Source organism: Perca flavescens, chromosome 13 (genome assembly GCF_004354835.1).
Source record: "Perca flavescens isolate YP-PL-M2 chromosome 13, PFLA_1.0, whole genome shotgun sequence".
Lineage (NCBI taxonomy): Eukaryota > Metazoa > Chordata > Actinopteri > Perciformes > Percidae > Perca > Perca flavescens.
Genome location: NC_041343.1, coordinates 1,331,770 through 1,620,127, shown reverse-complemented (window position 1 = coordinate 1,620,127; position 288,358 = coordinate 1,331,770). Strand labels below are relative to the sequence as shown.

The window sequence follows — 288,358 nt, the reverse complement described above, 5'->3', positions numbered from 1 at the left end:
GCCGCCATTTTGATTTCAAAGTTCGAAATTAGTGCAATTTTGGCCATTTCCACATGTCGTACTTTAACAAACTCCTCCTAGAGACTTCATCTGATCTTCATGAAGATAACACAGGTGAGTATATATACACGGGGGAGGGGAAGACAACTAGACACAGGTGAATAACATTAGGGCGCAGACAGGTAATCAAAAATTGCGGGAAACAAACAAAGGCAGGAAGACAAGTGAAGTGAATGAAGACACACAGTGGATGCAAAATAAAACAGGAAGTTCATGAAAACAAACAGAAAACACAATAAGAGCGGAGGCAGACGTGACAGTACCCCTCCCTCTAGGGCCAAACACTGGACGGCCCAGGCACGTCAGGATGCAGTCTGTAAAAGTCCTGAATGAGACTAGGGTCCAAAATATTGCTGGCCGACACCCATGACCTCTCTTCTGGACCATACCCCTCCCAGTCCACCAGAAACTGACGGCCGCGGCCCCTCTTCCTGACCGCCAACAGCTTGCGGACGGTATAAACAGGGCCCCCGTCAATAAGACGAGGAGGAGGAGGAGGCGGCATGACCGGGACCAGTGCGCTCTCCTGGACTGGTTTGACTCTGCTCACATGGAATGTGGGGTGTACTCTCATAGCCCTGGGCAGCTTCAACCTCAGGATTGATCACCTTAGAAACAGGAAACGATCCTACGAACCGAGGGGCCAACTTCCGGCTCTCGGTACGCAGAGGAAGATCCTTCGTGGCCAGCCACACCCTCTGGCCCACCTGGTAATGGGGCGGCGCAGACCTCCGTCGATCAGCTTATCTCTTGTAGCGGTCCCTGTTGCTCAGTAGAACCTGTCGAGCCCTCGTCCAGGTCCGTTGACACCGTCTGACCAAGGCCATAGCCGAAGGCACCCCTACCTCCCTCTCGAGAGCAGAAAATAGTGGTGGTTGATAGCTGTAGGTGCACTGAAAGGGCAACAAGCCGGTGGATGAGCAGGGCAGGGTGTTGTGGGCGTATTCCACCCACAGAAGCATCTTAGACCAAGATGCAGGACTCCGAGAAACCAGACAAAGAAGACCCTTCTCCATCTCTTGGTTAAGTCGCTCAGTCTGTCCATTGGATTCCGGATGATAACCCGAAGATAAGCTGACCGTGGCCCTAATCAACGTGCAGAAAGCTTTCCAGAACTGGGAGATGAATTGAGGACTACGATCAGAAACCACATCAGTAGGCAAGCCATGGATCCTGAACACATGGGCAAACAGAACCTCTGCCGTTTCTTTTGCTGTAGGCAAACTTGGGCAGGGGAATAAAATGTACCATTTTGGAAAAACTGTCCACAGCTGTGAGTACCGCAGTATTACCATCAGAAGGAGGCAAACCGGTAACAAAGTCAAGAGAAATGTCCAACCACGGCCGCTTGGGAATAGGCAGAGGCTGCAGGAGACCAACAGAAGCTTGACTTGAGGTCTTGTTTTGGGCACAGACTGGACACGCAGCCACATACTCCCCAACACCTTTCTCCATAGACGGCCACCAGAACCGTTGCCGTATCACAAAAATGGTTCTCTTGACCCCCGGATGACAAGAGAGAAGCGAAGTGTGAGCCCAATGGATGACCTGAGCCCGAAGGTCAGCAGGAACAAACAGGCGGTTGGGAGGGCAACCTGCAGGAACAGTTAACCCATCTTGAGCCCTCTTAACCCGTTCCTCCACTTCCCAGGTTATGGCCCCAATAACACAGGACTCAGGCAAAATGTTCACGGGCACCTCGGAAGAGGGGTCAGGATCAAACACATGGGACAGGGCATCAGGCTTCACATTCTTGGACCCAGGACGGTACGACAAAGTGAAGTTAAATCTGTTGACTGCTACTTTGACTGCCAACAACTCCCTGTTGCCAACATCATAGTTTCTCTCAGCTCCAGACCGCTTACGGGACAGGAAAGCACAAGGATGGGGTCTCTCATCTTGCAAGGAACGTTGAAACAGGACAGCTCCAACACCCACATCAGACGCGTCCACCTCCACCACAAACTGGCGTTGTAGAGCAGGCAGCACCAACACAGGAGCGGTGGAGAAGCTATGTTTCAAGCGGGAGAACGACCGCTCAGCTGCAGGAGACCACTGGAATGGCGTCTTGATTGAAGTGAGGTCGTGAAGAGGAGCCGCCACCGTACTGAAATTCCTGATGAATTTCCGGTAGAAATTAGCAAAGCCCAGAAACCTCTGGACTTGCTTGCGAGTAGTGGGTGTAGGCCATTTAGCAACCGCTCTTACTTTTTCTGGGTCCATCTGGATCATTCCTTCCGACACCACAAAGCCTAGAAAGGAGACAGTGGACACATGAAACTCGCACTTCTCAGCTTTAACATAAAGCTGGTTGTCCATAAGTCTCTGAAGCACCAGGCGAACATGTTGCACATGAGAGTCTTGGTCGGACGAAAAGATGAGGATATCGTCCAAGTAAACGAACACAAAGATACTTAACATTTCTCTGAGAATGTCATTAACTAACGCTTGAAACACAGCTGGAGCGTTAGTAAGTCCAAACGGCATTACAAGATACTCGTAATGACCTGTGGGGGTGTTAAAGGCTGTTTTCTACTCGTCTCCACTCCTCATTCTCACCAAGTGGTAGGCATTACGAAGATCCAACTTGGTGAAGATTGTGGCTCCCTGAAGCAGTTCAAAGGCGGTGGAAATCAAAGGTAAAGGATAACAGTTCTTTACCGTAATGTCATTGAGTCCCCTGTAATCAATACAGGGCCGTAAAGTCTTTCTTTCCTACAAAGAAGAAACCGGCCCCCGCCGGGGACGAGGAAGGACGAATAATCCCCGTAGCCAATGATGCCTCCACGTAATCCTTCATAGCTGCCATCTCAGGAGGAGACAGAGAAAACAGTCGCCCCTTAGGTGGTGACCTACCAGGCAACAAGTCTATGGCACAATCATAAGGTCTATGGGGCGGCAACGATGTAGCCTTTTTCTTGTTAAAGACGTCCTTTAAGTCCAAATAATCCTCGGGTACACCCGAAAGATCAGGAAAGTCTGAACTGAATCCCTCTCCTGCTGAACGGTACGGGTAACAATGTCATTTCCCCCTACCTCCAACTTAGCCGGAAAACAGGTCTGCTCACAATCTCCTCCCCAGCTGAGTATCGTGCCTGAAACCCAGTCCATGTGAGGGTTGTGCAATGTAAGCCATGGAAACCCAAGAACAACTGGGTGAACCGGGGGATCGAACAAATGGAAGGTCAGACTCTCTGTGTGGCCATCAGGAAAAGTCATTGACACAGGAGAAGTGCGATGAGTAACTCACCAGAGAAGACTTCCATTCAATCCTGTAGCGTCTAAAGGCTTGGGAAGACAAATAGAGTTCAGCAACAAATCCCTGGCGAGAGCCGCATCCATAAGACTAGTGTCCGCACCAGAATCCACCAACACAGTCTGAATCCGAGAGACCGATCCGTTCACCAGGGTAACTTCCTGCTTGGGTCGAGAGGGACAAACAGGAACATGTGTACGGCTCACCAGCGCCCTCTCTCCTACTGGTGAGCCCCTTCTTTTGCTGGACAGGAAGCAATGAAATGTCCCAGCTGAGCACAATAGATGCAGCGGCCCTCTCTCCTGCGACGGTGATGCTACTCCGGCGACAGATGAGTCCTTCCCAGTTGCATCGGCTCATCAGAAGGCGAACCCACAGGATTGCGAGGATCAGATGCCGTAGATAGAGTGCGATGAAACTCTCTTGATGAGTCAAATCTCCTCTGCTGGCCAATAGAGGAACTGCTACGTAGCTCAGACGTCCCAGGTTGAGTACGCTGGAAGACCCTAGATGACTCTGGCGCCCTCGGCTGGTAGGTAGAGAAACCTCTCCCCTGTAGTCTCTCCCTCTCTCTTTCCAGGAGACGTTTATCAATCTTCACAGTCAGTGCCACCAGCGCATCCAGATTGGCGGGTAAGTCCAAGGAAATCAGTTGAACTTTCATGACAGGTGACAGTCCATGTAAAAAAGCATCACACAGGCCGGATGAGTTCCAGCCGCTCTCCGCTGCTAGAATACGGAACTCAATAGCATAGTCTGAGACTCTTCTCTTCCCTTGCTGCAGACCCACCAGGGCTCGAGCAGCCTCCCTAAGTAACATTTTGAAAAATCTGAGTGAAAGTCTGAGTGAAACTGACGTAGGAATCACATACCACAGATTTGCGGCTCCATTCCGCAGCAGCCCAGGAAACAAACAGAAAACACAATAAGAGCGGAGACAGACGTGACACCCCTTTTGGCAGATATAAATGTTGAACTCACTTGTGGCATTCTTTCTACAATGGAAATCAAATATTCTTCAGAAAGTTCTTCCCAACTCTGTTGCAGAAGTTCCCATAAATGTGTGGCACTTGTAGGTTGCTTTGCTTTCTCTTTTCTGTCCAGTTCATCCCAAACCAGCTCAATGGGGTTTAAGTCTGGTGACCACTCTGGCCACATGTTTTTAAGCTTACCATCTTGTTCTTTTTTCCTAAGGTAGTTCTGGCATAGCTTGGACTTATGTTTTGGGTCATTATCTTGCTATAGGATGAACCCCTGACCAACTAGGCACATACCAGAGGGTACTGCATGGCGCTGCAAAATGCTGTGGTGGCTGGTTCAGGGTTCCTTTCAATCTGTACAAAATCACCGACCCTGGATCCAGTAAAACAGCCCCAGACCATTACGCTTCCCCCTCCATGTTTGACAGTTGATGTCACACACTGAGGAACCATCCTTTCGCCTACTCGACAGCATACAAAATCCTGCATAATGAACCGAAGATTTCAAAGTTTGATTCATCAGTAGTCCATTGGCAATGTTCCTTGGCGCATGTAAGCCTCTTTTTCTTATTCTGACGTCTTGCTGCAACTCAACCTATCAAACCTGCAGCTCAAAGTCTTCTCATTACAGTTGAAACTGAGACTTCCTTATTATGACCACTATTAAGCTGTGCTTGAAGCTGTTGTCCTGTGAGCCGCCTATCACGCAAGCTGTTGACTCTCAGAAACTTGTCTTCTGATTCTGTTGTGGCTTTGGGTCTGCCAGACCTCTTCCTGTCAGAGTTTCCCCCAGTTTCTAAGTGCCTTTTGATGGTGAGGAATACTGTACTCACTGACACCTTGACTTTCATTGCAATTTCTCTGTAGGAAAGACCAACATTCTTAAGTGTTATGATGGTCTGTCTCTCTTCCATTGTTAATTGCCCGCCATTTTTATAGCAACACTACTTTCTGCAGTACAATACTGTTCAAATAATGCTCACGAGGGTACGGTATCACAGTGTGTTCCAACAAAACTTTCATACAAACAGAGGGGGTTATAAGTAATCCAGACAAGTTGGAACACCTGTGGGAATTGGTAGCACAAACTTTCAAAGCTTGATCAACCTCCATTGCTGCAGAACAGCTTTACATTGTTTACTCATTTCTTGTTCCCTGAAAAAGGCCTTTTTGTAAAATACTGAAATGTACATTATTTTTCAGTTTTGGGTAACCTAACTTTTTTTTAACCTCAGGCAGTTCACCACTTACCTTTGTACCATTTCAAGCTATTCATTGGACTTGAACTGCTGAAATTTCAATTAAAAACTAAAAAGATTGGGGTGTTCTAAAACTTTTGACCAGTAGTGTACATTTAAACACATTACTCCGGTACTTAAATCACTTTATTTGCTCCCGGTACAATACATAATCACCTTGAAAATCCTGCTAATAGTCTATAAAGCACGTTTAGCTCCTAGTACATCTCTGACATGCTTACTGATCCTCTCAGGTCATCAGGCAGAGGCCATCTAGCTGTACCCAGAATTAGATCCAGGTCTGATGGGGATGGGGAGCTTCAGTTCCTGTGGTCCTGCTGTTTAGAACAAGCTGCCTGATGACCAGGGGTCTCATTTATAAAAATGTGGATAGGATCCTTACTATAAGTGTACATGCGCCCAAATTGGCGTAAGTCAGATTTATAAAACCGTGTGCACACCTGTAAGCAATGTTCCCTTTATAAATCACAAATTGACTACAAGTGTGCATACGTGGATCAGCCTCTTATCCCGCCCTGTACACACCCATTTCTAATCATAAATAGTCAATGTAAAGCATCTCGTGAATACTGATAAGTATGTTAATGACCCTTGAATCATGGATAACTGGCGGAGAAAAACAAACAAACAAAAAAAAAAACTCTCAGGGAATTGCTGCCAGTTGAATTATAATTTCGGCCTGTTGTCGCACAGTGTAGGGAAACCGGATCTATAGACTACCTTTATTAATAAAATCTTCCAAAACAGCAGGCATTACGGCACTCAGGGAGAGCTTCGATATACCAGACATATATAATAAGATTTAACATAACTATATATTATATCCAAACAAGCCTTAGTGATGAAGTTGAAGATTATATAATATTTATTTAAAAATAAACAGCCGGTTTCACCCAGAGTGGCAAGGACGTGTATTTGGACCGGGATGGCAAAGTTCCGGCACGTTGCCCTCTCTACTGGACCCAATTCAGTACATAAATCCAAGAGCGCAACTATATTACTATTACAGCTATATTAGGGAATTTAAATCGTCATATGAGCCAGTCATTGTCATGGTCCCTGAAGTCTCTTTTTCTCCTGATTTTTCCATTAGCGGAGGCCTCCTGCAGGGCCAGCAGTGCAGCATTATGCACGGGTTCACCGCAGTATTTATATGTTTAGCCTACAACCATTTGTGATTGTTAACACCTTGCTAAAATCACAGCAACAACTAGTGGTATCCCCCACCCCGAGATACAATTTGAAATTGAAATGTAATAGGCAAACACACTTTTCTTCACGCAGGTCTTGTTATGGCTATATAAATAAAATTGCCATTACGCAGTACTGTGGCAGCTTTTAAGAGCTAAATGTCGGTCAGAAATCATACAACATGCCCCTGTCATTCTGGAGCTCCATCCAGAGGTTATCACTGAGTTTGTGCTTCATCCAGAGGTTATCACTGAGTCTGGAGCTCCATCCAAATGTTTTCACTGAGTCTGGAGCTCCATCCAGAGGTTATGACTCAGTATTGTGGCTGCCTTTAAGAGCTTAATGTTGGTCAGTAATCACAAGATTTTATGAATAATTTATTATTACTTAAAGGTGCCCTGCCATACAAAACCGTTTTTACTTACATTTTTTGAAATATGTTAGGTCCATATGTGTTTGTGTTATGTGGTGAATATGAAAATTAACTGCTACCTCCTTTGTCAGCTCTAGCCACTGAAAAGAAATAAGCAGAGAAATCAGGCCAATTACAAAAGCTGGTCATCATGACATCATATTGCCTGAGCTCATTACTATTCATTAGCTCGCCCAGTTGGGCTGGGTAAAGGATTCTGACAGCCAGGCTCTCATTGGCTCTCATTGGAGAACTGGCAGAAATCGAGCTGAGTCTTCCTGTAGGCTTTCTATACCACGCTAGAATGGCTTGAAACAAGGTAACCAAGGCATTTTTTTCCACAAAAAATGTTAGAGTCCATGGTAGAACTTCAGACATTACCACAAAGTAATGAAATATGTGTGGCAGGGCACCTTTAATTCTTTTATTTATTACAGTTATACTCATCCCCCCCTCCATCCCTTTTCCCCGGTGTCCGTGTGTGTGTGTGTGTGTGTGTGTGTGTGTGTGTGTGTGTGTCAACAGTAATTTTAAATGACTATATTTTTGCCAAATGCCAAACTTAGTCAAAGTCCACAAACCAATGGTGGCGTCACAGTGGCTACGCCCACTCCATTTATATGGACTATGCTCAAGTAACCGTTTAAAAGGGACATGTTCACTAATGACAACATTAAAAAGACATTTACAAATGACGTCACAAAAGCTTTCATTCCAGGTTGACAAAAATGACATCTTTTGGATGTGTCTTAATGGCGGCACTGTACACTTACATAAGGATGATTGGATGTTACTAGTCAGCTGGTAGCCATACAGCTGTGAATTAGTCATTGTGAAACAATCAGCTTATACAAGTGTGACTTTATTGTTCTGCCTGAATTATGATTCATATCTGACTTTATACGCTTATATTTTCCACCCTAACTAACTAACTGTATACCTTTATTTATGCAGCACACCTTTCACACTGACAGAACCTGTGGTGCTATTGTCCAAGTTAATCTACAGATCATGGTCATTATTAGTAAATATTTGAATACTAAAACAGGTACAGCAAAACATGCCTTTTGTAGTGCAACACAAGAGCAAGGTGCAGAGACATGCTACACAATATTCTGGCCACTCTCTGTGTCACTCAAACATCATTATTATCAATAATAATCAAAGTAAGTTGAGTGTTTTTCTCAGTGTGCATCTCTATCGTGACTTTCAATCAAGTAAGCAGGCAAGGTAGTTCAGAATATGTCATCATTCCTTCCTCATTAGCTCCCAGTAGCCTGGCCTGCCTTTCCTTGTTATATCAGTTGGAAAACTTAAGTTTGAAAGTTTAGGAGGCTGAGTCGTGGCGCAGGGAGTAAGCTTAAAGCAGGGGCTCAGTCCTTTGTCTTGTTATGGTGGAAGAAGTCAGCATGTGCCATCTTTAAAGTGCTTTCAGGAGAGCTCAGTATAACACTGTCTCTTCCAGGCTTGGAGCACCCCCCCTTCTGCACACACCAGCAGGTATGACTCACTCTTCACCTGTGGCAGGCGAACCTGGAGGACAGACAATCAGGACATAAAAAGGTTATTATTTTGGATTAGATTAAATTATATATTGATATAATCTATAAAATTATAGATTGATTCATTACAACAATAGTTTCACTGTGGCTGATAGTTGCCTGGTTACCAAACTCCATGATAAAGGTGTAAGTAAATGTGCGCTTGCACACACACACACACACACACACACACACACACACACACACACACACACACACACACACTCCTAAGAGGAGGCCTAATCATGCAAAGTGAAACCATCTGTAAGGGTGTAACTTTATTATGCAAGTTTCTTCCTTAGATTTTCAGATATCTACTTAATGTTGTAGGCGTTTTTGAATGTTCAAATAAATAGTAGTGATTCACTGACTTAAGTACAATGCCGAGATACTTTTACTTTCCATTTTATGTACATTTAATTTATTGAATGTCCGAAATAAATATTGCACTTTTTAATCTATTACATTTGATTAAGATTTTATGTACAAAACCATTTATCAGCTTATAGAATATGATGGATTTTTTATTAGTTAGTTAGTTAACTTTATTTATCCACATGGGGAAATTAAGGTGTCTTCGCGGCCATTTACTTAAATACAGTTGCAACAGAAAACACTACTATTAATACAGTACAATACATTAAAATACAATACAGTACAGTCATGATACAATACAAATGCAAACTTAAAATAGAGGGATACAAATACAACTACAATGGGACAGCATAATAAATAAGGTGCAGAGAGGACATAAGGCAAATATATTAATGTGTTTGTACACAATATATGTGTCCAACAGCCAGTATGTTCCCATTGGCAACCACCAGCATGCAGTTGTTGCACCAGGTGAGCCAGTCACAAAGGAGAAGGAATCAAACTTAAAAACTTAAAAAGGAGGGATACAAATACAAGTAATTAATCTGTACTGTTGAGGTTATGGAGACTATGGTGGTCATCTAATAGAGACAGATGAGTTACAGAGTTTAATGGCAGCAGGCAGGAATGATTTCCTGTAGCGTTCCTTTGAGCAACGGGGTTGAATGAAATGATTATATTCAACTGCCAAGATTTTGCGTCAAGATTAGTTACACCCTGCAAAATGAAAATGCTGCATACACAGTAATACCAACTGCACATACTCAACTCAATCTATTCAGCCTTGTTTTTATTATGCTAAACAGTTTTTTTGTATATATTTGTTTCTGTTTCTGTATTTATTGTTTATTAATACTCTATAAGTAAACACAGACAGCAGATGTTTTACTTTTACTATATATATATATATATATATATATATATATATATATATATATATATATATATATATCTTAGTAGGCATCCTTTTACTTAAGTAAAGTTTTGAATGCAACACTGTAGTGTTTCTATATTGTCTTTCTATATTACCTAAATAAGTAAAAAAACAGAATACTTCTACCACTGATGAAATAATCTCCCACATACAACTACTAGTGCTGTCAAATGATTAAAATATTTAATCGCGATTAATCGCATTAATGTCATAGTTAACTCGCAATTAATCGCAATTAATCGCACATTTTTATCTATTCTAAATGTCCCTTGATTTCTTTTTGTCCCATTATTTTTTTCACATTTTAATTTCTCATTTTAATACTCTTATCAACATGGAAAAGTGGATTGGCTTGCTTTGTGCTTTTGTCGCCTGGCTTTGATGAGGGGGCGGAGAATTTGCATAAGCTGTGTGCTTGGCCATCAAGTGGTATTTCAGAGTGGACATGCTGCGATGGTAGCTCAGTTCACAACGACAAAACACACACATCACTTTGGTCTTGTCAATGGAACCATTTGGCAACTTTTTAAAGGAAACTTACCATTCAGAATCTTATTGGCATCCATTTCGGCGTCTAGCGCTTGCCATCCACTCAAAACGTAACGTTAGCCTACTACTCTTTGGCCGGCTCGCAAGCCCAAACAAGTGTGTGCGGCGTCCCCGTTGTTTTGTTTCCGGTCTAGCTAGATCCGGGTGGTGTTGTAGTTTTCTAACGTTACTAGTTGTTGCAACAGCATGTGAAAAAGACTACAAAGTTTGCTAGACCAAAATAAAAAAGTGACGCCGTTAAAATGGGTTTGCATTAACACCGTTAATAATGCATTTAACTGACAGCACTAACAACTACAAAACATAGCAATGGCATACACATGTTAGTATTGCATTCAAAACACCACATCAGTTGAATCCTAAATGACAGATTATGGTTTGAGCATTTTGCCCGTACCCTGTGGAATAGGAGCAAGTGGCGGTGAAGAGGAATCACCAGGGGGTAATGACAGGCTGGGGGCACTCTCTCCCTCTGTAACACATGCAAGTCAGACCAGTGAACAGCTTTGAAGAAACATAAATGATATAGGTAGGCTACTGATTAAGAGCTTTGGCATTTCATGTGATCCAGAATACTCTCTGCCTACCCATTAGCAAGCCTGGCATTAGTTACTTGTGGAACAACTGCAGAGCTTTTAATTAATTTATTAATTAATTGAATTAATTGATAATAACACATGCTGTTTTTGTTTTCCATGTCATCAGAGAAAGAGATTATGAAAGTATATTAAAGATAGGCTTACATCCCCTGGTGTGTCCACACAGTAGGCAGGCAGAGCAAGAGTTGCTGGGCAGATACTCAGTGCTGTGATTGCAGGAGAGAGAGGAACATCAGAGCCCATGATGTGCAGCAGCGCTCCTGCAGGCAAAGAGCCTTGGGTGCACTGCTGGCCAGCAAGATTTATTATAACGTAAAGATAAAGAATTAAACAAAAACAGTACATATTTGTGATGATGAAAGAGATGAAGGTGTGAGTGTGAAAGGAGGAAGAGACGAAGCAATGGAGAAAGCAGTGACTGGAGTGAAATAAGCCATTGACTGTAGGGTTTGTATCATCACACAAAGGTACTTGCTTTTTGTCCACATGGTTGGAATTGTGGTCATTATTCATAACTGTCATGCATTAGTCCAGCAGCAGGAAAACCCTCATTACTGCCACTTTAAAAAAGCTCATGACACTGTACTAATTTATAGAGACAGACTTCCAAGTTCCTGCATACCAAGGCTATTATTCGAGTGGGTATTTATCACCATGTTCTGAATGAGGCTTCCAATATAACCATATGCTGCCAGGACTGTGCAGCACTGTGTTTATTCAGAGTGGCTTATATTGTCTAAAACTCATTCCACTTCCTATTTATGTGTTCTTAAGAGACTGAGGACTGTGTGATAAAATAATGTTACTATAATACCTGGCATTCTTAAAACAGCCTTAGAAGATTGTTTTCAACCAACTGGGTACATTTCGACAAAATGAAAACATAAGCCACATGTCTACCTCTATATGGCCTTGACTTTTAAAGTTCCATTGCATTTCATCAACAGCTGCATGGATATGTGGTAGTTGTTTCAGTAAAACACCCCTATGATTAGCTATACAATGCATATCTCCTTGTTCTTACACAAGGTTAATGTTTAATTGTAAACCCTGTCCCTGTTTAAATAAAATTACATTACATGATTAAATGAAACAGAAGATAAGATGAAGGTGTGATAAGGAAGCAAGGTGTTGATCCCTTGCCTGTCTCCTTGGAGGCTCTCCAGTCCTGCATCTCCCTCTTCAATCTCTCCATCTCTTTCTCCAGCTCACAATATCTCCTCTCGGCTTCTTGTAAACGTCTGGTGGAAAAAGAAAGAAACACTATGACTTTTTCAAATTTCATTGTCTTACTAGGCTGGGTCACTGTATTATTTAAAGTTTAAGTAAGGGTTCAACTGCGTGTCGGACGGTTCGCCGTCGTCCATTAATACCTGACAATGGTCACCTCGATGGGCATTAACCAGTTTATACCATGGTCACTTATCATATACCATGGTCACTGATAATATAATAATTTTAAAAAAAACATATTTTAATACGTTTTACAATCCAAACAATTTCCAAACAATAACTCTGTTTCCCTGGCTAAGCCTGAGGGTTTAACTAATACCTGGAGCAATCATTCCCATCCCATAATATTCTTATGCAATGCAAACGTTATTCCCTGCTCCAGGGAATAGAACAGACATTAGATACGACTTGCCACTCGCAATGGGAGATATTTTTAACTCGTAGAACCCTTCAGCTCAGCTACGAGTCAGAAAGCTAACGCTATGCTAGCCAGATCCAAAGTCAATAACATTGTGTACAGTTGGCAATCAGTAAACATAATTTGACAGTATGTTTAACATCAAGACAAGCTAGCTATCCAGTCACGAACAATTTTATCCGCAAAGTGTAACGTTACTGTCGGCCGCAGCCTGAAGTATAAACCTGAACAGTGAACAAATTTATGGGTGGGAATACTTTGTTTACGGTAAATGAGGGAGGGAAACTAGTGTTTAATTTCTGAAGAAAGGTTTATTTCTTTCTTTCCTATTTTGTTTTATATTCTTCTTGATTTGATTTATTATGAGTTTTGCTTAAAGGTTTTTTGTTTGTTTAATTTGAGATCTGTTTATGAAGTATAAAAGGGATTTTTGTATTAATTTGGTTTTGTTATTATTATGTTTTTTTAACAGTGGTATGGCTTTTCTATGTGTGTTTGTTTGAGTGGGATTGATTTTTTAGTTTTTTTTGTTGTGTTTCTCATGTTTTTTTCTTATAGAATGTTTCAATTTGTACATACATGTGTTTTTTGATAATATAAGATTAAACAAAGTGAACGAGATGTGAGATAACATTATTTGCTATGAAACAAAGAGGAGCAGTGTGAGTTACTTCTTGCAGCTTGTGTGTTAGCGCCATCCTGTGGTGTTCAGGAGACGAGGCACTTAAGCACGACACTGTTGGAAATGACAGATTCACATTTCCTTTTTGTTTTAATGTAGCACATTCATTTAGAACAGTAAACAGTCAGTTTCACTGGAACTCCTTTAGTAGGTATCCTATAACACTTTTTTATGAACACTCTGCAGCCAATCAGAATTGAGTATTCACCCAGACCATGGTATAAAGATATATAATTCACCTATACCTGTACTTTTCCCAGTTGAGGAATATTCAAGTCGGATCTTATGCACACATACCCAGATAATGTTACAAAGATCAGAGTTTTGTCTTTGGTTCACTGCAGTGCATTCTAATCCTTGCCTACACAACTTCTCATATCATGTCAAGGCTTTTAACTGGTTCCAGGAAATACACAACCTAGTCTCACGTAATTTAATCTACTGATTTTTGTACATGGACAAGATTTTCCCATGTTTTTGTGATGCTCGGCATGTTTTATGCGCAATGTCACTTGTGGTGTACCTCAAGGATCGGTTCTCGGACCACTGTTATTTTTAATCTATATTAATGATCTATGAAACGTATCAAAGAAATTGTATAAGGTTTTATTTGCTGATGACACAACAATTTTTTATTCACATAAATACCCAGATGAAATAGTGACAGTATTAAATCAAGAACTTGTTAAGTTAATTGATTGGTTTAACTGTAACAAATGATCTCTTAATATTAAGAAATCGTGTTATGTTTTCTTTGCTGTTCGACCAGGAAATGCTGAACAGTCTTCAAATATACATATAAACAATACTACTATAGATAGAGTTCAGTCTACAAGATTTCTTTGTGTACAACTTGATAACTCTCTTTCTTGAAAAAGCAAATTAGCACAGCCACAACTAAAATTGCAAAAAGAGTTGGAATCTTTGGAAATGTCCGTTCCATGATAAACACATTATATTATTCTTTGGTTTATCCTTACATATACTACTATAAGTCCGTATGGGGAAGTACTCATCCAACTAAACTTGTCCTTGTTTTTCGTCTTCAGAAAAGGGCATTACAAGTGATCTACTGTGTGCATAAAAATCATTCTCAATTTCTGTTTTTAAGATCAGGCATCCTCACACAAACATCTCAACTTCAGTTTGGTTTAAATTACAGAGGATCAGTGATATGGAATAAGCATAAAAAATCTGATGGCAAAGCTGCCATCAGATTTTTCAAAACTAACACTTGTACAATTTAACAAAGCTGTTAAAAGGCTGTTTTTGTCCGTGCAATGTTATCCCAATGGGATGTCTTTGTAAACTACTCAAGTAACTCCTAATATTATTTAGCTTTTGTATTTTTTCTTTTGATTTGAAATTGCGTGTAATTCTAGTTTTTGGCTTTTCTCCATTTCTTCTCTTTTCTTTTAATTACTTTACGTATTTTAGTTTCTTTCTATGCCAACGGATTATGTATTGGAGAGTGCCCTGATTGAGCCCCTCTGAGGGTTTTTTGCATCTCTCCATCACATCTTTTATTGATTATGTGTGTATGCATCTTTAGTATTTTTATATGTGTAAATTATAAACTAAACCTCCATCCATCTTCGTCCGCTTATCCGGTATCGGGTCGCGGGGGGAGCAGCTCCAGCAGGGGACTAAACTAAACCTAAACTAACTAATTGTATTTTAATTGAGATCTTATGGTTTATATTTATTTCTCTCAATGTTGTTATTCCTGTTTTTATTACCAGTGAACCTGGATTGCTTTGTTGTTTATTGATATTTTTAAAACTATAACGCTACATTAATCAACTTTTATTTACCAGATGTTATCATGGTTTCATTTCTTTATTTTAATGATATTATTTTGGTATTATTATCGGTGAAATATTACCGTATGCTGTAAGACAAACACTATGGTATGAGCGTAGCGCATTCAAAGACCATATCGCACAATGCAATGCCGTCCAGGGCGTGGTCAAGACATGGCTCAGTGGGTATTAGTGGTCATTAATGATGAACCAATCAATCAGGTCTGCTCCTATATGTACCTTGGCATTCATTTGGACAACAATGAAAGGCGGAAGGCCCGTGTTGAAAGAGTGTTTTCATTTACAGCAGAGATTATACTTTTTACGCACACTCAGGGTGAATCAAAGGGTTTATGTTATACCCTGCTGAATTACAGAGAAATGAGCATATTCAGGTATTGGATGTCAGAAAGGTAGCAATATCTCAAAACATTTTACTTAAAGCTTGCTTGTCAGGTACAGTCTGCCATGAAGGTTGTGGAGAGGAATGGAATCCAGTCTCTCCGAGCAAGCACAGAGAATATTGTCTGATCTGTCTCATATATATTCTCCATGCCATATCCATATGAGCTCTTACCCTCTGGCAGAAGATATACTGTAGGGTACCCCAATTTGAACCTATTTCTTCTTATTTTTAAATAATGTTGCTTGAGCTGCAGGGAACGTGCAATAGCTTTATGATATGATGAAAGGGTTGTGTATAGTTTGTTCATATCACTGTTTGTGAAATATGTGCAATATATGTAAATTGTGGTTGTGATGTGCTTCATGTCGCTTTGTTTATATGTTGTTTTGTATTGTACGTACTATGTCAGCTGTATGATGAGTCAGTATGTCAAGTGTTATGTGTGAAGCATTTGAGCCCAAGGCAAATATCACTCTGGGGACAATAAAGTAGGCTATCGCCTTCTCAATGAAATGTAAAAATTAAAACTGTCGTATGACTAAACCAAACACATCGTTGGAAGGGTTTTAACCTGGAGATGATATATCACTGCCACTTTGAAATATTTACCTCTGAACCTTCAGTATTGTATTGTATTCCAGCTTATGTAATATTCTTATGAAATAATAGACCCCAGGAAGTAGTTTTCATTCCATTTCAGATTGCTGCTGCCCGTCGGCTGATCGAGCAAACAACATAATACAAATACGTGAAACAGTACTTTATTATTAGTGCTATCTTTATTGTATGAATCCTCAAATACAATGTGTGACAAAAACCTCAATATTACATATATTGTGTATTTTTTCTTTCCGCATTGCATTGTGGGATATGGGCTTTGAATGCGATCCGCTCGTACTGTAGTGTTTTGTCAGCATAGTGCAATATTTCACAGGTAACAAGACCAAAATAATATCATTAACATAAAGAAATGAATACCATGATCACATCTCGTGAATAAATGTTGATTAATGTAGCGTTATAGTTTTACAAATATCAATAAACCACAAAGCAATCCAGCTTTCCTGGTAATAAGACCGAAATAATAACATTATAAAATAATCGATATCTGAATGCGAATGAACGGACTCTATATGAGGCTCCTTTTTCAGCTACAAGGTCAATATTGTTTTTCTATAACGCCAAATTGTTGCATTCGGAAATCGATTGTTTTCGACTGATAAAATGGCTGCGGCCGGAAACAACAAGAGCTACGGTGAGTTGTTCAAAACCTTTCTTTTTAGTAAACTCTGGGTACACAAACAATGTTGTCAATGCTTTCGTTAAGGTGTAGAGCCCCTGGTGATACTTTGAGCATAGATTCATGTTGTGTTGAGCCTTCTTAGTGTTTTAAAAATAGCTATTTTGAGACTAGCATAAAAGTGCCCCTAGCATTCCCATTCAAAAGGCCATTTGACCGAAAAACGAAAATACGGTAAATCTTAAAAGTGGCTCTTCCGTCCTAAATATGCTTTTAAACGAAAGTTTGACTCCGGTACATTCACAAAAAGACCCTAGGTTGCATTTTGGCGAGAGTTACGCTGGACCAATGTCAAAGATTGTCACTTGGGAAAATAGGGTTGAAAAACCAAAACCAAAGTTACCCTTTAAAGTCAAGGTTAGTCACCAGAGGTGTTTGAGCCTCTGCATTCAAGAGTCCAGTTATCCAGCTTTGCAAAGCTTACCTGAGGATTTCAGTTTAGTTAAAGAAGTCCTTGATAGAAAAAGTATAAATATATATTGACATGAAAATTGTATTGTGATGCATGGCCACAGGAACTAGGGGTGCGGAGAATGCTGCAGCAACCCCTAGCAAAAGGTTCTTGCTGATTATGAGTGCAATGACTGCATCATACAGCGAGTGAGGTCCAGAGAGCAAGTGAAATGCCTAAAGGCGGAACCTGAGATTCATTATCCGGCCCTCAAATCCAAACCTCAGAGAACTTGCCAGATTGGTATCTGAAAGTACACATCCCCGAAGTAGATGGTGGCAAACCAATCGCATGCCTAGAAAGTTTGTACCATCAGCATTAGGGGGCTCAGGCAAATGCCTCCCTGAGATATCAGGGAGGCATTTGCCTGAGCCCCCTGAGATTCATAATAGGACTTACTGCGCCGTCCTGCTTGGGGACCAAGAAATAGCCCAGCCTGCATGGATGCATAACATTTACGATCTTGCACACCATCTGGTGGCCCTTCTACTGTTATACACTCACTGAGTGAGTTTGTCTTTCTGGGTTTGGTGGGTCCCGAGTAGAGGTGGGTAGTAACGAGTTACATTTACTCCGTTACATTTACTTGAGTACGTTTTTGAAAAAATTATACGTCTAGGAGTAGTTTTAAATCACTATACTTTTTACTTTTACTTGAGTAGATTTGTGAAGAAGAAACTGTACTCTTACTCCGCTACATTAGGCTACAATGAGCTCGTTACTTTTCTTTTTACCTCTTTGGTATTCTACGCGTCATTGTTTTTATCACTCCCGCGTACGCCTCATTTTAATGTTTTATTTTGAAAGAGAGAGAGAGACTTCCGCTAAAGGCTCTACCACGTGACTGTGTTTCACCAATCAAAGGTAGTTGTGCAGTCTCGTCACCATACTCAAGCGGCGGGACGGTTACGCGGTTAAGTCGTAGCAAAACAAACATGTCAGAATCAAGCGTTGGCAGTGCAGACGCAGAAGAGGAGGAACACCCCTGGCCTCATATTGAAGCATGTTAACCATAGTAAAAGTGTGAAACAGCAGCTACATTATGCAGTGTCTTCTGTGTCTACCAAAACAAACTGACATTTCAGCATTCAAAAACTCAACATCTAACTTGAGGAAACACGTAGTTTCCTACATTTCTTTTTTTTTTTGCTGTGAATAGGAGAATGTTTGTCTTTTAGGTTACATATGTTTTAAACATTTCCTATATATATATATATATATATATATATGAGGAAAATAAGTATTTGAACATCCTGCTATTTTGCAAGTTCTCCCACTTAGAAATCATGGAGGGGTCTGAAATTGTCATTGTAGGTGCATGTCCACTGTGAGAGACATAATCTAAAAAAAAAAATCCAGAAATCACAATATATGATTTTTTTAACTATTTATTTGTATGATACAGCTGCAAATAAGTATTTGAACACCTGTCTATCAGCTAGAATTCTGACCCTCAAAGACCTGTTAGTCTGCCTCTAAAATGTCCACCTCCACTCCATTTATTATCCTAAATGCACCTGTTTGAGGTCGTTAGCTGCATAAAGACACCTGTCCACATCATACAATCAGTAATAATCCAACTACTAACATGGCCAAGACCAAAGAGCTGTCCAAAGACACTAGAGACAAAATTGTACACCTCCACAAGGCTGGAGCAATCATTAGAAAATGGAAGAAGCTAAACATGACTGTCAATCTCCCTCGGACTGGGGCTCCATGCAAGATCTCACCTCGTGGGGTCTCAATGATCCTAAGAAAGGTGAGAAATCAGCCCAGAACTACACGGGAGGAGCTGGTCAATGACCTGAAAAGAGCTGCGACCACCGTTTCCAAGGTTACTGTTGGTAATACACTAAGACGTCATGGTTTGAAATCATGCATGGCACGGAAGGTTCCCCTGCTTAAACCAGCACATGTCCAGGCCCGTCTTAAGTTTGCCAATGACCATTTGGATGATCCAGAGGAGTCATGGGAGAAAGTCATGTGGTCAGATGACACCAAAATAGAACTTTTTGGTCATAATTCCACTAACCGTGTTTGGAGGAAGAAGAATGATGAGTACCATCCCAAGAACACCATCCCTACTGTGAAGCATGAGGGTGGTAGCATCATGCTTTGGGGGTGTTTTTCTGCACATGGGACAGGGCGACTGCACTGTATTAAGGAGAGGATGACCGGGGCCATGTATTGCGAGATTTTGGGGAACAACCTCCTTCCCTCAGTTAGAGCATTGAAGATGGGTCGAGGCTGGGTCTTCCAACATGACAATGACCCGAAGCACACAGCCAGGATAACCAAGGAGTGGCTCTGTAAGAAGCATATCAAGGTTCTGGCGTGGCCTAGCCAGTCTCCAGACCTAAACCCAATAGAGAATCTTCGGAGGGAGCTCAAACTCCCTGTTTGTCAGCGACAGCCCAGAAACCTGACTGATCTAGAGAAGATCTGTGTGGAGGAGTGGGCCAAAATCCCTCCTGCAGTGTGTGCAAACCTGGTGAAAAACTACAGGAAACGTTTGACCTCTGTACTTGCAAACAAAGGCTACTGTACCAAATATTAACATTGATTTTCTCAGGTGTTCAAATACTTATTTGCAGCTGTATCATACAAATAAATAGTTAAAAAATCATATATTGTGATTTCTGGATTTTTTTTTTTTAGATTACGTCTCTCACAGTGGACATGCACCTACGATGACAATTTCAGACCCCTCCATGATTTCTAAGTGGGAGAACTTGCAAAATAGCAGGGTGTTCAAATACTTATTTTCCTAACTGTATATATATATATCCAAATTTGATGTAATAAGTCTCTTTTAATGTCTTAATCTCCCTGTAGCCTCACAGATTTTTTTTAATCCACAGAGGGTTCACCCCAACAAACTGTCTAAGTACACAGACTTACTAGAGAACCACAGAAAGCGCAAGTCCTCCTCTTCCAGCAATACTCAAAATGCAAAAATCACAGCCTTCACTGCCCCAGGGCGGGTAACACAAGCAACACTTGACAAGCTGGTGCTAAATTTTGTATGTGAGGCCAACCAACCATTTTCTGTGGTTGAGACGCCATCCTTCAAAACTTTGATAGAAACCTTGCAACCTCATACAGTTAATGACAAGGAAAACGTTATGCTCAAGAATACTAGAAGCTGCAAAACACAAGAAGAGCATAATCATCAAAAAGCTGAGTGCTGTGAACTATGTTGCTACCACAACAGACTGCTGGTCTGCCAGACAACGTAGCTACTTAGGTGTCACCTGTCACTGGATAGACAACACCTCACTGGAGAGGCACTCCGCTGCATTGGCTTGTAGACCTGTCAAAGGCTCAAACACGTTTGACGTCCTTGCTGCTGCATTAGAGGAAATACATTCTGAGTACCACATCAGGGAAAAAGTGACCAGGACGACAACAGACAGTGGCTCAAACTTCCTGAAGGCCTTTCGATTATATGGTGAGGAGAAAGAGGAGGAAGCCACCAATGTACAAGAGGAGAGTGACTCCACCCTTGATAATGCAACAGAAGATCAGAGTGAGTCAGAGGTGGAGTATCAAGATGTGTCTGCTATTCTGGATGACAACACAGGCCTTGAGTACCAACTTCCCAAGCACCAAAAGTGTGCATGCCATCTCCTCAACCTTATATCAACAGTTGATGCCACTGCGGCAGGAGGAGCTGCAAACGAAACCTACAAGAAGCTGTCTCGGTCTGCTTTTGAAAAATGTCATGCTCTTTGGAATAAAACCAGCAGGTCAACCATGGCTCATGAAACAGTGGAACGTGAATGCAAGCTGCAGTTTCTCCGACCCAATCAGACACGCTGGAGCTCCCTGTTCCTTGCTGTAGAAAGGATTGTGCGAATTCACCGAGAGCAAGGAGAACAAGCAATTCGCAATGTCTGCACAGCATTAAAGATAAAGGTTGACAAAATTTATATTTTGTTTTTAAAGAATAATAAAAATAAATAATACTTCTTGATTAATGGGTGAATCCACTTGTCTCAAGTAACTACGTTTTCATTGCATGGTGGTGTGATAATTGTTGATGACTTGAATGAAATAATTTATTTTATTTATTTATTTATTTGTGTATTTAACATGTACAATGCATAATTAAGACATTGTACAAGAAATAGCTATGACTCATTTTTTTATCGTTTATCTTTTATAGGTTCAATCCTGCTGAAATGGGGTTTTTGGTTGAGTATGCTACTGTGATGAAGCCTGTTGCCATGGCCCTTAATATCCTCCAAAGGGAATCATCTGTGCATATGGGCCTCCTGCTGCCACAGCCAGGTCTCGTGGCAGTTCGTTATATAGTTACGTTATGTAATCTATTAAGTCGTGGACAGGACACGTTAAGTGGCGTTTTTTTCGTGTGGCGATTACGAAATTGAAAGCAATGCATTTTAATGGGAAGCATATTTCGTGATCCCAGAACACAGACGGTAGCGAGTAGTATTGATAAGGTGAAAGGCCACACAAGGGGGTTGGTTAAGGTGGTGGATGAGTTAGAAAACACAGGACTTGTTGTAGTTCCTTTGTCGGCGTGTCCCGCGTGGGACGGTTCCTTTCCCCGTTCTTCTTTATCCTAACCATAACCGTCCCGTTGTTGTGGCGTTTTATTTCCCCGTTGTGGCGTTTCATTTCCCCGTTGTTGTGTGCCCCTGCGCCCGTTGTTGCGTCCCGCGAGTAGGCGGCCCCGTCCCGTTGTTGTGGCCGGCGTGCAGCGCATCATTTCCCCGCGAGTAGGCGGCCCCGTCACGTTGTTGTGGCCGGCGTGCAGCGCATCATTTCCCCGCGAGTAGGCGGCCCCGTCCCATTGTTGTGGCCGGCGTGTGGCACCTCATTTCTCCGTTGTTGCGTCCCGCGAGTAGGCGGCCCCGTCCCGTTGTTGTGGCCGGCGTGTGGTGCCTCATTTCCCCGTTGTTGCGTCCCCCAGAGCAGGTTTGAAAAGCGTGACCTGTACACGTTCAAAAGTCGTTGCATGTACACGAAAAAAACGTCAAAATCGTAACTTGTACACAAATTAATAAATCAAAATAACGACCTGGCGTGAGAACGGGTTGCCAACACTTTACCAGTTGCGGGACAAGCTGAAGAGGTTGGAGTCATCTTGCAAAGTGTGTACACCTCTTGTTCACGCCCTGCAGCAAGGGATCCAGAAACGTTTTGGAGACATCATGAAAGAGCCTGAGCTGATTGCAGCAGCAATACTCCTTCCAAGATTCAGAACATCCTGGACCACAGAGGAGAACATCTTAAATGCTGGTAAATACACTTGTTTATCAATTCAAATGTGAACCAGTAGACATTGACCTATATAAATCTGTATAATGTTACTGTCATTTTGGATTATAGTGTGTCAGTGACAAACCACAGGGTGGCAATATAGTTAGAAGCTCAGGTAGCTTTTAATGTCAAACATCAGCAGCTTGACAGCCTATAAAGTAGAAGGGTAAGAATAATGTGCAGACCTAATTATTTTGAAAAACGATTTATCTTGCCACAGGCCTTGACTACATCAGAAATCACCTCGACACCGACTTGGATGATGTCACCAGCGCAAACAGCAGCCTCTCTGATGAAGACGACTTCTTTGCATCCATGGAGTTGGGAAAATCACAAGTAGGAGAGCTGGAGAGGTACCTTTCATGTCTGTCCCCTGCAGGTATGGATCTACTCCACACCTTTCCTCACATCAAGAAGCTGTCACTCAAAGTCAACACAGGTCTTCCTGCATCTGCAGCCTGTGAGAGACTTTTCAGTCATGCAGGACTCCTGTTCACTGTTAAACGATCACAGCTTCACAGCAAGAACCTTGAGAGCCAACTACTGTTGAAGCTAAATAGTGATATCACTGAGTGATTCTTTGGTGAAATTGTTTGTTTCTGCATGTTTTGACACACACACAGTTATGAGAGTTTATGGGATGCCTTGTTCTAGTTCTGCTTGCAGAGCCTGGTAAAGTATAAAGGTTTGCAAATTTGTGTTACTTGTGCTTATTTATTAGGGGTCCAAGCCCGAGTCTGGAAGAAACGCCCGAGTCTGGAAGAAACGGCGGTAGCAATAGCTACGCCGTTCGCACAGCAGGGCTGTGGAACCCTATTGTTTTTCTAAGGATTTTTATTATTCTTCCGATTCTTCTTCTTCTTCTTCTTCTTCTCCGCCTAAAACTCCGACTGCAGCCTAAACCGTACATAGTGGGGAGTTGCCATTTTCAGCACTGGTCCAAAACCCCGCAAGGACCTCAGTCGCAAAAATTGACCCATTTCCACCACTAGGTGGCGCTATAGCAGAAAAAACGCGTTTGGCCCTATAACTCCCACACCGTACACCCGACATTCAAAAACAATACATCTACGCGTTCCCTGGATCCAACTGAATCACGTGATATAGGCCACGCCCATTTCCGCTTGGACTTTTATGCCTTTAAAATCGCGATTTATCAAAAACCTACTTTTTCAAACTCCTCCTAGACCGTGCGACCGATCTGCACGAAACTTGGACCGTGGCATCTCCTGACTGGCCTGACTAAAAGTTATGGAAAGAAATTTGATACAATAAAAATTGCGCATATAACGCACAAACAAATTTGCGTAGCTAACTATGAAAACACCAACTTTGCCATATCTCAGCCAAAATAAATTCTATCAAGCCCAAACTTTAGAGTGTTCTTTGACATGCCCCTCTGGAGGTACCCCATGCGTTTTACGAAGATTGGTCACTAGGGGGCGCTACAACTACAAAAAGTTTATATCTCATGAACGGCTCATCCGATTTATATGAAATTTGATGCGTACCATCTGTGGCCAATCCTGAGGCCATCCCTAGAATGGAGTACCGAGGGGTCAAAGTGGGCGTGGCCTATGGGACCCAATGTGACCCAACTCTAGATTCACCACTTACACTAATGTGAACAACATCAAATTTACAGGGTAGATGGACAATGGGCCGTGGATCACACCTACCAAAAATTACACATGTGGACCACTAGGTGGCGCTGTAATGGTTTTTTGTCATTAACTCCCACAATACACATCAAACATTAGAAATTCTTACATACACGTGTTCCTTGAATCATGCTGAATTGCCTGATATAGGCCACGCCCATTTCCGCGCAAACGTTTTTTCGCAGTATCGCGCAACGTGCAAAACCAACTTTTGCGAACTAGTCCTAGGCCGTGCGACCGATCTGCACGAAACCTGGTAGTTAGCATCTCCAGATGGACCTGACAAAAAGTTATGGAAATCGTTTTGCTACGTTGAAGTATGCCAATTTGACAACCAAACAAATTGTCCTAGTTAGCTACAACACACGTATCGTATCATATCTCGGTTAAATTTAAAGTTATCACCAAATGACTTGAGATCCTTATTCAACATTCCACTACGATGCTGTGTACCAAATTTGGCGAAGATCGGCCTTTAGGGGGCGCTATAAGCAACGTTTATTTGTTTTCCCGCCAATTTTCTCAATACATTTCAATGGGAAATTTGCTATTGCAATATCTCTGCCACAGTAAAAGCAATCAACACAAAATTTGTGGTGCTCTTTTGGGATGGCGTTCCGAGGCGCTGTACCAAATTTGGCGAAGATCGGCCTTTAGGGGGCGCTATAAGCAACGTTTATTTGTTTCGCCCACTGACTCAATGCATTTAAATGGGAAATTTGCAATTGCAATATCTCTGCCACAGTAAAAGCAATCAACACAAAATTTGTGGTGCTCGCTCGGCATGGCGTTCCGAGGCGCTGTACCAAATTTGGCGAATTTGGTCCATAACTTTTGGACCTCCACCCTCTCAGTCACTCTCTCATTTCTCTCTGCTGTCCCCTGTGGTCAGGGGGGTTAAGAAGTTTGTTTATAGTAGAGAATTGTTAAAAGCAGTCTGTGCATGCATGGAGACGAACTGTTAACCATTACATTTTCAAAAGCAGAGTACCGCAGACCTCGTGCATCAACCCTCTCGATATTCACCGACGTGTGCCCCCCCTACTCAATGCTTCGAGTCCCGCATCGGCGCAGCTTCGCGCTTCTTCGGGCGCAACTGGCGGGGGCATCGCGGACGACGGGCATCGGAGGCGAATGGCGTCGGAGGCGAACGGCGTCGGAGGCTGGCGGCGTCGGAGGCTGGCGGCGATGGAGGCCGGCGGCGTCGGAGGCTGGCGGCTATGGAGGCGGGCGGCGTAGGGGGCGGGCGTTGTCGGAGGCTGGCGGCGATGGAGGCCGGCGGCGTCGGAGGCTGGCGGCTATGGAGGCGGGCGGCGTCGGGGGCGGGCGGCGGGGGCGGGCGGCGTCGGGGGCGGGCGGCGTCGGATGCTTGGACCCCGTTCGTAACTGCTTGCAGTTCTAGTTTTTTATTTATTATTATTTTATTGATTTGTACTTGAATTTGCCTACCTTTTAATTTATTTTAATTTAAGCTTTTTTGTAATTAATTAATTTTAATTTATTTTATTGATTGGATTAACTATAATTTGTCTAAAAATGATTATTTTGTATTTTTGTCTGTCTGATTGTGTTAAAAAAAAAAATCAGACGTTACTAAACAGTTACTCAGTACTTGAGTAGTTTTTTCACCAAGTACTTTTTTACTCTTACTCAAGTAATTATTTGGATGACTACTTTTTACTTTTACTTGAGTCATATTATTCTGAAGTAACATTACTTTTACTTGAGTACAAGTTTTGGCTACTCTACCCACCTCTGGTCCCGAGCTGCGGGGCCCCAGCCTGCAGATCCCCAGAGTCCACTCCTCGAATGGCTGCATTGGCCATGAGGGTGGATATGACAAGGGTCATCCACAACTTTGGGTAAAGGTGGGAAACCTTGCCACAGGAGATCTTCCAGTAAACAGCCTTTTAAGCAGTTTGTGGACCAGCCAAATACCCAGCTTATTCCGCCAATGATTATGCATGGTTTATTGTGCAATTCATTATCAACTTTGTGTGCAGCTTATTGCACAGCTATTGCGCGGCTTATTGTGCCGTTCATTATGCGGGTTAGTACGCAGCTCATTACGCAGCTTTTTGTGCGGTTTATTGTGCGATTTACCATTCATCTTGCTGTTTAGTATGTGGCACATTATGCAGTTTATTACGCATGTTACTGTGCAGTCTATTGTGCATTTTATCATGTGGCCGATTAAGCAACCTATTGTGCGACCAATGCACGGCTTATTGTGCAGTTCACAGTGCAGGTTATCATACACTTTATGTTGCAGCTTATTGCTAAGCCTATAGTGCCCACACACAGCTCCAAGCCGTGACCTGAGGTCTCCTGGTCTTATGCTGCCGCGAACCTCCGGTGTTCGGCTGAGGTACAGAGTTCCTAAACCCATTAGAGCCCCTGGCATGCCTGAAAAGGACACCAGAAATCTCCTGTGCGCAGCGGTGGCTTCCCTGTGCCCCTGAAAGAGGCAGGCAAGAGAAAGCCATCACTGGCATAAGCAGAGGTAGCAGGCAGGGCAGAGTGCCTGCTCACTCATAAAAGCTCTCTTCTTTAGTTATTTGTTATTTATGCCTGAACTAACAGAACCTTCTGGCACTTGTTTTCTCTTTACACAAGCCAGGTGGCATAGAGAGACATAATGGCTCCACAATAACCGAAACAGGTCTGCGTAGCCATAGCTCTATGCAGTTAACGAGCAGGCCCACCCACAAACTCTGATGTGGGCAATCAGCCCTGCCAAGCACTGAGATGGATGGAGAAATAGAGGAGAGAGGGCTCGATCCACCGGAAGGAGCGGCCAAAGGCCACCTGCTCCCAACCCTCTAGGATCTAGACCACATGTCCGTGGCTGGTGAAGAATCCAATTATGTACCCACAAGATATTTAAAATCAGGCAGTGTACAGCCTGCAACAATGTGAAGTGCACCTTTGCAATCTCATAGACTGAGAGAGAGGTGCTGACAGGTTTCAGGAAGGGCAATATCCAGAGCCATGGCTGTGCTGCCGAGAAGCAGTACAAACTATCAAGAATTGGGCTGCCTTTGTTTACAGCCACATTCTGCCCACAGGGCACTTCACCCTCCTCAGAGGAGAGCACAGTTCCTAAATCCACATCTGAATATCCCTCCTCAACACCAAAGTGGAGAGAGGAGGAGGGCCAAGAAACTTTTAAGTCTTTTAAGCCTGTTAGCGGATTTTACGTCTTTACATCAGCCCGAACCCCGCAAAGCAAGCAAGCAGCACATGACTGCATGTAAGACGCTGGAAAGGGGAACACACAGCCGCCGCAACAGCAAGGCTGCTTTCCAAAGGCCTAAGAATAGAAGGAGGAAGGGAAAACCTGCCAGGACCTGACCACTCCCCTCTTTCTGTTTCAGTTTTTTTTTTAGCAGTAATGGGAGGAGGACTTCCGGGTCACCAAAGGGATGGCAGCGTAGTTGGAGCGCTTTCAACTAAAGTGTAAAAAAAGTTGCCCCAAAGTCAAAATGTAAGACATTGAGAATTATCTTATGTGGATAAAAGGGGTGAGGATGACGTCTAAAAATAAAAGTAAAACGCCCGCTCGTAACCTCGATAAAACCAACGAGATGCAGCAGCAGGTGGAAGCTAAGGCTAACGTTAGCCTTCCCACGAATAGCAACCGAGGGGTAAAGCCCTGCACGGGCCAAAAACTCCAGCCCGACAACGCCTGCAATTTTTTCCCGAACTAAGACCAACATCAATCACTTTAAGCTCTCTCTGACGCACACGCTCTTTGATGCGCTCTCTCTCTCTCTGACTCGCGCGCGCACGTCTCTCCTACACACGCAAACACACACACGTCACACCTTCTCCATAAACAACTTTTCCTGCTACAGATTCCCCACCGTGGTCAGAAAACACAGGGGAGACACTTTGTTTCTGTCACTATGACTCTAGAGTCGCTACTCGCTCCGATCGCCGGCACTCTCTCACTTCTCCCTCTACCACACACTCCCCCCACAAACACATGCGGCTCGACGCACACACCAGCGCACAAGTATAAACATCAGGCCACTTACATAGGCTACGGCGAGAGCTCTGCGTGGAGCCTCCGCACAACTGTAAAACGGCCTTAAGATGGGCACAATGAGGAGAGAAGCTAAAATAAGCCTGAGTCCGACCCAAGACCGATCTGTCAAAAAAAAAAAAAGGCCCGAGCCCGGCCCAAATGGGCTTAGCCTGTCGGGCCCCGACGTGCTTGCAGGGCTCTACCGAGGGGACGTTGGAGAAAAACCAGCGGACCTAGCTCTGATTCTCAAAGAGATACGTGAGTCCAGACAAGACAACAAAAAACAAATTGAAAATATCAAAGGAGAAATAGCCAAGACTAATTTGAGGATGGATGAAGCTGAGGCGAGGATTGTGGGGAATGAGGAGAGGCTACAGAGTACGGAGGAGGCACTAGCAGAAATGCTAAAAATACAAGAGCAGCTCCAGTCGAAGTTAGCGGACCAAGAAGGAGGGAAAACGTGAGGATATACAGAGTACCCGAGGGAGCTGAAAGTGGCCCCACTTCAGTGATTTCATTCGTGGAGAAGCTGCTTAGAGAGAACCTTGACATCCCATACACAAAGGAACTACAAATTGAGAGAGCCCGAGCACTAGCGTCTCAGCACCCAGCTGGCACCCAGCCCAGATCGATTCTCGTAAAATTCCTCAGTTTTAGAACGAAAGAAGAAGTGCTCAAACTTGCATGGCAAAAGAAAAGCTTCACATGGAATAACTGCAAAATTAGCCTCGACCACGACTATGCACCAGTCACCAGGATCCAGCTGTGGTCATGGCAGCTGGCAAGAACTCGAGAACCTGTTAGATTTATCAAATTATATTTAGTATGTTTTACTAAAGGGTTTTATGTTCTTAAGTAAAACGTGATAGCATTGTGTAGACTGCACGTTATATGCAGAAAGCATGCACGAACATATTTAGCTCATGTTGGGATAAAGTAAGTCAATCAAGTGAATACCAGTTCTCATTTTATCTCACAATATTCACGCACGGGTGCAATGCATTTCGGGAAGAAGAAATAAAAGTCTGCACTTTTTCAACGTTCCCAGTTCCACTTGCAACTTCTAGCTCAACTCGCCCTGGGTCTATTCCACCATCGCTCAGCTCAACTCTGTGTATGCTTTGCTAATAGCCTGCTGATAACAGCAATTAAATAATGTGAGACACCCATTTTCGAAGACAGCAAAGAAAAAAGCAGTTTTTACAAGATGAAAGTGTGAATTGGTCGATTGTTAAACACCTGCAACAAACGGTTGCGTAGCTCAGATAAGTTACAGACAGTTTTGTTGGAAGCACTTTATAATAACTATCCATAATTCATCATTTATTAAGCATTAGTTAACTATTAGTTAATGGTTTGTTCATTATTACTTATTAATTGTTCATACATAGTTCATCATGAGTAAAGTATTTTTTTCACACAGTTATAAATGGTTTGTTCATAGTAAACAAGCCTATTAGTTAATGGTTTGTTCATCATTATTAATTAATTGTTCTTACATAACTCATCATCAGTAAAGCATTTGTTCACATAGTTATAAATGGTTTGCTCATAGTAAATAAGCCTATCTTGAAAAATATGTTTGTAAGTACATGATTTATACTGAACAAATAATGAAACAACCATTTTTAAATGAAATAATTTTCCCATTATAAACCAGTTACTAACTATTGCTAAATGCTTTGTTCATCATTTGTAAAGCACTGCTCCTATGTTAATTCTCATGAATGAAGCATTTGTATACACACTCATAAATGGTTTGTTCATAGTAAATAAGGCTCTCAAAAATTATGTTTGTAAAGAGATACTTCATTTCAGAAAGTGCACAGTTGTATTTTCCTGTGTTTACTGGGTAACGTTAAGTGTTTTAACGTTATACAGTCTATTGGTAACTGTAGAGAAAAAAAACTACTTTGGGGGTGGGGTACTTAGCCCCAGCCATGTTAACTTTTGTGGCGCAAACACCCAAAATACTGCTTTGCCAGGAACTGCATTAATGTTTTTAGTTGTATGGTACATTTTGAGTAAGTTTAACCTTTTAGAAAAGACAAAGGGTCACTTAATCTACAATATGTGTTGTTTTTTTTGTTGTTTTTTTTTTTTACTTTTTATTTATATTTTTCACAGAACAAAACAATTATCTGAGACAAGTGATAAAGTACAGGAGTAATGCGGAGAAAGATAATAATAATAATAAATAAAAATATTCTATATATTTATATTGCTGCACCTAATATGAATGTTCACATCTCATCAAACATGATACAATAATATACAGCCATATAATGATATATAATATATACCGTATTTTCCGGGCTATAAGTCGCACTTTTTTTCCTACTTTGGCTGGTCCTGCGACTTATAGTCAGGTGCGACTTATATATCAAAATATATATAATTTAACATGTTTTTACATGTTAATTCATACTGAAAACATTACCGTCTACAGCCGCGAGAGGGCGCTCTAGGCTTGTGACAACTAGAACGCTGCTCCTAAAGACAACTGAGAAAGAAAAGAGATAATAAACTGCAGGTAGTAAAATATGCAGCCGAAAACGGTAATCAAGCAGCAGAAAGAGAGTTTGAAATGAGGGAGAAACTCATGAGGGAGACCGGCGAAAAGGTGACTCTTACTGCAATGAAGAAAACAAAGAAAGCTAATCGGCTAATCGCGGGCTGAAAGCAAGACGGCCAGAGCTGGAGGAACGAGTCGGGAGGGGCTCGTCAACGGTGCAGTTACGTCTCCACGCCTTTTAATACCTCCATGCTCCACGCCCCGCTAGCTAGTTGTTCTGTGTGCTATTGTATAGTTCAATAACTGTTAATGTGTTACGTTAACATACCGGACACCTACCGTATTCAGCGTATTGTTCTGTGTGCTATTGTGTAGTTGAATAACTCTTGTATTTATAATCTAAATAAATGCGACTTATAGTCCGGTGCGACTTATATATGTTTTTTTTCTCTTCATGACGCATTTTTTGACTGATGCGACTTATACTCCGGAGCGACTTATAGTCCGAAAAATACGGTAATGTATATAAAAAAAAAATATTCTTTAACCATGTGCCATCTCTGATTAAAAATGTCAGATTTCAATTGTAATGATGCAGTAATTTTTTCCATCATATAAATCTGTTTTAGTCTCTGTTTCCATTCAGTTACAGTTGGTGATTTCACAGACTTCCAGTTAGCAGTAATGTTTTTTTTGGCAATTAGTAGTAATACACGTAAAATATATCTTTGGTCAGCATTGAAAACATCAACTGATATAACACCCAGCAAGAAAAAACGTACATTTGAGGGAACTTCTCTTTTTACAATTTTCTCCATCTCTTCTTTAATATTTTTCCAATATGCCAGAATTACTGGACAGTCCCAAAATATATGTGTATGGTCACCTATTTTACCACATTGTCTCCAGCATAAAGCTGCAGAGGGGTCTTTTACAAAATTTGAGATAACCAGAGGAGTATGAAAATAACGTATTTTAATTTTCCAGTCAAATTCCTTCCACTGTTGACTATTTATTCCCTTATGGCACCTATAACAGAGTTTATCCCCTAACACATCCTCTATTACTATATTAGCTTCTATTTCCCACGTTTCCTTAATATTGTAAGCGTTTCCAACCATGTCTGTTAGCAATCTTTTATAAAGATGAGAAACATGTTTACCGACAGGGAGGCGTTTTTCTGAAATTGTGATAAAATATTGTTCTATGCCATTTGGGATTTTGCCAATTCTTTCTTTTTACTTATGGTTTGTAATGTAATACCTAATTTGCAAATATCTATAAAAATCACTTGAGGGAAGATTGAATTGTTCCTGAAGTTGTGTGAAAGACTTTAAGTGTGTTTCTTCAAAGAGCTGATTAAAAATAAGGAGGCCTTTAACTGCCCATCTCCTAAAACCATGGTCACACATTGAAGGTGGAAAATCTACATTACCCACTATGGGCATAGCTCGAGAAATTATTCCAACATCCTTAAGCATTTTCTTTACTTCAGCCCATACCTTTATTGTATGTTTTATCCATTCATTTTCAATCTTCATTTTATTTACATGTTTTAGATCCATAAAGGGTAGGGCAGACAGTTGTGCACCCTTAACCTCCCCTTGCTCTATTTGAGTCCACTTTGCTTCCTCATCTCCACTGATCCAAGTTGCAATTGCTGCTAGTTGAGCTGCCCAATAATAAAATTTTATATTTGGCAAAGCCAAACCTCCTTTATCTTTAGCCAGATGAAGTGTTTTAAGTTTAATTCTAGGTCTTTTCTTTTGCCATATAAATTGAGAAATTAATTTGTTTAACATATTAAAAGTGGAAATTGGAACTCTTATGGGAAACGACTGGAATAGAAATACAAACGTGGAAGCAGGTTCATCCACGGTCTCAACTCTACCAAACAGAGACAAAGGAAGAACTTCCCAACGAAGTAGATCACTCCTTATTTGATTAATTAGCGTATTATAGTTTGCCTCAAAAAGTCTTGTAGTTTCAGGTGTGATAATAATCCCCAGGTATCTAAATCCTTGTTTAGACCAGTGAAATGACACCACCTCGTTTAGTTGTTTAGGCCATATTCCTGACATCATCATTGCCTTTGATTTATTTTGATTAATTTTGTAGCCAGAAATGTCTCCATAATCATTTAGGCATTGCATTAGTCGAGGTATTGAAGTAAGGGGATGTTTTATGAAGAGCAGGATATCGTCAGCGAAAAGGGAAATTTTATGAACTCTCCCCCCACCATCCTCAATCCCCTCAATCTGGACATCCTGTCGTATTGCCTCCGCTAGAGGCTCGATATTGAGAGCAAAGAGAATGGGTGAGAGAGAATCACCCTGTCTTACGCCTCTCTCTATATCAAAAAAGTCAGAGCAATGACCGTTAACTCTAATTTTTGATTTGGGATTCTTGTACAACAGCCGAAACCAAACGGTACATTTTTCACTCAAGCCCATCTCGATTAATGTTTGTTCTAAAAATTGCCAATCTACCCAATCAAATGCTTTCTCAGCATCTAAGCTGAGAAGCATTGACGTTTGAGTACCCTTTGCCATAAGTGACTGCAGGTTTAATGCTCTCCTTATATTATTTGTCCCTTGGCAACCTGAAATGAACCCCGTCTGATCTGGTTTTATTAATTTCCCAATGTATTTTTGCACTCTAGTTGCTAAAATAGATGTTAATATTTTATAATCCATACACAGGAGGCTAATAGGATGATAACTAGAACACTGCAATGGATCTTTTCCTTCCTTATGCAGGACTGTGATGATAGCCTCAGACCATGACTGTGGAGGGTTCACTGAATTTAACACATAGTTATATAACTTACATAATGGGGTCATCAACAAACACTTTATAATATTCTCCTGCAAACCCATCTGTTCCTGGCGTTCTGTTATTTTTTAATTTAATAATTGTTTCTTTCACCTCCTTTTCTCTAATTGGCTCTACTAACGCAGAGGCTTCATCCGCAGTCAGCTTGTCTAATTTAAGATTTTTAAATAAATCATGTATTTTTTCTTCTTTCAATTCCTGATGCTGACCCTTATATAATTGTTCATAATATTTGGCAAAGGTATTTGCTACTGCTTTTGGACTAGTTTTGACATTGTTGGAATGAGGTTGTTTAATTTTAGGAATTGTTCGACCAGCTTGTGCTTTCTGTAGTTGAAATGATAATAACCTGCTAGCCTTGTTTCCCAATTCATAGTATTTTCTATCGATAAACCTAAGGGCACCCTCTGCCTTATAGGTTAGAATCTTATCTAACTTGGCTCTATTCTCTTTAAGTTTATTAAATACTTCTTGTTTCCCACTTCGTTTATGCTCATTTTCAAATTTCTTGATTTCAGTTTCTAATTCTACTTGTTTTTTAAGTCTGTCTTTCTTTAACTTTGATCCTATAGATATTATTTTCCCCCTTATTGTTGCTTTTCCTGCATCCCATAAAACAGTAGGTGAGACCATTCCATTGTCATTCAAAGCAAAATATTCCATTATTGCTGACCTTATTTCCTCTCTTATATTAACATCTGTCAATAATGAAACATTAACTCTCCAATACTTCATACATGGCTCCAATCCCAAATCAAGTGTCGTCTGTACTGGGCTATGATCTGAAGTGGTTATTGGCTCAATAACACAGTTTTTAACTCGGTATGTGTCCTTTTTGGACACCAAAAAATGATCCAACCGTGAGTAGCTTCCATGAACTTGTGACATAAAGGTGAAGTCTCTCTCTTTTGGATGAAGGTGGCGCCAAGCGTTTATCAACCCTAATTCCTTCATCATATTTATTAGACTTTTCTTTTTACGTTTCCCATAAGAGCTACTGTAAACCTGATCCACCCATTCTCTTTTTAGTTTTTGGTGTTCTGTTTCTGTGAGGTGAGTTTCTTGAAGTAAGGCTATAGAACACTGCATTTTCTTCAACTGTCCCAATATCTTTTTTCTTTTAATTGGGTTGTTCATTCCTTTTATATTGTAAGTAATTAAATTAAGTAATGCCATCATTGTATTTATACTGATTCGTGTAACACAGCCTGAACCTCTCATAAGCATCTGTTAGACAAAAACAAATAAAATAATTTAACTCCAAATGTACCAAATTAAACAAAAAGAAATTTGCAACCTGCCTCAGATAGAACAAAACAATATCATTATGAACATAGAACAGAACTTCCACATTTCCAAATTATAATATAGAAAGCAGGAGAATCCAGTATGTGCCTTGTCTTTCTCTCTCTGTTTTTCGGCCAAATAATTTGTTGACGACCGTTAATAAGTCGGTGTTGATGACTGCCATGCAGCTGGCCACAAGTTTTAACGTTCGTGCTTCTAAAGCCTTTTTATATGGGGTGCGATGGTCCGTTTGTGGACACGTTTGGAGCAGTACATAACCATTAAGTCAATAAGTAGAGGCTGCAATCACTTTTTTGCAAGAATGTTAAACTACTGCTTTTATATTGGTTGTATTGGCCATTTAAAGGTTAATTTTAATATGTAATATACATTGTTGTAAAGAATATTTCAATAAAAATATAATTCCACAGGCTTCATTATAGACACAGTGATTGGTTTCGGACGATACTGTGTGCAGGAAATGGTGATTGTCCCCAAAAATCCTGATAGGAGTACCCCTAGTATGTTTTGTTGTTGTTGTTGTTTGATATTTCATAATTTGACAGCCTGTTTATTTTTAATTAGAAATACTTATATATGTGAAACCTTTCTTTGATTTATCCTTATTTATTTTATTTTTTATTTCTCTTTTTCAGTGACGAGTGATGCAGAAAATGCTGTGAATGTGGCGTTGTAAAGCCTGCCCCTCAGTTTTACCAAGTAGGTCCCATGTATTAAAGCATTTTCGGGTAAAACATAGTTTTTATGGGAATAATAATAGATTTCCATGTGCATATGTAACCTGCCCGTGCACTTTTAGAACATGGAATGCACTTTTAATTCATTTGAATAGATTCCATTCCATTCCAGACTCTCATCAAACAGATAGCTGTATATTTAGCTGCCATTTATGTCTTTGTCAAGATCTTGTCTCTGAAAGGGATTACTGGGTTCACATTTAAGAAAGAAGAAAAATGAGGTTGTAACTTGCATGTTTTTAGGTTGCGACTTTCAAACAAATATCTATGGAACATTTAAATCCCACAAAAGCAGAACACACAATTCCTATTCATTAAAAGATTTTAAACCAGGCATTGTGACATCTACCACTTTTGGTTCCCTAAATTCAGCTGAAAATACTTCAAACGATGATATATGAATATATATATATATATACTTGGATGCACAACCAGATTCCAGTGTAGATGCCCCAAAAGACCTTCCAAATGTAATAGAACACACTTTTGCAGCAGCTTATAAAGTTGGAAGATTTTACTCATATACCAAGTACAGCATTCAGTGATTTTTTTGTCTGACCTTAACCACTTAACTAGCTCTCTCTCAAGTTCCCACACTGATGTCGTTCTAGTTGATATTTTTCAGAAGCACAACCTTCAGGTTGACAGAGATGTCATAGAGGAAATAACCACTGCTTTATGCACAGGAAATCCTATAAATAATGCCATAGCTAAGGGTGGGACTTTGAGTTCTGCATATCAACGTAAGCAGTGTTATAAGGCAAACTTTAATGTAATAGAACCAGTTGAATATATTTTGGATGCTAAAGAGAACAAAACCTTTCAGTATGTCCCCATTCTTGAATCACTACAAGTGCTTTTGAATAGGAAAGATATCTTGGATAAGATAGTTTGTAATCACCAAACAGAAGGGGAGACTTCAGGTGAAATTGTGTACAGGTCTTTCAGGGACGGTCTGCATTTTAAGCTAAACACTTTTTTGTCAGGTGAGGAGTTAAGACTATCTGTAAGTTTGTATGTTGATGACTTTGAGGTCTGCACCCTCTAGGCACCTCCCGTAAAACACACAAACTTTGTGCTGTGTATTGGGTGCTGAGTAACCTTCCTCCTGGGTGTAATTTGTCTTTGACCTCCATCTACTTAGCACTGTTGTGCAAAACAGACAATGTCAAGTGCTATGGCTATGACAAGGTTTTAGAACCACTTGTTAGCGATCTCAGGTCTTTGGAAGTTAATGGAATATTTGTTCCACCACTGGCCAGATCGCTTAAAGGTACCGTTCAGTCAGTTGCTGCAGACAATTTAGGAGCTCACGGAATAGCAGGCTTTGTTGAGAGTTTTACAGGCCCCTATTTTTGTCGTTTTTGTACAGCAACAGCCTCAGAAATTGCATTGAATGAGGTGAGATCAGAAACTTTTATCCTCAGAACAAAAGAAACACATGGGACTCATGTCAAAGCAGCCTTAGATAGTGGCAGTAACTGTTTTGGAGTTAAACGAGCGTGTCCTTTGACTAAAGCCCTTTCTCATTTTCATGTTGTCAGTGGCTACCCTCCTGACATTGCCCATGACCTCTTTGAAGGCATTGTGCCTGTTGAAATTGGAAGTTGTCTCAAAATACTAATATCAAAGAAGTATATCAGCTATAAGTGGACAGACAAAACAAATAAGCCTCATGTTTTGCCGCAAAATCTGTCAAGCAGGAAAACCATAGGCGGTAATGCCCATGAAAACTGGAGCTTGCTAAGATTGCTCCCCTTTCTAATTGGGCCCCAAATTCCTGAGCATGATCCTGTATGGCAAGTCTTGTTGGATCTAAAACAGATCGTTGAGCTTGTGGTTGCCCCAGTCCACAACGCTGAGTCTATTGCATTCCATGAAAGCAAACTTTCTGACCATAGACAAAGGCATCAAGAGGTGTTTCCACAGGACAGACTGCTGCCCAAACACCATTATCTAGAACATTATCCAAAACTAATAAAGTTGTTTGGGTCTCTTGTGGGTCTTTGGAACATGAGGTTTCAGGTAAAGCACAGTTTCTTTAAAAGGGTAATTAAATGCATGAGTTGCTTTAAAAATGTGCCCCTCTCTCTGGCTGTGAAACATCAGTATATGATCGGCTACCACTTGTCGTCTCCAAGTATTGATAAACCAATTCTGAATGTGTCAAATGCATCTCTTGTCCCGTTAGGGTTTTTTAAGGAAGAGTTGGCTCAATCTTTCAAACAAAGATATCCTGATCTATCTGAAATACACCTTTCAAAAAATGTTTGGAGCAAAGAAAAAAAATACAGGGCAGGTATGATAGTTGCCCATGGGTCTGAAGGTGGATTGCCTGAGTTTGGGGAAATCCATCAAATATGCATTTTGCATTCAAGATTGTTTTTTGTTTTAAAACTGCTGTTTGGATGGTATAGAGAGCACTATGGAGCCTATGAGCTGACTCCCTCTCCAGCACAAGAACTTGCTGTGAACTGGTTGATGATTATCCCTTGGCTGCCTATCTGGTTGGGTGTGCGCGGATGGTGACCTTGGTCATCTGCGTTTAAAGGAGAATTCCGGCCAATTTTTACGTTAATCTTGATCGCTATAGCTACGCGAGTACTTTCGATAGAAAAAAACCCGACCCAAATCAGTGCAGGTAACACGGAGAAGCTGCAGCTACGTACTACAAGCGTCCCCTGAGCTAAAACGGCAGTGCGCGGGGCAAGTTTTAGAGTGCCTTTGTGCCTCTTAACAGACACAATATGCAATTAATATGTCTGTGCCACATGAACAGGGCCCTTACGTGTCAACAAGATGCGTTTTCAACTCAGACATTGTTTAAATTCACCTACCCTGGTCCCTGTCTCGATCCTGCCAGTAGATAGCTTGCCCTGCTAGCTGATAGCCGTTAGCTGCCGTTTGGTGAGTGTATTCAGACAGGCTTCTGTGATAATCATCCCAATAACAATCCACGGAGCGGTGGTGGTGTGGCTATGTCCTCCAGAGGACAGGTCATGTCACGTCCATCCATCCATCCATCTTCGTCCGCTTATCCGGTGTCGGGTCGCGGGGGGAGCAGCTCCAGCAGGGGACCCCAAACTTCCCTTTCCCGAGCAACATTAACCAGCTCCGACTGGGGGATCCCGAGGCGTTCCCAGGCCAGGTTGGAGATATAATCCCTCCACCTAGTCCTGGGTCTTCCCCGAGGCCTCCTCCCACGTCTTGAAGTGTATTCCCCCCTAAAAAAAACAATAGTGCTGTAGTAGCTGTTAGCTGCTAGCTGCCCTCCAGTGAGTGTGTACAGCCAGATAGCTGTTAGCCGTTAGCTGCTAGCTGCCGTCCGGTGAGTGTATTCAGCCAGGCATCTGTGATAATCATCCCAATAAAAATCCACGGAGCGCCCGGTGGTGTGGCTATGTCCCCCAGTTACTGAAGGCTACCTTTAGCTTGTGCTTGGAGCAGCAAGTTCATCTGCCTGTTTCCCCTCTGTCTGTCAGTCTCGTTCTTTCCAACTCTTGAGGCTAGTTCTTCGTCTGTATACTCGGGTTCGAATAAATAAGGATGACCATCAAACGCAAAAGGCTCTTCCGTGTGTTGCATATCTGCTATATTCTTCATACTCCAAGCTTCTTCCGTTATAAACAACTCCGCTTTTCACTCTTCACACACACTACGCTCCAATCTGCAAATTACTGTTTACCTTTTTCTGCTACAACTGAATTCCCAGGAGACCGCGCGATGCAACAGCTAGGCTTCAGTAACGCTATTACTGTGCAAGCCACAGACATCGTTTATCCCGTTTCCATGTAGTTACATAGTCACTGATATGGTCATAACCACTACAGTGCTCAATTATAATTAAACCTATTTTGAGGGGGAAATAATCTAAACCTTTCGCTGCAAAGGCATGATCTGTCCTATGCAGGATATCCACCAACCCACCGGGCGCTCCGTGGATTTTTATTGGGATCATTAGCACAGATGCCTGGCTGAATACACTCTCCGGACGGCAGCTAACAGCTAACGGCTAACAGCTATCTGGCTGTACACACTCACCGGAGGGCAGCTAGCAGCTAACAGCTACTACCGCACTATTGTTTTTTTTAGGGGGGAATACACTTCAAGACATGACATGACCTGTCCTCTGGAGGACATAGCCACACCACCACCGCTCCGTGGATTGTTTTTGGGATGATTATCACAGAAGCCTGTCTGAATACACTCACCAAACGGCAGCTAGCAGCTAACGGCTATCAGCTAGCAGGGCAAGCTAGCTAATGGCAGGATGCTAATGGCAGGATTGAGACAGGGACCAGGGTAGGTGAATTTAAACAATGTCTGAGTTGAAAACGCATCTTGTTGACATGTAAGGGCCCTGTTCTTGTGGCACAGACATATTAATTGCATTTTGTGTCTGTTAAGAGGCACAAAGGCACTCTAAAACTTGCCCCGAGCACTGCCGTTTTAGCTCAGGGGACGCTTGTAGTACGTAGCTGCAGCTTCTCAGTGTTACCTGCACTGATTCGGGTCGGGGTTTTTTCTATCGAAAGTACTCGCGTAGCTATAGCGATCAAGATTAACGTAAAAATTGGCCGGAATTCTCCTTTAAGGTAAGGTAATAAGTTGGACACGATGATTGGATACATAACATGAACATGAAGGCACACTCTTAAATTTGTCTGTCAAGGTTATTATCATTAATGAAAACTAAACAAATAATGATAACTACGTGTGTGAAAAAATTATAGTTAACTGAAATCAAAATGAGTCCTTACAAAAAAATTATAATTGTAACTGTTTGCTTGCAAAACTATCAAAAATAAACTCAAATTATAAAGTAATGTCTTTAGTTTTCGTCTTTGCCAATTTATTTTATAGGGCCTACATAAGACTAATATTTCGGGTAGAAATGAAATCTCTTCAAATTTCTTAGCTGTGCCCGTTTTAGTCTGCCTGGCATCTTGTTGGTGAAAGTCGGGAGAAAGCTACAGACTCCCATAATACATAGAAAGATTAAACTTACACTGAAACTAATAAAAGTTAACTAAAACCAACCTTTAAAAAAAAAAACAGCAAACTCATTTTAAAACAAATTAAAACTAGAAAATGCTAAACTATAATAACCTTGGTCTATATGTTTATGTCTTGGATGCCTTTCCTCCTTAGCATGGTGTTTGACAAACTTGCATACTTGCACATGTGATCTCAACAGTTTACTCTTTCAGATGACAGACGTATTATTGTTCTTTTTCTTAACAGACAGTGCAGTAAGACCATGACAGCGATTCTCAGAGTAATCCTGGGGCCAGACAGCTGTCAGAGGGTGGTGTTTCCTTCTGGTCTACCTGCAAATGTAACTGACCTAGAGACTGAGATAAAGACTCAATGTAAAATAAACCAATCCTTTCGACTGCAGTTTATGGATACATTTTTTGGCAACGACTTCATGAACCTCACTTCTATGGAAGAAGTACAAGACAAAGCTACATCCTGCAGACCTCTCGGTGGAGATCACTGTACTGACGTCGACTCACCAACCACTCACAATGATGACTCCTTATGTTCTTCTGATGATAGCACAATAATTCTCATTACCACAGTCCACCTGTTCAAGGTCTTCGTGGCCAGATTTTTTTTATGTTCCTCGTTTTTCATATGATACAGAGTTTAAGCTTGAACAAGCCGACGCAGCTTTCAGAGAAAAGGGGACCCTGCTCATTCCTGATCCAAAGCTGAAGTCCGATATACTAGAGGGGTTGATACAAGCAATAGTCCAGCACAAAGTCTATGTCACAGACAGGAAGTTTGACCAAGTTGCTGAGGCGCTCATCAAGAGGCATCCATGTTTACAAGAGAGAGGCTCAGCTACTGGCTATGGAGGATGGAAGACCAGCCTCAAATTCAAGCTGTCCAACTACCGCACACATCTCCGGAAAGTAGGATGTCCTGAAGTATGTGTAAATGCTTTGAAACATAAACCTGATGGTAAACGTAGTCCTGCCTTTGACGTTAAGAAACCAAAGAGGGGTGAAGTGGCCTACTATGCTTCCTTTCCACTTGGGGAGTGCGAAGAGTCCCTGGAGACGATAAGGGTTGAACTCATTTCAGATATCAAGCAGCGTAATAACAGAGAGACAATTAGGGCTAAATTGGAGAAAACGTTTGCATTAAGAAGACAAGAAGTAATACGTTGTGCTCCGATGATCAGCGACTTTCAAGAGAGATGGCCAGCTCTCTTTGATGTAATGGAGGCAAGTAAAAAAACGTATCAGTAAAATTGTGAAATCTTGTGTGGTAGATTAAGGTTAGACTAACACTTGGCTCCACTTTGCATGCAATGATGTGGTTTGCAGGCTTATTTGAATGCTTATACAGGTTTATGTATTGTAGTATGTCTGATATGAAACTGTGGTGGGCATCCACAGTTTACTACATTCATGTTTGGAAATACTGCATTTGATCAACTCTTAAAGATGAAATTTCTCTAAGGAAAAGAAGCATGAAAATATAAAGATGGTATTTGACAAATAAAGGGATTGTTGCAGCAAGAAATAATGACATACGTTAATAACTTTACATTTGTTTCATTGAATTCAGTTGAACCACATTTAAATGATATTTCTTCCCAACCTCAGTTTTAGGTCTAACTAATATTTTGTATGCATGACCCTGTACTAATGTTTCAGATAAATGCAGAGTTTAAACGGATCACCACCATGCCTTTATAGTCAAGGTTCCTCTCACAGTTGGACTTATTCACTGCAAATTTCCTGAAGGTGTTTGAGAAGAGATTGGGGCAGCAGGGAAAGTAGCAGTAAGAATTCTTCATGTTGGGATTAGGTTGGCAGAGATGGGTAGAGAATAATAATTTGAGTTAAGGTTAATTTATACTTCTGCATCAAGTCTACGCCGTAGCCATGCATTTATACTTGTGTGTTGGTTTCGGCGTTGTTCTGCAATTACACCACCAAAACGCTAGTTGGTGATAGCATTACAGCTTCCATTGTGTCAACTTTTGCCGGCCAAACAGGCTAAATTCCTGTTTAGCTCTCGCTTACTTAAAGGGAGTAAAATTATATATGTGCGGCTCTTATAGACTTTTCAAATGTTCAAAATGTATCACATTCTGAAAATGTACTTCAAAGTATGGAGCACTTCCTGTGGGCTTGGAGGCATTGCAAGGCTATCCAGCTGACCAATCAGTTTTGCGGTCCACATGCAATTAGTATATTAAAGCACAACTACCATCCAGCATTTTGGCAACACAAAAGTAACTAATTTAAAGTAACAGTGTATCACTTGCTTCCTGGTTGGCAGGCAGCGGAAAATGTATTTTTTACCCTCCTAGGGAGCGTTGTCCTTAGAATGTGACGTCACGTGAAAACTATGAATATGCTGCTCTTGTTGGTTGCTATACAACCACAGAATTAGCTGTAATTTTGCTGTTAATTGAACTTGCACATCTGAAAAAAACATCTACATAAAAATAAATGAATGGGCAGAGAGAACCACAGAAGTTGAATAGTAGAAGATACTTTGTAATCTAAATGTAAACTACAAACATGTTTTATCTGCTTTAACAAAACAATACAAGTTAGCTTTCCCTTTAACTTAAAATAATGTAAAAAGAAATAGGATGTCTATCCCATGAAATTCCTTTGCCAGGGTAGCAAACAAAAGCTTAAATATAAGTTAAAAAAAAATGGATCACAAAAGCCCTGGCACATTTTATGTATTCAACTGTAGCCAAAAAATGTTGTGCTGCATTTTGTACTGCATTTTTATACACTTAGGGGGCTTTCACACCTACCAAACGATGAAAAGAGCCAACTAACCGAATATATCAAAACATGAACTTTGGTTCATTCAGGTGTGAAAGCCCCCTTTAGTGTGTTGGCTAGAGTTTGGGTACTGGTCATCTGGAATTCTGTATTAGTACGGTACCCAAACGATACATTTTAAGGTACTTAACTGTTTCTGTAATAGCAAATGTACTGTAATTTCAGTTAATCAAACAACATTAGTGTGTCTGCTGTTACTTTATGCAAAAAGTAATGTTGGAAGTAACTTTGGTGTAGTTTAAAAGATGCTCTATGTCCTAATGATGTCTGAGTTAAAATAATTGTCCTTTTCTTTTCACCAGGACATGGCTGAGACTCATTTCTTCAGTGCCATAGAGATGACGACAGTGGGGATCTATGTTGTGAAAGATACTGCCAACAGCGAACCCTCTGACGTCGGAATAGTCATCGAGGGTGTGGTGGCATGTCGAGATCTTGAGAATGTAGCCCTTGCGTCGGCAATGTTGTTTGGACTCTTTTATGCATTAAACATGCAGTACCCTACAAACATCCGCTACGCTTTTGAGGTAATTCAAAAGATAATCATGGAGGTGGATGCAGTTGAACTGTCAAGAAAGGCTCAAAGCTTGAAAACTAAGCTCCACCAGTGAAGAGAGCTCATTGTTCTTGAGTGATATTTTCCAGTGATCCAGTGAAAGTCCTGTGATATTTTTCTTTTACAGTTTACTTCACAGTACAAGGCACATTTGCATTTTACTTTTCCATGTGTTAATGTGTTGAAATACAATACATTGTTCAAAAACCATATCTTCCCATGGAGTGAATTGTTTTATAAATGCAGTTTGCAGTTCAATTTTACATTCCTTGAGAGAGTGGTGTTGCAGCCTGGTTTTGTTATCACCAATCCAGTGATATTCTAGTGCAGTACACCCCTGGATGCACTGTTGCAGCCTGGTTTTGGAACCACCAGGTCCATGTTTTACAGTCTTGATTACTGTACAGTACACCAGGCACAATAGGATTTTACCATTCCAATGTTTTGCCCTGTTAATATAGCATTGTTCCAAAATCTTTTTTTCTAGCCATACCTGTGCAGTATTCATTTGTTGAATAAAATGTCAGAATTGAACAGGCTTATAGTTTTTAATGAAAATATATTGTTAATGTTTACAATAGTAAAGTGAAATGTCCACAACAATACATTTGATAATTGTTTATTTCTTTAGTAATTTGTTTGTGAAATCTTCCAGGTCATGGTTATCCAAGAAATGTCGAAATCAATGGCAACTGGACTGGCTAGGGTTTCTTGAAGACGTTTCACTTCTTATCCAAGAGGCTTCTTCAGTTGTGGCTGAATGATAGTTGTTCAGTCAGAACTAAATAAGCCTCTCAGATGAGAAGCAAAACCCCTTCAAGAAACCTTAACCAGTCCAGTTGCACTTGATTTCCACTTTCCTTGGTTAACTGTAATTTATTTTATTAATACATATAGATTTAGAACATAGAAATTACAATTTAACTTAGTGTAAAAAAAATATTTACAATAATCACATTCCATTAACTTTATTTCAATATAAAGTACTTGTGTTGATTGAACATGAATAGTTTGTGTTGATTGAACGTGAATAGTCTGTGTTGATTGAGCGTGATTAGTCTGTGTTGATTGAACGTGAATAGTCTGTGTTGATTGAACGTGATTAGTCTGTGTTGTTTAAACGTGAATAATCTGTGTTGATGGAACACAATTGTTTAAGTGACTACCAAAGCAAACAATTTGTGTGCAAACAATGTCCACTATTCAATTGAGTAAATCCAATGAATTATTGTTTTTAGTGAGGGCCCTCTAGTCCACTTAGGATACAGAAGTTATCCCTCAGAGTCAGACAGGTCTATGAAGAGACCTCACTGTTGTTGTGAAAACTCGCCTTGTTTAATGTTCAAGATTTTCCTTGTTGTAGTTCTGGTTACTGGTTTTGTTTTTTTGATTGAGAAGGGCTTACTAACTGCTTATTTTGAAGGGAAGAGTGATCATTTATTTCAGTTAAAACAAAATGCATAATGGACCTATGAAATTAATTTCATTTAACATTAATGGGGTTCTGAATCCAGTTAAAAGAACTAAGATTTTTTCAAAATTAAAAAAGAGAAGGCTCAGGTAGCTCTCCTTCAAGAAACACATGAGTCAATCTGAACATGTATTTTTCTCCTCATATTGTGGCTGGGCCACAATATAGTACACTTAACTACGAGCATCTTTCAGAGACTAAGGAAAAAGAGGGGAGATTTGTTAGCATCACAGGGAGAATAGAGGGGACTGAAATAACATTATTGAATGTGAATGCCCCACCAGGAAGCGAATGGTTATTCTATAGACGTATCTTTGACCTAATGGTCAACTCTCAGGGGGTGGTAATATGTGGAGGGGATTTTAATATCAGGCTAAACCCAGCATTAGATTCGTCAGGAGCAGCTATTCAGAATAGGCCCCTGATTAAGAAAGTGAAATCTCTTATGGACGAGCTGGGCATTATAGATGTGTGGAAGGAACTATACCCCTCCAGCAGAGACTATACACATTACTCTTTTCCACATTCAGTCTACTCAAGGATAGACTACTTCTTCATGTTTAGTAAAGATAGATTTAAGATAAAAGACTGTAATATTGCACCGATTGACCTTTCAGACCATAGCCCGATTTCTATGTCATTAATTCTGGAAAGGCAAAATAAGAAATACGCAGTGGAAATTAAACTCAAACATTCTTAATGACCCAAAAATACTGGACAAACTTAAAGAAGACATTAAAGAGTATACAGAATTTAATGATTCAGGAGAAGTATCACCAATAATGGCGTGGGACACATTGAAAGCCGTAATGAGAGGGAAAGTTATTTCTATTACTACATATCAGAAGAAACTTAGAGGTCAAAGATTGGCGAACCTGTAGGGGAAACTAAAACAGTTACAAATTGCTGATAGCAATAGAGGTAATCTTAACCACAAAGGAGAAATTAAACAACTGCAAAAGGAAATTGATGACCTATACACACTAGAAACACAGAAAAGGCTGCTATTCCTGAAGCAAAAGAATTACGAAGTAGGAGGCAAATCAGCAAAACCTTTAGTGTACAAATTACGCAAACAACAGGTTGAAAATACGATCTATAAACTAAAAAATCCCAAAACAAAACGGATCGAAGATAAATTAGGGAAAATCCAAGAGAGCTTTGAGAAATTTTACCGGGAGCTATATTCCCAACCCCAGGCATCCAACGAGAACCAAATTGACGCTTTCTTGAGCCCCCTAGAACTGCTCAAACTGACAAATTCAAATAACGTTGAGTTAACTCGGCCAATCTCTATCACAGAAATGGATTTGGCTATCTCTAAATTAAAGGTTGGTAAGTCTCCAGGCTCAGATGGTTTTACTACGGAGTGGTACAGATCTCCATTACTACTTAGGACATTTAACTGGATTATGCAAAAAGGAGAAATTCCTCCCTCCTGGAGGGAGGCAATTATCTCAGTTATTCCCAAGGAGGATGAAGACAAACAGGAATGTGGCAACTACAGGCCTATCAGTGTTTTAAATTTGGATTACAAGTTATTCACATCAATTTTAGCTCGCAGACTAGAAAACCTGTTACCCGACCTCATCCACCTAGACCAGACTGGATTCATCCGGCACAGACAAACTTTAGACAACATAAGAAGGACCCTACACATTCTGGAACAGATAACTAAAGACAAGATTAAATCAATGATAGTGGGACTAGACGCAGAAAAGGCCTTTGACTCAGTTAGATGGACTTTTTTATATAAAATTTTGGGAAAATTGGGATTTCAGGATAGATTTATTAGAGTAATTCAGGCTCTATATGATAAGCCTACAGCGCGAATAAAGATTAATAGAGATCTTACTAATTCTTTTATGCTGGAGAGAGGAACTAGGCAGGGTTGCCCAATCTCCCCTCTCCTCTTTGCTCTATTTATTGAACCCCTAGGCCAAGCAATAAGACAAAATTATGGTATAAAAGGCATTAAGGTGGCAGGGATCGAACAGAAATGTGCTTTATTTGCTGACGATGTCCTGTTCTATCTGGAGGAGCCTGAAAAATCATTTACATGTTTGATGACATTGCTGACTGACTTTGGGAAGGTATCAGGCTATAAACTTAACATATCGAAAACACAAGTTATGACTCTAAACTTTATTGCTTCAAAACATCTTAAGGATGAATATAACATTAATTGGGAAGCTGAATCACTAAAATATCTAGGAATCAATTTGACAAAAGATCCCTTAAAACTATCACTATAAAACTATGGGCCATTATCTTTGAAAATAAAATCAGATATATATAATAATATATATATAATCAGCCTTATCCCTTTTTTGAGTTTGAGTTCAAGAATAGATGCAGTAAAAATGAGCATCCTCCCCAAATTACTGTATATTTTCCGGACTCTCCCAGTGTAGGTGAATGAGAATCAATTTAAGGAATGGGATAAATGGATCTCAAGATTTGTCTGGCAAGGAAAGAAACCAAGAATTCAGTTTAATATTTTACAACTGAGAAAAAACAGTGGAGGCATGGCTCTCCCTAGCCTAAGAAAGTACTTTTATGCCTCACAGCTAATTCCTTTGCTGTATTGGTGCAACGGGGGAGTACAAATGGAAGGAGATGGAATTAGAAGTGGCAACAAATTTCAACCCTACAAGCAACAATAGAGGACTTGCAGCTTAACTTGACGAGTTAAAAAACCCTTGGATAAATCTTACATAAAAAATATGGCATAAGGTGGTCAAGTCAAATTGAATTGGTAATATGCTAAGACTTTTTAGATGGTGTGCATATGATACAGACTTCATTCCAAATAGGATGGATAAAATATTTGAAACCTGGACAAGGAAAGGACTTACAACCTATCTTTCTTTTACACACAAGGGTACGCTACAGAGTTTCAAGTCTCTGCAGGACAAACATGGCCTGGAACATAGTGACTTTTTCAGATACCTCCAAGTACGACATTATTTTAATAAGAAGTGCAGTCTTACAGATTTATCAACAGTAGAATTTGAGTTTCACAAGATCCTGAATTCAGCCTTTAAGGTAATACCAAATAAGTCAATTTCAAAATTGTATAATGCTCTTTTTTTCACTAAGAATGAAAACACCTTATATATTAAAGATAAGTGGGAAAAAGAAGCAGGAATAAGGCTCTCTGAGGAAACTTGGGGGCAAGTATGCAGCTTCCAGTGGTCCTCAACTGCCGAGTGGAGAGAACACTGCTGGAAAAATGTTATTAGATATTTTATGCCTCACCAGGAAAAATACAATAATAGGAGCCCAACATGCTGTGGCAGTGTGGCTCAATGGAGGCAAATCATTTCCACATATTCTGAGACTGCCCTAAATTTTACCTATATTGGAATACCATTCACAAAACATTAGCCAAGGTATTTGGAACTCAAATTCCCATGTTGAGTTCCTGACAGGAAGGAGAGATACAAAAATGATGCAGGCCCTCCTGGCAGCAAGTAAAAAATCAATCACTAGAAAATGGCTGAACCCAGTGCCTGGAATAATTTTGTAAATGTTCTTAATGGAAAAGCTGACATATTGTTTGAGGACCCAAAGAGACCAATTTTATCAGATCTGGAATAAATGGATTGAATTTATAGCCCCAACACCAGCAGACTTTGTATGATTTCACTGATTTTCCATACTCTTATTCCATAATAGAAATTAAAAATCCCTTGGTTCCATTGTATATAGTTATTTTTCTAATAGTCGAGAAAATTGTTGACAGATTTTAGTACAAATAAGCATATGATTATACGTTGCAAAATGTGGTTATGCATGTGGATATTGATCTGTATATGCAAATTTATGTTATGGAAGGATATAAACGGACTTATATTCGTGGAAGAGATGATGGATCTCTGTAATGTCTTCATGTGGACTAAATGGTTCACAAAGAATACAATTTAATTTCTCTTTTCTTAGAATACTCTTCTCTGTGTATATATACATATATATACTTAAAAAAACCAAAAAAGTATAATTTGTGTATTTACTTGTTCATTTGCTGAAATACTAGTATGCCTTTTCCAAATAAAATATTAAGAAAAAAAAGAAAAAAAGAAAAGCATTAACGGGCCTCTCTAGTACGTGCTGGCAATATAAAACCATACAAGCACGATTGAGGTTTGTATGGTCAACATTGGATGTTTAAGCCTCAAACACAATTTGAGCCCGCCATCAGCTAAACTTAGTCAGCATTGGCATGGGTGTCTTTTATCTGCTGTCTATTCACATCAACTCAAATCCGAGCTATGTGGTAGATCATCTCTGAGCTAACAGCTAGGCGAACATTCATGCCTGCTCCTTAAATATTGGTATCAGCTCCATAGCAGCAGTCTCCAACTTTATTCATCACTGCATTTGTTTCAGGGAAATGTCCGGTGTCAGCTGGCAGTGCCAGCGTTCACCAGCTCATGAATGCAGATGGATACTCCCACCATCATGGCCAGCTCCCAGGCTTGAAATGTTTATAGCAGCAGCTTCTAACTATTGTAGCACTCCTAGAGTCCCGCTATACCCACCGACTAGGTCATGTTCGATAGCGGAAAATGTGCTTTGCTGTTCAACACACAAAGGAGAATGCAAGGATGCGTGCACCAGACGACCCACCTCGCGATTCCCCAAGGAAGAGGGACGCCTCGCTACACCTGGGCTCGTTAGCAGAGTATATCATGCAATATGCCGTACAGTACCCTTCTCTGTCTTTACTCATAAATACAAGTGAGGAAGGGCAGACCAGATGTCAGGGGCTCGGAGACCATCTCTCTTTTAACACAAGGTGAGCAGATGTAACATCTTCCCTTCACAGACTCGTAGCTTTCAGGTGCTCACAAGTCTCCTGCTCACACAGTAGAAATCAATGAAGTTGGTATCCACGTCAACTGCCCCAGTGGGTCAGTCCCCCGTATACATATGTAACTCTGTAAAGAGATAGTCTCGATACGATAAAGAACATCAAATTCCATACCCACCTTTCTCATTCTTTTGTTAAGTTTGTGCAAACTCATGCCGAAATGAAAACAGCTTTGCCTTACAAGCCTCCAGCGTAGTATTTCTCAGAAGTGAGAGATTTCCAGCAAAGCAGTGGATAACTCAGAACCCCATTTCGGACAGCAAAACAGAAGTTGGGAACTCTTCCTCCCCAGACCCTGATTGGTTGATTGGTTGAGCAAATCCCAATACACACACATTAGAGACGCGACAGCAGGTCTCATATTTCAGACACACACAAACACACACACACACACACTGCTGCCCTGCGCACAGCGCGCACACACAAACACAGACACACACACCGCTGCACAGCACACACACACAAACACAGACACACACACACTGACACACTCACACACCGCTGCACAGCGCACAAACACAGGCACATTGTCTGTTACATGCCCAGACATGCCCAGGCGAGAGCCGCAGCGGCTAAAACAGCCGAGACAAAATAAAAAAGTTTCGACACTTTCATTATAACTAGTGTTGTTCTAACATTACTCTTGCGACATAAAAAAACCTCCACCAAAGAATTAACTCACCTTGTAGCTAGTAAGCGCGGGGAGAGGAGAGTGAACCCCTGCAAGCCTGTCTTCTGCCAGTGCCTCTGCAGCGCTGCGTTAGATCAACAACTCCCTCTCGTCTGATATACTCATTCTAAACCCTTTTCTCTGGGCCAGTAGTCTATTCCGTTGTACAGTCTGCAACACTGCATTTACAACCGTGGTTCATTTTCAATATCCTTGCAAAACCTCCAAACTTTCTTCTTTTCTAAAGTACACTGCGCAGCTCGTGTGGGAGATCCTGACACAGCTCCAGCTCAGCGGGTCTGTGAAGGGGGGAGAGGCCGACAGGGAAGCAAACCCGGCCAGCAGCCGCCTTCTGTCCCGGCAGATTGTGGAGCTTGTGAAATCCGACACTGACTTACCAAATTTGCAATTAGCCATCAATTTTCATAAAATGGCCCATATTTGAGCTTTACATAGTTGATTTCTCTCATAAAAAAGTCTCAGAAGTGAATTTTGTAATGGAATAGCAAAGATCTGCACGACCTAGATTTAGAAGACTAACTGACCTCAGATCAGTTAGTGGCTATGTAAAATTTGGGGCGTTACAAAGATAGAAGGTTGAGCCAAATGAGGAGGATTTGAGAAGTTGACGTCAACTTTTAGCTTTGTTCAGATTCGCCCGTTTTCAGAGGCAGTTTCAAATTGTGAGATTTGCAGAAGAAAGGGGTGTCAATTGGTTTTTGAGGTTCTATGTATGTCCTATTTACTGCCGTTATTCAACTATGACAGGGTAAAATCGGTTTTGCATTCTATCACCCCTTTAAGCTAAAGACTGCAAAGCTGACATCCACTGTTCAGAGTGCAACAGTAATCGTTATATCTCAGTGGGGAAGGCTCCAAAGTAAATCCTGTTCCAAGATAACTCTGGTAAATGTCTACCCCAAAGGACATCCTGATAAGAAGAAGAAAATGTATGTGATGTAAGACGACCAGAGCAACTTATTGGCATTCATTGAAACGCTTCTCTTTATACCCTCAAGAAATGCTCTGGCACAATGGACAACACTGGGAGAAGTGCCAGCGGTTTTATGGTGGGGTCAGCTAACGTTGGAGTACCCCTCCAACTACCTACCCTCATTGATTGTAACCTCATCCCTAATAAGGGAAGAAATTCCTACACCAGAGACTTCGAACACCATCCTCACATGAAAATGGTAATTTTCAAATCAATTGGGGGCATGCACTCAACCACCTCATGTTGATAAAGAAACCTGAAATGAAGGACCACTTTGTGGACTTCATAAAGAAAGTCTTCAGCACTGGATACACATAACCAGCTCCCATACTGAAAAAGCACCAAGAGCACTAGTACTTACCAAGTTTTGGAATGTACCACACCCAGAAACTGGGACAAATCAGAGTTGTGATGTGCTTCTTTGGGATCCAGATCACAACAACAGTCTCCTTGGGGTCCTTGTTCGCTTCAGGACTGAGCTAGTTGCAGTTATGTCCCACATACAGCAGATGTTCCAGAGCAGATCACCACGAATAACTTTGTTTCCTGTGGTTTCATGAACACCAGCTTGAAAACAAGGTTGTGGAGTTCCGCTTGAAGGTCCATGTGTTCGGCAATTGTCCCTACAAGGCTGTGGCCATCTATGGGCTGAAGAGGACCGCCATGAAAGTAGAGAAGAAGAGTTTGGTGCTGAAGCAAGACAGTTTGTGGTACGGTCCTACTATGTCAACGAGTTTAGATCATTCTCCAGTGCAATAGTTGGCTGAGTCCAACCTCAGGCTGCACAACATTGCGTCTAACACTGAGGTCATGAGAGCTTTCTTGGATTAAGACCTCGCTAAAAGCTCACAAGACCTCAACATCAGCCAAGATTCACCTCCAATGCAACACAAACAAACTTTTTCCGTGGCAGTCATCAAAAAGCTCTTCACACGATGTGGCGTATTGTCGACTATTAACAGTTTGTTTGACCCACTGGGATATGCTGCACCTGTCAGCATTCAAGGCCGTACTATCCTGAGAGAGCTTACCACTGATACCTGTGAATAGGATGTGCCACTGCTGAAAGACAATTTGGAGGATTGGATAAGATGACAGAACTCGTTGCAAGCCCTTCAGGGGTTCAAGATTTCTAGGCTGTACACATTACTGCCATTTACTGAAATGTTCAGAAGAAAGAAATGTGTGTCTTCTGTGATGCTTACATCAAGGCAATCTGTGCTGTTGCATACCTAAAAGTGACAAATGCAGAAGGACAGAGTGAAGTGGGGTTCATCTTAGGTGAGGCGAAATTTGCGCCAAAGCCAGACCTTACCATTCCTAGGCTTGAGCTTGGCACAGCTGTGCTGGTGGTCAAGATTGCAGTGGCCATCCTAGAGGAGCTGGACACTGAATTGGATGACTCTTCTCTGATAGCAAGGTGGTTCTTGGCAAACAAATTAAGGTGATTCTACATTTATGTCCATAACCAAGTGCAGTGAATCAGACGGTCCACAAAGCTAGCCAATGGATCTGCATTCCTACTGATCTAAACCCAGCTGATCATGCTACAAAGGCCACCCAGCTAGTCAGCTTGCTCTAGCCTCCTGGCTAACAGGACCCGCTTTCCTCACTGATTCTCAACTAAGTCAACAAGACAAAGAAACCTCTGACCCCATTGTTTAAAAAACAGTGCTTGCCATGGCCGGCATACCTGCAATAAACCTCTTGCCAAAGAGCACCTCGACCAGGCCAAAGTTATAATCTTTCTCACTGCGCAAGGTCTATGAAGAGATTAGCTGCATCTAGAATGGGAATGGGAAACATAGCCCACTCAGCAAACTCTCAAAGGCACAAATATCGTCAGATAAATGTCACCCAGTACTTGTTCCTGGCAGACATTGTGTCGTCACATTTCTAATCAGACACTTGCACGAGCAAGTTCATCACAGGCCGACACTTCACCAAAGGAGCAGTAAGGGCAGCTGGATTTTGGGTTGTTGGAGGAAAGTGATCTATCAGCAGCACAATCAACAACTATGTGACCTGTCGGAAGCTGCATTGCAAGCAAGAAGGGCAGAAGATACGATACGATACAACTTTATTGTCAGCCAAGGCTGAAATTCTTTGTGCATCCCTGGGTAGCTCGTATAAAAAAGAGGACATACACATACATACAAACATACATAAGATTAATAACACCAACAGACATACATGAAACATTACCACAAATGACATAAACTTCCAAGTAGGAAAACAAAGAAAACATGTATAACAACAGAACATGACACAAACATACACAGAGACAATGTCTTGGAGACGTATAACCCTGAATAAGTATTGCACTGGATTTAATGTAGCTGGTTTAACAACAGGATAGATTGATGTATGAAAGAGTTTTTAAGTCTGATGCGATTAAAAGAATGAACTCTAAAGCATCTGTTTGAAGGCAGAAGCTGATATTCACTGTGTGAAGAGTCGTTTGAAATATTTTTGGCCAGTCTAAGCATACTATTATTGTGAGCCTCCTGAAAGGAATATGCTACAGGTAGTCCTATAATCTTTGAGCAAATTTTAATCTGATTAAATAGCTTTGTTTTATTTTTAACTGATAGGCTACTTAGCCAAGCAGTACTACAGTAGAGCATGATACTCTGAAGTACTGATGTGAAAAACAAAGAAATGATTTGGCTACTAGCTCCAAAGGATCTCAATCTACGAAGAAAATAAACACAATTTTGCAGATGAATTCTATATGAGAGGTCCATGAGAGAGTTTCGTCTATCATGACACCCAAATATTTGTTGACTGATTACTGAGTTCTGAATCTTCACTGACGACAGTTGACAATTCGGGGTTATTCCAAAAATGATTTCCTCTGTCTTCACAGTGTTAATAATGAGAGCATTTTTATCACACCACTTAACTAACCAATCCACATTGCCCTGATACAGTGTAAGGTCATCACATTTGTTCAACAAGGTCAGTAGAGTTGAGTCATCTGAGTACTTTAACAGAAACTGATTTGGCAAAGTAGTGGTGCAGTCAGAGGTATATAAAGTCTGTCCCCTTTTTAACCATCTGACTAAAACCAGGTAGTACAGTGTCCAAGTGACAATGGTTAAAGTCCGCCAACACTATGGCAGGTGCATCTGGATGTTTTTGTAGCAGTCTATGAACATGGTCCGCTATAGTGGCTGCTGCCGACGCAGCCTTGCCACTAGGTGGAACATACACCACAAACAGCAGCAAACATCCAAATTCTCGTGGCAAATAGAAAGGTCTTAATGTCAAACAAAGCATCTCGACGTTAGAATCACATAATGATTATTTAACGGTGAACTGGCGACACCAGAGATCGTTGAAGTACACACAGATCCCTCCGCCCTTACATTTCCCCGAGTTAGCGTTTCTGTTGAGCCGGATCAGAGTAAACCCATTTATCTCAAAGAGGGACTCGGGCATATTGGATTGAAGCCAGCTCTCCGTAAAACACAGCAAGGAAGCTTCACGGAATTCGGCACAGTACCTTGTGTAGGTTCGGACCTCGTCGATCTTGTTGTTCAGAGAGCGTAAGTTGCTGAGAATAATGGTCTTCGCCGCAGCCGGTTGCGTATTTCACCTCTCCTGCCTCGTTTCCTGCGCCTGATAGGCCTTCTCAGCTCAGGAGGGATGTTATCCCGAAACATCGGGGGCAATGGGGTTGATAATTTAGGGCGTAGTGCAAGCAGATCGTCCCAACTGTAGTGTGGACTGGGTCGAGGTTCCAAGGAACTTTCCACTTCCTCCATATCTACAGCGGGGTACTTTTTGCAGCGTATCGAGGTGACAATCCTCACTAGAGTCAATATAATCCACGGTAAATACATCTTCCAATTTACATACGACCAAACGAGACGAGCAACATTTAGACAAGCAACAATCAACTTAATCACACTGGTTAACACATAATGCAAATTTAACACGAGCAAACTAGGCCCAGGGATGCGGTTCGCAGCCGAGCAGCGCACCGGAAGTCAGAACATGACCTGCTCTTCACTTATGTAGGGCTTGACTTGTTAGGCCCTTGGTTAGTCACGTCACGACGAACAAGTGGAGGTCAAGCAAATAGCAACCAATGGGAAGTCATCCACACACATGATTTTCATTAATGCTCTAAGGCACTTCCTTGCCATCAGGGGCCCTGTGAAGCTGTTCAGGTAAGACTGCTTTGTTGGAGCTGCAAATAACTCCAAATTGACTCCAAAGACAACAATCTGATTCAGACCTACCTGACAGAGCAAGTATGCACGTTTTGTACAAGTTTAACCCTCCGCACTCCTCACATATGGGCGGCAGCTGGGAACGAATGATTGGGGTCACACACCTCATCCTAGATGCCATGTTTCTCAAACCTGGAACTGCAAAACTGACACATGGAGTTCTGACGACTCTCATGGCAGAGGTCCCAGTGATTGTTAATGCCAGGCCACATAACCTCAGTATCCACAGATCCAGAACACTCAGTCATTCTTACTCCTGCCACTCTCCTTACCCAGAAGGTTGGCCACATCCTTTATCTCCGGGTCAGTTTGATGACAACAACCTCTTCAGGCGTCAGTGGTGACAGGTCCAGAGTCTAGCCAACACATTCTGGGAACGGTGGAAATGGGAGTACATCGTGATCGACAAAGACGATGTATATAGAGAAACAAAAGGCTTAACATGCAGGGGATTTGTCCTGCTGCGGGACAACCAAGTCATGAGAAACCAATGGCCTGTTGGGCTAGTTAGAAAAACCTTTCCCAGCAATGATGGGAAGGCAAGGAAGATTGAAGTGAAGATGGTCAGGGACAGTACAGCAAGGCTGTTCCTCAGAACTGTCTCAGAGGCTGTCCTTCGAGAGCTCAAACATCATAGGTTAACTGGGGATAAGGTGTGGTTTTGGGTTTTCTAACTCATTGTGTCCAGAATATTATTATATTTTGAATTTAAAATAGTGGTTAGTGGTTAGTTTTTGGTGTCCAGCGGGGAACTTGACTGTTCTCTTTTGTTTGGGGGTTGCTAGGATCTCAAAGAGATTTGTTTTGATTTTGAGAGGAAATACGCATTTATCCTGAAGAGAACTGTTTTTTTGTGTTGAGGAAAAGGACTCATTTGAATTGTGGGGTTTGTTTGGGCTCGGGGTTGTATAATACAGTGTTTGAACTGCAATTTATATATATATATAAATACGGGGGTTGTAGGATGGGTTGTAGGGCCTGTGATTAATATTTAGTGTTTTTTTGGCTTTTTGTCAATTATCAGATTTCTCAAGTTTCTGTAAGTGGACACTAAAGTTGGCTTTTAAAAGGCTCTTACCCCTCCTATTTAGGTCCACGTTGTCTTTCCTGAGGAGGTCCCTCAATGAGTCAAATTGTATAATAAAACTGTAGCTAGTTAAAGCACAGTTCTCCAACCAACTGTCCAAACTGAAAAGGCGGCTGAACTGTTCACATCCCCATTTCATGGTTGGAATTGCACCGGAGAGTGCACATATTTTACCCAAACTTTCTATGGTTTCTCTGGTTCCATCTCACAGCAGCGTGGTCAAGCTGCCCGGTGCCTTTTGCGTCAGTATTTGATGCTGAGGGCCACTAACCATACGTCAGTAATTGGAGTTGGGAGTGAGAACGGGTTGGTGTAATAAACAGTTGGTGTAATAAGCAGTCGGGACTTCCCGGGAGTTGTAATGGAGCCTATCAGGAATAAGAAGTTGCAAGAAGCTTCAGAACACATATACAAATATAACTGAGCATGTTAAGGGCTATGTGATATGTAAAATGAAAGATACTGATAAAAAAATAATTGGTACTCAGCATGGGCCCCGCTTCAACAAATAAAGTCCATGGATGGGTTAAAGATGGTATTAGTGTCAACTGATACCTCTGTAAGTCTTCATCGAGTCCTGATATTTGATCAGTCTTCTCCTCTTCAGTGATAGTGTGGGTGGATACAGTAGGACCTTCCTCCAGAGTGAGCGGGAGCTCCAGCAATTCAGGCAGGTAATCTGGTACAGTGTCTGTGAGCTGCCACCGCTGGCTCTGGATTCAAACCATGAGTAGATCAGGCCCAGCACAACAAGAAAAACCCACTGAACAACATTTGTAATCATTATATGACATACATGCTGTCTTATAAATGTTGCATATAGATTGAGCCACCTAGAATTTTTGGCTGGCCAGTGATGGTGCCCAGGCAGATTAGTGGTGGATCCCCGAAGGGGCTTTCCTGGGTCCTTGGCTGAAATTAGATCATAGTGTACACAGGACGGACTGAAGCGGTTTACTGCACCTAAAATGAGCTGTTCTTATATTTGATGTGTATGAGCGAGTGTGTTTCCAACACAGAACATACCTTTAATGATTATTATCATATCATAAGGTCATAAAAATATTATGCTGAATGTTTCTGTAAATGCATAATATATAGGTAGTAGTGATGGCCAAATGAAGCTTTGTGAACCATTTTCATTATTTTCTAAGCCGACTAGATATCGCTATGGGTTTAAAGAAAAAGGCTAAAGAAACAGAAATTAAGTGTGCTTTTAACCCTTTTCGAACAGAGCATGTCATCTAGTGGGCTCAGAAAATAAAGAAAAGGATTCATGAAGCTTCATGAGGCTTCACTAGGCCATCCCTAATAGGTAGCGTTAACTTAGAACATCTGTGTTAAAATGGCTTCTGTCAACTTCGGAACTTTTCTCTTAGGTAAGAAGAAGGGAGGGGGCTTGCACTGTATGTGAGTAAGATGTGGAAGAACGTCTCTGTAACTCGGACATTGAACTGCTGGCTGTGGGGTTGCGTCCGTACTATCTGCCAAGGGAGTTTACGTCCGCCATAGTGATCACTGTTTACATTCCACCATCTGCTGATGCAGAGGCAGATACTGACATCATTCACACAACTCATGCCAGACGCAGCAGCCCAATGCTTTTATGGTTATCACTGGGGATTTTAATCATGTTTCACTGGACAAATCACTTTCGAAAATATATTAACTGCACCACTAGAGACAATAAAACTTTGGACCTCCTGTATGCAAATGCTAAAGATGCATACAGACTCAGGAGGCAGAGGAGGCACTGCAGGACTGTTTTGAGTCTACAGACTGGGATGTGAGCCACATGACGACATCAATAACCTGACAGACTGCATTACAGAGTACATAAAATTCTGTGAAAACATCACCATGCTCTCCCGGACTGTACGCTGCTTTTCAAATCACAAGCCATGGATCACCAGTGACCTAAAGGTTCTTCTGAATGAGAAGAAGTAAGCTTTTAGGTCATGGGACAGACAGGAGCTAAGGAAAGTACGGCACGAACTGCGGGAGAAACTGAGGAAGTGTAAAGACTCCTACAGGAGGAAGCTGGAGGCCAGACTACAACAGAAAAATGTGAGGGAGGTGTGTACAGGGATGAAAGAGATCACAGGTGTGGGGTAGAAGGTGACCATTTTTCAGGACTCCCGCAGATCACGGTATTCCCGCGGGAGTCCCGCAGTACGGGAGTCAATCTCACTCTTGGTAACGTGATAGAGCATAGAAAGCAATGGGAGCGGGACAGAGCCAGAGATTAAATAAAAAAATTATGCTGCAATGCGGTGAGTGTGCCCAAAGATTGTGAGGCATTCCTAGGCTACTTAGCACGCGGAAGGTAGCGATTCTTCTAACCTACCCTAAATCAATAAATGTGTGTTTTCAGTGTGAGAAGATCTCCGTTAGAAATTCTGTAATGAATGCTTTTCAATCACACCTGGCCAGGTGAGGAGACAGCTACCTGACAGGCAGACCACAGTTTGTCTGTCTAGATCGTGTTTTGTCTGATGTTGTGGTGAGTGGTACAGGGGCTCCACAGGGGACTGTGCTGTCTCCTTTCCTGTTCACCTTATACACCACAGACTTTCAGTATAACTCAGAGTCATGTCACTTTGGCTGCAAACAGGTGACATTTGAAGCTATGGTGGAGAGTAGGTAACTGAACAAACTGTTATTTATTATGGATTACCCCAACCACTCTCTCCACCCCACACTGGTCCAACAGTGGAGGACTTTCTCCAAGAGGCTCTGACAGCTTTGGTGTCACACTGACCGCTACAAGAAATCATTCCTACCACAGGCAATACAACTTTATAACACTTCATCACTGAGATAGATTGTTAGATAAGACTCATCACAATACTGCACTAAGTTCAACTTGCACAAACATAGGTTTAACTTACATCTTTATGAGTACTATTTTAGTAGTTGTACATTGTTATTCCCAACTTGTAAATGTGTTTGTACATTCTTTCATTTGTATTTTTTTTAATCTTGTTTTTTATATTTGCTCTCCTATTTATTATTTCATGTAGATTCTGTATGTGTGCTGTGTGTCTGCTATTTTGCTGCTGTAGCACTGACATTTCCCAATTTGGGATAAAAAAAAGTCTAACCTAATCTATTAAATTTAGATTATTGATACAAAATATACACCGTACTTTAGTAACTAGTCTAACTAAAGCTCTATATTGTATTGAACAATGTAGTATATAATGTAGTAATGTACTGGAGTAAAACCTAGGATGTTTTGCCTCTGAGATGTAGTGGAGTAGAAGTATAGTAGTATTAGTAGTATTAAAATGGAAAATACAGTACAAAAATAAAGTACCCTGAACATTGTGCTTACAGTACTTGAGTAAATACACTTAGTTGCATTCTGGGTTTATACTGTTTAACTACTATACTGTACTGTAAGTTTGGGAAATATTCTGTGCAAACCATGGTGTTAAACAACTAAACATAATTCTTCAGTGTACTTCACATGTTGGTTCATGTGTTTTCATGAAGTATGATCAATCTCCTGGTGAGACCCTGGAATTGAATTAATATGAGGGTTTACAGTAGAATCTAGATACGCACTTTCAGGAAATAAAGCGATGGGTGAGACTCACAGTGGCTAAGCTGAAAGGCATGTTGGGAGGGGAAATTCTAGGTGGCTGTATCTGTAAGGTAACTGTTGCAACCTGACCAAAGGACAAATGGAAGTTCTAATATGTACAGACTTTAAGTTGATAATGTCTCACCAATTTCTCAAGTGTGTAAAGATTCTTACAGTCCCTTAGCCTTGTGTGGTCAATCTTCATCATGATGTCTTGACTGCGGTCAATGGCACCTGTCTGACTATAAAAGAGAGACCAATTAAACAATGCCCAGGTGACATAATAAAAAAGCCAGTTAGAGTTCTTAGATGTAAATAAAGCATAAACAATGAATTTAAGTTTACCAGGTAGCGGTGTAAGAGTATCCAACAAAAGCCAAGTGTACTCCTATTGGAGCTCTGTCCATTACGTCAGACAGCGTCTCCTACAGAACACACAACACAAAACAGATACCAGTAACCACCAGAAGTTACCTGGCTTGCCGGCAGCATTCATGCGACACTGAGGCGAGTTTCTATAAAGTTCACAAAAGTGAAGGGAGAGTCTGCGGGATTACAAACCTCTGGCTCTGTACAGAGTTACAACACCTCCACTCAGCCTAGGCGACAAAATGTTTAAGCCTTTTTATTATTATTATCACATATTACAAAAAAAATAAAAAAACATAGACTTGAATTGTTAATAAACGTTTCAGGTTGTGTTTTACGCCCATGAGACAGGGATGAGACGCAAGTCTGACGGAGCAGATGCAGACAGCTGCATAGAGTAAAATGAGAGCTTGTTGTGTTAGACATGCAAGTACAAAATGCGTCTGACCAGAGTTGTAATGTAACAAAGTATACTTTGTTACTGTACTTAAGTAGAATTTTCACGTATCTGTTTACTTCGTTATTTATATTTCCGGAAACTTTTACTTTTACTCCACTACATTTCCCCAAGCATCTTAGTTACTTGTTGTTACAAAATAAAATCAGATTTGTTACACTGGAAAAAAGCAGGTTTTGCTAATCATTGCTGCTAAATTGCCAAGATAATGCACCCTCCATTCTAGTTGGTGACCTAATGTTTGTGTGTTGCCAAGCGGCAAAAAAAAAAAAAAAAAAAAAGAAGAAGAGGAGGAAGCATAATGACTGACAGTGTCATGGGAGCACCTGGTGCAGGCTCTGGTTCATGGTAACAGACGATGACCACCCTGATGACAGTGGTGATGAAGATATCGTTACACACCTTTGGCCATAAAGTTCAAGACGGCTACATACAATTTTTGGGGTTTCTTCCTATATCACCTATAGACAAGTGAGGACTATTAACCAAGTTGCTCACAGTTATTAAATATTACATTTTCTTTCAGACACAACCTAGGTTACATCATACGTGCATGACATGGAAAGTAAGATTCTCAAAAAGACATTACCATTTCACTGAGACAGTCATCCAGAATATCAAAGTTGGAGGTATGAGTTGAATTAAATACTTCAGGCAGGAAGGGGGCAGGGAGTTTATGCAGGGAACCCCAGTCTATTCCACAGAAGAAGGGATGGCTCCTGAAGTCACTAGAGCCTTTCCTCCCCAGACGGACTTCCCTTTCACAGATGAGCCCAGTGATGAAGGAACGAGCCCTGTCTGAAATCTCAGGGCCAGAAGGAGGGAATTCAAAATACTCCTGGGGATTAAAAAAAAAGAAATATATATATACACATATATTATATATATATATGCCAGTGTTTAACGTGTCCTTTGAATTCTGAAAGACATTCTCATTGTGTTTTTACACCTGAAAGTGGATGATCTTGGCATATGTTTCAGAGATGGACTCTGCGTAGAAGGGCGTGGTCCCCAGCACCATCTCATAGGCACAGATACCCAGAGCCCACCAGTCACATTCAGAGCCATAACCTCCGCCTCCTTCTACTGCTTTTAAAATTTCTGGAGACAAGTAGTCAGGGGTTCCGACTGCTATGGATGAGTGAACCTGAAATAAAATTGGTCGGCTGATGGATTTTTAACAACATAAAAAGGGGTATTAAAAGGGCAGGACTTGCATTTCTAATGTTTGTTCAGTTGTGTATTTGTTTTGTCTGTATTTTTTTCCCTCTCAAAGAGTATCCTCTGTCACCTCTCACCATCCCATCCTCTTGGAGCCTCAGACAGGAACCAAAGTCACCAAGTCTGATGTGTCCATCAGCTGTCAGCAGGATGTTGTCAGGTTTGATGTCTCTGTGGAAGAAACATCAGATTTGCATCCAATGCAACATATCATACGTAGGTTGTTTTCAGTGTTTTCTATCCATATCACAGTTACAGGAAGGTTTGTGTGGTGAGCTTTATTGGGCTTATTACTCAGAAAAGTCATACTTGAACCATATGAAAAGCAAAGTTACAATTTATCTTGAAACTGTATGTGTCCGCAGTCTGAAACTAACATGTAAATGAAAACAGTATGAGCACCATTTTTCAAAGAGGAGAATAGTCTACCTGTGCACATAACCCAGTCTGTGGACAGAGTCAATGGCCATGACCATCTCAGCTAAGTAGAACTTAGCCATGTCCTCAGGGATCCGGTCTCCAAACTTACTGAGCAGAGTCAGCAGGTCCCCCCCTACGTAGTAATCCATCACCAGTTACTGAGGGAGGAGGGGGGGGATGGGTGAGGAAAATGGCAGAGCTTCTGAAATTTTAGTTAAATACAGCATATGCTATGGACTAGCAGGACATATTTGTACAAAACATTTACTTAACATAATTGATTGGCTGTGTTCATACGCACTAGATAGTTGTCATCCTGAAAGGAATAGTGCAACTCTGTGATCCAACGTCTGTCACCCTTCAGTAAAACCTCCCTCTCCTCCTGGTAACATGCTGTCTGTGTAAGACACAAACACAAAGAAAACTGGATAAAAAGCCACAAGTAGAAAGAAAGATGGAGCCACAAACAACTGAAGGGCAACCAGCTTATATCAAAGAGCATGTGCCTCAATTTGACTTTCCTTTTTTCTTCCATCTTAGCCCAGCATTTGCAGTAAAAAAATCTTCTAGGTCCTACCATTTTCGTTGTCTTTTTGTTCATGAATATGAGCACAGGTTTGTGTGGGTGTACCTCTCCTCGCCTCAGCATGTCCCATTTATTCATAATCTTCAGAGCGTACACTTGTTGTGTGCTTCGCATCCTTGCCACAGCAACCTGAAACAGTGATGACTTGTGTAGTGAGGATTGATAGATTGATTGATTTAAGTTAATGATTAAAAAACACTAATAACACTGCACAGCGGTCATTGCATACATTAAAAATCACAGAAATAAAATCAATAAAGCCTGAAGGCTTATTTCCATTGTGGTCTTCTAGAAAAACACACGACAAGATAAAACAGCACATCAACAAGACAACATAGGCCTGTACTACGAATCCAGATCAACATGGCCTGGATTTCTTTCATTTCCCTGGCTTCACCTAACCTAACAACCGCAGTCCTGCATAACCTGTGTCACGACGGTGGTTAACAACTAGTTCAATCAACCCAGGGTTTCCCAATTCAGCGGCGCACGCGTTCACATATATATATATATATATAAAATCTATATATTTCATAAAAATACCCATCAGGGAATGAAGGTTGTCGGTCTCTAAATGTTTTAACTTTTATGAGCGCACCCCTCTCTCCCCCTCTAAAATAAAAGCCTCTTATTTACGAGACCGGTCTGAGAGACCTCCGGTTTACAGCAGGGTGTCCGAGCGAGACTGTCCAAGCGACGAGCCAGCGGCCAGGGCAGGCGCTGCTGGTTGTCGCGTTACTATGGTAACTGAGTCTGTGAACCTAACCTGGTCGGGAGCAGGTTTTCTTCAAGAAACCTTGAGTTTCTCTCAATCTCCTCCCTCTAACACAGCGTCAGAGGGAGGAGAATGAGAGAAGCTTGAGGTTTCTTCTCTATCATTTCCTCATTCATTAATTCATTCAGTCTGTATCAGGCGCATTTTAATGCAGTCTGTTATCTGCATGAATAAAAAAACGTATTGGTTTATGTTAGGCAGATTATAAAACGTTTTTTTCTCAAACATGTCATGTCCTTTTGTCGACGATCCCGTTAATAAAAAAAGCTGTATTAATTCACAGAGAGTTTATGTCGGGAGATGATATTGAGTCCCGACTATAGATGTATTTTCATTTCCACATAACCGATTTGAGAGGCATTTTTTTCACAGTCCATTAGATATGTAGATACCTTATCCGTCCTCATATCACTAACATCAACCATCGTGGACAGGCTTTAACATCCATGCAGATTCTTTGTGTTGCATTACGTTTTTTGCAAACGGCAATTTTCTTTATAACATTGGTGATGCGGAGCATAGCCTACTGTAATAGTAAAGCCACTGTATGCAGAGGTGTTTTGTTTTATTTCTTCATTCTGTTATGCCTGCAGTGTGTTTTGGTTTTCTGTTTGTGTTTCTGTGTCACCTTCATTCTCCACAGTGTGTGGACTCCAGAGGCCTGTACTACAAAGCAAGATCAACATGGCTTGGATTTCTTTCAGTTACACGGCTTCACCTAACCTAACAACCGCAGTCCCGCATAAACTGTGTCACAACGGTGGTTAACAACTAGTTCAATCGACCCAGGGTTTCCCAATCCAGCGGCAAGCGCGTTCACATAAAAGAGGCAGTGTTTGCACAGCACGACCAATCGCAAACATCTACCAGAGCCGCATATTTTATATAAGAAGAGCAAATTATAATTCTACATAAATATGAAGAACACAGACACGGTTTTACAGGGAAAATGCAATACAGTCGCTGCTTCCTAAAACAGGAAGGAAAGCTGGCAAAAAAAATAGCGGACGCTGTAGATGCATAAATCACAACTCTTATTAATATCACTTCCTCATCAGTCAGGACCAAGATCTGACCATAATTACACTTGTGCTTTCCATAAACTGTCGTTGCTTTAGCCTATTATTTCAGTTGCAACCCTGGCAGTGGAAGCGATCGTGAGAGCAAATAAAATATATATAAACATAATTCAAACCAATGTGCGCATTGGCGACAAACGGCTCAAGAAGCCGACAAATAGCCGATATGCAATTCCCTCCCATTAAAATATATATATTTCATAAAAATACCCATCAGGGAATGTTAACGGGGTTGTCGGTCTCTAAATGTTTTAACTTTTATGAGCGCACCCCTCTCTCCCCCTCTCTCTCTCTCTCTCTCTCTCCCTCTCTCTCTGTCCCTCTCTCAGCGCACCAAGCTCCGCCTGATCTTCTAAAAATGGTGATGCCGTTATCAATCGAGTATTGATTGGTCAGTAGGCGGTGCTTTTATACCGGTTGATCTCTGATCTCCAACTTAACCTGCTCTCGACCAGGTTAGGTGTTCAGCATAAGTTACCACGGCGATTGAACCCGGTAACAACTAATCCACCGTCGTGGTAGAGAAAATCCTGGGTTGAACCTTAAGTTAGCTCGTTAACACCAAATCTTGCTTCGTAGTACAGGCCTCTGCTGCTCTCTCCCCGCAACTGGCACCAATTCCAAATCAGCACATCTGCAACTCATCTGCTCATCATCTGCCTTTAAAGACCAGTCTGACTTTCCTTTCCATGCCGGATTGTTGCTTACTACCAGTATGCTATTTCACCCTTTGTTATTTGTTCCAAGTTAAGTTTCCTGTTCTCGTTCTGACCTGTCTGCTCCTTGTTCCAGAAATAACTTATCTTCAGAATCCACTGCCTGCTCAGCCATCTCCAGACCAAAAGCCTCTACTGCCAGCCCCAGACAGCTTTGGACCCAGCACCCCCCACTGCCAGCTCACTCTCACTGTCTAATAAAACAGATTCTTTTGTGTCAACTCCAGTCTGTGCTTGAGTTCTGTCCCCAACCCTGACAAAGACAGTATAACCTGTCAATGTCTTTGTTATGACAAGAAAATATTTAGCTTTATGTGTTAACGTTATAATAAACTGTGGCCGGGTTGGCTCAGTGGGTAGAGCAGGCACAGACATACTGAGAGGTTTATGCCTTGATGCAGAGATCCAGAGTTCAAATCCAACCTGTGACAATTTCCTGCATGTCTCCCCCCTCTCTCTACCCTTTCTCACTTAAGCTGTCCTGTCAAATTAAAGGCGGAATAGCCAAAAAAAAAACATTACAATAAACTGTCATTAGTGGTTGGTTTTTACATTGGCTGTCGAGACCATTTTAATTGTGTCATGAATATTTTTTCTTGACCTCAAGTAAACTGAAACGATATGGACAGTTTGCAACACTAACTTTGCATTAAAAGTGTCATAATTTACTGAATGACACTTAATGACAACAGTTGTGAACATTCAAAAAGACTGCTTCATGTCCATCACAGGTGATATGTCAGTCTTACGCACACCCAATTCAAATAAAGTGTTAGCCTTTCATTCTCAGTCATAAAAAGATAAAACATTTTGCAAATTTTATGACTTTTATTATTTATTTAAAAAAAGGAGGAGAGAGCAAGTCTGCCAGAGTTGTCCATGTGTGTGAGATGGGAGGGTCAACTGAGTGAGTGATTAGTCAACTGCATAACGCTGTGATCTACACTTGTGTCTCGCTTTCGTGGCATCACACTCATTGTCTGCACATGCTGTTGCAAAGCGCTGTTGTTACCATGTTTCCATAAAAATCAAGAAGTTGCAGTCCATAATACATTTACGAGTGGTGATCCGCAGCTGAAGTTCATCCATTTTGTTTGCTAAAGACAGTACATTGGCGAGGAAAATGCTGTGTCGTAATAGCCGATAAATAGTTAGCCTTAGCCTAACGTTAGCCATCTGCTGTGTTGAAAGACCTCGACAGTGTTGTATTCGGTCTCATCACAAAAAGAACGGGATTTTATTTCAAAACCACAACTGCAGGATATCAATTAATTGCCCGTGCATTCACTGATTTATTTACATTTATACATCAATGCTAATGTCAACTCCGACATTTGCTACACGCTGCGGTACTGCTCCCTCACTTGGGTAAGAGAGGTAGCGATGTGACAGCAGAGAGCAGGGACTGCTTCTATGAAAAGAAAATACATATAGGCTGCTAAATGTATAACTATTTACTTCATAAAAACAAATAGTGCTTGTGTGAGTGTCATGAGCTCATCTCTCTCTGGCTCCCTCATCACTTAATATTTCCCACACTGGGTGTTAAATAGTAAGATACTCCCCTTTCCATGGAAGTTTAATCACCTTTAGATATGATTGCTTTTTCAGTGTTAACACAAAAAAGACAGAATGGTGGGAGGGAGAGACTGCATGAAGCAATATTACAGTACATTGACAGTAATAATATTTTTGTAAGCACCATTTAATTAAAATGTGACTGTGAACTAAAATAAGACAGCAGATTGTAGTTTCTGTATTTATTACCAAAGCATTTATCAGTAATACAGTTAAAATGGGGGGAAATGTTTTTTTTTAAATTAGTTAGGGGCTAAAGTGCTCCTAGTAAAAAAGTTAGTATAGAGCCCTGGTACTCTGTAACCATTTCTTTAAAGGGTAATTTGTTGTTTTTTTCAACCTTGACCCTATTTTCCCATGCATTGTTGTCTACACTAAATGACTAATGTGAACAAGAATCTTGAAAATAGTCTAGTATTGAGTGAGAACGCTGTAACCGGCAGCCGTGAACCAGGCTGCAATGTAATCATATTGGACAAATGTGCATCATCAATCCGTCCACTAAAAGTGTTGTTTCTGCCGCTGACAGGCTCAGATTATTCCAAGTGTCTGACAACATTATGAGAAGGATCCCTACAGAGATAGACCTTTTTTGTTGAAGAGTAAGATCCTTTTTGTTTAACAAAAAATGGCTCCAAATTACTATTGCCAAATTCACCAAACTCCATTTAATTTTATAATACTTTTAGCGTGTAAAGAGCAGTGTTGGGAGTAACTGCGTTTAAGTATAACGGCGTTACTAACGGCGTTATTTTTTCAGTAACGGAGTAATCTAATTAATTACTTTTCCCATCGTTGCAACGCCGTTATCGTTACTGAGAATGTAAAGTGCCGCGTTACTACAATTTGGTTGAAGGAAGCGCGAGGTGTCACAGGCTTTGGCTACTGTCAGCTGCCTGGAGAGAGCAGGGGGGGATGATGACACCATTGCAAATGCGATGATGATTAGCTGGGTGGGCAGATGCCCTGCTCACGCTGTCTCACTGCACGCTCTGACTACCACTAAAGACAGCGACAATGGCGATGAGCCAGGGACATTCAAAGGTAGCGTTCTCAAACTGGAAGTACCGGCCCTACTTCTCGCTCATTGAAATGAGCGAGAAGGCAGAATGGCAAGAATGTTTATGTAACATGCACACTATGCCCAGGACAAAAACTTTATCCACGTCTGCCTCAAGCAACTCCAATCTTATGAAGGCCCTCATATCAACACATGCTAACGCGACACTTGTTGCTGCTGCTAACCCAACCCCAAGCCCAAATGCAGTTAGCGTGAGCTCCAGCGAAGGAGACGGAGCCACTCTGTTAAAATAACGCTCAATTTTTCAGGTCAGCAACAAGGCAGAGCTGAACACAATGATTGCAAGGTATGTTGTTGAAAACATGCTACCCCTGTCCACTGTGGAGTCTGAGTTATTCAGAGCTATCCTAAATACCAAATGTTCTAAAATACTGTATATATTGTTTTTATTCTTCAATCAGTTAATATAAACATATTTGAAGATGTTATAGAACGTAATAGCGTGATAGAACATAAAAAATAACGTCACAGTTACTTTGCTGAGTAACTAATTACTTTTACAATGTGGTAACTGAGTTACTAACTGAATTACTTTTTGGGAGAAGTCATTTGTAACTCTAACTAATTACTTTTTTAAAGTAAGATGACCAACACTGGTAAAGAGCCAGCATTATGTTCACATGTAAATGGTTGAATTAAGTTTTTATTGTTGGAAAAATGAGTAGACGAACCAAGACAGCTTTTGATTGATTTTGTTTCTGTCTACTTTGAATGAGGTGTATTTTACAATGATAAAATTGTGGTTATTTATATGGAGTCTAGTGGGTTTGGCAATTACAGGGATTGCTCTGTCAAACACCAAGTTTCAGATTTGTGGGCAGATTATTAAACTGTACTGCTGCACTGTAGACAAGCTACCTCTTGTAATGTGATATGATGTTGGTAAAAATGATTATCTCCTAGTCATGAAAAATAATTAAGTACTTTGGTACCATGTTTTTTTTTGGTACCAAGTGAGCAGCATCTTTATAGAAATTGTTATTTTTTCCACCGTAACCCCGTTAAGATTTTTAAAGCAGGATCGAGATGAGTATGTGGCTGAACTTTGAATTAAGCTCTTGTCAAATTATTTTGAGCCTTTTGAAGTTTGCTTTTGACGTGTTGTGATAATCTAGTATACCAGGAGATGACAGCATAGTCAAAATGGGTTTAGACTATAGATAGAGTGTGAAGAATTGCTTTGACCAGAAAGATGGCTTTTCTGGCTAAAAACTTAATTCTTTGATTTATCATGGTGAGGGCTTTTAGAGCCATATTATCACATGATAAAAACCGGATGATTAGAACATTTTTAAATATGGTATAAAGTGCAGTTCCATTGTAGTCAGGTCGAGCTACAAATTACTTAAGAAAAACACTATGCCATTGCTCATTAAAAAGAGAATTTGTTATTCCTTATAATTCCAACTCACCTCACTGAATGGGCCTCGGCCGATGACCTTCAGGATGTTAAAGTCTTCTCTTTTGATTCGAGTCCTTTTCACCTCCCTCACCAAGGGCTCAGCTGTGATTCGAGGAGCAAAGAGAGAGACTGTGAAAATGCCTGTACCCATAATTGAGATCACCTAGGTAGACCTCAGTATTTTCTCCAAGGTGTAGGCTAAAAAGTCGTGAAATATGAAACTTGCTCATCTGATCGCTGTCATTGCTTGTGCGTGGGTTGGTTGGGGTGGGATGCATTCTTTACTCAACACAGTGGTTCTTTAATTATGTCAACAACTTGAGAAAACCGGACAGGTCTGCTGAATCAATGCAAAGCCTGATCTAGAGAGTTTAGTTCAATGCCATTCATCTGCAGAATTGCTCCTGTGCGACCGCACCACAACATGCCACATGTTAAACAGTGGCTATCCATCATGATAGGTCAGACCCTCGATGATGCAGAAACCAAGGTACTTGAAGCTGTCCACCCTCTCCAGTGAGGCCCCATTGATAGTAAGAGGGCGTATTTCCTTCCCTCTATCATATCTTTAAGGCAGATTTATGCTTCTGCGAGGGCTTTACGCAGAGCCTTCGCCGTAGCCTACATAATTGGCCTGAGTTTTATACCTGTGTTATGCATCATTCTAGTGTATCTCTTTAAGAGAATAGCATAGCAGGCATGTGTGTATGTGTAGGGAAGGATGTTGTAGAGCGAATAAAAGAAATGAATGGGGGATAAGCTTCAGTGTGTCTCCCCTGTGCTTTCTGACCATGGTTGTAGGGCTGTAGCAGGAAAAGTTAGCCCTCTCCTTGATTTCATGTTGTTTATGGAGAAGCAGAACCAAGAAATGAGTAGGCAATTCTACCAAGTGGACAAATCACAGTTGTTGCGGTCTGTGTTGCTGCGACGTGTAGTTGCAATTTTTGAGAGGTGCATGTCAGACTACGGCGTAGGGTCCGGCCTAGGGTCCAGCGTACGGTCCGTAAATTGGTCTTTAGTCTTAACTGATTTATGATGAGAAGGTTGTTGTTCTTTTCCAGGTGAGATAGGGTGGTGTGGAGGATGTGTATCTTCTGTTGATCGGTTGGGACAGTAGGGAAACTGTAATGGGTCCACTGTGCTTGGTAGTGAAGAGCAAATGTAATCCTTGACCAATCGTTCAAAGCATGTCATCACTACAGAGGTAAGTGTCACTAGGCAGTCATTCAGGCAGGCTGGTTTGGTTTGCTTGGGCATAGGTGTCATGGCATAACCACAATTCTGGGAAAACTTGATATTATCATTGTGTCTAGGGGATTCCAAAGTTTGGCTGCCCATGCATCTATGAATCTTCCCAAATAAATGTTCAACTGCTAGTCTAAGGTGAAGTAAAATGGGCTTACCTGTCACCAGCTTGCTCCATCACAACACATGCCTTTCCTGCCGCGACTTCACTCCCAGTCTGTCCTCAACCTCTTTAGTCAACTCCCAGCTGCTGTGACGCAGGTAAACCACACCCACCTCAGCCTAGCAATCCACTAGGAAAGATCGTGCCTTGACAGACCTCCCCCATTAACAAAACAAAACGTGACATATAATAACACTTATCTACAAGTTATTTTTTCATATAACATTTTCTTTACTAAGTCTCTTTATAGCTCCAGGAGAAAACCTGAAACATGGTTGAATTCCATCATATACCATAAATTTCTCTTTAATAAGACAGACTTCCTCAACTTCTCATTTCTAAATAACTCCCCTGGACAAAGAAACGGCTTTGGTTACTTCAATGGGCTTTCTGTAACCCACGCAAAACCTGTCTGCTTTTCCATCCTGGGCAGCCAGTGGTGAGCTGTAGGCACCATCAGATGGCTCAACCATCCCAATTTGCAGCATGTAGTCAACCTCCTCCTGGACTATGGAGGAGGGTAACGATAAGTGTGATGTTTTATAGGGATGGCATTGCCAGTGTTGACGCTGTGCACTGCTCTATTGGTTCTCCCAGGAACATCTCTACAGAAATTGGGGAAAGAGTCAACCAAATGAATCACATCCTGCCTCTGCACTTCTGTCAAATGCAGCTTCCTCAAGCACAGCTCGAGCCTGAGTATTATAAAATCTGGCACCCACAATGTCGTGAAGAGAAGAGGACATATCTTTACAAATTAAATTTACCACAGACTCAGTGAATCCGTTGATATCAGTGACGTTGACGGTGGTGTCCTGGAACATGCTCCAGACAGTGTAGTGCAGACTGTAGGGGGGGCTCTGATTGGCTTAACCATGTCCTGACCTCACAGGTCAATGGAGGCATGTGCCATAGTTTGTTTACAATCTTTGATCAAGATGGCCGCATGGTCGCTCTCAGGCAGAAAATTAAAAGACTCAAAGAATCAAAGCTCTGCTCAGCAGGGAAGAGACAAGGGACAAGATGAGAAGACTGAGAGAAAAAGAAAGAGAAAAGGTGATGGAGAAGAGAGAGGAAGAGAAGGTACTGCCCACTGTGCCCAGGAAAGGATTAGCATGATGAACCACAAACAAAAACTAACCTGATGCCTTTCAAACAATGACATAACCACAGAGATACAGGCCAAGATGTTCTTACGATACAATACGATACAACTTTATTGTCAACCAAAGGGTGAAATTCTTTGTACATCCCTGGTTAGCTCGTTTAAAAAAGAGGATGTTCTTTGGTAATTACAGTGGAACATAGGCTCAATTTAAAAACAATAGAAAAACCTAGCATACTGGTGTAATAATATATATAATAATAATGTATTGTAAAAATATATTATTGTATAACACATTTTGCTTACGGTAGTGGTTGAGACACATTTTTATAATTCAAATAAAAAATAATGCAAACAAATACAGAAGAAGGTGCATATACTAAATTATTATATATACTTCGGCAGGAGAGACAAGAGAGGAGTACGAGACAGGCAGTGTATAGAGGGTGATAGAGATGGTCATGATTAGATTTCACTAGACTTAGACTTAGAAAACTTTAATGTCCCCAAGAGGCAATTTGTTGTACAGTACAGGCGTATTGACACACAATCCACAACACAAACACCGAACCATACATCCACATCGCTACCCATCCAACACATCCATAAATAGAATACAGTAAAAGAAGTATATTGCATAATATCATAAAAAAATTAAAAACACTGCACATTATCATACTTCATATCTATTCCTTCAATCATACCCCTCCCTAAACCTTATTTAATTGGGTTATTGCCATAGGAATGAATGAGTTTTTTGCTCGGTTGGTTCTAACATTGGGGTATCTATATCTATGACTAGAAGGGAGCGGCTTGAACTCCATTGAAAGTGGATGGGTTGTATCCATACAAACCTTATCTGCCTTCTGTGCCAGTCTGGTCAGATATAGTTGGTACAGATCTACCTGTTGCCTACCAATAATTTTTCCACAGGTTTTAACAATCTTCCCCAATTTGTTCCTATGGTTGATTTTTGAATGTCCATACCAACATACAATACAGTAGGAGAGAATACTCTCGATAAAGGAGTCAAAATTTTGTTGCACTCCGTCACCATCTCTATCTCCTCTCCTCTTATCAGAGTCAGAGTGGGTGAGGGAGCCCCACGTCTAAAATCAAATACCAATTATTTTGTCTTGGATGTATTCAACTGCAACTGGGAGACTTCACACCAGTCAGCAAATTCCTGCAACACTGGACCATGTTCAGTTTCATCTCGCTCCAGTAAACTAATCACAGCAGTATCATCTGCAAATTTAATTATATGACGTCCTGGGTAGCTACTGCGACAAGAGTCAGTGTACAATATATAGAGCAGTGGTGACAAGACACTACCTTGTGGTGTCCCAATTGAGGTAAAGCGCACCCCAGATAATGTGTTTCCCACCCTTACTCTTTGTGGCCGCCCACTCAGGAAATCCAAAATCCATTTAGGCCTAATTAATGTTGAGTTTAGCTGGAAATTGTCTCTAAGTCGGTTTGCTAAAATGTGTGGGTGGATTGTACTGAATGCTGATGAAAAGTCTGCAAATAAAACGCGAGCATCCGTTTTACAACCCTCCAGGTGGGTATACAAATAATTTAAAAGCACTGCAATGGCATCGTCCATCCCCCCTCCCAAATCTATAGGCAAATTGTAAAGGGTCAAGGGCATGTCTACAGGAGTCAATGATGTTTGTTTTAATGATCCGCACAAGTGATTTAACTAAAAGAGAGGTGAGAGCGATGGGCCTATAATCCTTGGATGAGGATGGATGGGAGACTTTGGGAAGGGGGGTCACGACTGCTGTTTTCCAAAGCAGTGGAACCACCTGACTGTCCATTGAGCGCTGGAAGAGGGAACAAAGCATTCCACTTAATTGGACAGTGCTTCAGCACTCTGCCTCCAATGTTATCCGGCTCCAGACTCTTCCGCACATTAGTCTTCTCAAACACTCGCTGGACCAACTCCTCCATAATTATCAAAGTGCTCTCCATCCCAGCACCGTCTATTTCAATCTGTTGCCAAGCAGAAACATTGTCACTGTCATTTATTTCAAAGCGGGTAAAATGTTCATTTAAGTTGTTGGCCAGAGCACGGGATGCTGTGTCCTCCATGAAATCATTATTTTTCCCTGTCTTGAAGGGGCGTTGGCCATCAACTTTATACCAGTCCATGCAGCCCTAGAATTCCCCGCAGCCAGGGTACTCTGTACCTTGTCCTTGTACTGACACCTGGCCTTGTAGATCTCCTTATTGACCTGCCTTTGCATGTCTTTTCTGTTCTGTAAGCGTCCTGAAGCGAAGACTCTCTTTTTCTCATTTAGTATGTCTTTTAGTTCTTTCGTCACCCATGGTTTATTGTTTGGGTACACCTTAATGGTCTTAGTTGGAATGACCGCACTCACACAAAAGTCTATGTAGCCCGCAATAGCTTCTGTCTGTTCGTGCTAGTCAGCTGAAGAGTCCTCAAAGATGGTCCAGGATGTACACTCCAGGCATCCTTTCAGCATCTCTATACTGTCCTCATCCCACACCTGGATCTGCTTTTCCACTGGCTTAACCCTTTTCAAAGCCTGTTTATAGGTGGGTCTTAGGGCGCTGACACACCAGGCCGATTATCGGCCGTGGGACAGTCTGGGGGGCTGTCGGCGTTCATTTTGGCCGACATGACACGTTCGGTCTGCGGCAGGGCAGTCGGGACTCGACTCAAAATGACGAGCGGGATGAGGTGACTAGAGTCTCTCAAAATCTGACCTTTGTTGAGCTGAATTGAAGACAGATTCAGCAACTGCATGGCCTATTTCTCGCTTAAAATGTTCTCAGAAACACATTTCAGTGAACTATTTTAGTACAATATGAGATCGTATTCTGAACGGCCGCCATGACAGTCTGGCTTTGAATTTCCGGAGAAAACAAACCCATATGACGCGTTCGTCCAATCAGCTGCCGGTTTTCATTTCTTGGGCAACATTACAGATTAGCGCCGCCTGCTGTTATGGAGATGTATTACGTCTCGTCTCCTCTCGTCTTTTTGGTCTGTTCTGTGGCAGTTTTTTGGACCTCGGGGACGTCATATCGACGGGGTTTTCAATCAACGACCGGCCGTCGGCTACATGTGTCTACACCTTTAGAAGGACTGTGTTGTGATCTGAGCCCCCCAAGGGGGCCCTGGCACTGGATGAGTATGCCTTTGGGATAGAGCCGTAACATAAGTCAAATATTTTATTTTTTCGTGTTGGACAGAACAGAGTAGACAGAGTTTTTTTGAGGGTGCAGTTATTAAAGTCCCCCATTATAAACTTTGGCGCATCTGGTGAGATTTCATCCAATTCTTGGGTAGTATTAAAAATAATGTCTGCTGCCTTATTTATGTTTGCTCTTGGATGTATATAGACAACAGTCACAAATATTTGTGGAAATTCATGGGGAAGATAGGAGGGTCGCATAGAAACTGATAAAAGTTCAATATCAGAAGTGCAGATCTTTCTTCTTACCACAGTTGTTTTGCACCATCTGTCTTTTATCATGACGCATACGCCCCCTCTGTGTTCCTTGCCTGTAGCCTTGCTGCATCGCAACTCGTCTGCTTTTCTTTTTATCGATTGGACGTTTGAGAGAATGATAGTTGGAAGTGGAACCTTTGTTTTCCTATTCCTGAGTCTTTGGCACACTCCTCCCCTCTTCCCTCGTTTTCTCTTGTGTTCCATGTCATTAAAAGTTATTTTTATCTCCGTGGGTATGTTTGCTTCGGTATGATTCCAATTGCCTGCGTAGGCGCTCAGTTGTAGGAGAAAGTCTCTGTTGTAGCGTACATGCAACTCTGCGTTGCTGGCCGGCTCACTTGCCACGCTAATAACAAACAGTATAGAACCGACTATTCAAACCAGCTCCCATACGAGACTCATAGTGGCTTATAGTAACGGTCTATAAGACAATGCATCTAATGATGGTTCGCACCGAAAATGATCACAACAAGCAACTAATCAAACAAACAAAAGACGAGACAGATAGCCTGCTCTGCTAGTCGCCACTGTGTCTATATTGTCTTTTTATCTATCATGATGGTGTATCCTTTTCTGTGTGGTTCTGTAGATGTCTTTTGTCAATGTCATTTCAAATAAGGACCACCCCTCAATAATCTTTTGAGTCAAAATAAAGGTTGAATGAATGAATGAATATTCCCTTTGTGGATTATTCAGTACAACATTTAACCTGATTCTCATGTTTTACTGCTTGACAAATCACAAACAATTTTCTGCTCTGTGTCCTTTCAGCTGAACATAACAGTATCTTTGCCAATAAGGGAGTTTCTCTTCAACAGAGTGACTGCCTGAATTGGAGATGTTCTGTGCAGCTAAAAATAGTAGATATATATTTATATGTTGTGGCAAGTTTTCCAGTCCTTTATTTTTATTTTCATTACCCACCTCCTCACACACTCAGAGCAATTCAGGAGAGACCAACTTTAGGCACACACACACACACACACACACACACACACACACACACACACACACATTGTTGCCTCAGACCTAAAAGTTTCCTGAAGGAACAGGACAATCCTATAACAATAATTCTTTATCTACTGAAAACAGATACTGTCGCCCTGGGTCAGTAGACTGAGCCAGCCATGTGACAGAAACAGACATGGAAGCCTGTGACTATGGCCACATAGAAATAGATGATGATGTCATTCAAGGGAGTCACAAGATAATTTCTCGCCAGATGGTTAGGGAGAAGAAAAAAAACCTTTTTAGACTGGGGAATGTTTTTTTACATTAATGTGTAAAGTTTGGTACATTTCATATGTTATATTCAGAACTTCATTTGTAAATCAGGAGGTCCTAGAACACAGAAAGGGTGCTGTTCCGGTGGGTCACGGAGACAGAAAAAGACAAACAAAGAATCCACATAGCCTTGAGCACATTGGACAAGGCAATGGTAAACACTGCAGCTGTTACGTTAATGTGTCTACCTCAGCTGAGAAATGACAAGACATTACACAGGTACTCTCACATATAGGCCTAATTTTCAACATGAATGGAATGTTATTATGTGTCATGGAACATTGCGCTCCCCAACTCGTGATCTTTTGAATCTTTTGATGATAAGTTTTGTTTGTAAAACCTTGAATCCATGTAAGACACAATGTAAAATCAATGAATTCATGTCATTAGACACAACGTGCACACATTTTTTTGCGGTGATGACGGTGACAAGCTCAGACCCACGGTAGGTGTCACGTGACCGCGGTATTGCGGTAATGCAGTAACCGTGCCAGTACTAATATATTACGGAGAGAACAACTGAATATACAATATCTACATGGTGGGTATTTGTGTTCCGCCTGCTTCTGCTGACATGACAGTAAGACAATAGGAGAGCATAAAATGAAAAGGGGCAGTGTAGCCTGATTAAAATATAGGCACAATGTAGTACATTGCTACCCCACTATTTTAGATAACATCTGGTTTTCATCCTTGTAACGTTACGTTAATGTTACCGCCTTGCCCCCATAACGTTAGCTTATACCATAAGTGTGTGCTAACGTTACTGCTTAAGTATTTTAACAGTACTGCTGCTGCTTTGAAAACCGCAAGTCATTTTTAATAACCAGGCAAAAATAATGTTAACTTACACCGCTTAAGCAGTTACCAAGGTTAATGTCTACCCGCCATTAACATAATAAATCCATGCTACCCGCACATAGTCAGCTAACATAAAGTGTAGCTAACATTAGTTAAGCCATCTCCCCACAGTCTTTGCTATTTTACTTTAATATTTGAACGTTAAAAAGAAGTACGACATGCAATCACAAAAAACGACACACCACCTCCTGCATTGGCACTGGATGTAAACTATGAGCTGCAGAATCATCAAATATGAATATAATTAATTTATAGCAGGCCATTCAAAATTCACAGGCTGCCGTAGCTACTTCATTTATACACTATAAGTGTAGGGTGACCAGATGTCCCGGTTTGACCGGGACAGTCCCGATTTTTAATTGCTTGTCCCGAGTCCCGACAAATGCCTGTCGGGACGCTAAAATGTCCCGGTTTACACCAGGAGCGGCGTCAACCGATGTCGTGTCTTCAGCCCCGAATGTTTTGTGTGTAGCCCCGAATGTAACTTTGTCCAGTTTATTTTTCCGAGGCGAATAGAACGGGCAGCTACGTGAATAGCATAAAAATTCACCAGAATGCAGGAAATTAGAGAGACAGCTAGCTCAAATAGTGGCATCGGCAGCTCGCAGTGGCATTTCCGGTGGCAGGTTGAGATGCCACGGCATCTGCCTCTGTTAGCAGTGGCATTTAAGGTGGCAGGTTGAGATGCCAACGATTTTTCCTGAGATGCCACGGCATCTTTCGCCGTTTATATGGTATTTTCGTTGGCAGCCTGAGATGCCACAACTTTACTCGGGCTCCTGCCGATGTTTGTGTGGTATTTCTGGGGGAATTCCCAGGATGCTGCGTCCACACGAAAACGCAGTTTCAGGGCACTGTAACCGAACATTTTTGAAAACTCCGGCCAGGGTGAGCATTTTCAGGAACGCCGGTTACAGTGTTGACGTGTGGACAGTATAACCGGGTTATTTGCCTTGCGACGTCAGAGTGTGCGCCATTATCCGCTGTGTTTGACGTCATATTGTGCGCCGCTAACTGCTTTGTTGATGATTCTTTGCAAGGGCTTGACAGCGTGTTTTTGCGTTTTCATGTGGACGGAGATTTATTTTAAACCGAGCATGTGTGGACGGGTTGTTTTTTTTAAAACGGAGGAGAAAAAACTCTGGTTATAAAAATACCCGTGTCCGTGTGGACTAGGCCTGAATGGGAGAAGGTTTGTGTGAGGTGGACCTGCTCCACAGACCCGAATCTTCTCAGCTGTTGCTACTGTCAATGTGTGTGTGTGTGTGTGTGTGTGTGTGTGTGTGTGTGTGGAATGGGAGAAGGTTTGTGTGAGGTGGACCTGCTCCACAGACCCGAATCTTCTCAGCTGTTGCTACTGTCAATGTGTGTGTGTGTGTGTGTGTGTGTGTGTGTGTGTGTGTGTGTGTGTGTGTGTGTGTGTGGAATGGGAGAAGGTTTGGGTGAGGTGGACCTGCTCCACAGACCCAAATCTTCTCAGCTGTTGCTACTGTCATGCTGCACTGTCTCTTCATGTGGCACATGTTTGGCACATTGTATGGGTCACTTCTTAGGCTATATCATAACAAGGTAATAGGCTACAATGTGTAATCAAGTGATGACTGATTAACAGTAGGCTAATGTAAATGCTAAATGCCCTAATACCTGTTGATACTACAACACGCAAAGTATAGGCTCTTAACCTGCAGTTTTGCACATATCATGCTTTAAACTGCAGCCTTTCAATTGAGTGAGTAAAGTATTTTGTCATTTTACATTGCATTTTAAATTAAAAGAAACATAGGCTACCACCAATTTCTTTCCTCAGCACTGCAACATAACAGACTGTAATATAAATAAACTATTGTAATAATCAAAGAAACCTTTGCACAGATATGGTCATGAAAATGCTACCAAGTCTAATATTGGCAAGTGTTAACTATAAATGTCGGTATTTCACTAGCAGATGCTACAAACACCTGCAGTTGCAGTCGGATATCATCTTTTCTCTACAGTAGGCCTACGACAGCGGCTACTGGTTTGGTTGTATATGGTTTGCTAGTAGGCAGGGGTTAAATTGGGATTTGTTATGTTGTGATGCCCCCCCTGGAAAACAATTTGAAAAATAAACCGTTAAATGGCACTTTCTGGAGAGTTTTGTGCAAAGAAATGGAGAAATTGAGTCTTACATGATATGTGCAAAACTGCAAGGTTAAGAGCCTATACTTTGCGTTGTTGTAGTATCAACAGGTATTAGGGCATTTAGCATTTACATTAGCCTACTGTTAATCACTCATCACTTGATTACTCATTGTATTACCTTGTTATGATATAAGAAGTGACCCATACAATGTGCCAAACATAATGTGCCACATGAAGAGACAGTGCAGCATATGACAGTAGCAACAGCTGAGATTTGGGTCTGTGGTGACCAGGTCCACCTCACACAAACTTCCTTCTCCCATTCTACCCCCCGCACACACACACAGCACCGAGTGGGGCTCTCCCATGTTCAGAGGCGAGCCGTGGCCCTCCCGCTGGAGGAGATGCGACCGCAAGAACCGGTTCAACAGCTTGGTCAGCGCAATTTCAAAATTCTTTGAAATCCTACAACACAAACATCGCAGGAGCCCGTGTAAAGTTGTGGCATCTCAACCTGCCACCTTAAATGCCACTGCTAACAGAGGCAGATGCCGTGGCATGGAGCGCCCGAGCACCGGGTTTCCACCGCTGCGAACAGGGTTTTTAGCTTTATGAGAAGGCATTTTATATGTTAATCCTACCGACGTAGACACTTTGGCGTTATGTAGTTGACCCGCAGTGGTGAATTGTCTGCAGTTCTGGGCGGGTTGTTGCCGTGTTCTGATTGTTCTCATCAGCTCCGCTGAGACAAAATAGGCATTTCAAAAATCTTTAATTTATTGTCAGAAATAACATGTTTTCAAAAGCATCACTTTCATCAAATTTGATGTGCAAGTAGGCACATCCGGACAAACAAGTAGGCTTATGTGCCGGGGCTGAGCCAATTTAAACCCTGCTAGTAGGACTTGAGTAGTGGGTGAATTCGGACACAGCCCTCGTTTGCCACTGTCATACCTCATAATCTGTAAAATGTGCCATGGCATTTTACGGTGAACCGGTGGCAACCCACACAAACATCGGCAGGAGCCGCGGCATCCTAGAATGCCACCAGAAATACCACACACACATCGGCAGGAGCCCGAATAAAGTTGTGGCATCTCAGGCTGCCACCGGAAATACCATATAAACAGCGAAAGATGCCGTGGCATCTCAGGAAAAGTCGTTGGCATCTCAACCTGCCACCTTAAATGCCACTGCTAACAGAGGCAGATGACATGGCATCTCAACCTGCCACCGGAAATGCCACTGCGAGCTGCCGATGCCACTATTTGAGCTAGCCCCTGCTGGGAAATTAAGTGTTTAATGCTCAAAATTTTCAATAAATCATTTTAATTACTTTGCTAAATAACACTTAAAAAAATCTTTTTTAGAAAAAATCTCAACATAAATCTCACACTAAACTGAAAAAGGCTGTTACTGCAATTTTGTTAATTTCACAGTAAAAAACACTTATTATTAGACGAGGAGCCTAGGATCAAAACAATGAAGTTACTGTCTGTGTCTGAACAGGGCTGGCACATGTTCACGTTAAAAAGTGTGTGCGTGCACAAACTACGGTCACGTGCAAAGTGTCCCGGTTTTAGCTCCAGGAAATCTGGTTACCCTATACAAGTGACATGTGTGAAATCTTTTTTAAATGCTGCTCGTCTGCCTAGGAATACAGTTCTTGAATTGCTACACAAAATGGGCCCAGGAATGTAGCTCTTGAACCAAGGGGGTAAGCTTTGCTTCAGAACTCAAACCTCCTATGGCACCATTTTGATGTACAAAGAGATCACCTCCCGTTAGCATTCCACTGACTAGCATTCATTTTGACGTCACTTGACTTAACTTTACATCTGAAGTGTTTAAAGACTCTGTTTGTCCATTGTTAATTTCTAAAGAAACACGACAATGTATAAAAGGCTCCATTACCTTGTACCTCACGTTATGGCTCCGTAGCAGACGTTTTTGTAAAAATAGGCTAACAATTGTGTCACATAGTAGAGGAATTACCGTATAGTACAGGAGAAGCTTGCAGGCAGTTTCGACTTACATGAGCTGTTTAGGTTTAATTACTAATGTTAACTAGCATTTTAGTTAGCAATAATTAGCCTGTGCCCATGTTATCTCCTTACATATACCTACGCTCTCCGTCTCTGCAAGATTGGGAATGATTGAGATTTCTCATGGCACAGCTACCAGAAGACTTACAACTTTCAGACACGTTGCTCACGTCACATTTACGTCGTCTCTCTCAGTTGGAGGCTGCGCAGTAAAGCAAGAGATCAACAGAAAAGTGCTTCTAATAGCCATTATATATATATATATATATATATATATATATATATATATATATATATATATATATATATATATATATATATATATATATATAGTCCATTATATACTGTCTATGTCTTGAACAGCAGAAACACAAACAGCTTTCTTAGTCACACATTATGTTTGGTAAGTTCTGGGTAATGCATCAGTTGATTGTCCTTGATCAGAAAAACCAACAAACAAACCAAAGTCGCCGCTAAGTAATGTGTACTGTTAGTAATATGTACTGACAGTAATTTAGGTCAGCATGTTAATATCTAAATGAAAACACACACACACACACACATACACACACCTAGAAATAAGAGGAAGACACTCACCCCATTGCAGGAAACCAGAGACATACTTCTCCCTTGCAAAGGACGAGGAGTAGAACTCCTGGTAGACGCCCACCAGTAGGTCCAACAAGGTCTGGAGCCCAACGGGTCCGGTGGTCTGGGGGCCCTCGACCAGGTCAGGTGCACAAAGGCCAGGGCCTGTTGACATGGCTCCTGATTGGTAAGGGGTCCGTTTGGTTTAGAACTGCGGTGAAACCCTAGTGTCCATGGTGTATTGGATTCAATGAGAAGAGCTTCTTCTTTTTCCTCTGGGTTTACAGTTGCTCTGCTTGGTCTCTTGAAAATCACAAAATCACATTTACATTAACACCCCACTTTTACTATCCCCACCACACTAGTTTCTAGTATCTAGTTAACTCTCACGTACATTTGTTTCCTGTGTTGTGTGTCCCCTCCTCTATGTCTGTCTGTCTCTCCTTATTCTTCTCTCCCCAAAGCTGTGCAGCATCTGTCAAGCCTGCAATATCTCCAGCTCTGACTCCAGACCTTTTTTGGTGTGTGTCTCCCTCTCCCTTTCTCCCCACTCCCTCTATTCAAAGTACTCCAACTTTCTACAGTGTAGAACAGTGTAGAAGAGAAGAAAATGTACATATGATGTATGTATGATCTCAAAGAAATCTTTTTTCTTTTCTGTCCATCACTTGTTAACTGCTGGTTGCTTTTCTTCCTTCCCCCTGTGACAGAAACAGGAAGCACTGACCTGAATCAATGCTAGCTGTTGCTGTTACAATTCTTCAGCAATTTCTTATTTTGTCAACCATCAAAGGATCTCTTTTAGTTCCCTTGATCTTTTTTCCCCCTCTGTCACCCCTCTAGGTCTTCCTCATGTCATGTCTCCCTCACTTACTCTCTTGCAAGAATGCAGCAGATCTTTCCTCTCGCCCAGCTCCTGGATTTGCAAATCCTTCACTCTCCGTCTGTCCGTTTACTCTCTCTCTGTCACTCTTTCCTCCTCTACTACAGTGTAGCTCTCTGTGTTTGTACTTGTGACTTTTTTAGGGAACTGCCTCCTTCCTCTTCTCTCTTTATAAATACACCACAGCTGCCACACAGCCCCGCCTACATTCAATGTCTATTTCATAGCTGGAATTTCAACATGTTCATCCAATGTACTTCCTACGTGGTTTACTGGGTACCCTATGAACTTGGGGTTTAGATTTTGGAGCATTTGGAGCAATTTGGGCAGCATTGGATATTAAAAATATGAATAAGAACTCATTCTTGGCATGGAGAATAAAACTAGATCAGACTACATTCTCTGTGCTTGCCTTGAGAGACAGGTTTCCACAACCTTCATGACAGTCACCTGACAAGCAAGCTTTAAATTAGATGTTTTTAGATATTGCCATGCTTTCTGACATATGACTATGCCCTGTAATGCAGCCTGGCTCTGATTCACCATGAGTCTGGAACCATACTCCTAGATAGGGGTTGGACTCTTTTCTTCTCTGGAGTTGCCCAGGGTGTGAGGCGCGAGGCGGGTGTGGGGATACTCACAAGCCCCCGGCTGAGCGCTGCTACGTTGGAGTTTACCCCGGTGGACGAGAGGGTCGCCTCCCTACGCCTGCGGGTTTTGGGGGGGAAAACTCTGACTGTTGTTTGTGCATATGCACCAAACAAGAGTTCGGAGTATTCGGCCTTCTTGGAGACCTTGAGTGGAGTCCTGCATGGGGCTCCAGTGGGGGACTCCATTGTTCTGCTGGGGGACTTCAATGCACACGTGCGCAATGATGGAGACACATGGAGAGGCATGATTGGGAGGAACCAGGGGCGTCGCACCCGTGGGGGATGTGGGTGTTTTAACACCCACACTTTTCCTGGTGAGAGGGTTCAACACCCACACTTTTTCTGCACTTTTTCCGCAGTTTTGCACAAACGCCTCGCGTCGAACTGCCGCCGTAGCTATGTCGTAGGCTGTGTGTAGCAATAGCAACGCTCTGTTTTTCATGGCAACGTTGTGTACTTCGCAGCGGTCTTAATCATCCCGCTGCTCTGCGATCGCTGTCTGCACCCTGTCATCTCATATACCCAATGCATATACCGTTGGAAAGCTCTCTCCTCTACAATGCTGTCGGATCCAAATGTGGCAATTTCCTTTTCATCAGCAACCAATCGTGAAAGTAAAAGGGGGATTTGATTCTAAAAGCAATTTCTGACAACGTGATTCACTTAGAACGTCACGTCACGTGACATGCTCTGACATTTCTGCGGTAGTTCAGAATGTCAAAAGAAGTGCGTCAAAAATGGTCGAAAATCACCTCAGAGAAGACAAAAACTGTTGTTATTAGTAAGAAGACACAGGGGATTACACACTGAGACAGCAGATGATGAAATGCCTTCACATAGTACGTTGATGTGTCAACTGTCGTTCAGAAAACAGGAGTTTTCAGACAGCGGAGGTAATCAGACTCTCTCTCTCTCTCTTTCTCTCTCTCTCTCAGCAGTTTACAGAAATGCATAGCCTACAATACATGTCATATATTAAATATGTAAGTGTCACATATATACTATTCTAATATAATTACTATACAATACTAAACAAATCTGTAATTTTGGGATCCTAAGTGGTTGTGAGTCCCTTAGGCTGTGGCAGGCAGATCCATGTTTAGCTGTCAGTAGAGCTGCTGTCCCCTCTCCTAGGAGAACTACCAGCTTCTCTTCTGGTGTTAACTTTGGGAAGTTTTATTTTTTGGGCTATTTTTCCAAGGTGTAAATCTCTTAGTGAAGATAGTTTTTCCCAGTGGAGGAGGAAGTGCATCTCTGTCTGACCCAGTTGCTGGTCACTGAGCCTGTATTTAGTATGGATGGTAACTGCACCTTTTTAACTTCACTAGCAACGTTAAATGAAAGCTAATATGTACGAGTAGTTTCCCATGTAAGAAGTATAACGTTCTGTAACATTAGCTACATTATAGCATTCATAATAAACGGATCATAATATAATTACATATGTGGTAATTTGCATAAATAGCACAACAGATCTAAACATTGGGTATAGCCAGGTGAAAATGTCTTGTTGACATAAAACAGTAAAAGACTTAATGTAAAGGTCTGAATGGAACCCATTTAGGCTACCCATGAGCATTAATACATAGAGGCAGGAAGAAGTGCTTTAAACCAGTATTGATTATTGAGTGTATTAAACCGGCAGAGATGGGGTTTGGGGCTGAGTCAGTGGGACTGTTTCTGAGTCTGAGGGAAGAACAAGGGTAAGGAGAATGCAGAAGACAAAAGGTAGGTAAAATAAAAAAATGAACCTCCAGAAACAGTCCCACGGACCCAGCCCCAAACCCCATCTCTGCAATAATAGGCTAATTAATAAATGCTGGTTTAAAGCACTTCTTCCTGCCTCTATGTATTAATGCTCATGGGTAGCCTATGGGTTCCATTCAGACCTTTACATTAAGTCTTTTACTGTTTTATGTCAACAAGACATTTTCAGCTGGCTATACCCAATGTTTAGATCTGTTGTGCTATTTATGCAAATTAGCACATACGTAATTAGATTATGCTCCGTTTGCCCATGTTAACAAACAGTACGACACCGTTCTCTCTACACAGACTTTAAACGCAAACTTATTTTTCGTGTGTTTTTATACTTTTCTAGTATCACTCATTTAAATGGGTAAATTGGGAACATCTGGAGGAGGCCCCTGTCCGACAGACTTTCAACTCACACCTCCGGTGGAGCTTTTCGTGCATCCCTGTGGAGGCTGGGGACATTGAACCCGAGTGGACAATGTTCAAAGTTTCCATTGCTGAAGCTGCGGCAAGGAGCTGTGGTCTTAGGGTCTTAGGTGCCTCAAGGGGCAGTAACCCACGAACACCGTGGTGAACACCGGTGGTCAGGGAAGCCGTCCGACTGAAGAAGGAGTCTTTCCGGGATATGTTATCCCAGAGGACTCCGGAGGCAGTTGCAGGGTACCGAAGGGCCCGAAGGGCCCGAAGGGCTGCAGCCTCTGCCGTGAAAGAGGCAAAGCAGCGGGTGTGGGAGAAGTTTGGAGAAGACATGGAGAAGGACTTTCGGTCGGCACCAAGGTGCTTCTGGAAAACTGTTTGCCACCTCAGGAGGGGGAAGCGGGGAACCATCCAAGCTGTGGGCAGGCGGTTTTGAAGCAGTTACATGTGTCTTCAAAAACCGCAACTTCAGTACAAATATTTATTCCATCTTTGCTATACATTGACACAGAAAACACCAGTCACACACCCTTCAGGATTTTAAAACTGAAGTACTAAAAAGCCAACCTTATGAACCCCCGTTTGCTTCCTGTGTGGAAGAGATCTTAGAGCTTTGGGATGGGGAACCACAGGAGTTGTCTCAAGATATAAAGGAGAAGTTTGACCATCTCTTTTTAAAGTTGGAAAGCATGTTCAATGTCCCAAACAAATGCATTGCTGAAATAGTAGATGAGCTTCAGTTTATATCCACTGCATCTGGTCCACTTTTAAAGTGATGGTTTGGAGTAATTTCACCCTAGGGTCCTTTGCACCATGACATCGAGCCAAACACCCCCCCAGAAGCTTTTTTCAGCTGGGTCGAACACTGGGAGAGTTAGCGTAGAGTAGCGTTATCAGCTGAATAGCTTAGCGCAGGGGCTAATGGACCCAGGTTTGTATCTTGTAAATGACCCCACTAATAATACCCAAAATGATACCAAACTTCTACAGTAGTACAAATAGGTTATGCATTCATAAAATGATGGATTGTAAAGATTGTAAGTACACCAGAAGTTTATGTAAATAACACTTGCCTGCTGGCTTCTGCTGTAGTATAACTAGCAGGAGACAAGTTATAATTGAGGTAAGTTTGGAGACGTTACCTTATTTAATCATTAAATTAATAAATATTTTTGTTCTATCTCTTTTTGGTGTTGTAATTTGTAGACGGCCCTAAGCACTCAGTAGCAACAGCAGTAGCAGCAGCAGCAGAGAAGAGAAGCCAACAGGCAAGTGTTATTTACATAAACTTCTGGTGTACTTACAAACTTTCCAATCCATCGTTTTATGAATGCATAACCTATTTGTACTAGTGTAGAAGTTTGGTATCATTTCGGGCATTATTAGTGGGGTCATTTACGAGATACAAGCCTGGGTCCATTAGCCCCTGTTTGGCTCGAGGTCATGGTGCAAAGGACCCTAGGGTGAAATTACTCCGAACCATCCCTTTAAGAGATGTAATAATTGTGATCTGGATCCAGCCATTATCTCAGATTTGGTGAAAAATATTTGTGAGACACACCCTATAAGTACTGCCTTGGGAACAGGACCTTTCACAACTTCATACAAGAGAAGAGAATTCATGAAGAAGCATTTTTCAGTTGTTGAACCAGAAGAACACATACTTGATAAAAACGAGGGCAAAACCTTCCAGTATGTCCCAATATTGCCCTCCTTGGTACAGGTCCTAAGTAAGTCTTTTCAAGAAAACACATTTGAAGGTGAAAACAAATCTGAAAATGACTCTAAGTACGTGATGGAACTCACTATCAAAAAGATGAGTTTTTTTCTGTAGAGGAGAACAGAGTGAGTCTCATCCTGTACATTGATGACTTTGAGGTATGTAATCCTCTTGGGACATTTCGAAAAAAGCACAAAGTCACAGCTGTCTATTGGGTGTTGGGAAACATTCCAGTGCAGTTACGTTCCACATTGACATCAATCTACCTTGCAATTCTGTGTAAGGCTGAAGATATCAAGCAGTTTGGATTCCAGCGAGTTTTAGAGCCACTGCCAGATATCCAAAGCTTGGAGAAAGATTGTCTTTTTGTTCCAGCGTTAGGGAAAGCCATTAAAGGGACTGCGGTCAGTGTGGTGGCAGATAATTTGGGGGCGCACTCTGTGGCAGGATTTGTCGAAAGCTTTGTAGTGTCATACGTCTGCTGGTTTTGTGTTGGGAAGCGATCCAAGTTTCAGTTCGATGAAGTGAGATCTGGGTCTTTTCATTAAAGAACCAAAGATCAGCACACACTGCATGTACAGACAGCTGTGTGTAATCCAGATCACACTCACTCTTATGGTGTAAAAAAACTTTGTGCAAAATTTTCATGTGACATCTGGTTACCCTCCAGATGTTTTGCATGATCTGCTGGAGGGCATGGTTCCAGTGGAACTGGCTTTGGCATTTGATAACTTGATCAAGAAAAAGTATTTTTCTCTCATGGAACTGAATGATGCCATTTGCAATTTCCCATACAAGTGGAGTGATAAAACAAATCGCCCTCGTCTCATTCCTGCTAACTTTTCGACTCGAAAATCAGTAGGGGGCAATGCACATGAAAATTGGTGCTTATTATGTCTTTTGCCTCTGATTATAGGTTTAAAAGTACCCGAACAAGAGCCTGTATGGCAGATGCTGATGACACTGAAAGACATTGTGGACCTTGTCATGTCCATATAGAAGAAAGCATTTGCTATCTTGACAGCATCATTTCAGAACACCGAAGCAGATTCCTTGATGTTTTCCCCCAACATAAGCTCATTCCCAAGGACCATTTCCTTGAGCACTATCCTCAGCTCACTCTGGAATTTAGCCCCCTAGCTGCCCTCTGGACAATGAGATTTGAGGCCAAACACAGCTTTTTCAAGAAGGTGGTCAGACACACTGGTTGTTTCAGGAATATCTTTCTGTCCCTTGCAAATAAGCACCAGCTCATGGTTGCATACCATCAATCACATGCTGTCAAACCATCACTTGCAGTCACAAAAACAACAGAGGTCTCTTTAGATGTGCTTAACCCTCATGCCCTCCTCGGTCATTTTGTGATCATTTTTGCTGTGTTACTGCTTATGGCATGAAATTTTTCAGCCAAATTTTTTAAATCCAGTGTTTTTTACTCTTACATGTCTTTTATACTTAAATGATTCATTTTGTACCCTTTGGACACCTTCGTGGCAAAAATGTGCACGCAAACAAAAACTGTTATTACAGTTTTTTCTGAATGCTTAAGCGCTAATCGTGATTCTTGTAGCACAATTTCTAAAACTATTAATTCGTATAGCAAAACCACTCACTGAGTTTGCAAAACTAAAAGCACAAACACTGCTTTGCACTCAGTTTGCAATTTTGTAACACACACTTTGCAAAACTGTAGGCACAATTCACTGCACAACACTCTTTTTGCAGAACTTTAAACACAACGCACTGCTTACACTCAATTACCAAATTTCCAACACACTCCTAGCAAAATTATACACATGTATGGCTATCATTAACACTATTTTGCCAACTGTCTGGCACACTTTCACATGTGAAAACTGTTTTAGATAATTAGTTCACTTTGCAATCAGCCTAAGCACTATAAATAAGCCACAGGTAAGCTGTCTGTGTGGAGTACAATGGAAGGAGCAGTAAGAGTGAGACAGAGGAGACCGAGGAGGCCGAGGGAGAGGACGTGGAGGTGAAGAAGTTGGAGGAAGAGGACAAGGAGGAGCAAGAAGAGGCCGAGGAGGCCGAGGGAGAGGACGTGGAGGTGAAGAAGTTGGAGGAAGAGGATGTGGAGTTGAAGAAGCGAGAGGTTTAGAGGAAGTTAGAGGAAGAGGACAAGGAGGAGCAAGAAGAGGCCAAGGAGGGGAAAGAGGGAGGGTAAGAAGAGTAAGAAATAGAATAACTGATGACATCAGAGCTACAATAGTGGACCATGTCATCAACCATGGGATGACCCTGAGGGAAGATATGATTATGTGCAGGTAAGCTATAGTGTCATTGGTTCTGAATTTGGAAGTGCATACTGTAGTGCTGTGCATGGGCCTGATGTGTTGCATTTGTTTTGTCTTGTCCAGAGAGTGATGGAACTAGAAGCAGATGCCATGGGACATGAGCTACTTTTTGTAGATGAGGCCGGTTTTAACCTCAGTAAAACCAGGAGACGTGGCAGGAACATTATTGGACACCGTGCCATCATCAATGTGGTGGTAACATAACCATGTGTGCAGCTATAAGCCTAAATGGTGTTCTTCACCATCATGCAACCATAGGCCCATACAACACTGCACACATTATTGCATTCCTGGACACCTTACATGACACGCTCACTGTTCAGAGACCATGTCATCATATGGGACAATGTTAGTTTCCATAGGGCTGCTTTGGTCCGCACCTGTTTACAGACCACCCATTCTTCATGGCACTCAACCTCCCTCCATACTCTCCATTCTTACAGTTTTTCTCGATTGTTTACACACATTTTCTGAAAGCATGCCTCATATTCTCAGAACTCTACACACAGTTCCAAAGAACACACACACAATGGGCAAAACTCCTCAATGCTCCTGCAAAATTAAACTTTACATTCAAAATAATGTTATGTCTTCTCAAAAGGGTATTTTGTTTTCAAATGACACACAAAAACCATCATATGAACAGACATTTATAAGCATCAGTTGAACACTGATGTGCTCAATGTAAAACACTGAAAACACTTCTCCATTCATCATAATGACTTAGGCCTTTTTTTTGGTTCAGTGTTACACTTACTACAGACAGTACATAAGTGTGTTGTAAAATATTTGAGAATATTGTTCTTATACTCAGAAAACACAAATACACGGTAACAAATATATTTAATTTTTCCTACAAAAACAATGTACACCGTGCACATCCCATTCCAAACCAACACAAAGTTGCACATACAGTGGTCTACATACAAAACAACAGAAGAATTTACTGTATACAGTTACATTAAATAATACCGTAATAAAAATAATAAAAAAAAAACTATGCTGCATCCTCTATTCTGTTTCGGTCTGGCCACAGCACCTCATCCACGTCACAAGCAATGTTTTCCCTGGCCAAGCAGCGGGGGAAATATCGCCTAGCATGGCGATTCCAGCCATGAAAAGCATCAGCTGCTATATCTCCACATGCGTCTTCCATAGCTTGGAGAAGAGGTATACGCGTTTGTGGATTTCTGTCATACACTTTCCATCTACAGGCAGAAAAAAATTCCTCAATAGGATTGAGGAATGGAGAATATAGAGGGAGATAAACAACTAAAAAGCGTGGGCAGTGAACCAGTTATGAACCAGAGCAGCCCTGTGGAAACTTACGTTGCCCCAATGACAATGTACCTGAGCTGCTCTGGGCCGTTTACCTGATCTGGTGGAATGAGTGGGTGGTGTAGGGTGTCCAGGAATGTGATCACATGGGCAGTGTTGTAGGGGCCAAGGGTAGCATGGTGATGGATGACGCCGTGGTGGGTAATCGCTGCACCCATTGTGATGTTCCCTCCGCGCTGGCCAGGGACTTCAACAATGGCACGCTGGCCGATGATATTCCTTCCCCTCCTTCGTCTTTTTGTGAGGTTGAATCCAACCTCATCAATGAAGATGAACTGGTGCTCCACTGCAGCCACCTCTAGCTCAAGGACTCTCTGAAACACACACGACAATATCAGAAATAGACATGAAGGGGCCACTATTGTGGAGCACAATCATTATGATTAAAATACTAAAATATGTATAATTTATACAGTGTTGAGAGTATGCATCAATCGGGGGATTGTATAGGACTCATTTGCACTTAGATATGTCGCAATTCTTTGACTCTTTCTGAAGCGTTCAAATGGCACCCTGTAAACCTGCATCATTTAGATTGTGGAATTCCACAAGGAAGTTCGCTCGGCCCTTTATTATTTTCAATTTTTATTAATGATCTTCCTCTTGCTTTTAAAAAAGCTTATGTGTCCATGTATGCAGATGATACAACAATATATATGTGTGCACCTACTATTAATGAAATAAGTGCAACACTTAACAAAGAGTTGCAGATAGCACTAGAATGGGTAATCAACAATAGACTATTCCTAAATATGTCAAAGACTAAAGGCATTGTATTTGGTACAAATCATTCCTTGAGCTCTAGGCCTCAGTTGAATTTGATGTTAAATAATGTAGTTGTTGAACAAGTAGAGGAAACAAAGCTTCTTGGTGTTCTCTTAGATTGTAAACTATTGTGGACAAGACATATAGATTCTCTTGTTGCAAAGATGGGGAGGAATATTTCTGTTATAAAAAGATGCTCTGCTTTCTTAACACCACGCCTAACCAAACAAGTCCTGCACACTCTAGTGTTATCACATCTTGACTACTGCCCAATGATATGGTCAACTGCTGCAAAGAAAGATCTAGGAAAGTTGCAGCTGGTTCAGAACAGAGCAGCTCGTCTTGCCCTTCAATGTCCAATTAAGTCTAATGTAAACAACATGCATGTTAAACTCTCTTGGTTGAAAGTTGAGGAGAGACTTTTAGCTTCACTCCTGGTTTTTGTTAGAAATATGAATGAATTAAAAATACCTGATTGTTTGTATAGGAAACTTTCATTTAGCTCCAACACACATAATTACTCTACTAAACATTCCACTCGAGGTCTTTTTAAAGTCCCAAGAGCCCGAACAAAATCAATGCAACATACAGTATTGTATCGAGGAATGGTTGCTTGGAACTCCCTTCCAGTTGAGATTACCAAAGTGTCTAATATATCAAGTTTTAAAAAACAAGTAAAGGATCATTTAAGGGCCAGAAGACTTTTTTGAATTTAGTTTATGTATAGGAAGATTGAAATGTAAACAAAGATGTTATAAAATTGAAATTTTTATGTTCTGCATTTGTGTATTCATTATGAGATCTTATATTACTATTTATATACAGAGAAAGAAATGTGTATATCTGCAAGGAGACAAATATTAGTTATCTTGTTTTTAAATTTTGTTTTGTTTATCTTTTCATTTGTAGTTTGTTTGTTTTTGTCTGAAAATGGAGTTTTATGTTCTGTGTGGACCCCAGGAAGAGTAGCTGATGTTTTGCATCAGCTAATGGGGATCCTAATAAAATCAAATCAAATCAAATCATCCTCAGATTATTTCTGCGCAAGACACGGTCCAGTGTTGATAAGATTACCCTATCAATATTTTGAAACATCTCATTGTTTTCTAGTATTTTTCTTTGTATTTGCCGTAATGTTATGGCGTTATTTTCTAGGACCATGTTGATTATTTCAGTTTCCTGTTCAGGAGACAGAAGACGTTCCCGACCACCTCTTTCAGTTCTGCCACACAAATAGTAAAATAGTGTAAATACAAAGTAGGAATACATTTCCCAAATACTTGAAACATACTTTATTTTTACAGTCCTACAGAACAGTCCACAGGCAAAACTGTACTGCTGTACTCACTGAGTAGGCTACTGTATTGATATGTAGTACTGCAATTTTCTAGTGAGAGTATTTCTTACTTATTCTCATTTCGGAAAGTCCGGATGATGGATGCTACAGTGAACATGCTCAAATTTGGCTGTACTCTTTGCCCAGCTTCCCTCATTGTTAGACCATGTTTGACCACATAATCAACCAAAGTGGCTCGGATCTCATCAGAGGTTACGGTCCTTGGCCTTCCCCTTCCTCGTCCTCCCCCTCTTACTCTCACTCCTCTGGCTCTGCCTCTGTTTCTAATGTTGGCATCCATTGCTCCAAAACAGAAGTTGCCCTTTTATGCTAAAGCTCTGATTGCTAATTGTAAAACTGTGTGATGGGTGTTTGCCCATGTGATGAGTCGGTGTTCATATTTGAATGTCAGTGTGTTTCTTGTGAAAACAAGAGATTTTCTGCATGAAAATTGTGCCAAATGCAGAGAAATTGTGTGTAGTGTTTTGAAAAAAGTGTGTTTTAGAACTGCAATTTGAGTGTAAAGCAGGAATTGTGCTTGTAGTTTAGCAGAATTGGTTCAGGGGGTTGGTGCATGAGTTACATGTTGTGCTCATTGTGTCTTAAGTACCAGTAATTGTGTGTAAACAATTGAGAAAAAATGTAAATCCCATCAAGGAGTTCTTCTCTGCCTGGCGCTGGAAAGTGTACGACCGTCATCCTCATCAACAGGTAGCCCTGTTACAGGCAATGGAGGAGGCATGTGGAGCTATTGACCAGGCATCATGTCAGGCCTGGATACGGCATTCAAGGAGATATTTTCCCCGGTGCCTTGGACTGGAGGATATTGCATGCGATGTGGACGAAATTGTGTGGCCGGACCCAGAAAGACGATGTAGGCTGATTGTCTTTTACTTATTTTTTATTTTGTGAAATTACTATTTTGTGTTCTGACTTTGTCTTGGTTTTGATGAGTGTGAATAAACACCAATACTTGAAGTTTGGATCCTTGTATGTTTACATGACACTATGACAAAAGTATGACCTCAAATTGACATCTGTACACAGAGAAAGCAAAAGCCAGATGTGTTTTGTATTCATACCATCAGTGTGTAGTTGGCACATTGTGTGCTTAGTAGATGATGGCTTGTGTTTACTGTTTGATACAATAACACCATTTTTACGAAGGTGTGAAGAGTTAATCTAGCTGTGTTCGCTTTTGCAAGAGAACTACAATGTTTTGATAATTGGGTGAAAGGTTTTCTTATTTGTGTGTAGAGTTTTGCAAAAATAGCCAATAGTTACAAAAAATTTGCTTAAGCAATCAGAAAAAACCTGTAAATCGTCATATATCAATATTTTTTTCTGCTTTTTTTCATAAATCACTTAAACAACTTCTAACCTAATCAAAACCACCAAAAATTCAATCATTTTCAGGATTTTAACCCTTTAAATGCCAGTTTATGTATTTGAAGTATGTCATTATTTATATAAAAAAAACACAACATTTTTTTTTCCCATATAATGAATAATATGTAGATGGGGCTTTGGTGGGGATTAGAGGCTTGGATATGTCAAAGATAAGCAACAAAACTGATTTGGTTGCATTAGTATGTATTATGTAGTTCCAGATACTCCCTTTGGACACCTTTGAGGCAAAAATGGCCCCATTGACTTCCATTATAACCACATGTTTTGATCTCACTGCCTTTACAGTATAAAACCATGCATTCTGTAATGTCAGCATTTCATTTGGAAGAAAACTAGTCATATTTGACATTTTTACAGTATTTCACCAGATTCAACCTTTTTGCCCTTGTAGGTCATGCATATTATGGAGCTCTGTGTGTGTGTTTGTGTGTGTGTGTGTGTGTGCGTGCGTGCGTGCGTGTCTGTGTGCGCGCGCGTGTGTGTGTGTGTGTGTATATGTGTGTGTGTGTGTGTGTGTGTGTGTGTGTATATGTGTATATTTGTGTGTTTGTGTGTGTGTGTGTATGTGTGCGTGTGTGTGTGTGTGTGTGTGTGCGTGCATGTATGCATGTCTGTGTGTGAGAGAGAGTTGTGACTGCGTAGGCCATTGAAGAGCAGTGACATGCTACATCAGCTTCAACCATTGTGAAGAACCATTCCCACACCTCACATGGACTCACAGTACACACTATTGCCATCTGTTAGACGGTATTGCTGAATCAAAACCCAAAACATCTAGGCTGTGTGAGAGCCTTTTTACCTCACACATCAGGCTCATCAACACGCTGTCAACTCCCACATAAACTGAACTGAAATGCTGAACTCTCTCTGAACAAGTAAACAAATCTCTGCATGGGCTCTGCTGCTGTTACAATGCACCCCCAGACCTTTTAAATGTATTTTCTAAACTGTATTGTATGTCCCAAACTCCCTCACACAGGTACACCCTCTTCTCACACACACACAGCTTTATTTCACAACAGCTGACAGCAGTCTTGGTACCCTCTGTACAGCGATACAGACTATATGCATTACACATAGTCCTGTATTATATGCATGAATTATGTATTGTATGCATTAATATACCATTAAGGGAAAAACAGCCTACACCAGGGGTGTCAAACTCATATTAAGCAGATGTGGGTCAGATTTGTTGGAATTAGACCTATTATTATTATTATTATTATTATTATTATTATATATACATGCATTAATATATGTATTGTATGCATTAATATTGGAAAAATAGTTAAACAGCTAGATTTATTGGAAGGAGACCTCATGGGGGCCGACATTGTCCTGGTCGTTATCATTTTTCTGCATGGTAACAGAGTGTAGTTTGATGATACTTTACTATACCCACTTAAGAGCAAACAAGTACAAATCATGTATTTTGTTTCTCTCTTGAAATATCCTACTTCCATGTCAGGTATTTTGGCCTCTTCCTTCCTGAGGATGGTTTGTAGTACTTGACCCTTTACACTTCCTCTCTGCTCTGTTTATCCATCATCCACTGTAACACTTACTATTTTTGCATTTAAAACTTGAAAATCTTGCAGAAATGTCAGAAGTCATGGACTTTGAGGAGGCAATTAAGGCTGGCCAGTGGCTAATAGAAGAGTTTGAGGCAGCTGCTGTGAGTATGGACAGAGACTAAACTATTAACTATGAGTCACCCTGTTATTTTTTTTGTAATGCTGTAAGTTATTGCCAATTGTGTGAGAGCATATCTTTAATTACAGCCACCATACCCATTGCTGAACATGCAACAGTGGCTTTTGAAGTCATAGGTACAGTATGCTCTTCCTTTGGCGATATTTTGGGGGTTGTTTGGTTTGTGTTCTTATATTGTTTCTTTGCATTTTAATGGATCTGTCTTTTAATGGGATATATGTTCTTTGTGATAAGACACTGATATGCAGGCATACAATGAGGAAGATTTCCCTGAAAAAGATCCTTCAAGGGCAATCAGCTGGGGTGAGAGGCAAGCTGCAAGCTCAGAGAGATGGAGCTCAATCAGAGTCTTTGGTTAGAGCTATGATGTCCTCTGAGCTTGTCGGTGAACCTATCTGCGACAGCTGTAAAATCAAGCCAGCAGTGATCCGCTGTAAAGCGTGTCTGCCGAAGCAATTCCTCTGTGCACACTGTGATGTTGAGGTCCATGCCCATCATGTGCTGCATGACAGAGAGGCTGTGTTTGAGGGATTTTATCACCCAGTGTCCCCAAACACTATCGTGGCTGAAGTTGATCAGTCATTTATCTTCAAGGAAGCAGGTAGTCATATATCTTTCACAATTTTTTTAATTTCATTGTGACAAATGAGCTGAAGCGGAAGTTTGTATTCCCAGATCATAATATAATCATTTGAATTCTTTTTTTACATTAATTTTTTTTTGGTTAGTTCGATTTGTACCAGTCAGCCTACCGAAGATATGTGGCTGCTCTCCAAGCTTGGTTACCATTAAACCAGCTAAAGGAGTTATCCTGGTTGGATTGAATGGTGAGATAAATATGTTGTTATTAAAATAAACATCACACCATCTTATTCATATTGTATTCACTTATATTTTCTTCATTATTATTTTCAAGACGATATAGTCTTTCCCTTCCATGCCTGACGTGTGGTGCATGCCAAAAAACCTGGACGGCTGGACTGGACGACCTGGTCAAGTGTGGTTACTGGCCTGCAACAGTAAACTACCACACTGTGTACCAGGTTGACCTTTTCCAGTCTTTCGAACATCTGAAGCTGCTTGCACCGGGGCTCTCACGTCAGGCATTCATTGGAATGTTGGAGGAGAGGAGCAGAGCCTGTGGGAGAGTAAATATATATATTTACTCGCATATATATATATATATATTTTTTTTTTTTTACAAAAATACAAAGAAGTTCAGTGAAGTTCGGCATGTATCATGAAATTCACAATGTTTGTTTTGTCATTGCCATCTAGCCAAGCAACATATGTGGGGATGCCTTCCAGCGGGCATACATAGAGTGGTCCCATGCCAAATTTGAGGTGGAGAGAGCCATGGGCATTAGTCCTTTTACCTGCCTTGTTTAGTGCCACAAATGCATGCGGTTTCTGTGGATGGCAACCGCAAGCATTATAGATTCAGAAGTGCCACAGGGTATTACATATGTCTTTGAAGCATTAACTGAAGATATTCATGTATTGTTTGTGCTGCATTCTAAGGACTTTTATTGACATACATCATTTCTAAAGATCCACAGAAGGGCTTTTTGATGGTGCATTGTTTGCAAACGACGACGATGTGGCAAATTTTGTGCATTACGTTCAAAATGCTACAAATCATGTAAGTTTAACATTAGCTACACTAAAGTCATATACAGGTGCATCTCAGAAAATTATAATATCATGGAAAGTTCCATTGCTCTGCCATCCTCAAATCAACATATCTGTATTATAATTTTATTCACATATTCTTTTATCTAATCTGATCTGATCTGTAAACCCGTATCATCAATTATCATTTATTATTTTATATTAATAGGCATCAGGTAAAGGTATGTGTGGCTCCAGTCAGGGGACAGCGGCTAAAGAGACCTGCAGGGCATCTGCGTCAAAAATTGACGAGGAGGGGATTGAGATAGCGGTGTGCAGGCATGGAGTCCTTCTCAAGGCATTAAATATGTTCAGAGGAGAGATTTTTGCCTATCCTATGTACCTTCAAAAAGAGCTGTCTACCTTAAGTCCAGCCTTTTTCTGCATGGATGTGGCCTGCAGATACTTCCCCTACCTTGAGAAAGTTGCCACCCAGTGTCCGGAGCTGCAGGTTAGAATGATTTAAACAAATCCATTTCCTCCACTTCTGAAGGTGACATCATGCCATGAGTTGTTGATTGTTTTGCATCTCAAAAGTATTCTTCTAACTGTTGTGACTGCAAGACACAACTTACTTTAGCACATTCATTGTAATGCATTTCAGGCATGTCTGTTTTTTCACATCATAGACCCTGCAGACTATGCGTCCACTCCTCTCAGTGATGCACGCCAAAGCCCATACATGCACGTGTGAGGTTAGCGTGTAATTTTGTGCATGAATTTCTACTTCCATTTGTGCTTGGGTATGACTGGTTATGATTGTCTTGTAATTGCGTGTGTGAAAGTTGAGCATATTTGTGAATTTCAGTTGAAATGGAGAGGGCGGACCCAAGAAGGGGCAGGTAACACAATAGGAGAGGAGGTGGAACAGGTAAAACTTTTAAATATTGGGCTGACTGCGTTAATCTTTCAACCTTCATCATCACACTATCACTAACTGTTTACTTATTGTTTACGATTTAGGTCAACAGCTTCTTGTCCAGGGCTGCCATGTTAACTAAGTACATGTCGAAAGGAGGTAAAAAAAAAGAACAATCCTGTGTGTTTGCATGGGGGCATTTATTTCTGCCATGATTAAACAAACTAGCAATTGCTTTTCTACACAGCACGACGAGACATGATTACTATGTTGACAATATCTTGGAACCAAAAGAAAATGGCAAACTTGCAAAGGACATTAGTCCAAAGATACGTGAAGGTATATTTTTCCACCCTGTGACATTGCCACACATTCCTGAAAAGCAGTGGACTAATTCCCATGACATACAAAACATATTAAGTGGGAACCCAGATTGTTGATATTCTCTCTACGTTTTTGTTGCTTTTGAAGACTCTGAGTAGACTGGACCAGGAAAAAAAGAAGCTGGACTTGCTGTGTGCAGAGCTCGGTGTGGACGACATCAAACTCCAGCAATGGATTGTTGATGTCCAGCACTGGCCATATGGTAGTACTTAAGGTTTTTAAAACATAAACAGAAACTTTTTTAATTTTATGTATTTTTTTTGTAACATGTCATCATTTAAACAAAAACTTTCCCAGCTACCACTGTCTTGGAGGAAGAGTCGGTGGAAGGAAAAATCGAGGGACTGTACCTCAGCATTCGCCAACGAAAGCAAAATCTCTACAGACAGACTGGTTTGACTTTTAACACCTTAATATTTTTAACGCTTCAGGACATCTTTTCATCATGTGATTTGAGGTGCTCTAGATTGTCCACATTCAGTGTATTCCAGCAAAACATGAAACTCAAATCTGCAAAAATGTGATGTTGAGCTTCATGGCCATCATTTGCTGCTCAACAGAGATGCCATGTTTGAAGGCTTCTATCACCTAGTGTCCCCAACTTTTGCTGTTACTCACTTGCACTAAACTCTGTTTTTACGTTTTGATTACAGTCCTGGAGTAATTTTATCAGATAAAATCCAGAAATACACTGACAAAACATCACTGCATATTCTAATTTTTTTCCTCTTAGACACCAACAAAAGGAGACATGCCATCCGTAAAAAACTTGTTCAAGAAAAAAGCATTTACAGAATGACATGGATCAGCTGGACGAAGCACTGAAAATACAGTTACCACCTCTTGACGAGTTGCTTATAACTGACAATTTTGTCTGGCCCTGGGAAAGCCTTTACTCAAGTATGTTAATAACCTCTGGATTTAACTATAAATAGAAGTTTATGTTGATTACATTTTCAATGAAGCAATAGCAAATCATACTTTTATGACTATCGCTACTGTGTTGTGTAGTGTAAAATTAAAATCAGTGCTGAAAAGGACTGAAATTCCTTAATTACATGATCCACTTACATGTATGAAGTAAGAAAGTTGTAATATCATGGAGCAAACACTGAAATGAATATGTGCTTGTGTGACAGTATGTGCAAAACAATGTCTTAACCAGAGAAAGTGGTTGCAAACTTGCATGTTCATGAGCAACAAAGTACTGTTTGAAATATGAAACGTGATATTATGGTAACATACTACCATTGTCACTAAACAATACATTAAAACACACTAAATACACTAATTTGACACCATGTTTTATTCCATGAACTACAGACAATGGTGATCTCTCCACCAAAAAAAATGTCTTTGACATAGCCATGCTAGTCCACCGCTTTCAGGAAGAGGTCAACATCATTGTGGATGAGATGCATAGGCACATTACCTCACTCAAAATGCAGCACCACAAGCTAACAGCAATGGTGGAGGTTCAATGTAAGTAAATGTTCACTACTGGAATTCCTACTAATTGTGTATCTCCAAATGTCACAGCATATAAATGAAACCAGCACATGGAGCGCTTTCAAAATACTTTAGCTATGTTAGGTCAATACTTTGTACGTGATGAATAGTCCTGACAGTCATATCTTGTCTTTTCAGGCAGAGAACCAAGTCTTCTCAGCATCTTGAAGAGGCGTCTTCAAGAGCTGCAGGACAACATTGCCACAGCCAAAATGTCATACAGTCCTGCTTTCCAGGGAGGCACAACTGTATTGCAGCAGCTGCTGCAGCAGGACAGTGAAACGTCCAAAGACGAACTGGAGATGGAGTCCTCTGATGAACTAGAGATTGAGTCGTCCGACGAGGATTTAATTGAGGACATTTAAAATGCCTTTTTGTGCACTCTGCCCTGTTACATGCCTTTCAAAGCTCCTGTCTGGATGTGTTTCTCTCTTGTTCTTTCTCTTGCTCACTCTTTTTTCTCTCCAGGTGATTGAGATGATTGCTTTCCACCTGTGTTTGGAGTTGACCAATCAGCATTTGAGGTGGCAGTCAATAAAAGGACTCCTGAGAAGTGGGAGCTAGCGCTTGCTCTGCTCTGCTCGCTGGTTGCCAGTCTTCTTGTCCTTTAAGCTGTGGCTGTTTGGTTATTAAACTGTGGAGTGTTGTGAGGTGGAGGTTGAGGACCTTAGGTAAGTTGGAGTACCCTGTACATCTTGCATCTACTTGATCTTTGTATAGATACACCAGGTTTAGTGGTTGTTGCCACCTGTGTAATGTTCTCTTTATCTTTTTGTAGAGAGCCGGCTAGGTATTAGGTTTGTTTTGTTTGTAGCGCTAACGCTAGTGATGAGCTAGGCCCCGTTTTGTTATATTGATTTTATTTGTTTGGCACAACCTCCAGGTCCCATCCTCCACCCTCCTGTTGTGAGCTATTTCCATGTTTTGAATAAAAAACACTTTTATACTGACTCTGCACTGACTTTCTCTACACTCACAAAATTTGGTATGTGTGTGTAACTCCTAAAGATTAACATTTACATGTACACAGCATTAGCCATGCCCAACAGAAAGTGTTGCAATTGGGATTTTGTGTGTTGTGACACATCCTGATCAATTTGTCCTAGATGATTGATCTTATTCTTGATTCATCCTATTCATGTCAGTTGTTGATATGAAATTTCAAAAACATTATTGGATTTGTTGCAATGTGCTGAAAAAGCAATATAATGTCAAAATTGGTATAAAAGATGTCAAGATGTTGATTTGAAATTGCTAAGAATGTTTTAATGTTCTTAAATAGCAATATTTACATGAAACTTTAAAAAAAACTTGCCACATAAACAGGAAATGTGTCATAAATGTTGACCATGCATTGCTTGACATGGATCATAAATCACATGTTAATGATGATATTCACATGCTCAAAATGTATACAATAATGTACAAAACTATTATGTAATTTTAAAAATATAGTTTTTGTATTTTGACTAAATTTCCCATGACGTGTACCATTAATTCCAATGGTGCTGAAATTTGTAGTTCCCTGAGGCATTTTTTAACAAATTAGGTTTAGGATTGAAAACAGTGCCACAGATGGAAAATGTGCACAGAAATAGTTAGAGCAAGTAGTTACATGTGTCACGACAATGATATACAACTAAAAGAAGCATAATTCCACAAAATATCCAAAAACTTTCAGAGACCATCTGTAACAGGTGAGTTGATGCAAGAGTCAATTATGAAAAATTAGTTGGTGTATCCTATTGTAACCGTATAGTGACTAGAATTAAGCCACATTTGCAATTTTTGGAGAGTTTTTTGCTTTTGTTGAACTACCATTTACATTCTTGGTTTACAGTTGGATTATGCTTACAGTTTCTAGAGGGCTTGGCCCATGATCTTTGAACAGATATTTAATTGCTATGACAGTTTTGCTTTTAAGGTTGTACTCCATGTGAACTGTTTTTGCAAGAAAATGCAAATATTTGTTCACATCATCTGATCATGATAATTCTTCATGTCAAGCTCATCAAATTGTACTACGGATCAGGTCATATATGTCAGTTTGAGGAAAAAATGAAAATATTCAGAGGATAAAATAAACTACCATATATTGTTCAGTCTGATGCAAGAGAGCATGTGAGTAATTTTTACTGCCCCCAGTCCACCAGTTATCTCAGTAGCGCCTCCCAAAGGTGTAAAAATTTCACTTTTTGAATGTCTTTTAATTCCAGAACCACTAATCATATCTGTCTGAAAATTGGTATGGTAATTACTTAAGATATGGGTTATAAATTGTTTCTGTCATTGTTTTTGTATTTTGACTACATTTCCCATGATGTGTACCATTAATTCCAATGGTGCTGAAATTGGTAGTTGCCTGAGGCATTTTTTTTTTCTTTTTTTTTTTACAAACAAATTAGGTTTAGGATTGAAAACAGTGCCACAGATGTAAGATGTGCACAGAAATAGCCGATGTTTTCCAGCATGCCCTGGGTCCGCCTGGGTCTTGTAGTCGGTGAAAAGCAACTGAGCTGCCTGCTCTCATGCTGCGTTCATGCCACCTCGGAATAGAAGGGACCACCCCCGTGATTACGTTGTTTTTCCACTGGCAGCGTTCATATGGTCGGGATGCGTGTTCTTCTTCTGTTATATTGGCGTTTGGCGTAACAACTTGTTGCATGACTGCCACCAATGGTTGGCCGTAGCCGAGAGCATCAGGTGTGTGAAAACATGGAAGCCACAATAATACAAGATTTCCTTTTATTTTCTTATAAGAACATGGAAACAGCACATCGCCAGCTGTTTGTGTTATCTGCAGGACCACTAACAGGAAAATACACGGATAATGTGTTTTTTTTATACATGGGCCTATTTATTTAACTTCCTCTCCAGAATGTAGTTCATGTCATTAGCTGAGCAAAAAAGAGACAAGACATAAAGACCAGGTGAAGATAAAGATGACTATTATCATTTATTTTCTTCTTCCTTATTTACACAATATTCTCCACATTTGTCCACGATGACCTCCACCTTTTGCCACTGAAAAAAGCAATAAAAGTATACATGAGTATTATAAGGGGCTTTTTTTTCTTTTACAACAATAGGCCTACATCAATAAATAAAAGACCTTCAGAACAGGATGATTAACATCTGCCACCACCCCCACCTACCAGGCATTTCTTACAGATAGCATTAATACTAGATACTCTTGTTCACACTGAAAACACATGTTTTTGTAATGTGCTGAAATACTTACCATAAAGGGCAAGGATGCCACTGCATAAATAGCTGTTTCTGCCCCTTAAAAAGAATTAAACAAAATAAAAATTATTATTATAAGGGTTATTCTGTACAGATGTAAGCTCAAGACCTGCTTACCACCCTCACTGGAACCCTTCCAATTTGCCTACCGTCAGAACAGGAGCACAGAGGATGCCATCTCTACAGCACTTCACTCTGCACAATGCTGTTCATTGACTTTAGTTCAGCATTCAACACCATCATCCCCTCCAAACTGATCACCAAACTCAGTGAACTGGGCATCAATACCTCCCTCTGTAACTGGATTCTGGACTTCCTAACCAACAGACCTCAGTCTGCTAGGTTAGATAATAACACCTCCTCAACCATCACCCTGAACACCGGCATAACACAGTTATGTGTGCCCCCCCCCGCCTCCCCGACAATTGCACTACCCTATCCCACCCAGTGTTATATTTATTTACAAATGTACATACTGTAATTACACTTATACATAGCCATATTCTACTGCTCGTCATACTATTTATCCTGCACATACACTTATTCTTACTACTCTTATAATGTTACTGTTTCTGCAATACAATGGTACTGTTACCACACTGCACATAGCTGTACATACTTTACATATCTGTCTATATGGTTCATACTGAATATCCATATTTATTCAGTTTTTCTTATAATATATACACTGCATAGTATATCTATATTTTACAACCATTATTATGTCAATGCTACTACATTGCCCGTATCTGCACATGTTGTTCATATTACATAGCAATATTTATTCTGCTCTTATAAGGTAGCTGCTAATACAATACACATATTTATTAGGGCTGCAGCTACCGATTATTTTAGTCATCGAATATTCTACGATTATTCCGTGGATTAATCGGATAAGAAATACTTAGTAAGAAATACTTGGTAAACAGCAATAGTAAATATTTATTATTGCTGTTTACTAAAAAAAAAGGAAACCTGTCGCTTGTATATATACAAAAGACTGGTTTCCTTTTTTAGAAAAAGCAACCTTTTTTTATTGCCAAATTCCAAGAACCTTAAAAAGAAATACATTACAATTGCACTGTAAATTTTATTCTTGTCTTTTAATGTTTTTAAATTGTTTTAAATTGTTTTCTAACTGCTCTTTAATGTTTTATGTAAAGCACTTTGAATTGCCCTGTTGCTGAAATGTGCTATATAAATAAAAAAAATCTTTTCAATACATTGACTCATAAACCCTGCATCGTGTTATGTATCATATCACAACAAAGCCCTTTTCTGGTTAGGGAATCGGACTTGTGATCGAAGGGTGGCCGACTGGTAGGAAGGGTGTGGGTGGGGGAGACTCACCCATGCCCTAACCCTCTCTCTTTGCTGTAGCTTTATGTTATTAAATCCAGGTATATGTAGTAACCATTTTTGAAAAAACAACTAAATAAAAAAAGAGGTCGTTGGTTCTGTGGCCTATCTTGCTTAAATAAACACTACAAATATATGCAAATATGTAACTTTATATGTAACTTTACTCTGTGGGAGGAAAAAAACACCAGCATAACATTGGCTGTCAGTGAATTGTCAATAAACCATTCCTATGAAATGTTTTTAATCCTTCAACAGATGTAGATTAAACAAAAAAAAGATAAATAATATTTTAATTTGTAGGCTTTGTGAAACATGAGACAGAATGTACTGTTGTTATGTGGTTCAATAAAGTACAATAAAGTATGAGAAACTGATTATTTTGTTATTAAACTGAATATGTATGCTTACAGTTGAGGAAGGTCTCGAAGACCCCTTTAATTGTGGCAAATGCCTTCATCGTCTCCCTGGATGGCTGCTCTTCCAGGTGGAGCAGCTGGGCCTTAAACTTCTTCTTCCCCTGCTTCGCCACCAGGAGCAGGGGGTAGAACCCCACTGCTTTCAATTTATGTAACTGTAACAAAACAAGAACAAAACACCACATGTTTTTTGTATGCACATACACAGATACCTGAATGAACAATTAACTAGAAAATAAATGAATGTAACATGCTTACATCAATAAAGGCACTATCCAATGCCTTTACGGCATTGAACTTTGTTGGTGGTTTTTCTTCAATTTTTTTTAACTTATTCATTTTAATTGCCTTGTATGGCTGCTCCCTTCCACAAAGGTTGCACTTCTTTCTTGCCACGCCAATCATGGCGTGACAGGAGATACAAGACTTTTTAGTGGATCCAGGCATCTTTATGTAGGACACAGTTGGAACAGAGATGGGGTGAGAGGTTTGAATGGAGAAGGATAAAGTAGAGAAAAAAAATAAACAGCAATCTTATGTAGATCAATTTTATATAGGCCTAGTATTTCTATGGGATTTTCAAAAAGAAAATCTGTTTAAATCTCAACAAGTCTATGGGCCTTATTTTAGGATCTAAATAGACAGTCTAAAACGAGCACACTTGCGCTCAACTTGGCGCTCCAATGCACATGGTATACGATAGGGCCCTATAGCTCCAAGGCCGGCTACACACTGCTAGCGTGGCGTTTCTGTTGCATGTCAGTACATGTCATTGCACACCAGAAACGTGTTTGATGCGGCGCTGCGGCTGCTAGCCTTGTCTGTACACATGTATGTTTCCCATTGATAAAATGCAGTAGTAATACTTAATGTTAAAATATATATATATATATATATATATATATATATATATATATATATATATACTGATTTGATTACAGCAAAGACAACGTTGGCAGTATTGACGGCAAAATAGGCTACAGAATATTTCGTTCTGTATTGACAGGTGCAATATTTGAAAATTGATTAAATTTTTTTTTAAATTACACTTATATATCTGCATTTGTGTCAAAACCTCGAGACATTCAAACATCAAAATATCTTTTATTAAATGTATTTGTGTCAAAATGACATATAAACATCTTTTCGTATTATATGTTGCCTGGAAACGCTTCCAACACGCTTGCATGTCGCGTGAAAAATAGGCATCTGGCCTATTTTTAGCATTTTCGGCCGCAGCTCAAGCCGAACACGCAGGCAGTGTGTAGCCGGCCGCGTGGCATGAGCGTGTCAGCTGCGTGGCGTGTCCGTTTTTTTTTGGGCTCCCATGTTAACAGGTTAGAGCTTGCACACTGCCTGAATGACACGCACATCTCAGGAAACGCGTGCATGCTAGAAATAGGACCGACACCTATTTTTCAGGTGACATGAGTATATTGAAGGCATTTCCATTCAAAAGAGACAGGGAAAAGACTGGCCGCAGCAGCAGCGCATCTGAGACATTTCTCGTATGAATGCACATATAAAACACAACGCAGTAGCCACATAACACAGACATGCCACGCTTGCGGTGTGATTAGACCCGAACGTCTTGTGTCCCCCTCCTTATCTCACGGATAAACATGCACACACACAAACACATTACTACTATCAACCATTATATTTACATTGCATTTACATTATATTGCAACATCTTGAAAGCTGTACAAAAGGTAACGTTAGGTTACATTTGGGTGAAAAAATATCTAAAATACACATTTCTTTCATATTGAAAACCCCATAGGAATGTGTGTGTGTGTGTGTGTGTTTTACAGTTAAAACACATAAACTCAAGAACAGAGGTCATAAATTAATCTAAATGCATGCATTCCTGTAAACCTCATAATTTAATCTTGCTTGGAATGAATTTAGATTTTCATTGCTACAAGATTGCTGATAGTGCTAGCTGCCCTATATGGAAATCATACCAGATATCAAGAAATGCTAGGTCATACAAAAGGTGGGTCTCTATAGAAAAATGACTTCAAAACAGGTAACCTAACTTAATGTTTTATTAACTAGGGCTGTCTTAAGTGTTTATTGTATACTACCATTGCAACAATGTCCATTTAATTTAATGCATACGTTGCTAATAACAGTAGCTAGCTAGCTACTACTGACAAGTATTTTAGCTAGCTTGCTAGCTAAGAAGCTATATTGCAAACACAAGAAAATGGTACATTTGTTGATCAGTTGCAAAAGCACATATCGATTGGATTCTGTATAAAAAAAAAAATATGTAAAACAAGTTGTTTAAATGATAATAATTTTAAATGAATAAAATGATTGTTACCTTTCTGGTATGGTCCTTTCTCAGGGCAGAACGGGGTGAGTCTCGCATGCTACGAGATCTCACGTTGCTGCAGCTACGAGACGAGATTTCACGTTGCTGCAGCTTCAAAAGAATGTAACAGCATTACATTTTCTCACCATGCTATTTTGTAAGGTTGTTACATTTTTATAGGAGACTGGGTTGACATTTGCCTATCCTTTTAAGTATGAGGAGAGAAGCTTGTGAATAAATGTCTCTGTGTATTTCTCTTCTCTGTTGTTGCAGCTTCTTCCTGTTCATATGGCACCCTCAGCAATCATCATTTTTGGGGAGGATGATGTCCGCAAACTACTTTTACCTGCAAGCATCCCTGCAAGCACACTTCAGGACCTCACTGATGTTCTTCGAGAGACATTTGATATTACAGGACCATTTACTGTTATGTACCAGGACATGGATTTTGACAGTTCTTCACTTTGAGGAAGTACAAGATAAAGCTAACCTCAAAGTAGTAAAAACTGAACCAGTGATCTTGAGTCTCACTCCTGTGGACATGTCAGAAGTCGAATCTCCAGTTCCACTATCTACGGAAGCAAGCTCCTCCTCATCTGGATGTGACACAATCCTGCTTTCCTCCCCAGATGAGAGTGGACCATCCTACAGGTCTAATGGCCATTTAAGTTTGAAATACCAGTCGTTTCTTATGATGTAGAACTTGCACTGGAAGCCGGAAAGCAAGCTTATGAAAATGATGGCACACTTTTGAACAACCCAAGAGCATTCAAGTAGCATTCTTGAGAAGCTCGCAGAGATTATATTTGGCTTCACAGCATATCCAACTTGTGTCCAGATTTTAGCTGTTGCTGAAGCCTTGGTAGAAAAATACCCATGCCTCAAAGAGCCAGGGTCTTTTAATGGCCTATATGGTTGGCAACAGAGGATAACGTTTAAAATGGGCAACTACAGGGCAAAGTTAAGAGGTTGCCAATTACCCATTCCAGAGCTTGAGGTGAACACATTGAAGAGACGACGCTCCAGTGAAGAGAGTTCACTAAAAGGCTTTAAAAGGCTAAAAAAAAGCTGAAGTCAACTATCTGCCACCACTGCCATTTGGTGAGACTGAGGAAACCTTAGAGAAGGAGAGACTAGATTTGCTGAAGGAAATAAAGAAGAACAATTAATGAGAAAATGATTCGCTATGAGAAAAACAGATTGCCCCGCAATCCAAGACCTCTTGGAGAGATGGCCTTCTCTGTTCTGTGAAAATCGGGTAAATCCAGTTATTGTTCATGCAGCAACTAAGTGTATGTGAGATCTCATGATTCATCTTTTAACATGATTTTGTGTTTTTATCTCATTTCAGATCAAAGAGGAGTTTAAAAGAATAACCACGATGCATCTGGAAAACATAAAACACCTTTTTGTCTCATTGAATGATGTAAAATTTTCCAAATTACATAATCTAATGATGAGGTCATACACACTGAGAATGTATCACTCTTATTTAATCTGATCAGTGTCTGTGTTGGCCTGAAACTGTTCTCCTTATGCTGTCACTGTGGCCACAATTAACAATTTATGCACATGATTTTCTCCACAAGTGTATGCAAACCTGTCATCTCTCCCTTAATATGTGCTCAAAAGCGGAGAAATTTACAGAATTTTCAAAGTGACCTTCTGAGTGCAGCGAGATCGCTTCCTACTGCCCATTTCCCATATATTTCCCAAAATATTACTCTTGTGTGTGGGAATTCCTGTCCTTGCCTGGATTATTTTATGATAGGAGGTACTATTATGTTGCGAAAAATTCATTTGCAGGTCCAGTGATGAGGCAGAAAACTTCCCTCACTGGGCAGAGACAGACTTTCTGGACCCACAGATTATGACATGCACTAGACATTGACTCTTGTCTCAACACACATTGTTAAGAAATTCATGTTAAGTTGCACAGTTCACAACGTTAGAATGCAGTTGCAGGCTTACATTCTCCATGGGTAACTTTCTGTTTACATCTGTATGTGCTGTTATGTATGTATGTTATGTATTCTCTGCAATAAATTTTCTTTTTGTGTTTACATCATGTCGATGGCAGAAAGGACATTATCATCCGTTGCTTAGTTGAGTATCTTGGAGAGAGTGGAGAGGAGCTGATATAAGACTATCAGGTATCTGATGATCATCATGACCATATTAAAATGATTGTCTAGCCTTATAATCTGGTCTTCACTTGTGATATTATACTGAAGGTCAAAGATTCTCTACACTTTTGATGTTTTTTGTTTTTTTTGTAAATTTTATCTATGCAGATTGTTATATATACAGGCACAAAAAAAGACAGTAAACCAGACAATTAAACACAATAAAACAAATAATAAAAAAAATAAAACATACTGCCAGCACTTACTCATTATATAGAAAAGAAAAAGTATAAGTATACATGTCAAGTCACTGAACAGATGACCCAGAAAGTCCACTCACACAGATTGAGTCAAGGAGGACTGAGCCGGAGGGGAGTGGCAAAGTCTCGGTATGGATAACTAACAAAAGTAAAAAAAAAAAAAATTAAATAAATAAAACAATAAGCAGTGCATTTAGGTCCCAGTTTGTGGTTTAGCCTTCCTGATGTATTCTACAAAAGGGCCCCAGATCTTCTTGAACTTATCTTGAGAGTTAGACATGGAAAACCGAACCTCTCCATGGTATAAACAGGGAACCATATCATTTAGCCACCTCTTGAAGCAAGGAGGGGAAGCTGACTTCCACTCCTTTAGGATAACCCGTTTTGCAATGGTCATACCAAACATGAGGGCTTGTTACAAAGCGGATGGAAGAGCCAAAGAGCCATTGGAACAGCCCAGTATCACTAAGAGATAGTCAGGAACCAGTTGTCTATTATAAACAGCACTGTACAAACTGAAAATGTCAACCCAGAACTTGTGAGCTTAGAGCAGGATCATAAAAAATGCCCAAGAGTACCATCATCTGATTTACATTTATCACAAGTGGGGGAGACAGCAGGACAAATTTAGTTCAGTCTAGTCTTGGAATAGTGCAACCTATGAACTACTTTAAACTGAATGAGCTGAAGTCGAGCATTAATAGAGCAAGCTTTTATCCTGTTTAACGCTTTCGCCCATAGCTCGTCAGATATTACTTTGCCGGTGTCCTTGATCCACGCCTCTTTAATATGGAGAGAAGGGGTTGCCACAACGAAGAGGTTAACAAATCGAAAGATCAAATGTTTGGAGGTGGGAGGTTTGGTCATAATATCAAAAAAGTCATGTTGCACGGGGGCCGCATCTAGGCGAAGAAAAGAATGCTTGACAAAATTCCTAATTTGTAGATAACAAAAAAAATGATTAGTAGGGAGTTTGAACTTAGCCTGGAGCTTAAGCCTTTATCTGACCAGTGCTTAAAGACAGCATCCATCAAACCAGGCTTGAAAGAGGGGTTCTGACATAAGGGGGCATGAATTGACTCTTCGGGAGGTTCAGAATTCCCTTAATTTGCTTTCAAATTTGAATCGAGTTGCAGAATAAGAAATTATTGCGTAGCGATTTAATCTTAATATCACGTTTTGAGAACAGAATGGCTGACAAGGAGGCACCAGTAAGTGACATAGCCTTACTAAGCTCAATCTCAGGCCCTCCTCTGCACGTTACAGGCCCAGTAGTAATGCCGAAAGACAGGCAGGCCTAAACCACTGTCCTCAGTGGGCTTCTGTAAGTGGGCCTTTGAAATATGGGGTGGCTTGGAGTCCCAGACAAAGGGGCATGATAATAGAGTCTAACGTCTTTAAAAAGGAGGAAGTGAGGAAGATGTGCACATTCTGAAGTAAATAAGTAAATTTAGGGAGCACGACCATTTTAACAATGTTGACACGGCCAATCAATGAAAGGGGGAGAAGTTTCCATTTATCTATCATACACTTGAGCCTGTCAATCAGATCCATATAATTAAGTTTAAAGAGAAGTTTTGGATTTCTGGGGATGTTTTTACATCTGAAAGGGTCAGAATTACATCATCTGCGTACAGACCGATGGTACACTCAGATGTGCCGCACCTTATACTCTATAAGGTGCGGCACATCTGAGTGATTTGGGGGTTGGCTCTAATGGCTATGGCTATGGCCAGCGGCTCAACAGCTAATGCAAAAAGCATTGGAGAGAGGCAGCAGCCCTGCCTGGTGCCGCGGTGCAACGGGAACAGGGGGGATCTTTTGTGGTTGGTTAGAACAGAAGATTGGGGACCAGCATACAGCATTTTTAATATATTCATAAATTTCAACCCAAAACCAAATTTGTCAAGAGCAGCGAACATGTATCTCCACTCTATCGGGTCAAAAGCCTGCTGGGCATCTAGTGAGATCACAGCAGAGTGGGGCAATTTAGTTGAATACATTAAATTAAGCAAACACCTTGTGTTTGAGAAGGAAAATCTACTGGTTGGTCAGGACTTTTGCTATAATTTTTTGGTCAGAGTTAAGCAGAGACAGGGGACGATACAAAGAGACATTAGTTTCGTCTCTGCCCTTTTTTAAGAGGACACAGATATGTGCGCCGTAGAGAGTATGAGGGAAAGTACAATTTTTCACTGAGCAATTGACCATCCGAAGCAAGAGGGGAGCGATAATGTCAATGTGCATCTTGTAAAATTCTATCCCAAACCCATCTGGACCGCAGGCTTTGCCACTGGGAAAAGAACGAATAGCAATTCTGATCTCCTCCAGTGTAAATTCACAGTCCAATTCCAGTCTTGCGGACTCAGAAAGGACTGGAATATCTAAATTATGAAGAAAATTGTCAATGTCTGTATCCGTGGTAGAAGATCTGGAAGTATATAGCTGGCTGTAAAAACTATGTCCTGCTTGTGATCAGTTAATAGTTGGCTGGTGGATGAGGAAATTTTATGTATTGCCCTATCAGATATGACCCCCTTCAGTTGCCTAGCGAGCAATTTATCGGCCTTCTCACCCAGCTCAAAGTGTTTCTGCTTTAGTTTACGAATATAGTTCCCGACCTGCTCGCCCAGAATATGGTTGTATTCATATTTCACTTTCAGAATAGAGTGTGTCTTCAGAATCTGTGTTTCAATAGTCCTCCTCCAGTTCAGCTAGTTCAGCCTCAAAAGTGCAACGCCTGAGCCTGGCCCTTTTGAGAAATGACTGATACGAGATGATGTGCCCTCTTATCACGGCTTTAAACGACTTGCACAAAGTAGAATCTGAGACAGCGACATTATCATTAATGAGCAGAAAATCTGCAATCTTGGTCGATATGTAGCCAACGTGTCATCTAAATATAGAGAGGGGTTAAATTTCCAACTATATTGAGGGGCATAAAGTTTGAGGTCAATCACCAATGAGAGGGGTGCATGGTCGGAAATTAAGATGCTATGGTAAGTTGAACTTATTACATTCGAAATAAGTCTAGAGTCAACCAGCATATAATCAATTCTTGTAAAACTGCCATGCATGGGGGAGAAGAAAGAAAATTTCCTTTCTAAGGGGTGCTGGTGCCTCCAAATATCAACCAGGTCCAGAGATTTGGCAAGGTTACTGAGTCAGTGAGACAGATTTCAATAATGGGGCCACGGACGAGGAGGACCTATCCAATTGCGGATCAAAATAACAATTAAAGTCGCCAGCAATAATCATATTGTGATCATTGTATTCTGTGACATGGTTGAATATTTTACAGAAAAAATCTGGGTTATCGAAATTTGGGGCGTAAATGGTAAACGCTTAAATAAATACACATAACCGGAAGTATCAATCCATATTAATACAAACCGAAGGTAAAAAATAAAATTGTCCCGGTGCTAGATTTATGCACCTGAGAAAGCACACTGTGTGAAACTCTATTTAAACACATAACATTACATTGTGATGCATCAATGATCAACTAAAAATAAAAGTTAGACCTGAACGTTTATCAAAATGCTGGATAGAAAAATATCCAGACCGAAAATATAAATATACATTATATAATATAGATTTAGGAGTCAATTGCTGGGGCTAAAGACTTGGCAAACCGTTCAGCATCAGCTGGTGACATAAACCTCTTTGATGTTGTAGTCGACATGGAGCTTGGCTGGAAAACGCAGGGAACATTTAGCACCAGCTTCGGTTAGCCGCTTCCTCACGTTTGCTTGCCGTTGTGCAGAGACCTCCGCCGTGTAGTCGGGGAAAATGGAGACTCTCACACCGTGGTAGTGCAGGGGTGCTTGTTGACGGCTGAGTCGTAGTATGTCGATCACGTCTCGGTCATTGTGGACCTTGGCAATGATGATCCGCGGCCTCTCATTAAGCTGAGGCTTCGGTCTCAGGCTCTCTCTCCCTTCAGTGCCTATCATGAAGCCAAGGTACTTTACCTCTGATTTACCTATCTCACATTTTTTCAACCCAATCTTGAATCTGGCGGTTGTCAACCGATTGATATACTTCTTCCAGTAAGTCCAGATGTTCTTCCTCAGTCTCAGTGGCAATGAGGACATCGTCTATATAAATGTCTACTCTTAGTCCAGCAAGGACTTTTTCAACTGTTTCTTGGAAGACATTAGGACTGTTACAAAAACCCTGTGGCAACCTTGTCCACCGGTATGCTGTTTTGCCTAGCTGGAAGCATGTTTTCATACTGGATCCATCTAATATGGGCACTGACCAAAATCCATTGGCTAGATCAAGAGTAGAGAAAAAATTTGCCTTAGGGGCTTCTCTAATGATTTTCTGAGGATTTAGCATTGTTCTTTGATCCTTTTGAGTTCGGTCATTTAACTCTTTGAGGTTGTGTACTAACCTCCATCCCCCATCCCGCTTGGATACTGCTTGTATGGGGGCAAGACAGGGGGGTTCTGGCTCTACCACCAAAACTCCCTGCCGCACTAGTTCATCAATGGTTACCTGAATTTCCTTGGCTCCTGCAGGATTAACAGGGTACTGTTTTACCTTTCCTGGTGCACCTCCTTTAACCTGATACGGCTCCATCTTGATGAATCCACAATCATTTTTGAATCCTGAGTATTTCCCTTCTCTAAGAATTTTCTCTAACCTAACTTTGTTTGTTATCTCAGTCTCACTGAGTATTCTTTCCAATTGTTGCTCATTATCTACTTCCTTAAGCCACCTTATCTTCTCAGCTTTTATGAGGTCTTTTAGTCCCATGAGGTTCTCGGGGCCCATGAAGACCCTAGAGCCATCATAGCTCCCCACTTTCATGGGTACTAGGTTCCCTTCCACCAAGACCGCTGAGGTCTGGTCTCCGGTGGGTACTGCCTCTTTATATGGTTGCCCCGGTATCTACAATAAATGTCTTTCCCTGCCACCTGGCTTTCAACTTACCATTTTCCTTGACCTGCCCCCACTGGGCATCCCATTCCTTCTTGTCCTGAGCTAACTTTGACTTCTGCTCCGGAGTTAGAGTTTTGTACACCTCGTTCGTTACCCCAGGTCTCTGTGGAGCCCCTGGGGGGGGTTTTGGGTAGGTCCTTTTGGGTGCACTTGGTGCAACATTCTCTGCTGCAAGAGCACTTTTGCCGCTCTGGACATTGGACTGCCCGGACTGCGCCTGCGGGTTCTGCGCTTTGGCCTTTGGGTGAGCCTGACTTGTGGGTTTTTCTGGTTTCTTCCCCTTATTCATAAGGGCAGACCAGTCGCCAGACCTCAGTCTTAAGGGGGGCATATGAAATACATGGGAGGGCACAATTATTATTAGCGTACAGTATGTATATTTATAATAATCATATACTCTTGTTATACTATTCGCACGTAATCATCACGTTAAACATAACCAACAACAATATGACCAGGTAGCCTATATAGCCTACAACACATTACATAGAAGCAATGTTATGAATATCCATAAAACACTTGACTATACAACATATTAGATGTAACACCAGAAGCATCTCTCAAACATTGCATTTTAAAGCAGTCAACCTAAGGATATGCATTGCTATGCATGTGCCATGAGACACACACGCACGCACGCACACACACACACACACACACACACACACGCACAGAGACTTTGAACCTACCGGTACTTTGAGTGGAGGCAGCCTGTCCTCTCTCCAGTCCCTCCTGTCATTTGAAGCTGCATGCTTATTTAAGCCCTTGTCTGTAAATCTTAAACTCCTTAATGAAGAAGGTCGCGTCCGATGATACAGATGTGAATTTCGTGCAAGCATAACAAAATGCGGAGTCCTTTTCCACAGAGTATCCTACGCAAGGCAGTCCCTGTTCAAATACCAGCTAGAGGAAAATTATCGGTTTTTTAACCAAACATTTTGACTGGATATTTCCTCAACGCAACCTGTTTGGGTTTGTCCGTCACACCCCATGATTCAACAGTTAGTTGTGGCCCAAATGCTGCCCGTCACGTCGTAGCCTAACTTTCTTTTTAGTAAGGCCGTGATAGGCTGTTGCAGTGTAGATTCCCATCAATCAAACAAAAATCACACCATTGTTTATTTATATTTTTAATGTTTTAATGATAAAGAATGCAACATTAATGCAACACAAAATTAGCAACTATAATAATATAAAATTAAAGTAATTTTTTTAAGAGGTCTGTGCCTCAAGTGGGGGGGCACAAGCATTTTTGGGGGCGGGCCCGGCCCCCTATGGCCCGCCCATAGCGACGGGTGTGCATAAAGGTCCTTCGATCATACATGAGTAGTTGCTGTCCCTTAACCTCGTTAGACCACAGTCCCCATCCTGCACAGAGGTATACTCCGCTAAGTATCTTATCCAGGAGTTTCTCCTCGTAGGTAACACTACAGCCTGGCTCAGCCCTAAGTGAGCGCATGGCCACACTCAAGGTAATCTCTCCTTTGGAGACTGATCGGCTGAGTGCTTCTACTCTATCCTCTAGAGGATGGACTCCCGGTGCTTTAGCCATATGTTTCAATAAATCACTGACCCTGCACAATGCCGGTATGTGGATTCCATTCTTTTTTATGACTAGAGTCATCTGCGGACTATCCATTTGATCCAAAGTAAACCCACTTTTCCTACATTGTTCTAAGTACTGCGTATCACTCTGCCCATCTTTACGACTGGGTATTATATCTAGCAGACTAATCTGTCCCAGCGGAAATACTGGGCCTTCTTCAGGCTCCATGAGGCCGTCAGACAGCAGGCTATGCCACTGGCTTCCCGTACGTTTGTATCCAGACCCCGAGGAAGCTGTAGGCCAGCCGTCACTTGTCCTTCTGGCCTGGTCATGGAGGTCCCTGAAAGTCTCCACATCCTCCTGATATTCCTCAGGAGATTCCTGTCCATTCAACCTGGGGGTACCGTTCCTTCGGGGCGGTCTCGGGGGTTCCAATCCTCCTGAGCCCCTTGGGGGATCTGGATCTGGGTCACCTCCTCCTCCACCACCTCCGGCCCCTCCCCCGGATCTACTGGCAGACACATCCCTATGCTGCCTTTCTACAGACCTATCTCTACGAATACATTCTTCCCGGTAAAAATCATATCCTTGTTTAGGATATGAGCTTTTCCAGGGTCCCCCAATTCTTGGCATTGCCAGGACTTCAGGGCCTGTCATGGATTTCTCGACACATCTTTTTTCTCCCAGCGAGACTGGGTACCAACCCGTTCCCTCCAATATAGGCTCCTCTTCCCAGCCCGAGTCGTACTCTCCCTGCTCCAGGAGCCTGGGATTGTACCAACCTAAATCGGTCCGGTATGTAGGTGCACTATACGGATATTGGTCAGGGTTGGGATCTGGTATTGGCTTAACTGATCTCCCCAATCTGCCCCTAGGGGCTCTCTTGGGTATTGGTGGGTCAACAATGGTAACTGATTTCCTCATCTGGTGCCTTCCAGGGGGTATCATCGTCTGAAGACCCCTCGGTTGCTTTCCAGATGTAGACAATATGCCCCTAGGTCCTGGTGTGGGAGAAGTATGAACCGGTACTGCCCGCGTCGGGCTGGTCACCCTCTGTGTTCGGCCCTGGCTCTCACTTCTCAACCTTTCATTAGGGGTACTTTTATATGCCGGCGAAGGAAGGTAATACTCACCCTCACTGTCTGACTCGCTTACTATGGGCCTATTGGTCTTTAGAGTATGTTTCCTATACCCCACTGGGGGGGACTCTTCCCTACAGTTAAGGTCCAAGATGTCCAGCGCTTTTGTGAGGCTATGCAATCCCGGTAAGGGTGTGGTTCTCCCCCTAGGCAGGGGTAGAGATTGTGACAGAGGTTTTGTGCGTTGCGTATGAATAGGCTGAGCGTTTTAGCCCGGACCTTTTGAAAACTTCCTTAATGCCTCTTCATAACACCTCTCATCCAGTTCGAGGGTTTCTAGGGGCTTAATCCCGGGCCGCTCCCCCATGGAGGGGAAGGGGTAAAAGAAGGCCTATAGGGTGTGAGGTTGCTAAGGACTCTAGCTTCCACCGGAGGCGGTGGGGTTCTGAATGTTTGGAATGGGGGCAAGGTGAAAGGGGGCATTGGCTCCCTCTCTTCCATCCCTGCCTGTTTTTCGTCCTCTTCCTCTCGGTCCTCATCACCCTCCTGTTCTGACCCTCCTGCTTCAATGTTATCCTCATCCTCTTCTTCATCTGGATTTACATAATCCTCCTGACCGTCCTCCGGGAGGAGTAGGTAGAAGGTAGCTCCCCCATAGGTGGGTAGGATGTCACTTATCCATCGTACTAGATCGGTGGCAGTGACCCCCCTATCCCTTCCTCTGAGGTTAATGGAGACTACTTCTCCACGCTTTGCTGTGCTTATGATTGGACTTACTGCTCTAACGAACGAGTCCCTATCATACGGGTCATATACAGCTCTATAACCTGTCCCCTGTGCAGAGGTCAGACAATCCAGCGCCTGAAAGTTTCCTTTCTTACGCGCCGATTTAGCCTGTATCTCTGTAAGGTACTCCCTCCCTACCCAGACTACCATTTCTTGTTCATAGTCTGGTAGAGGCTCTTTCCTCATATGCGATTTAAGGCATTCTGAGGCAAGCACGTATGTGCCACTATTCTGAGGGCACCCCTCTGGCCCCCTCAGCATGTGCACTACAGTCTTATGCCCAGCTTCCCCGTCTCCGGTTTCGCTGGGTATCTCCCTCCCTTGGCTTCCTGAAGCCGAGGAACCCCCAGATAGCTCTACGGCCCCTCTGGGGTAACTTTGGCTGCTCTGACTCAATCTGTCTGAACCACCATGTTGTTTTCCTGGGGCTCCAGTCCGCTGGCTTGGGCTGTCCCCGCCTGCGTCTCTGGAATTCCCCGGAAGGTACACGGTTACTGATCCTGCCGGACCGTACGACCGTGGCTCATGTCTGACGAAAGGATCTGGGCAGATAGGGCCCGGGCTCACCAGGGCTCGCTCTATCATTCCCTTCTCACTCTCAGAACAGCACACCACCCATTCGTACCTCCGGTACTCCCTCAGCATTCTGGCCAGAGCGCTTACCCCAGCCTGCATCGGGTACTGGAATAGCCCTGTGCCAAATAGGGTAATCACCCTGTAAGGGTGTCTAGCTAATGCTACACCATTACAGAGTATTCTGTAAAGGTAGACTTCATCCTCTGCGTCATAGAATTCTGACGTTAGCCTAGTCTGGTCTGACTTTGCGCTAAAACAGCAGTGTACTACTTCCCCGTATGTACCACTTTTTGTAGTGCTGTGCGCCTGAGGGACTACAGTGCCATCAGGTAATGCCTGCACTGGTACCCAGTCACAAGACTGGGGAAATCGTTGCTTAAGTGCTAATGCTACACCTCCCCCATGGTCCAACGCTCTATTCGCTGGGTTGAACCATGAAATTGGTCTTAGCTGATTAGGCCACGGGTCACAGTCTTGGATCCATCCATTGTAGTATTTGACTGACCCTGGCCCCACATCTACTAGACTTTCCGATAGGCTAGCGGCGCCGCTTACGACTGGAGTATTTTCCTCCGTGTCGGTTTCAAAGGTAGATTGTGCGCCAGGCTCTATAGCTGCCATGGCTCGAGAGGGTTTATTAGATACTTTGCTCTCACGGATTTCTCGTTCAACCAAAATTCCTCTACACTCCTTACCCCTCCAATTTTATATCTAGACGAACTGGTTTACCTACTTCACCTAACCTATTTAGTAATGGATGGGACTTAGTCCTCAGTATCCCCACTACTTAGGAGATCCCTCTCACTAAGAGATCCGGGTGTGCCTATTTTTCCTAAAAGGCTGTAGCTCCTCTATTTACCCCCACCCAGTGACGTGAATAGATTTGCGCGGCGCGCTACTTTGAACTCTAGAGTATAAAACGTTGAACCTGGGATGTATTCTCCCTAAAGTTCGACCCTCTAAGACCGTTATTAGGCTGTATTTGGTTTGCTAAGAATTAATCCGTTTTGACCCTTCTAGTTAATCGGAATTTAACTTTACGTTACGGCGCTTAATTCGTCGCCCCTTAGCACTAAAACTGTCCCATTCAATTAAGGAATAAAAAATAAAACTATTTCATTTATTTTTTATACGTAGACAATGGTCCCATCTAATGTGGTCCCATAAAAGAACAGGTAAAAATTAAAACTATTTCATTTATTTTTTATGCATATGAAATGGTCCCATCCATGTGGTCCCATAACAGGAAAGAACAGAAAATAAAACTATTTCATTTATTTTCAGTGCATGGAATAAAAAATAAAACTATTTCATTTATTTTTTATGCCTAGACAATGGTCCCATTTAATGTGGTCCCACCAAATAAAAATAAAACTATTTCATTTATTTTTTATACATAGAGAACAAAAAATAAAACTATTTCATTTATTTTTTATGCCTAGACAATGGTCCCATTTAATGTGGTCCCACAAGAGAACAAATAAAAAATAAAACTATTTCATTTATTTTTTATACATAGAGAACAAAAAATAAAACTATTTCATTTATTTTTTATACATACAGAATAAAAAATAAAACTATTTCATTTATTTTTTAAACCTAGAAAATGGACCCATCGGTCCCATTTGGGGTGCCATGTAGACCAGTGTGGCAGTTCGCGGCGTCGCGTCGCTTGCTGTGGCCGAGCCAACCCCTTTTTGTTGCCTTCCCCTCAGCAAACCCCCGGTCCTACTAGTGCCCTCTTTTGCCGTACGGACGAACGCCAGTTGCCCGTCAGCGGGGCGGATGTTTTGACATATACTAAAAAGCAGTTGCTTTTGACGCTTCCCTGATTAATTTAGTTTATAGAGACACACACGCTCTCCGTCTAAGGAGAGGCCCTAGCCCGGATCAGGGAACCCGAAGGCGAGACAAGAGGTTAGATACACACTACACCAGACATCCCCAGAAAAACACGGGCTCTTATCCCCCCATATGACAAGCACTGCCCGAGGGGATCTTTAAAACCAATGATTTTTCTTTATTACTCACGGTCTCAGCCGTCCTCCCAGGGTCACCGGAGGTCCCTTCCTTCTCAAGGACGCCCGCCTTGCCCTCTTGGTTGCCCGACTGAGAGAGGGGGATGCTCAGAGGCTCTGACCAGGCCGCGCGGATAGGGAAATGCACTCCCACTAGGAGATAACAGGGGGTCTGCGTGTCCAAGTCGATCCCGGGAGGCAACTCTCCACGGGCGGTTAAAGAGGAGTCACTAACCCACGTAAGGGGGGAAACCCTCCCCGCTTGACAGCGGGCAAGACGATCTCAGAGAAAAAATAAAGAACTGGCAAAGATTGGCTCCCCTAGTCCAAAATCGGACTCAGGTGATTTTTATTTATTTTGTGACAGAAGCAGAAATTAAAAGCAAGTGGTCCTCTACAAAATAAAACTAAAAATAAAGATAAAGTCCCCGCTTTAACAGAGGTATTTAAAGCCGCTTCCCTCTTCGATGTCAAAGAGAGTAAATAAATCTTCCCCACAAAGCAGCGAAGAGAGCGTCTGGGTAAAACTAAGTGAGAAGAGCGCTTTCTTAGCAAAAACACTCATATTTATACACAAAAAACATTTTACTCCTCCCAAAATTATCAAAGGGACGTACTATATGTACTTCCCTATCCTTGTAAGGTAATGTAGGAAACACTTCACAAATAACGTTAGAGTAATGAACCTCATGAACTCTACAGCTCGTGTGCTGTGAATGGCCACACATGTGCCTTCAGGACGCACACACACAGCTGCATGCACCCGTCAAGGCCGCAGCTCCTGCCTGTGCTCTTCTTATCTGTCTAGGTGTTTTCCTACACCTTACAGTTTCTCAGAAAACTCTTTCTGTCCTAAAATGCAAAAACAGATCAGTATGTAAGCAAAAGACAGATTAATATATAAGCAAGATATATGTTATTTTTTGGGGGGGGGGTTTTCAACACACACACTCTAAGCAATGATATAGTTTGCTTTTCAAAACACAGCTATCTAAGTGATTATATGGTTATCTTGTTAATACTGACAACGCTATATATGTTGTAAAGCAAGAAATGACATGGATTCTGATATTTCTTCGTTTTTGAGTTTTCATCTGGCCTTGCAGACAACACTGCTTAGGCCAGCTATCTCATTGGTTGAAACTTGGAGGATTTTCTTTTCCTCCTCAATGAACCTCTGCCTATAAAATCCATGAGGAAGTGAAAGCTTCAATCTTTTGAAGCTTGTAATGGAGCCCAATTGATGGAATTACAGAATTGGAAGGGAAAAGTCAACTGTAACACTGTATTCGTTTGTATGCTGGAATATCAGTCCTAAAGTCAGATGGTGCTTCCGCATTTAATTTTTCAAATTTTACACTGCTTTACTTTTGAGCTTTATAACGGTCTCTGAACTCCCTTGATGTATGTACTCTATGTATATGTATAAATGCACTGTTTTGAAATTTGCTAGCAAGAAGTTCTATGGTCATGTGTTTGTGGTTATAATGTTATGTAGATATTTTAAATATATCTATGCCATTTCAAATGTGAAATAAAAGTGTCTTTCAAACATCCCTTAAGCTGCAAATATTTTTTTTTTAAATATTGAATTATTATTTAGAATAGTAAAAATATTTACTTAATTCAATTAATATTAACTAATACATTCATAATAAATATTACTTCACAAAGTCACACATGGGCAAGTCACAAGCAAGTCTCAAGTCTTCACTTTCAAGTCTCAAGCAAGTCCAAGTCATTTTTTGTGACAATCAAGTCACAAGTCAAGTCATATAAAAGTTTCCATTTTTAAACAAGCTAAAGACAGTGATTATGAACTGCTGGAGTTTTATTTGTATTTTTTACTCAATATTCAAAAGACATTGCGCCCACATACATCTGAAGAGTTTAAATTAACACAGATAAAAAAGCACAGCCTAAAACTGACATTAGGCCAACAATAAAGCTCAATATGCCTCAAACATGACATCAAATCATGAAATTCCTTCAAACAAATTTAAGTATAATGGTTCCTAAGTCAAATAATATTCTTCAGACATGCCTCACTTTTATGGGACAGAAACACATCCTTTAACCTTTCCTTCTCTTAAAGAACAAAACATATTCTTTAAAAGTAGCTGAATCCCACCAGCTTTGCTTATCACATGGAATGGAAAGTATATGTTGATATTTGTCAGTATATTTGTGAGTGAATGTTTGACATGTTTGAGAGAGAGTGAGTGAAAAGGTCTTAATACTGGTGAGTGAATGTGCATGTGCGTGTGTGTGTGTGAGAGTGCAGAGTGTGCTGTATGTGTGCCTAGCTTTATTCACATACTTACGTCTGCATGTGTGTGTGTGTTTGTGAGAGAGAGAGAGGGAGAGAGAGAGAGAAAGAGAGAGAGCAGTTTGTGTTGTGTGTGTATGTGTGCCTAGTTTTATTCACTCTTACCGCCACCTTGAACAAAGAGGGGAGGGTGTGCTTATTCATTGCCAAAAACTGAAGGGAGTTCTGTCCATCACAAACATCCAAATAGTGGTTCAGCTGAATATGGGGACTGGAACCCAAATCTCTCCCCGCCAAACTTTATTATTTTCTGTGCAGAGGGATCCATGACGTTAAAATACTATCCGTTGCCGGTCTCGTTTACTGACGGTCTGCCGCCATATCAACAGGTTCCTGCGCATGCAACAGCACTAAAATCGTAATGTTAACTCCTCCTCAATATCAGAGGGGGGAAAAATATATTTATTAAACAGAAAATCAAGTCATTTCAAGTCATTTGACTCAAGTCTAAGTCAAGTCTCAAGTCATGAATATCAAGTCAAAGTCAAGTCAAGTCTTTTATGAATGTTTATCAAGCAAGTCTCAAGTCCTAAAATTTGCGACTCGAGTCTAACTTGAGTCAAGTCATGTGACTCGAGTCCCCCATGTCTGCTGTATGGATTTGTCAATACAAATAAATATTTGTAGTAATAATGGTGTATTGTTTTTCATTTCACTTTTTCATCTAAAAGCTTTTATTTTTAGACATCAACTCTATAAGTGTTAAATAAAACATACTTGTGCTACAAGTGTTGATTGACACTATGAAGGAGTTCACATTAAAAATTACTCAAGGTTAGAGTTTTATTTTACTCTACATGGGATTAGTGTTGAACTCCCACAATAGTTCAGATTTAACTCCTGAAAAGGGTTAAATGATTGACTCCTAAAAAATTGTTCCTTTAATTTTACTGCCCTAGAGTTTATTTGATGGTTACACATGTACACTCAAGTTGAATTGATTTTAACTCCCAGAGAGTTCATTCCAAAGGCTAAAATTTGCTGTGTACAACTGGGTCATTTTATGGCTAATATAAGTTCCAAGGTATTTTTTTTTTGCAAGTCCTTTTTGCAAGAGTCTATTGCCAACAGCTCAGTTTTTGCAATATTCATTTTATAACCTGATATCCCTGAAAAGGTTGTAATTATTTTCATAACATGTGGAACTGAGGTGACTGCATTACTTAAGTAATAAATCATCCGCGAATAGGCTTTTTTACCAAGCTCGATACCTCCTATCTCTTTTGTCTCTCAAATTTTTTGAGCCAAGGGTTCAATTGCTAATGCAAATGATGGTGAAAGAGGGCATCCTTGGACAGTTCCTCTAGTTAATGAGAAAGGTTTTGATAGAATTCCGTTTGTATATACATATGCTTTAGGAGGCTTGTACAGGGTTCTAATCATATTCATAAAATTTTATGGAAAATTGTATACCTCCAAAACTTTAAACAAGTAGGACCATTCTAGTCTATTATAAGCCTTTTCCGCATTAACTGCCATTAATGTTAAATCTATTTTATGTTTCTTTGCATATTGTGTGAGGGAGATACAAGTTCTGGTATTAGTTCTTAAATCCCTATGTTGTATTTTAGACCAGCTTGGTCGTAATGAATTAAGCTTGGTAGAATTTGTACCAGTCTATTATTCAAAATTTTGGTTATGATCTTCTTGTCACAGTTTATTAAGCTTATAGGCTTATCAGAGGGTACTTCGCAAGTCTTGTTCTGGTATAACAGATATAGTCGCTTGGTACATTGTTTCAGGAAGACTATTGTTTTTTTTGCACCGAGTTAACCACTTCTGTGAATGGGAATGAATTTTAGCCCAGAATGTGGTGTAAAATTCTATAGGAAAACCGTCCATTCCTTGAGCTTTTTTTTATAGCAGATTGTATTTCTATGTTGGTTAAATCCTTGCTAAGATCTTCAATTTGCTCAGGAGAAATACTTTTTAGGTTAATTGATTTTAAGAAAGGGAGAGGGTCCTGGTCTTTTATTTCTGAAGTATAATTCTTCATAAAATGATCTAAATTCATTATTTATGGCCTGATTATTTGTGTGGACTTTGTTTGAGTTTACATCTCTTAAAACTATAGGTTTCCTTTTCAAAACTTTCTTTATTAAAGAGGTCAGATGCTTGCCTGACTTATTGGCAGCTATATAATTTATTTTGTTAGAATGATGCTTAAAGTCCTCTGCTTTCTTAAATAACAGATTGTCCCGTTTTAATTTAGCTTCCTGTAGTTTTTTATAATTGCTGCTTTGTGGTTACAGGCTACAGTGGTTTGCAGCAATTAAAAATGGCTCCCAATTAAAATTCTGAAGTCATGTACTGTATGTGCATAGTTGCCCTGCAGTTGCTCTGAATTTTCTGTTAGAAAAAAACTTAAGTTAAACTTAACTTAAGTTTAAGTTTAAGTTAAGTTTGAGTCTTATGTGCTCTCTATAGTAATTTTATCTCTTCTCTCACTTTATCTAATTCCCTTTCAAATTCTGCTTTCTTTTTTGACGCATATCCGATCATAACTCCTCTTAGGTATGCCTTAAAAGTAAAGTCGGACTTTAGGAGCTTCACACAGTCTGACGAGCAAGCGGCATCCTGCTGGGCTCCATACCCAGGGCAAAGTCACCCTTTGTGGATTATTGCACTACCGGGGCTCCGCGGCCGGCTGCCGGCATAACTATAATATATTTAGGGCCCAAGCGCCCTATTGAAACTGAAGGAATTGTAATTATTTTCTGCAAGTAAATTGGCTTTTTGAGGGGCTTAACGTATAAAAACTCACTGAAATTGGCGGTCGCATCAAGTCTGGTGAAAATTTTGGTATTTTAAGGGTTTTGGGAATAGGCGCACAAAAATGGCTCGCTAGCGCCCCGTACAAAACTGAAAAAAGTTTGTGCGTTTTGCGTTATTTGAATTGGGTGTTTTTTCCTGGAACACGTTACTAACACATTTTGCACTTACTGCTGCGTCTTGTGTAGACTGTTTACATTTTGTGGTCATCATCATATGTAGATTTTATGTACTGGTGTTATTGTTGAATACTAATATTATTACACAATACTTTTTTCTGACCTTTTTGAATAGTGCCCCTGACAAATAACCCATATTACAAAAAAAAGACTAAAACTAAGATTAAAACTAAGACTATAACTAAAACTAATAAAAACTAAACTAAAATACTCCTCAGAAGAGATACGTCTCCAAAGGCATTCCTACTCCCTATTGCACGTTCTGCCAACCTGAACAAACTGGAACTTTCCTGCACATGGTCTGGGAGTGTGAAGATGCATGAGTTTTGGAATAAAACAACATCAATAATATCTGATGTGATAGGATGTCGACTTCCTACTGACCCAGTTTTTTTGTTACTTAATGACGACTCTGAATTACATCTGCTTGGGAGACAAAACAAAGTTTGGTTAGCTGGCTCAACCGCGACCAAGAAAATGATAGCTCAGCGCTGGCTGAACTCACTTCTATCTTTTGAAGAGTGACGTGAGATCGAAAAGTGGCTGATAGTCAGCTACTGTGGTACATAGGCATATGCCGATCCCCTGGCGGCACATGCCGCTCACTACACCGACCTGTGCCAGTTGTGTTCCACCGGCACACCGTTTAACGGCAGGTGGACGTGGTAACGTTAGGCAACGGTCAAACAGTTAAGTAATTTCATATATCCTTGCAGATTGCTATTTTTGGCTTCATTACCATAGTGGCTTATTCCATGGATGTATTAACGTACCACAGTGGCATATGCCATCAGCCACCATGGCTGGTGTGCCTAGTGAGCGGGCAGTGCCACCAGGCATCAGTTTATGCCACTGTACTCAGTGGCATATGCCATCAAATGCCGCTGTAGTGAGTGGCATGTACCGCCAGGGGAAGCGTTATGCCTTATACCGCCACCATAGACTGTATAATTATACATATTTTTATTTCATTATATAAATAAACCAAGTAAAAGGCACGTAACATTATACGTTTCTGCCTCTTCAGTGTCCATTCTGTTGCTGGGATATGACATGAGTGATACTTTTGAACAAAACAAGTATTTTTGAACAATAACAAGTATGGCATAACGTTATTTACCACAAGTTATTCACCATAAGGCCACTTTGAATGAGTAACGTTAACGTTAAACGGTTCGCATAACATTAAGCAGTCTGTGGGAATAAACCACTTCTGTAGCGAGGCTAGGCAGTGTAATAACAATTTCATTTCAGTTGTAAAGTCCAAACGTAGCATATGTATCCTGTTTAATTTTAATTTTTTTATTTAGAACATTTTACACACCACACAAAATATAACCCTTCCTCCCTCTCCACTCCCAAACCTGTCCCTACAACCTCCAGTCAGTCTTCTTGCCATTATATTATATTGCAGTAAACATTGTCTGCGTGGAGTTTTAAAGTGCAACGACTATCGACATTGCCCTGACTTTGTGTGACTTGAACAAGCTGCAGAGGCATCATAGTCTCATTGTCTCCACTAAAGCTCTGCTGCAGCCCGTTAACGTAACAGTGGTAGTAAAACTTTATTTAACACTTTGATGGTTAAACTTCACAATTAATCCGTTGCGTGCCGGATCATGAATCATCTACAATCCATAACACCACTACAACAACACTAACAATGTATTGATCAATGGGAAATGTATTAATAAATATTGTATTCATAATACAATATGGGCTGGGTCTGGATTGACTTGCTGTTTGGTCCGGATACAGATCTTTGTCTTTGAGAAGCCCTGGTACAAATACAGCAGCAAGCTTTGGGACAAACTTACTTCTCATTGGCAGAAACAGGAATTGGTGACTTATGAGCACTTAACTCCAGGAACAACCTTTACATCTTAGCATTAATTTATTTATGAAAATACATTTGGTTATTTGGGAGTTTGTCAGAAAAGGTACAGAAAGAAAAATAAATGACTTCATACAAGAAACTATATGAGATGAACTTTGAAAAAGAACAAATGATTAATCAGAAAATTGCTTTTACGTGAATTGATGACAACATTAAGCAGCATGTGTATGAACAGACTGGAAACACATTCATTAAACATTGACATTTTTACAGTTATTAAAACTGCTTCAGTAAACTGCTTCAATTTTATATTTTCAGCAAGTTGGAATAACCGTTTGAATTCAGTTTTTGTTTGCCTGGTATTTGTAACATTATGGGAAAATTGTTTTTGTACATCCAGGAATTTTGTACATCCAGGAATTTTCAGTGAATGACAATTGTGAATGAAATGTGCCAGTACAGAAACACTTTATGAAAATTGCCTGATAAAGACAAATGAGACTGAACTACAAATGTTGTATATGTCCACATGACACGAGTCATCTATGTTGCGGCAAGTGTAGAAGCACTTGTAACACGATTTGTATTTTTTAAAGCAGTAACTGCAAAAAAGTGGCGTAAATGGCTTCAAAGTTTTATTTCTGCTTTGGTGCAGAACTGAGGCTGTGGTGAGCCCTCAGGTGGGACGATGAAAGCGCATACAAAACGTTTCTGTTCAAACTTTTTAGTAGATGGTTTAAAAAACAAATCTGGCAGAGACAGAGGCATCATCAGCAACAGTGCATATTGGCAATATGTCATAAAGCAGTTCATTTAAGTGCCAGTACGAAAACAATCCTTAACTACAAGAATTTTAAGTACCATAAGTGCCTTATGGAAACACAATGTAGCAGAGCTGAAACTGTCAACCACCTACTTGATTAACAGAAATGGGCAACCATTTGATCATTTACTGATTCAAATATTTTTATAAGCATAAAAGCCAAATATTCACTGGTTCCAACGTTAAATGTTTGGATTTTAAGTTTGGATTTTATATCTATGCTTGTTTTGTTAGTCCTCTCTCAATTTAGAGACCTACAGTTGGTCTGATCACAGATATTTTCCAGCTCATTTTGTGATCTTTCTCAGAGCTCTACACTGTAGTTGTAAGGCTAGATATTGAAATCCAAACTTTAAACAAGATTGTGTTTTGATTGACAAAGAACACGGAGTTTAATTGATACTAACTGCACATCTTATGGTATTTGGCATTTCACCTTCTCAACCAGCTAAGAAAACATCTTTGTATCTTGAAATGTTCTGGTGTGATGAATGAAGGCTCCTCCTCAAAATATCCGTCCCAAGAAAACATTCTATGAATTGTGTTTCAAGGCTGGGAATGCCAACAACAGATACGTAAATTACTTTTTGCAGCTACATTTTAGTGTTTTTACTTGGTTCATATGGTACTGGGCATATGAAACCCATTTAAACCCTGACCAAAATCCAATGACTTTGTGGAGGTTGAGGTCTACCATCAGAAACCTGCAGCGATCCCACCTGATGCATTACAGTTTCAACAAGGTCTACAGTACCAGCATAAATGATACTTTACAATGTGCTGATGATGGCAAAAATTAGTGGACATATTGATTAGCCTTGTGCTTTTTACATTTAAGGATCGACCAACCATATGGGATTGGACACAAAAGCAATAGTGTACTAAAAATGTGTTGGCAGTTTCAGTCATACCAAAGGATGCATATCTGTGCTAGGAAGTAAAGCAACTTGATTTTCAAATTATTTCACACACAAGGATTATAGATTGATGTAGTGGAGAAAAACACCATTCATTTTGGCTGATGAGTTTAAGTAGTGGTCTAAGTCCTTATTCCTATATAACATGTCAGGTATATGCAGTGCATTCCTTATTTAGTTCCACAGTCCTTTAGTGACATATGACTAATGACCCTCTGCAATAACAAATTAGTTGACTATTCTTAGCTTCTTTGGTCCAACATTTGTGGTCAGTGGACCTCTTATCTAGTTAGATTAAGGTTAATATAGTTATATTAACCTTGCTGGAAATTTTATATTTAACAACAAAAGCAAAACAAAAGCATCTGATTTTGCAAAGCCCAATTATTCTGGAATGGTGGCTTGATTTAAAACCAACAACACCTGTCACCACCATATCACTCCATGAGTTCACTCACTTAATTCAATTTCTGAAAAAGCATGACTGGCTGTCTTGAAATAATTGAGTCTCAAAATATTGTCACTTATTTTCAACCAAATTCTTGAAACTGGAGGAATGACTTCACCCCTCTTGAAGTTATTTCACCTGATTTTATGTGATGCCTTTTTAAGATGGAGCTCACAACAGGGATGAGTATTAATCCATTGTATTACCTTTGGTCAAAAGCATGATATGTCGATCTGAGAGGCTACGTCTGAAATCTAATGGACAACATTCAAAATGATACTTAATGGAAGAGCAGAATTAGTCGATTGTTGCATACATTTCATGTTCACATCCAAACCGATGACTTCAAATCAAACCTTGTCAGTTAAATGGTGTCTGAAAATACTTTTCATTGTTTGATTTGAGTAACAAGTCAGATGGATTGTATGGTAATACAAATGCCTGCAATTTTAAATATTTACAATACAGTGTGCATATGTGCAATTTTATGACATGATGTGCATCATAGTAAAAGATAAATCCCGTCCATCTTCTTCTTTAAGCATGCAAAGTGAAATGCTCAAAGACTTTAAGATCCTCTGCTATTAGATTGACCACAACCAGTGGGGTCATGGAGGCAGCCAACCATACTGTCAGACTCTCACTCCCCTCTTGTGGCTGAGGTCCAACACAGTCATGTAGTGGGCACCATGTTTATAAAAAAAAAAAGAATGTTCTTCATGATACCCTCATAATCAGCCCTTAGCCTGTTTGGATCTAGTGCAACCTGCATGATGTTTCGAAATCACTTGTGAGGATTGTGCATGCTTACTGACCTATGCAGCACTTTGACTTTAGGTGGCCAAGGCTTCAAGAAGTAAGTTTGCTAGAATGATCCTATTTTTGAAATTGTAGAACCCTTTTCTGCCAATCAAATTAAAGATATTTTTTCATAATAGCACACAATCTCAGTTTTTTGTAGTTCTTCCAAGGGTATTTTCAAATGCATCTCTGTCAGGAAAATTTACATTTGTTGCTATTTAAAGCAGATGTCACTGTTATATTTACTGCCAGTCACATTACAGTAAATATGTCTGTAATTATACAATAAATATAATATGGCAGTACATATAACAAACTCTGCTCACTCCATCTTCCAGCACAGGCATAAAAGGAGGACACATTTTAGGGCAACATATGTTCGATAACAAAAAAGGAAAGCTCATCCGATTTAGCAGTTTTACTCAGGGAGCTTTGTGTAACTGAAGTCAACATGCCACAACAGTTCGCAAACACTAAAAGCCCAGGGCTACTAAGAAGCTAGGTACTTTGCACAAAACATGGAGCAAAACAAGTCTATTAAAAAGGCAACATCCTATCTGACTAATTCATTGGTTGAATTGGCTCTGGAAATCTAAATATAGTGTTTTTTATAAATCAATACACATAAATACAATACCTAATGTCAGACATTTTAAAGTAATATAGCAAAGAAACACACTCTTAAAAAATAAGTAGTGCAACAAATGCAACAGAAATGTAGCCAATACATTTGGTCCAACCAGCCTCCAGCAACACTATGGGAGTTTACAGATCTCTATCACCATCTAAGTAACAAGCTGCTTCCTCTTACAGCTAAACCCTTGTAGCAAGAAAAAATTGTGTTTGGTGGATTATTTCTCTGTGGTAACAATGCTTTTTGGCAATAAATCTTATACCGTTGGAAGCCTGTTTTGTTCCCTTACAAATGGTGCCCCATTTGTAAGGAACATACATTTGTGGGATGAGCAGTAACCTGAGTATGTGAGTCATGAAAAATTTGCCAAATCTGCCAATGCCAAACAGCTTATTCTGCTATTGACTCGTTTGGTGTTTGGTGGATTGGATAATTCTGCCTATGGCAGTTGGATCGCAGGGTTAAAGTGTGGAGAAGACCAGAGAACGCTATGCTGATTGCTGCACCAATAGAGTAACACCTTTTGGTGGAGGCAGTGTGATGTGTGGGGCGGCATCTCCCTCACTGGAAAAACAAGGCGTGTCATCATTGGAGGCAATCTCAATGCAGAGAGATTGAGAGATGAGATTCTGCAACCAGTGGCAATCCCATATCTCCACAGTCTTGGACTGAACTGTATCCTCCAAGATGACAACGCTCGCCCCCACAGGCCACCGTTTATCAGAGACAACCTCCAGAATGTGGGAGTGGAGAGGATGGAATGGCCTGCCAGCAGTTGACCTCAACCCCATTGAACACTTGTGGGATCAGCTTGGGTGTGCTGTTCGTGCCAGAGTGACCAACACAACCACGTTGGCTGACTTGCGACAAATGCTGGTTGAAGAATGGGATGCCATCCCACAGCAGTGTGTGACCAGGCTGGTGACCAGCATGAGGATGAGGTGCCAGGCTGTTGTGGCTGTGTATGGTTCTTCTGTGCTACGGAGGCTCCGGTTTGTGAAATGAATGATTTGTTATATTGCATTGGCAATATAACAAATCATTGTGTTGTTTCTTCAAATTTCAATCATCCAGTCCACCAAACACCAAACGAGTCAATGGCAGAATAAGCTGTTGGCATTGGCAGAGAAGATTTGGCAAATTTTTCATGAGCGCAACCCATATACTCAGCGCTGCATGTTCCTTACAAATGGGGCACCATTTGAAAGGGAACTAAACAGGCTTTCCAACGGTATAAGACTTATTGCCAAAAAGCATTGTTACCACAGAGAAATAATCCACCAAACACAAATTTCATTACTTTTTGTTTTAAGTTTAAAAGTGTATGTATGCCCAAAAGCCCAAAATGGCGTACGGCAAAAAAAAAATCTGATTTATAAAACCGTGTGTACGCACATCTGTAAGCAATGTTCCCTTTATAAATCAGAGATTACCTACAAGTGTGCATACGTGGATCAGCCTCTTGTCCTGCCCTGTACATGCCCATTTATAACCATAAATAGTCAATGCAAAGCACCTTGAATGCTGATCAGTATATGAATGACACTGGCAGTTGTTATACCAAATCATGATGACTGGCGGAGAAAAAGCAAAAAACTTCTCAGACGTTCAGGAATTGCTGCAAATTGAATTATAATTTCGGTGTGTTCTTCACAGTGTAGGGAAACATGATCTATAGACTACATTTATTAATAATACGTCCAAAATGGCAGGCATTACGGCACTCAGTGACCGCTTCGATATACCAGACGTATTAACAGAACTATATATTATATCCAAACAAGCCTTAGTGATAAAGTTGAAGATTATATATAATATTTATTTAAAAAAAAAACACTAAGGTGTCTGACATTTCCCTCTGGAAACAGCCGGTTTCCCCCAGAGTGGCGAGGACCTGTATTTGGACCGGGATGGACCGGGATGGACCGGGATGGCACGGTTCCGGCGCGTTGCCCTCTCTACTGGACCCAATTCAGTACATAGATCCAAGAGCACAGCTTTAGGGAATCTAAATCGGTATATTAGCCAGTCATTGTCATGGTCCCTGAAGTCTCTTTTTCTCCTGATTCTTCCATTGGCATAGTCCTCCTGCAGGGCCAGCAGTGCCATCATGCAGCATTACGCACGGGGGTCACCGCAGTATTTATGTTTACAACAATTTGTGATTGTTAACAACTTGCCTGTTGGCAGCATCAACTAGTGGTATCCCCAACCCCCGATATACAATTTGAAGATGAAAGATAGTGTAATAGGCGAACACACTTTTCTTCATGCAGGTTTTATCACAAACAGTTTTAAAGTACGGACTGATAACGAGGACATTAAGGGTAACAACGGCTTAACGGCTGTATTTCCAGACTTTGACTTTTGATGATATATGCACAGTATTAGTTATTTACACTGTGTTCTGCTGTTATCTAATGCTAGGGTATTTGATGCTTTTCTGTATTCCAAGAAATCTTTATTTAAGATTTGAGTTGGAAGTATTTATGGAACAATTATCACTCAGTACAAGCGCAAATAACACTGCTGGATTTAATCTTCATGGTAATGTGGATGATATGTAGGGTTGGGTACCAAAACTCGGTGCCAATAGGGAACCGGTGCGACGTAAACTGTAGTAACGAGACCGAATAAGAACGAAAGTTTCGGTGCCTCATTTCGGTGCCTGACTTTACACTACACCTGACAGCATGTAACGTTAGCCTACCTTTAGCTAGCAGCTGGATTAATCACGGTTAAAATGCTGACAGCTAACGGACTTCTACAGCGGGATGTAACAGTCTGCTCTGCAGCGCAGCAGCTGCCGTTGTCGCAATTCATAGATATACAGTATGTTTATATGGTCGGAATTAAACAACACAGACGGTGCGTTCACTTGCAGCTGCCGTTGTCGGAATTAAACAACACAGACGGTGCGTTCACTTGCAGCTGCCATTGTCGGAATTAAACAACACAGATTCACTTAAAACAGGTAGCCTCGTGGTGCATTGACAGTAATTGTAAAATACCCTTTTCCCATCTGGGGTTCAACAGCAATTTACTGGTGAAATAAGTTATTGTTATTGTTATAGTTATTACGTTATTATTAAATCTTTAATTTTGACCATGGCCTTAGCAATAAACAAGTCACTGACTGTTGTTTACTAGCCTTATTTTTTTTCTTGTTCTTTTTTTTTTTTTTTTTTTTTTTTACTTTATTGAAAAGTACCGGTTCAGGAACCGTTTAGGCACCGGCACCGTTTTAAAAGTATCGATTTAGCACCGGAATCGAAAAAAAACCAAACGATACCCAACCCTAATGATATGGAGTGAAAAAATGTGCGTGAGGCATCAATACTTGAAAATATTACGAGTAATCGTTATTACCACATTTACTTTCTGCAGTCTGACTTCAGTTCACCACCTCACCATCTGCATCACCAATCACTATTTTATCTCCAAAATGTGCGTACGCATGGGTCAGAGTTTGCGTTGACATTCTCCTGTCAAGCTTGTTTTTTATAAATCACAACTATTTCAGCCATGTTTTGTGCTTACGCCACGTTTATAAATGAGACCCTTGGTGTTTTTCATCATTAATTATTTGCTTGAACGTAGGAAAGGAAGAAAAAGGCAAATGCTGAGCTTCGCAAACATTCCCAAATGTGCTGTTATGCCATTGGTGCTGCAGTAACTAATGTGCCCCCTCCCGGACAAAAAGTAGTGCATTTAAACAAAGCTGTCATACAACAGTGACAAAAAGAGAAATCCTTCACCTCAACTTAAAAAGTTGAAAATAAAACTATATGTGTGTGATATGTATGCTCCATGTATTGAATTTCAACAGGACGATTTTAGCTTTAAGGTTTGCCCACTTCTATCTCAGTGTTAACTGTCAACTTTTATGAGCATACATAGAGATTTAAAAAAAAATGATGTCTAACCTCATGATTAATAACTTCCATTTAACCATCACTGTGAACGAAAAAGCGCCAAAAGTTGCATCAAAAAAATAAATATGAGACAATGAACTTTAAAATCTTAAAGCTCCACTTCATATTAACAAATGCATTTAGGAAACTGCCAAAGCTGAGATGAGACCTCTGCTTTTTGCTTCTGGTTTCTGGGGTTTCCTTAGATGATGTTAACACATTTCCTCCATTCCATTACTGGAAGGAATGAAGGAAATGTGTAAAAACTCCACGATAGACTTAAAGTGAATGCACATGTAAACATAAGTGTATGAATATGTCTCTTAGTGTGGGTCACACAGACTGCAGGTTGAGGATTAGCCTGGATAATTGTCACTGTTTGTCTGATGGAGCTGCCCTCCTATCACTTGTTTGAATGATGTTTTTTCCAGAGGTCACAGGGTCAGATGAGGATCTCCACCATGTCGTTGTCCACGTCCTGTTGGGTTGGTTGGGCTGGAGGAGGGGCCTGTTGCTGTGGGTGGGACTGGACGGGGAGCCGCCGCTCCAGGGTGCTGCTGTGAAAAATTGGCACATCTGCACAGAGATGACAAAAACATAAAAGTCTTGTAAACCTCTAAATGTAGGTTGACCTGTATCTGTTATACAGCACAGGAAAAATGTCCTTGGAGATCTTAGGTGTTAGGCCGGGACCATATGACCTACAATTTATATCACAATAAAGTGTCACATTTATGTCAATGATGATACATGTTGTTTGGGCTTAATTCTAATGTGTTTGTCCTGATTTATTACACCATAACCAGTTAAACATTGTGGACCTCTGGGTCTTTATGTGTGAAAGAGATGCTCCTAAACTTTGACTTAAGCAAAGACCTGGTTCCTGATCTGGTTCCACCACAATCTTATGATGTCAAATGTCAAACATGACATTTGAATAGTGGACATTTTCACTGACATTTTAGTGACTACACGATTAATTGAGAAAATAGTCAACCCATTGATTGATACTGAAAATTAGTTAGTTGATGCTATTTAGCATTGGGATCAACTGCTAAACTTACATTGGAGGTGGTCAAAGACTCTTGTGAGACACAAACAACACTTTGGGGTAAACAGTTTTTGCCCGACTGCTACTAGATACTACCCTCCAACTGAGCCATATTGTGGGTGTGATCAGAGCCTTCAGACATATTCCAGCTCATTACAGTGAGTGTGAGTTGACCTGCTATGCGGTCCGGAATGTAGACTGGGCTGGGGCTGGACAGGCGAGCTGGCAGCGTCATGCTCTGCAGCGCTGGAGTGCTGGGCTTGCTGGTGTCCTGACTCTGTCCCTTCTCAGTCTGTGTGCAGCTGTCCCTGCTGCCTGTCTTTGAGTGGCCTGTGGTCATTGGGGTGGAAGGAAGCACCGGTGAGGGGGATGATGAGATTGACTCTGTCCTGAGAAATTCAGAACCCAGCAGAACCCCTGGAGGATGAGAAGAGAGCAATCATTACTGGCAAACACAGTAGCACTGTAGCTAAAAGTGATTGCTTATCCACAGTTCTCACCTAGGTGGAACCAGACAATGTTTAATCTTTTAGTCAAGGTGTAGGAGCATTTCTTACAGCTGTTGTTCTTCAAAGTATCACACATGCTAAATACTCTGTAAGGACTGTAAGTTCTTACCCAGGCTGCCCTTCCAACTGGTGTCTTTGCGTTCTTCGGTGATGGGTGAGCTACTGAGGCCCAGGCTGTGAGAGAGTAGTCCTGAACCGCTGGAGCCAGTGTTGGAAATAGACATAAGTGACTTGGAGGGCCTCATAGCAGATGGCGCATCAGGCTTGATGGGCTCCTTCCTGGAGCGCTGGTGAAGCACCTTGATCATAGCATCTTTCTCTATGATCTGGGCATGGAGATTCTTTATCCTGGATTAGGCAGAACAAGAGAGAGGACCAGAATGAAGCCTAAGAGCTACTTCAGTTAATTTGGTGCATTGTCCAATTTCCCTGGTGGAAGTCACTCAGGTAGTCAAATCAGAATCAGAAAATACTTTATTGCCAAGTAAGTAACACTTGTAAGGAATATGCCTTGGTTGTTGGTGCTTGCATAAATATATTACACATTAATATGAAATAAACAAACAATAAACACAGAAACAAATATGGACATAAAACTGTTTGACATTAAGAAAAACACCCGCCAGCCATCCCGTGGATGTAACGATCAACGTATCCTCGGGTGTCAAGTATCTCCAGGGCCGAGGCTCGGCCAGCCCCGAAGATACTTGGCAGCCAGCCCCAGCTGCGAAGTCTCTCAGCGGTGTAAAGTAACGTTACAACAAACCCCTTTCCCCCCCAAACTGAAAACATCCAAAAAAGTGATGCTGACATGAAATATATTGTGATATTGTGGTTTTAGCTGCTGGCTAATGTTAACTTGCATGCTCGCTAACTGGTCAACTACCAATACAAATTGAATCAATAAAATGTAATTATGTGGAGGAAACTGCAGCTATTTTAACAGAATGACATGAATAAATGTTACTAAACTTAACATGGATAAAACTGTTATGGATAAACCCATTAATCAGCAATTGTGTTAAACAATGAAAACTACAACTCCCATAATCCCACGCTATTTCACTACGTCAACAAAAGTCCATGTCCATTGTTTTGATTGAGCGGCAGAAAATTACATATTGCGTTTAAAATAAACACAACATCCAGAGGTGCATGGATAGGCTGGATAGGCTTCTGGTTGACTTTAGGCTAGTAGAGTGTATAGCATCTCCAGCTAGCAATGGCCAACTCTCAAACTCTCTATAAAGATTTTATTTACAATATTTACAGACAGTAACAGTTATCATATTCACGAACACACCGTAAGAGCTGACTGACTCTCATAGTGCTAGTCATTCTCAAAGATACACAACATCCATAAACATCATACATTGAAAGCAAAATTGGACAATAAGCCTACCAATTAGCTAATGTTAGCTTCTTTACATTTACTAATTTAATTTACAACTGTTTGCTTATTGTCTTTAATTGATTGTAATGAAAAAGAAGAAAAGTGCTTGATAAAATAAAGGCATAATAATACCTTTATTTTATCAAGCACTTTTCTTTTCTATTTTATTTCATGGTGATCTATTCCAAGAAATAAAATAGAAACAGGTAGTTTTGCATTTTGCAGCACAGATCCACAGTTATTACACATAAACTACCAGAAGTGTTTTAGGTAAGAAGTCACAAGATTAAATCATATGTACAATATTTCCTTGAAACAAAAGGGAAAAGATTGGAACATAAGGATTGGATGAATTTCAGCACTATAATATGGTAATTACCAATTTTAAATGCCAAGGTTTTATCTAATTTGGAAGGTATTACGCTGATATATATATATATATATATATATATATATATATATATATATATATATATATATATATATATATATATATATATATATATATATATATATATAAAATACAACATCAACATATTTTACCCCATAATATTTATGTTATTACAATATTAATATCACCATATTACCATTACCCAGATATACATGTTATCATCAAGCCATTACCTATTCATCTATCTATAAATTGCAGGTACGTCTGTCTGTGTGTGTGTTATGCGCATATCTCTCAAACCGACAGGTGTCTTGCTATGGGCACAAGTAAGTGCAGTGCCAAGTTTGACGTTGTTTGGATTAGAAATGCAAAAGATATCATAAAATATATAAATCGTAAAAGAAGCACACATTGGCTTTTGCCGCTCTAGCCGGTGGCCACTCCCCCTCTCACGCTGCAACACTGATCTGAGCACAGGGCAGGAGCAGACACAGAGAGGGGTGAAGAAAGCCGCGGAGCTTTGGCAGCTAAAATGTGAAAAACACCTCAGACCCACAAAAATGTGCAAAGTAGAACTACTTTGCCAACACTAAATATCAAACAAAAGCCAGACACTATATAGTATTAAGTTGCTGTGAGCTGTAGCCTACATTCACCACTTCTAACCAGAGGCAGAATATAAAGTTATCTCGGAGATTATTCCTTCACAGCGCTGTGCAATGCGAGAAAATCTCAAAGCTGAACTGGGCAGACACAGCACTTTTCATCAGACTCACCCCGGGTTAATTAAGTATACTGCTAACTAATAACATTAGCCAAAATACCCCGTGAATCAAATCCCCTACTTCACCATTAACTGTCAAGCCTAAACTAAACCTGTATGGAAATTAACACCTCTGTGGAAATGTTAAATTCGTTAACAAACCAACACGAGACAACGCCCTCTCCCTCTCTCTCTCTCTCTCTCTACGCACACATAGTCCAGTTCTGGTGGTTGATTAACGCAGATATGTGCTGATTAGCTCTCATAACAGGCCAGGTGGGTAACGCACTGCCATGAGTCCATGAGGCTAATGTCTGATTACTCCACATTGTCATTGTGATATTTTGTGATTACAATCTGAATCTGCAACGTTCTCTGTCAGGTAAATCAGTAATTAATAGTAGGCTATACAGGGGATTTGCATATGAAGTGGTTTGGGGTCCTTCTGTAAGTAATTTTGTGGTACAATTTGATTTTGATGAATTCTACAAGCAGCAATACCACAGGCCAAGCAATCGTCCCGTTCCAAACAGGCACATTTTGAACGGGCACTGCACTAGTTACTTTAGTAATCTGGTAAATACTTGGCAAATCAAATTCAAAGAAATAAAGAAAAATCAACTATCTCCATTATTAAAGACTCAGCAGGGAAGCCCACAAATTCACCAGAAGAGAAACACAATCTTCAGAGATTTTTATTTGTTTTTATTATTTTTTTTACTAATTTATACTCATCAGAAAAAGACCCAAGTAAGAGGACATCAATTCATTTTTTAAACAGCATTGAATTACCACAGCTCAATAAAGAAGAAATCAATATACTGGATTCACCAATAATTCAATTCAATTTCAACTTTATTTTATTTATAGTATCAAATCATAACAAGACACTTTACAGATTAGAGTAGGTCTAGACCACTCTCTATACACACAAATACCCAACAATTCCAGTAACTCCCCCAAGAGCAAGCATTTAGTGCAACAGTGGCAAATAAAAGCTTCCTATTAGACAAACTATCCACTGCATGTTATGCTCAATAATAAAACACCAGGTCCTGATGGCTTCCCTGCTGAGTTCTATAAACACTTCTGGTCCATTCTGGTTCCGCTGTTCAACAAATTGATAATTGAAATAAATCAAAATTCAATATTTCCAGCACACATGAACACAGCCACAATATCTATATAACAGGTTTCCAAACATCCAACACACATAATGAAATCAGTCTTTATGCCGATGCTATATTGCTGTTTCTTCAAAACACTCAAACATCACAGCAAGAAACCATTACACTCATTGACTCATTCTCGAATATCTCAGATTACTCCATTAACTGGAAAAAAATCTTCGGTTCTTCAATTACATAACAATAGCTAGGATGTGGCAGCCCAAACACCACATATTCTTTTGTGCACAGGCCATATCACATATTTAGGCATTAAAGCTGCTAGGCTTTAATGGTAAGATTGTGAAGAGCCAGGACTTTGCTAACAAATTTGAACATCGACTACTTCTCAGTCCCTCCCCCCTTTCTGCTGCAGCCCAAACCGTCTCCTAAGCCCCTCCCACTCAAGGGAGTTTGACAGAAATGCCGGCATGTCAGACAGACAACATTTTCATTAACTAAACACTAACACAATGTTAACTTTACTCACCAACAGTAAAACGATGCTAACTAACAGGCTAGCGTTAGGCATTTCAGCATCATATCAGACCGACCACTGTGCAAACGTTACTATCATCCTCACCAACGTAGCTTTGTGGACTTTTGACTACTAATAACCAAGTGAAAGATAAATCATTCATGGTAATTATGTTACCTGTTGAGAAGAAATGTGGCTACGTCTGCATCGTTCTTCAGATCTTTAAAATCCCGGAGCTCACGCCACCTCTGAAAAGCCACTTCACCACCAGAGTTTTGAGAAACTTTTCTGCAGCTTGTGCGTGGGGAGAGGGGAGGGGAGAACGCTATATATGCGTGTACATGCCTGAGCAGTGATTGACAGGCAGATAGACCCACCCTGTGGCCCTGATTGGAGAAAATCAACCCGGAGCGGTGGAATTTTGCCAATCGCGGTACAGGCTGTAGGTGGTGCCAGAGGAGCTGGATTTTTTTTAAATTACATAATTCATGTAGTTCTACTGGAACATAGGGTCAGTTTCAGCAAATGTGACAGAAAGTTAGTTTTATAAGACTTACCTACTGCATCTTTAATGTGTCAGAACTGTTTGATCTTCCTTGATCTTCCGCCCTTATCTTCAGATTTTATTAACACCTCCTCAAAAAAGTCCTCTCAAAAATCTACAGGATAATTTCACAATCTGACCTCATCCATAAAAATATGGGAACTAGACCTTACAATTAATCCTGATGCCAACCTCTGTATCCAAATTTGCAAAAATATCTACTTTATGACTAAAAATGCCAACTTACAATTTATACAATATAAAATACTTAACATAATTCACTTAACTGGGCAAACAATGTTTAAAATTGGATTTTCATCAGAAATCTGTTCACATTGCACCAATGTTATTATAGTTTTGCATTTTTCATTAGTTTTTATTTTTATTTCGTTTTGACTTTTTGTTTTCAAATTCAGTTTAGTTTTAATTAGTTTTTAAAGCGGGTTTGCTAGTTTAGTTTATTTTTTTTTTTTTTTTTTAAATGCTTAGTTTTAGTTTAGTTTTCATTAGTTTTAGTCTTAGTTTTAATCTTAGTTTTAGTCTTTTTTTGTAATATGGGTTATTTGTCGGGGGCAAGATTCAAAAAGGTCAGAAAAAAGTATTGTGTAATAATATTTTAGTATTCACCAATAACACCAGTACATAAAATGTACATATGATGATGACCACAAAATGTAAACAGTCTACACAAGATGCTCCAGTAAGTGCAAAATGTGTTAGTAACGTGTTCCAGGAAAAAACCTAAATAGCCAACAGACTAAAGAAGACATACATCAACAGGTGTTTTGAACTTTGGTTCGAGTAAAGTTGCAAACTTTTTTGAAGTCAGTCGACTCACACAGCTAGACATCCTAGGAATCAACACACATATTAACCCACGGCACGCTTCCTCAAGCTTTTAGTGTCCATTCGTATTTACTAACCAGCAGCTGTCGGGTCGCCGGTGAAAGCCCGCCGCCTGTAGTGTTCTCTGTCCTGCGGTTGTCTCCGTCATGCTGCCTGGCCCTGGCCCCATACATCCATGCCGTGTACCGGCCCGGGGTTAGCTTCTGTTTCAGGGGAAGGGGGCTTTGCGTTCTCCTTGCCTTGTCACTGCTTGTTAAGGTAAGCTAAGTTAGCCTCTGTTGAGGTTTAAAAAAGTTAAAGCCAGGCTATGTTTGGAAAACAATGTTTAATGGGGCCTGCAGCTAAATTTAATCAAGTAACTACACTAATCAGCATTTGACTGCCTCACCTAAAACCTAGCTTCTAAAGAATTAATCAGGTCATGTCTGACATTTAGCATATGAAGAAGACTCATTGTCCCCACAGGAAAGGTAACTATTGTTTCTGGTTTTGGGGAGCCACTCCCTGCAGGGCCAGACGTGATTAGAACAAAGGAAATGCAAACTCTGTAAACTTGAACAGAATTGGCACTACCATGTGAAACGACCTTTGTCTGTGACCTGGAGTAAACCTAAAATCAGAGGTGTGTCTTTAACCCGGGACAGTTTCCATTCAGGGAAACACCCACAATTCCACAGGAATATAATATAACTTCAATCTGTGACCCCGACAGGGGAAGCACGTTGAAGTCCGCTGTTTACAGCGTATTGTTTGTAATGTCACATGACTGTTCTTCTGTAACTCCGCAAGGAGAAGCATGAGATCAGTCCGCTGTCAGCTGCAGTGTTTTATGTTTTATGTTTGAGTGTGTTTTGTCTTGTCGTTTTCATGCAGTTTCATTAAACCTTTTGCTTAACTTTCAATTCGACCCCAGCCTGTCCTCCTTCCTCCAGAAATCAGAACGAACACGTCTTTTAGATATTTCTTAACACCTCCTCAAATAGGACTCTGCCGTTTTTTTCCGATTTCGGTATCGCTATGATGCCAGGCGAGGGGCATGAGCGAGGGGTACGGACGTGTTGTGTTCAATTTGACATGGAATGTCGGAATTTCTGGGTTCCCAGTCGGAAATTATTTGTCTACGGCATAGACTGAATAAAACATGTCTATGGTTGGAAATGTCAAAAATGTCTGAACGTTATTTGCTCGGTGAAAGACATTGACAAAGACGAAAACTAAGAAAATTTACTCGATAATTTTATTTTATTTTAGTTAGTTTTGCAAACAGACATTAAAGTTTTAGTTTAGTTATCGTTTTTTTGTAATGCCTCGTTTTTTTTTATTTCAGTTAACTACAATGTTTTTTCCACCTAGTTTTCATTATTTTGTTTGTTTTCATTAACGATTATAACCTTGCATTATTATTATTATGCAAATAGCCCGGATAATTAGTTCACGCCACCTGGCACTGCACTCTCATTAAATACTTCTGAAAGGAAATCACAGTCACTATCCTTCTTCCTGGGCTGTCACATACCATGATCTCACTCACTCTGCTTACTAGTAGAAATATCATTAATCAACTGGACCAATAATTCCTTTCCTGTAATACAGCCACTATACTCTACATAAACACCAACAACCCACATACATTTTTTTTATTGTATCAATGTTTTACTTCAGAATTTACTTATCTTTTCTTCCCTCGTTCTCAGCTAAAGATGGTTTTAATTGTTAATAGGACGGAGGGGCGTTCAAGTCTTGCCCTGTGCTGTCCCTGGCCTAAGGAGCCCCTATCAGGGGACTCGGAGATCACTCAGTGGAGGGCAGCATGGGAAAGGAAGCTCAGGGGAGGGCAGCATGGGAAAGGAAGTCTGGGACACCTTTTAAGCAACAGAAAAACGGCATCTGGCTGGCAAATCCCAATTAAACAAGCCCCCTCCTTATGGTCTGGGAGCCGTTTTTTTTTTTTAACGGCATCTTGTCCACAATGGGCTGGCTCCCTTCTGTTATGGTCTGGGGGCGACTTAAAGTTGGACCAATCAGTCAGAGGAGAGTAAAAAAAGAAGACAAAAATAATATATATACAGTACAGGCCAAAAGTTTGGACACACCTTCTCATTCAATGCATTTCCTTTATTTTCATGACTATTTACATTGTAGATTCTCACTGAAGGCATCCAAACTATGAATGAACACCTATGGAATTATGTATTTAACAAAAAAGTATGAAATAACTGAAAACATGTCTTATATTTTAGATTCCTCAAAGTAGCCACCCTTTGCTTTTGTGATAGCGCTGCAAACCCTTGGTGTTCTCTCAATGAGCTTCATGAGGTAGTCACCTGAAATGGTTTTCACTTCACAGGTGTGCCTTATCAGGGTTAATTAGTGGAATTTCTTCCCTTATTAATGGGGTTGGGACCATCAGTTGTGTTGTGCAGAAGTCAGGTTGATACACAGCCGACAGCCCTATTGGACAACTGTTTATAACATATTATGGCAAAAACCAATCAGCCAAGTAAAGAGAAACGAGTGGCCATCATTACTTTAACAAATGAAGGTCAGTCAGTCCAGAAAATTGCGAAAACTTTGAATGTGTCCCCAAGTGCTGTCGCAAAAACCATCAAGCACTAAAACGAAACTGGCTCACATGAGGACTGCACCAGGAAAGGAAGACCAAGAGTCAACTCTGCTGCTGAGGATAAGTTCATCCGAGTCACCAGCCTCAGAAATCACAAGTTAACAGCAGCTCAGATTAGAGACCAGATGAATGCCACACAGAGTTCTAGCAGCAGACACATCTCTAGAACAACTCTTAAGAGGAGACTGCGCAAATCAGGCCTTTATGGTCAAATAGCTGCTAGGAAACCACTGCTAAGGAGAGGCAACAAGCAGAAGAGATTTGTTTGGGCCAAGAAACACAAGGAATGGACATTAGACCAGTGGAAATCTGTGCTTTGGTCTGATGAGTCCAAATTTGAGATCTTTGGTTCCAACCGCTGTGTCTTTCTGCGACGCAGAAAAGGTGAACGGATTGATTCTACATGCCTGGTTCCCAACGTGAAGCATGGAGGAGGAGGTGTGATTGTGTGGGGGTGCTTTGCTGGTGACACTTTTTATTCAAAATTGAAGGCATACTGAACCAGCATGGCTACCACAGCATCCTGCAGCGACATGCCATCCCATCCGGTTTGCGTTTAGTTGGACCATCATTTATTTTTCAACAGGACAATGACCCCAAACACACCTCCAGGCTGTGTAAGGGCTATTTGACAAAGAAGGAGAGTGATGGAGTGATGCGCCAGATGACAGCTGGTCTATGTCGGGTTCTACTATCCTAAAACCAGCTGAGCTTTTGTACAAAAAGGCACTCAAAACTCTAGATAAAAAACCTTTTTCTTACCATCATTGCAAAATCTTAGAGAAATATAACTTGCTAACTTTTGACAATTTTTGTAAATTTTCTGCATGGCTTGGCACAACCGCCATTGCAAGAATTTATTAAATACAGACAGACTCGGATTACTAGAGCTGTTGTAAACAGGGACTGTGAGCTTCCTTTTAGAAAAACTTCTTTTAGCCATAATGCACTATCTATTAAAGGTAGTGCATTGTGGAACACACTACCCCCAACTATAAGGGAATGTCCCACTTTGGCCACCTTTAAGAGTAAAGGAGTGGCTCAGAGCTAACCAAATGTGAAATCACCTTTGACTGCATGTTGTACCGTATTAGCCCAGGGAGTGTGCTGGTGAATTGCGTCTTTGTCTTAACACTTACTAATAAATTGTCTTTTTTTTTTTTTTTTTTTTTTCCTATAACAATAACAAATGTTATTACTGTATATATTTTGTCTTAAAACTAACCACGTATGGGTCACCCCTACTCGTATGTTGTACCGTATTAGTTTAGTGAAACATATGTATGTTGAGCCTCTGTTTTAACATTTATTAATAATTTTTTTCAATTTGGTTTTGTTTTTTTCATCCTGTTTTAGATAGCAGATGTTAATAGTGTTTATCTTATGTCCTGTTATTGTAATTTATATCTTCCAAATGGGACTACAGATGGAAATTAGCCTTTGGGCTATAATCTGGCAGTTTTACGTGTACTGCTGTACATGTTCATTAAATGTGCATTGTCCTTAAATAAAAATAAATAAATAAATGACCTGGCCTCCACAGTCACCGGACCTGAACCCAATCAAGATGGTTTGGGGTTAGCTGGACCGCAGAGTGAAGGCAAAAGGGGCAACAAGTGCTAAGCATCTCTGGGAACTGCCAAGAGTGTGCAAAGCAGTAATCAGAGCAAAGGGTGGCTACTTTGAGGAATCTAAAATATAAGACATGTTTTCAGTTATTTCACACTTTTTTGTTAAGTACATAATTCCATATGTGTTCATTCATAGTTGTGATGCCTTCAGTGAGAATCTACAATGTAAATAGTCATGAAAATAAAGAAAACGCATTGAATGAGAAGGTGTGTCCAAACTGTTGGCCTGTACTGTAAATATATATAAACACACACATATATATATATATATATATATATATATATATATATATATATAATAATATATATATCATTTTATTTTTTTATGACAAAAAAGAACAAAAAAACAAATAAAGTCAAATTAAACTTCATTTGGATCAGCAGGGAAAAATAAATAATAATAATCCAGTAGACCCAGCCGGACCAACCTACTTCACTGCCAGTGGATGGGGTGGCGCTCCTCCTGACTCCTATTTAGTGTTATTACTATTTTTGATGTACATATATATATATTTTCTATTAATTTTTTTTCTCTCCACTGATTCCCCTCAAGCCCATCACCATCACACCCACCCATCCATCCTTCTTTGTCCCAGATTGATCATGCACACACACATCCACACACACACAGACGCACGCACGCACGCACACACACACACACACACACACACGTGTTTTCTGAAAACAAATCACTGAAAAAAAAAATATATATTTATATCTCACATGATAACCTTCCCAGGTTAAAGTAATATTTACCAAGCTGTTATTTGACTCCATGCATTTATATTAATATGCCCAGGTCTCAGGGAGGCTGCATGTATGTGGAAAGTGCTTTACCTGCTTTCCATGTCCAGACAGCGCCGATTGGCCATAAGAATCTCCTCTTCTTCCTTCTGAATTCGAGCCTCCACTGATGTGTCGTAGCTGCTGCTGGGAGAATGGCTTATCACTGCTGCAGATGTATCCCTGCAAAACAGGACGAGCCTCCATTAAGGTCTTTTCAGAGGGAAGCGATTGATGTGCCTGGTAATTAATTTTCAATGAGAGGCGAGTGGCAGGTAGGGGGGCACGGGCAATTTGACAGGTGGAGCTACAAGCAGGCGCAATCTCTTAAAACGGTTGCGGTTGTGCTCGTCTGTAAGAGTTCAATTGTGTTTAACTTTTTCCTATGCAAGCCATCGGCGCAGTGCAAATCAATTAATGAGAGACTGATTCTTGTTGTTTGTGAGTTTCCCTAAAATAAATAACTGTTTAGAAAACGGTTATCAGGACATAAACAGGAACGTTAGGGTTTTTGCATGTCAGAGCGTTGGCACAAGACTGGATGCTAACACTTTATGATAATCATCACTAATAAATTATAAATTGATAGTTAATTAAACTTTAGTTTACAGTATTTTACAATGAAATGATGATTTATAATGTTTACTCATTATTAGTAATGTTATACTTTGTTATTATTAGTATTTGTTAATACTTGTTAATACTTTGCTTCTGCTACATCCATGTGGAGAAGACGCCAATTTAACAAGCGCAGTTAAAGGTAGAAGAAAAAAAACGAGCCGAATTGGTGCTAGTAACACGGAGCTGCTGCAGCTACATGCAGAGCTCCAACTTAGCTAAAACGGCAGTTGTGGGGACATAATCTAAGAGTGCCCTTGTGCCTCTTAACAGACACAAAATACAATTCAAATGTCTGTACAACATGAACAGGGCCCTTACGTGACAACAAGACATCCTGCCAGTAGCTAGCTCGCCCTGCTAGCTGCCGTCTGGCCGTCAGCCAGGCTTCGGTGATAATCAACACGCAGCAGTTCCGTGTGTAGTTGTAGCACATCCATTTTGTGTGTGATCGATCTGGCGTTGGTGAGTAGGAGGCTTGGCGGTCTGTGTGATAGTTCCCTTAGCTGGGCTAGCAAGCCCGCCTGGCATCCTTGCTTCTCCCCGCCTTCGTCACCTGCCGCGGCCGACAACAATCCATCGAGCACCCACTGTTCTGGCTATGTCCTCCAGAGGACAGTTATTCTTACTCCAAGTTTCTTCCCTTGTGAACACCTCCGATCTTCACTCTTCACACACTACGCTCCGATCTGCACACTACTGTTTACCTTTTCCTGCTACAACTGAATTCCCATGGGACTTCAGCGTGAGACTACAGCTAGCCTTCTCTGCTATCACTGTGCAAGCCACAGACATATGGCCGTTTCCATGTAGTTACATAGTCACCGATATGGTCATAACCACTACAGTGCTCAATTACCTATTTTTGAGGGGGAAATAAACTACAGTTTTTCGCTGCGAAGGCATGACTGGTCCTCTGGAGGACATCCACCAGACCAGCGGGCGCTTGTTGGATTGTTGTCGGCCGAACCAGTAACAGATCGCCACAGCCAAGACTCCTACTCACCAACGCTAGATCAATGTCACACACAATAGATGATGCAGCAGGCAGCTAGCAGGGCGAGCTAGCGGCAGCATGTCTGAGTTGAAAATGCATCTTGTTATAATAATAATAATAATTAAAGCTGCAAGCAGCATTGGACGGGCCCTCGCGCCTCTGCGCGCGTCAGGGTTACTGGTGGACGCCGCTCCTTGCGACCATGCATTTGCGACTCAGACACTGCAAATCGTCACCAATGAAAAGGGAACTCACTGCGGAGTTCAATGAAACCTCACACAAGACTCTACCTTAAACGGGACACCAGTTATGAAAGGGGGCGTAGCTTAAGCATAGGGGGCGGGCCAAACCATGACCAATGAATAAGGAACTCTCTGCTGAGTTCAATGATACCTCACACAAGCGTCTACATGAAACGGGTCATAAGTTATAAAAAAGGGGGCGTGGCTACATCATAGGGGGGCGAGTCAAACCATCACCATAGAGACACTATGACTTATGTGTTTTGTTTCTGGTGGTTCTGAAGCGCAAATGATAAAAACTATTAGTTTAAGAGAGCGGTGTGAAGTTAACTGCGTTTTGTTTAATGTTTAATGACCCTATGCGCTTGTTTATCATACGTTAATATTAATGTGAAATGGCGATGATGTAAAATAGTTTTGTGGCAACGTGGTTGCTTATTTTGATTTATTTTGTTTGTTTAGTTGCAGTAATGTTGCAAAAAAATATTTATATTATTATGGTGTTAATTGTATGTAAATTATTTAAAGTTGGTCAGTAGGCTAATATAGTTGTAAATGATTTACATTTGTGTTTTATAATTAGCAGGTATTCATTGACATTAATTTAATTGTGGTTAAATTAAAGTTGTGGGTAAGGTTTCATTTTATTAAATGACTGATAGCCTGATGCTATGCATATATGTGGATATGATTAATAACTATAATTCATTTCTGATTTATTTAATTTCATGCTGAAAAATTAATCCTGCATAGAAATTGTTAATACTACGCAGTAGGCTGATCTAAAAACTCTACCGTTTTTTTTCAACCTAGACCCTATTTTCCTATGTTTTTGTGTCTAAGTTGGGCACAACAATGAATTTGAAATTGGTCCAGTATTAAGCAAGATCGCTGCAGTTGGCAGCGGCAAAACAAGCTACAATGGGAGTTAATAGGGCAATTGTCCAGCTTGCATTTACCTTCACAAAAGTGCTTGTTTTGCCACTGACAGGCTCAGATTAATATTCTAAGTGTCTGACAACATTATGGAAAGGATTTCTAAGGAGGTTGACTTTTCTGTTAAAGAGTAAGATCCTTTTTTAAACATAAAAACATCTGCAAAATTGCATTCGCTAAACCCACCAGACTCCATTTAACAAAGCAATACTTTTAGTGTGTATAGAGCCAAAACATTTTCACATGTAAATCTGTAAACTATGTGTTAATTTCAACCAAAACTAGAGTTGTGATGGTTGAAAAATTGGAAAGACGACCCAAAACGGCTTTTCATAGTTTTATTTTGTTTATGTCAACTTTGAATGAAGTGTATTTTACGATGCTAAAATTACTGTTTATTTACATGGAGTCTGGTGGGTTTACACTAGAGACTTCAGAGCTGTTTCTGGTTAAACAGAAAGGTCTCAAAGAGGTTTTAAAGGTCTATTTCTGAAGGGATCCTTTCCATAATGTTGTCAGACACTTAGAATATTAATCTGAGCCTGTCAGTGGCAAAACGAGCACTTTTGTGAAGGTAAATACAAGCTGGACAATTGCCCTATTAACTTGCCATAAAGCTTGTTTCGCCGCTGTCAAATATTGTTGTTCCCATCAGTCACTTAGACAAAAAACATAGGAAAATAGGTTGAAAAAAACAGTAGTTACCATTTAAATTAGTGGAAACAAAATTCAACAACAAATTCAGTTCCTCGAAGGATCACGAGGTGGTAGGCACTTGTAACCAGTATGTGTTACTTAGTACATTGTGTACTACAGTGTGAGAAATTAATAATGAAGGTTACTGTACAGATTGGATCAGACTCACAAAGAATTTAGAAATGGCGGGAGCCAAGAGGGTGACGATAGTGAAATAAAAACAGGACATGGCTGTAGATTTTGACTGGATGTCAAAAACAAAAAACAGAGATTAGAGTTCCCCACGAATTATGTATTTCTTCTTGGATTTTGCATTGCTACAACCATCTGGGTAAAAAACGGGTTTACTTTGCAATCATAAAATGTTTCACACTGTCAATTGATGTCATCCTATTGTATTACTTGCATTTTCATGCAATTCAGTAGAAAAATGCATCTCTTAGCACAATATTTTCATGACCTGAACAACATGATATAATCATGATATGATAAAAGAAGCCTATGCAGCACACTCCCTAACCCTTACCCAGCCTTAACAAGCAAGCAGGTATGAATGGGGTCCAAGACGCCCCAGGCAAGTTGCCCCCGGCAGCCCACAGAGGTCTAACCCTAACACTTAACAACATAGAATAATACCGAACACTTGTTAGGTAAACATGACACTTTCTACATAGCACCAACATAACCCTTTGTACATAGCCCCCTCTCCCTTCAATAGTACTATTATAGTCAGTCATGTTTCCATGTCCAGAGACTCTCAGTGAAGAATATAATGGTCACTTTCTAAAAAACCTTGTACTGCAGACAGTCTTCTCTCACCTAGAAGATGTGCACTTCCTTCTGTTAATGAAATGTGCAATAAATGTACATATTTAAAAGTACATATTCAAATGCTGTATATTGGTTATAATTTATTAAAGGGGTGATAGAATGCAAAACCGATTTTACCCTGTCATAATTGAATAACGACAGTTCGGTGGGTAAATAGGACATACATAGAAGCTCAAAATCCCATTGACACCCCTTTACTATGAAAATCTCATATTTGAAACTGCCGCTGAAAACGGGCGAATCTCAACAAAGCTAGTTGCTTACGTAAGCATTTCAAAACCTGGACCTTTGTCATGCCCATGGGTGTATTAAGAGAACAGTCACGCCCCAACATTTACATAGGCTACACAACTGACCTGAGATCAGGTAGTCTTCTGAATCTAGGTTGCGCAGATCTCTGCTATTCCATTACAAAATTCACTTCTGAAACTTTTTTATGCGAGAAATCAACTATGTAAAGCTCAAATATGGGCCACTTTACGAAAATGGATGACTAATTGCAAATTTTGTCCGACTGTGTGTCGGAGTTCAGTGGCCGGTGCTGCCTGTGTTGTTAGCCTCGCCGTCTGGCCTGCCTTCCTTCACAGACCCCGGCCTGCTGTGAGCTCGATTGAGCTCCGTTACGGCTGGCAGCCCACAGCACTCCATACCCGCGCAAAGTCACCCTTTTTTGGGCTAATGGACTACCAAACGTGGTAAGAGATTGCTGGTGTAACAAGCTCGCTGACCGCGCTCTCACTCTCACACACGGGCCATTTAGCTAGGTAGCTGGAAGAGGGGAGCTGCAGGCCCTGGAGCTCTGTCAGGGCAGCGGCGTTTGGTAGGCCATTAGCCCCAAAAACTGTGACTTAGCACGGGTATGGAGTGCTGTGGGCTGCCAGCCGTGACGGAGCTCCAAGTACCTCATAGCAGGCTGCGGTCTGTGAAGGAAGGCAGGCCGGGCGGTGAGGCAGCAACACAGGCAGCACCGGTAGTGATGGTCAAATGAAGCTTCGCGAACCAGTGTCTTTACTTTCTGAGCTCACTAGATGGTGCTCTCGGTTCAACAAAGGGTTTGAAAACCCATTGAATTGCCATTCATTTCACCTTTTTCTTTGAACAGAGAGCGCCATCTAGTGAGCTCAGAAAATAAAGACACTGGTTCGCAAAGCTTCATTTGACCATCACTAAGCACCGGCCGCTGAACTCCAACACACAGTCTTGCCAAATTTGCAATTAGCCATATTTACATTTTCGTAAAACGGCCCATATTTGAGCTTTATATAGTTGATTTCTCGCTTAAAAAATTCTCAGAAGTGATATAGTCCGACAAACGGTGACTTTGCGCGGGTAGGGAGTGCTGAGGGCTGCCAGCCATGACGGAGCTCCAAGTACCTCATAGCAGGCCGTGGTCTGTGAAGGAAGGCAGGCCGGGCGGCGAGGCAGCAACACAGGCAGCACCGGCCGCTGAACTCCGACACACAGTCTTACCAAATTTGCAATTAGCCATCAATTTTCGTAAAACAGCCCATATTTGAGCTTTATATAGTTGATTTCTTGCTTAAAAAAGTTAATTTAATAACAAAATAGCCTGACAAACAATGTATAACTTTGCAGTGTCTGAAATATGAGACCTGCTGTCGAGTCTCCCATGTGTTTCTATGTAGTTTGCTCAAACCAATCAGCGTGCAGCTCATTCTAAATATTCATGAGCATACCATATTTGGAAGAAAAGCTGTTGTTCCAAATAGAGCCATATTCACAGGGTAGTTAAGGGCTTAATAAAATAGCATTCGGGCTATTGTCAGCCCAACCAAAGTTAGGAGACCTTAAGGTGTAAAACAGTGTAAAATACCCTATATAATCATTCTATCACCCCTTTAAGCCATAATAACACTCTGTATAGTTGCAACACACCTTTCTTTCCACAGTTCATAAGACTCCTCAACATTTTCATTACCATATTTATACCACCATTTAAAATTGTTTTGTCTTGTTTTTTTTCTCATCTAGCTTAACAGCTAGCAAACAACTTTCATTCTGTTGTGCAACCCTATGTTGTAGAATAACAATACATGAATCTTGACCCTCATATGAGAGGCATCAGTGTCTGAAACAATGGCTCAGAGAATGAATAAATGCTTCATTTCGAACATCGAAAAAAACACAATAAAGGCTAAAATAACAAAAACACAATATTAATTTACCTTGTCCGAAAAGGAATAGGAAGAAACAAAAGCTTACCCACCCCTTTTCCCCTACTATAACAATAATCATTGTGAATGGCTTCATATTTATATAATATCCTATCTTTAACACATTCTTTACAATTTGCTACATATGTATATATGCAAACACTGCAAAAAAGAAAACATACATATTTACAAATGTATATATTCACCATAGAAATAAATAATGCAAATAAAAAATTTAAAAATCTGTGAGACACCTGATCAAAACACTCCTTCCTCCCTGTACCTTGTGAAAACCATAGTTTTGTACGTTTTTTTATACTGAGTCATGCTTGGACATTGTCTTAGCGATTCTAAACAAAGTTTTTAACAGATACAGATGTTTTTAAAAAATATTTTTGAATATTGCCATGGAGTAGGTTGTTTATTGATTTATACATTATTCGTGCAATTTGAAAATGAACCAGATCACTGAATTTGAATGTTTTCAACTTTAAGAATAGTGAACTTGTGTGTTCTCTGTAAACGGTATTATGGATCTATCCTTATGGATCTTTTTTGCAATATAGATAGTAATGATAGTATTACCCTAAACTTTCGTACAGTATTTTAATATGGTAATATCAGTAAAGAATGTAGAGTAATTTGTTGTCCAAAACATGTTTTGTCTTACTCAGTACTAAAATGCTTCTTGAAAGTTTACTGTGAACATGTTTTATGCAAGATTATCCAACTTATTTTGTCATCTATTATTACACCAAGAAACTTATTTTCATTAACTCTTTCAATGTCCACACTAGTGGACTGCATTGGGATTCTCGCGGGAGCAGGCGGTTTTAATGTGGGACTGCAGCTGGGAGCGGGCGGTCCAAAAGTAGACAGTGGGTCCCAGGATTCAGGAACGCTGCTCCTGATCAGTGCTGTAACCGACCGTTAGGTTTGCTAGCTAGGTTTCATAAGAAAATCAGCAACGCACACAGTGCATCCAGTTAAACACCAGCCAAACACTTTCTTAACACTCCTCTACTCCCTCTCTCTTACTTATTTCCCTGGGCACTGCACCCCACCCCTTTACTAGTACGGCGACCAGAGGGATACAATCAACAGGGACTAACATGAAATCTGTGTTAAAAGACAGGAAAATGAAACGAAATAAAACAGCCTTAGCAAAACAAACCACAGCCAACAACACATTCTCAAATAAGTGAAATAAACAAATGAATAGAATTCACTTTGCCCTTATTGCACTAGAATAACTAATCATTGCACTTGTATGAATGTAATTATGCACAAGAATGTAATTTTGCTGCTTATTACTGACAGGTATGCATATTTATTACCAGGGTGCGATCTGTGAAAAAAGCAGACAAAACAAAGCATGCAAGAATTAAATCCCCCTTTCAATACCACCATGGATATAGTGTCACTTGGCAGCCATGCCAAAACACTTATTTATGAACATCAATATCCAATGGAAAATAATCTCAAAATGAAATAGCACTACGTGGTGTCAACATAAAACACAGCGCTTTTAAGTTGGAGTTCACTTCGCAACAAAAACAAAATACTTTCACCCAGGAAACACTTGTTCGTTCCACAGGAGTGTTTTAACCACGATCTTTTTCCTAAACTTACCACTAGTACTAGTACTACTAGTACTAGCCTAAACTTGACTCGCCGCATTACGCTCACATTTTCTGGCTAAACTCAACTTCCATGGCCCCTGAAAGGACCGTCATCTAGCGGTGTCTGTAGCCGGTTCACAGTCACCTATTTGCGGCTAAACAACTGCCGCTGGTAGTCGGCATCCCGGAGCTCTTGCAGCAACTAAATACAACTAGCAATGTGTTCACTTTACAGCGCTTTACTTAGTTTAACTTTACTTCTATTTTAGGTATATCATTTATATTCTATTGGTGAAGTAGCATTGATCACTTTGAGGGGGGGATAGGCTACATTTTGTCTCCACCGGGAATAAAAATAAGTCAGCAGAGGCAGGGATATATAGACCAATAAGGGGGGAATCCCACGCATCCCCCTTGGAAAAATCGCACCCTGTTTATTACTACACAGTAAAATAACTATTTTACCTGTGGGAGGGGAGTAGACACAAAATCAATCTCCAATCTATCGACAATCAATCTAATGTTTGCGGTACAGGCGGGACCGGACACACAAGCTGCAGGAACGGGCGGGAGCAGAACACACACACTGCAGAGTCGGAGTGGGCAGGAGTGGGATTAAGAAAGAAGTCCCACACAGAGCTCTAGTCGACACCATCTACCTGTATCTCTACTTGAGGACTATTTTTACAGTTACCAAATAACATGATTTTAGTTTTGGTTAAGTTTAAAGATAATTTGTTTCTGTTAAACCGCCTTTTTAATTTGCACATTTCTGAAGTAATAGTATCCAGTAGCTCCTTTGAATTTCCCCTAGAATAAAAACTATTTATCATCTGCAAATAATACTTATTTTAATAGTTTTAAAACCTTTCAAATATCATTTATTAAAGAAGAAACAATTGTGGACCCAATACTGACCCCTGGGGGACGCCACAGGCAATGTCCAAGCATGATGATAAATAGTCCCCCAACTTCACAAATTGTCTCTTGTAAGTTTTCACCCAGTGCAATACTAACTCCCTGATCCCAGACCGTTCCAGTTTATTGGTTATTATTTTATGATTGATTGTGTTGAAGGCTTTTTTAAGATCTATGAAGAATCCAACTGTATACTGTTTGTGATATATAGTGTTTGTAATCTCCTTAATTGAATCAATTAATGCCAATGAAATTGAGCAGATTGATCTGAATAGAATTTCAATAACTGTCATGCACATGTACCTCTGAGTGGCAACAGAGGCAGCGGCGTCCAGGGCAAATTGCCTCATCACGCTCTCCTCCAAATACTTCTGCTCCCATTTGGTCATGTCGGCCTCCAGAGCCAGGATCCGCTCCTCCTTCTCCCTCAGGTGCTCCATCAGCGCTGTGGCGTTGTACTCTGATGGGACTGCACCACTGCTTTGAGTGCCTCCCTGACGCTGGGAGGGTTGAAAGAGACAATAAGAGGGGAAGCAGAAAGAACAAGGGAGACAGAACATAGGAGAAGAATTCTGTCATTTGTGGATTCAAAATTAAATATTTTGATAGCTATGCTACCTTACAAATGTAGGCATTTAAAGATTATTTTTTTGGGCTTTTCTGCCTTTAATTTTTGACAGGACAGCTAGGTGAGAAAGGGGAGAGAGAGGGGGTAAAGTTTAGATTCTCTGCCCGACCCGACCCACGGGTAGTGGAGCAATACCAGTGGAACACCAATGGATTTTAAGAATTACAAAAACAGAAAACACAATACAATAATAATAGTAATAATAATAATAATAATAATAATAATAATAATAATAATAATAATAATAATAATAATGTATTATTATTATTATTATTATTATTATTATTGTTTATAGAGCACTTTTCAAACTCCAAGTTACAAAGGTGCTCCACAAAACAAACAAAACAAGCCAGGCATAAAAACATCAGGTTTTTTAAACAACAAATAAAAACTATTTGATGAATAAATACCTGTACAGTGAGAAAAAAAGAACAGTTTAAAAAAAATAAAAGGCAGTTCTAGGAGGTTCAACCTCAAATAAAATTAGAAAAGGCTCTCCGATAAAAGTATGTTTTAAGAAGGGACTTAAAGGAGATCACTGACTCAGCTGACCTAATATCCTCTCGTAGGTCGTTCCAGAGCCTCGGTGCCTTGACTTAGAACGCTCTGTCCCCTTTAGTTTTCAGCCAGCTCTCTGGAACAGACAAAAGACCTCTGCCCGAGGATCTCAAAGTACGTACCGGCATGTACGGTACCAGGAGGTCAGAAATATACGTAGGTGCGAGGCCGTGAAGAGTCTAAAGTTCCCACAACATGGTGCTCTTTGGATGCTTTTATATAGACCTTTGTGGTCTCCTAATACTGTATCTGAAGTCTCTTTCCCGAAATTCAGCCTTGGTGCAGAATCACAGCCACTAGAGCCAGTCCCACAATGAGCTTTGCTTAGTGTGTGCCATTTCTGTGTCTGTAGCTATTGAGGAGGAGAGAGGGGTGGGAAAGGTGGAGGGTGGGGGTGTGGCCTTGACCAACTGCTACTTTGCTCGTTTGAAAGCCATGATGTCTCTCTCCTTATGACCTCATAAGGAGCAAGATTCCAGATCGGCCCATCTGAGCTTTAATTTTCTCAAAGGCAGAGCAGGATACCCAGAGCTCGGTTTAGACCTATCGCCATTTCTAGCCACTGGGGGACCATAGGCAGGCTGGGGGAACGCATATTAATGTTAAAAAACCTCATAAAGTGAAATTTTCATGCCACGGGACTGTTAAAAGTGATCAGTAAAATCTTAAAATCTATTCTAAAACATACTGGCAGGGAGAGGGGTCCAGAGGCTAAAACAGGAGTGATGTGATCCCGTCCTTTGGTTCTGGTTAAAAGCCTGGCAGCTGAGTTTTGCACATTCTGGAGTTGATTTACAGATTTCTGATTCAAACAAGTAAAAAGACAGTTGCAATAAGGCATGATGAGATAAAGCATGTAAAATAGTCTCTGTGTCTTTGAAAGTTAACATGGATGGTATTTTTGAAATGTTTCTAAGATGATAAAAACATGATTGCGCCAGTTGTGTGGTATACCGCTCAAAACTCAAGTTACTGTCAAACAAAACGCCAAGATTCCTTGCAACAGGTTCAATTTTGTCCAATAGGGGACCACCTGAAGGCATTATTTGCTGGGACCTTATGACAAGGATCTCTGTTCCAGGGTCTGTGTGTCAAACCGGGAGGTATATCTGCATATCAATAGCATACAAATGAAAACAGACACCATGTCTATGAATAATGTGCCCATGTATAAAGAAAAGAAAATTTGTCCCAAAACTGACCCCTGCGGTACACCATCAGCAGAAAATGTAGAGACATAGTTATCCACAGAGACATAGAACCTATTTAACCATTAAGAAAAGAACTATTCCAAAGCTGTACCAGATATCCCCACCCAATGCCTCAGTCTAACAGTCCAACAGGATGCTGTGATTGATCGTGGTAAAGGTCCAGGAGTACAAGGATAGAGCACATGCCATCATCAGCAAAATTTAAAAGGTTGTTAGTGACCTTAAGCAAGGCAGTCTCAGTGCTGTGATGCTTTGGAAAACCAGATTGTAACTCTTCAAATATCTTGTTGTTTTCTAGTGCTGAGAGAAGCTGCTTGGATACTATTTTATTTTTAATATAAATAAATAGGCTTTTTTAGCATTGGGTTTACACAAGAAGTTTTAAAATAATCAGGGACACAACCATTTGACAAGGAACTGAAGCAAACAAGGCACGGCAGATTCCATTACTTTTAGTAAAAACTTTGTGGGTATCACATCAAGTGGGCTTGAAGACACATATGTGATACCGTTTGTAAATGTTCAGCCATGGTAATAGGATAAAACTGATTAAAACTGTGTTGATGCGAGTGAAGGACATCATGATATGAGGGATCGGGGGTAATAGACACTTTAATTGACTCCACTTTGTCAGTAAAATAAGATGAAAATATTTCACACTCATCACTTTCAACTGGGGCACAAGGAGGGGCTGGATTTACCAGCTGATTGACAGTCAATCAAGGATTATGTTTATTGGCAGAAATTAGTTCTCAAAAATATTGTTTCCTCGCATCCTTTACCATATTGTTGTAAAGGAATAATTGCTCCTTCATAATATCATAATATACTTGGAGACTAGACTTTTTTCCATCTGCGCTCAGCTTTCAGACATTCTCTCAAGTGCGGATATTGTCATTCATCCAATGTTGCTTTCTTTCTGAGGATTTAGATCTAACCTTGAGAGGATCCATATTGTTTAATTACGAAAAGCAGAAGAATTAAAATGATTGACCAGATCATTGGTGTGAGAGTTATCAGACAAATGTTGGCTTTAACTAAAACAGTGCACACAGTGAACTTTGAGACGCTTTGCTCATTAAGGATGCGAGTACACGAGAAGCGGGAAAAGACAGTTTTGATTACAGGTGATTCACAGGTAAAAACTATATACGTGTGATCCGATACAGTCATGTCCAATAGGTCCACAGAAGGTCCAAGAAGCCAGGGTAAATACAAGGTCCAATGTATGAACACGGTTATGTGTTTGTCCACACACATACGTAAAGTTAAAAGAGGTGGTGATGTTTAAAAAATCAGAAGCATGGACATTAGTGGAATCATCAACATGGATGTTAAAATCCCCACAGAGAACAACTTGTCATAATTTAAAACATGAGAGGATAACAATTCTGGTAGTTCTCTTAAAAAACTGCCAGTTGGTTTTAGGGGGCAATAAATGACTGCAAATATGATGGGATGGAGGCTGCTGAGTTTAAAAGTGAGAAATTCAAACGAGGAGAATTCATCACAGGGCACATTCACAAGGCCACCACAACGACTGCTGGCCCTGGGTTGATTAAAACAATCATAATTTGGAAGATGTAGTTCACAAGCTGACAATAATCATTGGTTTGCAACCAAGATTCAGTCAAAACATAAAATCTAAGTTTGCAGATGAAATAAAATAATTTAAAATAAAAGTCTTACTGGACAAAGATCTCACATTGAAGAGTACAATTTAAAGTGCATGTTTGGGGGGCTGAGGTAGATACACTCGCTATAATCCTTACAATATTATTAATATTTCTATGGGGGATGCACGTGTTTGGGTTGACTAACCTATGTGTTATGATTACAGGAATATCAGAACTATGTGAAACAGCACTGGAAAGAGTCGGCTTCATACGCCTGTAGGAGGAGCTAGTGAGCGAGATGGAGAGTATCTGTGGCAGTGAAGAAGAGTTACATTCAGTGACCAGTGGTGTGTCCAGGTGTGCTACAGGAGTGATTTGTCATGTGGTGGAGATAGCATGAAGTATCTTTGCAGCTAGGGCACGGGTACCCTATGGACTGGGGTGAATACCATCACTGTTAAAAAATGATGCACTCTCCCAGAAAAGATTAAAATTATCAATTAGGACTGCGTTGTGTGAGGACTGCTTAAATCTTTTATCAGACCTTTAATCTGTATTCAATTAGTTTGCTTGTATTTTAGTTATAATAAATTAAGTTGTTTTAAATTGCAATCTCTGTCTGCATTTTGTTTGGGTCAGCACAACTCCGAAGTAGAAAAATATATTAAACTTTTATTGGAAGTCACACCCCACACCTGTGACAATTACAAAGGCATTTAACGTTACTCTCTAACTGGGACTGTTAAGGAAAACATGTTCCTTTGACTATGTGTTAATCATTTGAACATTTCTCTGAATGCATCTGTTCGAAATTGTCTCACTGTTGTATGAGCTATGACATTGAGATGTAGTCAGATTAACTATGTAAAGGGCTTTTCTTGTTCACTGATTTATGAGCTGTAGAGAGGCTTGAGACTATAAAATGTGTATGTTAAACTGAATGAAGTTCTGACAGTTTGTCTTTGAAAGAAGAGGACACAATATGTTTGAATGACTATTGAAGGACAAGTTAAATATATAGAGACATTTATAAGCTTGCTATTGGCTACTGGAAATTGTTGAACAACCTTTTCATTGGTTTGTAAAAATATTAATTTGGCAGCTTTCCAATGAGCGCAGATTTCTTTGTTCTGTAACAAGTATATATTCACACTATGTTCTCTGAGTTCTTTGGGAGATGCTGGGGGAAACTGGTGTTTTCCTCTGTAAGCTCCCCATGTGATTAATTACTCTTCTTTTATGTACCTTCTCTGTGACTTAATTACATTAAAACCTTTGCAATATATCACTTGTAACCATTCTCTGTGTTTTGTGTTCTCTGTGTGCCAAGAAAATACCCATAACAGGATGTTTTGGGACCGATCGGGGGGAATATCACACAGTGATACACTGGTAAAAGCAAGTGAAGTATAACCATGTATCCAGCTAATTTAAAATAGCTCACGTTAGGGCTGGACGATAGTGAATAAAACTGACATTTCAATATTATTTTTCCTGCGATATAAAAAAATACATGAATTTTTACCAGATGACATGAATGGCTCTGTTTGGAAATAATTAATCATTCTTGAATTACTGGGGTGATTTTATATATATATATATATACAAACACAAAATGACGTAGTCAAATACACTGGTTGACTCACATGACACCATTGTATTAAAATTATGATTTGGTTGTTAGATAAATTGATCATCATTGATTGTGATTGGTGGTTCACTGTGCATGCAGAGCCTGCATGTCATGGACAGTGTTGCCACAGTTACTTTGAAAAAGTAACTTAGTTACTTTACAGATTACTTGATTTTAAAAGTAACTTAGTTACTTTACAGATTACTTGATTTTAAAAGTAACGAAGTTAGATTACAAGTTACTTTATTAGTTACATGCAGCAGCTGCCGACCCCCCCACAGCCTCAACATAAACATGACAACCGGTTTATTGTGAGGCAGCTCAGCGTGGCCAGTATTAGGATCTGGTTTATTATGGCACAAAAGAGAGCCAGTCAAGCATTTCCTCTACAACATAATGCCCGACCAACTTCTTCAACTCTCCCCCACTTACTGGTTTTGCACTGAAGTCCAGCTTTTGTTGTTTGGGTGGTGGGGGACCTCCTGCTCTCTGCTTCCCACCACCTGCTGGGACTTGCTCTGTAAGTTTGACTGCAGTGCTGCAACTCCAAATGGTTCTTCAAATGTGACATAGTGTTTTTGTAGCTAGATAGCACTTTGTCGCCACCAGCACAGAGTGTACAACCAACCTTAATACTGCCATCTTTAGCTGACACAAACTCTAAACAGTGACTGTATTTCCAGCTAGAAGCGCGCATCTCTCTCCTCCCTCCATTGTTGTTTACGTTTGTGTCGCTGCGTGGTACACGTCAACTGTCCTCATGCTGAAAACGTGACTTGTCGCATACGTGACTTCACTCCCCAAGAAGAATGCAAAAATATATATTTTTACTAAGGAAAATGACAAAAATAGTAACGCACAGTGACTTGGATAAGTAACTTTAATCTGATTACTGGTTTGGAAATAGTAACGCGTTAGATTACTCGTTACTGAAAAAAGTGGTTAGATTAGAGTATATGGCATAACTGGTCATGGACTAGCAACAAACTACGTGTATCAAGGAACCCTTAAATCAATGTAAATTACTTTATATCAGACACAGACTTCTCTTGTAGATTAGTGTTACATATCCAGCTCCGCAGCTCAGAACTGTAGTTGGAAGAAACCCCTTGTTTCTTTAGGCTTACTCAATTAGCTTCAGCCTGGCTCATAGCTGGTAACTAGCTTTTAGTCTGGCAACTCTGTGGTGAAGAAAGGTCAGGAGACGTCATGATGCATTACAGTTTTTTACAACTGCTTACCCAAAAAATCACGCGATTTTGAAACCTCTCATTTAAAGAGCAAAACAGCACACCAAATCTCCAAAACCATATGCCTTTCACTCAGTTTCCAATTGCTTAAAACACTTTTCAAAACACTAAACACAATTCTCTACTTAAGACACAAAAATCTGACAAGAAGTGACTTGCTTTCCTTTTCCAAACACAAGCAATCAAAATGCTACACATATTCATCAGGGGCATGTTCAATCTCAAAACGGTGTGTAACGCTTTGCTACAGTTTCCTGGTTGAACAACACGTTTCCTCGGAACGGTTTACAACAGACTTTGAGGTAGGTATGTTTTCTCTCATTTGGTGAGTGTGTCACAGGTAATACCCAATCAATAGCGACGTGTATATTACAGTTTTTTACAACTGCTTACACACTAAATCTTTATGTCACAATTTTTTAAACCTCTCACTCAAAGAGCAAAACTACACACCAAATCTCCAAAACCATAAGCTATTTCAGTTTTCAATTGCATAAAAAACTTTTTTCAAAACACTACCCACAATTCTCTAACTAACACATAAAAATCTAACAAATCGGTGTATAACGCCAAATACAACCAATTAAATTGCTTCACTTATTCACCTGGTCACACACTCCTCATATTTGCAAACACTAATTGCTTAACTGAACACTCACCAATCACTGCTTTATTATAGGCCTAATAGGTCAAAGGTCAGGTTACCAGATCAGATTTCTTTTGAACAATGGATGCCAACAATAGACAGAGAGCAAGGAGAGTAGGAGGGAGAGGCAGGGGACGACTAGGACAAGTTCAAGGAGGAAGAGTTGGAAACAGAGGAGGAAGAGGAGGACCAGTTGGAAGAGGACCAGTTGGAAGAGGACAAGGGCAAAGAATAGAAGGAAGGAGAGCCATCTCTGATGAGATCAAGGCCACACTTATTAAAAACTGTTGATGCCCCCCCCTTCCACACACACACACACACACACACACACACACACACACACACACACACACACACACACACACACACACACACACACACACAACACACAACACACAACACACCCCGGCCTGCTGTGAGCTCGATTGAGCTCCGTTATGGCTGGCAGCCCACAGCACTCCATACCCGTGCAAAGTCACCCTTTTTTGGGCTAATGGACTACCAAACGCCGCTGCTCTGACAGAGCTCCAGGGCCTGCAACTCCCCTCTTCCTGCTAGCTAAATACCCGGTGTGTGAGTGAGAGCGCGGTCAGTGAGCTTGTTACGCCAACAATCTCTTACCACAAGTTCCAGTTAATCTTTTAATGTGTGTAATTATAATGTATTCAGTTATTTAAACAAACGATTGAGGAAATAAACGCCGCTTGTCCGCGAGTCTCATTGATAGAGCCTGCGGCTGGATGTAGCTCTATCAATGAGAGCTAGCTAGCCTCCTCTTAGAATTCCTCTGAAATTCACAAATATTCATTAACTTGAAATCGGACACCGTTGTTAGCTTTACAAAACATTTAGTTAGATGTTGTATAAGTGGCGTGACGAAATTCAAAGTAAGTAAATATACTCGAATTACGCCGAAAATGAAGCTAACTATCCGTAATTTGTAGCTACACATAGCTAGGACTGAAAGGACAGTCGCAGCTAACGAAACCCCTAATCTTCACAAATATTCATTAACTTGAAATCGGACACCGTTGTTAGCTTTATAAGACATTTAGGTAGATGTTGTATAAGTGGCGTGACGTGTGTAACGTGGTAAGAGATTGCTGGTGTTACAAGCTTGCTGACCGCGCTCTCACTCTCACACATGGGCCATTTAGCTAGCTAGCTGGAAGAGGGGAGCTGCAGGCCCTGGAGATCTGTCAGGGCAGCGGCATTTGGTAGGCCATTAGCCCAAAAACGGTGACTTTGCGCGGGTATTGAGTGCTGTGGGCTGCCAGCCATGACGGAGCTCGAAGTACCTCATAGCAGGCCGGGGTCTGTGAAGGAAGGCAGGCCGGGCGGCGAGGCAGCAACACAGGCAGCACCGGCCGCTGAACTCCGACACACAGTCTTACCAAATTTGCAATTAGCCATCAATTTTCGTAAAACGGCCCATATTTGAGCTTTATATAGTTGATTTCTCGCTTAAAAAAGTGAATTTAATAACGAAATAGCCTGACAAACAATGTATAACTTTGCAGTGTCTGAAATATGAGACCTGCTGTCGAGTCTCCCATGTGTTTCTATGTAGTTTGCTCAAACCAATCAGCGTGCAGCTCATTCTAAATATTCATGAGCATACCATATTTGGAAGAAAAGCTCTTGTTCCAAATAGAGCCATATTCACAGGGTAGTTAAGGGCCTAATAAAATAGCATTCGGGCAATTTTCAGCCCAACCAATGTTACATACCCTATTAGGAGACCTTAAGGAACAGTGTAAAATACCCTATATAATCATTCTATCACCCCTTTAAGACTAGAAAATAAATACAGTCTATTTCAATTTATACAACACTGTTCTACTGTTACAACAGTAGGGCTGGGCAATATATAAGATATATAATATATAAGACTAGATTTTGGATATCCTAATATCGTGATATGACATAAGTGTTGTCTTTTGCTGGTTTTAAAGGCTGCATTACAGTAAAGTGATGTACTTTTCTGAACTTACCAGACTGTTCTAGCTGTTCTATTATTTGCCTTTTCCCCACTTAAGACATTATGTCCACATTATTTATGATTATTTATCTAAAATCTAAGTGTGAATATATTTTGTTAGAGCCCCAATTGTCAACCCAAGAATATCGCCGCAATATCGATATCGAGGTATTTGGTCAAGAATATCGTGATATCAGATTTTCTCACTATCGCCCAGCCCTATTAAATAAATATTTTCTGTTTCAACATTGCATTGGTGTTTACAGTAAACTTCTCAACCCTTCTTAGTAAATTACTTTCACTGTAGAACATTGTATGGAAATGTAGATATAACTGAAGACAAAGACAATGAAAGACAAAAGTGCTTTAGATTTAGAACAACAGTGTGTACATGGTATATCCAAACATTTAGTATTATGAAAAAAGTGTTTGTGTTTGAGATTTGAGACATTTTGTATTATGTGTGTGCAGTTTTGGGAATTGTGTGTAGAGTTTTAAAAAAGGAGACGTTTTTGAAAACGTGTGTAAGCAGTTATAAAAAACTGTAACTCGGGTAATAAAAAGTCAGTGCGCTTGCACACACAGCAGGGTGTTTAATGCAACCCTGTTTCACTTTAAATAAACGGTTTGCTACGTTTTGTCGGGGCTGAACGTGGCCCTGGTCACACACACATTCCTCACGTGCAAACACTAATTGCTTAACGACTGTTGTTGAACAATGGATGCCAACAATAGACAGAGAGCGAGGGGAGTAGGAGGGAGAGGCAGGGGATGACAATAAGTTCAAGGAGGAAAAGTTGGAAGAACAGGAGGGGGAGGAGGAGGAGAACAAGGGCACACACACACACACACACACACACACACACACACACACACACACACACACACACACACACACACACACACACACACACACAAACACAGTTCTTTATGTAACTATGATACTTTAGGTTTACATACTTTATTTTATATTTTTATGGTTTTGTGTTCTTGAATGCTACTGTACAAACCACAGTAATGTTTTGCCAAATAAATATTTTCTTTTTCAACATTGCATTAGTGTTTACATTGTACTTCTCAACCCCTCTCAGTATATTACTTTCATTGTAGAACATTGTATGGAAATGTAGATATAAGCCTATGAAAAACAAAAGAGCTTTAGATTTAGAACAGTATACAAAAAAAATAATCCCAAAATTTGCTAAAAAGTGTTTGTGCTTAAAAAATGCTTCATTTTGAGATGTGTTCATGGCATTTTAAATGCAGTGTTTCATTTTTAAAAGGATGTGAAGCATTTTGCATTGTGTGCAGTTTTGGAAATTGTGTGTAGAGTTTTTTTTAAAAGGAGACATAACTTTGAAAACGTGTGTAAAGCAGTTGTAAAAAACTGTGATCAGGTGCTTTATTTTGCATTTGCAGCGAACATAAAACACTGACTACTATAGCTTCACTACCCATGGAAAGCATGCTCTTCCCTGTGTCTGTGGCACCTGCACCTGTAAGGGGATTTCATTGGTGATGTTACAGTAATTTTTATTATTTATTATTTATTGTTATACTGAATTATAATACTGATGTTTATAATCTACTTGCAGCTGAATGTTTCTAGGTTTCAGTTATGGGATATTTAGATTAGTGAGACTAGAATATTTAATATCAAAACGAGGAAGTTTAGTTCAGATTAACTGTGAAACCAAGTTCTGACTGTCTTCATCTAACCGTCCATCCACCCATTTGAATAGGTCAGAAATTTCCTTTGCCTGTGAACCGGATTTGATGCTTTAGATTGTGTAGGGAAGATATAGCAATAGGGCCTTCAGACGTTAATCTCCCGTAGACAAGCTGCTGCCGATTTTTCTCTTTCTGCATATAGGTTGCTTCATTCATTTTTCACCATTAATGTGTTAATTCTGCGTTAGTTCCCATTCATTCCTTACTTTCATTAATGTATGCTTATTCTGATTTAGTAGTGCATTTTCTTAGGTAAATAAATTCTTCATTTATAAAGAACCTGATTATGTGAGTTTGTGAATGTGAAGTATTAATAAGCCTCTGTTCACTATGATCTCCATTCTCTGTAGCACGACCTCCGAATTATGAGACTAGAAGGCATGGTTATCCTATGATATATTAAATATTAATTCATGTCAATTAATTAAGTACCCACAACTATTCCTATTGCACATGTGCACATTGCAATGTCAATGCTAAAACAAAACATCTTGCAGCCCTAGCTCATGTTACTGTATTGTGTGAACAGTTAACTTCATTTAATATTGTATTTGGCGTCACCATCTCTGCATCCGGAGGTTAGCAGCCCAAGACGATTGTGATTGATTTAAAGAAATGCAAACAACACAGAGCGTTTTTTCTCCTATACTGGAATGTATGTGTGGTGGAGCCAGACCTTACTCACTTATGTGAGACTACATCACGATAGTCTCTTCACTCGTCTATGTGGTCATTAATCAGCACAGGTCTGGAGTGTTACCTGCTGCATGCGTAGTGACTCCAGCTCTCTCTCCAGTCTAGTACGGAGTCGATGCTCGAGTTGTTCTCTCTTCTCACAGGCTGCCTGAAGCTGAGCTAGAGCCTGCTGCATCCTCTCCACCTTCTCAACGTAAACCTGCTTCTTCTTCAGCTGCGCAGAGAGAGAGAAAGAGAGAGAGAGAGAGACAGCAATCGTTACATCATGGTAACTCTGTTAGAGGAAATGCGCTTTTCCTCCGCTGCTCTCCCCTGCCTCTCCCCGTGAAATGTGTTGTTTGTTTGATGTGTATATGTGTGTGTTTGTGTGTGTGTATGTGTGTGTGTGTGTGTGTGTCTATGTGTCCGTGCGTCTTTATGTGGTCGTGTCTGATTGTAGGTGTCTGTGTGTGGGAATGTTGTCTTTCTGCACCTGCTATTCCCCCACAGTTACCGATACAAGTTACCAAATTGTCACATTTCAAGCACTTTCACCTGTTTTGCACCAATAATGATCTTGTTTCTATTTTTTACCTTTTTAATAATTGAATTTCTTTTCTCACAAAAAAACAAATATGAACCATAAATTATGTATTTATCATTGGTAATTGAGCTAAATCTGTTAAGTATTAAGGCTGTGTAACAAAAATATGAACACTACACAAGGGTTAAGGCTTCCAAACAGGATTTTGTTTCGATGTTCTACCTCTGTATATCATTGATAAATGAGGGCCACTGGCCCTCATTTATCAACCTAACGTAGAAACCAGCGCAGATATGAGCGCAGAAATCATCTTACGACAGGCTTCACGTGTGATTTATGAAACGTTTGTATCACACCAATCAGAGCGTAAGAATGGTCGTACATTGATAAATGCAGCGGCTGGAAACGATCGTAATTTAAATATCACGCCCCAATATATTCTTGGTTTTGAGGCCTCGCCCCTACAATTCACGACATGGTGAGACGTAATCTGGCTGAGAAGCGTAACTTTTCAGAGGTGGAGATTGAAACCCTGATATCTCTGGTTCATTTGCACTAACGTGAGTACTTTTTGGCAGCCTGAAAACTGGTATTAAAGGCTGTAGAAAGAATGCGGAATGGAAAGAGATCACTGATGCGGTCAACAGTGTTGCCGTAGTAAATCGGACTCCAGCTGAAGTTTAGCCTATTTAATTTATACATCCTTGACGCATTTTCTATAGTCCTAGTAATATACATGCTTATATTGCAATCTCTTAGGCCTACATGGTGTACCTATATTTAAATAAACACACGGTAGCGGAGTTTTTGCAGTGTCTTTTATTTTACTCGTTTTTTTAATCATTAGTCATAACGAGACAACAGCTGAGGCAGAGCGCGTGTCCTCCGCCCCCCCCGTGCTGGACCACCACCACGACCCTGTCTCCTGACAGCAGAGGGGCTGGAAACACAAGCCGAAATAACTTGGTCAATGGCAGAAATAAATCGTTCACGACATAGAAATGAAAACCTGAATAATAAATAAAAATGTTGGGGATCTCATCGCTGCTCTTTGCACATGATGTGGTCCTGATGGCATCATCGGCCTGCGACCTTCAGCACTCACTGGATCGGTTCGCAACCGAGTGCGAAGCGGTTGGGATGAGGATCAGCACCTCTAAATCTGAGGCCATGGTTCTCAGCAGGAAACCGATGGAATGCCTTCTCCAGGTAGGGAATGAGTCCTTACCCCAAGTGAAGGAGTTCAAGTACCTTGGGGTTTTGTTCGCGAGTGAGGGGACAATGGAGCGGGAGATTGGTCGGAGAATCGGCGCAGCGGGTGCGGTATTGCATTCAATCTATCGCACCGTTGTGACGAAAAGAGAGCTTAGCCAGAAGGCAAAGCTCTCGATCTACCGGTCAGTTTTCGTTCCTACCCTCACCTATGGTCATGAAGGCTGGGTCATGACCGAAAGAACGAGATCCAGGGTACAAGCTGCTGAAATGGGTTTCCTCAGGAGGGTGGCTGGCGTCTCCCTTAGAGATAGGGTGAGAAGCTCAGTCATCCGTGAGGAGCTCGGAGTAGAGCCGCTGCTCCTTTGCGTCGAAAAGGAGCCAGTTGAGGTGGTTCGGGCATCTGGTAAGGATGCCCCTGGGCGCCCCCTAGGGAGGTGTTCCAGGCACGTCCAGCTGGGAGGAGGCCTCGGGAAGACCCAGGACTAGGTGGAGGGATTATATCTCCAACCTGGCCTGGGAACGCCTCGATCCCCAGTCGGAGCTGGTTAATGTTGCTCGGGAAAGGGAAGTTTGGGGTCCCCTGCTGGAGCTGCTCCCCCCGCGACCCGACACCGGATAAGCGGACGAAGATGGATGGATGGATGGATGGATGGAATGTTGGGCATCGTCATGTTTTCTGTATTGAATATCATTGCCAAACATAACACTATAGGCTACCTTTTAAAAGCGAGGAATAATAATATCCTGTCTCCTTCAGTTGGGGCTGTTCTGGACACTGCTCTCTGGGCATCGGTTCATCTGGCTCCATCGCTACATTTATGGCACCCAGTTTCCCTGCGAGATGTTGTGCAGAACCCCCCAGGCTAAAACAATGTTGCAGACTTTTTCTGCCGTGTATAGGGTCCCCCCCCCCCACTGATGCTAGCCATGTGCCCTTAAATAATCCGATGGAGCGCTCCACCGTGGCACGTGTGCGTACGTGTGCACTATTGTACCGGCTCATAGAGGTCTTTTAAAAGAGCCAGATCTGCCATTGCTGATAAGTGATCAACTGATGACTTCTCCTTCTCCTGTTAAACTGATTATATGCTGCACTGCAAGGCCACGCTGACTGGGAAACTTGCGTACACGAGTTCAGACGAGACGTGAGATTTGATCGCAGCCTACGCTCACGTTCAAATTGATAAATGCCGAGCTTTGCGTAGGAATCGGCGTACGCCCGTTGTACGCCTGTTTTAGGTCGTACGCACGTTTCATAAATGAGGGCCACTGAATCGTGTTTTTTCCCCATTTTTCCGTTTCGTGATTGGTGATCAAGGGCTCCTTTCAAGGCTGGAATATTCATTGATTGATTAACATGGACCTTATTAGGACAAATATGGGACGACCTTGGGAGGAGCGTGAGGCTCGTGCATGACCGCATAAGGTAACGCATGTCCGTATTTATAACGAGAAGAGTGTGTACCGGTGTGCGCCGCAAGGTGTTATAAATCAGAATATTGGGCCTCATTCACCAACAGTTCTTACGAAGAAATGTGTTCTTAAACTCTTCTTACGAACTTTTTACGAAGATTCTGGCATTCACTAATGTTTTCTTAACTTGGATATGTTCTTAGCTAAGAACAAAATCTACGAACACTGAAAAACACTCTTACGCACATTTGAGTGATGACAATTTGCTCCAAATGATTGCTTACTGCATTTTATTTAATTCTACAGTCGTTTACAATGATAGTATTGTACTATAATGTATTTCTGATCATTTGTTGAAAAAAAAATCATATTATACAAAAAACACACTAACACTACAATACAATTTACATCAGCAATTAAACGGATTAAATCTTGCGTTATTTGGTGATTGATCGCTATTTATAGGACCAAAATGCAGTGGTAGAATGTAACAAAGTACAAATTCGTCCTAACTACTTAAGTAGGCTACATTTTTCACGTATCTGTACTTTACTTAAGTAGACTCAATAGTGCATAGCCTACTTTTGACTTTTACTTTACTTTACTTACTACATTTGGCAACAATTATCTATACTTTTTACTCCACTACATTTCTACAATGTTCCGTTACATTTTCTGATCAGTTTCCCCCCTGCCAAAACGTCTTCCTGACCATCACACGTTTGTCTCACCAGTGAAGTTTGGTTGCCGTAGATACTGTATATATGGGGCACCGCTGATCCAAGCCGGCTCTGGTGCTGCAGAGCCCGGGCGCAGCGCCGCTGACACTCGGTAATACAGCCTCCAGTAAAAGTGAAAATGAAAACGTTTGTTTTTATTATTCCCGTTTTTAAATCATAGTTGACATCTATTTCTCACCACAGCGTTGTTTACTCCTCCGCCAGGCTGCGTAAGACGCGTTCATATCTTATTTATTTGGCTGGACCTGTTCACATCTCCCTATTTGCGCTGCTTCACACACTTTATTTGCTTACTTGCATGGTTAAAGAAAATAAAATACATCCAGGAATAAAACCGACCGCATTCCGATTCTAACAACACATTTCCGTTTTATGCTGGTTAGGATAGGAACTTTTTTTAAAAGCCAGGCCTTGTTTGTGGTAGTGGACACCTTCTACTTTTACTAAAGTAAATATGTCTCTGGTTATTTGTACTTTTATTTAAGTACTGAGATTCAGTACTTCCTCGACCGCGGCTCCGACAATCTCCGAAAAGTCTCCCAGGAGGTGCACAGGAAGTGTCATGTCCTTATATGGGAATTTGCGGGGCGTTTTCTTATGCTAATTAGGAAAACGTCAGTTACGAAGACGTTCGTTCATCAATCCTAAGAACACAGATGGGAACAAATCTGCTGTTTTGTTCATGACACGTCATGAATCCGACGTAGACTTTTCTTAGGAACCTTCTTAGGAACATATTTAAGAGAGAACTTGGGAAGATATTGGTGAATGAGGCCCATTGTTTTTGCGTATGGAAATTCTGACTTTTTTGCGCACAAAATCTTTCCGAATAGAATCTACGCACAGTTTTATAAAGGACAGAGAAACTGCAAAATCTTCCTGAGTCATAGTGGATTAGCAGGAATTGCTGTCAAACATTTAGAATGCTTGTTTTCTACTTTGATCTGTTCCCTTTGTTGACCAAATATGGCCAAAAACATTTTTCAGTGCAGCAAATAACCACAGGAATTCTGTTTAAGGGCACCAAGACAACAACAAATAAACATCAGACTTCTAGTATCAATCCTTAAGAGCAGTGGTTCTCAAGCTTTTTTCAATAATGAACAGTTTTTTTAAGCTATGTACCCCTTAACCAGTGCAAATAATTTTTGGTAGAAAAAAAAAAGTCTATATAAAGAGGGAAAATACAGTGATGTCAGCGATAGATTTACTAAAAAACAGGTGAGAAAAACTTATTTTTTTAAACGACAAAACCTTGGAAAAAGACAGTAGAAATAAGGAAGTAAGGCATGAATATGGAGCTAAAAGATTCTCAATAAAGATAAATGCACACACTACATTCACATATGCACACACAGGATTCATACATCCACACACATGATTCATAAATACACACACATACACAAATGCACACAAAATTCACAAATACACAAAATTTAAAAAGCACAGAAGATTCACAAATGCATACAAAATTCAGAAATGCAAACAAAATTTACAAATGCACACAAGATTCAGAAATGCACAGGACAAGATTCAGAAATGTATTTCTGATGCACACACTTGATATCTTGATTTACAAACTGCTTGCGGTCTGTGAACTGCACAAATGCCTTTTTTTAAACAGGGAATGATCTGCAACCAATCAGATATCTCCCTTGTTTTAGCCAATCACAAGAACGCACCCCACGTGGGGGATTGTTTACTTATAGGCCAATTGAGAATGAGGAGATGTCGTCACGGCACAGCCCCAAGGGGGTAAGCTTCGCTTCAGAACTCGAACCTTCGATGGCGTCATTTTGTTGCTACAAAGGTATCACCTCTTGGTAGCATTCCAGTGACCGCCATTTTTTTTTTACGTCACTTGACTGTAAATAACTTTACATCTGAAACGTTTAAAGACTGTATTTGTCTGTTGTTTATTTCTAAAGAAACACGACAATGTATAAAAGGTTCCATTACCTTGTACCTCACGTTATGGCTCCGTAGCAGACGTTTTTGTAAAAATAGGCTAACGATTGTGTCATAACCAAGTGCCTTACTGTCACACAGTAGAGAAATTACCGTATAGTATAAGAGAAGCTTGCAGGCAGTTTCGATTTACATTAGCTGTTTAGGTTTAATTACTAATGTTAACTAGCATGTTAGTAAGCAATAATTAGCCTGTGCTTATGTTATCTCTTTACATATACCTACACTCTCCGTCTCTATAAGATTGGAAATGATTGAGATTTCTCTTGGCACAGCTACCAGAAGACTTACAACTTTCAGACACGTTGCTCACGTCACATTTACGTTGTCTCTCTCAGTTGGAGGCTGCGCAGTAAAGCAAGAGATCACCGGAAAAGTGCTTCTAATAGCCTTCACTGGTCTCCGTCCAGAGCAACGGGGTCTATTGGTCCATTATATATATGTCAATGCACAGCCCCTGCCCCGAGAGATCCCCCTTCCGCCATTTTGAACTGCTCATGTTCATTGTTTATGTTGGTTGCGAAGGTCTTTATTCTAGAGACGTCGGATTTATCAGGTGGCTGCAATTAGACGAAAGGACTTTACTTTCGACCTAATCTCCCAGTCGATAAAAGTGAGTTCTCTGCATATTCATTCGGGTAAGTTCTCTTAAAATGTGTTTATGTTGTCGGCTCTTAAAGCCACGAAGTGCACCTAGCTAACGTTGTTGCCTAGCCTGCTAGCTAACTACAGTGCTAGCTAAGCATAAGTGAATACACCCTGCTAATCATTTAACATAAGGCTGTTAGCTGGGTCGCTGTCTTTGTGCCATTTGTGTTTGTAAAGTTTAATTTACTATCTTTCCATCAAATTGTGACCTGGACACAGGAAACTTCTAGCTGAATAATTCTACTCAGATGCTACCTGTTTTAATAACTAGTTAGGTATACATGCTCTTAAAAGACATTAGCGAAACGTGTATCTTTATTATAACATTTATTCAAACGTGACTATATACTGTACACAAGTATATTCAACATGAAAAGCTTTAGGCTAGTCTAGTTATCCAACCTGTCCTGGTAAGATTAGAATTGTATAGAAAGTATATTTAAGCATACTGTAACATGAAGGTACTTCATGTAACTGTATAGTGGTGTAGTTTATTTATCATGGTCTTAACTGACAACTGTTGACCATTTAACACACTTAGCTACACCTAGCGCTTATGTTGGTTGTAGCATTGTAGCTTGTGCGTTTACAGTAATATTTAACCTTTCTCACTTGCAGTTTACTGCATATCATACTGCCTGTGGCAACCTCCATTAGCTCGTAGCGTTTACCTTGTTGTAGTTGCTGATCATATTTTGCACTGCATTTGTTTGAAAGCTAGAAGGTAATGGACAATGAGCTAATGTTACATACATGCAGTAAAATACAAGCTAGCTAATGTAAACTGTTAGCTACTGTAAGCTTAATGTAATTAAGATGAATTAATGCAATTCTCCTTACCAGTAAGTGTTATGACAACTACAAAGTACAAACATGAACGTTTGAAAAGTTTTTAATTTATTGACATGGGATAAAGAAGAGAAAATGATAGCCTATCAGTGTCAGTAACGTTACCCACCTTCGCACGTTGCGGCCAAAGTTGCCGACAGAATATTCTCCTCCTGCAAGCAGACTGACGCTGATTCACTTTCTCCATCTCAACAAAACAAATTAAACAGCCCAGTTCACAGTTCCACATCCATTTCGTCAAGTGTTTTGAAATGCAGCGTTCACACTGTCGCCCCCTATACAGTCTATGGTTGCCCCTGGTTACCGATAGTGTAGGTATGCCAAAATGGTGGATGGGCTCAGGCACCTCCCAAATCGTGACCAATGGACCAATAGACCCCGTTGCTCTGGACGGAGACCAGTGAAGGCTATTAGAAGCACTTTTCGCAGCCTCCAACTGACAGAGACAACGTAAATGACGTCAAAATGGCGTATGTATATATATATATATACACACAGAATGTATTAAAAATTAAGATAAAAAGAGCAGTAATAATGTAATCTGTTAGTGTGTGGTGTGCTGTTCTGGCCAAATTGTTGCTATACAAACACTATAGGAACAAAACTGTTCAATGTATCATTACATGTGTGGGGTCTCTCACATTTTCAACATCTGATAAAATAAAAAAAAAAATCTTTTAGCATGGGCCAGGCATGAGACATTATTTTGCCAGGGTAAAGTGTGTGGCAGTTGAAATGTCGTAGTGCAAATTTAGTAAAACTTTATAAATTTTAAATTATATGTAATGTTGCTGTATATCATGTGTAGACCACACAACGTAAATTTCATGTAAATCGGATGATCTTTGTCACATAAGGCTGACTTCCTGTTGTCAGTAGATGGTGCTATGATTTTGATTCAGGCCTGAACTCTTATCCAGAATGGGGGAATTTGGCTTTCATGAACAAGTCAAATTTGTACAGTATCTCTTAGCACCACAGAAAACACCCTGTTAACACGTATGTTTTGAACATCTTAAAGTGACTTTATATAACTTTTTAATGTTTCTGAAGCTTCATTTTTCATACACTGGTGACCTGCAACAGCAAACGAGACTAACAGTGAAAATAACACTATTTTTATATAGTTTTTAGTGAGGCATCTTCCCGGGTCCGATTTTTCCCACAAAGTCACAGAATGATTTGCGGCAGGTAGACGATGCTACAGAGCACACATTCTGACGGGTCACAGATTTCTTTGTAACACCGGAAAAGCCTGTGTTAGCGTATGCCAGCAGAGCCAGGTAAAAGGAAGCAGGAGATGTCTTTAGATAGGCTTAACTGTGTTTTAATGTTATTTTAGAGGTTATCTGTAGATACTGGTACCCTTAGGTATGTAATATGTCTATTTTTTCATAAAATAACTTTACAGTGCTATATTAATCTAAGTTATTATTACATTGGTTGCTACAACAATCTCTTAATGCTTTGGCTCGTGACACAGTGCAGTGATACCCCGTTTAGCTCACAAGACATCCAAAGTAGGCTAAATTACTGTATGTAACACTGGAAATGCAACGATGCATCTGTAACGTATACTCTTATTGTAAATGAAGGATTTTCTGTCTGAGCAAAACATTCATCACGACTATATGACCTCCTGGTAATGCTAACTCTAAGTAATATACAGTGGGAAATACAGAACCGTAAAGAATCAACACAAACTGAAAGTTACGTACAGCCACTTTAAGACGCATGAAAATGTAAATGTTAAACTTAATTTGGTTGCTACTACCACACTCAGAAGGGGGAAACTTCAAACTACAATTGCAGGAGAGAAATCTCTTCCCCTATCAACTTACCTTGTTTGAATTGACACAATTTTCACTGAATCAGTCTTATGAAATAACATTGATTTACAGTGACAATATTAACATCTGCATATTGTAGGCAGGTTGCTTATTGGGAGGAAAATGTAGCGTTATACAGTACCATATCATACATATTCATTTAATGTGGTGTGTTTGCCTAAATGCCTACTAGATGGCAGTATTAGAGCACATAAGGACAGCTGTTGAATTTTTGAGAAGACTGGTGGACAGAGAAAGACTGATGTTCTGCAAAAAAATGTTGTGCTGCCAACAGGTATTTTTAACGCAGTGTAATGGTGGCGTGAATTATACTTTACATTGTGATTGTGTTTACTTTTGCTGTGCCTCTTACAATGTTGCAGTGCCTAAGCAGCATTCTTGCAACTATTTAGCCTATATCTACCATATTTTAGTAGTATAATATTAGTATTTGGTATTTTCAAATCCCTATTTTGACCATCTGGGTGCTGTAATGTTATTAATAGGTTAAGAGACAACAGCACACCAGGGTCTCTATAATCCACTTTCTCCCTCACCCGATGCTGAGGCTGTGTGGCGTACACTGGGCTCTTACAATACAGACAATATCATGATGTTGCCTTGACCATATATAATACCGTACATTTTTTTAAGATGATATCTTATCATAATAGTTATTAACAGGCTGGACTGTGGCCCCAGCACTTGCTGGGGCTGTAGTTTTTGTTTTTCTTTAGACACATTATTTTTGTTGTATTCCTCATTTTTATGTAAATTAGAGTTTGCCTGTGCAGTAGATGGTGTACGTTTGCACTTTATTTAAACAGCTGTTACTGCAGCACATTACCCACTTTTTGAGTTGTTTCCCGTTTGTAATTATAAATACTGACTGTTTATCTGTGATTTTGACTAAAATGTATGCGGTTATCTCATTTAAGAGGGATGTTGCTTATTAATCATATGTGGCTGGCTAGTTAACTAACAGCGCATGACATGTGTGTTTGTAAATAATGTGTGATCTTTTTTGGAGCTAATTAATATATTTAATGGCAAAATATCTATTACTGTTAATACATTTATAAATGAAATGCAAATTGTTATTTGCTTTGCATTACATATTTATTTTAGTACTGAAATAAATATGTAATACAAAGCAAATAACAATTTAATGACAAACTAATGTGAATTACAGTAATTTACGTAACCAGGGAAATTTGAACTCAGCTTAGAGGAGAGCCAAGAATGCCGAAAGGCAAGAACTCAACGGCCTGTGGGGATATTAGAAACATCTGCACTTGGGCGGACCTGAAGCTATGCAAGGCCAAGATGGCTGGATCTGACAGGCAACAGTCTCATAACATGATGCCGGCAGACATCTGTAAAATTTTTGCAGCACTAACAAAGATCTCAGTCAACTGGAAGGTCTGGAATAAATTTGCCGCTCCATCATTTTGATGGAGACTAAACTTTTCACCTTAAAGGGGTGATAGAATGCAAAACCAAGTTTACCTTGTCATAGTTGAATAACGACAGTTCGGTGGGTAAAATAGGCATACATAGAACCTCAAAGTCCTATTGACACCTCTTTCCTATGCAAATCTTACAATTTGAAACTGCCACTGAAAATGGGCGAAACTCAACAAAGCTCATAGTTGACGTCAACTCAGTGGCTGTACCTTATTTGGCTCTATTCAGTACCTTTGTCAAGCCCCAAAATTTACATACAGACAACTGGTCTGAGACCAGCTGGTGTTGTGAATGTAGGTCGTGCAGATCTCTGAAACTTTATACATTGTTCTTCTGCTATTTCATTACTAAATTCACTTTTTTGATGCAAGAAATCAACTATGTAGAGCTCAAATGTGGGCCGTTTTACAAAAATGTATGGCTATTTGCAAATTTGGTCTGACTGTGTCGGAGTTCAGAAGCTCCACGGTCTGACAAGTGCTGACAAGCAAAGAAAATAGGCTCTACCCTCCTACAACTGCGATGGCTGCACCTGATTGGACGAACGCTTCATGTGGGGCTTCCAGATTTCAAAACCGACCATAATGTCAGTTTGTTTGGAAAACGATCTCTTATAGAAAATAGTTTTCTGAAATGGGTTTCTGAAAACATTTGATGCGAGAAATAGGCGATGCAGTTGCTGAATCTGTCTTTATTTCAGATCGACAGCCAGTTTAAAAGATTTTCGTGAGTCCCCACGACCTATGAACTTGACCTACTTAACTTGCGCGTGATCTTAATGACAACACGCGATAATCGGTCGGGGGGCTGGTCAGTGTCATACTTGTAGTGTTGCCACTCTTCCGTCCAACAGTGCAAGAATTTATGGCACTATGTCTGTCTAGTCTGAAATAGTGAGTATCCTGAAAGACAAAACAATTGTGTAGTCTGACATGAGAGAAAAACTGATGAGCGAGAGGTGAGATTCAGAATGCTGTACCCCGACAAGAGACATTTTGATAATTTGTACAACCCCGAAAGGCGATGGCATTTATAGATACTATGTAGTGAGAAGCTGGTGAGGGTGGTATAATGATGTGCAGTCCAGAGCTTAATGTGGGACTTTCTCTTCTGTTCTGCTCACTGCTTTGTTTATTTGTGGGAATGCTGTTCAACAGCATTCCAACTATTGTTATTGTGGTAATGCTGTTCATCAGCATTACAACTATAGTTATTTGATTCTTTATTTTTCTTATTCCGTATGTTTTTTGGCTCTCCGTAACTTCTGCATACTTTCAGCTATTAAAACCATTCAACTTTTAAAATGTTCAGCTCTTTCAGCCAATAATGGGACTTCTTCAATGTTTTTTTCTACTATTTCTACTTTTTAAAATATTAAGCTTTTTAACACTTTTTTTTAACATTGAAGTCAATGAGAGGATGATTCAAATCCTTCAAATCCTCTTCTGCTTCAAAATGTATCTCCTCCTACATTCTTTCACCTACAGACGTGATTGAAACTTTAAACTGTTCACAAAATTTTCAGGTATTTGGGATGTGCTCAGTGTTTTGATATCTTTTACAGTTTTTGTGAAAAAGATGTTTATAGTCTTCATTTCAGGATTTTTCTGCATTTCTAATGAGTGTGTATTGGGCTGCTTAGAGTGATGATGCCATAATTTAGAGTGTGAAGCTTTGAAAAAATTATTTTATTTCCTTCACTATAAATTGCTCTCACACCCACAATTTTTACTTGTCATGCACAAATTGTACTTGTGTATTGGACTTCTGTGCTAGTCATGGATTGCACCCTAGGCCAAAGGTCAATGATCGATTTTATAATCGTTTCATCTGATCTGAGGCCGTATGTTTTGGACACTCGGGTGAAGAGAGGGGCGGAGCTGTCAACTGATCACCATCTGGTGGTGAGTTGGGTCAGGGGGTGGGGGAAGACTCTGGACAGACCTGGTAAGCCCAAACGGGTAGTGCGGGTAAATTGGGAACGTCTGGAGGAGGCCCCTGTCCGACAGACTTTCAACTCATACCTCCGGCGGAGCTTTTTGTGCATCCCTGTGGAGGCTGGGGGCATTGAACCCGAGTGGACAATGTTCAAAGTTTCCCTTGCTGAAGCTGCGGAGAGGAGCTGTGATCTTAGGGTCTTAGGTGCCTCAAGGGGCGGTAACCCACAAAAACCGTGGTGGACACCGGTGGTCAGGGAAGCCATCCGACTGAAGGAGTCTTTCCGGGATATGTTATCCCAGAGGACTCCGGAGGCGGTTGCAGGGTACCGAAGGGCCCGAAGGGCTGCAGCCTCTGCCGTGAAAGAGGCAAAGCAGCGGGTGTGGGAGAAGTTTGGAGAAGACATGGAGAAGGACTTTGGATGATGGGGGATCATTGTCAATTTCCCAGGTGGAAGTCACTGATGTAGTCAAAACAACTCCACAGTGGCAAAGCCCCAGGGATTGATGAGATCCGTCCAGAAATGCTCAAGGCTCTGGGTGTGGAGGGGTTGTCCTGGTTGACACGCCTCTTCAACATTGCGTGGAAGTCTGGGACAGTGCCAAAGGAGTGGCAGACCGGGGTGGTAGTCCCCCTTGGACCAGAGGGTGTGTGCCAATTACAGGAGTATCACACTTCTCAGCCTCCCTGGTAAAGTCTACTCCAAGGTACTGGAAAGGAGGGTTCGGCCGATAGTCGAACCTCGGGTTGAAGAGGAACAATGCGGATTCTGTCCTGGTCGTGAAACAACGGACCAGCTCTTCACTCTCACAAGGATCCTGGAGGGAGCCTGGGAGTATGCCCAACCGGTCTACATGTGTTTTGTGGATCTGGAAAAGGCGTATGACCGGGTCCCCCGGGAGATACTGTGGGAGGTGCTGCGGGAGTATGGGGTGAGGGGGTCTCTTCTCAGGGCCATCCAATCTCTGTACGACCAAAGTGAGAGCTGTGTCCGGGTTCTCGGCAGTAAGTCGGACTCGTTTCAGGTGAGGGTTGGCCTCCGCCAGGGCTGCGCTTTGTCACCAATCCTGTTTGTAATAAAATGGACAGGATATCGAGGTGTAGTCGGGGTGAGGAGGGGTTGCGGTTTGGTGGGCTGGGGATCTCATCGCTGCTCTTTGCAAATGATATGGTCCTGATGGCATCATCGGCCTGCGACCTTCAGCACTCACTGGATCGGTTTGTGGAGGGATTATATCTCCAACCTGGCCTGGGAACGCCTCGGGATCCCCCAGTCGGAGCTGGTTAATGTTGCTCGGGAAAGGGAAGTTTGGGGTCCCCTGCTGGAGCTGCTCCCCCCGCGACCAGATACCGGATAAGCGGACGAAGATGGATGGATGGATGGATGCACAAATTGTACATCAAAACGTAGGTATTTTTGTCTAGTTTCAGGCAATGTGTGTTATGTGTTATGTCTCAGTTATGCGATATGTCGTATACTTTTGGCTCGGCGAGCTTCCAGATGATGAGAGTTCCAAATCTTCCTCCATACGCTGCCCTGTTAAAAATCATCCACATTTATGAGTGAAATGCAGAGTGAACCACTTTTTTAAATCGCTGATATGCCCAAATTTTAAAGTTTATCCACATAAATTTTATATCGATATGTTCACAAAGGCCTTGTGGTGGTCACAATTACGTCATTTGACTGATACCCCTTTTTTGCAGTCTGAGCTTTTATTTGAGAGCTTGCTCTCAGTAGCTATGTTTCCATCGACCCGTTTTTATCCAAATTACGTGATATCGAATGAAAAATGCCTTATGGAAACAGTAAAATCCGATAGAATTTCATGAATATCGACTCAAAGAAAATACGCTCGGTCTCATCGGATTTTCTCTTGATCGATATACGGCTTATGCGATAAACGCTGATGGAAACGTTATTTGCCGAATAAATAATGAATTGCGATTAAGTTTTAGGTCATTTTATGGTTGCAACCCGCAATAAAACGAAGAAGTTTCAGTTCCATTTCCGCCCAGTATTTCCGCTCTGTTTGCACACATGACAGGTGTCAACAAATACGACAAACGAGGAGACAAGATACTTTTTTAATTTAATTTACCAGAAAAATATAACCGCTATTTTAGATAGCAAAAATCTAAGAAACGCCATCATTTATCAGGAGCTCGCGAAGGAAATGACGAACAAAGGTTATGACAGGGACAGTCTAAAAACGCTTAACGTGAAAAAGCTTAACGTGGTTTAATGTATCTAAACAACGATCAAACATCACCAGATTTATCACCTCCCCCTCCCTCTCTCCATCCTTCTCTGTCTCTCTCCCTCCTTCTCTGTCCACCTCCCTCCTTCTCTGTCGCCCTCCTTCCTTCTCTGTCTTCCTCCCTCCTTCTCTGTCATGCTTGTTTGTTCTATGCAATGGATATGGCTGATAATAATACAAAGTATTTAAACTTTCAGCCTTTCAGTCAGTTTATTTGAACTTCCACTTTTGACAGTATTACATTTTAGCTTCCAGCTTTTATTGAAATGTTTTGCCACTGCTAGCTTATTAAGATAATGCAGTTCAGCTTCCAACTGACACTTTTACATTTCAAATTCCAAGTTTTTCAGCAGTGCAGTGCAATCCATTTGAGAATTTTTAAACATTTTTTTTCATTTCTACATTTCAATACATGTTTCTCATAGCATTTTTGCAAGTCTTCTATACTTAAATAAATAAATAAATTCAGAACTCACAATGTTCTACATCGTTTGGCATTGTTGAACTTTTAAAGCCAACAATTCAGTTTAGAGTCAGCTTTTAACTTTTTAATGAAATTTATGCTTTTCGATTTCCACTTTTTCAACTATTGTCACTACTTCACCTTCTTCTTATGGATTTAAGCTATTCATCCAGTTTAGCTTTAGCACTTCAGCTATTCAGCATTCCCACGCATTTTCTGAAAGAATTGCATTTTCTAGTTTTATTTGGTTTTCCCCTGGTGCTGACTGGTGTTAATATAAGATGCTGGCTTGGACACTGGTTTGGACTGACTTTTTTTCGTAGCAGTGCACCACTATGTATTTTAGCGCCTGCAATTTAAATTTATTTAACAAATTAAGAATAATTTGAGGTAGAGTAATCGTGCTGGCGAGAGCAGTAATTAATTCTGGCTAATATATATGCACCTAATGTAGATGATCAGACATTTGTTTTTATAGATTTGGAAAGGAAATTACAAGCTGTAGGAAACCACAATAGGGATTTTAACTTGATAACGGATTTGTAACACTTTGTCAGTGCACAAGACATATTATAGGATAGACTCATTTTTGTTTTTCAAACACAGCCCAGAACTCAAAATACACCCCCCCCCCCGAAAAAAAAAAATATTACAATAACCCTTACACTGCTTTTAAAGTCCAACAGCATTACTATAATTGCCAAATGTATTGTAATATCTACAAAGTAACAGCATAAATGTGTAGTGTAAATAGTGTACCAGCATTAAAAGCACTTTTCCCTAAAGTTATTTCACACAGGGCCTAAATTTGCCTTGTGTAACTAGATAGAGTATATTATAATAAATAAATCTCTGTGAACATGTAAACCAATTCACAATTAACAAACTAACCTGTTTTGTTGTACAACTGTGTACTAGTCCGCTTTAATTCATCCTGATAAGGCAGGGTTTATTTGGCTCATCAGAATTTATTAGAGGTCTCACAATATTGCATGGTCTGTAGCTGATGGACAATCCCCGATAGCTGCTATTTCTCTTAAAATCAAAAAGGCGTTTGATAAGGTTGAATGGAGCTCTATGTTCATAATTTTGGAAATGTATGGCTTTGGTAGCAGTTTTATCAGGTGGATTCAGGTGCTGTATAAGCACCCAGAGGCTTCGGTGCAAACTAACGGGTTAATTTCTGAATATTTTGCTCTTGGAACGGGGAGCGTACGGCCATCTACAATACACCCACGGACATGGAGAAGTACATCAGCGAGATGAGGAAACCGACACCTGGACAAAAGTAGGAGGAAATGTTAAAAAAGCCACAAAAGAGTCAAGGCTAATTTAGCAAGCAACGTGAACAGGAGTTTTAAGACAATGCAAAAGAGCAGTTCCTCTTTACGGTGTGGACCTGTTTCAAGCAGTAAAAGGAAGATATTGAAGGGTTTAGGGCTGCCTAGGGAATACTATTGTTGACCCGCTGGAAATTAATACAACTTATTTTTAATTATGAAAATCTCTACAAATCACAGTACATTACTAACGCAGATGTCCAGACCGAATTTTAAAAAACAACAACTCAATGTCTGAGGAAAGTAAAAAAGGTCTTGATAAACAAATAAGCACTGTTTAGATATCAGAAGCTACTGTATATGTGCACTGAAGCCTGGAAAAGCAGCAGGGCCAGATGGCCTCCCAATTGACTTATATAAATACTTTTAAGATAAACTGGCAACTCCGCTTTATGAATGTATCTAGAATCCTACATAACAACTACCTCTCTGCCTCAATGAGGGAGGCCTTGATCATCCTGCTTCCAAAACCAGGAAAACCTAAAACTAGATATGAGAATATGCAACCTATAAGTTTAATAAACACTGATACAAAAACCCTCAGTAACATTTTGGCGAAAAGGCTAGAGTGTGTGCTTCCATGTATTGTGGGGGATGACCAAATGGATTTGTGGATGTTGACAACGATAGCCTTAGTATTGCTTTTAACTCACTACTAGATTCAATTGGTTTCAGTCAGAGTGTGCATAAGGCCACTCACTGTTTTAACCACACCCTCGACCTTGTGCTGGCATATGGCATCGAAATTTAAAGGGGTGATAGAATGATTATATAGGGTATTTCACACTGTTCCCCTAATGGGGTATGTAACATTGGTTGGGCTGAAAATGGCCTGGTTGATATTTAATTGGCCCTTATACATCCCTGTGTTTTGGCCCTATTTGTATGAGCTTTTCTTCCAAATATATGCTCATGAATATTTAGATGAGCTGTGCGCTGATTGGTTGAGCGAATCCCCATACACACACATTAGAGATGCATGCTGATTGGTTGAGCGAATCCCCATACACACACATTAGAGACGCAACAGAATCTCATATTCCAGACACTGCAATGTTTCGTTACCAAATTCACTTCTGAGACTTTTTTTTATGCGAGAAATCAACTATATAAAGCTCAAATATGGGCCGTTTTACGAAAATTGATGGCTAATTGAAACATTTGGTAAGACTTTAGGAGCTCCACACAGTCGGACGAGAAAGAGCAGCCTTCTGGGCTCCATACCCATTGCAAAGTCACCCTTTGTGGATTACTGCACTACCGGGGCTGCGCGGCCGGCTGCCGGCATAACTATAATATATTTACAGTTTGAATTTTGTCACAGCACTTATATCACAGCTATCCCAAGGTCTTACAAAGCTAACAAAAGCTAACAGTCCGATTTGAATTTAAGGCATTTTTATGAACGTGAGGGGTCTTGTTAGAAGGAGCAAATTGCTAGGTATGTGTCCCATTCAATACAATGGGAAAATATCGCGGCTACCTAGCTACACTTTCGGCATAACTATAGTATATTTACAGTTTGTATTTTGTCACGCCACTTATATAACAAGGTCTTATAAAGCTAACAATGGTGTCAGATTTCAATTTAATGAATTTTTGTGAACACTAGCACAAACGTTAGCTGCGACTGTCCCTTCAATCCTATGTGTACAGATTGCGGCTAGTTAGCTTCATTTTCGGCATAATTAGAGTATATTTACAGTTTGAATTTCTTCACGCCACTTATATAACCTCTACCCCAAGGTCTTATAAAGCTAACAATGGTGTCCCATTTCAATTTTATAAATTTTTGTGAATTTATAAAATTCTCGCGGACAAGAGGCGTTTATTTCACCGATCGTTTATTTAAATAACTCAACACATTATAATTACACACATTATAAGATTAACTGGAACCTATGGTAAGAGATTGCTGGCATAACAAGCTCACTGACCGCGCTCTCACTCACACACACCGGCCATTTAGCAGGAAGAGGGGAGCTGCAGGCCCTGGAGCTCTGTCCAGGCAGCAGCGTTTGGTAGTCCATTAACCCCCAAAACGGTGACTTTGCGCGAGTATGGAGTGCCGTGGGCTGCCAGCCGTGACGGAGCTCAATCTACCTCACAGCAGGCCGGGGTCTATGAAGGAAGGCAGGCCAGGTGGCGAGGCAGCAACACAAGCAGCACCGGCCGCTGAACTCCGACACACAGTCGGGAAAAATTTGCAATTAGACATTATACAATTGTCGTAAAACGGCCCATATTTGACCTCTACATAGTTGATTTCTCGCATAAAAAAGTCTCAGAAGTGAATTTAATGGTAAAATAGCAGATGTACAGTGTATACAATTTCTGAGATCTGCACGACCTAGATTCAGAAGCCTACCTGATCTCAGGTCAGTTGTGTAGCCTATGTAAATGTTGGGGCGTGACAAAGAGAGAGACTAGAGCCAAATAAGGAGGATCCGCCGAGTTCACGTCAACAATCTCCCTCGTTGAGATTTGCCCGTTTTCAGAGGCAGTTTCAAATTGTGAGATTTGCAGAGGAAAGAGGTGTCAATGGGATTTTGAGGTTCTATGTATGTCCTAGTTACCCACTAAACTGTCATTATTCAACTATGACAAGGTAAAATCGGTTTTGCATTCTATCACCCCTTTAAGATTTAATAGTATTTCCGCAGAATCCTTTTCTTCTTTGCTCTTTTATTATCAGACCATTCTTTAATAACTTTCGAATTCTTACTACCCGACTACGAAATTAGATAAAAGCTTCTTCTTTTTTATTTTCATTTTACCAGGGAAAAGAATCACATTGAGATTACAATCTCTTTTATAAGTGAGCCCTGGCCAAGAAGGCAGCACATAGAGGATACACTTTAGCAGACAACAAGTAACAGACAGACAGGGATGGACAGCAATAATAAATAAGAAATAAAAACAGAAAATCACATTTTAAAAAACAAGCGCAGACATGTTGACATATTTGATTTAGGTAGGACTTGAATTGTGAAAATGTGAAATAAAAACCTGCAGTTTTAGCTGATTTTGCAACTCATTCCATGAAGTTGGAGCACTGTAACTAACTTCTACACTAGATGCCTATCTGACAGTGCTATAGTTAAATTTAAGGAAGATATTCCAACAGCATTTAATTCAATGCTGTGCCTTAATGTAACAGAGGACTCTTATGTTAACTTTAGTCCGTCCCAAATTGATAATTTTGTAGACGGTGCTATGGCCTCGCTACGGACGACTTTAGACTGCTTCTCTCAAAAAGAAGGTGATGAAGCAAAGGAAACTAGCACCTTTGTAAAACTCTCAAATTAAAACAAACCTCGCAAACGTGAAAGTACTGTAAATGGCGTTCCACTAATCTGGAAGAATCTCGTTTAGACTGGCAAGACAGTCTGAAAACATGTAGCAAAGCCCTCAGAAATGCCATATCAGCCTATTACTCATTACTAATAGAAGAAAATAAGAACAACCCAAGGTTTCTTTTCAGCACCATAGCCAGGCTGACAGATAGTCACAGCTCTACTGAGCCATCTAGCTCTGAGTAGTGACGACTTCATGAGCTTCTTTAATGATAAAATTATAACAATTAGAGATAAAATTCATCACCTTTTGCCCTCAACTTCTAATGGTTCACCTTTAAATGCAGGACTGCTAGAAAGAACAAGGCAACACCTGACATATACTTAGACTGCTTTTACCCTATCAACCTTCAACAATTAATGTTAAAGGTCTCTTCAGCTAAGCCATCTACCTGTCTTTTAGACCCCATCCCAACAAGGCTACTTAAAGAAGCGCTACCCATGGTTAACACTTCATTACTAGATATGATCAATATGTCTTTATTAACAGGTTATGTACCGCAGTCATTTAAAGTAGCTGTGATAAAACCTCTTCTGAAAAAAACCACCCTCGATCCTGAGGTCTTAGCCAACTATAGAACTATATCTAATCTCCCCTTCCTCTCCAAAATCCTTGAGAAGGTAGTCGTCAATCAGTTATGTGATTTTCTACATAGCAATAGCTTATTTGAGGACTTTCAGTCAGGATTTAGAATGCATCATAGCACAGAGACGGCAAAATTACTAACGACCTTCTAACTGCTTCAGACAAAGGACTTGTCTCCATACTTGTCTTAATAGATCTTAGTGCTGCATTCAACACTATTGACCATACTATCCTGCTACAGAGACTGGAACACTTAGTTGGCATTAAAGGAATCACACTAAGCTGGTTTAAGTCCTATTTATCTGATCAATCTCAATTTGTTAATGTTAATGATAAATCCTCCAGGTACGCTAAAGTTAGCCATTGCGTTCCACAAGGCTCAGTGCTTGGATCAATTCTATTCACCTTGCATACGCTTCCTCTAGGCAATATTATTAGGAAACCCTCAATTAACTTTCATTGTTATGTGGATGACACCCAATTATATCTATCAATTAAACCAGACGAAACCAGTCAGTTAACTAAACTCTAAGCATGCATCAAAGATATAAAGCATGGATGACCTACAATTTTCTGTTAAACTAAGACAAAACTGAAGTGATTGTGCTGGGCCCCAAACACCTCCGAACCTCATTAGCCAAAGATATAGTTACTCTGGATGGTATTGCCCTGACCTCCAGCACTACGGTCAGAAATCTAGGAGTTATTTTTGATCAGGATATATCCTTAACGGCCACTTAAAACAAACCTCAAGAACAGCCTTTTTTCACCTTTGTAACATTGCCAAAATTAGGAACATCCTATCTCAAAACGATGCTGAAAAACTAGTCTATGCATTTGTTACTTCCAGGCTGGACTATTGTAATTGCTTACTATCAGGATGCTCAAATAAAACCCTTGACACTCTCCAGCTGATCCAAAATGCTGCAGCGCATGTTCTGACAAGAACTAAGAAAAGAGATCATATTTCTTCTGTATTAGCTGCTCTGCATTGGCTTCCTGTAAAATCCAGGATTGAATTTAAAATCCTTCTTCTGACCTACAAGGCTCTAAATGGTCAAGCACCATCAGCCCATAGTACCTTATTGCCCCACTAGAGCACTGCGCTTCCAGAATGCAGAGTTACTTGTGGTTCCTAGAGTCTCTAAAAGTAGAATGGGAGCCAAAGCCATGTTATAAAAGCTTTTGAGTAGTTATAGTAGAAAGAGTGTTCAGTGCTGGAGGGCTCATTATGAGGCCCCATAGAGCCATTTTAGGAGCGGAAATGCTCTCCTCCATATTTCTCAAGGGGAAAACTATATTGTCATTTAATTGCTCAAATGCTCAGTACTAGTACCTAGCAGTGGTAATAGTGGTGGATTGGTGTTTGTATCAGTTCTAACACTGCTATTATGAGGTATCACCATATGGCTTTCTGTTTTCTTTAGATTAGATTATATATCAAGGGGAATGGCAAATCCTGGGTGTTGTGACACTGTTTTTGTTTTTAGATCAACAAATAATATCCCAAAGTGATTGTCTTGATACTGTCATGCATAAGACTTATTTTATTCTGTCGTGGACTCAGACTCAAACCTTTTTGGACTCAGTCTTGTCTTGGACTCAAACCTCTTTGGACTCGATCTTGACTTGGTCTCGACTAGTCCTGGTCTTGGACTCGACAAAGGTGGTCTTGACTACAGCCCTGTATTAACATTATATACAAACTTTAAAACTTCTAATCCTGAAACACAGGCTATATTATGTGTTTGAGGCAGCTGACATTGTTGCCGTAAAACCAGCTAATGTAATGCTTCATGTAAAACAAGGTAATAACCAAATTTTAGCAATCCTCAGCCCATATAAAGCTATCTGAGACCTCTGCTACGCTTTCTGAAGTTGTTGAATATCTTAACAAATGACAGATGACACTCTTCTCATGCTCATAGCACATAATCTAAGGTTTGTGTTCCTAAAGTCTCTCCACTCACTCTGAACTGCAGCCTTTGCTCAATAGACTGAGCCGAGAGGAGCTGATAGAAGGCATGCAGTGGGCCCAGAATCTGAAGCTCTTTGTTCTGACATCAAGCAGGCTTTGTGTGTTAGAGGCTGGCTTGGCCCGGGCTCTGGCCCATTTCCTGTCCTGTTCAGGACCTCAGTTACATCACTTACTTTGTCCTCCAAATAAAGTGGTTCAGATAATCAGAATAAACTGCTGATTTGTTTACAACCTTAATGTATGTGGAGTGACATGTAAAGTTACAAATATATTTGTTTATGTCAAGGTGAGGCATTTGTGTGAAACTGTATGTTCAAAGATATTTACAATATGTAATTTGCTTCTCTTCTGTATATCACAGCACATATTGTAAGTCTTGTCTTGACTTTGTTCAACTCAAGCCAGTGTCCACAGTGCATGAATGAGTGTGTGCCATCTACAGTTTCAAAGATGTCCTTATATTTTTTCCACAACCAGGAAAAACATTGAATGTTCAGATTGAGAGCAGTCAGTTTATCCATTATTCAGTTGTACTTACACTCTGCAACTATTCCCATCCACAGCCAAGTATACATGACTACTGTCATGTATACTGTATGCTACAGTACATCCAGTCAAACAGACAACTGGTGTCAGATAGCAGGCCAACACCAGGCCGGAACACAGAGCAGCAGCACTGAGACATTTTCCACTAAAGTAAAACAGTAACCGGGAAAATCAAGCTACTCACCAACAATAAATCCCTCCTTAAAATTTAAGTCACAACAATGGTTTGATGCAGCTAACCCTTATAATAAACCACAACATTCTTCAGTTTTTTTTTTCGTACATTTTATTTTCTAAGTAGTGCTGAGTGTATAGCCCGTGAAGCGTAGACACTTGCCTGATCACGCGCCTGGCCGTTCATACTGGACGTGTATTTCTCCGCACCGGTCACAAAGCTCTTCTTGTCTCTCTCTCTCTCTCTCTCTCTCTCTCTCTCTCTCTTTTTTGACAGAAAGAGACAGGATGAGTGGGGAAAACTGTGCACCCAATAATAAGGCTTCCTTCTTGCTTTTTTTTTTTTGGGTGGCAGTGCATTTAAGAAATGCACTCCTCAACAAGTCGCCAAGCAGTAATGACCATAGACTATATAAAGACCTAAAAGAGAATTTAATGTTACGTGGCTGTTAATTCAGCCGCTTCCCCGTCAGCAGCACTTGATTCTCCAACAAAGACATCCACCCTTCTATGCTAAAGCACACAGGTACCTGCAGTCATGCATTCAGGAAAGCAAATTAAAATTTTGTAAATGACCAAAAATTAATATTAACCGTAGCCTATTTTACAAGGCTACACAGTTAGAGATGGTCCGATAACGATGCTCCAATACTGCCTAAAATCGGGAAGGACTGGAGTTTATGCACCGATAATAACGTAATAAAGCCCTAAAGAAAATCTACGTTAAAGTAGTTTATTTATGTTCTTTTTCCATTATAACTGACAAACTGTCAAACTGCATAATAAAATAAATTTGTATATATAGGCCTATATATACAAATACACTTATACATATAGGTTAAGTGTAACTTATATACATATGTTACACTTAACCTATTTTCATTATTATATTTGATTGCAATGTTACACAGCTATGTTTACACTTTATGTTAGTAGATCTTTTCTTTCACAATTGCTTTGGCAATTCTAGTCTGTTTCCCATGACAATAAAGTCCCTTTGAATTGAAATGCAATCAGCTGTTTATCCGTGAAGGAGAGAGAAAGAGAAGGAGAGAAGGAGAGAGGGAGAGACGGGGAGAGTTAGAGAGAGACAGAGAGAGGGGGGAGAGAGAGAGAGCGAGAGAGAGAGAGAGAGAGAGAGAGAGAGAGAGAGAGAGAGAGAGAGAGAGAGAGAGAGAGAGAGGGAGTTGCGCAACAATCAGCTGTTTTTCCAAGAAGGGATAGCCAAGGAGACACAATGTGATTCGACTGGGAGATTGGCAGTCTATCCAGGCTCCTTAGATTAAATTGTCACTACTATGTATTTTCGTGCCTTTGTTTTGCTAGTTGTGGTGTTTAGTGTGGCTTTATTGTCTGCTTTACGTTTACCTGGCAGTTCTCCAGTAGTCCATGCTTTGCTAGCAGTGCAGCAGAACCATGTATTATTTATTTATATTTAGCGTCACCGCGCCCCCCAATTTGGGAACCACTGATGTAGCCTATGTTTGTATAAACTATTTAGGTTAACACGTGTATCAGAAAATTAAGTATGATTGGTCTTGGATGAGCTAGGCCCACCTGATTTTCTCTGAGCCCACCCGCACTGTGATTTCTATACGCTATTCGTCAATATGTGGTGTTAACAAGATTTTTGTAGCAGAAAAGAAGCAGTCCAAGTTGACCAATAAGGGGTCTCATTTATAAAACTGTGCGTAGGATCCTTACTATAAGTGTACGTGCGCCCAAAAGCCCAAATTGGCGTACACCGAAAAAAAGTCAGATTTATAAAACCGTGTGTACGCACACCTGTAAGCAATATTCCCTTTATAAATCACAGATTGACTACAAGTGTGCGTACGTTGATCAACCTCTTATCCCGCCCTGTACACGCCCATTTTCAACCATAAATAGTCAATGTAAAGCACCTCGTGAATGCTGATCAGTAGGTTAATGACCCTGGCAGTTGTTCTTCGTTACACCGAAACATGCCGAATCATGACGACTGGCGGAGAAAACACACAAACAAAAAAACTCTCAGACATTCGGGAATTGCTGCCAGTTGAATTATAATTTCGGCCTGTTGTCGCACAGCGTATGGAAACCGGATCTATAGACTACCTTTATTCATAAAATCTTCCAAATCAGCAGGCATTACGGTACTTGGGGACAGCTTCGATATACCAGACGTATATAATAAGATTTAACAGAACTATATATTATATCCAAACAAGCCTTAGTGATGAAGTTGAAGATTATATATAATATTTATTTTAAAAAACACTTAGCTGTCTGACATTTCCCTCTAGAAACAGCTGGTTTCACCCAGAATGGCGAGGACCTGTATTTGGACCGGGATGGCACAGTTCTGGCGCGTTGCCCTCTCTACTGGACCCAATTCAGTACATAGATCCAAGAGCGCAGCTATATTACTATTACAGCTACATTAGGGAATTTAAATCGGCATATGTCATAGGTCCCTGAAGTCTCTTTTTCTCCTGATTCTTCCATTGCTGTCCTCCTGCAGGGCCAGCAGTGCCATCATGCAGCATTACGCACGGGTTCACCGCAGTATTTATGTTTAGTCTACAACAATTTGTGATTGTTAACACCTTGCTAAAATCACAGCAACAACTAGTGGTATCCCCCACCCCGAGATACAATTTGAAATCGAAATGTAATAGGCAAACGCACTTTTCTCCATGCAGGGTTTGTTATAAACAGTATTAAATTTTAGACCGATAACAAGGACATAGAGCGTAACGATTGCGAGCTTAACGGCTGTATTTCCAGACTTTGACATTTGATGATATATGCACAGTTTTAAAGACAGATATTTAGTTATTTACACTGTGTTGTGCAGTTATCTAATGCTAGGGTATTTGATGCTATCCTGTATTCCATGGAGTCGGGCCATCTCCTCCTCCTGCGCTCCGGAGTAGCGGGTAGCGGACAATGTGACGGCAAGACAGCGCCGATTAAATATTAAGAATTAGTTTTTATTTAAGATTTGAGTTTGAGGTGTTTATGGAACAATGATCACTCAGTACAAGCGCAAATAACACTGCTGGATTTAATCTTCATATGGCGTGAAGAAATGTGCGTGAGGCATTATTTTTTAATACTTAAACATATTAAGAGTAATATTCCCACATGTACTTTCTGCAGTCTGACTTCAGTTCACCATCTGCGTCGCCAATTCCTATTTTGTCTCCAAAATGTGCGTACGCATGGGTCAGAGTTTGCGTGGAGGACCGCACATTCTCCCGTCAAGTTTGTTTTTTATAAATCACAACCTTTGTGTGGGAAGTGGCGTACGCCCTGACACGTCAGAGCTACTGTAGATATATACAGATAGGCTGTAGTTATGTTTTTGAAGAAGTGCTTAAAAGCTACAGTGTGTGTACAGCAGCTGGATATGGCAGCTATGTGTAGCTATAAATCAACTTTTACCGTCTTTGTGAAAGCCCACCTCTCACACCTTCACAGTTGTTGCTCTTGCTACGATCTATGAAATTTAAAAAGTTGTGGTTTCACTATAGCAAGAAGGAATCTCTTTATTTTTAAACTTTAGAAATGATCAATAAGATATGACTGGCTTGAAATGTATAGGCTGCTGTTAGCTGGTAAGATTCTGTCTCTTTTTTAATATAGAAAACATCATGCAGGAATTGTTTCAAAGAAATGTTTTATGTACTGACTCAGCCTCATCACATTCAGTGAAGGTGGTTGCTGCTTGTTTGTCACATCTTTTGAATTTTCTGGTTCTGATAAAAATTATAAATAAGCAGTAAACCCATATCCAACGACCAGATATACAGTAAGAGTGACAGGTGACTCTTACCTCCTCTTCCAGCTTGACCACTTTGGCCTGGGCGTTATTGAGTGCCTGGTCTCTGATCTCGATGTGTCTCCTTTGGTCCTCAGTGGTGGAGCGCAGCGCGTTAAACTCCATCTCCAGCTTCTCTTTCTCACGGAGCGTCTCTTTGTCTTGAATGCATGTACAAACACAATGTCCTTATTTTTGTAAAAAAAAGGTTATTGTTATGCACATCATAAATCATTTATGTTACACTTTAATCCATGCATGGATTAAATGTAACAGAAATTGATATAAGAACTACCTGATGTTTCAGACAATCCAGTCAGATGGATGAAAAAGTTGTCCAGATGCTGACATCATGCCTGAAGAATGCTGGGGGAGTCATATTGAATGTCCCAGGCTGTGTGTTTGTGTGTGGTACTCACTCTGCGCAAGCAGCTGGGAGATGGTTTTGCGGTTGTCCTCTGAGCCGTCACACTCTTTAGCAGCTAGCTGCTTATTGGCCGTCTCCATGCGTTCTTTAAAACAACACACAAAACACATGCTCAGAGTTGAAACGAACACACACTAAAATAAAGATTGCTCTTAAAGCTTATCTGAATGTCTTTCAGTAACTTCTTTATTGTTTCGAGGTTATGTAAAAATAAAACTGACTTGCATCAAAAGTATATAAAGTATCAGCACACTGTGATTTTGTTGAAAGCTTTTGTCTTGTTTAGTAGTTTTACACATGCATTTGTTTGTATCCCTGAAACCATTTTACATTAACAAATCTCCACTGCATGTGCAGGCTTTTATATTTAAGGTGCAGTTGTGATGCACTTTTGCTGTGGGCAGCTAGGAGGTTTTTCAAATGCTACTGTGCTTGCAGGTCTTAAAATCCAGATTAAAGGAAAATTACCTGTTTGTGGAAGGAAAATAAATGCAACAAAAAAACTGTACCAGTACATAAACAGAAGGAGTAATTCTGAAATAGAAACAAGACCCTTCTTGACCCCATCTGGTAACATGGGGTAACATTAGTTGATGAGTTTATGTGTCGGGGCAGAAATGAAGTTTGAAGCCAGCGGGTGGACGGGCGTGTCTGGACATTCTGTAGTTTGGAACGTTAACAGACTGTGTGTGTGTGTGTGTGTGTGTGTGTGTGTGTGTGTGTGTGTGTGTGTGTGTGTGTGTGTGTTAGCAGACAGGCTGGGTTTGTTTGATAACAGCGCTCCGCTGAAACGGACAGCAGTGTATGAAATATGAGACCTCTGCTTTCTCATCTCCACTGTGTGTGTATGTGCTTCGCTCAACCAATCAGTGCGCAGTTCATCTAAATATTCATGAGCATACCATATTTGGAAGAAAAGCTGTCGTTCCAAATAGAGCTCAACAGTTTTTCCAGAGATCAATGGGAGAAATTAATGGGAAATTTACTTCCCGAACCCAAGGTTCCTTTCGGAGGAGGGGCGGGACTGTTGAGCTTTATAGGGCAATATTTAAAAACGCTGGTATCGGTATCGGGAAGGACTGGAGTTAATGCACCGATAATAACGTAATAAAGTAAAAGTAATAAGTAGTTCATTTAAAAGGTACTTTAAGTAAAAGTTACTTAGTTACATAAAAAAAAACAACTGTAAAACTCCCATGTAGTGAAAATAGGACAAGGGGTCATAAATCCCAAACTATTTTGTTTTTAATTAAAGAAAAATCTATACAAAGGTATAAACATCTATACAAATGCATACACATGTAATAACAACATAACACATGTCACACATGACATTTAAGACCCTTAGAAAGGTATAATGCGCAATTTTAGTTCGGACCATCCCATAAAATGTTTTCAAACAATCAATTGAAAGTAAAAGTACCATACATTGTTAGTTCTGAGGGCCATCCTTCTTTTCTTCACAAACATAAACAACAGTTATAATGCAAATCAAGGCCAAATCACATGTTTTGACTCCATAAATGGGTTAGACTCATAGACTGTTAATTATATTAATATAAACAGACCCTAATGTTCAAAGCCCAGACTAGCATCTAGCTTCTACACACCTAAGTAGCCCATATGAGCTAATTAGATGTATGTGAATTAATTTAGCCAGTCTCCTACATACGTTGTCCTGGCAGGAGTGGGCAATGAATTCTCCCAAGGGGCCACATGAGGACCAATAGGCTAAACTTAATTCTGCTCAATATTAATTTTATGTCAGGCGACACATTCTCAAACGTCTCTTTTTTTCTCTGGGCATATTAGCGCAACAGAGTCCACCAAACGCTCTTAAATAAACTCCCCTTCAGAAAATGGCTTACTTGTTTTGCCGATTTTGTAGTTTGTCACAAAGCTGGTCTTAACTGCTGCATACCTGGATGCATTGTTGCTTTTGCAGCTTAACTAGCAAAGCTTCAGATGTCGGTGCACACTCTGCATCAGTCAAGTCATTTTTGAAGGATAACAGCTCATTTACGTCCATGCTAACGTCTCCCACTCAGTTCCAGGTCCGACCATTCTCTCATAAACACCTATGCCGTAGTGTGTCCCAGCTATTAATACATCCGTGGGTCCGACGGTGCGACACATTGCAGTTCTACTTCTTTTTAATTGCGACTTGCAACCAGAGAAGAAGAAGCTGCATACGTTCGCACAAAATAAAGAATGCTGGTGCATTCAGGGTGCATTACAGACTATGGTCTGGTGCAGACCATGGGTGCAGAGTGATAGAGCTCTGGTCTGGTGTAGTCATTCCAGGCGTGATTTTTTTTTTCTTCCTTTTCATTTTTTTTTTACTCAATAACGGATGGGATTTGTAATGTAGCGAAATACAATCCTTCACTCAAAATGTAATCAAGTACATTTTAAAATACTGATTTTAAAAACTACTTGAAAAATGCAAAATACACAACAAAATTACTCAATACAGTAACGTGAGTAAATGTATTTTGTTACTTTCCACCTCTGCAGCGCACCAACTCTTTAATCTTTAGTGTCTTATCCTATCCTATCAAGATATCCAAACAATAGTGAGTATATGTAGACCTTTGACCTGAAAAAGTAGTGCAAAATATCCATTACACATGCCCACGGGTGTCAAGGCTATCAAGGGAAAGAAAGAAGAAGGGAAGCAGTAAAAAAGAGATGGCAGGAAAGAAAAAAGGCTTTGTTGCACTGCCACGTTTCCAACATCTCTTTCAGTCTCTTCCATGTTACATTGCCCAGTATTACTTTAAACAATTAGATTCAATTATTGCTCCTTTTATCTGGAACTACAAAGCCATCAGGATCTCCAAAAAACCTCTATGTAAACCAAAAAATGCTGGAGGCTTTGTCGAATTTTAAAATGTATTACTGGGCGGCTCATCTGTTTATACTTACTTGGTGGAGGAAAGGCCCCCCGTCCTCTTCTTATTCATGCCCTGCTTGGCTATGCATAGAATGATTGCTTTGAGCAAAGCCAGCAAGAAGACCTCCTTGCTGGCTTTGCTCACAGCCCCACCAAAGTTAGGACGTCACATTATAGTAACAGCTTTGTAATCAATGGCACTATGCGCACATGGGAGCAGATAAAACTCCATATGAAGTCACCAAATGTACATACTGATACTCCAATTTGTGAAAATCACGCTTTCATACCTGGCCTGAATGATATTGCTTTCTCTGCTTGGAAACAGAAAGGCATTAAAAACATAAATGATCACTTCCGGTGGTGTTTCTGAGCCCCTCCTGGGAATTTGCTGTGGACGGTCAGTTAAGCAGTCTTCATTAACTCGGACATTTGCCTTAAGTTTCATTAATACGGCGACTGCTCCGATGGCTCCAAAACCACCCAAGCAGACACAAAAACTTTTGAAGTTTGACTCCACGCTGAGCCCTTTGGAACAAGCTAACGAAGAAGCTAACAGTGTAACACCAGTCCCCGCGGGTTTTATCAACACTAATTTTTTTTCTTTTTTATCAAACTTGTGATGTGTTTTTGATTTTACAGAGAACTTTTTAACTTGTTTTAACAGTTCTGAGACAAAAGGGTTTTAAAGGGGAACTGATTCCAACCAAATTCTGACTGCAATTCAGGCGTTGAAGGATGACTTCGCAGCGAGGCTTGATGGGCTTTTAAGCGCGGTGCAGGGGCTAAAGGCTGACGTGAAAGCGGTTATATGTCCGTGTAACGGAGGCCGAGGACAGAATTGGCGCCAACCAAGATGACATTGCGTCACTGCTAGCAGACAACACGTCCATTTAAGCTACCATTAAGGAGTTAGCGTTCAAGGTTGACGACCTGGAAAACCGCAGTCGACGATCTAACCTGCGCCTGGTAGGCATTCCCGATTTTCCCAGTCCCTTGTTAATTGAGCGAGCCCACAGGCTCGGTAGGGCTAACAAAGCTAGCAGGGCTAACAGTGGTGGACCGCAGCAGTCGGCACGGCCCAGGGTGGTGATAATGAAGCTACTGAACTACGCGGACAAGACACGAATCATAAGAGCGGCTAGGCTGAAGGGACCCATACTACTGGACAACCAGAGAATAATGTTTTTTCCTCAAACGCAGGAAAGCCTTCGACCCAGTGACAAAAGACTTGGCGGCCCTCTCCATTCCGACGCTGCGATATGGAGTTGCTCACCCGGCTACACTATTGATCGCTTTCAAGGGGAAGCGCCACACTTTTGACACGGTGAAGACTGCAGAGGATTTTGTGAAAGAAATCCGGAACCAGCAACATGGAGAATGCGGGTAAACGAAGCATATCATCACTACAGCACGCCCTTTGAAATACATTCCGGTTCTGTACTGTTTTAACTGACCCATTTAGGTTTCAATATGGCAGTACCTTGTTGGCCACATGACTGGCCCGACTAGCCCTGCTGATGCGATCTGAAATTAGTATCGCTTTACCTGTTTTTTTTCTATGATGTTACGTAATTATGGTTCAGGTTAAACTTTGTCTGCTTGGCTGTTACTGCCTACAATACTGCAATACGGAGGATAGGGGGGCTCAATTCTGTTTGCTGGGCATGCTGTTCCTCCTATGATGCTTGCTCAGGTGGGCCAGCGCAGTTCCATGATTGAGCTTAGTTTAGAGCTCCTTTGGATGTGTAAACTGTGGGGAGGTTGGGTGTATTTCAATTGGGGAAATACACTCTGTTCTGTTTGCATTTTTATTTTTTTGATAATGTGTGGGGTGTTTTCTTTATTTTTTTTAATCTTCTGTTTTCTCCTGTGCTTTTTTTTTATGTATTTTCTTGTGTTTACAGCCACTTTACATATATCTGTCAGGGCATTAATGAGGCGAAAACTCTCAGCTATGGCCTCTGATATTCAGTTTACGTCCTGGAACTAAATAAGATCGTCAAGCTTAAACAGGTTATGGACAGGCTCCGGCAGCTTAAAGCCAAAATAATTTTTCTACAGGAGACACATTTGACCTCGGAGGATGTGACGAGGGTGAGGAGGAGATGGCCGGGTCAGGTGTTTTCAGCCTCTTTTAACTCCAACTCAAGAGGGGTAATAACTCTTATACACATAACTGTGCCCTTTAAGCTTATATGTGTCACTGAAAACCGGCTTGGCAGATACCTTATTATTGAATGTGAACTTCTTTCAGTCAAAATAAATTTGGTCAATGTATATGGGACGAATATAGATAACCCTGCCTTCTTTAGACAGCTTTTCTTGCTGCTAGCTGCTTTACCTGGCCAAATTATCATGGGTGGAGACTTTAATTGCACACTCCAGCTGGAATTAGACAGATCCACAGGTGTTGACACCTCTCATCCCTTGACTAGAAAAGAATTGCTTCAGTGCATAAAAGATTTTAATCTGGTAGATTAAAGAATCGATTATTATCTAGTCTCAGCAGAGTTGATTCCAAAAATTTCAAAATGCTGGTATGATAGCATCCTACTCTCAGATCACGCTCCGACCTCACTTCTTATTAAATTTTCGAATGTGGTACCAACCCCCCCCAAGATGGCGCTTACAATCATTCTGGCTTAGGGACCCAAGCTTTATAGAGTATATTGGTAAACAAATAGATTTATATTTTGAAAGCAACACTAATCAGACAACAGCTTCTGTGAGGTGGGAAGCATTTAAGGCCTTTCTGAGAGGCCAAATGATAAGTTTTACCAGCTTTAAATATAAATCTCATAGACTAGAAATGGAGAAACTTGAAAAAGCAATTAAAGAAACAGAGACCAAAATTTTTGAAAATCCCAACCGGCTACTTTTTATGGAACTTAACAAACTCAAAGCAAAGTATAATGTTCTGTCTATAAATAAGGCGACAAAAAGCTTGATGAGATTAAAACAATCTTATTATGAACAGGGAGAGAGGGCGGGTAAGCTACTTGCCTGGCGCATAAAACAGATGGAAACCGAGAGGGCAATAAATTCCATTGTGACAGAAAAAGGAGACACAACTTCGGACCCTGGAGAGATAAGCGACACCTTTCAGTGTTTCTATCAGAACTTATATGCCTCTGAATACTTAGGTTCGGCCCCGATTATGCAAAAAGACTTTTTGGATACACTGTCTTTTGACCTAGTAGATAAACAATTGTTAGACTCACTGGACCGCAACCTTGAGACTGGGGAAATATCTGAGGCCATATCAGGCCTGGGGGGAGGTAAAACACCAGGGCCAGATGCAATTCCAATTGAAATATACAAAATATTTAAATCCAAATTAATACCATCCCTTCTCGATATGTACAGGGAATCATTTGATGTGGGATCCCTCCCTCCTTCGCTAAACACAGCAATAATTTCAATATTACTGAGGCCTGGAAAGACGCCAACTCAGTGTGGCTCTTATAGACTAATCTCGCTTCTAAATAATGACCTTAAGATTTTATGCAAAGTGCTGGCGAGGAGGTTGGAACCAGTCCTTCCTCGGATGGTCCACTTGGACCAGAGTGGATTTGTACAGGGCAGACAGGGCTTCCATAATACGAGGAGGCTGCTTAATATTCTATTTAATAAGTCTGGCCTTCCCGACCACTCTGTCCTGTCAGTGGACGCAGAGAAAGCCTTTGACAGGATAGAGTGGTGGTACTTATTTGATATCCTGCATAGATTTGGTCTGGGTGTCGGTTTTCTCAGATGGGTCCGGCTTCTGTATTCCAACCCATACGCCACAATACTAACTAATGGACTTGTGTCAACACCATTTAGGCTTAACCGGGGAACGAGACAGGGTTGTCCCCTTTCTTCCTTACTCTTCGTCCTGGCCATAGAGCCACTTGCTATGGCAATCCGCAAGCATGCTGACATTACAGGAATTAAAGTCGGAGACATAGAACATCGTATCTCGCTGTACACGGATGACGTCATTTTATTTTGCTCCAGATTGGGAAAAACTCTACCTGGCCTGCTGAAGTTGATGAAAACATTTGGTACCTTCTCAGGCTATAAAATAAACAACAGTAAATCAGTGATAATGTTTTTGACAGAAAATGAGAGGAATAGTCCCCCAATCTCTACACCATTTACTGTGTCAAAACAAGGTTTTACTTATTTAGGTGTCAGAATTACCCCTACTATTGACAAAATTATTTCAGTTAATTATGACCCCCTTGTGGAGAATGTCACACAGTTGATAGATAGATGGACCAAATTACCCATATCCTTAATCGGTCGCATTAATATCCTAAAAATGTCAGTTTTAAGTAAATTTTTATACCTCTTCCAGTCAATCCCACTTTCTCCAGCTCCTTCCTTCTTTAAATTGCTTAACAAAACATTCTCAAACTTCATTTGGAATAATAAACGGCCTAGACTTAGATTTTCCTTGTTGTATTTGCCATATGACAGAGGTGGATTGCAATTTCCAAATTTCCTGTGGTACTTTTGGGCTGCACAGATTAGGGCTGGTATGTTCTACTTTGTCAATGACCACCTCCCCAGCTTGGGTTGCAATGGAATCGCAGAATATCACAGTACCATTACATCTGTACATGTATTCGGCAGATAAAAAAAAGCTTCTTAAAAATACCAAAAATCCTTTCTTGAAAAACACAATAAGGATTTGGCATAATGCCATTGCTTACTGGGGTATGACAAAACAGCTTTCCCAATTCACACCCATTTTTGGTAACACTGACTTTCACCCAGGCAAGGCAGACCCAGGTTTTAAACTTTGGTCCTCCAAAGGTCTTGCTAAAATATCTGATCTGTACAATGGAAAGGAATTTATGTCATTTGAGGAACTTAAATCCAAATTTGGCATTCCTACAAAACCTTTTTTTAAATATCTCCAAATCAGAAATTACGTTCTATCTAAGCAGTGTAATAGCCTGGCGCTCCCCCCCTTGTCCATTTTAGAAGACACTACTTTAAAGTACTTAAGAGCTAGGGGACAGGTGTCTGTGCTTTAAAATCTGTTTGTCAGTGGATCTAATGAGTCCTCAAATGATATATTACGGGCCTGGAATATGGATTTAAATGTATCGGAGGAAGAATGGTCAGAGGCCTGCTCTTTGGTGAAAACTCAGTCAGTCAACACATACTCTATACTACTGCAATATAAATGGTTGAGTAGACATTACATTACTCCTATAAAGCTGCACCGCTTTAACCCTAATATTCCCGACACGTGCATTAAGTGTAGCCATCAAAGGGGGTCACTGTTTCATTGTATGTGGAGCTGTCCGCAGGTTTTACGCTTCTAGAAAAAGGTACCGACAGTTATTGGTTGTATTATTGGCAAAGTGATTCCTACTGATCCTAAGTTATGTATCCTGAATATTTACCCTGTCAATTTTGTGATAACTAATGATGAAAAACTTTTAATTAGTAAGTGCCTTTTGGAGGCTAAAAGGTGCCTTGCTAAGTCATGGAAAAAAACAACTGTATGTGGCGTCTCTGAATGGTTAAACGGAGTCATTTCCTACCTGGCACTGGAAAAGATAAGTTATTTCATAAAAAACAAGATCGATAGGTTTTGGAGTATTTGGAGAGTTTTTTTATAATTTCCTGGACAATGAAAGTATACGAAGTGAGGGAGGGAGTGTCGTACCGATTTGATTGTGACTGTGGCTGTATCTCCCCTTTTATATATATACCCTTTTTATTTTTATTTTATTTTTTTAATATTTTATATATAATTTCTTTTTTTTTAAATATATGTATATAATTTATATATGTATATAATATAAATATATATATTTTTTATTTTATTATTATTATTATTATTTTATTTATTTATTTTTTGTATAGATCTGTTCATACTGTAGTTTTATTCCTTACTGTGTAAATCTTTGCTTATTTGCATATATCATTTTAGTATTCTAGTGATGGTAACATAAATTAACAGAACTTGTTGTACTTGCCTTTGTTGTAAAGGAAACTAAAACCCAATAAATACATGTTTGGAAAAAAAAACCATAAATGATTTGTATATTGGAGGACATTTTGCCTGAATTGGGCAAGTGCGAGCCAAATATAGAATATCTGCCTCAAGTTTTTTCAGGTTTTAGCAGATTAGATTAGATTTTGTTTAAAAAAATATACCAAACTTTTAAGTTCTACATAAACATGATACTTTTGAGGCAGTTGACAAATTTGACCCGGGCTCCCAAGGGGCAATCTCCAAAAAAATCCAAAGGAGTTCTGATGAATACGGAGGTGTATAAACGGGCATGGGCAGATGAGTTGAATATGGAATTAAATGATGAAATTTGGGAAGAATGTCAACGTAATGTGCAAAAGTGTTCAGGTAATACCAGGCACAACCTAATACAGTTTAAAACACTCCACAGACTCTATTATTCATGGGAAAAGTTACACAAATTTTATCCTGATATTCCACCGATGTAACCGATGAAAATCCCAGATAGGTACTCTAGCACATTCTTTCTGGGCATGTAAGTAAACTTCATTCATATTGGAAGTGTATTTTTCTGTTATTTTCTGAGGCTTTTGGTAAGAATTTGGTACCCAGCCCCTTGGTAGCGATCCTGGGGGCCACAAGTGTCCTCTCCTCTGTCAATAAATTTGAAAGAAGAGCCATTCAATTTGGGATGGTGATTGCAAAAAAAGTTGATTTTACGTGTATGGAAAATGGATTCTGTGCCTTCATATAATTTGTGGCTAGGAGAATTGTCAAATACTTTACATCTGGAAAGATTGAGATTCTATGATGAAGATAGAGGAGACAAGTTTGATAAAACATGGGACCCGATAATGAATTACCTTAAAAAATGTGAGCTCCTAGACATTGGCTACTGTATAAAACCTCACTGTGCAAATGAGTATGTGATTTTGTACATGTCAAATTAATTTATCTTTACTACTTTTGGATGTTTTTGTTTATAGTACCCATCCTTACTATGACCATGGAATATTGTTGTAATTCAAGATGTGCTGTGTTCTGTAGGTTCTGTATGTTATGTGTTCTTTGTTAGGTGTTCCTTTTTTTATTTATTTTTTTCCCTCTCTCTTCTTTCTTTATTCTTTTTCTTGAAAATTAATAAACATATATATATATATATATATATATATATATATATATATATATATATATATATATATATATAAAAAGGCTTTGTGGTGATTTGTTGTGAGGCTTCCACTGGACCTGAGTCTGGGCTCTGAGACTTGAATGGAGCTTTCTTTTTTCCAGTGTGTGTCAGAATTAAAGATGAAAATTGTGTTGTTTTTTTTAAATCGTCATTTATGAACAATTATGACAGTATTGTCCTGTTTCATTATGTGCCTTGTATTCACACCCGCCTACATCACCTTTTAACCTGATAATAACCTGAGGATGCAGCCTTTGCTTCTTGTAAGTGTTCATTTCACACTGATTTGTTTGCTGTGCAGTTGCAGCTGCTATAACTCAAACTTTCAATCTGTTAATCAGTCAGTCTCACAAAAACAGGAGCACATGTTCTACTGCAGTACAAAACTATAAAGACACTGATAAGGAAAGGAATGGCATTGTGAGTGCATATTTGATAAGAAAATAAACCTTTCACTTTGGACATAAAAGCTTAACTCAACCAATCCCAGAAATCTTTGAAATTGGTCACGTATTGAGCAAGAGCAAGCTGTAAGAGGCATCTGCGAATCGGGCTGCAATGTAATCATATATAGGGCAAATGTGCATTGTCAATTTCCGTCCACTAAAAGTGTTGTTTTTGCCACTGACAGGCACAGATTGTTATGTGTCTGACAACAAGATATACCTTTTTGTTATTTGAAATGATTCTACCCATGTTGTCAGACGTGAGTGCCGCAGGGCTGAGCGCAAACGGAAAAAGGATAAACTACATGTATCTTTGCAAATGTTAAGGGATTGCTGGCGGTATTACCAGACAAGTTTGAAAGAAGCTAAAAGGAAATATTTCGCTGAAATTATTCTGTCAAATTGTAACAATCCTCGTTTTGACATTGACTCAGTTCTCAATGTGCCGCTAACTGTCTGTTTTGATGCCTCCTATGGTGTATGTGAAAAGTTTCTTGACTTTTTCATTGATAAGGTCACTACCATTAGGGCTCAAATCTCACCTTTGGCTTATGAACCTGCTGTTTTTGACAAGCTTGAACCTGTGACTTTGTCTGTTTTACAGAAGATTGTTGGGCATTTGAAGCCCTCAGGTTCTCCAAATGATACTATCTCTCCTCGACTTTTTAAGGAGGTTGTTCCTACTATAGGGCCATCTATTCTTGCAGTTTTAAATAGTAGCCTTTCCTCAGGGGTGGTCCCTAAACTTTGGAAACATACAGTAGTGAAACCTTTAATTAAAAAGCCTGGGCTGGATCCTGCAGATATGACAAATTTTAGACCTATTTCTAAACTATCCTTTATGGCAAAAATCCTTGAAAATATAGTTTGTAGTCAATTAATGGCCTTCTTGGATGAGCACAATATTCTAGAAGTTTTCCAATCTGGTTTTAAAACCCTACATAGCACAGAATCAGCTCTTCTAAAAGTTTTTAATGATATTTTTTTAGCTACTGACTCTGGGAATTGTGTTATTCTGGTGCTTCTTGATCTGACTGCTGCTTTTGACATAGTGGACCATGAAATCCTTATCTCTCGTTTAGAGCGGTGGGTGGGCATTAGGGGCATTGCACTGAAATGGTTCAGATCCTATTTGGAAGGTAGAACTTTCTGTGTCAGCTGTGGAGATTTTGTGTCCTCTGCTCCTCTGTCTTGTGGGGTCCCACAGGGCTCAATTTTAGGCCCTCTTCTCTTCTCTCTATATCTACTTCCGCTTTGCTCCATACTTAGGAAGCATGGTATGTCATTTCACTGTTATGCATATGATAGTCAGATCTATGTCCCTTCAAAAAAGTTTTTTTCATTTGAGGCAATTGGCCAAAATAAAGTCATTCCTTTCTAGGCAGCACTTTGAGACAGTAATCCACGCCTTTGTCACCACTCGGCTGGATTACTGTAATGCACTGTACATGGGGGTCAGTGGGTCCTCTATTGCTCGTCTCCAGTTGGTGCAAAACGCTGCTGCACGTCTTTTAACTGGAACACATAAATACGAGCATATTTCCCCCATTTTATCGTCACTGCATTGGCTGCCTATATATCACAGGATCCATTTTAAGATTCTTTTATTTGCTTTTAAAGGCCAAAATGGCTTTGCCCCTCCTTACATCTCTGAGCTGCTACACCCCTACAGACCCACCCGTTCTCTCAGGTCAGCCGATCAACTGCTCCTAATTGTGCCGAAAACAAAGCGCAAGCTAAAAGGGGACCGTGCTTTTTCTGTAGCAGCTCCTAAATTGTGGAACGATTTACCTTTGCACATTAGACAGGCATCTTCACGGTCTATTTTTAAGTCTCTTCTTAAAACCCATCTTTATTCTTTGGTCTTTGAAAACTGAAATTGACAATTCATTTGTTTTTGTTTTTTTGTACTTGCATTATATGGGTTGTGTGAGTTTTGTATTTTAGGGCTTTTATGTATTCATTTATTGTTTTACTGTAAAGCACTTTGTGTCCTCCTTTGGATTTTAAAGTGCTCTATAAATACATTTTGATTGATTGATTTGTTGACTTTGAATGAAAGGTCTTTTACAATGATATAATTACGGTTTATTTAAATGGAGTCTGGTGGGTTTGGCTATAGCAAATTTTCAGTTTCATGTTAAATAAAGAGGATCTTACTCAACAAAAAGGTCGACCTCTTGTCACGGCAGTCTTTTTCCTATTGTTTGGTAGGCTGTTTTGGCCTACCACCAGGCTGAGGTGGGTGTGGCTTACCTGCATCAGTGTTTACAAAAGCGGAAGTTAAGGACAGACAAGGAGACAGTTCAGTCAGGAAGGAAGCCATTATATACTGTCTATGGTGTTTTCAGAATGCCAAAACAAATCTTCTTTAACCCAATCAAGTTGTGTTAATGTTAATGTCCCCGTCTGAAATCTACAAATAAACTATCAATAGAGTGTTGACACTGCACCAAGGACTGAGCTTGACGAAGACGGAGCAAGCTGTGCCGGAGTGGCGGACAAAGGTAAGCCTTTCATTCTTACTTTCAGCCTGGCGGGCTGATAAAATGACGTTTTAGTGTGGTTGTACATTAATGTGTGGCTTGTTTGGGATACAAACTCAACCAGTGATGGTGTTTGAAGATAAGTTTGTAGTCATTAGCAATTAGCCTGCTAGTTGGGTAGCAATTAGCCTGTTAGCCGGGTCTTTAGCTCCCCACTATAATCACGGACCACAAGTTTACTGTCTGCTTCATCAAGCATAGTTTAATTAAAAAAACTCTTGATATTTCAGGTCATTAAAAAGTTTGCACAGCCAGGCTTTTTAGTTAGAGGGGCGCACATCTTACAAGTGGATCAGCTGCTTGATCTTAGTACCAATACAGACAGAGTTGTAAAATAAACAAAATAATGCTTGATGTCATTTAGTAGTGATTTGGTAGTGTGATTCTTGGTTGTGGTTAAAGGGATAAATGGATTTTTTTTTTTCCTGACGGATAGGTAGATAACATTAGAGCTTTCATTTGGCTGCTGCTGACGCAGGCCGGTGGTAATTTGCAGATATTTGTGACGTTGATTGTCATAAAAATAGCAGTGATGTAAGCGGGTTTTCTGTTTGTTGGTCAGTAATATAGCATTAGGAGCGATGGCCAATAAGGAAAGTGATGTTTCAATGTCAGTCAGTGAGTTGACTAGAGAACAGTTCAAAATGGTAAAGAAAGCTTAGCTCATTGCTCTGGCCGAGGAAGAGGAAATTCCGCTGAAAAATGACATGATTGAGGCTCTACAGTTAGAGGAAATATGGGCAGAACAGGTTAGCCAAAAGCAGATTGAGTTACAACGACAAGAGAGAGCATAAAAGATTCAACGACTACAGAATAATAAAGATAGAGCCAGGAGAGTCCTGGTTGACACGCCTCTTCAACATTGCGTGGAAGTCTGGGACGGTGCCAAAGGAGTGGCAGACTGGGGTGGTGGTTCCCCTTTTTAAAAAGGGGGACCAGAGGGTGTGTGCCAATTATAGGGGTATCACACTTCTCAGCCTCCCTGGTAAAGTCTACTCCAAGGTGCTGGAAAGGAGGGTTCGGCCGATAGTCGAACCTCGGGTTGAGGAGGAACAATGCGTATTCCGTCCTGGTCGTGGAACAACGGACCAGCTCTTCACTCTCGCAAGGATCCTGGAGGGAGCCTGGGAGTATGCCCAACCGGTCTACATGTGTTTTGTGGATTTGGAGAAGGCGTATGACCGGGTCCCCCGGGAGATACTGTGGGAGGTGCTGCGGGAGTATGGGGTGAGGGGGTCTCTACTCAGGGCCATCCAATCTCTGTATGACCAAAGTGAGAGCTGTGTCCGGGTTCTCGTAGTAAGTCGGACTCGTTTCAGGTGAGGGTTGGCCTTTGCGTCGAAAGGAGCCAGTTGAGGTGGTTCGGGCATCTGGTAAGGATGCCCCCTGGGCGCCTCCCTAGGGAGGTGTTCCAGGCACGTCCAGCTGGGAGGAGGCCTCGGGGAAGACCCAGGACTAGGTGGAGGGATTATATCTCCAACCTGGCCTGGGAACGCCTCGGGATCCTCCAGTCGGAGCTGGTTAATGTTGCTCGGGAAAGGGAAGTTTGGGGTCCCCTGCTGGAGCTGCTCCCCCCGCGACCCGACACCGGATAAGCGGACGAAGATGGATGGATGGATGGATGGAGCCAGGAGAAGTTGGCCAGGTTAGAAGTTGAAAAAGCTGCAGCGGGATGCTGGGTTGAGCAGAAGTTTGATATTAACCATGCAGGCGGTTTCATGACATCTTTTGATGAAAGCGATGTGGATGTGTTTTTTAAAATGTTTGAGAAGGTGGCTATGGAAAGTGATTAGCCTTAGGACGTGGGCTTACTACTCAGAGAGCAATGGCAGCTTTGGACACGCTTGTGGACTACTTTGAGGTAAGCTGCGCTGGAAGCTTACAGGAGCATCCCCGAAGCCTATTGGCAACAGTTCCGTGATTTGAGCAGCAAAGTGAATTGTATTTGGATCTGTGGCAAAAACAAGAAGTGGAGCTTGATCTTTGGATTAGTTCTTGTAGTGCTTTTGACAATCATGGACTGAAAAAACTACGTTACTTGAACAGTTTAAAGTCAATTTCCCCAAGGGGATTGAGATCTATCTCAACAAGTCTGAGGTGGATAGCCTGCGGTGTACAGCAGAGTTAGCTGACGGCTAAGAAATGGTGAAAAATGTGGATCAGTGTTTCCCAAAAGCCCAAGATGACGTCGTCAAATGTCTTGTTTTTTTCCACAACTCAAAGATATTCAGTTTACTGTCACAGAGAGAGAACAAACTAGAAAATATTCACATTCAAGAAGCTGGAATCAAAGAATTTTTACTTATGTCTTAAAAAATTAATCAAACCGACTAATTGATTATCAAAATAGTTGGCGATTAATTTAAGAGTTGAAAACTAATCAATTAATCTTTGCCGCTCTACAGTGATCGCTGAGGTGGAGGATATCCCGGAGAGAGGTGCAGAGTGGCAGGAGAGGCCGACTGCTGATTGTATCAACGAGGGAGGGGAAACCCACAGACAAAATTGGGATTGTGATTAGCCCAACTAAGGTTAACCCAGACCGTGTCAGAGAAGCTGAAACCAGTGTGACGATAGTGGAACCAGAATCCCTACATCTTAACCTTCAGGCAGATCCTCAAAAAACAGATCCTTCACTGGACTATGCTTTAAAAATAGCAACCTTGATCAGGATATATCTTTTAACGGCCACATAAAAAAAAAATCTTAAGAACCGCCTTTTTCCATCTGCATAACATTAGGCCCATCTTGTCGCAAAACAATGCAGAAAACCTAGTCCATGCATTCGTTACTTTGAGGCTGGACTATTGTAATTCCTTACTATTAGGATGCTCAAACAAGTCCATTAAGACGCTCCAGTTGTGTGGTACTGCCCAGGAGTTATAGTCAGGAGGTGAAGCAACTGGCTCATGAGTCATCTCTTGGTGGTCACTTGGGCACGAAAAAGACCTTGAGACTTCCTTTTCCACCCCCTACCTGTTGGCTCCTCAATAACAGAGCTCTCAACCTCGTGGACGACAAACCCACATTTAACGAGTAATATACAGTAGTTTAGGAACAGATTACAAGCAGACTTTATCCGTCTAACTCGAGGTGTAGAGTAAGTTCATTGTAGGCATTAAAGTTGGGCCACATAACCATTATAAAGACAGCTTTACGGATCTACTTTTTTAATATTTTTATTAAACTATATACGGACAATGCTGCTGGAACATAAGCATAATATGGACAAGCAGTGTACTACACTGTTATGGAGCAGCTCGTAGCCACTTAAGGCATAAACAGTATTGTTACTACTTGTCCTTGTTTATACAGTTGAAGATCTGATTCTGTTGTTTTAACCCCTTAGTTTGTCTCTAGGAGGCCGGTGGAAATTTGTTGGACTAGAGTTTCTGAAATGAGGGTGTATTATGCTGGCACACATTATTTGTAGGCTAATGTAAATCAGTTAGATTAAACATTTTAGGTTAAAAGGTGACATTTCACTTTAAATATCACCTTGATGGGTGGAAAAGAAAAACAAACGCGTAATTTCTTTTAAATTATTTTCTTGTATTTTTTCTTCTAATGTACCTGTATATAAGGCTGAGCAGATGTTTTAAGACCTTCTATTACATAATTTTCAGTGAAACCACTGACACTTCTCCTCCCGCTTTCTCAACAGCACATACTGCAGAGCCATTAAATCTCTAAACAGCTCTCCATCTCTGTACAAGCACCTCATGAAGGTGCCTGTATAAATTGTACATCTCTTCACATCGGTTTTCTAATATTACTTTTTATGCCACCCATACTAGCGGTATTTTAGCTATTTATTGCAAAGTTGTGGATTTGCGCTATGCATCCCTATGCAATGTGTCACTTTAAACAGTCCTTCCAGAAAAATGCAGAATTTTTTTGTGATTGTTGCGGGCAAAAATCTTTGATTATGTGGCATGTTTTCTTAAAAAATGCGATGGCATATGCGGGATATTTATGCAATTTTATGTGATGAAATTGCGGGGAACTTGCAATAATTTCGGGAACTTGCAAAAATTGCAGAAACTTGCAAATGATTTGATGAAAAAGAGAACAAAAAGTGATATAAGATATATTGTGTGACCTTTTTGCAACGAAAATGCGGGGATTATGAAATCATGCAAGCCCTGCATATTTTGCGCGGAAATCAGCAATTTATGCGGCGAAAAGGCGGCGTATTTAAAAAAATGCGGCCTCCGCATAAATATGCAGACTTTGGCTGATTATGCATTGAATTATGCGATCGCATAATCGCGTTTTAACTGTTATTTTAGCCTCCTGGACTGTCATCCAGGTATGTAGTGATTGGTGTCCCCTCTTTTATCTGCCTTTATTTTTATCTGCCTGTGTTAAGTGTGATCCCATGTGGGATACCATATGTGTATATATTAGCTCTATGTTTTTTGTTGATGTATTGTGTTGATGTCCTGTCATGAGCACACTGAAACAAATTCCTAGCAACTTGCACTGAGTTGTATGGCAACAAAGTATTGAATCTTGAATCTCTTGAATCTTAATGAGTGGGTAGTCAAAGAGAGACACTTGGTAGGGAATTCTTTTTAACAACCTAGGAAACTTGCGCTACTGTCTTAACATCAGAAAGTTTTGGGCCCAGACATTTAGATGATCTGGATACTCTTTTTCTGTCACATCACCACAATAACTATTAGTGTTATGACTGTCATCTGCACATGGAAATCTTGGGTGGCTAGCAGAGGTGGACCTTCTGTACATGGGTCACTAAGTCGGAAGTATCTGTACTTTCTTACATAGTTGTGCTTTTCTTTCTTTCGTTATAGTTGTTCGTTCTATACACAGCAAGTAACATGTTAAGGATCTGCGGCAGCCACGGTTATCTTAGCAGCCATGTTCAGCCCATAGTGTGCCCAAAAAGACATGGCAACATCTGGCCAATAGATGACAGCAAAGCCCTGGAAAGGGGCATGGACCCAACCAGTTCACTGTGTTAGGTGGTAAGGTAGTTCAGAAATCTGATATGTTGAATTTGCAATCGGTTGCAGAAGAATTGCATTATTATTGCATGATTATTGCACCTCCCTGCTTTCACACCTCGGAGATCCCTGTTGAAGTCGTGCAGCCGGCGCACCTCCAGCTCCAGCTTGTTCCTCATGGTTTTCTCCAGGGCCTCCCTCTTAGAGGAGGACTTGGCAAGGTTTTCATATGCCTCTGACACCAGCTGGATCTCTGTTTCCAACTGCCCACAGAAACAGGAGGAATGAAGACAGAATGAGTAAAGGAGATGCATCAAACTGTTATGCAAATGTGCTTATTTCTCAGCTGAATATTTCACATCCAACTACTGACATGGGTCAAACCTGGCCTCACCCATCCACTGTTTTTACAGCCTGAGTTTCACCTTAAACTTATCTTTAACATATGTAAAACGGTGGACAAACAGGAGCAGCAATTAAGGAAATATCATTGAACACCTACTTAAAACCAACTTCAAGAACTGCCTTTTTTCACTTGCATAACATTGCAAAAATTAGGCACATCCTGTCTCAAAACAATGCAGAAAAACTAGTCCATGCATTTGTCACTTCGAGGCTGGGCTAATAGGTCCCTAAAGACTCTAGGGGTGGGAATCACCAGAGGCCTCACGATACGATATCATCACAATACTTATGTCACGATACAATATTATTGCGATTTTAAAAATATTGCAATATTCTGCAATATATTGCAATTTATTACCTTTTTTCCAACTTCAAATCTTTCCCAATTTCAAATTATGTCCCCAAAAGAAAACTTTGTCAACATCTGTTTTATCTAAAAAGATTAATTTCTCTATTTGTTCATCTCACTTCAATTTTATTGCTGCAAAATGGGATTGTCAAGCAGACAAACTGACCAACACATATATAATAAAAGATCGATACAGCATAGTATCGCAATATTTTCCGTGGCAATACTGTATCGATACTGTATCGATACACGTTTATCAATACAGTATTGCCACGGAAAATATTGCGATACTATGCTGTATCGATTTTTTCCCCCACCCCTAAAAGACTCTACAGTGGCTCCAGAATGCTGCAGCTTCTGTTCAGGAGGCAGACACCGTGTTCATATTTAAGAATAAGCTTAAAACTCTCCTCTTTGATAAAGCTTATAGTTTGGGCACCATGCACTGCTACTGCTATTATAACTAGTCATAATTAATTATAATCTTTACTGTTAATATAATTGCCACTGTTCATCATACCATTCCATTATACCCAATACTATAATTATGAGTCATATTTCTCTCTCTCTCTCTCTCTCTCTCTCCCTCCCTCTCCCTCTCCCTCTCTCTCTCTCTCTCTCTCTCTCCCCAAGTCGTGGCAGATGGCTGCCCACCAAGAGTCAGGTTCTGTTCGAGGTTTCTGCCTGTTTAAAGGTCCCATGACATGGTGCTCTTTGGATGCTTTTATATAGACCTTAGTGGTCCCCTAATACTGTATCTGAAGTCTCTTTCCCAAAATTCAGCCTTGGTGCAGAATTACAGCCAATAGAGCCAGTCCCACAATGAGCTTTCCTTAGTATGTGCCATTTCTGTGTCTGTAGCTATTGAGGAGGAGAGAGGGGGGGCAAGGTGGAGTAGTGCCCTATATTTAGAGAGTGTGGCCAACTCAAATCATGGGCGCCATATTGGATACAAACGTCAGATGACTCTACATTGTAACCCTATGGGGCAAATATGCTATCTTGAAATAAATCGCTTATTTTCACCTTAAACAGGCATATTATTATCAACGTAAAAGGCCCTTACGGAAATTTTCCAGTGCATATTTACCTTCAATATCGTAAATGGGCCTCTAAAAAATGCCCATGTAGTGTTAATAAGTCACTGAGCAGTGTTTACCTTTCTAATGTCCACTAGCATACAGGCTAACTATTGCTAGCTTTGTGTGTAACATAACAAAAAAAAGGTCCTATGTTGACATTTACCTCACACAATAATGAACAGCTCCCATACTTTTTGCCTTTTTGCTTCACAGGGGGGACTTGTGAAATCTTTTGCAGCTTCCCTGTCTTTCATTGCAGCCAAACGCACAACGGTTGGGCATTTTCTCAGTGATTTATGTCATTTTTTAAATAATATATTACATTTTTCCACTATTCCCTGCACTATGTCAATGGGAATCAGATGAATGTTGGTATCCAACATGGAGTCCATGAAACACATGACCACCTCGGAACCAATCGCAGAACGGTATGCTCAGAACAATCGATTCCCTAGTTGGCCACGCTCTCTAAATATAGGGCACTAAGGTGGAGAGTGGGGGTGTGGCCTTGACCAACTGCCACTTTGCTCAAACAAGCAAAGTGGCAGTTGGTCAAGGCCACATTTCAAACGAAAGCCATGATGTCGCTCTCTCATGGGTGGGCCAAATTCTCTGGGCGGGCAAAGCAGAGAAAGGGGAGGTAAGATTCCAGATCGGCCCATCTGAGATTTCATTTTCTCAAAGGCAGAGCAGGATACCCAGGGCTCGGTTTACACCTATCGCCATTTCTAGCCACTGGGGGACCATAGGCAGGCTGGGCATATTAATGTTAAAAAACCTCATAAAGTGAAATTGTCATGCCATGGGACTTTTAAAGGTTTTTCCTCACCACTGTTGCACCAAAGGCTTGCTCTTGGGGGGGGAACTGCTGTGTCTCTGTAAATTTTAGCGTGGTCTAGACCTCTAAAGTGTCCTGAGATGACTTCTGTTATCATTTGACACTATAAATAACATTTTATTTTATTAAATACAGTGTACATATGGGTACGTCAGTATTGTTTTAAGATAGACAAACACATTTTACCTATCCTTATAGCTTTTCACCAGTACATGTTACCTTGTGCAACTTGGTGACTTTCTCACGGCAAGCCTCCATCTCCTGCCTTAGCATCCTGTTCTCCTCCGTTAGCACATCCACCATCTGGTTCGCGCGCACCATCATAGCAAAAGGCTCCCCCTGCAGGTGGGAGTAGGAGTGCGGATGGGGAAAATGTCCAGCCTGTACTGGCGGTTGGGGCTGGGGAGGTTCTTGGAACTGCTGCTGCTGCTGCTGTTGTTGTTGATACTGATGGTGCTGCTGATGGTGCATCCTTGAAGTGGAGCCATAGGGGTCATGAGGGAAAATGTGACCTCTTGGTGGTGGGTGAATAGGCCCCAGGGTGAAGGGCGCCCCTGGCTGGTAGGGACCCTGCATACTGCGGGGCCCCATGCTAGGAAAGGGCTCACCCTGACTCTGTGGGTGCTGGTGAGGGAAGGACGGATGGGAGACGCTGAGCATGCTGCTTAGGGTTGAGGACTGGGTGCGGGACAAGGATCCCATGGAGGTAACAGAGGAGGTGGGACTGTGCTGATGAAGGGGCCTCTGGAAGTGGACCGAACCCTCCTTACTGGACCTGAGGAGAGATCAGCTGACTGATTACACGGTTGTTGTACAGGATATGTAGTGTTTATGTACATAATCATAAGACATAACACTATTTTTTTTAGGTGTTATAGGCTGACTGGTTGTTTATTTCATTTATTAGGGGCTGGGCAGCTCTCCTCTTGTATTTGCGGATATTATTATTCTTTTTTTTACCATGAAATCTGCTATTTCATGCATGAAAAATGTCCATATTCATATGCTTCAAGCTTGCAAGAATTACGAAGTCTAAACTAATTAAAGCTGCGAGCACCGATGGAACGGCCCTCACGCCTCTGCATGCGTCGAGGTTACCGGCGGACACCGCTCCTTGCGACCGTGCATTTGCGCGGCACTCAGACACCGCAAATCGTCAGCAATGAAAAGGGAACTCGCTGCTGATTTCAACAATACCTCACACAAGACTCTACGTCATAGGGTTCATTAGCTGTGAAAGGGAGCGTGGCCAAAGTATAGGGGGCGGGCGAAACCATTAACAATAAAAAAGATTTTGTCTCTGCTGAGTTTATTGATACCTCACATAAGACTCTACCAGAAAATAATTCCTTCAGTTTCAATAGGGCCTTCGCCGCTGTCGGCGCTCGGGCCCTAATTAAACACTAGTCCTCCTCCCAGTTTTTCCTAAACTAAAAGACGTGTCCCCCTGCTTAAGCCAGTACATGTCCAGGCCCGTCTGAAGTTTGCTAGAGAGCATTTGGATGATCCAGAAGAGGATTGGGAGAATGCCATATGGTTAGATGAAACCAAAATAGAACTTTTTGGTAAAAACTCAACTTGTCGTGTTTGGAGGAGAAAGAATGCTGAGTTGCATCCAAAGAACACTATACCTACTGTGAAGCATGGGGGTGGAAACATCATGCTTTGGGGCTGTTTTTCTGCAAAGGGACCAGGACGACTGATCCGTGTAAAGGAAAGAATGAACCTCCTTCCATCAGCAAGGGCATTAAAGATGAAACGTGGCTGGGTCTTTCAGCATGACAATGATCCCAAACACATCACCCAGGCAAACAAAGGAGTGGCTTCGTAAGATTTTTTAATAATAATTACATTTTAATAAATTCATTAAAAATCCTACAATGTGATTTTCTGGATTTTGTTTTCTCATTTTGTCTCTCATAGTTGAAGTGTACCTATGATGAAAATTACAGGCCTCTCTCATCTTTTTAAGTGGGAGAACTTGCACAATTGGTGGCTGACTAAATACTTTTTTGCCCCACTGTAGCTCAAAACAACCCCTATTTGGGGCCATACTTATTCGCCATACTTTAATGTAGAAAAATAATTAAAAGTTTTAACCCAAGTCTTTCTTCTAAAGACTTTGGCCTTTATTGGGCTGAATGGGCATTCCGATATCAAGCACGGTTTATGTATCGTCCAGTTTTCAGACCGTTACAGATTTTCCAATGTGTGTGTATCGGGACAGAATGTTGAGAGCCAGAGCGGAGGACAGAGGGGGAAGTTGCAGTAAGATTCTCTGACATTTTTCCAAACAAATTGCTATCTCCCCTACAGTTTTCACTCTTCATACATCATGGTTCGTCAAAATGTAGGAACATTTGTGCTGGTCGCAGACATGTAACTATGGAATCCACCGGACTTAAACTTTTGGCTCTGTTCCTACCTGCCGATAAAAACAACGAAAAAAAAATCTGTTTTTTTTAATTAAAGAACAAACTTCAGAGGTATAATCATCTTTAAATGGACATTTTTGACCTGTCAAACATACAGTCTCCTCCTCTACTTCTTCAGTGTGCAAATCACTTTAGCAACATGTACTGCCATAGGAGGAGAAGAAAAGGAGAGGACAAGAAGAGGAGAGGAAAAAAGGAGGAGGGGAGGAGGAGATGAAGAAAGGAGAAGAGGTGTTATTATGATGGACTAAGTGACCAACTGACTGACTCCTAACTGACTTCAGGCCTCAACACCAACTAGGGATGGACATTCGATTAAATTTTCTTCGTCGATCATCGGGAGAATTAACGATCGACTATCGATTAATCATTAATATTTTTATATTAAAATTCATTATTTATTTAACTTTTTATAAATTAAAAATGCAATGAAAATACAAAAATACAGCGTGTTTTTCCCTTGATGAGATCTTAATTACAAGAAGAACAACTTGTGGCAGTTAAACTGGAGGTTATAGATATAGATTATAGATATAGATTATAGATGTGCTGCGATGCGGTGCTCTGAAGCAGCAGAACCTGCAGCTGCGAGCCGGCGTTCTTAAACAAAATGTAACTCAAAACTATCCAAGGCACGGGACAAAGCCTAATAAAAAATAACTAGTAGGCTAACTCACATACAACTTCTGCACCAGTCCACTGATCTTTGTTGAGAAAGATAAGCATGTTGACATGATCTGTGGTCAGACGCGACCGCTACCTGGTGACCGTCAGTCCAGCTGCCGAAAAAAGCTGCGTTGCCGGGAAGCACAGGTTGCCTACCTCCGCGCTAACTTGGGAACCTTATTTGTTCTTCTTCGTGGTGAGTTTCTACCAGTCTGATGATGGTACGTTGTGACGAAATGTGATATGCTGGTTCCATTATCCATGTCAATGAACTTGCAGGTCCCTTGGGTAATTTTCTCTGCTCGTTGTGCATCGCAGCTCCTCCGTGCTAATGCCGAGTTTATGCTAGGTTGAGACAGAGCAGGATGCACCGCGGCCACCACTGACATAACCAGGCTCGGATGCACTTTGTTTAGTGGTAGGCTACATCATGTGAGTCGTGGCCGTGTTGTACTTATGCACGGCATCTCCGTGTTTGCAGTGAACTAAGTCGTTTAAAAAAAAAACAATCTAAATGGTCCCACACCACACTTCGCCGTGTCCTCTTCATGATTACTTTTGAAATCAAAACGGAAACTCGCAGCCAGGTAACTGAGTATGGAGTCAAATATTACCGCCACACTGTGAAATTAATTTAATTGCTTCAAGACTCACAGTACGCAACGCAACCAGTATTAGTTTAATCGACAACAAATTAACGTCATCGGCAAAATTCTTAATAATCAATTATCGATCGTAATCATGCCCATCCCTAACACCACAGCTGTTTTCACAGAGACGAGGCTCTAGCGCACCTTTGATAGTCCTGCTTCTAGCTCAAAAAACCCTAACTCCTATCGCTTAATCTTTAATACTTAATACTACTGGTTTTTCTTGTATGATTTAATACAGGAGGCAGTGTCACAGTTGGTGGACACACAGTTGGAAGCTCACTGTGCCTCATGTGAAAGTCTGTTTGCTTCCCTAAGCACATTGTTAAGAGTTAAAACTGGATGGTATAGCAAAGTAAAAATGTCAGTTGGATCCCCTACTCTGAGTCTGAACATTCTCTCCAAAACACACTAATATAAAAATGTCAGAAGTGCTTTTTTTACAAAGCCTCAAAGAAGGTTAAATATTTTTAAAAGTATTAATGTGATTTGAAAGTTGAATACTACCCTGAATGTATGAAAAATGTGGAACATTTTAAAGTTTGAATAGTTTCTCAGAAATTCTGAACAACCAAACACAAACTCCTCCTATCATGGAGACTCCTTACTGTAGGCCGTGTCAAACAGCAGATTTACTGTTATCCAGTGTTATTCGGATGTGCACCAAGTAGTAGGCACACTGTCAAAATTTCTTGCAGAATTTTCGAGTTATTAATTACAATTCTTTAATAGCCACATTTAACGCATCCTCATCAAATACATTTGTTTTAAGTTTAAAAATGATCATTCGCCAATATGTTTGGTAACACTTTATTTGAAGGGGTGTACATAAGACTTGCATGACCTATCATGAACATGAGTCTTTTTGAATGTTCATGACTGTTGTCATTAAGTGTCATTCAGTAAATTATGACACTTTTAATGTGAAGTTAGCAATATTTGAGATGTTTTTGTTATGACAACTTGACATTAACAAAGACAATTTCTGTGTCATAACAATTTAGCATACATTAAGCAAGACAATGTAATTTGTCAATGTTTTTGTTAAGACAACTTGACATTACCGTCATAGTCATAAATATTGCATGGCAGGCCTAATGATCAAACTTTAAGAAACTATTTAGCTTCATGTGTTAACATCACATTGAACTGTCTTAAAGTGGTTGGTTTTTACATTGGCTGTCAAGACCATTATAATTGTGTCATGAATATTTTTCCTTGACCTCAAGTAAAGTGAAACAGTTTGGACTTGTCATGAAGTTTTATTTCACCTTCAAATGCTTTCATAACGGTGTCATGAATAATTCCCTTGACCTCAAGTAAAGAACCATTTGGACTAGTCATTAAGATGTTATAAAAGTTAACAGACCAGTTTGATGACAGTGAATGCAGTATAGAGGTGATTTAATGAGTTTGACAGATAATTAGCTATAGGCTAACATTACTTGTTGCTAAAGTAAAGCTAACTGCTAACTTTAACTAGCTGCCGTTAGCTAGTTAGCTCGGTTATCTGTACAGCTTGTTCAATTAGCAATAAAAAAACCTCTTGGTAGTGTATTCCATGTTGTAAAACTGGCCTCCTTTGTTAAGTCTCGGAGGCTGTGTTTGGTCCCATTCGTCCATGTTCACTGCTCAATTAACGGTAAGCATTTCCCAAGGATGGAGGAGACATTTCCCATCCTAATCTGTCTCTGATTGGCTTACACTGTATTCTTACCCTTACCAATCTCACTCCTAATGAATGCACATAACCAATCTTACCATCAAAGGCAACGAGTACTAGCCAATTAGAGTCTGGGGAGGGACTTGACACATGGTGGATATTGATTAGCGTTTACAGAAGCTAATAGCGCTGAAAGTGCGTACACAGGCAGCGGAGCGATCATTCAATTCATTCTGCCATGCGGGCTACTCCGAGTCAGCTAAAGCGCTAGCCTGATCGGGACCAAAAACAACCTCTGAGACTTACGGGCCAGTTTTATGACAGGGAATAAACTAACGAGACGGTTTCAGGGTTTGGCTCTTTGCTCCCCGGTGCTGTGTCGGCTAATTGGACAAGGTATACAGCTAACTGAGCTAGCTAACGGCAGCTGACTACATTTAGCGGTTACTTTAACAACAAGTAACGTTAGCCTTTAGCTAATATTATCTGTCCAAAACTCATTAAATCGCCTTGGTACAGCATTTCCGGTCGTCAAACTGGTCTTATAACTTGACAAGCCCAAATGGCTCCACTTTACTTGAGGTCAAGTGAATTATTCATGACACTGTTATATAAGCATTTGAAGGTGAAATCAAAACATTCATGGCACAATTATAATGGTCTCATGACAGCATAGGCGGAGTTTGACATTCGAGCCAGGGGGCAAAAAAAAAAAAAAAAAAAAACTCATTGTAGCAACTGAGACCTGGGGAACACAGCACGATCACATATGGACAAAACAAACATGCTAAATAAACATAGGTTTATTTTTTTAAGCAGATTTGAATTTACATTGTAACAATTTAAAACCTCGAGCTCAATTTAGTTAAAAAAAGAAGTCCATAACGCATATAATTCTTGAGCGACAGATGCAAAACATCCACAACAATCTCTGTCCCCACAGGGCAGACACAGCCGCTCTGCTGCTGCGCAGGCTGTACGCTTCTCTGTTCACAACGCTGCCTGTTCTGCTTAACGTGAAAAAGCTTAACGTGGTTTAATGTACCTCAACAACTTTCACCAAATTTATTATGGCCATATCTTGAAATGAACACTTATGCCTGTCAAAAGAACTTGACAGGCTATGGCGAGAAAAAAGCTTGTACCTAAACAATGATTACCAAATTTCTCTCATATTGCTCCTCATAACCACTGAAAACTGTCAAAAAATCAAACCATAAATGTGTTGATGATTGATCGTTGTTTAGGTATATTAAACCACGTTAAGCTTTTTCATGTTAGGACTTATAAAGCCCATGAGAACCGTTGGGAGTCAACCAAAATCCGCTCCGCTGCCCTGCTGAAAATGTGAAGCAGAAACGCTAAATGTCAGATAACGTCCATAATAATTGGACTTTGGGTTCTATTTTTTGACAGTTTTCCGTGGTTATGAGGAGCAATATTAGAGAGAAATTTGGTCATCATTGGTCATTGTTTACATACATTAAACCTGACCTGCGCGAAAGAGAAGAAAACGTATGCGTCATTGTACCCAGCACTTCTGGAAATGTACCTCCGAATGCGTCTCTGTCCCCAGCACATTTCAAACCAAACTGACGCCCGTGGGCACGGCTGTGTTGGAGCACAATAGACAGACGGTGGCAGAATGCCCCGACACTTAAATTCAACTAACATGTAGGCTAACAGTGAACAATCAGTGTTGGACCTCCAGTCTGTTGAGATGCCTCTCCAAACGCAGAAACCAAGCGCAATCGCACCATAAAACATTAAGACACGTTAAGAAAAAAGATCAGTATTTTGCCGTGATCCAATGACATGAAAACAAGTCATCCACAGCGATCAGTAGATTCACAAACAGAGTCACGGTGTATCCAGCAAGGCCTATACGCGCGTCACATTCACCAGTCAGCTCCAAACAGGTGAACGAGGTGAACTTTGCCATTTAAACAAAGTGGAATAAAACGTATCAAAGTCCAAATCTGCACAAAACGCGCATTCAATTAGTAAGCTGACAGCAAATTTATATACATGGCATTTAGGCAACCTTTATTGTAACGTTGGCACGGTAAGATGTCCCGACTAGTGCAACAAATTATTGTTTTTTGCGTCCTGCATATGCGTCGACAATGGTCTCAGGTGAGAGACAGAGCCCTGAAAAAATATTATTTTTACTAAAGCAGTATATGAAATCAGATGTATTACCTATCCCCATTTAGTTGTTTTGTGTTTTTAAAGTATTTATAAAATATCTGGTTATGTCAGAAGTAGTTATTCCACTAATTTTTGAAACAATGCAATTACCCGTTTCAGCTACCAGGGGGGGGAAGTGCTCCCCCTGCCCCCCCGCAAACTCCACGCATGCATGACAGCCAATGAAAAAAAACAACACTAAATAACAGTTCAATGTGATGTTAACACACACTTTTCTTAAAGTTTGATTGTTTGATTAGGCCTGCCATGACATATTTATGACAGGTTATGTTGTGTAGGTTAATGTCAAGTTCTCATAACAAAGACATTGACAGGTTATATTGTCTTGCTTGATGTCCAGTTGTTATGACACAGAGATTGTCTCCGTTAATGTCAAGTTTTCATAACAAAAACATCTCAAATAACGCTAACTTTATATTAAAAGTGTCATAATTTACCAAATCACGTCATTAACATTCAAAAAGACTCCTTCATAGTTATGACGGTATCATGTTGTCTTATGCACACCCCTTCAAATAAAGTTTTACCATACATATTTTTTAAATAACAATGGTTCTACGCAATGTTTCTTGTGTCTCAGGAAAGATGGTCCAACAGTGAGCATTTAAAACAGTGAAAGCAAAGATTTAACTGCTACTGTGTTTAATTCTTGACAGATCTTAAGCCCAGTCTGATTCACCTGCTGTTTTCTTGCTCTCTGAGCTAGACTTGTTTTTGCAGAGCAAACATTATAGCCCTCAAAGGAATGCCATCAAAGCCAAGCAGATCATGTCCTGACTCATCCTGCCGGATGATTAAAATTCTACAGTACTCGTGGCTGTTTGATTCTGGATCCTCTGGGGTAAAAAGAAACGGGCCCAACAGGATTCCTTCCCACCATTTTGAAAAACACAATTGGGAAACCATGACAAGTTTTAACATCTTATTTTTTTAAATGTTTGTTTTTATTATTTCCAACTTGCTTGTCAAGAAAACTAAAAGCATTCTGTTATAATCATTTTTTGTAATCATTTTGTCTTTGTGGGAACAAACCTCAAGGCAGCATTTACCTCTCACTGAACAATGGAACTCCACATGAACCTCATTGTGTCCATTTCAGTTCAGCACTTTTCTCATTTTCCCACTTAATTTTAAAGATGCGTTGTGTGGTCCTGTACTTGCTGTGGAAACCACTAAGCTGACTTGTGATGAAGACACAAACTAAATAGCAAAAGCATATAACCCTAACCCATAAATGTTTATTATGGCACTAAAAAGGATTTTAACATGATTGCTATAGAACAAGTGCTAATTTATTAATAATCTCTATTGGAAAATTCCCACGTATATATTGCTCAAGTATGCTCCCTTGTGTTGCTAATTTTTTGATAAGGGTCCAGTGCGGCCTGCAGCCGCTCACGCCACGCCCCCTGTGGCTGCTCATGCAATGCCCCCTTTGGCTGCTCACGCCACTTCTGACTTTCAGATAATAAGGTACAGCGTCAGCTTCATCTTGCCAGTGAGGGCGGCAACGAATACCGGGAAGTACCAGGTATGCTACTGATAATAGTTATTTAGCCCATTACGGCTTGTTTAAAATTAATATTACTATGTACAGCTATCGATGTCAGGTTGATGATGGCTTATAGTTAACAGGGTGGGTTTTGTAGCTTAACGCGGCAAAAGTATGTATGCTAACGTTAGCTTAGCCTGTCAGAGTTAAGCTAACTCTACTTGATGAACTTACAATGAGTGCAGCTGCAGAATGAGGTTCAATTCCTACATTATCAGTGCTAGAAGCAACCATTAGTCATAAATGCAAAGGGTAAATGCAGATGAAATACTGACTTTACAAGGTGAAAACTTTACGCAGAGCTGGCAACTTTCCCCAAAACCTTGGAGTGAGATTTGGTGGGGCGAACACAAATTTTGCTGCGTACAAAGCCAAATTCTTTGGCTCATTCAACATAATTACTGTCAGGGTTTAAACTCTGATTTTTGTTATGTGGGGGGGTTCTCCCTAGGGGGGTCCGGGGGTATGCCCCCCCGGGATTTCTTTTTAAAATAAACCATTAAATGGCACTTTCTGGAGAGTTTTTTGCAAAGAAATGGAGAAATCGAGTCTTACATGATATGTGCAAACTTTGCATTGTTGTAGTATCAACAGGTATTAGGGTATTTATCATTTACATTAATGATAATCAGTCATCACGTGATTACACATCGTACCTTGTTATGATATAAGAAGTGACCCATACAATGTGCCAAACATAATGTGCCACATGAAGAGACAGTACGACCGTAGCAACAGCTGAGAAGATTTGGGTCTGTGGTGACCAGGTCCACCTCACACAAACTTCCTTCTCCCCTTCTCTCTCTTTACTACTACTACAACACACACACACACACACACACACACAAACACACACACACACACTAGTGGTTCTCAGTGTAGGGACCAGGGACCCAAAGTTAAATTAACATTGGTCTACCAAAGGGATCTACTAGGACCACTGAAATTCTAAAAAATGAGAACCACTGATTTACATACATTCTAATCCTTTAAAACTAAATAAATAGAAATAACCATTTTTTGGGTACCAGGGGGTTGGTGGCCAAAGACCAAACCTCATTAGGTTAGGCAGTGAGGGAAATTCATTCTTCAATCAAGATCTTTCCCCACCACAAGGTCCAGCAGAAAATAGACTGAACAATACCACCAGCAAGACAAAAGACACAGCATGGCTCATTTTGTGCATGTGTCATATCACAGCCTTTCTTAAACTTTTTTTGTGCCAAGGCCCAATAATGTTTGGCCCTCATCCTCTGTGCCCATGCATCCATTTTATGAAACATTTAATTAGTTACATTTAGAGATTCACAGAGGTTAGAGAAGCACAAACATATGGACCAGTCACAGCTGCATGGCCTGGCAATCAAATGGCATAGGTTTAGTTTCCAGATTTTGTGAGGGGACATAATTTTGAGCATTAAACACTGGATTTTTATGTACCTATTTCTACCCTTTTCTACATCAATTTATGCTGGAAACAATTGAAAATATAGAAAAATAAGGCCCTCAGGGTTTACTTTCAACTATTCTCTAGTCTATTAGATCAACTTTTTCTAATTTAACCTCATCTCTGCTGAGTCAACAATTTACTCTTCCCTCGTCTTTTGTTGGGGAAGTAAATCTCTTTAAATGTGCATCTGGCACTTATTCATGTGAATCATACATTAATTCATTTTAATTCATTTATAAACCCCTGGACTTCAATAGCTCAGATGTGTTACATCAGATTTCTGCTCATGTTTAAAACTTTGTGCGCATTCAAAATATCACTCCTCCCATCTGTGTTCTCTTACATTTGGAGAGTTGTAATATAGTCTGCTGTGCATGTTATTGCTCTGCTGATATGGTAGTATCTCATTCAGACCGTCTGACAGACACAGAGGCCCATTTGGGTCTCTGGTCTCTGACAAAGTTTAGAGGTGGCTGTATGCTGCTCTTCATCGGAGGTAGAGCACGGATGCAACGCGTCACTGCCCACAGCAGAGCGAGTCCACTACAATTAACTGAAGTTGCTAAACTTAACAGCCACGCTGCTCACCTCTATTTTTACAAAGAGAGTGGACACAAAGCGACGGACGGGTCTGTAATAATCATAGCATACCTGAAGCCGGGGAAATGCGCCTGGGATGGCTCGTGAAGAAATGTTAAAAAATTCCACAGACAGGGAGCGCTCCTCACCCTCTCTGAAAGCATAACTAGTTGATCACGAGCGGCTCAACCAGGTAGATCTATAGATAAACTCATCTTAGGCATTTTACCGACCGGGTTGCAACATTTATTTCCACTATGGCCACGCCAAGACCTGCCCATCAATAGCATTCACACACTACTATTGGCCAGACGTCCATGCTTACATGTAGCTAGAGGTCCTATCTCCAGACCAATCAGCTATCTTAACCTTAACCACTCGATGTGAAATGCCTAACCCCAGCCAATCAAGCTGCTTTGTAGGGCGGGTCTTGGCGTGACCATAGTAGGATTCATAATTTTGCGACCAGGTTGACACTTCAGTGTGAGAAATCGGGGGTGTGGTGTGTGAGCGTGTGAAACCAATCAAATGCGTGTGTCTCACGGCCAATGCGTGAGAGTTGGCAGCTCTGTTTACGAGGTGAAACTTTATTCTGGGATGACGCCATCCAATGAAAATCAGTAACAGCATTTACTTTTTGGAATTTTAGGATGAGTTTGTTTAGGGTATAATGGTTGTACGACAGTCAGGCCAAGGGAAACATTCATTTGACCAAAGAAATGATTATGAAAAGATAATTGCCAGCAATCGCCACACACAGGGAGTTGTAAAAGAACTGATGGAGGCATTATGACTCACAATTAAATCTGAAGTCAGAGGTGTACAGAGTGAACAAGCAAGGTGATTATACCTTATGTAGTGCCTCTGTGCTGTTCTGCAGTGTGTCAAACACGCTGCTCTGGAGGCCTACAAACTGCAGCCCATCACTTTTTGAGTATTTGTTACATTGTCATGTCCTTTTGTTTACTGATCTTAACAAAGGCATTGTCCCCTGTTTCTTCCCCATTGCCAAATAATCCTGTTATTTCCTTCCTCCTGTCACCAATATCTTCTTCATCCTCCTCTTCCTCCACTTCTTGCAAAGAACTTTAGAAAACGGGCTTTTATTTTGAAGGCAAGAAAACAAGGGGCGTGTCGTGAGCGGCTAGCGGCTACAGGTCGCAGCTGGACCATATTGCATTTTTTCACTGCTTCATGTCAACTAGTATAGTGCCCGTTCAAAATGTGCCTGTTTAGAACGGGCCGATTGCTTGGCCTGTGGTATTACTGCTTGCAGCTCTCTCCAGAACCATTATACCCTAAAATATCTTACAAAAGCATTTAATATGCAACTGCACTGTATAGCCTACTGCTGACTTACTTCAGAGGAAAACATTGTGCATGTGGTTGTTGTTACATGTTCTGTCCACTCGAGGGACTTCTAACATCAGCCTGGCCTTGAGGGGATCTGCACACAACTTTGTTTACATTCGTTTCCCACCAAGAGCACACAGCGACAAACACATATCAACAGAGAACTCTGTAATAAAACATTATCTAACAAGTGTAGTGAAGCAGCATTGTTGTTGTAAAGGCTAACGGTGCTCGGTTACACCAGCAATCTCTTACAACAGTTCCAGTTAATCTTGGCTGGCTGTCAGCATAACTAGCTATATTTACAGTTTGAATTTTGTCACGCCACTTATACAACATATCTCTAAAGGTCTTATAAAGCTAACAACAGTGTCCGATTTCAAGTTAATGAATTTTTGTGAAGATTAGGGGTTTCGTTATCTATGACTGTCCCTTCAATCCTAGCTACGTGTGGCTAGCTGCAAATCACAAATAGTTAGCTTCATTTTTGCCGTAATTTCTGTATATTTACAGTTTGAATTTCATCACGCCACTTATACAACATCTCCCTAAATGTCTTATAAAGCTAACAACGGTGTCCGATTTCAAATTAATGAATTTTTGTGAATTTCAGAGGAATTCTAGGAGGAGCTAGCTCTCATTGATAGAGCTACATCCAGCCGCAGGCTCTATCAATGAGACTCGCGGACAAGCGGCGTTTATTTCCCCAATCGTTTGTTTAAATAACTCAACACATTATAATTACACACATTAAAAGATTAACTGGAACCTGTGGTAACAGATTGCTGGCGTAACAAGCTCGCTGACCGTGCTCTCACTCACACACACCGGGCATTTAGCTAGCAGGAAGAGGGGAGCTGCAGGCCCTGGAGCTCTGTCAGAGCACCAGCGTTTAGTAGTCCATTATCCAAAAAACTGTGACTTTGCGCGGGTATGGAGTGCTGTGGGCTGCCAGTCGTGACGGAGCTCCAAGTACCTCAGAGCAGGCCGGGGTGTGTGAAGGAAGGCAGGTCGGGCGGCAAGGCAGCAACACAGGCAGCACCGGCAGCTGAATTCCGACACACAGTTGGACAAAATTTGCAATTAGCCATCCATTTTCGTAAAATGGCCCATATTTGAGCCTTACGTAGTTGATTTCTCGCATAAAAAAGTTTCAGAAGTGAATTTTGTAATGGAATAGCAGAGATCTGCGCGACCTAGATTCGGAAGACTACCTGATCTCAGGTCAGTTGTGTAGCCTATGTAAATGTTGGGGCGTGACCGTTCTCTTAATACACCCATGGGCTGACAAAGGTTCCGGTTTTTGGGAGGTTGACGTCAACTTCCAGCTTTGTTGGGATTCGCCCGTTTTCAGCGGCAGTTTCAAAATATGAAATTTTCATAGTAAAGGGGTATCAGTGGGACTTTGAGCTTCTATGTATGTCCTATTTACCCACCGAACTGTCGTTATTCAACTATGACAGGGTAAAATCGGTTTTGCATTCTATCACCCCTTTAATTTGTTGAATGCACACACAGACATATTGTGCTATAGCATGGTTCAACCCCAGTAATAGCTGCTTAGGGTTGGGAAACAAACTCTGTACTTTTTTGGGTACCGACCGAATTACGTCGGTACTGCTGAGGACCGATTCACTTTAAATCAAACGATGCCAAGTTTCGGTACGTGAGTGTGCGTCATATACAGTGAAAGAAATGGACACAGCGACACCATATACTTCGACGGAGACCAGTGAAGTCAATTAGAAGCACTTTGGTGATGGCTGAGAGTACTGCACAGCTGCTGCGCAGCCTTAAACTGAGCTTGACGACGTAGATGTGACTTGAGCAACCTGTCTGAAAGTTGTAAGTCTTCTGGTAGCTGTGCCCGTTTGTTCGGGAATAAATATTACTTCATATGAATTCACTTGCCACATACCGAAGTATTTCCAATCCATCAAAACGTTGCTGAAATATTTACTCCCTTGACTGTATGCCTCCACGTCCCCCCAATTGCCTGCGAGCATCTCCTGACTATACAGTAATTTCTTTACCGTGCAACAGAAAGTCGCGTGGTTATGACACAATCATTAGCCTATTTTTACAAAAACGGCTGCTATGGGGCCATAACGTGAGATACAAGGTAATGGAGCCTTTTATACATTGTTGTGTTTCTTTAGAAATAAACAATGGACAAATAGAGCTCTAAACACTTCAGATGTAAAGTTACTCACTTTCAAAGTGACATAAAACGTTAAAGAGCAATTAAAAACGGCCATGAAAATAAAACAGGCTAAAATAAATTAATATACAAATAAAAGAATAAAAGTTACAGTGAGTGAGAAATGAATAATTTTTACAACTGAAATAATTTTTTTGTACCAAAAAAAGGTAACGTTGGGTACCAGAACCAAATTTGAACTTTCTGTCATTTTAAACTCTCTATTTTAGGATAATTTATTATTAAGCTGCAGGAGCATCGATACAAAACATGTTACTAAATTTTTTAGCACAAATTTGTCATCAATTACATGTAAATGTTTGATTCACTGTGAAAGTATTATTTTTTTTACAATATAGTCATAACTATTTATTACTCAAGCATCTTTAAGTGTATATGTGTGCTGCTGAAAGGCTGTGTGTTCATGGCCATGGTCCTCCTTGGCCAGGGCTGTGTTCCTTACCTGAATGAGCCGTACTCAGGTGGGGGCTGGTATCGGACATGGGGAACCTCCCTCGAGAGCTCCCTCCCTCTCTGCTCTTGGTAAAAATGGTCTCCAGGCTCCTGTTGCTTGGTAGGCGAGCCCAGTCCTTTGAATGGGTAGTCTGGAGGCGGGCCCCGGTGCTGCGACTTGTAGTAGTCGCCCGGTGGCCCTGGTGGGGGCAGTTGGGGTGAGAGTGGGGCGCTGGTGATAGGAGCATGGGCCTTCACGCCACTGGTGGCCAGGGACAGCTGCATAAGTCGTTCGCTGAGAGAGCGAACGTGTCCTTGCTTCAGATCCTTTAGACCATCATCCTGGTGCACTCTCCCTGTGCCGCTCACTCGCTGCACCGTGGGGCGACCCTCAGTACGCACCTTGGCGCTGGTCACCCCAGTAACGTAGAAGGCAGTGCCCACTGAGCCAGGGAGAGGAGGCTGCTGGGGCTGGCTGTTCTGCTGCTGAGCCTGAGGAGGAGGACCATGGCCACGGAAGTATTGTGACTGCACCTTGGCTTCTTCGTACGTAGGGAGGTCCTCGGGGTTCGGGCACTGCCCTTGGCTGCTCCCAGCACCTCCAGTGTTGCCTCCTCCTCCACCTCCAGACCCTAAACCCCCTACCCCTCCACTGCCTCCTCCCCCTCCTCCTACTCTGGTGGAGCCCAGCTTCTCCAGGCCATTGTCCGTCTGCAGCTCCTGTCCCTGGGGCTCCTGCCGGGCAATGTGGGGGGTCATGGAGTGATCATCAGAGGGGCATATATGTCCCTGTCCCGAAAAAACCCCTCCACTTCCTTGTTGTTGTTGCTGCTGTTGGAGCACGTAATTACGGTTCATTTTTTTCCTGCAGCAGGCGCTGCAGGACGGTGCTGCCGCCACCTCCTACACTGTTGCTGCTGGTGGACGACTCCTCGGCTGCGGCCCTCATCTCTGCCTCACACTGGCCACGCACTTCATGGAAAGACAAGCTTCGCCCACGGTCAATACTCCCTGAGAGGAGGAGGAGGAGAAAGTGGAAAGACAGAGAAAGAGAGGACGAGGCAGTGTTGCAAAGGGATGGGAGTTTTATAAGGGTGAAGAATGTGAACAAATGGAAAGAGAAAAAAAATGTGACAGAGAGTGACAGAAAAGACAAAGAGGGAAGTTATTGCAGAAATACAAAGAAAGAACAGAGGACAAAAGAGAAAGGGACAGAAAGCATTAAGGTCAAATATGCAAATGGTTCATCCACCACCATCCCTGTTCCCATTTTAGAAGGAGACTAGAGGAAGAACAATTTCTGAAAAACCAGAGGAGGCAAACCATCAGCAACACCCTTAAGCCTCAAACCCAAATCACAAAGAATATAAATATAAAGGTTAACCACTGGAACCTGAAGAGATTAACTGATTTTAAACCTAAGTATTATTACTTGGCCACTGACTGAAAAGATAAAAGGTCTCTTTGCACTAAAACTACTGTAATTTAATGACTAAACAATTGCTACAGTACCTGTGGATTGTACTAATGTAATATGCTTACACTGAAAATGTTTAGCTTGTTGAAGGACAAAAGTAGAAACTTCTACACATTACATGATGTTACAAAATACGTGAATAATCTTAAAGGTCCTATGACATGCTGCTTTTTGGATGCTTTTATGCCTTAGTGGTCCCCTAATACTGTATCTAAAGTCTTTTTCCCAAAATGCAGCCTTGGTAGAGAATTACAGCCACTAGAGGGGGGGGGGGGCAAGGTAGATGTTGGGGTGTGGCCTTAACCAACTGCCACTTTGTTTGTTTGCAAGCCATGATGTCTCTCTCTTTCTCATGGGCGGGCCAAATTCTCTGGGCGGACAAAGCAGAGAAAGGGGAGGTAACCTTGCTCCTTATGACCTCATTTACACCTATCGCCATTTCTAGCCAATGGGGAACCATAGGCAGGCTGGGGAAACTCATGGGTGTTTTAACATTAATATGTTAAAACACCTCATAAAGTGAAATTTTCATGCCATGGGACCTTTAAGTGTCACAGGTTAGAAGGACCAACGAACAGTCCAAAACTTTTTTATTATATAAATAGGGAAAAGTAGCAAACCTTCTAATTATATAAGCTTGTCATTGTGCTTTAAATAAATGAGGTTATTCATTTATTAAAATTGTTGTTGATTAATTTTCATTTCAGTATTCAAATGTACCATCATGCAAGGGCCAATCTGAAAAGTTAGTCTGAACAAGAGGTTTTTACAGGCAAAGACAGCTTGTTTTAGTGTCACCAGCAAAGCTTAATGTTGTTTTCAACCAAAATATGACTGTATGACCCCAGTCACAACACACTGCTTTCAGTCAGGCTGTATGGACTAACTTTAACTAAGTGATTACATGTGTTTGAACCCCAGAATCAAAGCACTGAGGGCCACACAGGATCACAGTGACTCCTTTTCACCCCTATAGGGACAAAGGACATAAACAATATATTTTTTAATAGAAATTAATGAGATTGTAACCACTGGCTATGACACAAAAAAGGATTATACACATTTGCAAGGAAACAAAACACAATGATTTGGAAATTCTCACAGCTAAGAAATGTTCATAGAGTGTTAAAGAGAGAAGCAATGTGTTCTCAGTTGCACATCCAGTGTTGTCAAAGTTTAAACCACCTAGGATGTATTTGTTGTGAAGATGCAACTCAATGAGGATAATTTCTTTCTGAGTCACACCTTTCTTCTCCAAATGCTTGTATATAACATCTTCTTTATATTCTTGAAAAACAAGTGAAAAAAGTAATTTTACTTATTTTTATACATTTAAGTTGTTTTCACATTTTGTTTAGCTTTTTTCTGGGGGGGTGCATTGATATTGGTGTGGTTTCTTCTGACAACACTGTATGTTAACAACTACATTGTTTTACACCTTTTTCTACAGAGTAAAGAAAGAAATTATTACATCTAGCGTTTTCTGTTATTCTTCTCATTCTCAAGGAGGAAGATGCTTTTTTCCGAAACATCTGTAAGTAAATAAAATCATAAAAGACAAAAGGAAAAATGTTAGCCTTGGTGGGATGTCAGCAAATGGTCAATTCTCTACAAGCGGATGAGACAGAATTTAAAAAAAAGTATTTACAGGGTAAAATGGGCTGTGTAGTGAAAATTCAGATGCACAAAAGCTAATTTTAACTTTGGTTACCTTTACAAAAATCATATCACAAAAAAACAAGAAAACTAGACCAACAACCCAAGATTACAAACCTTTCCATTAGACATAGATAAACATTTTTTATTAAATTTTAAAGATACAATACGCAACTTTTCTTCTTGACATTTTGAAAAGCTTTCATCTACACCGCCACATCTGTTGGCCGGCCGCTTAGCTGCTCAAATATTTCTACAGATTGTTCTGCAGCAAATCATTTTGAATAGAAATCAAATTTTAGTAGTTTCTCTGTTTTATAAATATATTTTAATAATAAAAGTCTAGAACACTGAGTTGGTTTTGCCTCTCAGCTGGGCCCTTGCTTTGCTCCGTTTATTCCTGGACAGCACCCTGGCACACACAACTCCTGGCTACCCCCTGTCTGGACTCCCCGTGTCTGGCTGTAGTTCACTCCCTGATCACAATATTTGAGGTTGTAAATAAATTGTACATATTATACTCCTGCCTCCTGTCCCTCTGTGTCTAGGGATGGTTAGCAACACCGTTTACAGGCAGTTCAACACCTGAGTTGGTGCTGTTGACCGCAGATAAAGCTCTATAATTACAGACCCCTGTTCTGCTCTGAATAGACTGCTTTTGTCACTGAGTGGTTTGAATATTGGTTTTACTACAATTTTCCTGTCTATACTTTCACATATTTAAGTGACTGATCCCTGTCAGCCGTTTCAGAGCTGTGAAATAAGTGCTGAAATAAAGCCATCATCTTCCTGCTGCTCTTCATAGCTTTACATCGGTGAACCAGCGGGAGGCTTTTATTGTGAAGCTGGCACAGGAAATGCTACATGTTTGCATGCAAATTAAACAACCAGATATTTTTGGCTATTTGGTTAAAGGACTGACAGTCAATGTAACGTTACATGCACCGGTAATTCAATTTCAATGTCAATTTTATTTGTATAGCACATAGGTATAGAGGACTGATAGAGTGCTTTGTTACATGGTGCAATGACAATCACCTGAAGCTCAATATCAGCAAAATCATGAGCTTGTGGTGAGCAACCAGAGGAACAGGATAGAACACAAAGTTGTAGCCATGACAGTAAAAAATGCTTCAAAAAAGCTCCAAATACTAAAATGTGGATGCTTTACACACATCTTCAACCTGGCAGTACAGAAGATCTAGCCTATACCACCCCCACAGTTTCAAGATTAGTGTCAACATATCAGTATCAACAAATGTAAAATATGGTCACAATCTCCACTTCTGTCACTGAGTAATGGCATTGAAAAATAGCCAGAAAACACAGAACATTAAGATCTCAGTGACGTTGACCTCTGATATTTTGGAAACAAAATATCACTTTATCATGTTATCCGATTAGACACTTGTATCATAATTATGTCCTAATTAGTGTATGTATTCTTACATTATGGGCAAAAATGTGTTTTGTAAAGTCACAGCGACCTTGACCTTTGACCACCAAATTCTAATCAGTTCAAGGTGTTCCTGAGATATCGCATTCAAGAAGGAAGAACAACCCGAAAACATAACATATCCAAGCCAACAACAGCCGTGGCCTAAGGCATTATGTTTGTTTTTTAAATGTTTTTTTTAACAAATCAGGGACCATCTTATTAAAATTAATCTAAGAGATCAAAAACTCCACAGGTTACCTTTAAAGTGATGGTTCGGAGTAATTTCACCCTAGGGTCCTTTGCACCATGACATCGAGCCAAACGCCCCCCCAGAAGCTTTTTTCACCTGGGTCGAACATTGGGAGAGTTAGCGTAGAGTAGCGTTATCAGGTGAATAGCTTAGTGTAGGGGCTAATGGACCCACGTTTGTATCTCGTAAATTACCCCACTAATAATGCCCGAAATGATACCAAACACTAGTACAAATAGGTTATGCACTCATAAAACGATGGATTAGAAAGTTTGTAAGTACACCAGAAATTAATGAACACTTGCCTGCTCTCTTCTACTAGCTGCTGCTGCTACCCGTAGTTAGACGAGCGCTTTTAATGATTAAATAAGGTAATGTCTCCAAACTTACCTCAATTACTACTTGTCTCCTGCTAGTTATACTACAGCACTTACTTTAAAAAAAAAAAAAAAAGAGTTAAATTAATAAATATTTTTGTTGTATCTCTTTTCGGTGTTGTAATTTGTAGACGGCCCTAAGCACTCGTCTAACTGCAGGTAGCAGCAGCAACAGAGAGCAGAAGAGAGCAGGCAAGTGTTCATAAACTTCTGGTGTATTTACAAACCTTCCAATCCATCGTTTTATGAGTGCATAACATTTGTAGTAGTGTAGAAGTTTGGTAACATTTCGGGCATTATTAGTGTGGTAACTTACGAGATACAAACGTGGGTCCATTAGCCCCTGCACTAAGCTATTCACCTGATAACGCTACTCTACACTAACTCTCCCAATGTTCGACCCAGGTGAAAAAAGCTTCTTGGCTGGTGTTTGGCTCGAGGTCATGGTGCAAAGGACCCTAGGGTGAAATTACTCCGAACCATCACTTTAATGTATTATTCATATAAGATGATAAAGTACATGTCATGGGTTGTGTTTTAAGATATAACTTGTGCCTTAACAATTAAAAATTAAATCCAATGGCCTAACATTCATTTGTTTTTATCAGGTATGGCAAATGACATACCTGTCATAATGACATTGTTTTGACTAGTGCATTGGTTCTCAAACCATGATACGATACACGTTCCACCGGTGGTATGCTGATGACATCTCCGATATAATTTAATAAATTAAATTAATTAATTGAAAAAAAATAATACTTTTAGAAATACAACATTTTGAATGAAAATGCTTAAACTATGATCAGTGAAATGTAATTTTAAATATAATTTTTTTTACCTCTAATATTTTTGTTTCAATATTAGCCTGCTACGTAGATAAATTCATGAATGGAGATACAGGGCTTGACATTAACTTTTTGAGGCACTTGTCCTTTGGACAAGTACATTTACGTTTCACTTGTCCATGCACAAAAGTCACTTGTCCGGGTAAAGTGTCATCATTTTATAAAAAAAAAAAAATTGTTTTGCTAATGCATGCATATAATATAATAATGCAAACCGTTGAAAGCATCCAAACACTATCAGCATTAATAAAATTCAGTTGAAACAATAGAAACAAACTTTACATAAATTGAAATAGATTTCCCATTCAACAAGAAAAAAGGATCTCCAGACTCCATAGTACAAAGTAATATGTTGCACGCCAGTGTGCAGAAGTTAATATATTGAGATTCTAAAGCAATATTTTACATTTTCTCAATACTTTGAGATTCTTAGTTTATATTCTGAGATACTAAGTCAATATTTTGACCAGACGTAGTGGTGACTTAAACTTGAACTTATACTATATCTAAAATAATTTTGTAGACATAACAATGGATTTTGCCACTAAATGTTGGTGTTAACTATTTTTTTTTTTATACAATTTCACTAATTTCTACCCAGCAGAGGCTGATTTAGAGATCCTTTAAAAGCTGTAGCTACTTTACAGTTGATTATTACCTGATATTTAATCCGCATGTTATTTATTTGTTTCAAAAAGGAGCACAAAAAAACGACATTATAGAACGGCAAAAACGACCACTGGATTGGAAAAGGGTATTTTACAACAACTTTTAATGCAGCAGGAGTATGGCGAGGCCAATTTCAAGTGAACGCAACATCTGTGTTTTTCCGACAACAGCAACTACAACGTCATACGTTCCTCTCCAGTGAAATACAGACAGACACACTTTTATACCGTTTAGCTGTCAGCATTTTAACCGTGTTTACTCTAGCTGCTAGTTAACCGTAGGTTAACATTACCTGCTGCCAAGTGTAGTGTTTACTAGCGTGACATGCGGCGATGTTTAGGTTCTCTCATCCGTTTTCGGAGCATCAGAGAGAAGCGCTGGCATTTCAGTGGCACCGAAATCTGCGTTGCAATTCGGTCCGGTAGATAACGGTCGTTAAGGCACCGGTGCCGTATTAGCACCGGGTCTCTCGTTTCCTGTCAACGATGTGGCGAGGAGGTAACGTTAAGGCGGAGTTAGCAAGCTAACGTTAGCTAACTAACACCGGCAGGTTCGCCGTGCTTTCATGCTGCATTGCTTACAGAGAATGAGCTGAACAGCGGGCTGGGTCTAACATTAGCAGTCCGCTGACCGACTACCGCTGGGTCCGCTGCCCGGGATTGCAGCGGAAAAAATGTATCGTTTCAAATCGGTAACATAGACGTAATGAGTGGCACATAACGTGAACTAACATGGCATTTTATTTTGTTTGAGTTTTAACTTGTCCAGTGGGGCAAGTAAATTTCTCTTCCACTTGCCCTACAAAAAATCCACTTGTCCCGGACAAGCGGACAAGCCTTAATGTCGAGCCCTGGAGATAGCATACATCCGTAAATAGTTACATGATGGATGGAAGATAGTAAGCAGAGGTAAATTGAAAGGTTTAAAAACACTGCAATAGTGGCTCCAAACCTGAAACTATTAGTAAGAGAAGTGCAGATCAGCAGGAGAATATTTTAAGCAGCCCTGTTGAAACTATAGTGAATGACAGTGATCTGAGCTCAAGTGGCAGTGAAGTCTCCACTGCACCTGCTAGCAGCAAACAGTGCAAAACAGTAAGGAGATATGACCCGAGTTACCTGAAATTTGGATTCAGTTGGAGCGGGACGGAGAAAGTACAGCTTGGCTACAGCTGAAAACAGTCAATAAATAATGTTAAATGCTGAATAGGGTAGGCCTACACTACAGTCAGCCATAATGGTAGTAGGCCTACTTGGAGTGCCTAATGTTCCTGAGGTGGTACGTGGCGTAAAAACGTTTGAGAACCACTGGCTAGTTGTTTCATTTAGATAGCATGACAAATAAAGATTACACTGCATTACATAAAATACTTTTACACACTTTATTTAATTCGCCTTTTTTATTCTGAAAGCCAGATGCATGATCCGGAAGTCTTACTTAAACTGTGTGCACAGATTAGTTATCTGCCTGCATTTGGTGCGCATAGACTTCCGAACTGGGCGGATGATTTGTTATTCCGTTCCCTTGGTATAGCACACCATTTGGATAGATTTTCACATATTTTCTGCCATATGACTAACACCTTCTGTGCCCTTCTTTTCTTCTCCACTCCTCTCTCCTTTTCCTCTGTCCTCTTGACTACCCCTCTTTTGCACATATCTACCTCTGACTCCCCTTTTTCTTTCCTTCCAGTCCCTTAACCAACTTACTTCCCCAAATCTCAGAAATCTTCCCCCTCTCATACCTACCTGGATGGTTGCTCTCACTGTGCTCTCCTGGCGGCGTCAGTGGCAACAGCTGCTCATGTTTTGATGCTGCGGCAGGCCTACTGGGAGACCCAGGTGGGGCTCGCTGAGGGAAAGCACAAAGATAGGGCTGATGCTGTTGTGGTGGAGTTGGGCCGGTGTTAGGTGGTGGTAGCCTGGTGGTGTCCGGTAGTTTAACACCTGGTTCAGGCCTCCCTGCAGGCTCAGCAAGTCATCAAAGAGCTCTAAGATGTAGAGGCACTGGTCAGCATTTATCTGCAGATGAAATAAGTGTGGTTAATTTTTCACTGCCTCATAGAACAAGACTGCTATCAAATCGGAGATTTCCCAATGACAATCAGGCAAAAAAGACAAATTTAGCCCTCGTGTTAAAGCTCTTTACTCTGTCTTCTTATTGGCTGTGTAAACGACATATTACCGCGATAAAAAAAAAAAAAAAAAAGACCAGGAAGCGGAGATTCTGCCGATTCCGGAGATATTTAAACCATGTTTATGTCATGTCATTGTATGAAAACAGCCAGTGCAAATATGTGTAGTCGGCTTTAGGATTAAGCATTATTCTCAAGATGGCGCCACGGATCGCACCCTCTGTGTAGTGCTCTGTGCTAAAGTTGTCGCTTGCTCCGTGGCTATATAGCAGAAAAAAAACGCGTTTGGCCCTATAACTCCCAAACTGTACATCGCACATTCAAAATCCATATATCCTTGTGTTCCCTGGATCCAACTGAATCTCCTGAGTCTCCGGGCATTTCCGCTGAGACTTTTATGTGCGATTTATCGAAAACCTACTTTGCCAAACTCCTCCTAGACCGTGCAACCGTTCTGCATGAAACTTAGCACGTAGCATCTCTAGACCGACCTGATAAAAAGTTATGAAAAGAAAATTTCTATCGGATAAAAATTGCGCAAATTTGTAAGTATGAAACCATCAACTTTGCCATATCTCGAGCAAAATAAATGCTATCAATGCAAAACTTTAGATTTTTGTTTACCAGGACCTTCTGGAGGTCCCCCACACATTTTAAAAAAATTGGCCACTAGGGGGCGCTACAAGTACAAAAGGTTTATATCTCATGAACAGCGCATCCGATTGTTACGAAATTTGGAGGGTACCATCTAGGGCCACTCCTGATGGGACCCATGTTTGGATTAATCACTTACACTAATGTGAGCAACTTTAAATTTACAGGGTAGATGTACAATGGGTCAAGGACCTCACCTACCAAAAATTGCACTAGGTGGCGCTATAATGTTTTTTTCCTTTAATTCCCACATCGCACATTAGAAAACCTTACATCCACGTGTTCTTTGAATTAAGCTGAATCACAGGATGTAGGCCTCGCCCATTTCCACTGACAAGTTTTTTCACAATATCGCGCAATGCGCAAAACCAACTTTTTCGAACTCGTCTTAGGCCACGCGACCAATCTGCACGAAACCTGGTAGTTAGCACCTCCAGATGGACCTGACCAAAAGTTATGGAAACAATTTTGCTACGTTAAAGTATGCGCATTTGACGACTAAACTAAATTTCATAGCTAGCTACCAAACACGAACTTTATCATATGTCGGCCAAATAAAATGCTATCAGCAAAAAACTTGTTTATTGTTCAACATCCCACTTCGATGCTCTGTACCAAATTTGATGAAGATCGGCCATTACAGGGCGCTATAATCAGCGTTTATGTGTTTTGGCCAATAACTCAATACATGTAAATGGGACAATTGCGATTGCAATTTCTCTGCCGCAGTAATTGCTATCACCATGAAACTTGTGAAGCTTGTTTAGCATGCCGCTCTGATGCTCTGTACCAAATTTGGCGAAGATCGGCCATTAGGTGGCACTATAGGCTATGTTCAGACTGCAGGCAAAAGTGTCCCAAATCTGAGTAAATGTAAATGTGGGAATAACGATTACTCGTAATATGTTCAAGTATTGATGCCTCACACACATTTTTTCACTCCATATCATCCACGTTACCATGAAGATTAAATCCAGCAGTGCTCTTTGCACTTGTACTAGTGATACTTGTTCCATAAACACCTTGTAAAATCCAACTCAAATCGTTATTAATGTTTCGGCGCTGTCTCACTGTCACATTGTCTACTACGGAGCGCAGGAGGAGATGGCCCGACTGCATGGATTACAGGATAGCATCAAATACCCATAGCATTAGATAACGGCAGAACAGTGTAAATAACTAAATATGTCTTTAATACTGTGCATCAAATGTCAAAGTCTGGAAATACAATCGTTACAGTTAATGTCCTCGATATCGGTCCTAACTTTAATAATGTTCTTGACAAAACCTGCATGAAGAAAAGTGTGTTTGCCTATTAGACTTTCGTCTTCAGATTGTATCTCGGGGTGGGGGGGTACCCCAAAAGTTGATGCTGTGATTTTGGCAAGGTGTTAACAATCACAATATGTTGTAAACATAAATACTGCGGTGAACCCATGCTGGCCCTGCAGGAGGACTACGGCAATGGAAGAAACAGGAGAAAAAGAGGCTTCAGGGACCATGACAATGACTGACAGGCTAATATGCCGATTTAAATTCCCTAAAGCTGAGCTCTTGGATCTCTGAACTGAATTGGGTCCAGTAGAGAGGGCAATGCGCCGGAACTGTGCCATCCCGGTCCAAATATTGCTCCTCGCCACTCTGGGGGCAACCAGCTGTTTTATATAAATATTATACATAATCTTCAACTTTATCACTAAGGCTTGTTTGGATATAATATATAGTTCTGTTAAATCTTATCATATAGGTCTGGTATATCGAAGCTGTCCCCGAGTGCCGTAATGCCTGCCGTTTTGGAAAGTATTATTAATATAGGTAGTCTATTGATCAGGTTTCCCTACAATGTGCGAGAACAGGACGAATTTATAATTAAATTTGCAACAATTCCTGAACATCTCAGAAGTTTTTTGCTTTTTCCCCGGCAGTCGTCATGATTCGGCGTGTACAGGGCTGGATAAGAGGCCGATTCATGTACACATTTTTGGGTAATCTGTGATTTATAAAGGGAACATTGCTTACAGATGTAGGTACGCATGTTTTTATAAATCTGAATTCTTTTTGGCGTACGCCATTTTTGGCTTTTGGGCATACATACACTTTTAGTAAGGATCCTATGCACAGTTTTATAAATGAGACCCCTGCTCAGACTTAAAAGTAGTGTGAACACTCAAATCTTGCCCAGATCTGATTTTTTCAAATCAGATATAGACCACTTCTATATGTGTTCCTGAATCAGACCCAGGTCAGATTTTTTTTCAATGCGGCCGCAGCTTATGTCAATCTACATCGACTGGCAGGAGTTAGCCATAGACATCGACTGTCAATCTACATCGACCGGCAGGAGTTAGCCCTAGACACAGACAGTAAAATTAAAAACTTAACTAGGCATCTGAAAAGTTTTGAATAAACTGCATCACTGTGAAGCTATTCACAACACAGTCTCACCACTCCTGGCTTCGTCTCTGCATCCACACAGACCTCTGTAATGAATTTGCAGCCGTAACCCTGCAAAAGGCCAAAATAGGCAATTTGGCTCTCTCTCTCTTCCTTCTCCTCCTCAGCACCTGCTCATTAATGTTACGGCTGCCATTAAACAAACATTTTGAAATAAAAGCAAAAATGCTTACTTCCTCCATAACCTCCCTAATTTTAGTGCAACAGCGTGCTGTGTCTGATGTCATCAGCGAAGGCCTAACCCTTGCCATTTCCACTTCGTGCTTTAACAAACTCCTCCTAGAGATTTCATCCAATCAACTTCAAATTTGGGCTGTGCCATCTTCAGACATTAAACATGAAAAGTTATTAAAAGAAAAACTTTTTGTCATAGGGCATGGCCGTGGCAGGGCAGCCATTTTGTGCGTTTCTCCATTAACACAGGAAGTGGGTCTAACTCAAGTGTACATTGTCCAATTGGCTCGAAACGTTTCATGATTCATAAGACTCTAACCCTAAGGACATTTACGATTGATAAAGGTTTGCCCCGACCCCACGCTTTCGCCACGCCCCCTTTCACAGCTAATGAACTGTATGACGTAGAGTCTTGTGTGAGGTATCGTTGAACTCAGCAGGGAGTTCCCTTTTCATTGGTGACGATTTGCGGTGTCTGAGTGCAAATGCACGATCGCAAGGAACGGCATCCGCCAGTAACCCTGACGTGCAAGGAGGTGCGAAGGCCCGTCCAACGCTGCTTGCAGTTTTATTTTGCATTTTTGTTTGCTAAAAATCGTACATTGGCGAGGAAAATGCTGTGTAGTAATAGCTGATAAGGAGTTAGCCTTAGCCTAACGTTAGCCCTTCTCTCTTCATCCCACTTAGTTTAGGGTCTCAAACCCGCTTGCTCACTTCACAGATTGTATATTCTGTATTTATTACCAAAGCATTTATCAGTAATACAGTTCTCTCTCTCTCTCTCTCTCTCTCCGCACACACAAACAGATAACGAGTAAAATAAAAGACTCCGCTACCGTGTGTTTATTTAATTATAGGTACACCTACATGTAGGCCTAATAGATTGCAGTCAAAGCCTGTATATTACTATTAGGACTATAGAAAATGCGTCAAGGATGTATAAATTAAATAGGCTAAACTTCAGCTGGAGTCCGATTTACTACGGCAACACTGTTGACCGCATCAGTGATCTCTTTCCATTCCGCATTCTTTCTACAGCCTTTAATACCAGTTTTCAGGCTGCCAAATAGTACACACGTTAGTGCAAATGAACCAGAGATATCAGGGTTTCAATCTCCACCTCTGAAAAGTTACGCTTCTCAGCCAGATTACGTCTCGTCATGTCGTAAATTGTAGGGGCGAGGCCTCAAAACCCAGAATATATTGGGGCGTGATATTTAAATGACGATCGTTTCCAGCCGCCGTATTTATCAATGTACGACCATTCTTACGCTCTGATTGGTGTGATACGAACGTTTCATGAATCCCACGTGAAGCCTGTCGTAAGACGATTTCTGCGCTCATATCTGCGCTGGTTTCTACGTTAGGTTGATAAATGAGGGCCATTGAGTCCATGACTCTAATGTCTGATTACTCCACATTTTTGTTGTGATATTTTGTGATTACATTCTGAATCTGCAACGTTCTCTGTCAGGTAAATACAGTAAGTTAGTTGTAAGGTATACAGGAGAGTTGCATTTGAAGTGGTTTGGGGTCCTTCTGTAAGTAATTTTGGGGTATGCTACAATTTGGTTTTGATGAATTCTACAAGCAGCAATACCACAGGCCAAGTAATCGGCCGTTCCAAACAGGCACATTTTCAACGGACACTGCACTAGTGTCTATAATTAGCAATAATAGGCTAATCGGTGTCATAGGTAGCTTGGTAGTTCATTGGTAGATAGCCTACATATCATGTCAACATATAGTTATGTCAGATTTAGTAGAAGCAGATGTTAACATTGTGAAACGCATGGCCCTCAGTTTCAGAAACTGTCACAGCAGGGAGTGGGTAGCAACAGACCCCTCATCCTCTTTGGATTTGAGACAAGGTGAGCTTATATCAATATTAAAACAAACCATGTTTAGCTATTTTGACTGAAAGGGGTTAAGTAACACTAACATCTTAGTGTGTTTTATTATATTAGGTTACAATTAGGATAAGAGGTTAATACCAAATGTATCCTTCATAGAGAAAGATGATAGAGAAGATGTGATTGAGGATGATGGGAGTGAAGACAGCAGGGAGCGTAAGTGTTGCTCTGAGCACAGTGTGGAAATGAGAGCTGAGGAACTGGAAAGTAGGCAGAGCAGTGCAGACCAGTTTTTTACCAGAGGATCCAGGACTATGGCCAGATAAATTAACAGATGATCAGAGAGACACCATAGTACGCAGGCTGGCAAGTAAAGGTACAGAGAAAACAAACAAAATGTAGTAGTAACCACAGTAAAGTAGGCTAGAGAATGTTGAGAAAGGAGGTTTGAAATGTGTGTTATCAGGCTATTATAAGCATTACAGTTAATAGTTATTACCCTATAAACATCTAGGCCTACAGATTCATGTGTACAGAGGCCCGATTTTTTTTGGGAGGGGGGGATGAGTTGAGGAACATGGGGGCCCATCAGGACTGCCTATGCATAGGGCCCAGGGTCTTGTGCTACGCCCCTGCTTACTAACTTAGGACAAAGGACCCTGGGGCGCAAGAATCTTTGCTCATTGACTAATCTTTGTAGTTGTATATGCGCAGTTTCTCCTTTTCAATACAAGAGACCTTTTTGGGGCGCGTGGAACCTGTGCCCAACAGAATTTATAGGCTGCGATTGCCTGCACACTTGGCTAAGCCAAAATAGCACAGCTAACTTTAATCCCTGCATATACTTTCAAAGAGTGAATCAAGGCTGTACTCTCTAACTCTAAAGTCTAAGATACACTGTGAACTGGCATGCAAAAATTATTCTGAATCTAAATTGTAACACCAAAGTCAGTTGTCTGGCAGTCTTTAATTGCAAGTATGCACATGATTTTCTACACTACCACATTCGTTGGTTATCACTCATTTAATCTTTGGCTTATTTTTTGGTTGTTATTGTTTCTGATCAAAACTTTTTTCATTTGTCTTTTACCAAACACTTTTGCTGAGGCCATATTGCTCATATGACTCTTCTTAAAAAAATGCAATTCATGAAGTAGAAAATAGAGAAAGGAGGAATGTAAGTACAAATACCCCAATGCCAACAGATAGAACAAGATACACAATATTAAGTGAAGACAGTGAAACAAATTCAGTTCAATTTTAGAATCACTAGCAAAAACTGGCTCAGAAGTTTTTAAAATGCTCCTACCTGTCTTCGTCAAATTGCTCTATCTTCCCCTAAAATCAATCCAAGTGAAAAAGTAGGAGGTAAACCAACGTGTGTCTGTTTCACTGAGTGTCTCACACTTAAATCTACCCCTTTCCCTCATTCCGACAGGTGGCTCTGGCAACCATTCAGAACTGAGCCACTCCTTCATACCTGTCCGCTAGCGTAACTGCTTTACCAGTGTTTACTCTGCCAACCGTCAACGACATAAATACTTAAGACTGCAACTTCCCCTTTCACTGTTGTGACTTAAACAACAACAGGGTGAACTGCTAGGTGATGTTTCCCTTCTTCTCTGTGATTATAGAAAGATAAATTGGAGGCAGAATATGACTTTCCTAGCAGCTATTCTACACTGCAGAGGACATCCTTAAGCACATACTATCCTTTTTTTTTTCAGAAGAAAGACAATCCAGTTCAACAAAATAAACTGAGGACTCTGCTGTTGAGTCACATCTTTTTGGTCTCTTCATATCTCCTGTGTGTTAATCTGCTCCAGCAGTGTCTAGACTTGCTTATACAGTAACCAAATCTTCACATGATGACACAGACAGCTGATTCAGACATGACATTAAAACATGGGATAGACAATCACATGACCTGCGGCTCTTGCGTAAACTGTCATCTCGACACATGTAGTAGTCAAAGCTGCAGAGGATGTATATGTATGTAATGTAAATGTGTTTTAGTTTTTTTCAAATGATCTATCTGATAATGATTGTGGACCAGTAAATGACATCCCCTCTTATTTCATGTTCACTCTGACCTGAGTCATATCTTTTATTATTCCTTGGCCTGAGTGCAGACACACCATCATGGCCGTCTTGACTTATTCATGTAACAGGCACAGTTCTTCTCAGTATGTCAGTAAGACAGAGGAGAATACCCCCCCGGCTCAGCTTCAATTCATGTTGGAGGTTTGTCCAAACCACAGACTGTTAAAACTATAGACAGAGTGTCTGTGACGTCACCCATTGGTTTCTAAATAGACTAAATGAAGCTCAAAGTCGGCGACTCTTCCTGTCGCCATCTTTGCTGTGCTGACATCAGGAGATGGAGTGTGAGTGGAGCTGAGGCGGACCAAGCGGACTCGAATGAAGCCTGATTGCTGAAACCATGCCCACCTAGCTCGAAGCTCTCTAGCTCCCCGCTAGCAATGGCTAAGAAGCTACTCTGATGCTAGCCCTAGTGACACTGCTCGCTGGGCTACAGCAAACAACTTGCTGCCGGTTGGTAATTTACTCGTTCGTCCCAGCCTTTTTGAGGCAAGTTAACCCGAAATTATTAAACAAAACGTAATATATTTATTTGTTATTGAGATACTAACGTTACACAAGCTTAAAATGTATACACCCTAAAACATCCAAGTCCTGTAACGTTAGCTAACTTAAATCACCTGCAGGCCCTCCTCCCTGCTATCAGAAAGAGATGGAGAGGGGTCAGCAGCCTGTAAGTATCGTATGTAAGATGTTTATTTATTTTGGTCCTTGTTGAGGTCATAGCCACCTGTGATACCTTCACCACACAGTACAACCAACTAGTACCATTCTGTCAAAGAAAGCTGTTTTCAAAAGGGCAACAAAAAAGTATTTACTATCATATTATATAATATATATATATTGGGTGGGGAGAGGGAGGTAGGGTGGGGTAATTTTGTGTGGTGTTTAAAATGTTCTAAACAAACAACAAAATGTTCCAATAGGATAAATAGGTTTGGAATTCTTTTTACACTTTCAGTTGTTATTTTTTAACAACTGAAATCAATGTTTTATTATTACAGAGGGGAAGTACCAAAAAAAGTTACCGTATCGGTACCAGTCAAAATGTGAACGGTATCCAACCCTAGATACAGTACGTTAAAATTCCACTTAAGTACAGTAACAAAGTTTGTGCTTTGTTACATTACAACACTGATTGCCACGGATATTGCATACACAAGGTTTCACTGAGAATGTTCATGTGCTCACTGTAATCTGCTAAACTGGAGCTTTTTATCACAGTGTTTACACGGTTCACAATAACACAGTTTCATCTGACAAGCTGGGATATGAGTGTATTTTCAGACACACAGATGATTTGGACATACTCTCATATTGTTGTCAATTTGAACAAATGTAAGCATTATTTTCAAAGTACAATGGCTTTTTTGTATTCAGCACAAGTTCAGCTAGAATAATGTAGAATGTAGCCTATTTCATGATTTAACTTTTTTTTAAATAACTGGTGAAAGAACAAGTTATAAAAAGTAGTTTAAGAGCGGTGAATTTGTGAAAAAACATTACCTTACCCATTGTGGAGAACGGTTTGGTCACTTGAGGGGATTGTGTGAAGTCTTAGGTATGTAACAAGCACAAAGACTTTCATCTGCTCTATTGTTTTATGCAATGCATTTGAAATCTAAAAAATGTATTCCTGTTGATTTGTGACCAAGAGTTGGCAGTGGCTCTATACACTGAATATGTAAGGGGTTGGCAACAGCGAAGCCCGGATAAACGCAACTGCACAAAGCTTACAGCAGGGGTATTAAACTTTATTGTTTAGGGGGCCACATTATCAGAAAGCTAAGTACCCGAGGGCTGGACATTTACCTGAGCTGTTCTCAATAAAATAAATCATATTGCTGACATCAAAATACTGAGCGAAGTTTAGAAAGAATGAAGAACACAGACTGCATTGACTTTACATAATCCAATCTGTCCCAGATTTCCCATTCTGGATAAGTATACAGGCCTGAAGACATCTACATGCCCATATTAGGTCATAGTCATAGCACCACCTACTGACAGGAACAGGAAGTCAGTCTTATATGACGATGATTGGAAATTATTTAAAATTTACATGGTATACAGCCAGCTACCGTATAATTTGTGTGAGTTCTCTAGTGCCACATAGTGGACGGAGGAGTGTCATGTCATTTCCAGTGCCACGCACTCCACCCAGGAAATCATGTCTTACTTGCGCCCAGGGTTTGTGAATGTAAAGAAGAAAAAGATGCAGAGGTGACGTGTTTAAACAAAGAGCTGCAAATGTCTTTTACAGTTTGATTTAAAAAAATATATAACTCCTCAAATTAAGTTATATTCAGGCTTAAAGTTTTGCATAGTTAAGGGCGTGGTTACGTTGATTGACAGATGCCTGTAGTAAGATAAGATAAGATAAGATAAGCCTTTATTGTCTCCCATAGGAGAAATTTGGCTTGGGCACTCGAGAGAACAAGATGGCGACACATCACGCATAACACACAATAAACATACAATTAACAAACTTACAACATAGTCATACATTTCCTCATGCTTCAATAAACAACAAATAACACACGAACAACCCCCAACAACACAGCCTCCCCCTCGAATTGCACAAATGTTTAGATAATTATTGCACATTTCCCGTTAACTCATGCTCATGGAGACTAGCTGCTGGTGTCCCCGTCAGTTCAGCTAAAGCTAACAACACTCACTGCAGTTGACGTCCTTGCCTTTCAGACAATTCTCAAGCAAAAATCTGACGCATAATATGGCTTGCTGTGGGGTTAGGGTTAAGGTTAATGGACCTTCCCAAGAAGTCAACCCTCCACTTCTTTCGGTGAGTGAAATCACAATATGTTATTTATCGTTATATGTGAGCTTTATTAGCACGCTACCTAAATACCTGAGCGTTGATTGGTTGAGCGAACCACATACACATACATTGGAGACGAGACAGCAGGTCTCATATTTCAGACACTGCAATGTTTCATTACTAAATTCACTTCTGAGATTTTTTTTATGCTAGAAATCAACTATATAAAGCTCAAGCGACTAGTTAGCTAGCTACACTTTCGGAATAACATAATATATGGCACAATTTGAATTTCGTCACGCCACTTATTTTACAGCTACCCTAAAGACTTACAAAACTAACACTTGTGTCTGATTTCAATTTAATGCGTGAGGGGTTTCGTTAGCTGCTAGTGTCCCTTCAATCCTATGGGTAAAGATCGCGGGTAGCTGCAGGCCCTGGAGCTCCGTTAGGGCCTCAGCATTTGGTAGTCCAGTAACCCAGAAACGGTGACTTTTTAAAATAAGTTAGTTTGTGCTGATAAGGAACTGGTATGGAGTGCCGCGGGTATGGAGTGCCGCGGTTATGGAGTGCCCTCCATGACGGAGAACATCTAGCTGACAGCGGGCCGGGGTCTGTGAAGGAGGACACACCGGGAGGCGAGGCAGCACCGGCTGCTGTCACGTTAGCCTGCTGAGCTCCTGCTGAACTCCGACACACAGTCGGACAAAATTTGCAATTAGCCATCAAATTTTGTATAACGGCCCATATTTGACCTCTACGTAGTTGATTTCTCACATAAAAAAGTCTCAGAAGTGAATTTAGTGGTGAAATAGCAGATGAACAATGTATACAATTTCTGAGATCTGCGCAACCTATTCAGAAGTCTACCTGATCTCAGATCAGTGGTGTAGCTTATGTAAATGTTGGGGCGTGACAAAGGTAGAGACTAGAGCCAAATAAGGAGGAGCCACTGAGTTGACGTCAACTCTGTGGTTCGTTGACATTTGCCTGTTTTCAGAGGCAGTTTCAAATTGTGAGATTTGTGGAGGAAAGAGGTGTCAATGGGATTTTGAGGTTCTATGTTTGTCTTATTTACCCACCAAACTGTTGTTATTCAACTATGACTAGGTAAAATCTCACAAAACAACTTGTGAATTTGTGACCTTTTAAAATTTAGAGAGTAGTATTAAAGTGCCCATATTATGAAAAAATCACTTTTTCTGGGATTTGGGGTGTTATTTTGTGTCTCTGGTGCTTCCACACGCATACAAACTTTGAAAAAAATCCATCCATGCTGTTTTGAGTGAGATACGGTTTCTGAATGTGTCCTGCCTTCAGTCTCCGGGTGAGCTGTTCAAAATCTGCACGGCTTTCTACGTCACAAGCCGAAACGAGCTGGCTAACCGCAACCGTTAGCATGCTAGCGGCTAACGCTAGCATGCTACCTCGTTCTAAATAGCAAAGCACTGCTACAACACACAAAAGTTCACCATAATCTACAAAAGAATTACTTACTTTAGAAGTCTCCCAGGCTTGTAACTGACCGAAGTTGGAGAAACAACCTTTCTTTTACTGTCTATGGAGCTAGCTAGCTGACATGATCTACATGTGAGCTATTGCGCATGTGCAAGTGCAATCAAAGATAGTACAGAAGAAGAAGAAAAGAGGTCTCACTCTGTAGCTAAAACAGAGACCAGGTGAAAAGAGGATCTGCAGCAGTGAGAGAGAGATGTGCAGTACAACAAAAATATGGTGTTTTTTGAAAATTAAACCATGTAAACTATTCTGATACAACCTTAAAATACAATTATGAACATGAAAATGAGCATGGGCGCTTTAATGCTTATTTTTGTCTGGATTGTGTGATTTGCTTGTCCTTTGAATTGGCGGATTTGAATGTGAAATCTAACATTTTTAGTCAGTAAAGACAAAAGCAGAGCAAATTATTATTTATTATTATTATAAAAATAAAGTTGTATAAACTGGAAACATTCTCACATCAGTTACCTAAAATCAACATAATTGGCCTGTACAAGTAGTAATATACTCTATAAAGTGTTTGATAGCAAGGATGAAAAGAGCAAAGGTGGTAACAGTGTTATGCTACATTATGTTATTTAATTGACAATCATATTGAACATAAAAAACTAGGGCTGTCAATCGATTAAAAAATGTAATCAAATTAATTACATACTCTGTGATTAATTAAAATTCGAAATTAATCGCATACATAATTAACGGTGCACTGTAAATCCGAACGTTCAAAGTACCTAAAGAGATTAAGTAGTGTATACTCAAAGTTTTAGAAAAATTTCTACTAACTTAATTTTTTCAAGTTGGTGTAACATGTTCTTCCTTAACTTAAAAACATAACTTAGTTACAACTTAATAGAATTCAGTAATAACATATTAAGAATGATAAAGTCCTGCACTGTTAATTTTAACAAGTTGACTTTACTTAAAAAATGTATGCAAACTCATTGCCTTGAAAAAAGTAAGTTCAATGAACTTAGTAATGGTAAATTAGTGCAGCTTAATTGTCCTGAGTAAACAATACTAAGTTTTAATAAACTTAAATTTTTTAAGTGAACACAGCTTGTTTATTCTGAGTAAGTAACACTCAATAAGCTTATACTTGTTAAGTGAAGAAAACTTGTTTATTTTAAGTAAATTATGCTTAATTAGCTCACATTTTTTAAGTGAGCACTACTTAAAGGTATTGTGGAGGATTTTCCCAAATTTTAGAAAAGAACCGCCTTCTGTACTTTTTGAAAAAATGCACATGCGCAACACTCTGCCTGCTCCCGAGAGGGAACGCCTATTAAACGTGTGCACGAGAGTGCACTGTTTACAAGTTGCTGTCGGCATGGCTCATACAAGCCTACTTTCCAAAAGAAGATTTGCACTTTTTCACAAATTGAGATGTTTACCGTGTGTCTTGTGATGTGCGTGACTTGTGCCAGGGCTAGCATCGCTAATCATAGCTTACATCAACTTTTACTAGCAGTGATTTTAAATGGATTTCTCCAAATAGCATGCCAAACTTTACCTGTGGAGTAGAAACTTCACAACTGAGGCATCAGTGGGAAGCCCAACCTGTGCTTTTAGCGCACGCCAGCGTGTGAAATATTCTCCCAAAAGCTTCAATGCTTCAATGAATGGCTGAAACCGTAGCTCAAGCTCACCACACATATACACCTGAAAGCTAGGGACGTGCACGTACCACGGCCTTACGTAAACATATCACCAGAATGATTTGACAACCAGGAGGACCAATAGTCTTGATGATCCACCCGGAAAAAGAAAATCCTCCACTATACCTTTAATGCGACTTGTTTTCTGGTTCAGATTACAGACTGAAAATTACTATACAAGTAGCTATACATCTATTTAAAAAAAATCTATCTAAAAGAATGAAATGAGAAGGTTGTTTTAGATGAATCACATCATTTCTTTATTTTTAATTATCCACCCTGCCATATAACATATTTATAGTATTTATATTGTTTAAAATAGGGATGATTTAAAAAATAAACTCACAAAAAAATGTATATAGCACATGTTAAAATACAATAAAATCTCAAAGTGCTTCACCAAATAAGTAAAATCATAAATAAATTGCAATCGGCAAATGGTCTGAAATGCATTAGACATTAGTGAAGGTCAAAATGTATATATTGTATTTATTTTTTGCTTTTTTATGGTCATCAGTTTAATGTAGCCTATATTTTTTTAATTTTATTTAAGCAGCTGCAGGGATAATTTTGTATGGCAAGTTAATCTCTGATTCAACGTGAACAGAAGGTGGCACTAATTTGCATACTACACTGATTCCTTACCGCCCTTTGGAAAAACACAGAAGAAGAAAAGTTTGAACAACGCAGCAAGGCGGGATGCAACCATACTGTCTATGGATGCAACAGACAGTAGGCTTGCAGAAAGTTACTACCTACGGAGCAGCACTGGACTTACTGTAAGTTTTGAATGTTAACATTCCTTCACTTTTACTTCTTTTATACATGTTTTTATGTGTTCGTCTCAGAGAGCGTAGACCTTCTCCAAGCCCCCGCCCTTCACTGGCTTATCACAGTAGTCTTGTTGGGATTGGCAACTTGTCAGATATAGGTTAGCTGCTATAGAGCTAGCCATTTAGCGTGACCACTAACGTTACACAATCCAGCAGCACAACTTGCGACCTAGCTACCACTCCCAGACTCACTGAAGAATTGTACAACGGATGAACGAGTCAACTGCCCGTGCCCGCCCACTTGTGTTGCGTCGGTTTTAAAACAAACGACCCTGCTAGAGGCAAGCTGCTTTTTATTACAAAGATGAATAAAGTAAAAACCCTTAACAGTAAAGCTTTGGTTTGTAGAAATGGCATTATTGATGATTAACCATGCAGTAAGGTTAAAATGTGGCTGCTTTTCTTTACAGTAATGTTAATTTTGCTTAATGGCTTTAGTAACTTGACACTTTGGGGCTCAAATGAAAAGATCATTAACAGGGAACATTTATAAATGGAAGTATTTATGATTTGACACTCTTTGAATGCTTTTAATTGTTCAGTTTCATATCAGTTCATGCCTTTGCATCTTGCTGTTCCAGTTTCAAGAAGTTAAGGAAGATAACTGGAGATGTGGTAATGATACCAGGTAATTCAATTAATGTGAATTCTTTTATCACCCCCATAAGACCATATTTCCCCTACGCCGACAGACCATAGTGATGTCCTGCCCACCAGTGAACGACCTCATGGACCTCTGGCCTGCTCTCAAAATAGAGTCTGAGGTAATATGGATCAGCTCTCTCTTTTAAAGTGAAAACTGTGATTCTTACTCATTTGGCCAATATTTTTGCTTTATAAATGTGTGCAAGATTCTTCAAATTGAACCGTTTTTAAAAAAAAAAATGTTGCTGTATTCTCCTCCGGCTGTTATTTCTATGTAGTTACATGCAGAGTTCCAGCGGATTACAAATCAGAACCTGCCCAACACGTGCTATGCTGAGCTTGACCGCCATCTTCCTCTAATGATGACCTTATTCAGACAGAAGGCACCAATAACTGGGAAGACAGCAGATGCTCTGGCTGAAATTTAAAAAATCCACGATGAACAGGTAAATAGATTTTTACACATTTCATAGCTTGAACCAGTAGAACATTGAACAGGTTCAATGATTCAAATGAGATTTGTGAATTTTGCAATTAGTCCACTTTGTGTTTGCCATTTGTCTGATTGCGTTAAAGATGTTAACAGGTTATTTGTGGACATATGTTCTGATTGGTCTGTTTAAAATCATTTTTGTTCTGTAAACTCTTAAGTATATACAATTCTGTTTTTATCTGAATAGGAAATCCATGACATGCAGACCAAGCGCACTACTGTTCTCCATGCCCTTCCTGTGTATCTGCGCGAGGACGTCTCTGGATTTTTAAGAACCTGCACGGTGAGTCTTCTTAAGTCACTAACAGATTCTACTGTGTATTATCTAAACCGTTCATCTAAATACTTACTACAAAGGAACTGTATTAGCATTTTATTCAATGTTCAGTAAAACATTTTCTTGTAAATGTCCTTGATTTCAGTCAACACTTAGATTCTCTGGTAATTTGGCTAATTCATACTGTATGTGCAGAAAATGGATCTTATGTTTTTCAACTCTTACAATGAGACCCAGGTCTCTTTTGTAAAAGATGTATTGGATTTCAATGGGACTTGGTTAAGGAAAGACAAATTATGTAATCTGTTCTGTTCCATGTGTTAGTTTGTGATTAGTATCTCTTTTTTCATTCATTCAGGATGAGTCCGATGAGCCAGAGCTTGATGGTGTTTGCAGTGGGCTTCATTACTTTCATCAGTGACTATGACGCAAGTCCAGTTCACTACCACCCTGTGAGAATCACTGTCCTCATTGAAAGTGATGTCTGTGGAGTGATCTATGCACTACACCTCAGCTATCCCAAAGAACTGACCAACACTTTTGAATTCACTTAAAAGATTTAACTTTGTCTAGAAAGTGGTAAACTATCCCTGAGGTTGCAGACCCTCAAGAATGAAGTAATGATGTAGAAACTCATCTGAAAAAAGGCTGCAGGGTAAAGCATTATAAAAGGCTAGTTCAAAGTTATCTCCTTTTGTCTAAATAATGCCTCAGAAAGTTACTGCACTACTGCAGGTGTTCAGCCAATAGACCCAAACTACACAATATTCCTTTGTTCTCATTAATATAATGCAAAAGTAACGCTAATGTTTTGTATGTTTTAATGTTTTTCTTAAACATTGTGGGCTGCGCAAGATGACCCACATTTCACTGTGCATTTGATACTGGTTATGTAAAACATTTACATTTTAGAGTTTTAAGTGAAAATGTTCTTAAACTCTATAGAATTTTTGAAATTTCATCCAAATTGCTGCCCTGTTGCCTTACTCAGGAATTAGCAAGGAAGCCAAAAGCAGTGTTTTTTCGTTTATAGCTGTAACGAACAATAATTTCATTTTGGTATTGTTTTTGATTACTCAGACTATTTTCCTGACTATCTGATTAGTTGTCTGGTCAATATCAGAAATTTATGATAAATATTTATTTCCTAGGGCCTTAAAGAAACATGCCTACTTATTGGGACTTATTCACCGTATCCCCCAGAGTTAGATAAGTCCATACATACCCTTCTCATCTCCGTGCGTGTCGTAATTCTGTCTGACGCACCCACCGCTAGCCTAGCTTAGCACAGATCCTGGAGGTAACTGGCTCCATCTATGTTCCTTATAAATGACAAATAACGCCAACCCTTTCCCATTTACATGTTGTTATTTGTATAGTCAAAGCGTGTAGGAATAACAAGGTCACATGAGACACAGCCATCTTCTAACCGTATGCATACTGGGAACTATATTCTCAGAAGGCAAAGCACTGCTATTTGGGCGGAGTGATTTGCTTGCAGAACTCTAGGTGAACTCTCTGCTCCTCACCACAGGGCTTCTCAGGTGTAAATCACTCTGCAGAAGTAGCAGTGCTTCGCCCTTTCTGAGAATATAGTTCTCAGTATGCATACAGATAGAAAATGTCTGTGTCTTATGTGACCTTGTTATTTGTACACGCTGTGCCTATACAAATCATGTGCTAAGCTAGGCTAGCGGTGGGTGCGTCAGACAGAGTTACAACACGCACGGAGATGAGAAGGGTATGTTTGGACTTATCTATCTCTGGGGGATACAGGGAATAAGACAAAGTCCCAATAAGTCGACGTGTTCCTTTTAAGTGACCAGGAACACATTTGGAAGGATAGAATCGGAACATTTTGAGTTTTTCTTCTTAAAAGTCTCTCTTAAATGTATTTATTTAATATACAATTTATTTAAGTATATTTTAAAAATATTTTTTTATTTTAATTTATAAATGTTTATTTATTTTTCTATTTCATTTTAACATTTAACTGTTCAAAAGCAGACGTTCATGACTTTTAGATAGATTAAGTTAGTTAAAAAAAAGTTTTGAGTCACATGGTGTGGTTGTGTACTTATTTTCTAAATTTCTGTGAAGTTATTCCTGTGGTTTGAAAACTCAAAATTGTAAGTCATAATAACTGAAAATAATTTGAGTTCTGGTAACTTATTCGGGTTTACAGTGTACTATAAATATGTTAAATGGCAGGGTGGTTTTCTATGTGAATGCCAGATAATTAAAAATAAAGAAATTATGTGATTCATCTAAAACAACCTTCTCATTTCATTCTTTTAGATAGATTTTTTTAAATAGATGTATATGCTACTTGTATAGTCATTTTCAGTATGTAAACTGTACCCTAAAACAAGTCAGTAGTATTAAGTAGTGCTCACTTAAAAAATGTGAGCTAATTAATTATTTACTCAGAAAAAGCAAGCTGCATTAACTTAAAACTATGAGCTAATTAAGTGTAATTTACTTAAAATAAACAAGTTGTCTTTACTTAACAAGTATAAGCTTATTGAGTGTTACTTACTCAGAAAAAGCAAGCTTGATTAACTTAAAAACCATGAGCTAATTAAGTGTAATTTACTTAAAATAAACAAGTTGTCTTCACTTAACAAGTATAAGCTTATTGAGTGTTACTTACTCAGAATAAACAAGCTGTGTTCACTTAGAAAATGTAAGTTTGTTTACTCAGAACAATAAAGTTGCACTAATTTACCATTACTAAGTTCATTGAACTTACTTTTTTCAAGGCAATGAATTTCCATACATTTAAGTAAAGTCAACTTGTTAAAATTTACAGTGTGCCTGAACCGATACTTTTTAAGAAAGTAAAAAAAGAAAAGAAAAAAGAAGGGTACTAAACAACAGTCGGTGACATTAAAGAAGGACTTGTTTATTGCTAAGGACATATGGTCAAAATTAAATGATTTGATAATAATCTATAACCATAACAATAACTTATTTCACTAGTAAATTGCTGTTGAACGACAAAAACAACCACCAGATGGGAAAAGGACATTTACAATAACTTCAAATGCACCATGTGGCTGTAGTTTACCAGTTTCATTGAACGCACGTCTGTGTTGTTTTTCCGACGGCAGCTGCAGATTGTTAGCCTAGAAATCTAGACGCACCCTAGTGGCAGCTGGCTGGTCAGGCTAGCAGATTGTTACATACCGGTGTTGAATCCTCTACAGTAAAACACAGTCAAACTTTACACCGTTTAGCGTTAGCTGTCAGCATTTTAACAGTGTTTAATCCAGCTACTTGCTAGCGGTAGGCTAACGTTAGCTGCTGTCGAGTATAGTGTTAACTAGCGTCACGTACAGCGGTGTTTGTGTTGCCTGTATCGTCCGTTTCAGACCATCAGAGAGAAGAGCAGACATATCAGTGGCACCAGATTTCGGTAGCCAGGGTTGGCAGGAAGAAGTAACAAGTAGCTAAATGTTCCAATCAATGATCCAGGCAGCACATTTTCGTCTCCCTTACTCCCTTACACTCGAATAGTGGCTAGAACGGCTCTGGGTCAAAAGGCAATATGGAATGGATTAATCAAAAAACGTGTTATTTTTTCTCAGATTAATTAATCGAAATTAACGCGTTATTTTGACAGCCCTATAAAAACACAATTAAAGCTACAAAAAAATGTAGCCATACCACTGTTGACAAATTTCCTGCCAGCCTTCCACTTGCACCTTTGAGTCAGTAAAAAACTACATGATATTCATGCAAGGGTGTTGAAGTAAAGCTGGTCCTCCATCACAGGGATCAGCTTGATGCATGGGTGGTATTTCAGAAAGCAGGTTTAGTGAAAACTCGAGTTTGATAACCCTGAGATGAGGGAAACTCTGGGTTTTCTGTTTCAGAAAGAGAGGTAACTTCACCTTAGAGTCAGTTACTATGGTAACTGAGTCTGTGAACCTAACCTGGTCGGGAGCAGGTTATCTCCTCCCTCTGACACAGCGCCCTTTCATTTCCTCATCATTCATTCAGTCTGGATCAGGCGCATTTTAGCACAGTTTGTTATCGGCATGAATAAAAAAAATATGTTGGTTTATTAACCATGTTAGGCAGACTATAAAACATTTTCTCAAAACATGGCATTTCCTTTTGTCTACGATCCCATTGATGAAGAAGCTGCTTTACTTCACAGAGAGTTAAACATACGTCGGGAGATGATATTGAAGCCCCGACATTTAAATTTTTAGATAATTTCCTATTTGAGTGGTATCGTTTTTCTTCCCAGTCGATCAGTAAGGTTATGTAGCCTATTTGTCTTTACAACACTGGTGATGCGGAGCAAATTAGTAAAGCCGCTGTAGCAAAGTTCCGTCAGAAGAGTGTGACTCACTCTGAAACGTGTTTTAAACGTTTTTAAAAGGAGTTCCACAGTATTGCAGGTGAATGATGTAAACCCTTTGAAATAAAAGTTTATGGATTATAATTCTGATAATGATGGTGCTGCAGCCTCAGAAAATGATGGTGCTGCAGCCTCAGAATGGGATTAGTAGGACTAGGACTTTTTCGCCCGTGGTGTTGCACCTAAATGAAATAGCATTTCACCAGTAATGTTAGGCTATAAGTTTATGATAAAAAATTATATACACTATATTGGAATATACGCATTTACTCTAGCAGCAATTTTCTCCCACACAAATTCTCTCTCTTTTGCTTTTTGTTTTCTGTAAAGCTTTTAAAAAAGGCTTTTTGCTGTGTTAGAGAAATACATTTGCCTTACCTTACAACCTAGAGCCCATCAGTCAGTCATCAGGGCATAGAGAACTCTGTTGTGCCTGTCTGTCTCAGAGGAAGTTTAATTGCACCACACCCGCTTTCGCCTCGCGATTGCGCCCGCTTTATAGGCATTGACGTGACTCCACATGACTTGAACAAAGAAACGTATTTTCGCTCCCTCTGCACCTCAACTCTGCACGCATGTGTCTGAGCTGAGCACACGTGTCTGTCACACATGCAGAGAGGACCGAGAAACTCACACTTACGTGCTCTCAGGTACCGAAATTTGGCACCGTTTGATTTAACGTTTAATCATTACTCCTAGATTGCAAGATAGTGCATGCTCCATTCCAGTTGGTAACATAATGCCTGTTGCCAAGTGCCAAAACCATAGGCCAAAACTAAAGAAGAAGAGGGGGAAGGATAATAAAATGATAGCGTTACGGAAGCCAAATTTGCAAGAAATGTTTTCGAGTGAAGTTGGAGTGAAAGATATAAAAACAAAAAAAACAAAATTCAGTTTTTTGTCAGCTCACTCAAAATATACAGAGTTTGGTCCTTTAACTTGAGTGAATTGTGTCTGTAAAGTCCTGGAAAAGACTTTGAATTTGATGTTAAAAAAGGTGTGGAAATCCTGAATATTATGCTTTACATTAAGGAAGCCACAATAAAGGTGTGGAAATCCTGAATATTATGCTTTACATTAAGGAAGCCACAAAAAAATTCATAATCAAAGTTGTTGTTTTGTTGTACATTTAATATTAGAAAATTACTTTTAATACTTTATTAAGACTTTATTGTAAGTACTTTATACAAGACTGGTGGCAATTTAAACAACTTAGAAGAATGTAACATTTCCGCATTAAACGTACAATATGTAATTCTAAAAAGTAACTAAAATTACTTTATGAGCTTGCTGAGCGTTTAATAACCTTATAACGTTACGGTACAGTTTAGTCACCAAACATTAGCCATATGACTAAAATCTGCACGTCTGATTCATGACTTAATCATTTTATAACCATAATGAGTAGAAACATACTGTCTATGGCAATACTATTCTGAGAATTGTTCACATTTCCCCCACGTTTTAACTGCTTTACTGATAATCTTTGGCTGCGGATCACCACTCGTAAATGCATTATGGACTGCAACTTCATGACTGCCATGGAAACATGGTAGCAATAGCATGTTTGAACGATGACTGTAACGCTACAACAGCAAGACACACGAGTGTAGATGACGTTGCCAAGCACTTGACTAATCACTCACAGACCCTCCCCCTTTCACACACATTGGACAACTCTGGCAGACTCGCTCTCTCCTCCTTTTCAACATGAAATTAAAAAAAATTAAAAGTAATGAAATTTGCAGGTCGCACATGTGCAAGTAGTTTTAAAAATTACTCGCACTGTCTCAAAGAAATGGTCGCAAAATGCTTTTACTTCGATACATGTCCCCTAAGCATCTTCGTTACTCGTTAATACAAAATAAAATCAGATATAAATAAAAGCAGGTTTGGCGAATCATTGCACCTAGATTGCAAGTTAATGCACAATCCATTCCAGTTGGTGATGTAATGCCTGTTTGTTGCCAAGCACAAAAACCATAGGTCAAAACTAAATTCATGTCATTCTTGTCTAAAAACGAGTAGACCTATGTTATATATATTTTTTATATACAATATCCCAAATGTTTCACAATGTTCAAACCCAAAGACATCAGTAATTTTAACCAAGGTAATAGTTGGTTACCGTTACATTTAGTCACCTGTTGAGGGCTTCATATCCCCTATATTTTTTTTAGAACTTTATCCTTTGTAGCTATATATTTTAACCAAGTGGAAGTTATAAAAGAAAAAAGCCCGGTCTCTTTGTTTTGAAGAAGAGACCTTTACGGATAACTTGGCTTCCTGTAAAAACCTCCTGAATGTCTGGATGTTAACGCAAGCAACAGCTTACCTCACAGCCCCTCCGGGACATCCTTTTTCCACCAAAACAGCGTCAGGGAAACACTGAATTTTACGTGTAACTGCTTAATTCTGTATTTTTACTGGCTTTTATCACCTCGGGCCTCATTTATAAAACTCTGTGCAGACTTAACTCAACTCGGAGTAGGTTCACTCAGTGTTATGCGCGTGCACAACCACTATAAGAAAACTGAAATCGGTTATGTGGAAATGAAAATACATCTATAGTCAGGACTCAATCTCCCGATGTAAACTCTCTGTGAATTAATAGAGCTTTTTCATCAACGGGATCGTCTACAAAAGGACATGACATGTTTGAGAAAAAAACGTTTTATAATCTGCCTAACATAAACCAATACGATTTTTTATTCATGCAGATAACAAACTGCAATAAAATGCGCCTGATACAGACTGAATGAATGAATGAGGAAATGAGTTTCACTCCCTCTGAGAAGGAGGAGACTGAGAGAAACTCAAGGTTTCTTGAAGAAATCCTGCTCTCGACCAGGTTAGGTTCACAGGCTCAGTTACCATAGTAACTGACTCTGAGGTTAAGTTACCTCTCTTTCTGAAACGGAAACTCTGGATTTTCCGTCTCAGGGTTAACAAACTCAGAGTTTTCGCTAAACCTGCTTTCTGGAACGGGCCTCAGGAGTTTGTGGAACAGCTGAATGTTTCCTCTTTCATGAAGCTGCCTTCAAGTGCGGTTGAAAATGTTGAGACCTATAAACGATCTGACGGAAAACATGAATTGGGAAATATAATTTCTACTTGTGCTACACTGGGGGTTTAAACCTGGCCAGAGCTCCTCACATTCACTTCTGAAAATGATTGTACTGGAGGCTTAATACTCTTTTAGCCAGAGCTATATTATAAGAAATATTTATTTTTCCTGCGATATGAAAAAATACTGGAATATTTACTAGATGACATGAATAGCTCTATTTTTAAATAATTAATCATTCTCTGTTTACCGGGGTGATTTTGTAGGGGAGTTTCATCTGCATAGAAAATGTATGTGAACCATCCAAACACTTTCATGCAAACACAAAAGCAAGTGAGCGCTGTGACTGATCTTTGAAGTGATTTTGGAGAGGGAAATTAAGTAGTTAAATACAATGGTTAACTCATATGACACCATTGTATTCATATAATAGTCTGCTATCAGAGAGGTGTACGTGACCAACGCAATGGTCGCTCAAGGCTAAGGCTCGTTGTCGTCTACCCAGACACAGAAATCTGGTAGCACGGCTACTGATGCTAGCGCGGACCTAAACATGGAAAAAGTTATAGCCAGGGTCTTGGAAGGGCAACGAGATATGCTTGAATCAGTGGTCCGCAGCGCAGTGAAGGATGCGTTAGTAGGGATTGATACCTCGCTGCAACACATCAGAACAGAGCTTGAGAGGCAAGGAGCTACGGTACATGATCTGGTGCAACAAATGGACAAGACGCAGGGAGAGAACAGACAGATGAGAACCATGGTGAGTGCCTGTCTTGAAGACCAGAAGAAATTTGAGTATAAGCTAGCCGAAATGGAAGACAGATCCCAATCCAACAATGTACGCATCATTGGACTAAAAGAGGGCAGCGAAAAGGTGACCTAGTTGGGTTCCTGCAAAATCAGTTACCGGTGTGGATCCCCTCCTTACAGAACAGGGCTATCATCGAAATTGACAGAGCACAAATAATCTACGGCAAGGGTACGACGACACATACTCTGCACTTTTCAGGTGTTTGAGATATCAGGACCACCAAGCAATCTTTCAGGGGGCAAGACAAATACAGCAGAAAGGCCCAATTCGTGATTCCAAAGCAACACTATGCTTTAAGCCCAATTACAGCACACTCACTGTCCAGCAGCACCAAGAATTTATAGGAGCACAGTGTAAGCTACATGCTAAAGGTGTCTCAAACGTCCTTATTTATCCGGCCACCCTGAGAGTAACACACAGAGGGAGAGTGCTAACCTTCACTACAGCCATGGAGGCGGACATTTTCTGTCAGCAGTTGGATAATGATGATGCGACGTCCACACGGGCCGCTCCGCGGCTGGACCCAGTGCCGACGGTGGAGCCGGGTGACGGCGGGATGCCCGCGCGGGGGACTTCTCGTCTGGTGCTCGAGCCAGCAGCAGGGCTATGGACTAGCGGTATCCAGATTACTGTACAAGTTTGACTCAAAGGCATTGTATGTAAGTTTTGGAACCAAGCTTTAAAGGAACATTTCATTGGACTGAAAGAACATGATGAATGCGGAATATTCATCTTATAATTTATGCATCACTCCTAATAGAATGGTGTGTTTTTCGCATTGCCTATTTCAGAACCTAATAGCCGGTTGAGACCTAGTTTTAAGGTTTTTTGTAACATTGTTCATGTTTAACATAAGATGACTTTAGACAGAAGGGGCAGTTTTGAGCTGGAGTTTTTGCGCGAGCTGCGTTTGATGTGGCCACGTATCTTAAAAATAGGGGAGGGGGTCTGTGGTCTCAGAGGGTTAGGGGATTTATTTTATTTTTTATGTTTTTACCACACTTTGCTTAGATCTAACAGTTCACCCTTTGCTACAAATGTATCAGCAAATTCCGGTAGGGTACACGAGACATGTATGCGTATATATTTTGAAGATGGCTGAACTTTGAATCCTTTCAGTTCAGTTAACATCAGAGGGCTAAACAGGCCGATTAAACAAGCTAAATTCCTGGACTACTTAAGAAAAAAGAATATAGATGCAGCGCTTATAGAAGAGACACATTTACGGAAAAGAGATGTATATCGCCTACAAAATAAATATTACAAAATTGCTGCTTCATCTAGTGACGACACCAAAACCAAGGGCTCCATTGTGTTACTGTCGCGGAAATGCGCACTCACCGTAGATAAAAGTAGTAAAGATTTATCAGGCAGGATATCATATATATGCACCACAATAAGAAGTAGAAAAATAGCCTTTGTTTCGGTATATGCACCATCTACATATGACGTAAGCTTTTCTAACCAATGAAATGCTCTCTCTCAATGAATATTCACTAATTATAGGGGGAGACATGAATGTAGTGCTAGATTTAAATCAGGATAGATCAGGAGGCAACCACACAAAAGTCCAAAAACACACATCAGACATTTTTAGAGCAGTTATGGAATCCCACCATTTTACAGATGTATGGAGGATGCACAATCCTACTAGCAGGGATTACACCTTTTTTTTCACACATCACCACACCCTCTCCCGCATTGATTACATTTTGTGCTCTAGTGAGCTTAAGGCAATGTTCCACACGATAGCAATAGAACCAGCAATTCTGTCGGATCCCAGTGCGCTGATAACCACATTCCATTGTGATATGTTATTAGAAAGATCTAGAAGGTGGCAGTTTAATAACTCCCTTCTCCAGAACACAGCCTTTTATGCAGAGTTTAGAGCCAAACTGGCTGAGTTTATATCAATCAATACTGACTAGGGTTGGGTATCGTTTACCCAATATCGTTTACGTCGGCACCGGTGCCCTACTGGCACCGCGTTTCGGTAACCAACCTTAATACTGACTCAGTTTCGGACCTGGCAACTAAAGGATTTATTAGAGATTTCACATCTTCCTTTGCGGTCAATTTGAAGCGAAAAAGAGCGGCAAGGATTGCGGAGTTGGAAGAACCTTGTAGATCTCTAGAGCAGTCTCTAAAGACGTGTTTTTCTAAATCTACACATACTCTTTTGGTCACAAGTCGAACAGAGCTAAATGTTCTGCTAAGGAAAGCTGAGTTCATAATGCACAGAGTGAGGCAAAATTACTATTTTAATGGCTGTAAACCAAGCAAGTTGCTTGCTCTGAAATTAAAACAAAGCGAATCCAAAGCTACTATCAACAGCATCCGCACAGACCGAGGTATCTCAGCAAATCCTAAGGATATCAGCGCCACTTTTCAATCCTTCTATTCAAAGCTGTATGAGTCCTCCTGCAACCAGAAGTTCCTAAAAGAACTACACCTGCCTCTTCTTGACCCAGAGGACGCAGAAGAACTGGGTCAACCTATAACTAAATAAATCAGCATTAAAAACAGTTAAAAAAGTGAAAACGCCGGGGTTGGATGGAATTCCATCAGAACTTCTTCTACAGTACTTTGATATATTAGGACCTATCATTTTACAAACTTTAACCTCGGCCATAGAGATGGGTACTTTTCACCATCAAACCAAGACTGCATTAATTTCCGTTATACCCAAAAAGGGCAAAGATCTTACGGAGTGCTCAAATTACAGGCCCATCAGCCTCATTGGAACCAATATTAAGCTCTATTCCAAAGTCTGGGCACTCGCTGAGAACGCTTTATTGAGAAGCTAGTCCGCTACAACCAATCAGGTTTTATACCAAAGCGTCACACTGCAGACAATGTACGCAGATTATTTCATGTAATAGAAGAAGCCAGAAACCTTCCAACAATGGCAGAGGTTTTATCAGTTGACGCGGAAAAGGCTTTTGACCGCCTAGAGTGGAAGTACTTGCGGCCAGTAATGGAGAGGCTTCGTTTGGAGGCCAAATTCATTGACATGGTGCATACTTTATATGTGAATCCCACGGCCATAGTCTCAACCAATGGCTGGCATTCTCGGCCAAGAAACTTGATACTTTAATTCAGCAGTATATTTGGAATAATAAACAACCTAGGCTAAAATACTCTACCCTGCAACGTACCACAAACACGGGAGGCTTGGCCCTCCCCAACCTTAAAGTGATGGTTCGGAGTAATTTCACCCTAGGGTCCTTTGCACCATCACCTCGAGCCAAACACCCCTCCAGAAGCTTTTTTCACCTGGGTCGAACATTGGGAGAGTTAGCGTAGAGTAGCATTATCAGCTGAATAGCTTAGCGCAGGGGCTAATGGATCCAAAGTGTCTCTTAACATTACTCCACTAATAAGTTTATGTAAATAACACTTGCCTGCTGGCTTCTGCTCTCTGCTGCTGCTGCTGCTGTTACTACCGGGCAGTAAGAGTGCTTAGGGCCGTCTACAAATTACAACACCGAAAAGAGATGCAACAAAAATATTTATTAATTTAATGATTAAATAAGGTAATGTCTCCAAACTTACCTCAATTATAACTTGTCTCCTGCTAGTTATTCTAAGGCACTAACTTTAAAAAATAAGTTAAATTAATAAATATTTTTGTTGCATCTCTTTTCGGTGTTGTAATTTGTAGACGTCCCTAAGCACTCGTCTTACAGCAGCAACAACAACAGCAGAGAGCAGAAGCCAGCAGGCAAGTGTTATTTACATAAACTTCTGGTGTACCTACAAACTTTACAATCCATGGTTTTATGAGTGCATAACCTATTTGTACTACTGTAGACGTTTGGTATCATTTCGGGCATTATTAGTGGGGTAATGTTAAGAGACACTTCGGATCCATTAGCCCCTGCGCTAAGCTATTCAGCTGATAACGCTAACTCTCCCAATGTTCAACCCAGGTGAAAAAAGCTTCTGGGGGGGTGTTTGGCTTGAGGTCATGGTGCAGAGGACCCTAGGGTAAAATTACTCCGAACCATCACTTTAATGCATTTTTGGGGAGTCTACATTCTCATTAGCCACTTTCCGACCGGAGGGATTTTTGCAGTTCCTAGAATATAAAATTCCTAGAACCCTTTTTTTCTTGTTCTGACTGGACCTATTTGGGGATTTTTAAGTTCCTCTGGCCGCAGTTCCTGTAACTCTTTCAGCTCTTACTTCAGGGCAGGGTCTTTTCGCTGTTCCCTTTTCAGCATAGGGACCTAGGTCAACGAGGGTCGGGTTTCCCGTACAGACTAGGGTTTAATCCCGGGAAACGGGATTCCCGGGAAATCTGATCAAAACCATTTCCCGTTTCCCGGGAAATGTTATGACGGGAAACGGGAAATAAAATAAAAAAAAAAAAAAGGCAAGGAGTACGTGTCTATTATTATCATACAGTAACGTTGATCCAGGTGACAGTAGCTACGGGAATACAGGCTCCCTAAATCATTACACAGGCTCAATACTAGGGATGGGGGAAAAAATCGATACAGCATAGTATCGCGATATTTTTCGTGGCAATACTGTATCGATACACAGACGGCAAGTATCGATCTTTTATGATATATGTCTTGGTCAGTCTGTCTGCTTGACAATCACATTTTGCACCAAGAAAATTGAAGTGAGATGAACAAACAGAGAAATGTATCTTTTTAGATACAACAGATGTTGACAAAATTGTCCTTTCGGGACATCATTTGAAATTGGGAAAAATCTGAAGTTGGAAAAAAAGGTAATATATTGCAATATATCGCAGACTATTGCAATATCTTTAAAATCGCAATAATATCGTATCGTGACGTAAGTATCGGGATAATATCGTATCGTGAGGCCTCTGGTGATTCCCACCCCTACTCAATACATTCATTCATTAAAGAAGAAGAAGAAGTTCGTTACGCAGCACGCACTATGCAGCTGGGCTACCTAACTCCGTTAATGATGTCTGCGGCCAGCTTTGTTTGGGAGCATTTTGAAAGACCGGACAATAAAACAGCTCAGTGCAACGTGTGACCGGTTTATAAGGCGCATTTGTATTTGGTTAACTTTGAGTGATTATTCCCGTTTGCAACCTCTTACACATCCTCAACAGGCACAGAATGGATTTCGATAACGTAATGGTTTAGAAATCATTCAATGGTTTACTTAAGCATATTTTGTTAGTTTGTATAATAGATTTCCATAAAACATTGATTATATAAGGGTTGCCTAGATTTTCAGAAGACAAGTCCCAGACATTCCACCTGGCATTTCATAATTAGCGCTGCAGCAGATGTCATGCTGCAGCACGCAGCTCACTTGATCACGCAGCAGAATTGATCATTGCAAACTGTGTTGATGATGGACATAAACTGTGTTCTTTAGTCCTAAAAATGATACAAATAATATAAAAAATGTCAGTTTGGGATTTTGGGAACGCACATTTGAATGATATCGATACAGTACTTGGGCTAAAAACAAACCAAAAAAAAACAGCCATTTCTCGGCCATTTCCCAGGATTCCCGGAATATGGGCTGTCTATTTCCCGGGATCTGATTCATCTCATTTTCGGGAAAAACATTAAACCCTAGTGCAGACAGACCAACAACGGGACAATTTTTCGCCATGTTATTCATCACTAAATTCACTTCTGACAACGTTTTAGGAGAGAAATGAACTGTTTAGATTTCGAATATAGGCAGTGTTGCACAAACTGATGCCGAATTGACAATTTGCTTCAAAGTTTTCAGAGTTGAGATGCTCCATGAAGTGAGGCGACAGCTCGTTGCTCGGACAGTCATGCTCAGAGACCCCGCTGTAAGCTGGAGGTCTCTCAGACCGGTCTCGTAAATAAGAGGCTTTTATTTTGCCGTTGACAGTTCGTTTGTTTAAATATCACAACACATGTCCATCATAAGATTAACGGGAACCTGTGGTTAACTGTCTTTTCGGAGTTAAACTCCAAAGCGTGCCATGCAGGCTTGACAACCTCGCTGACCAGGCAGTCACACTAGGGCTGCACATTTAATCAAATTTTAATCATGATCACGATTTTGGCTTCCCACGATCAAATTTGCGTGATCGAGCGATATTTAAAATGCGTCATTCCATTCATAGAACGCTCCTTATTAAAGTTTTTGCAAAGCCAATCTAGCACTCCATAAACCACTGTCTGATCACGTGCCTCCATGAGCCAATCAGAGTTGTTCCCTGCACCGCGCAGCTTAGTTTCTAGATGTAGACAGTCACAGAGCGGAGGACAGAGTAACGTGAGGAAACGTGGGTTTCGGAGCATCAGAGCGCAATGCAGACATGTAAGTAGCAGTGTAATGAGCCACCGAAATCCGCGTTGCTATTTCACCTTACTGCAAACGTGCATGTATGGAAAGCGGTAGCACAACAGCTGAAATGGCATACTCCTTCACAGTACCCTTCAATAAAGGAGGAATGTAGCACAATATGGATGTATTAGCAGGAATGTAGCACAATATGGATGTAAAAACTGTTATAATTAGCCTATGTGACAATAAAATTTGTTTTGGTTAAAATCAACAAATAATCGTGATAATTAATCAGGATCTCAATATTGATCAAAATAATCGTGATTATCATTTTGGCCATAATCGTGCAGCCCTACGTCACACACACTTACTTGCATAGTAATGCATAGTAATGCAAGCAAGTCCCTCTTGGCCAGTGCGAATGCAAATGGAAAAAACGGTTTAGGGGGAGAGTAGTTAGTTGATCTGCTTAGAAGTGGACTTTTCCTATAACTACGTTCCTGTAACTACTTGGTCGGAAAGCGGCTATTATGGGCTCTCTCATCAGTCCCCTCAGAAGAGGCTGAGATAGATGCGTATGCCGGTCTGTTCCAGTGTTTGGCTTGATATTAAACTGGGTTTAACATTTTTACATTGGCCCAAACTTAATGATAGCTGAAATTTGGGCATTTCCAAAGAGGCCTTCTGTGTTATCTAAGGCCTTCTAGAAGCTTTGTAATCCAGCCTGGAAGTGCAGAGACTTTGCACAAAAATTCCAGAATGATAACTCCACTGTTTACCGTTAGCCCCAAACATTTTGACTGCCAGAATGTTGTCAGTTGAGTGTGTCAACCAATCAGAGGCTGTCTTCCTGACTATCTTCTTCTTCTTTGGTGTTTTCATCTGCAATGTTACAGATGCTGCCACTTTCCTGACTGGGTTACTTTGCTGCTACATATATCTAACCTGGAACAAACAAGCTAAAATAATGATATAACAGCCTAAATTTAATAAATAATCTATAGATTCTCAGAGCAGAGATGCAGGTCATTTAAGCAGCCCCAGATGTGTAAATGTGTGAGTTTGATTTGCCCTCATGATGTCTCATAGCAGACAGGAAATGCATTGGAGATGACACAACTTATTTTTTTGGATAAAAGCTATAGACTTTTCTGGTAGAAATCTAAAATGCTTTTTATTTGTGTCAAACAAGGAAACACTATTTCCCCTGATTACAAAGACTTGGAAGAACAAGTTGCAAAAGTCGAATGTCCTGTTTATTATTGGTGTCTGTGTGATTTTAATACATTTCTGTAGTTTTTGTCCTTTTGTATATATAGTCATATAATAATTGATAAATTAATGTGACATCCCTGCCGCATACATATTCTGATAGCCCAGGTTATCCTGAAAAAATGATGTCAATAACTTTATGTGCATAACAGGGTTGAGGTTATGCAAGCATTACTACACAAGGAAACCAGGCGACCCAAATATTGGAAAAATGGCTTAGACCTCAGAGCGTTGACTCACTTTAAATCATTATTTACAGCACGCATCACGGAATGAAGTATGAAACCAGTATGACTGACATGAAGATTAGATAAAGGAAGTTGAATAAAGCAGAATCATTTTCTGAAACCACTTTTTGTTCTGATTGTCTTCATGATACAAAAAGAACAATGACTAAGATTCCTAGTAAAACATAGACTTTTTATCTGTAAAAGATGTTCATTATCCTTCAAAGTTTTCACGAAATACATACGCGTGCGAAGATTGGCACACCGTTTGATTAAACGTTTTCCTAACTATATGCCAGTAGACTAAACGCAGTTTTACCTTTCACTGGAGTTTCGTTTACTTTCCCGATCCTCCAACTCAGCGAAACATCACTTTTTGTTATGTTTCTCCTTTCCTGCGGGGCTGAAGCGGTTCCTCGGGCAGCAGAAAATCTCCCTTTACAACAATAAAACTGGCTGCCGCCGGTCAATGGTTGGTCTCGCCGCGAGTTTGAATTCCTGCTCCGGGATAAGTCCAAGAAGCTTCTTCGCTTCCACAAAGTCTTCGTCCTTTCCTGTGAATTTCATGTTTAACCGTAAAAAAGAAGCGGTACAGGAGTAGTGGCAGGAAGCTCCCCCCTGCCTGCTCTGCAGTATGAGAAGAATGTCCAGCCTCCCCCTCCTCGTCGCCCTTCTGCTAATGGAAACTGAAGGATTTCCCTGCTCCAAAAACAACGTCCTGTTTAATCGAAGAAATCTAATTGTATTATTATTATTTAACAGATGAGCCTTTAAAAGTGGCCTAACAAATACAAGACTAAACCATAAGTTCAAGCACAAAGTAAAGCACACACATATAGCTAAATATGAAATCGAGTTTTTTATGGTCAAATTTCAGCTATTCGCTCAACACAAAAAGTCAAATTTTTGAAGCTAACTTTGTCTTTTAAGAATAGCTTATGTCTGAGAAATATGACGTGAGTCCGTTTGTTTATCAGTCTATTGTGTTAGTTTTGAGGCCCATCTCACAGTAATGAACATGAAAAGATGAAAAAGGAATATCGAGGAGCAAGAAAAAAATGACAAAGGAGCTTTTGTGAGTTTGAGCCCAGACTCTCGGCCCTCTGTTGCCTTTATGTGCTGTCGGAAATGTCGATGATTGCTCTAGTATTACACTAAATGGTCAAAAGTTGCCTATGTGTACACTAGGAAGTTACCTTGAATTAAGAGGAATTTTAATGCTACAGCCAGGCCCGTGTCTGGTCATCTTGTTTCCTGCAATAGGCCTACATTTCCCATAATCTCTGGAGCAACACTAAGCAGAAAGGTTAACTCTATCAGGGGTGTCTGGTTCAGCCAGCCGAGTTACGAAGGAGGAGCCGAATAGACGGGTTTCCTGTTTACAAACATTACAGGGTGCGTGCGCATACCAGGGGCAGAAAGACAGATTGGTGAGCTGGTCCGATAATGCAAACGCATTTTTGTCTCAGTGCACATTGTCTTAGTCCCTTCATTTCGTCATGGCATTTATATAAAACATACTATATGGTCTTACAAAGCTAACGTTTTTGACCGATTACAATTTAATCATTTTTTGTGAGCTGGAGAGCTCTCGTTATGAGAAGTTAGCTATAGCTCTGTTTGCCATTCATTCCAATGGGGAAACCTCGCGGCTAGACTTTCGACATACATTGCATATATTTACACTTTGAATTTCGTCATGGTATTTATATAACACATACTCTATGGTCTTACAAAGCTAACGTTTTTGACCGATTACAATTTAATCATTTTTTGTGAGCTGGAGAGCTCTCGTTATGAGAAGTTAGCTATAGCTCTGTTTGCCATTCATTCCAATGGGGAAACCTAGCGGCTAGACTTTCGACATACATTGCATATATTTACACTTTGAATTTCGTCATGGTATTTATATAACACATACTCTATGGTCTTACAAAGCTAACGTTTTTGACCGATTACAATTTAATCATTTGTTGTGAGCTGGAGAGCTCTCGTTATGAGAAGCTAGCTATAGCTCTGTTTGCCATTCATTCCAATGGGGAAACATCACTGCTAGAATTTCGACATGCATTCCGGTGGCGTATTCCTTTAAGCTTTCCTTATTGTTTGTATATAACTGCTGACTCAATAAAACATGATTTTAGTTGGATCTGTTTGTCGGTCTTTAATTTTGCAGTGTTACTGTGATATATATGTATGGCTATAATTATCATTTTAGGCTAATGTAATAGCCCGTGTTAGCAGCAGGGTTACTCCTGAGTGTACCCTTATGGTTGGTTTCATAGACAGTATATAATGGACCAATAGACCCCGTTGCTCTGGACGGAGACCAGTGAAGGCTATTAGAAGCACTTTTCCGGTCATGGCCAGCTTTACTGCGCTGCCTCCAACTGAGAGAATGTGACGTGAGCAACGTGTCTGAAAGTTGGAAGTCTTCTGGTAGCTGTGCCAAGAGAAATCTCAATCATTCCCAATCTTATAGATACGGAGAGTGTAGGTGTATGTAAGGAGATAACATTGGCACAGGCTAATTATTGCTAACTAACATGCTAGTTAACATTAGTAATTAAACCTAAACAGCTCATGTAAGTCGAAACTGCCTGCGAGCTTCTTCTGTACTATACGGTAATTCCTCTACTATGCGACAGTAAGTCACTTGGTTATGACACAATCGTTAGCTTATTTTTACAAAAACGTCTGCTACGGAGCCATAACGTGAGGTACAAGGTAATGAAGCCTTTTATACATTGTCGTGTTTCTTTGGAACTAAACAACGGACAAATAGTCTTCAAACATTTCTGATGTAAAGTTATTCGCAGTCAAGTGACGTAAAAAAAATGGCGGTCAGCGGAATGCTAACAGGAGGTGATGGCCAGTTAGCAACAAAATGGTGCCATAGATGGCTCGAGTTCTGAAGCGAAGCTTACCCCCTTGGTTGGTTTATGCCTTAAAATAATTGCCAGGATTTCTGGGAAAAGGTACGATATGTTAATTTCAAAACATCACTGCAGGTTCATTGTTTTTTGCAGCAGAGGTTGATTGTGGGCGAGAGGGCCATAACACTGTCTTGGTTAGCTCGCCAAAGCTCTACTGCTACTGTCTCGGCAACGTTAGCTAATGTAGGCTAACTATAGCCAGTTAGCTTTGTATGTAACGTAACAAAAACCCACCCATCTCAGAGGAGCAAAGCTTAATATTTCATTCAATAAAGTTATGTACAAAATGAGCACTAACACCACAGGTCTTATGTTGGAAACGTGGACGCAGACGACTGCCTTCGGAGTTTACTATATCGATATAGTAAACTCCGAAGGCAGTCGTAATATTTACCTAGTAGGCTAGGCTAACACTGTTGCGCTAACGTTAGCAAAACATCGGCGTAGCTTTAACTAGCTGTCTAAACTTGTCTCGAGTACGGACCTTTAATTGTCTATGGTCCGGACTCGAGTAACACAGCCCTGACAGGTAGATATCACTTAGCTGAACAACCACAAGCTGCAACTTTTCTGATTGATACAATGGGAGCCTGACTGCTTGCACATGACCCCAATCTGCCCCTCTTATGGCTTGAAGCCATAACCTCTGCCGGTTTTTGGCAAAGCATGCTTCCCCCTAGGTATGTTAAACATCAGGCACCCATCACTGGCTCTGTTTGTACAATTAACTACGCAACAACTCCTTGGCATTTTGACTTACGCTATGCCTCTACTAGCTACACAAAACACGTCTTCTTTCTGCCCCCCGGTTGCGATATTACGAATCCCACTATGGCCACGCCAAGACCCGCCCTTCAATAGCGTTCAGACACTACTATTGGCCAGGCTTCCATGCTTACATGTACAGGTCCTATCCCCTGACCAATCCCCTAACCCTAACCTTAACCACTCGAGGTGAAATGCCTAACCCCAACCAATGGAGCTGCTTCATAGGGCGGGTCTTTGCGTGGCCATAGTGGGATTCGTAATTTTGCCCCCCGGTTGCGTGCGCAAGCAGTGATGACGTTGCCGAGAAACCCATGTATTGTGACAGACTGCTAATAGGCATCACTGAGCGCAATGTTAAAAGTGGCAGCGACGTGAGATTACAGCTATCCCGATGGCGAGCTAAACAAGTTACACATCACAATAAGATGCAGAATGAATCAATACACAGTATAAACCTCAGCGTGGCAAATTGTGCTACTTTATATTTTTCATGTAACAAGTAGCATATGTAAAGCTTTGTTTATTGTATAGATTTTAAGTTGAAATTATTACTAAATAAATAAACAAATAATACCTTCTGCAATGCCTTTTAAAAATGTACTGTTCCATAAGCTGTCACTTGTCTCATACTTATTTGTGCTAGGAGAAAAATGGGTTATGCAATTAAAACTGTACAATTTACACTCTGTTTGTTAGAACACACTACACACAGGCCTGAAATACACACACATGCTCAGGTCCTATCAGAGATGGGAGTAAGTAACACATGGGCAAGTCACAAGCAAGTCTCAAGTCTTAACCTTCAAGTCTCAAGCAAGTCCAAGTAATATTTTGTGAGAGTCAAGCAAGTCAAGTCAAGTCATAGCATTGGTCAAGCAAGTCAAGTCAAGTCATGCAAAAGTTTCCACTTTTAAACAAGCTAAAGACAGTGGTTATGAACTGATGGAGCTTTATTTGCGTTTTTTCCTACTCAATATTCAAAAGACAAAAGTCTAAGCCACATACATCTGAACAGTTTTAAGTTATGAGTTAACAGTTTCAATATGCCTCAAACATGACATCAAATCATGAAATGCATTCAAACAATTCAAGTATAATAGTTTCTTTCAGTCCCATGGAGAGAAATAGAGCAAAACCTGTGTCCAAAAAAGTGTATGGCCCTATTATCACCAACACAGTGACCAATTTTAAACAGGTGGAGGAGCAACTACGCTACACCAATAAGTGGCATTTGAACACCCCAATTTGGCAGAACATACACTGTCTACAAACCTTTTGTTTATAACCAGTGGAGTAACAGAGGTATTTATACTCTAGACCAGTTATTCAATGATGAAGTATGTTAAGTTCTGAAGATCTGAGAGCTAGCTTTGAGATCCCTAGGACATCCTTCTTCCTTAAGATCAGCCCTAAAATGTTATGGAGTACCATGAGGGAACAGTCTTGAGATGCACCCTATCATTAAATGGCTTGTTGATTCTCCTGCGAGAGGATTAGTATCCAGGATTTATGCTGAACTCATGCAAGTATCCGTAGAACTCCCAATAGTAAAGAAATGCGAGCGAGAGCTGAGCTGAGCTCGGAGGGGAACGTACTTAATTGGGAGACAGTTTGGGACAACATTTCCCACTGTTCCAAGATCACAAATCACCAGCAGATCCACTTCAACATATGCCATAGGACATATTGGACACCTCAGAAGAGATACGTCTCTAAAGCCATTCCTACTCCCTATTGCACGTTCTGCCAACCTGAACAAACTGGAACTTTCCTGCACATGGTGTGGGAGTGTGAACAGGTGCATGAGTTTTGGAATAAAACAACATCAATAATATCTGATGTGATAGGATGTCACTTCCTGACATCCTACTGACCCACTGATTGACCCCACTCGCTTTGTATAAAACATTGGTTGCCGTATTTTCTGGACATAGTTATGCTCTCTACAGCAAGGATTAACAAAGCCAAATCATTCTCTATGGAGAAACGCAGCAGCACAAGTATCAGTCCTAATGACCTCAGCATCACAAGAACTAGAGAAAAATGACTAGGCAAGGTATGATCTCTGTTTTTGTTTTTGCATATTTGTTTGTTTTTGTTTTCCTCAAGACCGCGGAGGGTGGGGGGTGGAAGAGGGTTTCTGATTTTGTTCAATTGTGTTTGTATGTTCTGTATGTTAAAAAATATAAAAATAATTGGATCTAAAAAAAAAAAAGCCACTTACAATGCATTGCATTTGCAAAAAATTAAATTTGATAGAACTTTGTCACTCAATTGTGAGTGATGGGGTCTCACTATCACCCCGCCATGGCTGAATACACGTTCAACAGGTGCACTTGATGCAGGGATAGCCATAACTCTTACCGCCACCTTGAACAAAGAGGGGAGGGTGTGCTTATTCATGGCCCAAAACTGAAGGGAGTTCTGTCAATCACAAACATCCAAATAGTGGTTCAGATGAATATGGGGACGGGAACCCGAATATCTCTTCTGTTTCTTCTTGCGGTATGCTGAGAACAGTCCGGACTGATGCTCTGGGTCTGCCACTGTTATGTCAATGTCCTCCCGCTCATGGGGGTGTGTTGTTGGGGTGGCCTTGTCTGCCTCTTTGAGAATCAAGTCTGAAATGCACAAGCAAAAACAGTGATCACAAAATGCATGCAGGTTTGAAATATATAGTAACAGACAAAAGAGTCATAACACACAGGTAGTTTAGGCAACCACATAATGAAAATCTGTACCATGTACTGACATTTTATTTTGAAGCCTAGTTGACATTAGCCTAAATTGTATTTACTATCAAAAAATATAACATACCTTTGATCATCATAGACACAGACTCCTTGATATCTTCAGGGACCAAAACGTCATGGGTCAACCACATGTTGCCAAATGAGGGATCCAGCAGAGCAGCTTTCAGGTAAAGAGGGTCAGAGAAAGGCTCTGATGGCCCATTATCCTGTCCATCTGCCATCCTCACATTCACGAAGATCCCTCTGAATCTTCTTTGAAGGGATCTTTGCAAGCTACAGATCAAGCCACCCAAGTAGCACACTTCCTGTTTTTGATTCTCTAGGTGGTGATTTAGAGAAAGGACACAGGGCACCACAGCACTTATCCATCTCCATCTTCGTCCGCTTATCCGGTGTCGGATCGCGGGGGGAGCAGCTCCAGCAGGGGACCCCAAACTTCCCTTTCCCGAGCAACATTAACCAGCTCCGACTGGGGGATCCCGAGGCGTTCCCAGGCCAGGTTGGAGATATAATCCCTCCACCTAGTCCTGGGTCTTTCCCGAGGCCTCCTCCCAGCTGGACGTGCCTGGAACACCTCCCTAGGGAGGCGCCCAGGGGGCATCCTTACCAGATGCCTGAACCACCTCAACTGGCTCCTTTCGACGCAAAGGAGCAGCGGCTCTACTCCGAGCTCCTCACGGATGACTGAGCTTCTCACCCTATCTCTAAGGGAGACGCCAGCCACCCTCCTGAGGAAACCCATTTCGGCCGCTTGTACCCTGGATCTCGTTCTTTCGGTCATGACCCACAGCACTTATGGTCACATTTATTTCTTCTTGTGTGAGATCTGTGGCTTCTGCAAAAGGCTGAAGGACTCTCAAATTCTCCTTGAAAGAGGTGCTTGTGTAGCACAGGGTGCTCAACCTGGAGGCTTTGGCAAGGGCTGCACTAACTAATTTGGTCTCTTTGAAGCCATCTCCTACAACCAGTTGAAGTGTTTGTGCAAAACATTGGAGTCTGTCTGGGATTTGGAACAGAGTGATTTTTCAATCCTCTCTTGCTCTTCAACTGTCAGGTCGTTCCAAATGTCAGAATCATCAAGGTCATCTTCTGCCTCTTCTTGACCTGGAAAACATGTACTGAATGCTTTTTCCATGTTTGTGGCATTATTGCAAGTGTTCAACCTTTCTCTTGATCTGGAAGTCTACACATATTTGCTCAAACTCTTCACAAATTCTCTCTCCTGTATGGGAACCTTTAAAGCGGTTGCACACAAGCAATTGGGATTTCAATTGCAGATTGTGCTCTTCCCTACTGAGCTAGTGAGCTGTGACGCCTAGAAATCTTCTCATCCTACGGTCTGACCATGTGTCTACCATCACTGTCATGTTGTCTACCTCGGCCAAGTCACTTTTTAACTTTGTCCGCCTTTCTTCCACTACATCGTCTAGCTTTGACGTAATCGTTCTTCAACTTACAGGGGAGTACTTGCTGTCCATTATTGATAAAAAGTGATGGAAGCTTTTGTGCTCAATGATCGACAATGGCATGTTTTGATTGATAATGAGGTCTGAAAGTATAGAGTTTTTAATGGCTCTTTGCATGGGGTGGTTGGTGTTGTAGAGTGTAGCAGTCCTGGGGCCTCATTTATAAAACTGTGCTATTCTGAAAGATTTTGTGCGCAAAAAAGTCTGAATTTTCTATGCAAAAACGATATTCTGTATATATAACACCTTGCGGCACACTCTTCTCGAAAAACAACAAATTTCACCGTGCTTCACGCAACTTTTTCTTGCGTAACAGGTTTTATAAATGAGGCCCCTGGATTCAATAAATTGGGAGATTGGAGGCTGATCCGAGTCAAAGGTTGCCTTGGTGTGGACTAAAAAGTAAACAACAGGAAGAGAAGCAAAAATAAATTTAGACCATATATTCATTGCATAGTTTAACAATAAATAGTTGTCATTTTAAATAAAACATTTTGACATTTAACAGTTTCAAATTGTTATTCAATTCTATATGAGTAGTATTTATTTTCGCACTAACAATATCTTAGTAGCACTGTATCTTTGTTGTAAATCACTTATAAGTGTCAACTAAATTACTTGAAATGTAAGGTTTTGTCCTAGCTTTCATGCACCAGAGCTGTGCTGGAAGGCAGTTTTCATCATTCCTAGCCTCCTTTAATGGTTGGGTAGAGCTCACACTATAACCTTGACTAATACCACTAATAATAATAATAATAATAATAATAACCACTAAGATACAGTAGGCCAATGGAATGATATAATACAGAGAAATTACACAATTTTCTTTGAGTAAGTACACAAATAACCAGATAACGTTACTTAATTGTGTTTAATGTCATCACATATTTTCTCACTCTAAATTTTGAGATGGCGTTGCCTAAGAAGCCATCTCTACATGCTATGTGTGGTGAATATATGGTGGGTGAAAGACAGCCACCCGTCTCTGGAGCCCAGCCTGAGTTGGCAACCCTATATCAGCCCACATTGGGAAAAAATAGCTAATCAATCAGATGAGGCTACAGTCGAAATTTTGATATGCCCGACGGCTACATTGAGCTAGCTACTACGTTAAGGTTTTAGGACTCTCAATGCTATATATATTAATTATACTTCAGTCTATTATATGAAGCTAAAAATGTCCTGTCTGGATTGCTGACAGTTTACTTACTGGCCGTTGTTACTACTACTGTAACTTATGGGATAGGGACGTGTTTCAGAGGGAAGGAGGGAAAGAGAGAGAGCGGCTTACTTTACATTGCCGTTGCCATTGTCAACGTTTTTGCTAGCATATAAATCAGGATAATACTTAGACAACAACATGTTTCACGTTGCCATTTAACGTATTTTAGTCAAATTTCCTAATAACTAAAAAGTATAATCGTCTCTATCAGACTTAACGTTACTTCTGACTAGCCATATGTTAGCTAAAAAGAGTAGGCTGACTTCATAACTTACCTTTCCTTGTGGGATTTTAAGTGTCTGATCAAATTCAACGTGGTGGTGGTTGTATCGGAAATTTTGCACTGCAGACCTTGCAAACTGCCATTTGATTCTTCTTTACCTGGTCAGATGTGTAATTCTTATAGCCAAACTTTATTATTTTTGGTGCAGAGGGATCCATGACGTTAGTTACTAGCAAGGGGGTAAGCTTTGCTTCAGAACTCGAACCTCCTATGGCGCCATTTTGATGCTACAAAACGATCACCTGCCGTTAGCATTCCATTGACTGCCATTCATTTTGACATCACTTTGACAGCGAATAACTTTACATCTGAAGCGTTTAAAGACTCTATTTGTCCATTGTTTATTTCTAAAGAAACACGACAATGTATAAAAAGCTCAATTACCTTGTACCTCACGTAGCAGACGTTGTTGTAAAAATAGGCTAACGATTGTATCACATAGTAGAGGAATTACCATTATAGTACAGAAGAACCTCGCAGGCAGTTTCGACTTACATGAGCTGATTTAGGTTTAATTACTAATGTTAACTAGCATTTTAGTTAGCAATAATTAGCCTGTGCCAATGTTATCTCCTTACATATACCTACGCTCTCTTGGCACAGCTACCACAAGACTTCCAACTTTCAGACAGGTTGCTCACGTCACATTTACTCTGTCTCTCTCAGTTGGAGGCTGCGCAGTAACGCTCAGTGCTTACCGGAAAAGATGCAGTATGTTAAGACGCTCTCAGTCTTTCAACAACAGTGCCATTGTTGGTCAATTGGGTATGCACACTGCGTCTTTTCCTGAAATCAACATCTATCTTCTTGGTTTTTCTTCTAGCAGGTATGGGCAACTGGCAGCCCCAGGCTGCATGCGGCCCTCATCCTCACTTAGTGCAGGCGCGAATCAATTTTGGTTGTTGTGGGCAAAAGTCCTTGATTATGCAGCATGTTTTCTTAAAAAATGCAATGGAATATGCAGGATATTTATGCAATTTTATGCGATGAAATTGCGGGAACTTGCAAAAATTGAGGTCTGATGATAAAGAGAAAAAAAAGTGATTCCCACAACCCAGCTTTTCGATGATGTTCACGTCGCATACCCATAGGAAAAATGTGTTGCTCATCTGTTGTTCAATCTCATCTCTTGAGATCAATTTGAGCTTCTCATATTCATATTATTATGTGATCATTTGTTTCTGAGTTACTTCTCCTAAGGGTCCCTTAGGAGAAAGACATAAGCTAAAAAGAGACAAGACACCAGTAAGACAAAGGAGGTTGAATTGAGAAAACCATTTGAGCAATACTTGAGAAGTGGGATAAACAGAGGAGATCTCATAATTGTATACCCCTGATCTCAATTGTGTCTTGGTTATTTGAAGGAGAATTAAAGAGAATAACATGAGATGAATCTGAGACTTTTATGAGACAAATCTGAGAAGTATGAGCCTTAAAAGAAATCTTATTATTGTGTGTCCAATGTCTCTTCCATCTCTTGATTATTTCTCTTTAATGTCTTATTGAAGCTATATATGAGAATGATATCTGAGGTATATTTGAGAAATACGAGAACAAATTGAGAATGCAATTTAAAGATTAATTATCTTTAGTAATTAGAAATAACTGTAAAAACCATACTCAATATTGAAAAGTTGAAAACTTTATTTGTGTTAACACCATTTATTTGTGTAACACCAGTACAACACTTCCAGACAAAAAACACTGACCAGTAAGTGGAACGTGGGGTACGTGGAACAACAATGTTAGGCTGACACATGAAAAGTACGGTGGCCTGGAGGTGCAAACCAACATGAATAGATAACAGAGTTTGGTTAGCATGCTATAGTAACTATAGTAAGGCACACCTGTACCAACTCAGCTCACTCCTCAGATGTAGGTGCTAGAGTGTGGGGACATCACTAGTACAGTACAACACTTCCAGATTGTAAAAATAAAACACTGACCAGCACGTGGAACGCGGGGTACGTGGAACAACGTTTGGCTCACACACATGAAAAGTACGGTGGCCTGGAGGTGCAAACCAACGTTACAAAATCTGAAACACTTACAAAGCTTGAGACAAATTTACATTTTAGAAAACATTTTTACATATCATAAAACAAAATTACATTACCATAACACATTTACAATTCCCGAAACAAATTTAAATTTCACCAAGACAAATTTACAAATAACATCAACCGGAAAGGGAATGTACCAACTCCGAGGTTGAACCGGAGGTGATAATGGGAGCAGCCAATAGGAGTTGTTGTTGTCGTTGATGGGGTTCATTCTGACCCGATCGGTGCCGTTGCCGGCAGTAGACTACCGTATGTGAATTTGCCATGGTCATTACCGGTCTGGCAGTCCTGTTGCCCACTACTACTACTAACTCACATATTACCATGAAAATGAATAAGAAAAATAAAAAAAGGGGTGAGAGAGAGAGAGAGAGAGATAGCGGTCCACATAGGACAGGCTATATCACTGGCCTACTCCTTGGAACCTGCTCTGGCTGTACATTTGTTCACCTGCTTTCCTTCCTTTCCTGAGGGGTGGTTGCCAGGGTGACCAAAGGGCACTGCATTTTGACACTCCTCAACAGTGAAGAAATTATCAAAAAGTGCATGAAACAGACGCATGCACTTTGTTTAAAGCTTTCTTGAGCTTGGCCTCCTCAATTGGTTCCCAACCGGTACCGGGGGTCCCGTTGCCGGTAATGACAGTGGCAAATTCCCATAGTCTACTGCCGGTGACGGTACCGATCGCTGTCCATCTTGGGTCAGCAATGACAACAATTCCTCCTATTGGCTTCTCCCGTTATGACTTCCGGTTCAGCCTCGGAGTTGGTACATTCCTTTCCGGTTGATGTTATTGGGGGAATGCTGTTCTACAGCATTCCAACTATTGTTCTTCATTTTTTTATTTATTGGGGGAATGCTGTTCTACAGCATTCCAACTATTGTTATTCGTGTCGGCCATTTTCTTTATTTTTGGGGGAATGCTGTTCTACAGCATTCCACCTATTGTTATTCTGTTCTTTATTTTTAATTTTAACTTTATTCCGTACGTTTTTTGGCTCTCTGTAACTTCTGCATACTTTCACCTATTTAAACCATTCAACTTTTCAAATGTTCACCTCTTTCAGCTAATGATGGGACTTCTTCAACTTTTTTTCTACTATTTCTACTTTTTAAAATTTTAAGCTTTTTAACACTTTTTTTTAACATTGAAGTGAATGAGAGCAGGCTTCAACTCCTTAAAATCTTCTTCCGCTCCCAAAATGTTCAGCTCCTTCATACTTTCACCTACAGACGCCAAACAAACTTTAAAATGTTCACAAAATATTCAGCTATCCGGCTATGACCTTTCAGGTTGATATCTTTTACAGTTTTTGTGAAAAAGTTGTTTAAATTCAGTGATAATTTCAGGACTTTTTATGGATTAAACAGAGTGTGTATTGCGCTGCTTAGAGTGGATGACATCATAGCTAGAGCACAGAGCCTTAAAAAAAATATCTTTGTCCCTTCTCCTTAAATTGCTCTCACGCCCACATTTTCTACTTGTCATACACAATTTATACATCAAAACGTAGGTATTTTTGTCTAGTTTCAGCAAATCTGCTCAGTTTTTTGATACATACTTTTGGCTCAGCAAGCTTCCAAATGACAAGAGTTTGAAATCGTCCTCCATTGGCTCCCATATTAAAAACTCTACACAATTCCCAGTGAAACGCACAGCGAACCACTTTATTAAATCGCTGATATGCCCACATTTTTAAGTTTATCAACATCATTTTTATACCGATACGTTCACAAAGGCCTTGCGGTGCTCAGGATAACATCATTTGAGTGATATCTGTTATAGTTTGGGCAGCCTGAGCCTCTGTTTGAGAGCTCACTCTCAGGGACTCTGAATAGCTGAAGCACAGCACAGCTGACAGATTCAGCAGGTGACAGGCTCGTTAACTTGATTACAGACATCAAAGCATGTTTGTAAACATGGCCATTCGTTACCATGACAACACTTTCACAGACACACCCAGGTACTACAGGCAGTAATATGAACAGTAGTCTAGATCTGTTGCCTTCCACTTCTGTCTGTCTCCTAATCTGTCTGTGTCTCCCTCCCTCCCTCCTTTTCTCTCTCCGTCCCTCTGTTTCTTTGTTTTTGTCTCCCTCCTCCTCCCTCATTCTCCGTCTCTCGCTGTCTCCTACCGTACTTCTGTCTTCCTCCCTCTGTCTC

The 288,358-nt window shown here is 40.5% G+C and overlaps 3 protein-coding genes across 6 annotated transcripts; all 3 read right to left on the bottom strand.

The window, feature by feature from the left end:
• Nucleotides 1–8,004: 8,004 nt before the first annotated feature.
• dmpk (DM1 protein kinase) lies at nt 8,005–84,222 on the bottom strand. The gene is given in 16 exon segments (XM_028595385.1): nt 8,005–8,691; nt 10,955–11,029; nt 11,301–11,362; nt 12,300–12,397; nt 58,100–58,257; nt 61,279–61,375; nt 61,479–61,558; nt 62,549–62,797; nt 62,909–63,106; nt 63,258–63,351; nt 63,610–63,758; nt 63,902–63,997; nt 64,232–64,315; nt 70,828–70,919; nt 83,724–84,017; nt 84,109–84,222. Coding segments are annotated over 15 exon segments (1,800 nt in total). The 5' UTR covers nt 83,890–84,017; nt 84,109–84,222; the 3' UTR covers nt 8,005–8,589.
• Nucleotides 84,223–105,306: 21,084 nt separating this feature from the next.
• On the bottom strand, nt 105,307–129,250 carry LOC114566923 (uncharacterized). Its single transcript, XM_028595777.1, has 6 exons — nt 129,184–129,250; nt 123,144–123,412; nt 107,725–107,913; nt 107,459–107,621; nt 105,684–105,727; nt 105,307–105,466 (listed from the first exon to the last, which is right to left on the bottom strand). The coding sequence occupies exons 1-6, from the start codon at nt 129,248–129,250 to the stop codon at nt 105,395–105,397; spliced, it is 804 nt and encodes a 267-aa protein (XP_028451578.1). The 3' UTR covers nt 105,307–105,394.
• An 8,028-nt stretch (nt 129,251–137,278) lies between these two features.
• Nucleotides 137,279–275,978, bottom strand: amot (angiomotin). 4 transcript variants are annotated; one of them, XM_028595382.1, is made up of 14 exons: nt 275,900–275,978; nt 242,855–243,127; nt 237,340–237,400; nt 234,402–235,402; nt 219,399–219,954; nt 216,624–216,768; nt 198,465–198,557; nt 198,061–198,206; nt 171,011–171,160; nt 159,300–159,496; nt 150,017–150,145; nt 139,454–139,692; nt 139,010–139,252; nt 137,279–138,360 (listed from the first exon to the last, which is right to left on the bottom strand). In XM_028595382.1, exons 4-14 carry the CDS (start codon nt 235,247–235,249, stop codon nt 138,227–138,229), a joined length of 2,880 nt encoding a protein of 959 aa, XP_028451183.1. In that variant the 5' UTR covers nt 235,250–235,402; nt 237,340–237,400; nt 242,855–243,127; nt 275,900–275,978; the 3' UTR covers nt 137,279–138,226. The 4 variants fall into 4 exon arrangements, with proteins under 4 accessions (XP_028451183.1, XP_028451182.1, XP_028451184.1 ...); XM_028595381.1 differs by lacking the exon at nt 275,900–275,978 and adding an exon at nt 275,023–275,353; XM_028595383.1 differs by lacking the exons at nt 237,340–237,400; nt 275,900–275,978 and adding an exon at nt 275,023–275,353.
• Between the last annotated feature and the right edge of the window lie 12,380 nt (nt 275,979–288,358).

Bases quoted from the DNA above. Each gene is read 5' to 3' on its own strand.
- LOC114566923 (XM_028595777.1), bottom strand. From the start codon at position 129,250: ATGCCTGGTGGCACTGCCCGCTCACTAGGCACACCAGCCATGGTGGCT. The intron at 107,914-123,143 runs GTGAGTAATAAA...TCCTACATAAAG, and splicing joins CTGGGAGGACGGCTGAGACC to ATGCCTGGATCCACTAAAAA. The intron at 105,728-107,458 runs GTAAGCATACAT...ATTCTTTTTAAG, and splicing joins CTTCGAGACCTTCCTCAACT to GGGCAGAAACAGCTATTTAT.
- amot (XM_028595382.1), bottom strand. From the start codon at position 235,249: ATGAACCGTAATTACGTGCTCCAACAGCAGCAACAACAACAAGGAAGT. The intron at 216,769-219,398 runs GTAACATGTACT...TTCTGTGGGCAG, and splicing joins AAGTCACCAAGTTGCACAAG to TTGGAAACAGAGATCCAGCT. The intron at 171,161-198,060 runs GTAAGAGTCACC...CTCTCTGCGCAG, and splicing joins TGGTCAAGCTGGAAGAGGAG to CTGAAGAAGAAGCAGGTTTA.